The sequence below is a fragment of the Rhinatrema bivittatum genome, chromosome 3 (genome assembly GCF_901001135.1).
Source record: "Rhinatrema bivittatum chromosome 3, aRhiBiv1.1, whole genome shotgun sequence".
Lineage (NCBI taxonomy): Eukaryota > Metazoa > Chordata > Amphibia > Gymnophiona > Rhinatrematidae > Rhinatrema > Rhinatrema bivittatum.
This window is the reverse complement of record NC_042617.1, coordinates 291,888,964-292,169,668: the sequence shown is the minus strand read 5'-3', so window position 1 is coordinate 292,169,668 and position 280,705 is coordinate 291,888,964. Positions and strand designations below refer to the sequence as shown.

The window sequence follows — 280,705 nt, the reverse complement described above, 5'->3', positions numbered from 1 at the left end:
CGGCAGGGCTGCCCCCTGTCTCCCTTGCTGTATGTACTCCAATTTGAGCTGCTACTCCTAGCTATACAAGCTGCTAGGACTGTAAAGGGGGTTAGGTTTCAGAATCAGACTTTTAAATACGCGGCTTTCGCCGATGACCTTTTAGTCTTCCTCACTGATCCGGCTGTGTCCCTGCCCTCCTTGTTGTCTATCCTGAGTGGGTTTGGGTCCTTTTCTGGCTTTAAATTGAATAGGGACAAGTCTGAGGCGTTAGCGTTCCCACCTGCTTTGCCTAGTGACTGGAGGGGCCAATTTCCGTTGCTGTGGGCTGAAGGCGGTATGCGCTACTTGGGCATTTACTTAACTGTGGACTTGCCTCAACTTTATGCTTTCAATATAGGCCCCTTGGTTACCTTCACTTTAGACCGTATGCAACGTTGGGGCTCCCTACCGCTGTCCATGACTGGTCGTGTTAACTTGTTCAAAATGACCATCTTGCCTAAGTGGCTATATGTATTCCAAAACCTAATTCTCCAGCTTAAGACTCGAGATATTAAAAAACTTGAAAGTGGCATGCGGAGGTTTTTCTGGTGGGGGAAAAGGTCTCGGATCCCCCTGAAGCGACTTCAAAGCAGATGGGGTGGGAGTGGACTGAGTGTACCGGGCCTAGGTCTTTATAACTGGGCTAGTAACTTACAATTGGCTCGGGAGTGGTTACTTGGAGAGGGATGCTTTGTTAATTTAGATTCTGAACGGGAAATGTGTGGGGCTTAAGATTTACGGTATGTTCTGCAGGCTGCCTGGGATCGGTTGACCATCCCTGACCCCGTGGCTGCCTTGATACGCCCAATACGAGGCGCATGGCTCCGGTTGCTAAAACTTTTGCAACTTCCTCAGGGATGTGCTTTTTTCCTTCCCTTGCAAGGCAACCCAGATTTTTCTCCAGGGTCGACCTCTGTGGTGTTTCGACGCTGGGCAGCTCGTGGGATTACTCAGGTGGGACATGTTTTGGATAATGAAGGGCACTTGTTGCAACCTACTCAATTGTCCTCCCTTTATGGATTTGGAAATATTTCATTGTTTTCCTACTTACAAATTGCCCATTGTATACGCTCCCTTCCGGAGGCTAGTTTTCAGTTGAGTGGTTTTCAAGCTCTTGTGGCATGTTTCTTACTGGAAGGGACTACTGTGCCCTCTCTTTCTCATTATTATGTCCACCTGAGGAAGCTCACTTATCAGAATCCCTGCCCTGATCTAGCAGACCGCTGGCAAAGAGACGGGGTATTTCAAGTCTCGGCCACTCAGTTGGGAATTTGCTTTCGGCGCATAGCGAAGGTCTCTCCTAACTCCTATTACCGGGAGATGCAATTTAAATTTCTTTGGAGGGCATATGTATCCATATCGGTAGCGTTTCACTCTAAATTGGTCTCTACGGCCACCTGTGGGAAGTGTAACCAGGGGGTGGGTACTCTCTCGCATCTTTTTTGGGGATGCCCTATAATCCAGCAGTTTTGGAGATGGGTGGTTGCTTACTTGGCAAGACTGTTGGGCGTATTCCTGCGAGCTTCACCACTGCTGATTCTTTTTGAGTCTATCCCCCTGGCACGATTACGGCCAGCGGGACATCGTATGCTCTTCATGAAAGCTTGCCTTGTGGGTAAACGGATGATTCTTCTTCACTGGCGAGATACAGCGGCTCCTTCCTTCTGGGCATGGCGGAACCACTTCCACAGACTTATGCAGATGGAACACTTGACAGCACGCGCCTCTCCTAGGCAACTTCGACTCTTCTTGGACATCTGGGAGCCATATATTCAAGCATTGCCACATCGTGCACGTAGCTTGATTTTGAACAACTGACCATTGTTGCTTTGAACTCCGGTAGTCTGGTCGCTATATTTTCAACATTTGCATCACGGTATGATTGTTGGGGCTGTTTGTTGAGGGGGGGGGGAGGGTGACTTGGGATTATTAATCCTGTTTTGATAAGTAACGGCGATTTACCTGTTCTATTGTCTGTCAGACACTGAAGTGTACCTTTGTCTGACGGTCCGGTTCTTGTTTTGCTAAGTTTACTACGCAATAAAAAATTGTTTATACTAAAAATGTTGGAAACCCCTGATGTATGAGGTTCCCTAGAAGGAATCCTAAGCAGAGGGTGAGGTAGCTAAACTGAGGTGATTTAAATTACTGAAGTTGTCATAAAAGAAGCAGCTCAAGATATACCTTTCCTGCTTCTTGGCCTAGGTGACTAAAGTTACATTGCAGTGATCCATTTTAAGTTTCAGAGTGGGTTAATATTTTGTTTGCTGATCATTCTGTTACTGATAGAAATTGTTTTCTGGGCTGATGTGGGTGGGGAGAGAGATATGCGGCCTGGTGCATCAGCCTGGGTGGGGTTCCTCAGCATAATCATCTCTCTTCCTGTATCTCTTTCCCCATTCTCAGTATTCAAGAAAGCCTGGGGTAAGCACAGAAGATCCCTAGTGAAGAAGGGAAGAGAAAGCCAGAGATTGGCTGGAGACTATGACATTGTACCAGGAAGTAATTTGGGCAGATGGTTAGAGCCATATTTACAACTGTTATGCCCCCTAGTGGGAGGGGGGGTCCCCCTCAGAACTGCATGGAAAGCTTACATGGGCGCATGTGACTGAGAAAATCTAGATGGCTGTAAAATGCCAGAAGCTGGATCTACATAGTCCAGTGTGTGCAGGAACAGGGTGGGCTGGGGGAATGGAATGCAGTGGAGTGCACTTGGGGAAGAAACCAAGGATTGGGCAAAGCGCTATTTGTGTGTGAAGAAGCCAGGGACAGAGGAAAATAGAAAGTTTCTCCAGTACTGTTCCTGCAGGGAAAAGACCCTGGGAGAGTATGTCTGAAGTTGCTTTGGGTGTAGGTGTGGCATGATGACCTATTTTGAATAGTGTACAGTATCTGAATGAAATATTTCTTTGAAAGAGGATGAAACTACTGAATTCTGTTTACATCTTATTTGCTGGAATTTTTATAATAAAGCAGTTGAGTTGGGAACACAACTGGCTAACTGGGCTGCTTTGTTTTAAACTCTTTTGAGATGTTTATTATGTGTTTCTGTATGTTCTGATGTGAAATTATGGGCAACCATTTCTGTTGATAGTGCAAATAAACAAGTGTGTGTGTGCATTATTAGTAGAAAATAACAAGATGGAAGATAATTGTGCTCTGTGTAATTTGTTGTTCCTTGCCACCTGAGCTCCATTCTCCTTGAACAAATGGATCAGGAACTATGAAACACAAAGGCTTCAGACACAGAATGCATTGTTTAATCATTCTTTCATCAATCAGACTGACATTGTGGTGGAGTGAAGGTTCATTGGCATGACCCTCAATTTTCTGTCTCTTAATGGGCTCTGGAATCTCTCATGTATGTTCTTAAATAGACTCTGTGCACATAGAGCTTGCATCGGCTCGTACTATGCTAAGGAAATAATCTAGATTTTATTTTTAGAAAGTGCTTGGGTCTATTCCATCCCTAATGGCACTTCACCATTCAAGATAACGTGGAAACGCACCAGATGTTGCTGCCCAGCGTGTTAGCAATTGCTGTATTGACCTTGAATGGGGGAGGGAGGGGGAAACTCTCTCTGCAACACACCCCCTGTAAAAGGACTTTTGGGAAACGTTTTGTTCTCACACAGTCATTTTTGTATTCGACTAGCACTATGATATCTCCTTTTATAACAAACCTAGGTGGGGGCCCAAGCCCTTGGCTATAAAGGAGGGGATCATCATGTATCACCAAATCTATGTGAGTTACATTTAGGGCTTCTGTTTTTAGGTTTTAACTGATGAACAACACTAAAATGCTCTGGATGCAAAAAAAGAAAAAAAATTGTTTATTGAATAAGCATTGGAAAAAGTTTAATTTTCTTAAACCGACTTTCTATCAAAGAAATCAAAGCACTGTACAATTCAAAGATTCACATATGTAATTCAATACAGAGTCATAAATTAAAAACAAACAAAACAAAACCGTACCACAACACTATACTAGACAGACTAAAACATTATGCCTAAATCTATAAAATCTATCACAAAAATAATCTAAGTCAGTAAAGGTACTCTCATTAAATCCAGATGAGAAAATTGCAAAACTCTAGCTGAAGTTTAGGGACAGAGAAAATCAACTAAATAAGCAGGTTGACCCCTATGGATGGTTTTAAAAGCCAGGTAGGGGATCTTAAAATTGTACTCTGCATCTAAATGGGAGCCAATAAGTTTCTTCCAATAGCGGCATAACATGGTCATACCTCCTAGTGCTGAGGATTAATTTTGCTCCCATATTTGGTAAAAGCTATAATATTTTAATCATATTCAATAGCAAACTCTAATACAGAGCATTACAATAATCCAATTGATTTAGCACCAAAGTGTGAATCAAAGTTCGAAGATCATGCTGTTCTAGGGAAGGCTTTGGGTGATGGATATATCGAAGAAAATAAAAAGAGCTCTGTACCAGAGAAGAGATTTGATTCGAAAAGGTGCAACTAGAATTCATTTTTATGCCAAGAGTGGTATCTCTAAGGATCTGCTGCTGGATTCTATTCTGCCCTGTAGATGGCACTGTGAGCTGCTTGGACTATCCAGTCCTCCCAACTCGGTGCCCCTCGCTTGACCCCATCCCCACCCCCACCCCCAATGACCAACTTGTTTCCTGTATAGATTTGTATTTATGTTGAGGCAGTTTTATCAATCAATTGCCAGTGCTTAGTCCTAACTAACTTCTAGTCCTCATACTCTGGCTCCATTCCTCGATCCAGAAGACTTTGCCTGCAGGTTCTGTAATCAGTAGGGATGTGAATCGTTTTTTGACGATTTAAAATATCATCTGATATATTTTAAATCGTCAAAAATCGTTAGGGCCACGATACAATACCAATTCCCCCGATTTATCGTCAAAAAATCGTAAATCGGGGGAAGGGGGAGGGCAGGAAAACCGGCACACCAAAACCCCCTAAAACCCACCCCCGACCCTTTAAATTAAATCCCCCACCCTCCCGAACCCCCCCCCCCAAATGCCTTAAATTACCTGGGGGTCCAGCGGCGGTCCGGAACGGCCTCCTGCAATTGAATCGTGTTGTCTTCAGCCGGCGCCATTCTGCGCCGCCATTTTGCAAAATGGCGGCGCAAAATGGCGGCGGCCATAGACCAACACGACTGCAGGTCGTTCAGCCGGGGTCCGGAACCCCGGCTGAACGACCTCCTGCAGTCGATCTCCTGCCGGCCATTTTGCAAAATGGCGGAGCAGAATGGCGCCGGCTGAAGACAACACGATTCAATTGCAGGAGGCCGTTCCGGACCGCCGCTGGACCCCCAGGTAATTTAAGGCATTTGGGGGGGGTTCGGGAGGGTGGGGCATTTAATTTAAAGGGTCGGGGGTGGGTTTTAGGGGGTTTTAGTGTGCCGGTTTTCCTGCCCTCCCCCTTCCCCCGATTTAGCTACGGACCGCCGCTGGACCCCCAGGTAATTTAAAGCATTTGGGGGGGTTCGGGAGGGTGGGGGATTTAATTTAAAGGGTCGGGGGTGGGTTTTAGGGGGTTTTAGTGTGCCGGTTCACGATTTTCACGATACTCTAAACACCCAAACGGCGACGATATGATTCCCTCCCCCTCCCAGCCGAAATCGATCGTTAAGACGATCGAGGACACGATTCACATCTCTAGTAATCAGTGCTCTTGCTTGTTATCCTTCCTGAATTCCTAGTTTGTTCCAGCTTCTTCCTCCATTCCAGACCTCCATGCCACTGCTTGGATATCATGTTTAACCAGCGGGATCTTAAGAATAATAAAACAAAACCTCTCGCTCCTTGTTCGTAGCTGGGAGCCACCTCCCTTTCTCGTGCCTTGCTGGCTACCAACACCTGAGGGCTCAACCCAAAGGGAAGGTGGCTGGCAGAGGGAAGACTGTTTCTCATCAGCGGCCTGGACTTGACTCTCCTGACACTGGCGAAACCCGTGGGCGACGATCACCACATCAAGCTCTGGCCAATATGGGCACCACCAAGCTGGCCACATATTTAGCAGCCCAAAGTAAGTTCCTGAGGGAGCTGAACCAATGCCTGGTACACCTGCAGGAGCAAGTTAATGTGCTTACTCAAAACGCTTTCCCTGGGACCTCTGGATCATGGCTGAAGCAATGGGCTCCTTCTGTTAGTGCATCCTTTGCATTTGCAGAGCAATCGCATAAGGAGCCCCAGGTGGGGAAACCCTTCTGCGCTTTTCTGGAGATCCAAAAGCCTCCTGGGGCTTTCTGAATCAGTGCTGTATAGCTCAGGGCTTCCCAAACCTGTCCTGGGGACCCCACAGCCAGTCGGGTTTTCAGGATATCCACACTGAATATGCATGAGATCAATTTACATATACTTACTGAGTCTCCATGGACAGCTACTACATATGGGGGTAATTTTCAAAAGGATTTACTTGCTTAAAACTGGGTTTTGCACGTGTAAATGCACTTTACCCATGTAAGTGAGCTTTTGAAAATTGCTACAGTACAAGGCATTGAATTATCCGTAGGTTATACACGTGCAAGTGCACTTTACGCGGGTAAATGTTTCTTGAAAATTACTATGATAATATGTTACATTTACATGTGTAACTCCTTTGAAAATTACTTCTTAAGTGTGTATGCATTCCTGGTTAACCACATTCTTCCCAGTCTCTACCTGACAGAATGGGATCTGTTTTTATCTTGAGGATCAGCATGTATCTTATTTTTGATCTTACATGTCAACTCTCTCTTGTTGAGGGAAATTTGTTGATGAATTGACAACTTAAAATATTTCAGCCTACGTAGTATCCTCTGTATGCAAATTCAGCTCTGTACTCTGAAGTAGCCTCCCCCTACCCATACACTATTTAATTCTGTTGATTTCTTAATAAAGGAAAGAGGTGTGAAATTAAGTTTAGTTTCTTTCTTCGTTCTAATTGCGCCTCACATTGGCTTACTGGGGGCTTCCTATCTGGATTTCTGTGTCATTGTCCTGTCCGAAGACATTTCAAAAAAATCTTTCTTTCCCTAGTAACTTGAACTCTTCTTCTGTTAATATTGTGTCGGTGAATCACTGTTCACATTGACAAAGACAGTTGTTTTCCCATCTTATTTTCAAATCCTCTTCAAAACCCAGTGAAAAGTCCTCATTATATAGAATAGCTGTTAGCCTTGTGATATGTCCCTTGCTCTGTAGCTGACGTTTCTCCTGAATCTTCAATCAGATTCCCAATGTGACTCCAGTCCAGCTGGACAAGTCTGATACTCTTCTTTCCAGGTGTGAAAAGAAAGAGTAAGCATTCCAGTTTTAGACAACCACAGAATTCTTGATCTACTTTCCACCAAGATACTTTATCCTGTTTTCTCATCCAGCTGGAGATTATATTCATGTGACTGACCGCATAATAGTTATATAGATCAGGTAGGCCCAACTCTCCCTTGTCACTGTATTTTTTTATTTTCAGTCATAGATATTGCATTTTCTTTTTAACTTCCCTTTCTCTATGAAGAAGATACCTTTGTAGGAAGAGAGTTACTCTGCTAACCACCTCATTCATGGTTTCACCCTTCCAAATATCTTAGCCCTATATCATTCAGCTTCATAGATTTCAATGTCAGGACTTTCTTACATATTAGAAAGCCACAAAAAGTCACACTCAGAAGGTTGAGAGAGAGGAAGAAAGGACCTATGGGGGTCTCAAAAGTTCTTGCATGCCATCATCTGGATAATTCTTACATTGATGCAATAAAGGGTATGAAGACTTGCAGAGATTCCTGCTTGCTGAAGGATTAGTGGGGACAATTTTCAAAGCTCTTTATTTGGGTAAATAGCAATTTAGGTTGATAAAATGGCTTGTCCAAAGATTACCCTCCTCTGGCCAGCTAAAAGTAGATGCGTTTTTTTCCATGGTGCATGTACATTTAGCCAACTACAAGGAAACACATTCTCAGAGAGGTATTGAGGTCGGGGAGGAAAATATTCTATGTACTTGACATTTTCACAAGTATATGTGCTATTTTGCTCAACCGCCCATGCAAAAAAGCAGGAGGCAAAGTACATGGCCACTTTTATTTATTACACTTTTTTCTGTACCGCCTTATTGGCCAAAAAGGCTGCCCAAAGTGATGTAGATTAAAATTACAAGCATAAAAATCAACCCCCCCCCCCCACCCAACCAACCACCCCATTCCTCTAAAACCTAGCATGGGTACTTACTTGCTTATTTATTTTACATATTTATAACCAGCACAATCCACGGTTCTTGGCGGCATATAAAAGAACATATAGTTGCAATAAGACAACACCACTTACATAATAACATAGCAGAAGACGGCAGAAAAAGGCTCATCCAGTTTGCGAAGTTCTTCTGGTCCGCATTGCTAGGGTTATATGGCAGCTGGCAGCCACAGTAAGCATCAATCCAAGAAGCAGGAATGGATTGTAACAAAAAAAATCAGCCTGGATGGACTGGGCAGGGGAAGGAGTATGGAGGATGCAAGAGGGATGCCTCTTCCTCTCCTGCACCCACCACCAATCAACTTCCTCACCTTATTGCTGGGCCTGGGGCTCAGGTTGTTTAAAGCCTAAAGCCCTTTGGGTCTCCTTCCTCTCTCCTTTTTCTCCAGGGACTTCTCTAGCGAAGAGTCCCAAACAACCACAAAAAAACAAACCAAACCACTGTCTTCCTCCGCTCTTTCTCTCTGGCACGAACGGGGGCAGAAATTCTTCCCAAAGCAACAGGAACAAAACTCTTCTCTCCAAAAATACTCTTCTCTTCTCCGGTACCAAGCCCGTGCTGTCCCCTCCTTGTAGTGCAGGCAAGAAACCACAGTTCTTTTTCCTGGCCCCCTCCAGGCAAGGGGGGGGGGGGGAATCCTCCCAGAGCCAGGACCAGGGATCCCAACAAAACAAAACTCTTCCAAAATAACTTCTCCCACATCCTCCTGCTAGAGAGCATGAGGTGCTGTGCTAGAAACCTGCCTCTTCGCCTGGTATCAGGCTATGGGCCCAGGATAGGAAATCACGCCGGCAGCTCTCCTTCTCCTTAACAAAAAAAATGCCGCACCGGTCCTTGTGCGCTGGCTGTTTTTTAAGCAGACCGGCTGACCAATCCAACATCCTCGCTGTCTAATTTAGGATTTAAGCTTAGGGTAGTTTGGTCAGTGAGGGACCTAGAGAACCCCTTACATTTAGGTGGGGGACCCTTGATCTCCCACTAGCTGGCCCTAGATCCCTACCTGGTAGGTGACAGCTAGGAGGGACAGACCATTCCTTGCAGCACCTTCCCCTGAAGATGCCTGCAATGGTTCAGTCCTTGTCCAGAAGGGGGGGAGGGGGCGGATCAGAACTCTAGTGAGCGTGGGCAGTTTGGTTTGGGTTTTGTTGGGTTCGGAGCTGTTTTACTCCTGTCCAGGCTTAGGAGTGGGAGATTGCTCTTTACGTCAGTGCACCCCCTTGCCTGGTAGGGGCTTATCCCTTCCTGAGAGAGTAGAAAAGGGACTTTAGTAAGAAGACTTTTCAGGATTTTGTTTGTGCCTGGGTGAATTCTGTTCCTGTTGGTGAGGCAACACCCGTAACCAGAGGGCAGGAGGTCATTCCTTTCCAGCCGGAGAGAGGACTACAGTGACTTCCTCGCCCAGTGGTGAAGTCTGTATTTTTGAGAGTTTGTGTTTTTAATGAGGAGGTTTTTGTATCACTCCTCCTCGCTGTACGGCTGGACTGTAAAAGCCCTGCTGGTATCCAGAAAAAGGTCTTTTTCCCCTAAGAGGTCAAAAGACAGAAGGAGTCCAGACGAGAAGAGTTAAAGATCAATTGGAGACTCCAACCGGATCTCCACCCCAGGGCGCGCAGGACACAAGCTGAGAATAACATCTGGGACTGTGCTGGACTGCAGGTACGAGACTTTTTTTTTTCAAGATTTAGGGGACTCCCCTCAATAGATTTCCCTTCCTGGCTGGGACCCTTGCCCCACAGACAAGTTGAGGGGGTGAGCTGCTCCCAGAGAGTGGTACTAAGGACAGCTGCACAGAGTGAAGAAGAGAAGGCTCCCTATGTTTGACTCGGATTGAACACATTTGTGAAATAAAACAAGTAACACATTGATTGGACATTGATTTAATTTCTGAAAATCAAAATAAAGTTTCTTTTTGAACACCCATGTAGTGTCCTGCCTGTTTCTACAATTCTAACATCACCAAAGGGGACAGTAACACACCTCAGAGAGGATTCCTGTTCACCGCCAGGTCCTAAAAGGTTAAGCCTTTCCCCCCAGAGAAAGAATCCACCCCTTGGGACTTGCTAAAATTGGGGACGTGGCAAAAGGGGATAGGTCCAAGAGAAATTTTTTGTGTGCCCTTGGACTACCATAAAATCTGGGGAAAAGGGTTACATTTATTTACACTAATAATTTTCAACTTTATACTTCAGGAAACAGACTCTTGAGAGTTATATGAACAAGAAAAAAAGCAAACACACAAGAAATTACAGACCTTCTAATACTCTGTGCCATTGTAAGTCCACAATAAATTAGAGAACCCAACATGTTGGTGAAAAAAAAAAAAAAAAAAGAGGAGAAGGAAAGGATATTAATTCATTCTAAGAGGATTGAAGCGTTACCAACCCTACAGTCAGCTCACCAGTAAGGCCTGGGTAGCCTTTTAGTTTAGACAGTGAGAGTGCAGGTTAGTGTGAAGAGGAGGAGCCATTCAAATACAGCCCCTCCCTTTGAGGGGTCTGGAACGGCCGTCCCCCCTGAGAGTCTATATGGCAGTCCCTTTAGGTTTGCAAAGAGTTCAAAGGTAGAAAGGAGTGTTTTGCTTAAGTTGTCTTTTAAGGTCCAGTCAGAGGAGCCAGGCAAGCCCTGCTTGGTGGTCCTGAAGAGTCGGGAGGGGTTCCTTTTCCAGTCCACTCACTGGCTGGTTGGGATTTCCCTCTGGGTCTGTTTTTCAGGTTTTAAGATTTTTCATGGTAGGAGCCTTGTGAGACATCTGGGCCTTCTTGGGCACAAGGATTGGCGAACCCTGTGTTTGGGTCACCCAGGGATAGGGAAGACCTGCCCCTGAAGTGCTGGTGACCCACACTGCAAGGAACAACTCCAGTGTTAATATCAGTTTTTGGGGAAAAGAATCTATTTTGTTAGAAGGTCCAGAAGGAAGTTTTAGCTGCCCTTACTCCCTATCTGAAACAAGAGAGCTGCTTGTTTTAAGGGTATCCTTCCCATCAGGGATCCAGAGAAAAGAAATAAAGAGACTGTATAAAAATCAAGGAGATCCAGAAGATCTGCTAACTGTGAGTAAGGGGAATCAAAGATCATTGTGGACATCCATCCTGTGTTTGTACTGCCCTGGAGAAAGAAATGGAAGATTTACTCTCTGTGTGCTACAGACTTTTACCATTTTTATCAGCTTGGAAGGGATTTTTGACCAGTCTAAAAAGGCCCTGTCCACTTAGGGGTTCCACGTTATCGAATCTAAGTGAGTGGAGGTTTTCCCTAGCTCTGATAATGTGAGTCCTGTACAGCCAGAGGGAAGAGACTAAATAAATCAAGAGGATTCTATGGTGCTGCAGTTTGAGTTATTGCGCCATTCATCATCGCTGTTAAACAGTAAAGACTTTAATTTTAGACACTAAATCAGTGACTCCAGAGTACTTCTTTTGCAGTCACTGCACCCACCTTAAGGACAAGTACCCTCCCCAAGGGAACACAAAGGACCATAAAGGAATGTGTAGAAAGGTCACCCCTGTCACATTGGGTCCTGGAAGAATATCTTCCCTCCCACCTACAAAGGATCCGGCCTTGGGAGTAAGAGGGAATGTGAAAGAACCAGTCGGTGACAGGTTCCAGCCCCAAAGCCTCACGAATTCTTTGATGTCCCCACCCATGCAGGATAGGCACACCAGGGCGGGGTTACACAAGGTCAAGAAGAGCCCTGTAAATTCTGGGAAACAACTGAAGTCTGGCCCTTACAGACAATCTTATCACTTAAAAACAGAGAAAGCTGCCCTGGGTCAGAAAAAATAGAGGATACGTTCACATGTTTTCTAAGCCAATTTATTATTGGGTTTTTCTTCTTATAAATGGGATCAGCACTGGTCCCATTTCAGAAGACACTGCTGGGCCCGGTTTACTTTTCTTGTGTTGTTCCTGTGCATGTTGTTTGAAAGAGAAAACCCTCCCTCCAACCCCTCTCCTCACCCAGTGTTGCGAACGTGGACCCTTGAGCCGGCTCGAGCGTTGGAGGATCCACCGAAGGGGCCTGCAGTGGTGCTCGTAGCCGGGAGGCGGAACAGGGGCCAGGAGACCTGACGGGACCTTCACCTATTCCAGCCCTCGTTCCCCGCAGGTTGAGCCTTAGGTGCCGGGGCCGGCAGGACTTAGGCGAAGGCCTCCTGGTAAGGAAGTCCGGTAAGCTGTCCGAGTCAAGGCAGGCAGCAGACTTACAGAGACGGTGCAGAGGTCGTGGCAGGGAGCGGAGGTGCAAGACGAGGAGCTGGGCCAGAGGTCGGGGCAGGCTGAAGACTAGCGAAATCGGAGAACACGCCAAGGGTCAGGATGGGCAGCAGACAGGAGAAATCCAGGAACCAAGCCGAAGTCAAAACCAGAGAAGCAAGCAGGAGCACAAGCAGCAGGACCACAGGAGCAGGAGCGGAGCTGGAACAGGCAGGAACACACGGAGGAAGGCAGGAACGCTGGAACGGGATCGGGAACAGCAACTAGCTACTCAGAGAGTCGAGCTGTTGCCAAGGCAAAGCATGGAGATCTTCAGGACCCTTTTATAGTCCCTAGAAGGTGACGTGGGATTTGGGACCGGGCCAAGGTTTCCCGCCGCGGCTCCTTTAAATCCCGGGGAGATGCATGTGCCTAAGGGGCGGAGCAGCCCGAGGAAGTCGGCGGCGTCTCCCTCGTGGGGAGGATGCCGCGGGAAGGCCCCGACACGGCCCGAGCCGGGACGGAGAAGCCAGCGGTGAGCGAAGAATGCAGGAAGATGAGGGGGGGACCCGGCCATGACTGCCTGTGGCCGGGGTTCCCAATACCCAGCCACCTCTCCACAAGTGCCATACTTGGACTTTTTTTTTTTCATCTGTGGTCACTTGGAGATTCAGTGTGGATTAGGAGAGGGGATGCGTGCACCAGTTTTCTCTCTTCCCCCTTCCCTCATCCCCAGTCACACACTTATTCTCTCTGTCTCCCCCCCCCCCCCTCCAAGGATGACCCCAGCATTCTCCTCTGAGCCCCCAGGACTATCTCCACCACTCTCCCCCTCCCTAGGCATAGGCACACAGGATTTGTGTATGACTCCCTCAGCAGAGAACAGCCCTCTGCTTCCTGCTGCAGCAGCAACAGCTCCCGGGTCGCCTGCAGATAACAGGAGAGGAGGGGAGGAGTCAAAGGCTGAAGCAGAAAGAGCAGAGAAGAAAAGAGCCACTCTGCTTCCTAATCCAGTCGCTCCCTTTCTGTTTTGCAAGGAATAGAATAGGAGGGAGTGAAATGCAGTGGACAGGGAAGAGCCCCTTAATTCTGACCAGCTTAACCATTCGGTAAATTAGATGGTCACTTAGGGCAGCAGCTTCTGGGGGGGGGGGCATCAAAGAGCAGCTGCAAAACAATAGTGCAATTGTGGTATAGCGAGTTTGCTATATAGGTTCTGAGGGTCTTTTTTTTTTTTTTTCAGAGTTTTATGTTACTTCATAAACTGGTAATGGAGGGTGTTTGTGTCACTGTTCCTGACATTTTTGGGTGAGTAGTCAGGGGGAACATCCTAGTTCAGCTCTGCCAGCCATTTTAGAGATTAACTTTAGCCCATATGTGTTAGATTCATTTAAATTTATGCATATACGTATTTCTTGATTTAATTTGCAGTCTACACTCCAAAATTACAAATGACACGACGCTGTGACATGATTTTCCAAACATTTTTATGTGTGTGTGTGCATATATGTAAATCCAGTGCACACTGATGGGGGCCATAAAAGGTTTAATAGTCTCTCTGGGGCTGGACCCTCAGGCTCGCTCAAACACTGTCTCCTAACCCCAAGGCCTGGATTCTTTGTTGGGGGGGGGGGGGAGGAGATCTCTTCTTCCTTTCTTGTCCCTGGGAGAGGGTACTTTTCCTCACTGTCGGGCCGATACAGTAAAATAGCGGGAGAGCGGGCAAGCGCCCGCTCTCCTATGCGCGTGATACAGTATTTAAATTTATTTAAATTAGGCCCGGCGGTAAAAAGAGGCGCTAGGGACACTAGCGCGTCCCTAGCACCTCCTTTTTGGACAGGAGCGGCGGCTGTCAGCGGGTTTGACAGCCAACGCTCAATTTTGCCGGCATCGGTTCTCGAGCTCGCTGACAGCCACGGGTTCAGAAACCGGACGCCGGCAAAACTGAGCGTCCGGTTTTCGACCCGCCAGCCGCGGGCCCATTTTAAATTTTTTTTTTTAAATTTTTTACTTTTTTAAATTTTCGGGACCTCTGACTTAATATCGCCATGATATTAAGTCGGAGGATGCACAGAAAAGCAGTTTTTACTGCTTTTCTGTGTACTTTCCTGGTGCCCTACGTAAAACTGCCAATTAAAGAGGAGAATCCTCAAAATGTATAGCGGGACAGAATCTTTAACAGAGTTATCAGATGCTTCCAAGGTCATCAGGACCAGACTGAGTCCATCCTGTTTTTGCCTCATTGAATCTATCCCCAGTTTTTCTTTTTCAATTTATATTTTATTAATGTTTCAAAAGAAGAACTAGGACAGTATAGAGCAGTAACCGAAAGTTCAAAATAAATAAATCAGTGCACATGTAACTTGTAGCTCCACAAATACCCCCCTTCCCCCCCCCCCCCCCCCTTCCATGAACCTATCTAGAGTCAATTGGAACAATAAACAGAGGATCACCAGTGACCATGATATAAAAATATAAGTCTTTTCAGTCCTAGAAATGGATATAATTGGTACTTTCTATGGGGACCACGCCTCTCGGAACTTGGATTATCCCCAGTTTTTCTAAGAAAAGAGAACTTCAAGTCCATAGATGCAACTGAGTGAAAATCAGGTCTGGTTCAGCCCGTCCCTAATGAGCTGGATTCATCCTCTAATCCTACCAACATATTTATTGCCTGACAGTACAGTTTGTCTGCCTGTCCTTGACTGAAATTTGGAGGGAAGAATATGTTTTGACCATAGGCAAACATAGTTATCAGCCTTACTTCTGGGCCACCTGTTCATCTTCCCAGCAGGGCAGGGAAATAGTGTTACATCAGACCTAGTGGCAGGGTGGCTAGGAGCTGTGGGACAGATTCTCAGTAGATAAGGCCAAGGACTATAAAGGCAGAGCTGTTGAGAGAGTCCCGCCGCACCCGCCATTCAGTTACCATGTGGAAGTTTCTGGTTCTTGCTACATTCGTCCTTAGTGGTAAGTCATTACTTTAGTTGGTCTTTAATGAAACATAGGCACACAGAACATTTCTGACAGCAGGTAAGGAGCGAAAGGGCCTTCTAGTCCCTGAGCAGTTTAATTCCTGTTATATTGCCCATAGGCTCCCAGTTGATCCCTCTCTCTCTTCCTATTTGCTCTTTAGCAATTGCCTCATGCCTTTTTGAATTCTGTTCCTCTTCTTCTGCTACTTCACTAGGAGGCTGCTCCACACATTCACCACCCTTTCCGTGAAGAACTATGTTCTGTTGTTACCCTCGAGCCTGCTACCTCTGAATCCCGTATCATGACCTCTTGCTCTATAACTTCTTTACCATTAAAAAATGTCTGCTTTTTTTTTGCTTTATTTATACCTTTTGAGGTATCTGAATGTTTCTATAACAGGAGTGGCCAACTCTGGTCCTCAAGAGTCACAAACATATCAGGTTTTCAGTATATCCACAATGAATATGCATGATATAGATTTGAATGCACCGCCTCCATTGTATGCTAATATATTTCTTGCATTTTCATTGTGGATATCTTAAGAATCAGATCTATTTGTGGTGCTTGAGTTCTGGAGTTAGCTACCCCTACTTTATTGAATCCCCCCCAACTTCCTCTAGTGTATACATATTTAGGCCTTTTGGTGCAGAAAGTGTACTGTTTTGGTAGCTCTTCATTGGACCACCTCCACTTGTCTTTATCCTTTTGGAAACAGGGCATCCAGAGCATCTAACCAGCAACTTGTACAGAGACATTCAGGGCCAGCTCTTCCGTTAGGTAAGCTAGACTGTTGCTTGAGAGGCAACATTTTTTTTTGGAGGAGGTGACAAAATCCAGGAAACCTCTGGAGGCTGCCTATCCACTTTTAAGAAGCCTACGGCACCGATTACAAGCATTTTTTTCAACATGCAGCCAGCACTCTATGATTGCTGATCTTGTGTGCCAAGAGATCAGCAGTCAGGATGTTAAACATGACGGCCTGCAAGTTCTCAAAACGCTTGCATTGGCCACTGGCTGAAAGCCTATCTTGCCAGAGGCCGGAGAATATATAAAAGGCCCAGGCCAATTGTGGGGCCCATTCTACCTGTAGCCAAAGACTGCAGGAAGCTAAAAGCCTAGAGCTGCTGTGATTAGGAGGGGAGAGAGAAGGAAATGTATGCTAGATAAGTTTTGGGTTGAATAGAGAGAGGGAATTAGGTGGGTGAGACAGAGAGAGAGAGGGTGCTGGGTGGGTAGGGTGGCAAGAGAGTGTGCTGAGCAGGTGAGGGAGTGGAGACAGAGAATGCTGAATGGTTGGAGGGTGGATAGAGATATAAGGGGCTGGATGAATGGCAGGGTGGTGGGGTGGCGAGAGACTGTGCTGATCTGGTGGCAGGGTGGAGAGAGATACAGGATGCTGGCATCGAGGGAAAAAGAGCAAAGATTGGGGTAATGCTGGTATGCTGGGCAGGGTGTGGCGAGGAGAGAGGGGAGAATGTTGGAGGAAAAGAGAGAAGAGATGCTGGACAGAGAGAGAAGGAAGGGGATGCTGGGCACTATGGCCAGAGGACAAAGAGAAGAGGATGCCGGGCAGAAGGTGAGGAAGAGAGAGAAGGGAATGCTATGTTTGGTAACTGCTGGCAAAAAAAGAGCTACCACAGCTGCCAGCACTGATAAAAAAAAAAACTGGAGCTGTTGCCAGTAGGTACATGGGATGATGAGGTGCAAGACTAAAGGGCCACCTAGGGCGCCTAATACCCTTGCGCTGGCCCTATCATCGCCTTCTTTCTATTGGCTTAGTCTCTCCTTATGCAACACCAACATTCCTCTGACCACCACCTGTTGCAGATTATCAGATGTGATCATCCTGAAGTCTCGGTCCTGCTTAGCACACTTGAGTAGTTCTCCCCCCTTACACAATGCTCCCTTGGATTTCTGCACCCCACATACATAGCTCTGCACTTATTTGCCTTGAACCTTAGCTTTCTAGCACTCAACCACTCCTCAAGGTTTCTTAGATCGCTTTTCATTCTTTCTACAGCCTCAGGGATGTCCTGTCTTGCAGATCTTAGCGTCATCCGCAAAAGATAAACTTTTCCTACTGATCACCCTGCAGTATCACAACCACAAAAATATTAGAAACATAGAAACATGACGGCAAAAAAAGACCATATGGCCCATCCAGTCTGCCCAAACGTCCAATTAATTTAGCATTATAATTCTCATCACTTTGTTAGAGATCCCCTGTATTTATCCCATGCTTTCTTGAATTCAGATACTGTGTTTGTCTCCACCACCTCCATGGGAGGCTGTTCCAGGCATCCACCACTTTCTATAAAGAATTATTTCCTGAGATCACTCCTGAATCTACCTCCTTTCACTCTCATCTCATGACCCCCTCATTCTAGAGCCTCCTTTCCATTGAAAAAGGCTCACCTCCTGTGCATGGAAACCTTTGAGATATTTGAATGTCTTTATCATATTTCCCCCAATGTCACCTTTCCTCTAGAGCAGGGGTGGGCAAGTCCGGTCCTCGAGGGCTGCAAACCAGTTGGGTTTTCAGGATACCCCTAATGAATATGCATGAAATAGATTTGCATACAACTGAGGCAGTGTGTATGCAGGTCTCTCTCATGCATATTCATTAAGGGGTAGATTTTAAAAAGCATTTACTCGAGCAAAACTGGTTTTTGCTCGAGTAAATACACTTTACTCAAGTAAGTGGGCTTTTCAAAATTGCTACAATATATGCCATTGAATTGTCCATAGGATTTACTCAAGTAAGTGCACTTTACTCGAGTAAATAGCTTTTGAAAATTGCTACGATAGTATGTCACATTTACATGCGTAACTCCTTTGAAAATGACCCCCTAAGCGTATCCTGAAAACCCGACTGGTTTGCAGCCCTCGAGGACTGGAATTGCCCACCCCTGCTCTAGAGTATATATGTTTAGATCTTTAAGTCTATCCCCATATGCTTTAGAATGAAGACCACTGACCATTTTAGTGGTGACCCTCTGAAATGACTCCATCCTATTTAAATCCTTTTGAAGGTGCGGTCTCCAGAACTGTACATGGAATTCCAAGTGAGGTTTCACCAGGGACCTATACAGGGACAATATGGCCTCCCTTTTTCTTCTGACCATTCCTCACCCTATGCAGCCAAACATCTTTCTGGCTTTTACTGTTACTTTATCCACCTCTTTGGCCACCTTAAGATCATCAGATACAATTACCCCCAGATCCCACTCTTCCTTTGTGCTTAGAAGAATTTTACCTCCCATACTGTACCTTTCCCTTGGCTTTTTGTATCCTAAAAGCATTACTCTGCATTTTTTAGCATTAAATCTTATCTGCCAGACCTTGGACCATTCCTCGAGTTTCGCTAGATTCCTTCTCATATTTTCCACTCCCCTTCCTGGCTGACCAGCCTGTTACAGATTTTGGTATCATTGAGAAAAAGACACATTTTTTTCCGACAGCCCTTCCCTTAACGTTGCTCATAAAAATGTTGAAAAGAACCTGTCTAAGGACTGATCCCTGAGGCACACCGCTATGTTAATCTAGTTCTTCTTAAATAACAACTTGGGCAGTCTTCGTACAAATAAAGAACTTTTATTATTGAAAGGAGTAAAAGTAAAAAACTACAGAAGCATTGTTAAAGTACAAAGAGTTCTGTAGGTGTACTGGGATCTGCTGCCTGCAAAGTAGCAGAAAGAAGATGCCAGTCAAATGTTTCTTTGTTCTAACCAAACCTTTATACCATTCTTATCTCTGTCACACCCATTTCCCCCTTGCCCTTATTTGGTATTACTTCTCGCAGTTTCTCGCAGTTTCTCTGGTACCTAAAACATTCCTGAGCTCTGAGCACACGTCACTACAGTGCTTTGGTATTTTCGTGTTACCTAGCATACATATAGAATCTCTTGATGTGATTGGGGTTAAAAGGTCTTGGACCCATGTATGGGAAATGATAGGAAATAGTAAAGGCTAAGATCAAAGGTACTGTAAAAACAATTAGAATCAAAAGCTTTCCATACAGGTTGTTATTTCCTGAGACCTTTGAACTGCATCTGGGTCTTATTCCTCATTCCTCTCTTTAAACCTCATGTGCCCCCATCCTCAGAGAAAGCTCCATTTACCACTACCCTTTGTCACTTCCCAGGTTCTAACTCAGTCAGTCACTCTAGGATCCATACCAAGGGTGCACAATTTATTTATATGTTTTCTGCGTGGAACCAGATCACAGGCCTTGCTGAAATTCAAGTACACTACATCTAGTGCTCTCCCTTGATCCAACTCTCTGGTCACCCAATCAAAGAAATTCATCAGATTCGTCTGCTAAGATTTACCTCTGGTAAACCCATGCTACTTCAGCTCTTGCAATCCACTGGATTCCAAAAATTGCACTATCCTCCTCTTTAGCAGCGATTCCATTAGTTTGTTCACCACAGAGGTCAGACTAACTGGCCTGTAGTTCCCAGCTTCCTCCTTCCACTTTTATGAATAGAAACGACATCTGCCCTTTTCCAGTCCTCCGGAACTACTCCAGACTCTAAAAGGTCATCCAGCGGAGCTGCAGGACATCTCTAAGTTCCCTTAGGACCCTTGGATGTATCCCATCCGGCCCCATTGCCTTATCTACTTTAAGTTTAGTTAGCTGCTTACAAACACACTGTTCTGAAAATTGATTGTGGTTTACCACACTAATCTTAATTGTGTTTGTTTTATGTGATCCTGCTCTAGACCCTTCCACAGTGAACACCTAACAAAAATATTTATTAAGCAATTTTGCTTTTTCCTCATCAGACTCTACATAATCCTCCCTTTCTCTTTTGAGTCTCACAATGCCACTTTGGCACTTCTTTCTATCACTAACAAATCTAAAAAAAAAGTCTTGTCCCCCTGTTTTATCATAGTTGCTATTTTTTCTTCTAGTTGAATTTTCGCATTCCTGACTACTTTCCCAGTGTTTCTTAATTTTTCCAGATACTATAATCCATCTTCCTCTTTCTGCGATGTTTTGCAGTTTATGAATGCTTACCTTTTCTCCCTTACCTTTTCAGCTACTTCTTTAGAAAACCATAATGGTCTCTTTTTCTTTTTCCCTTTATTTACATTTCTAATAAAAAGATTAGTTTCCTTTTAGTTTGCCTACTGCCCTTCTATGTCCCCTAGATTTTCCCATTCAGCTAACGAGTCCTTGAGGTACTCCTCCAATTTGAGAAAGTTAGTTTTTTGAAGTCTAGGACCCTTGCCTTAAAATGAACCTTCATCTCTTGCATCCTAATATTGGACCACACCATCTGATGGTCACTGACTCCCAGATGATCATCCACTACAACATCAGAAATACTGTCCCTGTTGGTAAGCACCAGGTCCAGTATCTACCCCTCCCATATGGGTTCCGATACCAGTTGAGAGAACAGTTCCCCTTGCAGAGAATTCAGGCTCTCCCTGCTTCTAGAAGGTACTGCAGTTGGAATGTCGCAATCAACATCTGGAAAATTAAATTAGCAGCAGCACGTCCCCTTTCACAGCAATCCTGTGAATATCCAAAATTAAATCTCTATCCAACTCCTCTATCTGTGATGAAGGTCCATATATTACACCAGTATAAATAGATGTTCCATTCCCTCTTTCCAGATTAACCCACAGTGCCTTCTTACCTCGTAAGCCCAGCAGCGCTATTGCTTTAATACTGCTCTTTACATATAATGCCCACGCCTCCTCCTTTCCTTCCTACCCTGGGCTATGATAGTTTCCCAAGGCCATTTGCATGAATTCAAATTCCAGACCCTCAAGCAAATATTTCAGAGAGGGCTTCCCCCTTCCTCCCAGAGTGGAAAATCCAAGAGCAGTGGAGGGAGGAGGGAGTGCCCCTCTGAAGATCCATGAGTCCAGGGGGAGGACTGTCTATCCTTCTTGGCTTTTCCTCCCCCTTTAATCCCCCCATATGACTCTTCCCACCCCACCCTCCCCTCACCTTGCGTCAAGCTCAAAGGGGGTTTGATAGTCCTCCACCCTGGAGCTGCAGCAGCAGTAGTGATGATACAGAAAGCCAGCGTGGGGCTTGTGAGCTGGAGCGTGCTCAGAGACCCAGCCACTGCCCACCTCCTCCTCCTGCATAGGTGTGCAGACATTTATCACCACCCTCTGTTGTCTATTGCCCATGTTCGGGCCGATTCAGTATGGTGCGCTCGGCCGAGCGCACCTTTAGCCCCGGTTTGGCCGCACGTTTTCGACGTGCTATTTTTACCCCTTATACGGTAAGTTAGTTTCTAATCTAGTCAAATCACTTTGTGGCCCGCCCTCCCCCAGCTGCTCAGTTTATTTATGAGCCTCCTATGTGGACAGTACCAAACTCTTTGTTGAAATCCAAGTAAACCACATGCAGCACACATCCCCAGTCTATTTCTCTGGTCACCCAATCAAATAAATTAAGCGGATTTGTTTGACACAATCTCCCTTTCATCAGACCGCGCAACCCACTAGATATTTCACTGTCCTTTCCTTCATTAGTGTCCCCATTAATTTTCTCATCACCAAGGTCAAACTAACAAACCTATAGTTTTCAGCCTCTCACCTATTACCGCTGTTACGAAGAGAGATGACATCTGGCCTTTTCCAGTGTTGGAGAACCACTCCTGTCTTCTGAGATTGATTGCACAGTGGATCCACCAGGGCCTTTCTAACCTTCCTTAATATCCTAAGGATGTTTCCCATTCAGCCCCATAGCTTTGTCCGCTTTTAGCTTTGCTGGGTCCATACAAACTGTTTCTTCAGTAAATGGCATTGTACTTTACCACCATCATGTGTACCTTTCTCAGTTATTGGTGAGCCTTTTCAAGTTCCTTTTTTAGTGGATACTGGACAAAAATATTTGTTTACCATTTCTGCTTTTTCCTATTCACCCACCATGCAATTAGATAGGAAATCTCTGGATTTCACCTGGAGTCTCTGGGATATAATTATCTAAATTTCCATGCTCCAGAGGCATAGCTCAAAACTTTGGGTACTATAGGCTTGACAGTCTATAGAAGCTCCCATTGCTGGTCCCAGCATAACAGGCTGCCTCTTCCTCTCTCACTCTGTTGCTCGCCTGCCTGCCTGCCTCCCTCCGTTCCGCCGCTCACTGCCTCCCCAGCGCCATCTTGCAGCTTGTGACGTCACCCCTGACCCTTGAGCGCCCAAACGCCGGCGAAGGTGCATGAACGCACGTCCAATTTGGGCGCTCAAGCAGCGAAGGCGCATAAGCGAACGCCGTGACCTCTGACGTCCATCCGTGCGCTCAGGTCACGGTGTGCGCTCATGCGCCTTCGCCCCCGGGAGGCAGGGGAGCCGCAGTGGGCGCTTCGGGAGGAGGGGAGAGAGGACTGGGGCTGCTGGAAGCATGCAGTAAGTTTACTTTAGTTACAATTTCTTTTTTCTTAATAACATGTCGAGTCGATTTTCACCCTGCGCCTTGCTTCGGGAGGGGGGGAGAGAGGACTGGCAATCCCCGATGCCTGAGCGTAGGAGAACCATCCACTTCATGGTACCTGTCATTTCAAATGACATTTGAAATGACAGGTACCAGCGCACCCAGGATACTGTATAGGCGCTGTATAACGCTCGATACAGTAAAATGGATTGCGCTTCATGGACGCTTCTTGGATGCGCTTTGGACGCGGCTTGCATTTGCATGCCATTTAAATACTGTATCGAGCGGTATGTGATCCGAACTGTGCCCATGGCAAACGAGGGTGCGCCCGGCACTACCGCACTCTTTCTACCGCGTCCTTACTGTATCAGCCTGAAAGAATGAGCACAAGGCAGGTATTAAGACTGTGGTAGCATGACCAGCTCAAGAGCAAGTACAGGAAGGAAGGTTTCTCAGCCTATGCCTGCTTCCCTGCCTCTCGCTGCTGAGTAGCTCATTGTGTTCACCAGAACCAATCAGCTGCAGGAGGCAGGGGAATAGCAGCAGCAGCAGCAGCAGCTCTAAAGCACTTTCTGGGGCACCGCACACAGCACCAGCAAAGGTGGGGAGGGCAAATGAGTGAAGGGAGAGAGGCAGGAGATCCCCCTCTCCTCTAAATGATCTCTCTCTCTCAGGCCCTTCCTCTGCCCCCCACCACAATAATCCTCCTCTCATTCCCCTCCTCTCCACCCCTGCCCCCACTCCCCCTTTCATTCCCAGTTCCTGCCTCATCACTGCAGCTGATCCCAGGCAGCAGGAGGAGAGCAATGGCAGTAACAGGAGAGGAGGAAGAGGCTAGATTAGACCGCAGAGCAATTTCTCCTTCCTCTGCTTTGTCCCCTCAAGTCTCGCCTTTCCCCCTACTACACTCTGTACTTCTTGGGAGGGGAGGATGTGGATTAGGGAGCAGAACTGCTTTTCTTTGCTCCGATTTGTCCCTTCCAGCCTCACTCTTCTCCCCTCCTGTTCTCTGCACACTACCTGGTGGAGGGGGGGGGAGGGCATGGATCAGGAAGCAGAGGGTTGTTCCCTGTTGAGTGAGTTTAATCATAGCTAGGAAATAGCAATTCTCCTGCTCCAGAATTGTTGCTGCCCCAGGCACAGGCCTGGTGTGCCCCACTGGCAAATCCAGGCATGATCTCGGGGAGAGCAGAATCTAAACACTCTCAGCTCTCTCTGTCCATGCATTCCTCCTTTTTTCCTCTCAGTCCCAAAATCCCACCCCTACCCTTCCTCCTTTATTGACCTACCTGAAAACCTTCTCACCTTGCTTTATTGTCTTAGCTATCTTTTCATCCGCTCCTGCCAGTCTTGATTTGCTGCCCGGCCATCAAACCGGAACCTTTTTAAACTTGTTTATTTTTCCCCATTGGGCCATTCGGAAGGAACGGAAGGCAGAGTCTGCCGCTGGACCCAGCCCTGTACCTTTTTCATTTAGAAAATCACCACTAATTTCTATTAACGCTCCTAACAAAGATGTGTTGCCCTTACTGTAGCTGCTGCATTTAATCTGGCCCACTGTTCCTTTGCTTCACAAAGAATTTTCTACCCTGCCAGCACCTTCTTAAAGTCCTTCCCTTTTTATTAAAAGAAGCTCAGTACAGGAGTACTGTCCTTGTGTAACCTCACTTTGTCATTGTTCCATTAAACTACACAGATGCACAATTGTTCAAAAGATATTTCAAAATTACTCTTTACTGAGCCAGACCATTTGAAAATATTCCTTGCAGGATGTGGTCTCTTCTGGTTAGTTTATGTTTCCAGATAAAAGACGGTGACGTTAATGTCTTCAGTACTTGAGATGTGACAATCTGGTGTGTGCCCGGATTTCCTTGTTCTCTCTTTTTTTTTTTATTTCTTCCCTTATTGTGCTCTGGCCCTAGCTCTTCTGCTTCCAGTGAACTCGATTTCGTTCTGTATTTATGTCATTGCTCTATGATTAATAAAGATGTTTGTTGTGTTTTGTTTTCGGCCTAATTGCTATACAAGTTCTAATATAGATTTTTCTTGTAAATTTATTTTGAAGTCTATAAATAAAAAGTTAATAAAATAAAAACCTTATCGGTGGATCATAAGAAGTGTCATGCTGAGTCAGACCAAAGATCCATCTAGCCTACCTTCCTGCCTCCAACAGTGGCCAATCCAGGATCAGCAGGAATTATCTGGCAGATCCATTCCTTGTTGCTCACTCCCAGGGATAAGTAGTGGTTTTCCCCACGTCTACCTGGCTAATAATGGTTTATGGACTTTTTTTTTCCAGGAACTTGTCCAAGGCATTTAGCTGCTATGCTAAATGCCTTGATCCTGTCCTCCAGCAACAAATTCAACAGCTTAATTGTGCGTTAAGTGAAAAAAACATACTTAATCCAATTTGTTTTTTAATCTGCTACCAGTTAGTTTCATGGCATGTCTCCTAGTCCTAGTACTATTTGAAAGGGTAAATAAGCATTCCCTGTTTACCTGTTCCACCCCACTCATGATTTTATAAACCTCTGTCATATCCCTTCAGTCACCTCTTCTCCAAGCTGAAGAGTCGGAACCTCTTTAGCCTTTCCTCATAGGGGAACCATTCCATTCCCTTTATCTTTTTTTTTTTTGCCCTTTTCTCTACTTTTTCTAGTTCCCATTGCAGTATGGAGTGATACTGAGGCATTATATATTCTCTAGTTTATTTATTTATAAAAAATGTTTATACCAGCTCTCCAGACCTTAATGGAATACCCAAGGCAGTTTACAAATGTGCATCTATTAGCCACATATAAACAAAGTCAAAGAACAAATAATCAAAACAATAAAAAACACACGGGCGAGGAGTCAAGATGGCCGTATGAGTTGACACAACTCTTCACCGCTCCACAGTTTCCTTTGTACTTCTTAGTTATCTAGTTATACCATCTAAGAGGAAAGAATGAATGTATGTCTTTCCTTCTAAGCCCCCCCTCCCCTGCCCAAGGCAATGTTCCATCTCAGAGTTTGTATCTCCCAGTCCAGTTGAGTGGACTCTGAGCCCCATTTTCAAAGCGGATGAAGAAGAACCCTCTTCGACCAGGGAGGTAGCTTCATTAAGCCCGCTTGATAGTTGTTTGCTGCCATCTGAATGGGATCGAGACATCCCTGGAGCCTCCGAGGCATGGAGTGATGATGTCATGGTGGTGCCTTGGTGGAAGGAGCAGTCGGCATTTCATCTTCAATAGCAGTTGAAGCAGGCTGGGAGGCTGAGCTCTGTGAGCTAGGAGCCTTGGAAAGAGTGTCTCTCTCTCTCCACAATTACCATTTGTGGTAGCATTGGCTGATATAGATATCCAGCCTTTTGGCTCCCCTGCTGTGGGTGAGTTATTTACAGCAAGGTGCTTCTCTCTTCCATCTTAACCGGCTGTAGTAACCTTTGACTTTTTGTAGGATCTTGTTGCCAGATTCTCTGTTTCTTTTTCAGAGTGTTATAATAAAGTTAACAATCTTTCTCTTAGAGTGAACTCTCTTGCTCAGGATAGTTGTTGAGGCTGGGGAACCCCTGCAGGAACAGTCCAGGGCTTCAAGGGCAGACTAGGTTAGTGGTTCTTCAGCCTATAACAGCCACCTTCTCTGCACATTGAGCTCTAGGGTGTGGATTAAAAGGAAACATATTATTGAGTTGATTAGGGCCTTAGGGGGCTTTCTTTGGGGAAACAAAAGAGCACAACTAAGTTTACGTAAAATGATGATACCATTGCATAGGGGAGGTCTACCTTGCCCAAATGTACAAGAATACAACATTGCTTGTCTTCTACGACATGTGTATGACTGAATAACAGGGGCTGCAGTGTACTCACCAGTAGCTATTCTACAAGAGTGGTGCAGGCCATATACACTAGTGAATCTTCTGCATGTACGAGTGGCTGTCCTGCCCAACCCTATACAGTCCTTCCCTCTCTTTGAAGTTTGCTGCACAACCTGGAGACACCTGTGTAGTAAATTAAAAGTGCCATGGGAATCATCGCCATTTATGTCTATCATTGGTCACTCAAGCTTCCAGCCCGGTCGAGAGAACGCAATTTTCTTACTATGGACTCAGAAAGGGCTGTCTACCTTTCGGCAGCTCTTCTTCAATGACAGTGATCTTATTCAACCCTACTCAGAATTGCAATCGGAATTCACATTATCCCACAAACACTTCTATGCCTATCTCCAAGCATGACATTTCATAAGTCATGACCTACCGAAGGACCTACCGATTACAGCTCAATCCAGCGTTTTCAAGTTCTTTGCGGGCCACAAACAACGAGTGACCTGCGCCAGCATGAGGAAGAAGCTGTTGTTGCTCGATGACACCGACTATACTGCCAGACTAGTGGAAAGTTGGAACAAGGACCTCGACTTTCAGTGGTCTTCACACTCCCTGTTAGCCTGCTTCAAATCCCTGGCCAAAGTCTTGGAAAACATCCAAATCCCTGAAACTCAATTTAAATTCCTACAACTGTTATGTTATGAGTAAAGTCAATAGTGGACCCTTGGGCCGGCTGAGGTGGACAGCGTCCACAGGAGTTAATAAGCCGGGAGGCGGCACTCAGCTGGAGCGGACTGGTGGCGTCTTCACCCTGGAAACCCGAGACCCCCCCCAGGAGGAGCCCGTAGGGGTCCGAGTCGCTGGGACTTAGGAGAATCGTGAAGAAGACCAAGGTTCGTGGCTGGCTGAAGACAAAGGAGAATCGTGAAGAAGACCAAGGTTCGTGGCTGGCTGAAGACAAAGGAGAATCGTGAAGAAGACCAAGGTTCGTGGCTGGCTGAAGACAAAGGAGAATCGTGAAGAAGACCAAGGTTCGTGGCTGGCTGAAGACAAAGGAGAATCAGGAACCGGAGCTGGAGTCAGGATATGTAGACAGCAAGTGGAGCCCAGAGCTGGAGCCAAGGCACAGCAGGACCAAACAGAACCTGACCTGGAAGCAAGGCACGGCTGGGACAAGCTGGAACCGGAGCTGGAAGCAAGGCACGGCTGGAACAAGCTGGAACCGGAGCTGGAAGCAAGGCACGGCTGGAACAAGCAGGAACCAGAGCTGGAAGCAAGGCACGGCTGGAACAAGCAGGAACCAGAGCTGGAAGCAAGGCACGGCTGGAACAAGCAGGAACCAGAGCTGGAAGCAAGGCACGGCTGGAACAAGCAGGAACCAAGGCTGAAAGCAACGCTGGGAAGCAACTAAGCACTCAGGAGAGCGACCTCGTTGCAAAGGCAAAGCAAGGAAGTCAGACGATGGTTTAAATAGCCAGCCAGCGTCTGACGTCAGGAACAGGGCGGTTCAGCACTTCCGGGTGCTGGACCTTTAAGAGCCCCCTGCTCACGCGCGCGCGTTGCCTGGCAGTGGGAGGAGTCAGAATCGTCCTTCGGCAGCGTCTCCACGTGGAGAGAGACGCTGCCATGCGGCCCTGCAGGCCCCAGGAGCAACGGATTGCAGCGAGACCGGGGGAGGCAGGAGAAAGGTAAGGACCCGGTCGCTAGCCTAGCGACCGGGACTGCAACAACAACGCCTATATATTCCCCAAGCCATGGCTTTCCGATATAAACTGGTCTCAACCGACCCATATCAGAAATGCAAGGTGAGTAGGGTGACATACATTCGCTGTTTTTGGTCCTGTGAAGTAATACAGTGGTTCTGGACAATCCTACTAAATTACTTACAGAAGTTGATGGGCAATCCCGTCCCTCTATCAACATCCCTCTGCTTGTTTGACTCCTCCAGAGATAGAGTATCCTGGACGGCCTGGCCTCAACGCTTATTTCTGGCGAAAGCATTCCTACTTGCCAATCTTAGCTCAATGGACAACAAATGCAAAACCATCCTTCACACTCTGGCGGCTAAACCTCCACAAACTGGCGGTGTTCGAACACATGTCCGCTAAACAGTCTTCGTCGACTCAGAAATATGAAGCATTTCTCAACACCTGGAAACCTTACATTATGTCCCTAAATGCAAAAGCCGGCAGTAACCTACTGGCAGCAATAGGAGCAGACTGCAGATCCTTAGCCCTCATGCACGCAGATTAAAACATCAAGACTGTGGGCCAACGGACATCTCACATACCCGGCGAACTTGGAACAAGCAGTTAGATAAGGATACCTGTAAACGACCCAGGAACTGGTACAGAACAATGGAAATGGACAAATACTTAATGAGGGAGCCAAGGGAGAGGTGGGGGGGGGGGGGGGACCTAACCTTTGTGACTGTTGAAAATGTGCATCATTTTCAAATGCAATGTTTGCTGGTTTTCCTTTTATATGAATAATGTTATAAATAAAGGTTTCAAAAATAAATTTAAGTCACTGTGCCGGGCTCAAGTGAAGGATCTTGGACAGGCCACCAAGGAGCAGTTAGAGGTGGCCTGGGCAGAACTTAATTCTCTGTTAGATCTCAAGGCACGGCAGAACATATCATTTCTCAAATATAAACTTTATCAGTGGGGTGGCAAATCTGGCAAATTTTTGGCTAGACTGGTGAACTCTACTGGTCAACCCAAGGGGCTTATTACCCGTATTCAGGAACAATCGGTGAATCTCACTACTACTCCTTCTATATCAGATGCTTTTGTTAGATACTATAAGTCAATGTATACCGCCATGCCTATGAATGAGCATGCTTGTCAAGCTCTTTTTCAGGGACTACAGCTACTGGAGCTGAGCGTGCGTGTGTGAGATTTGCTAGGGATGCCCATCAATGAGGTTGAAATTTGTGGGGCTATACACGCTTCTCTCTTGTGCTCCCTAAGAGCTGGTGGGGTTTCCTCTTTTAACCCCCTAATTAATCGCCATTAAGCACCCTCCAGTCTTAAGTACCTTCCTTCCTGTTTTTCCTCTTGAGCTGGCCATGCTGCCACAGTCCTAATGGCTGCTCTGTGCTGGTTCTGTCTTTGTTGGCAATAGGGTGAGAGAGAAAGATGCAGCCTGTGATGTTGAAAGGGCAATAGGAGCTATTATGTAGTCAAGTTTGTAGCACTCATAGATCTGAGCTATGTCTCTGGGGTACCAGAAATGTAAATGATATCCCAGAGTCTCCAGATAAATCCAGAGATTTCCTAGCCACATTCATGGAGGGTAGCATATTTTAATGATAGGTTACAGATTGCTAGTAATAGGTCTGCAATTTCATATTTGACTTCTTTTAGAACTTTGGGGTGAATAACACCCTGGTGATTTGTTAATTTTTAGTTTGTCATGTTGCTCTATTATATCTTCCAATTTATCAGGTGTTGGATTCAGTTTCTCTGAATCATCACCTTCAAAGATATTTTCCAGAGTGAGTATGTACCAATTCCAAACATCTTCCTCTGTACAGACAGAAGCAAATAATTTATTTAGTTTTTATGCTATGGCTCTGTCTTCCCTGAATGCATCTTTAATCTCCTGGTCATCTAATGGTCCAATTGACTCCCTCATAAGCTTCTTGCTTTTGATGTACTTGAAAAAGAAGAATATTATTAGTTTTTGCCTCTATGGAAGGTTTCTTCTCAAATTCTCTCTTGGCCAGCTTTATTAATGTTTTACATCTAACTTGCTTGAGCTCTAGCACCTAGATATTAGAAATACTTTCTCCATTTGTAAGTACCAAGTCCAGTATCACTTCCTCCCTTGTGGGTTCTGTTACCATTTATTTGAGGAGAGCCCTTTGAGGGGAGTCTAGGATCGCTCTACTTCTAGCCAGTTTCATAGGGGGAATGCTCCACTCCACAACTGGAAGATTAAAATCTCCCACAAGCAACATATCCCTCTTCATTGCAGCTTTATATATGGGTTTGGTTTTTTTTTTTTTTTTACTAAATCTCCATCACCTGAGAAGTTCAAATAATGGTCCTTAAGGGATATAAATGTGTTGAGTTTTCAGGATATCCTTATTGAATATGCATGAGATAGAGCTGCATGCACACAATTTTGATTACATGCAAATCTATCACATGCATAATTAGGGATATTCTGAAAACCCATCTGTGGCCCTTGAGGACCATCAGGAATACCACTGCTTTACTTTGTTCCTATAACTCACTGTGGGTAAGGAATGAGGTAAAGCTGGTGCTCAGGGTAAGTGATAGCACACTATTACAGACTCAGATCCTATGAAATTCAAAAGCAGGTCAGCCCTGGACAATGCTTGGATGAGATATCTCCAAGGAACATTTGAGTCACTGGTCCAGTAACAGGCAGCCCAGCATGGTGATAGGTGGTGATCTGCCCTTCAAGTCAATACTGATTCAGTGCCCCAACATATTAGAGGGAGCCAGCGGCTGGGTACTCTCTCCTTCATATAAGTCACTAAACCAAGCTCCTTTATATCCTGAGGACGCTATGAATTCCATGGCACTTTTCACAACCTTAGGAATTTTATTCCTAGCGTTGGGGATAAATTTCTGACACAAACTGTCTAGACTGGTATCTTCTCAAATTTCTCCTATAGAAAGAAACTGGCTTTGGGCAACGAAAAAGCTGACACCACCCTCAGTTTTCCAAGCTGTGAATCCCTTTTTACATGAAACTGTGATTTAAAAAAATAATAACTTCACATATGCATAAGAGTAATGAAAATAAAATGTTTTGAAAGTGGTGAGTGACAAGTAAGACTGTAAGTTATTACACTCTGAATAAATATTCCACAGACTCATCACTCTCTAGGACAAATAGATTATCCTTAAATGTACTCTAAATAGCCACACAGAAGCTCAGCCCAGCAAGTACCTGGAGAGAGCACCTTTAGGGGAGAAGGAAGTTCAGCCTCCATGTCCACTCAATCTTTAGCCTCTGCTAGAATATCAATAATTGCCCCTGGTTATACAGTTAGTCATGTCAAAAGTCGTGCACTTGAAACTGGACTACAGATGCCAGCTGATGGCACCCACAGACTCCCTGACCCTCACTTGGTGATGAGAGCTGGAATGGCACCCATTTATTTATTAGGCTTTTATATAACGTTGTTTAGACTAGCCGTCACAACTGTTTACAAACATTTAAAAAAATATAAATCCCAATAAAATATATCTAAACATAAAATGATATGTAATCATAAAACAAAATAATAAAAAACATAAAAAGAATAATACAAAATTCATAGTCATAAATACAATTAATAAATCAATAAAAAATATAAAATTATAAAATAAAAGTGGGCTGTAAAAAACTATGGTAAATAAAATTTAACTTGAAGCTAAAAATTTAACCAATGCCTGTCGTGTAAGCCTGCTCAAATAGCCAGGTTTTGAGCGCTTTTTTAGGCACGAAAGACTCCATGTTTTTTTTCATATCATGTGCTCTTGCAGTAATGATTGTCTTTGTCTCTGAAGGACATTGCTTTGAAGACTATCTGGAAGAGAACGGACGCGTTGTAGGGGGGACAGAAGCCAACCGTAATGCATGGCCATCTCAGGTAGGTGCACCATTTGATGAATACCAATATTTATATTCAATAAAAAGCCTGTCGCTGCTGGACAGGAGCCATCTGCTAACTCTAGCTTTGTCCAAACTATAATTATACACGTCTGCTTAGATTCCCTAAGAAAATCTAGAATGTGATTAGAATGTCTTTTCTCTTCTTGAAATCCTGTAACTGGCCTCTTCCCCATTTCCTTTCAGATTTCTCTGCAGTATAACAGTGGTGGAAGCTGGTACCACACATGTGGCGGGACCCTCATCCGGGCAAACTGGGTGCTCACTGCAGCTCACTGTGTAGACAGGTATTATAAAAGCCTATGGCCATATAGGGGAGGGGGTAGATATTTAAAAGCTATCCATTTTTCGAAGTTAACCAGCTAGACATATCCAGCTAACTTAAATGGAATATTTAGCAGTGCGGATATGCTACTGAATATCCCTGTAGTAAGCACTACTTAGGAGGATTAAGTCTTATCCTTCTAGGTTATCTCTTTAACAATGAATATTGCTACTTAGCCGGATAACTTATCTGACAAAGTAGTACTGCTGCGCTCTGCCCACTGCCTACCCACAACTTACCTGGCTATTAAGATAGCTTGATAAGTGACTTTTCTAGCGGCCGCTGAACATAACCAGAAATTCAGTGGCTGCTACATAACTGGATAATTCCTACTTATCCATTTATCTAGCATTAAACATGCTCTGAATATCGACCTCATAGAGTCTGCCAACTAATCAGATTGCTAGGTGGCCTGATGCACCACTACCTTTACCCCTTTCAGTTCTTGAAAATGGCTGCTGATATTGGTAGCAGGGATGAGGTATAGGGTAGGATTAGGGATTAGGGTCACAGTGAGGCTACCTCTAGAAGTCAGGTTCAGTGTTGGAATAGTGTTAGTTTTCAGAGTTAGGATGGGATTAATAGTAGGGAGTCAGATGTAGGGTGGCACTTAGTAGGGGGTCAAATGTAGGGTACAGTTGGTGGTAGGGATCAATTAGGCTGAAACTGGTAATAGAGGTTAGAGCTAGAGTAACTGGTTGGAGGAATTAATTAGGATGAAACAAGTACTAGGAGTCAGTGTTAGGATAGGCTAGTAGAAAGGTTAAAATTTAGGATGGGGCTGGAAGTAGTGGTCAGGATTAGGGTGTGACTGGTAAAAGGTGTTAGCTTTATGGTGGATCTGGTAGTAGAGGTAAAAACTAGGGTGGAGCTGATAGTAGATGTCAGGATTAGGGTGGAGTTGGTAGTAGATGTCAGGATTAGGTGGACTGGGAATAGAGGTCAGGGTTAGGGTGAGGTTGGTAGTAGTGATAGTAAGGTTTACCCTAGTGGTCAGGTTCAGGTTGGGTTTGATGTAGGGGTCAGGAAGGGAGGGACTGATAATGGTAATCAAGATGGGATTGGTAACTGGGGTCAGGATTAGGTTGGGGGTAGCTCTGTGAGTCAAGTGTAGAGTGTCAGCTGGATCATTTCTGCAGAAATGTTATTATTTATCTTCTGCAGGAACATGAACTTCCGTGTGGTTCTCGGAGACCACAATATTTATCAGACTGAAGGAACTGAGCAGGTCATATCGGTGCAGAGAATCTTCATTCATCAGTACTGGAATACCAATAATGTTGCTGCAGGGTAAGACACCTCCATCCAACAACATACACATTAAATATAAACTGAGCATAGAAACATATATAGAATCATAGAAATGACAGCAGAAAAGGACCAAACGCAACATATAAGTTATCCCCATACTTAGTTTCCCAAACCGTCAAAGTCAGGGCCTTTGTTGGTTGCTGTCTGAGTCCAATTCCCTGTTACCTCTTGCCATTGAAGTAGAGAGCAATGTTGGAGTTGCATCTCAAGTATAGGGTTTATTGGTAAGGGTAGCAACAGCTGCATCAGTAAGTTCCCACCATGCTTATTTGTTTTCCCAGTCCGTAAAATTCAATGTCCTTGTTGGTTGCTATCTGAAACTAATTCCCCCTTTCCTCTTTTCCCCCTGCCTGCTAAAGCCAAGAATAATAATGGAGTTGCATCAACAGTGTGAAGGCTTATTGATAACTGCCACACCAGCAAGTTACCCCCATGCACTCTTTTTCCCTCATTTCCATTCTCTAGCCCCAGCACTTCTCAACCGGTGTGTCATGACACACCAGTGTGTTGCCAAACACCGGCAGGTGTGTCACGTCTCCCGGTGTCCCACTGCCCCGTTGAACTTCCTTTTCCCTTTTTCCAGCCCCCGTGGGCCAATTGGAAGCCTCCTTGCTTCCTACCTCCACTGCCTAATGGGAAGTCTCCTTCATTTTGCCTGCCCCCGCACAGGCCAATCGGAAGCCTCCTCCCTTCTACCTGCCAGTGGGAGTAGGAAGAAGGAAGGAAGCTTTGATTGGCCGGTGAGGCAGGTATCGCATAGCCCGGGGAGTGGGAGGAATGGCAGTGTCGAATCCCAACGAAGCAAGGCCGCCACAGGAGCCCATCCCCGTGGCGGCGAAGAGGAAAACCCGACCCCGACAAAGCAAGGCCGCCACAGGAGTCCATCCCCATGGCGGTGAAGAAGAAACCCGACCCCGACCGAGGCTACCAAGGGAGCCCATCCCTGTGGCGGCGAATAAAGAAGGCCCACCTGAGTAAAGCTGCAGCGGAACTGGAGCCCATCCCTGCAGTGAAAGAAGAAGAGGTTTTTGGTGAGAGTTTGTATGTGGGTGTGAATGGGTGCCTGGGTGATGAGAGTTGTGTTTGTGGGTGTGAATGGGTGCCTAAGTGAGAGCTTGTGTCTGTGGGTGTGAATAGATGCCTGGGTGAGAGCTTGTGTCTGTGGGTGTGAATGGATGCATGGGTGAGAGCCTGTGTCTGTGGGTGTGAATGGAAACCTGGGTGAGAGCTTGTGGGTGTGAATAGGTTCCTGGGTGAGAGGTGGTGTGAATGGGTGCGAGAACATTTGTGTGTGATTGAGAGCTTGTATATAAGAGAACATGTGTGAGAGAGAGAGAGAGACTGGTCAGGAAGATGACTGGTCTGAGAGACACCGAGACTGGTCATGGGGTCTAATTGTGTGTGTGTGTGTGTGTGTGTGTGTGAGTGACTGGTTGTGGGCGCTAAGGAAGAGGACTGTGAGGACAGAGCTTCAGCAGCCCTTGCTGCTTCTGGTGAGTGCTATTGGCCTGGAAGGGAAAGGAGTAGGAGAGTTGCTGGAGAGGGTAAGTAAAGGTGGTTTTTTAAATTTAATTTTCTTGATTGACTGCCATTTTACGTGTTGGGTATTATGCGATGTCTGCTGTTTAGAAATATTTTATTGATATTTGGACATGTTTTAATATGTTTTATGAGTTTTTAATTGTTGGATATTATTCTGTTCAGCAGCTGTTTTGTAACATTTTTAGTATAGCTTTACAATTATTTCTGTGTGGGGCTCTATAGCCGCTTGGCTTATTCTGTTTTCCCAATAGGAACTGTATTAGTGTTTAGGGCCTGGTTTAATAGTTGTATTTCTTAGATAGGATTGTTACTGTTTGAGTCTGTTCCATAATTCAGGTGTAACTTTGTGCGGGTTAGTTTGTGTGCATTATTAAAAATCCTGAGAGTCTGTTAGGTCCTATATTTCTCTTTCCATTTCTCCAGATTCGCACTGCATGTAGAGTGGCTTTTTTGGTTTTCCATTCTAGTTTCTGTCTCCATATTTATAATTTGTGGTTTTTCTGTACTTGGTGAAGGTCAGTTCTGTGTGTGTGACCGAGGTGAGGTATTTTACTAGCATGTAGGCATTTGTATCAATCTTATTTGTTGTGTTTTCTCAATAGGATATGCATTAGTGGTAAATTACTGTCTTTTCATAAGGAAGGCTATTGTGCCTGGTAGTAAAGAGAGTTTGTTTTGCTTTTACTGAGATGTCATCAGAACCAGAATATATTTTTTGTATGGCAAGTTGTACAGGGTAATGCCCTACATCTGCTCTGTACTCATTGCTGGGGGTTGAGGGGATTCCTGTGGATGCAGAGTGCATGTTTACATTTAGCCCCGTGATGGTCACATGTTCAGTGTGTTACGCATGTGAGAATCATCTGTCAGGTGTGTCCTGGCCAAAAAAAGGTTGAGAACCACTGCTCTAGCCTTTATGGATCCACAGTGTTTATCCCATGCCCCTTTGAAATCTTGCACCGTTTTTGTCTTCACCGCCTCCTCCAGAAGGGCATTCCAGGCAGCCACCACCCCCGTCCGTGAAGAAATATTTCCTGACATTAATTCTGAGTCGTCCTCCCTGGAGTTTCATTTCGTGACCCTTAGTTCTACTGATTTCTTTCCAACGGAGAAGGTTTGACCGTTGTGCATCATTAAACCTTTCAGGTATCTGAAGGTCTCTATCATATCTCCCTGCACCTCCTCTCCTCCTGGGTATACATATTTAGGTCCTTCAACCTCTCCTCAAAAGTCATTTGATGGAAACCCCCCACCATTTTTGTTGCCCTTCTCTGGACCACCTCCAACCTGTCTTTGTCCCTTTTGAGATATAGTCTCCAGAACTGAACACAATACTCCAGGTGAGGCCTCACCAAGGACCTGTACAAGGGGATTATCACCTCCTTTTTCTTACTGGTTATTCCTGTCTCTATGCAGCCCAGCATTCTTCTGGCTTTAGCTATCACCTTGTCACAATGCTTTAGATCGCTAGTCACTATCACCCCAAGGTCTCTCACTTGCTCTGTGCTCAACAACCCTTCATCCCCATCACATACAACAGTTTTGGATTACTGCACCCCAGATGAATGACTTTGCACTTCTTGGCATTGAATCCCAGCTGCCATATTTTTGACCACTGTTCAAGCTTCCTTAAATCACGTCTCATTCTGTCTACTCCTTCCGGCATGTCCACTCTGTTGCAGATCTTAGTATCATCTACAAAAAGACAAACTTTACCTTCTATTCCTTCCGCAATGTTGCTGACAAAGATATTGAATCGGACCTGTACCAACACCGATCCTTATGGCATTCCTCTTAACACCGTTCTCTCTTCAGAGTAGATTCCATTTACCATCACCCGTTGTCTTCTATCTATCAACCAGACCATTCCACCTTGGCACTCACTCCAAAGCTTCTCATTTTATTCACAAGTCTCCTGTGTGGGACTATATCAAAAGCTTTGCTGAAATCCAAGTAGATGACATTGAATGCTTTTCCTTGATCCAATTCTTTAGTCACCCAATCAAAAAAGTCAATCAGATTTGTCTTGACAAGACCTTCCCCTAGTGAATCCCTGCTGCCTCGGGTCCAGCAATTCTCCTAACTGTAGATAGCTCACTATCCTTTCCTTCAGCAGAGTCTCCATTAATTTTCCCACCACTGAGGTGAGGCTAACCGACCTGTAGTTTCCAGCCTCCTCTCAACTCCCACTCTTGTGAAGCAGGACCACCGCCGCTCTTCTCCAATCACTTGGCACCACTTCTGTTTCAGGGATCTATTCAACAGGTCATGCAGCAGACCCGCCAGCACATCTCTGAGTTCCCTCAGTATCCTGGGTTGAATCTCATCAGGCCCCATGGCTTTGTCCACTTTCGGTTTTCCTAGCTCTTCTCATACATTCGCTTCTATAAACGGAGCTTCGTCTACTCCACCCTATCCTCTGTCCTGTTAACTAGCAACGATCCTTCTCCAGGGTCTTCTTTAGTGAACATCGAACTGAACTATTTGTTTAATATTTCCATCGTTTCTCTGTCTCTCTCCACACTTCGATCCTTTTCACCTTTCAATTTCACTATTCCACTTTGGACCTTTCTCTGATGTATCTGAAAAATGTTTTGAAATCTCACTTTACCTCTTTGGCAACCCTTTCTTCCACCTGGCTTTTTGCTTTCTTAATTACTTTCTTGATGATAAACATGTAAGCTCTCTAGGGTAAGAACTCCCCTTCCATATTGTACCTGTATGTCCTATGCTTATCATTGCTACCCTGTAGTGAAGTTATCTGTCTTTAACTTGTACAGCACTGCATATGCTGTCAGTTTCCCATCTTTGCACATTGTCTGTTTCTAACCTATTCTTGAAGTGCATATTTTCCCTTTGTTGACTCCCCACTGAGTGTTTTTTTTTTTTCCCCTTTGCAGCTATGACATCGCTGTCCTCCGTCTCTCCCAGAACGCAGTTTTGAACAGTTACGTTAAGATTGCAAACCTGCCCAGGGATGGCGACGTGCTGTCTAACAATTACCCATGTACCATTACCGGCTGGGGCATGACCCGCAGTGAGTGTTTCCACATTCGATGCTGTAATAATTATACCGGTGGTACTGTGAAAACTGCACCTAGCAATAAACTCTCCATAATTTTCTCTGCAATTACAGCCCACTCCTGATGCACTTTATAGTTAGTGACGCTGAAAATACAATGTTCAAACTCAGCTACATTGTACTTATACTTTATGGGGGTAATTTGCACATCCGTTATTGATCTTTTCCCCCATTGTTATTACCTAGCTACACTTAATTAGGTACACTACAAATACACTGACTCAATTATTCTGTGTATACACTGCTCATAATTGAATTATATTGCAATTATACTTCAGACAGGCTTCCTGACTTCATTTACTGTTCTTGCAATGTCATTACACCAAAGTCAATATTCAGTGATGCGGTGAGCAGCAAATTTAGCCAGGAAAAGTTATATGTGCAGCTTGTCCCAAATACTCAGCGGGACTTTATGCATACAAGTCTTCTGCTGAATATACTCGGGACTCTATCCGGGTAAAAGTGGGACTGTGATTTTTCTAGCCAGACTTGTGTGTGTAACTTTCACCAGACATCGCTGGTTATGTGCTCTTTGGTTATAGTTAAGCCCCAATCAAGAACACCTCCACTGACAGCCCCTTTGTGTCTACTTAAATTTGTTGGCAGAATTGTTTTTTGCACACCAAATATTTGCATTCAGTGGGGACAAAATTCAAAGCTCGGTTTTTTGTGCGCATAACGCAAACAGTTCCATGCACAAAAACTTTGAATATTGACATCAGAAGCCAATTATCTTTATTACTAGAAAAACTATCTAATGTGTTGAAAGTTAACTTACATATTCCTCCCAAATCTAATGAAAGAAGAATATGTTTGTTTTAGAACTGTGTTTATGCAGCGAGTCTACCATCGTTCTTTCTGTGGCCCTTGCAAACCTTTATTTGATGAGATTCCTTTAAAAATCTTCCACTGCTTGCATAAATGATCCTTGAGATCCCAGGAAGTTCTACAGCAAATATTTGATTTCTTTTTTTTTTTTTTTTTTTCAGCTAATGGTCAGGTATCAGCTACCCTACAGCAGGCCCCTCTTCCTGTAGTGGATCACAAAACTTGCTCTTCTTCCTCTTACTGGGGTTCCACCGTAAAATCCACCATGGTGTGTGCTGGAGGAGATGGGATTCGTGCTGGATGCCAGGTAAGCCAAGCAGAAACGTCATGAAAATAGAATGTTTACGGGACCTGGATGACTCAGGGGGATGGGCACAGGGGCACAGAGTCATTCCTGCAGCAGATAAAAAGTGTGCTATGATGTGAGGCCTGTCTGAGATCTTTTCCTGTACGGCCCATGATTTCACCCTTTCCACTTTTCCCAGGGAGATTCTGGTGGACCCCTAAACTGTGCAGTTAATGGTGTGTACTATGTCCATGGTGTGACCAGCTTCGTGGCTGCCAGTGGCTGCAACACCTACCTGAAGCCCACGGTCTTCACGCGTGTATCTGCCTACATTGCCTGGATCAACAACGTAAGTCCTTTCTGCGCCAAATGTTGGCATGAATACATATTTACACAAATTGTTGGAAAGTAAGGCTCTTTTTCTTGAGCTTTAATCACATTCTCAGTACAAAATGCTGTAATATTAATGCAAAATCCACAAGAAGTTTAAATGTTCTGCATTTCACAGCCTTTTCATCCTTGCTCTGATGAAGCTTTTAAGCAGTGCTTCCTTTCTGGGGAAAAAAAAAGGTGCCGGTACTTACATGTAGGATGCACTGTTTTTTGTTGTGCGAATCAAGCAGATGGAGGAAATAGTGCTGGGTATTCAGTACCAGCGAGTTCCCACTGAAATAAAAGCCCTGGCTATAAGTCACTGCCGCTCTGTACAACAACACAGAGCTGAAGGGCTGCACTAAGCAGAGGGATAAAGCCAAGGTGCTGAGGCCTTGTGCTCCCAGAGGAACGTCATAGTGTCTCCCTTCTCCAGTGACCCATTCATTTCACTGAAGTCTCAGTACAGATTTCATGGACTTCAGTGGTGTCTCTGACATTCCTCCTTTCACCGACCTCACACACTGCAATGGATTCTCCCTCATACACTAGAATGGAGTCTCCCTTATTGCATTCATCACGGAGCCCAGACACGTCTTTTATCCAGCTCTGAAAATGTGATGTTTTCTTTAATATTATGTAAAAGTGTTTATGTTTATTAGAGTCTCTTCTTTTTATTTTCAGACCATCAACTCAAACTGAAGTTACCAGCGTAAAGCAAAGTCCTTTAGGACCTCGGCACATGGAACCAGTGTATTGGTTATGTCACATCAAGTTGCATTAGTGGAATTCATTGCATGAGAAACTGCAAAATCAATAAAGATATATATTGAAATCACTGCCCTCTGCTTATTCTGCACAGTGTGTCCCAGAGGGTTCTAATCAGCATGGGTAAATGGTGAGTGGAAAAGGGCTGTCAAAGCCAAAAGGACATTTTTAATAAACTAGAAGGATCCAAATGAGGAAAATAAGAAAGAACATAAGCAATCATAAATTAGATGTAGGTGGCAACCCCCCGATTCACCACCAGATGTGCCCAGTATCCCACAAGAAGGGACACCACAGTTCAGCACCTCCTCCAGAGGCTGCCGGAGTGGGTGGACCTTTCTTATAAGCAGGGACTAGGATAGGAGAAGGTGTGGTATTTGAGTTTAGGTTTTAAAGCGAGAGGAGCTCTTTGCGTGTTTTTCCTTTTTAATGAGGCCTACTCCCTCACTGAGGATATTTTTGAAGGAAAGTCTTTCCCAGGCACTACCTGCTTATTAAGAATCTACCTCAGAGTTAGAGCAGAGACTTTATTTAAGATTTCTTAATTGTGAGTTATTTTGCTGGAGTGCAGCCTGGTTTACTTCTGGAGATGGCCGTCCCCTGGATCTGGAGGCCAGGGCTATGAAGATCTGCCAGTACTCTTCTAAGGACTGAGGTGACAGTAGCACAGCTAGAAGTGTTTTCAGGACAGTTGAATAAAGTATTTTTTTCCTCTTTTTGTTGAGAGGAGGTTTTTGTCACCCCCTCGTCACATTTGGAGACTGGACAGTGTGCCTGATCTCTATCAGCAATAGACCTTTCCCACTGAGAGGTCCAAAGAAGGAATCAAGGTTGGGGAGAGGAGAAAGAATTGGAGATCCACCACTGGATCACCTGCCCCCCCCCCCCCCCCCCCCCCCCCCCCCCCCCCCCCCCCCCGGGACATAGGTGCAGGCTGGGTAGAAGAACTTAACTGGGAACTCAGTTACCTATTTTAAGGGAAAACTCACAGCAAAGACCTTGTCTTATATACTAAAACCATGGGAGGAGTCCCTGGGAGGAGCCATGACAACTTCCTGTTGTGGCCCCTTTAAATATGATCTTCAGCCGCACGCGCGGCTCTATGCAGAGCCAGAGGGGGAGGAGTCAGCCTGGCCGAGAAGGAGTCATGTGGCCGGGCCTAGCAGCGGCAGCGGCCGCGAAGATATCGTTAATGAGGACTGCCTGCCTCTGCAGTAGCCTCAGAGGTGGCCCGACGCCTCGGGTAAGCTCTCAGCCCCGGTTGCGGACCGCCATAGCCGGCGGCCATGACACCTGGCCCCGGTCGCGGACCACCGAGTCCGGCAGCCATAACAGTATCCCCTCCTTTAGGCCTCCCCCTAGAAGGTTTGGGTTTTCCCAGGTGTTCAGAGTGAATGTTTTTGAGAAGAGTCTTATCCAGGATGTTCTTAGCAGGCTCCCAGGAATTCTCAGGCCTGAATCTCTCCCAAGCCAGGAGGTATTCCCATCTGCTTCCTCGTTTTCGGACATCAAGCAGCTTACGCACCTGGTATATAGTCTCCTCCACTGCCCTGGGTTGAAGGGCTTCAGGAACCTTCCGAGTAGGCCAAGTGAGGACCAACGGCTTCAGAAGGGACGTGTGTAAAGAATTATGGATCCTTAAAGTTGCCAGCAAATGAAGTTAAGTCACAGGACCTAGGTGTCGCAGCACCGGAAAAGGCCCAATATAACGGGGGGCTAATCGCATGGAAGGGACTCTCAAATGGATGTGCCTGGTGCTAAGCCACACCTTTTCTCCCGGACGGAACTGAGGAGCTGGTCGTCGATGCTTGTCGGCAAATGTCTTGGTGGTGTGAGGTGCTTTTTGTAGCATCTGTTGGGTATGAAACCAGAGCCTTCTCAATTGTGCAGCAGTGAGCTGGGCTGCTGGTGATGGCACCGGCAAAGGCAAGGGTGGCCTGGGTTGTCAGCCAAATACAATCTGAAAAGGTGAGGCCCCGGTCGAGGTACAGGCATGCGAATTGTGCGAGAACTCAGCCCAAGAGAGGAGTGTCGCCCAGTCGTCTTGACGGGAGTTGACATACATTCGTAGAAATTGTTTTAATGTACAATTCGTGCATTCTTCCTGACTGTTGGCTTGCGGGTGAAACACAGTGGTAAAGTCCAAGGAAATGCGAAACTTCTTACAAAGATGAAGCCAGTAATGGGCTGTGAACTGAGGACCGTGGTCAGAAGCGATGTGCTGTGGTAGGCCGTGGAGGCGAAAGATATGTAGCATGAACAGTTGAGCCAAACAAGGAGCAGACGGGAGGGAGGGTAATGGGGTGAAGTGGGCCATTTTAGAAAACCGATCCACTACTACCCATATTACTGTATTGCCTTCTGACGGTGGAAGATCCACAATAAAGTCTGTGGAGATATGTGTCCAAGGTTTCGTGGGCGCAGGCAGAGGTTGTAAAAGTCCCCAAGTATTCCCAGTAGGAATCTTATGTTGAGCACAAGTTGGGCAAGAATTGACATATGCTTGTATATCCTTATGCATTTCGGGCCACCAATAATATTGTTGAAGAAGTGCTTGGGTCCGAGCCCGTCCAGGATGCCCGGCTAACTGGGAATCATGTCCCCAGGCCAGTACTTTGTTACGCAGTCTCTTGGGCACCACCGTCTTACTGGGTGGAATAGTGAATGTCGCTGAGAGGGTGATGCAAGCCGGATCTATAATATGTTGAATGGGCTCCTCTATGTCTTCGGCAGAGAAGGATCAGGATAGGGCATCTGCCTTAATGTTCTTGTTAACTGGTTGGTATCAAAGTTCAAAGTGGAAACGTGTGAAAAAGAGCACCCAACGAGCTTGGCGCGGATTCAAACGATGGGCTTGTTGGAGGTACACCAGGTTTTTATGGTCAGTGTAGATTGTTATACGATGTTAAGCTTCCTCCAGCCACTGCCGCCACTCCTCCAATGCAAGTTTAATGGCAAGGAGCTCTTTGTCGCCGATGGAGTAATTACGTTCAGCCGATGAAAATTTCTTAGAGAAGTAGAAACAAGGATGGGATGTTCCTGCTGGGACCTTCTGGCATAGGACAGCTCCTACTCCTTCAGCTGAGGCATCCACCTCTACTATAAATGGACGTCTGGGATCAGGATGTCGAAGGCAAGGTTGTTGAAGGAAGGAGTTCTTGAGTGCTTGAAACGCCTTTTCTGCCTTTAAAGGCCAGGCCTCGATGTTCGCCCCTTTTCGAGTAGGGGCAGTGAGAGGTGCCGCCAATTTAGAAAAATTTTGAATAAAACTACGTTAGTAGTTAGCGAATCCCAGGAAGCGCTGAAGCGCTCATAATACGTTAGGTTGGGGACATTCTTGAATACATTTCAATTTAGAAGGGTCCATCTGGAAACCTTGTTTGGAGATAATACACCCCAAAAAAGGCAAAGATTCCTGTTCAAAAATGCATTTTTCAATCTTTGCATAGAGACGATTTTCTCTTAAGCGTTGTAAAACCTGGATAACGTGTTGTCGATGCGTCTGTAATTCGGAAGAAAAAATCAAAATGTCGTCTAAATAGACTATAACACAGACATAGAGCAGGTCTCGAAATATCTCATTGATGAAGTGCTGACATACTGCTGGAGCATTAGTCAATCCGAATGGCATGACAAGATATTCATAATGTCCATCTCTGGTGTTGAAAGCAGTTTTCCACTCATCACTCTCCCGAATCCTGAAGAGCTTATACACTCCACGGAGATCCAATTTAGAGAACACCCTGGCTCCCTGTAGGAGATCAAAGAGTTCAGCTATTAACGGCAATGGATATCGATCCTTGATGGTGATGGCTTTCAGCCCACAGAAATCAATACATGGACGTAATGTCCCATCTTTTTTTCCAACAAAGAAGAAGCCAGCCCCGGCTGGAGATTTAGATCATCGAATAAATCCCTTCTGCAGATTGTCTTGGATATATTCGGTCATAGCACTGGTTTCCAGGGCAGATAACGGATAGACCCTACCACGAGGTGGGATAGTTCCAGGAACCAGATTGATGGTGCAATCAAATTCTCGGTGCGGGGGTAAAGTATCTGCAGTCTTTTTTGAAAAAATATCAGCAAACTGACTGCACTGGGAAGGCAACCCCTCAAGACGTGAGGTACAAATGAAATTACAGGAGGGCTTAGATCCTTTAATGCAGGTCTCCTGGCATGCAGTGCCCCAGTGAAGAAGTTTTAACAATGTCCAATCAAATTGTGGATTGTGATGTTGCAACCAAGGAATGCCAAGAACGATTGGATGAATGGCTTTCTGGATGATATAGAAGGTGATACGTTCAGTATGATTCGATGCAATGTGGCAAACCAAAGGAACCGTGTGGTGAGTTATTCTTCCCGGTAGGGGGTCTCCATGGATGGACGATATAATCAACGGCCTTGAACACTGCTGAATAGGAATGTGCAATTGTTCCACGACATCTTGCAAGATGAAACTTCCTCCTGCCCCAGAATCTACTAGAGCCAGTGTGGAGAATTGGTGGTCTCCTAAAAGCAGGGTGACATGCAGTGTAAGTGGGGGAAACATTGAAGTGATACCTAGGGTTATTCCCCCGATGGACCCTAGGCTTGGAAGTTTCCTGGACGTGTAGGACAACGAGCAATGAGATGGCCTGATCCTCCGCAATATAGACAAAGACCCACCTTACAGCGCTTTTGTCATTCCTCCGGAGAGAGATGACCACGGCCCAGCTGCATCGGCTCTTCGATAGTCCCCACTGTGGTGGATGCTGTTCGAGATACGGGCTGAAAGGGATGAGATGGGGTAATACCCGTTGTTGTTCCATAATCTTCTGGGTCAGTCCAGGAATGGCCTGTAGAGCAGAAGCCTCTGCCGGGTCCATGGCCTTGGTTTTCTGTTATGAACCAGGAGGTGGACCCTTAGTCCAAGGTAGGGTTAGCGCTAACTAGGAGAGAGTCAACTCTCTTAGGTTCCTACCATCGGAAGGCAAGGCCTGGTAGAAATGGCAGTTTCACCGGTACTTCGCCACTGGAAGCCCGCGGTCCCCCCCCAGGAGGAGCCTGTAGGAACCCGGGCCGCTTGGACTTAGGTGATTTGAAGAGGACGGAAGATAGTCTGGATGCAGGCGCCTCCTGCAGGTCGAAGAATCCAGATGGCTGGCGCCTCCAGCGGGTCGGTGGTCCAGTCCAGTAGTCCAAGCCAGGAGAATGGTCGGAAGCCGGTCCAGCTGTGAATCCTGAAGAATGGTCGGAAGCCAGTCCAAAGTCAAGCCAGGGAAATGTTTGGAAGCCGGTCCAAGAGTCAAGCCCAGAGAATCTATCCAACGAGAGAGGAGAAGCAGAACACAGAAGAACCGGAACAGGAACCAGAAATCCAACAGTGAGGATCAGGAACATCGGAACCAATCAGACCAGAAGTCACGATACCAAGGCAAGGTCTAAGGAGCAGACCTTGCCTTATATACTAAAACCATGGGAGGAGTCCCTGGGAGGAGCCACGACAACTGCCTGTCATGGCCCCTTTAAATCTGATCTTCAGCCGCACGCGCGGCTCTATGCAGAGCCAGAGGGGGAGGAATCAGCCCGGCCGAGAAGGAGCCATGCAGCCGGGCCTAGCAGCGGCAGCGGCCGCGAAGATATCGTTAATGAGGACTGCCTGCCTCTGCAGGAGCCTCAGAGGTGGCCCGACGCCTCGGGTAAGCTCTCTGCCCCAGTCACGGACCGCCACGGCCGGCGGCCATGACACCCAGCCCCGGTTGCGGACTGCCACGGCCGGCGGCCATAACAACACGTGACAGAGAATGTCTGTACAATATGACAGTTAGTAGTAGTGAGTGTAAGAGACAAGAATCTACCATTTTCAGAGAGCACACATTAATTTTTCTTATCATTTTTTTTGTAAAGCTTTAGCAGATCAGGGCAACAAAGAAAACAGTTCAGTTCATCTCCAGAAACAGGGATAAACCTTGACACACATGAGAAATGGGAGGACTTCTACCACCCTAGTTCATCCTTTGTTTTATATGTAGGAGACTCTTTCATATGACATCCCCTTGTAGGTCACTACCAGATAAATAGTGAAATTGTTAATTAATTTAAAGGACTCAAATGTATGCATTCCTACTCCCATAGCAACCTAAACTTAACTAGGAACTGAACAAAATTAAGATGAAGGCAGCAGTCCAGCAGCAAGAGGGGGGCCTCCCAGTCTTTTGCATCGAGTGTCACATGTATGATTTTTTACCCGCAAATGAAAGGTTATATTTGTGCATCTGGTGCAAAGAGCTCCTGTCTCTCAGAGAAGGAGTCCGATCTCTGGAGGCTAGAGTGGCAGACCTGGAGGAGCTGAGGCAGATGGAGAGGTATATAGATGAGACTTTCAGGGACATACTAGCCAAGTCCTAACTCCAGTCTGGCTGCCCTGGTGATGCCTTGGAGGAGGAAGGTCTCCTGGTTGGAGATCATCAACCTGCTGTGGCAGGAAATTATCCTATAGCAAGGACCTGCTCTCCAGGTGATGCATTGTCCTCTCACACCGAGAATTTGTCTCCAAGGTCTACTGCCCAGGATGGAAGGGTTAGGTCGGCGTCTTAGTTGGTGATTCAATTATTAGGAATGTAGATAGCTGGGTGGCTGGTGGCTGTGAGGATCACCTGGAAACATGCCTATCTGGTGTGAAGGTGATGGACCTCACGCATCACCTAGATGGGATTTTAGACAGTGCTGGGGAGGAGCCAGCTGTTGTAGTACATGTGGGCACCAATGACATAGGAAAATGTGGGTGGGAAGTTCTGGAAGCCAAATTTTGGTTCTTAGGTAGAAAGCTGAAAACCAGCACCTCTGAAATGCTCCCTGTTCCACATGCAGGTCCCCAAAGGCAGGGAGAGGTCTTGAGTTTCAATCAGGCCGATACAGTACAGTGCGCTAGCTTTACCCCTTATAAAGTAAGGGGTAATAGCGCGTCGAAAACGTGCATCCAACCCCCCGAAACTAATAGTGCCCGCAACATGCAAATGCATGTTGATGGCCCTATTAGTTATTCCTGCGCGATACAGAAAGTAAAATGTGAGCCAAGCCGCACATTTTACTTTCAGAAATTAACGCCTACCCAAAGGTAGGCATTAATTTCTGCTGGCACCGGGAAAGTGTACAGACTTAATATCATAACAATATTAAGTCGGAGGCCCCAAAAGTAAAAAAAATCAAAAATTAAAAAAAAAAAATTAAAAATCGGCCCGCGGCCCACAGGTCGGAAGACGGATGCTCAATTATGCTGGCGTCCATTTTCTGAACCCGTGGCTGTCAGCAGGTTTGAGAACCGACGCCGGCAATATTGAGCGTCGGCTGTCAAACCCGCTGACAGCCACCGCTCCTGTCAAAAAGGAGGCACTAGGGATGCACTAGTGTCCCTAGCGCCTCCTTTTACCGCAGGCCCTAATTTGCATAGGCCACCCTCCTGAATCGCGCGCCTAGGAGAGTGGCCTGTGGGCGCGCCAGGAGAGTGGGCGCTCGCCAGCTCTCCCGCGTGTTTTGCTGTATCGGCCTGAATGTGTGGATGAGATGATGGTGCAAGGAAGAGGGATTCAGTTTTGTAAGGAACTGGGGAACCTTTTTGGGAAGAGGGCGTCTTTTCCAAAGAGATGGGCTCCACCTTAACCAGGGTGGAACCAGGCTGCTGGCGCTAACCTTTAAAAATGAAATAGAGCAGCTTTTAAACTAGAACAAAGGGGAAAGCCAACAGTCACTCAGCAGCACATAGTTTGGAGGGATGTATCTTCGAAGGATACTAATGAAGCATTAAAGTTAAGGCATCCCAACAGAAAGGTTCCAATAATAAAACAAGTAGTCCATGTGCCTATAAGTAAAGAATCACCTGAGCTAAAAGATTCCAAATTATCCCTGACAACTGAAAAACAGAATGTTAGTACAAACAAAAAACAAACTTTGAAATGTTTGTATACTAATGCCAGAAGTCTAAGAAGTAAGATGGGAGAATTAGAATGTACAGCAGTGAATGATCTTGAAGCAATCGTACTCTCACCTACAAAAAAGTTCTATTGAACTGACTTAATTTCAAAAAATTCAAAAAATGAATTAAGGAAAAAGAGGTAAGTTTCATATTAGAGATGCACGCCTCCGCGGCGTTGCCTCTTTCTTGTTATTTAATCATTAACTTGCCTCCTTCCTCCTTTGTGTGTTTTTTATTTATTATTCAAAAAAAAATTTTTAAATGTATTTTTTAAAGTGTGAATTTTTTCTAAAAATTAATTATTTTCTCCACCTTGCATAATAGGATCATTTAGATTTTTTTCTTTGCCAAAAAATTTTTTTTTATTAAATGTTCAACTTCCTGCGTTCGCTCTCTCAGGCTGACAAGCTCTGAATAAACGCCGTTTATTCAGAGCTTGTCAGCTTCCTGCGTTCGCTCTCTCAGGCTGACAAGCTCTGAATAAACGGCTGACAATCCAATTTTTAAAGTGCTGATTAACTTCCTGCGGTCGCTCTCTCAGGCTGACAAGCTCTGAATAAACGCCGTTTATTCAGAGCTTGTCAGCTTCCTGCGTTCGCTCTCTCAGGCTGACAAGCTCTGAATAAACGGCTGACAAGCTCTGAATAAATGCCGTTTATTCAGAGCTTGTCAGCCTGAGAGAGCGAACGCAGGAAGTTAATCAGCGCTTTAAAAATTGGATTGAAAAAGTCACGAATCGTTGAACATTTGAGAGAACAAGAAGAGGAACGGATATGCTCCCCTGATGAAGGAAGAACAGATTTTTGAAACGCAGCTGTGTCGGGAGATAAGTCATAAACTGTTTCATTTTGGTAGTGGCTATTTAAAGTGCAAGAGATTGGTGTTCATAAACAATTTCCCTTAAACAGGAGATTTGAAATAGAAGGCGTTTATATTAAAATAATTGATTTAATACATTCTCCCCAAGCAAAGGGAAAAAGAACTTGAACATTTAATAAAAAAAATTTTTTGGCAAAGAAAAAAATCTAAATGATCCTATTATGCAAGGTGGAGAAAATAATTAATTTTTAGAAAAAATTCACACTTTAAAAAATACATTTAAAATTTTTTTTTGAATAATAAATAAAAAACACACAAAGGAGGAAGGAGGCAAGTTAATGATTAAATAACAAGAAAGAGGCAACGCCGCGGAGGCGTGCATCTCTAATATGAAACTTACCTCTTTTTCCTTAATTCATTTTTTGAATTTTTTGAAATTAAGTCAGTTCAATAGAACTTTTTTGTAGGTGAGAGTACGATTGCTTCAAGATATATTTATAATTCTCATCACAAGCGGAGATGAATACTAGCAGTGAATGATGTCATAGATTTACTTGGCATCTCAGAGACATGGAGGAAAGAGAATAACCAGTGGGACAGTGCTATACCGGGGTACAAATTATTAGAGATGTGAATCGTGTGATCAATCGTCTTAACGATCGATTTTGGCTGGGGGGGGAGGGAATCGGATCATCGCGGTTTTGTTTTTTTAAATATCGTGTAAATCGTAAATCGGGGGAGGGCGGGAAAACCGGCACACTAAAACAACCCTAAAACCCACCCCGACCCTTTAAAATAAATCCCCCACCCTCCCGAACCCCCCAAAATGTCTTAAATTACCTGGGATCCAGTGGGGGGGGGGGGGGGGGGTCCCGGTGTGATCTTCCACCCTCGGGCCACGGGTGCTTGATAGAAATGGCGCTGGCGCTACCTTTGCCCTGAGGGCAAAGAGGGCAAAGGTAGCGCCGGCGCCATTTTGGTTCCTGTCCCCCGATGTCACGAGCGTAGGCGATCGCTCCCGGACCCCCGCTGGACCCCCAGGGACTTTTGGCCATCTTGAGGGGGCCTCCTGACCCCCACAAGACTTGCCAAAAGTCCAGCGGGGGTCCGGGAACGACCTCCTGCACTCGAATCGTGTTGCCGTAATGAAAAATGGCGCCAGCCATTTGGCCAGCGCCATTTTGCAGTACGGCAATATGGCCATATGGCCGGCATCATTTTGCAATACCTGCAAAATTGCGAATATAGTTGCACTGGAGAAAGTACAGAGAAGGTCGACCAAAATGATAAAGGGGATGGAATGGCTCCCCTATCAGGAAAGGCTAAAGATGTTAGGGCTGTCAATTTGGAGAAGAGACGGCTGAGGGAGGGATAAGAATGAGGTCTACAAAAACATGAAAGGACTTGAACAGGTAAATGTAAATCAGTTATTTACTCTTTTGGATAATCCAAGGACTAGGGGGCACTCCATAAAGTTAGCAAGTCGCTCATTTTAAACAAATTGGAGAAAATTATTTTTCAGTCAACGTATAATTAAGCTCTGGAATTCATTGCCAGAGGTTGTGGTTATGGCATTTAGAGTAGCTGGTTTAAAAAAGATTTGGATAAGTTCCTAGAGCAGAAGTCCATAAACTGCTATTAATAAAGATTAGTAGCTTGGGATCTATTCATTTAATGTTTGGGTACTTGCCAGGTACTTGTGACTTGGTTGGCCACTGTTTGACACAGGATACTGGGTTTGATGGACCCTTGGTCTGACCCAGTATGACATATCTTATGTTCTTATGTACTGAGAGCTGAATCAAGAGAGGTTAGTGAGACAAGTCTCTGCAATGACCCGAAGTCCCTGGTACCATAATAGCCCTCCCTCAAGATAATGTTTGCGACCATTGACTGGAGAGATAAGAGGACGCTCATCCAGGAAAGTGGTAGCATCTGCTAGGCTTTTGTATATATTTCCCTATTAGGGAATTATATTTACTCTTGCTTATTGTGCTGATAACTGTATATATATATATATACAGGATATATATATATATATCCTGTTTTGTTTATTTGTCTCAGGTGTTATCATAAGCACCTGTATTGATGCATATATTATACAGAGAATATAGCTTTTCATAATTTCACATAATCTATAGTCAGGTGTCATTATTTCTTTAGTGTGTTTGTGAGATCCAGAGTACAAGGCAAAAACCTCCATCCTTCCACCCACTACAGCAAAACCATGGGCTGTGCCATATCCTGTGCGTACTTTGAGAGATTCGGTATATTCATTCACTAGATAATGGAGCAAACCTCGAGGAATCAGAACATAGTACATTACCTCGATGATTTTTTGTTCATTGGTGGGAACTCTTCTGAATGTAAAACTTTGCTATCAACTTTCCAGGGTGTGACTGCGCATTTTGGCATACTACTAATGGAAGAAAAAACAGTGGACCCAGCTGCTTCCCTAGTATTTTTAGGTATAGAGTTGGACATTCAGGTTAGACTTATCAGACTTCCCCAGGCCATTACAAAAATTGATGTATGCATTGCAGAGCATAAGACAGGCTAAAAAGTGACTCTGCAGTAATTCCAGATACTCATAGGGCACTTTAGCTTCTCCTGTAGATTTAACCCATGGGCAGGGTGCTCTTTTGGCATTCAACACTGGCCATGGTGGGTACTGTGAAACAGAACCATTTTATAAGAATAACAAGAACCATTAAGGATGATTTGGAAGAATGGGCAATTTTTCTGAATTCATTCAATGACCTGGCATTATGGCCTGCCCCACCTGAGTATAACAGCAAAATTGAATTATTTACAAATGCCTCAAGTGGAGAAGGGTTTGGATTTATTTCTAGGGTGCCTGGTGTGCTGAGGCATGGCCAGGGTCATGACACCAATGTGGGATTACAAGGAACAGTTCCTTCCTAGAGCTGTTCCTAATTGTTTTGGTGCTGCACATTTGGGGCAAGAGCATGTGCAACAAATCTGTAGTATCTAGATCTGACAATATGGCTGTTGTAGAAGCCATCAAAGGATGTCCAGCAATATCTCTACTCAGGGAACTGGTGCTGCAATGCCTGCTCCACCATATTATTTTCTGTACTTTGCACATACCTGAGGAGAGGAATGCTATTGCTGATGCTCTTTCCTGTTTTAAGTGGTCCCTTTTCAGGTCCCTGGCACTGTTCGCTGATTCTGAAGGAACCCCTGTGCCTCAATTAGTATGGAGTTTTGGCCTGACGAAGCATGGCAGATGATGCAGAACATCCTTTCTCTGAGTATCAGGAAGTGCTATATTTATATATTTTATTTATTTAAAATCTTTTTTATACCGTCATTAAGTTAAATAAGAACATAAGAACATGCCATACTGGGTCAGACCAAGGGTCATCAAGCCCAGGATCCTGTTTCCAATAGTGGCCAATCCAGGCCATAAGAACTTGGCAAGTTCACAAAAACTAAGTCTATTCCATGTTACCGTTGCTAGTAATAGCGGTGGCTATTTTCTAAGTCAACTTAATTAATAGCAGGTAATGGATAGGGATGTGAATCGTTTTTTAACGATTTAAATTATCGTCCAATAATTTTAAAATCGTCATTAATCGGTAAGGGACTCGATACAATAGGAATTCCCTCAATTTATCGTGAAAAATCGTTAAATCGAGTACGGGAATTATTTGGGGGGAGGGCGGGAAAACTGGCACACCAAAACAACCCCTAAACCCATCCCGACCCTTTAAAACCAATCCTTTACCCTCCCCCACCTCCCGAACCCCCCCAAAATGTTAAATTACCTAGTGGTCCAGTGGGGGGGGGGGGGTCCCGGCGCGATCTCCTGCTCTCGGGCCATCGGTGCCATTTTGGCTACCACTGATAAAAATGGCGCCGATGGCCCGATAAAAGAAAACCCACCCCGACCCTTTACAAATTACCCCTTTGCATCTCCCACCCTCCCGACCCCCCCAAAAACCTTTTACATGTACCTGGTGGTCTAGCGGGGGGTCCGGGAGCCATCCCTTCAATCATACCCTCGGTGCCGGTGCTGGACTGGTTTCAAAATGGCGCCGATCGCCTTTGCCCTCACTATGTCACAGGGAGCGAACACTCCCTGTGACATAGTGAGGGCAAAGGCGATCGGCGCCATTTTGAAACCAGTCCAGCAGCACCGGCACCGAGGGTATGATTGAAGGGATGGCTCCCGGACCCCCCACTAGACCACCAGGTACATAGTGTGGAGTGTGGTGTTCCTGTATGAGTGCATGGTGGTTTTGTAGACTGATAGTAAGGCGGGTGAGGGGTTCTTGCGCCATCTCTGTTCCTTGTGTCTAAGCTCTTGTTTTAGGTTCCTCAGCTCTGGTGTAAACCATGGTTGTTTGTTTTTAAGAGCTGGGTTGATTTCTTTGGTGGTCATGGGACATAATTTGTTCGCCACTGAGTTGGTAATGTTGAGCCAAGATGTCAGGGTGGAGTCTGCGTTAGTAAGATCCAGGTTTTGAAGGTCCTTAGAGAGGTGGGAGCTGAGGTCATCCTTAGAGCAGGGTTTTCTGAAGTGGATGTGTGTTTTGCGAAGAGGGGGGAGTTGATCTTTCTTAATTGAGAGGTCAGAAGTGATCAACGAATGGTCTGACCAAGGGATAGGGGTGCAGGACGGAGGGGATATGTGTGTGACAGTTGAGTTTATGAAAATGAGGTCCAGGGTATGGCCGGCTTTGTGAGTGGGATTGTTGATGATTTGATTGAATCCCATTGCCTTGAGGGAGGATAGAAGGACTTCACAGTTGGGGGACATTGGAGTCTTGTCTACATGAATGTTGAAGTCCCCTAGGATAATAACTGGGGAGTCTGCAATGACTTGTTTGGCGATAAGCTCAATGAGAGGAGAGGGGTCAGATTCCAGGAGCCCAGGGGGGGAGTAGATTAGGCAGATTTGAAGTTGGCTAGATTTGAAGAGGCCAATTTCAAGTTTGGAAGCCATTTTCAGTGTTTGAGGAGTTAGTTTTAGCTCTTTTTTTGCAGCTAGAAGAATGCCTCCGCCTCTTTTTTAGCCAGTTTGCAATCCACGACAGGACATCGCCACCTATCCCATGACTTTTTACTTTTCCTAGAAGCCTCTCATGAGGAACTTTGTCAAACGCCTTCTGAAAATTTAAGTATACTACATCTACCGGTTCAACTTTATCCACATGTTTATTAACTCTTTCAAAAAAGTGATGCTGATTTGTGAGGCAAGACTTACCTTGGGTAAAGCCATGCTGACTTTGTTTCATTAAACCATGTCTTTCTATATGTTCTGTGATTTTGATGTTTAGAACACTTTCCACTATTTTTCCTGGCACTGAAGACAGGCTAACCGGTCTGTAGTTTCCTGGATCGCCCCTGGAGCCCTTTTTAAATATTGGGGTTAAATTAGCTATCCTCCAGTCTTCAGGTACAATGGATGATTTTAATGATAGGTTACAAATTTTTACTAATAGGTCTGAAATTTCATTTTTTAGTTCCTTCAGAACTCTGAGGTGTATACCATCTGGTCCAGGTGATTTACTACTCTTCAGTTTGTCAATCAGGTCTACCACATCTTCTAGGTTCACCGTGATTTGATTCAGTCCATCTGAATCATTACCCATGAAAACTTTCTCCATTACGGTCCCTCCCCAACATCCTCTTCAGTAAACACCGAAGCAAAGAAATCATTTAATCTTTCCGCGATGGCCTTATCTTCTCTAAGTGCCCCTTTAACCCCTCGATCATCTAACGGTCCAATTGACTCTCTCACAGGCTTTCTGCTTTGGATATATTTTAAAAAGTTTTTACTGAGAGTTTTTGCCTCTACGGCCAACTTCTTTTCAAATTCTCTCTTAGCCTGTCTTATCAATGTCTTACATTTAACTTGCCAACGTTTATGCATTATCCTATTTTCTTCTGTTGGAATCTTCTTCCAATTTTTGAATGAAGATCTTTTGGCTAAAATAGCTTATTTCACCTCCCCTTTTAACCATGCCGGTAATCGTTTTGCCTTCTTTCCACCTTTCTTAATGTGTAGAATACATCTGGACTGTGCTTCTAGAATGGTATTTTTTAACAATGACCATGCCTCTTGCACATTTTTTACTTTTGTACATTTTTTACAGGAAGGCACATAAATTAATGTTGATAAATGTATAGGAACACACATTGTAGATAGGTGCCATTAAGATTTGGTTACATAGTTTTATGATAAATACTATTTGGTGAATGTGATAAATCTTGTCCTTTTATACAGGTATCATTTTAGTTACAAGTATAATTTTATAAGCTGTATATATTTCTTCTTATGTTAGCAGTGAGAAAAAATAATAAAATGCGCACATATTAAGTGCTATGTGCAGATGTTCTACTGCCTGTCCCCTTCTACTATCTATTCTCCATTCTCTTTATGATAAGTTTGTTTAAAAAGCCAAGCTTTTAAACTTTTTAAAAACATTTTGATGTCTCTTTGTAATCTGATCTCTAGTGGCAATGTGTTCCATAGTATAGGTCCTGCTAATCATAATGCCCATTCTCTAACTTGGGTTAGTCTTGCTGTTCTGACAGAAGGGATGGTTAAGAGTGCTTTGTTAGCTGATCTCAGGTTTCTATGTGGGACATGTACACGTAGTGCTGTGTTCAGCCATTCTGCTTTTTCATTATGTATTAATTTGTATATGGTGCATAGTGTTTTGTACTGTATTCCTTGCTCAATGGGTAACCAGTGTAATTCTGCTACAGTTTCAGTAATGTGGTCTCTTTTTCTTTTACCAGTCAGAATTCTTGCTGCAATGTTTTGTAGTATTTGAAGTGGCCTTAGCGTTGTGTATGGTAATCCTAATAGTATGGCGTTGCAGTAATCAGTGCTTGCAAATATTAAAGCTTGTAGCACTGTTCGGAAGTTTGTAAGTGTTAGTAATGGTTTTAATCTCCTGAGAACCATGAGCCTTGCATAGCCTTCCTTTACTTTTAAAGATATGTGTTGTTTCATGCTGAGTTCTGTGTCTATTATCACTCCGAGGTTCCATACTTTCCCTGATAATTCTATTTTCTGGTTATTTTTAAGCATAATTGGGTTTTGAATGACCTCAATGTTCTTTCATTCTAAATGTAGAAACTCGTTTTTTTCAATGTTAATAACTAGCTCCATTTGGTTTAGTAGCTGTTTGATAATATCTAGGTACATGTTAGCTAGGTTTAGTGTTTTTTCAATTGTGTCATCGATGGGTAGGATTAGTTGAATGTCATCCGCATATATGTAATGTATGATACCCAGGCCTGCCAGTAGGTGGCATAAGGGCAGCAGATATATGTTAAAGAGTGTTGCGGACAAGGCTGATCCCTCTGGTACTCCTGTTTGAAGGTTTATGTTTTCTGATATTATGTCTTTGATCTGTACTTGAAAAAATCTGTTATTTAGATATGATTTGAACCAGTTGATTGTTTTGCTGTGTAGTCCTATTTCTTCTAGTCTTTTTAATAGTATATCATGGTTTACTGTATCAAAAGCTGATGACAGGTCTAGCATCACTAGAATGTAATGTTTTCCACTCTCAAAACCTCTCATAATATTGTCTGTTAGTGAAAGCAGCAGTGTCTCTGTGCTGTAATGTTTACGGAAGCCATGCTGCGATGGATACAGTATATTACTGTTATCCAAGTGTTCAACCAGTTTGTTTTTGTATAGTTTTTTCTATTAATTTTGCAATTAATGGTAGATTTGGCACTGGTCTTTAGTTGCTCAGTATAAGTGGGTCATTGTTTTTTTTCTTTATAATTGGTTTGATGATTGCCCCTTTCAGTATATCTGGCATTGCTCCCTCCTCTAATAATAGGTTTATGATTTTTGCTAATATTGGAGATACTGTGTTGGCTACTTTTTTTAATGTCCATAGTTGGTAGTGTTTCAATTATATGTGGGGCTGATTTAACTTTTTTAGCATGGATTCAACTTCCAGGTCCGATATCTCGTTAAATGTAGACTATTGTGTAACGTCTCCTTTTTGCATTTTAATTTCTTGCTTAGTTATAACATGGTTCTCTCCAACTTTCAAGAATTTGTGAGACAAAAGGGTGTTAAGCTCCTGATGCCTATTAGGACTAGTCTAATTGTACAATTTATTCTTCTATGCAAGAGAAAGGGAATATCTAGAGCTGTAGTAGCAGCCAGATTGGCCCAAATTGTTTTTTTCACAAGTGCAATGAGGTGTGGGGAGGGGGGGGGGGGGGGGAGTCCCAATCCCAATCCCAATCCCACTCATAGTTTTGTTGTAAAGAGGTTGATTCATGGGTGGGCTAATGGTAACTATTCAGTAGGAGACAAGCGCTGTCCTATTACCAAGTGTCTGAGCAAACTGTTGAGCATAGTTCATTGTATATGCTATAATGCGTATGAAATTTGTCTCTTTAGATGTGCCTTTTCCTTTGAATTCTTTGGGGCTTTCAGAGTGAGTTACTTAGCTGTCCAGTCAGCCCTCTCTGCAGGTCCCTTCAGACTCAAAATGGAGGACATCTTACTAGAGCATGATAAAGATACTATACTTATTTGCATATCTAAAACCCACAGGCGCGCAAGACACACAGCTGGTGTTAAGATGCCTCAAGAGCCACCATACTTGCCCAATTCAGCAGTTACCTGATTATATTGCTTTTAGGCCACACAGAAGTCGTTTTCTTTTACTTCATAGGGATGGCCTACCAATGTCACAATTTCAATTCACAAGAGTATTAAAGAGTTGTTTGGCAGCTACGAACTTGCACATGAGAGTGCACAGCATGCACTCCTTCCATATAGGGGTAGTGACACTAGCAGCAGGTTTAGGTTTTACCCCAAAGCAAATTATCTCCATTGGCAGGTGGGGCTCACAGCATATGTCAGACATTAAAACAGTGCTATACATCCTCTAAGATGTTTAATGTTTGCTTTACTCTAAGCACCTCCTTTGGGGATTTTACAAGAATTCTTTCATTCACTGAAAACACAAGAAGGCATTAGCCAGACCACTAGGTGGTCACTTAGGCATGGTAAATGACAGAATATCCCTACAATGGATGGATCAGCACAGGATGCCGTGGGATCAGTGAATGCCATTAATTCTTCAAAAGAAAAAATCACAAGCTCTCCCCCTGTTCTGTGATCTTACATATGGGAGGAAATGACATTACGTCAACACACAGTGTGGAGCTAGTACAAAAAATCCAGAGAGATTGTACTGCGCTTGTTGGGTTATTCCTATCTGTTCATATTATCTGGTCCTACATTATTGAGGTGGTGAAGTCAGAACACAGACAGTGCTTTGACTCTCCCCCAAATCCCAGCTCGCACTGGGCAGCAGATCGGGGAGGGGCAGGACTCAGGTGGGAGAGTGAAAAGACCAATGGCTTTAGGGCTGCAAGGGAGGGTCCGTAAAGAGTGGATCTTGATACCATGGCAATTTAAGAGACTGCTGGCCCCCACCCCCGGCCTGTTCCTCACTTTGCAGCTTTTCTGCCCACTCCACCTATCTGTAGACACAATCCAGCACTGTGGTCTGTAGGAGTGCCAGCAACAATATCAGAAGCCTGGGGGTGAGAAGTGGCCACATCTTGAGACACACAACGACTAATGTGTTAAAGCTGTTTGAGCAGGGACAATCAATAAACAGGGTTCCCTGCCCCTTTTCACTGCACTGTGTTATGAAAAACTGTTATGGGTTGCTGGCCAAGTTTGGCTTTGACAACAGGCCTGCGCTACGAACGATTTCAAGGCATGTGTGTAGTAGCAACTCCAGCTCTTCCAGAGACCAGGGGTCAGCTTATAAAAGAGTGTGCTCGGCAATCAAGGACTGAATTGCAGGACTGCATGGGCTGTGGCAATGTCCAAGGAAATAAATCCACTATATAAGAGACAGACGGAAGTAAAAGTGGTGGCTTTAAAGTGGTGGCTTGAAAATACCAGCAAAACTGAGTATGTGAAGATTTTGGCACAAATAGGTGTGTGTGTGTATGTGTATGTGTTCAATCCACATTCAGAGCACCGTAACGGGACTACTAGATTACAGTGTGTCATATCCATTTGCCTCATAATAAGAATCCCTCACTATAGAACACATTCCCATTGGGGCAGATTTTAATACCTACGCGCAGGCGTAGATTTGTGCGCGCAACCCGGCGCGCAGAAATCTACGTCCGATTTTATTACATGCGCGCGCCGAGCCCTAGGGGAGCCCCGATGGCTTTCCCTGTTCCCTCCGCCTCCCCCACCTTCCCCTACCTAACCCGCCCCCCCCAGCCCTACCTAAAAACCCCCCTTACCTTTGGTTTGCAAGTCGCGCCTGCCTCCGGGCAGGTGTAGGTTGCGCGTACCGGCCAAGTACCGGCGCGCGATCCCCCAGCCTAGAGGCCCTACGGAGGCCTCTGGCCACGCCACCCGCCCTGCCCCTTTTTTCAAGCCCCGGGACATAGGCGCGTGCCGGGGCTTGCACGCATCACCGGGCCTATGCAAAATAGGCTCAGCGAGCGTAGGGCTTTTAAAATCTGCCCCTTATCCTTCTTTATGCATGCGCATGTTATAAAATCTGGTGGCTGCACGCATGTTGTCGCCAGATTTTACAAACCGCACGCACATGTGCAGGCAGCACGCATGGGGGGCGTGTGTGAATTTTTGCAAATGATGGGCGGCGATGAAATTGGGCCTTCCCCAGTTCCCTCCCAGTCCGCTCCTTACTGGGAGGGAATTTCCCTAACCCCCTGCCCCTCCCCCTCTCCTCCCCGACCCCTATACTAACTATTAGTAGGTTTTTTTTTTGTTTTGTTTCTTACCTGCTCCTTTGGAGCAGAAGTAAGTTATACGCACCAGCCGACTGCCTGCGCACATTTCCCTGGGACAGCGGCTAATGGCCACTGTTCCGGCCGGCCTCCGTCCCGCCCCTGCCCGCCTCTTTTTCAGGACCCGGCACACGCGTATCAGTGTTTACGCGCACGGCCGGGTCCTTTAGAAAATGTGTGCGACGTACACAAGGCCCGGCCGTGTGCATAAACACCAAAATTTACATGTGCCAAGCTTTTAAAATCCGGGCTATATTGTACTAAGCAGATTACAATGTAAACATAAAATACATCACATTAGGTTTACTAAAAAATCATTGTTATTCAGTTTACTCACGGCTTTCTGAGGGCTAAGCCCACATCAAAAATATTTTACAATAGGTCTAATAACAAATGACTTTTTTTGCAGAGTTTTCTGGTTGGCACCAATGCAGTGCATGTAAAAATAATATACATGCTACTGTGATATACATAGTCTTCCAAGGTAAAAGTATCTTTTTTCATGTACAATCCTTTATTATAAATGCACTGTTATTAATTGTGTGTGGTGAGGGCTAGTATGTAAAGTTCGCCTAGTGCGTCTGATATCCTTGCACCAACCTGGAGATAGTGTGCCTCACTAGTCACCCATTTCCAACTTCTCCTGGGGGCAAATGCTGTGGAAATGTGGGAGGCAGGTTAAAGTGTTCCTGGGAGTGTAGCAGGGTTGCCAGCTTCCAAGAAATATCATCTGTGATGCACTGTCTGCCATTTCTTCGGGAATTCTGACCCTTCCTTTCCCCCCTTCTGCAGCATTTCCAATCACCGGAAGGGCCAGACTCCAAGGGGACTCTCTGCCCCCCATGACCCTCTCGATGATTTGACCTGTGCTTTGCCTTTGGGGCTGGGGCGGGCGCCGTCTCATCCCTCGCCTCAGGCAGCAGATTGCCTTGAGCTGCCCCTGGGTAGACTTGTACCTCTGAAGAGGGTACGGCCTGTTCTCGAGGGGTGTCTCAACCTGATCCGCCTGTATGATTTGAGAGTCACATCGAAAAGACGGCCACCCAAAAAGAGTAAGTGCCCTTTGATCATGGTGGAGAGAGAGCACCGAGATAGCCTTTTGTCTGAAAGGGGGCTTCCCTTTCTGCAGAGGGCGCCGTTTGTCCTAGGACAGGGATGTGAATCGGGTGCCCCATCGTTTCTGCTATCGGGTTCGTGTGGCCGCGGGACAATGTCGGTTTCCTGCGGATCGGCTTTTTTCTTTTTTTAGTGAAAAATCGTTTTTTCGGATTAGTGCGCGCTAACTCCTGTTAGCGCACACTAACAAAAACCGTTAATTTTTGTTACTTTTTGTTATATTTTGCTATTTTTGTTAGTGCGCACTAATCGGAAAAATGATTTTTGATGAAAATTCGGGGGAAATGCGATTGTTTCTCATCATTCACGAATTTAGAAATATCGTTTCTAAAAAATAAAAAAATAAAAATAAAATAAAAAATAAAATATCGTTTCTAAAAAAAAAATAGTTTAGTTAGTACCATCATGGAGAGAAAAGTTCAAGGGCATACATAAAACAAAATAATACTGAAAATGTACAAATAATGCTGTGAATCATTAACTGCTTTTTTGACCCAGCAGTTTCCTCTTGCTCCTTTCGGCTTCTGGCTCAATCAGAACCAGGGCCGACATCCGGCACCTTCAGCTTCATTCGCAACCACTCAAGAGATTTATTGTGTTTTTCCCCTCTTTTATATCTGCTCCCAACTCACTCCAGTCATTGCAGCGACAGTCCTATGCTGGGGGTCATGCACCAGAGCTCCTTTCAGACCCTGGAATCACAAGCCCAAATCCAGCCACTAGGTGTCACCACAGCTCAATGACTATGATGCTCCCCGCACCACCCAGGGATTCTGAATGCTGCTTCTGCAGCATCCCCAGCCCAGGGAGCAGAAGCCTAGCTCCCGCTGGGCAAGCCTTGAACCTTATGTTTTTTAAAGGGTGATGATGTTTTCTTTACTTTTGGATGCATCTTTGCATGTTTTTATTGGTGGGGTCTATTATTTTTATGCTATTTTCTTTTAGTTTTTGTAATGCTTTTTCAACTCATGCAAAAAAAAGCACTTAGTTCAATCCAGCCATCTGTCCATCCGTTCATAGATAGAATACATTCACCCATCAAACTTGGGAGGAAAGGTGGAGCAGGGGCCTGGCTCCCACCCTGCTGAAACAGTCTTCATTGGCTAGAGGTGAGAAAAAGTTTGTCCAGGATTGCACATACCACTCTCACCTGGATGATGGACCTTGAATTCCTTGGAGATCGAGAGACAGTGCTGGAGGGCCAGCAGCTCGAAGTCTGGAATTACACCAGCAGAAAGCCCCGGTTCATTGTAAATGTTCATTGGGAACTTTCGATTTCCAGTCCCCGAGAGATTATCGCAGAGAGAGGGGTTGGAGGGACTGGCCTGCAGCATCAACACACACACACACACTTTCACTCACTCACTCTCTCCCTCTTCCAGCCACACACCTGCCCTTTTTCACTCGTGTGCACACCCTCCTCACGTTCGATCCCCATCAATCACAGCAGCCTCCTTTCTTTCCAGGCCTGCAGGACCGACACCCCTGTTATTCCTCCTTCTTCAGCGCAGGCCCGATGCTACCTCTATTTCATTTTCCCTGAAGAGATGCTGCTCTTCCTCCTTCTGCTCTAAGGGACCGACGCTGCCTGTTTCTGATTCCTCGCTGGGGGGGAGGAGAGGGGGTGCCAATGCTCCTGCTCTTCCTCCTCCTGCCGCGTGGAGGCTGACGCTCCTGCTCTTGTGGCTTTGATGCTCTTCTCTTTGTGGCTTTGATGCTCCTCGTCCTTTAGGGCCCACGCTGCCCCAGCCACTTTTTAATCTGGGCTTTCTTCTGTAGCAGAACATCCAGAGTTTTTGGGGTTGGCCTGGAGATCCGGCTACTCATTCCAAATTCAGGAGTCTCTGGGCCAGATCTGGAGAGTTCCTAGGTATGGGTGAACCAAAAATAAACACAGAGCCTCAGTGTCACTAGATGACCTATTCAGCTGCCATCAAATAAACTACATGCCAAAGTCTCTCATTCTGAACAATAGTAAGCACCTTAGAAGGGGAAAAAAAAAAAAAGAACCCCAAACAAAACGAAATAAACTTCTTTCACCATAATCAGATCTCAGAGCGGATGCATTGCACGCTGGGAGTTGCTGACACTTCTCACTTCCTTTTGTAGTAGAAACTTTAAAAACCACAGCCTCTGGCATTTGAAACAGAAAGTTCTGCAAAGCCTGCTGAGCTCAGGCATGGCTGAGACCAAAATAGGAGGGGCTGGACTGTTTGCAAAAAATGTCCAAAAGCGCATCATCCGGGCACAAGAGAAGGTAAGGACTGTACAGTACGAGCATTAACTCTCAGTAACTCTCAGGGAAGGACAGTAACTCTCAGGGAAGGACAGTACCGTTTTAACAGTAAGATTCAGTAGCTGCAAGTAAGGACAGCAACATCTTAGCTGCAACACTTAGTACTTGTAGATAAGGGCAGCACGATATCGGTATGTATGGGCAGCGCGATATCAGCTGTAACGCTCAGTACCTGCAAAGAAGGACAGCAGGGGCTTAGCTGCAACACTGAGTACTTGTAGATAAAGAGAGTTCAGTATTAGCAGCAACAGTATCCCGCAGGGAGCTGTAACACTCAGCACAGTGCTGGCAGCAACACTCAGAACTTGTAGATAAGAACGCTGGAGGTCCATATTCTAAAGCATTTAGCCGGCTAACTCAGAAGTTAGCCGGCTAAATGAATATTTGGGCCTCCTAACTTATTAGCGGGCTACAATTTAGCCGGATAGTTTAGGGGCAATTCTAGAGGCGTAACTGGGAGGAGTTGAGTTAACATGGCTATGTCTGGTTGGGTGAAAGAGCTGTCCTAAAGTTAGCCAGCTGCACTACTGCATATGCCTCCAAAGTCAGCGGCTAGGTTTATCTAGACTGCATCTGAATATAGACCTCATGGAGCATTAGCAGTAAGACTCGGGCTCTTCTCGTTAAGGATGGCCCAGTACCTCCAATTAAATACAGCAGAGTTTTAGCAGTAACACTCAGTACTCACAGATAAGGGGCAGCGCAGTATCAGCTGTAATATTCAACCTTTGCAGATAAGGACAGCAAGTATTTACAGCAACACGCAGTACCTTTCACTTAAGGACAGTGAAGTATTAAAAAGTACCAGTATGTGCAGGTAAGGACAGCCAGTATTAGCAGTGACATTCAGTACCTTCAGTATTAGCAGCGACAGTGTAAACAGGAGTAAAAGTGTACGCTCAATTTCAGCACGCATTTTCTTTACTCACATGCTAAAAAAAAAAAAGCTATAACCCCCATTGCAATAAACTAATGGTATGCACACAGAAAGTATGTTTACCATGCATAAAGCATGTGATATGTGTGCACATTTGTGTACAGAAATGTATTTGTACTGAAAAGGGCTCCCATTGTATGGTACTGACAAACAGAAAATATTATTGCAAGAATGTCAAAACAGGCTGCATCGCATTTGCATGCTTTAGCCATCTGCCTCATAAATAATCATAGATCTTTATTACCCATAGGTCTCTTTAACCAAAAATATTTACCTTATATTTTTTATTTGCACTAAAAACACATTTCTTCACAAACTGAATGCCAATTGAAAAAAAACATTGTGCTTATCTTGCATTATTGTTGCCGGTGTACAATTCAATCATCTGCCTTCATAATGCCCCTTGATAATTGCTCGAAACATAGTAACATTGGATCATAGTACTGACAGCAGAAAAAGACCAAATGGTCCATCTAGTCCAGTGATGGCGAACCTTTTAGGCTCGGTGTGTCAAAAATTTGGAAAACGCCTAACTTGACTCCACTGGTGTGTCACCCCCTCCTCATAACAAAACAGACACAATTCTTTACATATTCATTTAAAAACAGTTTCATAGAGCACATTAAAGAAACAGGATGAAAACAGCAATTATCCTGAAGTACAAAGTCTGAAAAATCAGTGACTCACAACAGAGGTCCTAAAATTTTGTTGAGTATTGGTGGACACTGGTATATCACCCAAAATATCGTGGCGTATGTCATAGGTTCAAATAAACAAAAACATATGCATGCCAGTTTTCAATATCTTATTTATGAAAAAAGACTATCATACCATCCTGTGGTATTTGAACTTAACTTTAGTTCAATACTAATACCTGGCCAGGATCACTTATAATCATCGGTCCTAAGATGGTAAGTGTCCGTACCAAAACATTTTTTTAGTACATTTTTAGAAATGCTTAGCACACTTATCTAAAATGGAGCGATCCAAGAAAACCCAATGCAAAGGATACTTCCTTTAAACAGTCCAACAAGAAAATGCCCGACATGACATCATGTTTCGCGGTAAACTGCTTCGGGGGCTCCTGAAGTAAAACTCTTTATCAATATCCGGAATGAAGGTCGCAACTTTTCTGTGAATACAAGATCAAAAAAACATTTTTGAGAAAGGTCACTTCAGAAAAGGGACAATGTTATTGTTACCAATAAGAGCACTCACTGAACGTCGGAACATCTGAAGGCCTGTACCATATCTCCCCTGCACCTCCTCTCTTCCAGGGTGTACATATACAGATCCTTTAGCCTCTCCTCATAAGTCTTCCGATATAGACTACACACCATTTTGGTTGCCCTTACCTGGACTGCCTCCATCCTGTCTCTATACTTTTTGAGGTACGGGCTCCAGTACTGAACACAGGACTCCAGGTGAGGCCTCACCAAGGACCCGTACAAGGGGCATCATCACCTCTTTTTTCTTGCTGGTTATTCCTCTTATGCAGCCCAGCATTCTTCTAGCTTTAACTATCGCCTTCTCACATTGCTTCGCTGCCTTCATATCACCAGACACCATCACCCCAAGGTCCTTCTCCCAGTCCGAGCACATTAGTCTTTCACTGCCCATCACATACAGCCGTTTTAGATTACCGTGTTTCGAATTGTTAATACTGGTTCTTCTTCAGGGGTTAATCCAATCATCAGTTTCCAATGTTATCAGAGTCTTTCACAGCATCATCATAACGGTGGCAGGAAATGATTTTTCTGGTTAAAGAAACCTATGGGTAATAAAGACCTATGATTATATATGAGGCAGATGGATAAAGCATGCAAATGCCAACATCTGATGATGCCTATTATGATGGTCTTTCAAAAATATTTTCTATTTGTCAATACAGTACAGTGTTGAGGAGCATTTTTTGGTATATGTGATTGAATCCTTTCACTTGACTTAACTGTTCATGACACGAAAATTGTAAGACAGAAAATTATTTGTGCAAATAAAAGTCATGCACACATTAAGGAAATTGGTTAGGGCTGCACACATATGTGTGGCAGAGATATTTGAAATGATACATGTTTACTTGCACACACAATATAAAATACACACGTTTATGGATGATCCTTTTAAAATTTACCTGTCTGTGGATCAGGAGATAAAGCAACTTGCCCAAGATCATAAGGAGTGTCAGTAGGGGTAGTAGTTTCCCTGGTTCTCAGCCCATTGATTTTCCCAAGGACTAGGGGGCACTCTATGAAGTTAGGAAGTGGTACATTTAAAACAAATCAAAGAATATTCTTTTTCACTCAATGCACAATTACACTCTGGAAGTCGTTGCCAGAGGATGTGGTTAAGGAAGCTAGTGTAGCTGGGTTTAAAAAAGGTTTGGATACGTTCCTGGAGGAGATGTCCATAAACTGCTATTAATTAATAGGGAATAGCCACTGCTTGTTGCCAGAATTAGTAGCATGGGATCTATTTAATGTTTGGGTACTTGCCGGCAGCAGGCGTTGCATTTAAGTGAATGTCATCTCCTGCTGCCGCAGGGCCAATTTTGCAGCTCTTATCGCAAGACTGGCCCCGCAATAGCAGATGACGTTACATCAGTACTGCTGCTATAATTCTTGTGACAAACAACCCATGATTTGGCAGGCTTCTGTAGAGCCCGTCCTGTTGCCTGCCAAAGAAGAGAGTAAAACCCCTGGCTGCCAGTGGAGCCCATCCCATTCACAGCTGAAGATGAGTCCTGGCAGGCCAGTGCAGAGCCCATACTGCAGCGGCCAAAGGAAGGACCCACAACCCTGCAGCATGACAAAGAGGTGGACAAGTAACCGGGAAGCCCTCAGGCTGTGTGAGTGAGAGAGAGTGAGTGTGTGTAGGCGCAAGCAAAGCCACTGAATGTGAGAGAGTGCCTGTGTGTATGTGTGAGCCCCTGAGTGTAAGAGTGCCTGAGTGTGTGAGGGAGAGAGAGCCACGGAGTATGAATGTGTGTGAGGGAAAGAGTTCCTTTTTGTGTGAGACAGTACCTGTGTGACAGCCCGCTAAATGAAAAATGTCCCATATTACACCACTTATGAAAAAGGGGCATTTCAGGAGCATTCCAGGGAGGGGTTGAGTTAGCTGGCTAGCCTAGCTGAATATCAGATATATCCAGCTAGGTTAGCTGGATAACTTTACACCTGCTCATGAGCAGGCCTAAAGTTATCTGGCCTCATATGGCCAGATAACATGCTACTTATCCGGATATCTTTAAATATCCTCCTATTCCTCCCCCACCACCTACCTTAGATTGCTGGGAGGCGCCAGGAGATACCTTAAATTAGATTGCCTTGCTCCTGGTAATCTAATTTAAGTTATTGGGGGGCTCGGGAAGGACAGGGAAGGGGGCTAGGCCTGATTTTATAATTTATGATACACTGGGATGAGTGACTTTTTAATATTTTAAGGAGTTGGGGGGTGAGGAGGACACGGCCCAATAGGGTCTTTACAAGATATGTTTGGAAGAGGGATGGGGATGGCCTGCTGTATTTAATTGTTTTTCATTTTCAACAGCACTACTTAGCCGGATATCTTTACATAAGAACATAAGAACATAAGAATAAAGATATCCGGTTAAGTAGCAAGTTATCCGGCCACCCGAGGCCAGATAACTTTAGAACCTAACAGTCTATATTCAAACATAGCCGCTTAGGTTTTAAAGTTATCCAGCTACATGTAGCCAGATGACTTTAAGCAAGTATATTCAGCAGGATGTTTATCCCGTCTTTCCAAATCCAAGCTCAAGGCAAGTTACAATTGAGTATAGAGGGTTTATAATCTAAGTTTGTACCTGAGGTAATGGAGAGTGAAGTGACCTGCCCAAGGTCACAAGAAGTGGGATTTGAATCTTGGGTTTCACTGGTTCTCAGCCTGCTGCTCTAACCATTATGCTACCCTCCATGAACTTGGGGGGTCATCTTCAACTCTTCTCTCTCCTTCTGAGCATACATCCAAAATACTGCTAAAAAGCGTTGTTTACAATCCAGCATAACCCTAGTCCATTCTTTCCTTTCTGAAAAGACTACCAAAACCCTTATTCACTCTCTCATCATCCCCTATTCCTCATGACTTCTCTTAGTTCTTCCTACACCCCTCCTCGTGACCTTCATTCATCCATCAAGCTTCTCTTATTTGTACCCTTCTCCTTCATCACCAGCTACTGACTATACTCGTCCCACGTTGCTGCACTGCATGCCTGGATTAGTCCTTCTGAGCTGCTGTATGATGCCGCCCTTCTGGCTATATCCAAAACCAGCCGATTTATTTCTTTTTTAAATGTTTTTCTTTGTTTAATTTTACAACGCAAAAGAACAACCTTGTACATGAGAAACACTTAGGGATCAGAAAAGGGAAAAAAAAATCAATACAATATAATACAATACAATACAAAAAAAAAAACAATACAATAATGCAAAAACATAAATATGTGCATAGATCCCTATTCCAACTCAGAACAACAAGCAAATAGGATGCGGTAAAGTCAAGGAAAAATTACATAAGCAATTAGGAAACCTATCTTTGACTTGTGGGGGGGGAGGGGTCTTTGGCTATCACTTGAGAGGGTGGGGCCTGGGCCATCACCGTGCAGTTGCATTTTTTTTTTACATTTTGAGGGGAATCAGGGCTACCTCGATTGGCGGCCCCTGGGTGAAACAGGGGTCAGCACTGACCCACGCTCAACCTTCCTGATTGTCACGATTTTTTTTTTTGGGCCAGCGGCCCTTTAAGGCGAGGGCTATCCCATGAGGTTGAGGCTGCCATCACGTTAAAGGACTGCGTACAACATTCTTTTGCCCCGTGGTGTTTGCCCACGAGACAAACAAATGTGCCATACAGCCATGATGCTTTTTTTTGGGGGGGGGGTCCACTATGGTGGAACACCCCCACCCCCCATGATCGTGGGACCCCCTCCTGCGATAAAACATTGCAGCTTAGTGCCGCTAGGTCTTAAATTGACAGGCACAAAAAAATATAAATAACAGTCATTATTATATTTAGCTACACATTTACATGGATAGTGCAACTTAAAATAAACTCCCAGAGCAATAGCTTCCTGCCACAAGGCAAGAAAAACCTCTCCTTATTTCCTGAGTTATTTTTGCTATATCAGGAAATATTCTTACAACTTGACCATGAAACAGAGAGTTCAAGTTCCTAAAATATAGTCTCATTACTTTGCTGAGGAGAGTTCATAGTTCAATAACCTCCAAGCCCAGAATTCTCCAAAAAACTCATCAGATTAAGCACATCTGATGAGGCCTGGTCGGTTTGTAAAACAGTGGGATGAGCCGACATAGCAAATAATATATCTTATTAATAGAGGGGACTTGGAAAGATGTAACATGTAGCACTTCCAGGAAATATTTCTTCAAAGTATCATATGAGGCTGATGCAATAAACTGCGCCCAGCCTAGCGCACAGGTTAGCGAGTGGTTGGATGCACATTTTGGATGTGTGAGACTAAGCTCCAATGCAATAAGGGGATCAGCGTCTCTAAAATGTGCATCCAGGCAAAGATGCAGCTAATAGCGCTCATCACGTGTAAATGCCTTGTAGATGAGACTATTAGCTATTACCCCCACCCCCACCCCCACCCCCCGATGCAAAAAAGCGCCATGCGCCCGATGTGCATTTTTTAACCCATCCAATTTAACGCCTGGTCCGGAGCTGGCGTAAAGTCTTGCAATGTGACAAGTGCTCAACTAAAAAAAACAAAAATGCTGCAGCATCATGAAAAAAGCTTGATGGAAAAAAAAAATTCTGGGTTCCCAATATACACCCACAATATACACGCTCCAAGCTGTGTATATCGTGCATGTATATTACGCCGGTAAATGAGCTGCCGCGGGATAAAACAGACCCTCGTATTGAGCATCTGCTTTCGTAACCCGCGTACGGCCACGTCTCCTGGGCGCCCGAAGCCAAGGACGCACTAGGGACGCACAATTTATCCCTAGCATATCCTTTTTAGTGCGGCAGCTCGTTTGATTATTGCATTGGGCGCCCAGGAGAGGTGGATGTGCGTGCGTTGAAAGAACAGGCGACCAGTTTGGATGCACACGCATTATATTGCATCAGCTCCATGGAGTCTCAGCCATTATTTTAGGAATATTAACCAAACGCGAGTTTAGATGTTGATGCTGATTTTCCAATAACTCAGTCCGTCTGGAGAGGGCAATCCTGTCTTTCACCACAGATGTATTTAAACTCTGAATGTTCTTTATGTCTGACCCGAAACGATGAATCTTGTTATGAACTTCCAATAATGATTCCTCGTGCCTCTTCACTGTTGGCTCTAATTTACCAGCTAGGGAATCTCTTTTCAAGGTACAGTCTTTAATGGCACTCCCAAAACTCGCCATTACCTCCCATAAAGATTGTAAAGTCACCGCTGCCGGTTTAGTTGACAACTGGAGGGGGCACCAGCAAAAACAGGCTGCTCCACGTGAATTGAAGAGAAAGGAATTGACCCCAAATTATCCACAGCGCCTCCAACAACCAACAGCAGAGAAGATGGCCACAATTCAGAGCCCACTTCCAGCAGTGATGAGGCTCCCTGCAACACTGGCTCCAAGCTCTCACGGGTCTCCTCCATGGCGCTCGCGTTGAGGACGTGATCTGCATGTGACACGGAGAACCTCTCAGCCAGTGGTGGACGCTGATCGAGGGGGCTGAGAGAGAACGTGTCCGCTGGTGATTCAGGCACTCCTTCGCCTCGGGTCGCAGTGGGGAACGCTACCCCCTGAGAAGTTCCAGGTGACATGTTAAGTGGAAAGCAGCTGCTGACCCGCAAAGTTAGTGGAATCAGGAGGATAAATCCTCGCCTTGCCCTTTTAGACGGCATCAGAAGGAAAAAGCAGAGGAAAACAAATTAAAAACCTGCCTATATAATGTTACTTTTAAATCTTAAACCCTAGCTCTCCATGATCATAACTATGTTTTCTAAATTAAATACATTTTCTCAGGCCTCTTATTGTCTTGTTTGTGCGCCTTGTGAGCTCCACAGAGAAGGGACTGTGCATTATGTGCACCTATACAGAGCTGCAAACATCTAGAAACAAAGAAACATAAATCAGATGGGCAGATGAGGACCATAAGGCCCACCTACTTTGCACGCTGTATTTCCTAGTGCAATGACATAGCCCCCAGTTGCTTGGGACCACGGCCCTTTGCATATATTAACCTAGTAACACAGTAAATGACAGCAGAAAAAGACCCAAGTGGTCATCCGGTCTGCTCAGCAAGCTTTTTTATTTAGGTAGTAACTGCTGTTCCTTGGAGGTTAACCCCCCTACCCCCCAGTGCTTTCTGTTATGGGCAGTAACTGCTTCTTCATGTAGGTATCCAGATAAAATGACCCCGGTTCTTCATTTCTGTCCTTATAGCCATTAGAGATCCTCTGCGTTTATCCCATGCCCTTTTGAATTCCATGACCATTCTTGTCTTTACCTCCTCTTCCGGAAGGGCATTCCATGCACCTGCAATCCTTTCCATGAGGAAAGATTTCCTAACATTGTTCCTGAGTCGACCCCCTTGGAGCTTCATATTAGGTCCACTAGTTCTACAGCTTTCTTTCCACCGGAAAAGGCTCGATTCCCATGCATCATTTATACCTCTCATATATTTAAAAGTCTGTATCATATCTCCTGTGTCCCTCCTCTCCTCCAGGGTATGCATATTTAGGTCCTTCAGTCTCATCTCGTAACTCTTTCGGTACAGACCCCACATCATTTTGATTGCCTTTCTCTGGACTGCTTCCATTCCTATCTCTATCCTTTTTGAGATACGGTCCCAGAACTGAACACAGAACTCCAGGTAAGGCCTCAGCACAGACCTACACGGGGCCCTTATCACCTCCTTTTTCCTGCTGATCATTCCTCTTTCTGTGTAGCCCAGCATCCTTCTGGCCTTAGCCAATGCCTTGTCACATTGCTTCGCCATCTTCAGTTCATCAGACACTATCACTCCAAGGTCTCTTTCCCAGTTTGTGCACATCAGTCTTTCACCCATCATCACGGAGAACTCCTTTGGATTTCTGTACCCCAAATGTATGACTCTGCACTTCTTGGCACTGACTCCCAGATACCAAACTTTCAATCACTCCTCTAGCTTTCTTAGATCACTTTTCATTCTCTCTACTCCTTCAGGTATGTCCACTCTTGCAGACCTTAGTGTCATCCGCAAAAATTCAAATATTTCCTTCTAACCCTTCCGCTATATTGCTGACAAAGATATTGAACAGAACCAGCCCCAGAACCAGTCCTTGAGGCATTCCACTTATCATTCAGCTCTCCTCAGAGTAGGTTTGATTTACCACCACTCATCTGTCAGTCAACCAATTCGTAACACATTCTACCATCTAGGGACCAACTCCCAAGCTTCTCATGTTGTTCATGAGCCTATGTGGAACAGTGTCAAAAGCATCGCTGGAATCCACATAAATCACATCAAGTGCTTGTCCTTGGATCTATTCTCTAGTTGCCCAATCAAAAAAGTCAATCAGATTCGTTTGACACAATCTTCCTCTGGAAAAAAAACTTGCTGCCACGGATCCTGCAACCCAAATGGTTTGCAGATACTTAACTAAACTTTCCTTCAGCAGTGTCTCCATTAATTTATCCACCACGGGGCAAGGCTAACCAACCTGTAGTTTCCAGCCTGTTCTTTGCTCCCACTTTTGTGAAACGGAACAACCACTGCCCTTCTCCAGTCTTGCGGCACCAGGCCTTTTTCCAGAGATCTATCGAAAAAGTCTTTCAGCGGACCTGCCAGCGCCTCCCTGAGCTCCTTTAATATCCCAGGATGTTTCTCATAAGGCCCCATGGTCTTGACCACTTTCAGTTTTTGCTAGTTCCACTCAAATGCTGTCTTCCGTAAATGGGGCTGTATCTACCCCATTGCCATCTGCACACTTACAACCAGCAACAGTCCTCCTCCAGGGCCTTCTTCAGTGAACTCTGAACTAATATATTTGTTTAATATTTATACTTTTTCCTCATATTTCTCCACATAAAGACTCTCGTCTCCTTTTAATCTTACAATACCACCTCTGGACTTCCTCCTGTTTTTTTGATGTATCTGAAAAATGTTTTGTCACCTCGCTTGACCTCTTTGACGATACTTTCTTCCACTCAAGCTTTTGCTTTCCTGCTTTCATTTCTTGTCTCCTTCAGCTTCACCAGGTAGTCTTTAGTGGTCACCTTTTTAGTGACCTTTATTACTTTTTGCATGCTGCTCTTTTCATCTTTATTTTTTCAGCCATTTCTTTGGAGATCCATATCTTTTCCTCTTTTATTTACTTTTCATACATAAAGATTTGTTGCTGCTACGATAGGTCCTTTCAATTTGGTCCACTGTTGTTCCGCTTTAGCTATCTTCTCCCAGCCTTCTAGTTCCTTTTCAAGGAACAAGTCCCATTTTACGAACGTCTGTATTTTTTTTTTTAATTCAAGACCTTGACCTTCATGTGACTTCTCTCCATCTTGGCTGCTCTATCAAACTATGGCGTTCAATGATCACTGGTACTTAGGTGGACTCCTAGCCGGACACTAGAGGTACTGTCTCCATTTGTGCGCACCAGGTCCAGGATCGCTTCTCCCCTCATGGGTTCCATCACCTTTTACCTATGCAGAGCCCCTTGAAAAGCAGATTCTGTGAAAGGGGCACTCCCATCCACATATGGCAGATTCAAATCAACTGAGAAGCAAATTTCCTTGCCACTTTTTGGATGTCTTCAGCCAGATTTTGGACCAGTTCCTCTGTCTGAGTCAGAAGCTTGTACACCACTCCAGTATAGATAGATATGCCAAGATCTCTTTTAGTACAGCCCACAGTGCTTCCTCCTTTCCCCAAATACTCTGTATTTCTTAAAAAAAAAAACAAAAAAAAAAACAAAAAGCGTTATTTTTATCACATTTAAATAAATATTCCAAGAAACTTATCTTGTACAGAAAAGTGTATAAATAACAAGAAAAAACAAAGTAAAAGAAAAACAAAATACCTAATGCAATACACAAAAGACAACTAATTTTGTTAGAGAAATACCCTGTATTTCAACTGCTTGGATATTGCTCATGCCTTAGAGAGCTGCTGCTCCTCCTCCATTTCTTTCATCTATCCTTCCTCAATAGATTATGGCCAGGTATGGCTGTATCCCAAGCATGAGGCAAACTGAACCATGTCTGTGTAATAGCAACAATATCCGCCTCCACCCTTAGGGCCTGCAGATCTGACATTTTATTACCCAGCCTATGAGCATTTCTGCTGATAGCTTTCCAGCTATTTCCCCAAGGCTTGCTGCTTTTCTCGGCTTTCCTTTTGCTAAGGAGGGGGACTTCTGAGCTGATTTTTTTTTTTTTAATTTCTACACCCACTTCCTGTATTTGTTGGGGGTGACATTTCATACCCCTGTCCTCTAGTTTAAACACCTGATGACATATGACCAGAATTTCTCACTTAGGATCCTTTTTTCCTGCCATGGACAAATGTAGGCCATCCTGACCTTACAGCCCTTTACTACTCCATATACGGCCCCAGCCCCCAGTGTATCCAAAACCTCCTTCTTTACACCAGGCTTTGAGCCACATGTGGTGAAGTTGTCTATATAGCTTAAGCCTTTCCTTTCCCCTTCCTTGAAAAGGTAACTTCTGAGTAGGCAAATGTCTTCACCATGTGCCCAAGCGGCTTCCCAGGAACCTGGAAACCTCTTTGTATTGTCTGAACGCTGTTTCTAGCAAGGAACTGTGCATACCTGGGAACGTTTGACTTCCAGTCACCCTGAGATTACCATGGATTAGACGGGGGATGGGGGGGATGGGGTGAGGGCAACTGCACAGTGGGACCGGATGCTCACAAATTTGCTCTCATAAACAGTCCTTACATGTTCGCACTTACTTTCACTGCTCATTCTCTCACATTCACACATGTCCACTTACACCTTTACTTCTGCCATTCTGCCACCAGCACTCACTCATTCACTCACTCACTCACTCACGTCTCTCCCTCTTCCATACACACGTGCCCACTCACTTTCACACCCATGCTCACTTGCACTCAGCTCTCTCCTACTCACCTACATACACTCTCAGATCTCTTCTTCCTACACAAATACGCACTCACTCACTCTCACAGACATGCTCATTCATTCTCTCTCCCCCCTTTTCAAAACACACTAGCAACAGCAGACTCTAACTTGAGCTCCTGAAGCAGCAGCAGCCTCTTCCTTCTCCTCCTGTGCTGCGGAAGTGGACGCTGCCTGTTTCTTACTCCTCGTTTGATGCACGGGCAGGAAATCGCAATGTCGATTGGCCAAGGCAAACAGGATGGGGCGGGCAAGTGGCTGGATACAGGGAACAGGCTGTGCAGGAGCAGGTGGAGTCACGAGGAAGCGAAGTTAAGAGTTAAAAAGGTCCGGAGATGGTAGAAATCAATGTCGAGTTCCTCCTTTTTCAGCCACACAAGACCAATGATGTTCCTTTCTTCTTTCCGGGTCCAGGCAGATTGGTTTTGCTGTAGCACCCGGAGATTTCCGGTATTGGCCCGGCGACTCCAGTAATTCTTTTAGGCTAATTATGTGGTTGCTTGATGTGTGTGTGTATGTTGTGTGTGTGTGTGTGTGGGGGGGGGGGGGCACCGATTAAAACCTCGTACTCCTGTATATCATGCAGCAGCATTGGCCCTCAGGAAGCACTGTTTTCAGTTCTCGGCCTTGACTGGTCTATAGGTCTGTCCTCTGGCTCTAGGTTTCACAAGTGTGAGGAAGCGAGGCAGTTGCTTCTCCTAATTATACCACGAGCAGTGAGCAGCGGTGCTGTGAAGAAGTATCAGCAAGCAATGGCTGCATATGGTTACTAGTGGATTGGGTAGAGCTGGGAACGATGCACGACAAAGGGAAGTTAAAGGGGAAGGCAGGAAATGAGCCTCCAGCCTAACGTCAAAAGGACCCTCCTTCCAGCTCAGCCCAGAGGGCTTCTCCTTCAGCTCCTCAATAGTAGAGGACTTATGTGGCAAGCTAGAGCTGCCGGCTCAAAACAGGAGATCCCTATTTAGATAAATAAGCTTCCTGCATCAGTATATAAATTCTCTTAGGGGGAAATAAAGCTTCCTGCATCAGTATATAAATTCTCTTAGGGGGAAATAAGCTTCCTGCGTCAGTATATAAATTCTCTTAGGGGGAAATAAGCTTCCCGCGTCAGTATATAAATTCTCTTAAGGAGAAATAAGTTTCCTGCGTCAGTATATAAATTCTCTTAGGGGGAAATAAGCTTCCTGCATCAGTATATAAATTCTCTTAGGGGGAAATAAGCTTCTTGCATCAGTATATAAATTCTCTTAGGGGGAAATAAAGCTTCCTGCATCAGTATATAAATTCTCTTAGGGGGAAATAAGCTTCCTGCATCAGTATATAAATTCTCTTAGGGGGAAATAAAGCTTCCTGCATCAGTATATAAATTCTCTTAGGGGGAAATAAGCTTCCTGCATCAGTATATAAATTCTCTTAGGGGGAAATAAAGCTTCCTGCATCAGTATATAAATTCTCTTAGGGGGAAATAAGCTTCCTGCATCAGTATATAAATTCTCTTAGGGGGAAATAAGCTTCCTGCATCAGTATATAAATTCTCTTAGGGGGAAATAAGCTTCCTGCATCAGTATATAAATTCTCTTAGGGGGAAATAAGCTTCCTGCATCAGTATATAAATTCTCTTAGGGGGAAATAAGCTTCCTGCATCAGTATATAAATTCTCTTAGGGAAAGTTTGGGGTGACGGAGTATATTAATGAAAACGAAAGACCAGAGGGCTGGCTATTCCCGTGGACCCTGTTTCAAGCATACTTCAAATTAAAAAAAAATAGCCATCTGACCTTGGCACAGGTTGCTGGTAACAGCACTATTTGCACTAGAATTCAGTGCTGCCTGGGTCACTTAATCTCGTCTTCCTCTTTAATTTCTCGGTTGATGTGCCCAAGACTTTCCCCCAGGGGATCTGCTGACCTGGGACCTTCCCCTTTATCTCAATGGATGAGATAAAGGCACCTTCCTTCCCCTTTATCTCAATGGATGACTTTCTAGTTTCCATTTCTTCAGCACTGTCAGTTCTCACTTGAACAGGGCTGAACTCAGTATGCTGATGCTTTGTTTCACAGCTAACGAGGCCTCAAAAGCACCAGGCACATGAGCGACAAGAAATAGGAACTCAGAAAAAACATCATAAACTCAAAACAGTTCTCAGTTATATGAATGGCACCATCACAGAAAGTTCAACAGATAGATTCTAAAATAAGAATCCACAAAGCTTTCATCACCTGTCCCAAAGAGTCACTCAGAAAAATTATTTTTGGAATTTCAAGAGCAAATGTTCATACCCTTTCTGAAAAAAGTCCCCTCTCAAAAACTAAATTCCAAATATATCACAAAATTAGGTAAATCAAGACAATTGCACATTCAACCAAATCCATGCAGCACTTCCAGGGACTGACAAATAGATTTAAAAAAAATATATACTGTATATACTTCCCGAAATCTTCAGAAAACAACGAAAGCAGGCACTGAGACATTTGACTAAAGAAACTGCAAGGTGTTGTCAAGGAGGAGGCGGCACATGCAACATCCAGAAGATATCCAAAGTCCCAACGTGGAATGTGTTTTGATGTGATTGCCCACAGCCAAGGGAAAAAATTGAAGGAGCACATCACCACTGAGTTAACCAAGAGTTCCTCTTGTGACATTGCCACATACAAATTGGTAGACCTGAAAAATGCCACCAGGGTTTCAGACTCCTAGCCTGTTGATATGAACACGAAAGGCCCTGACTTACTAAGACTTTTTGTCCACTCTTTGTCTCTATGGGATGGGAGGTAGGGAGGTTTGTGGGCGTCTGAGGACAGCATGGGATCTATACATTTGGCAAAGTTCTACCCAATGAATGCTGGAGGAGGTGTCAGGTTGAGGATAGCTATATACACAGGCTTTGACATTGTCCCCCTTCCAAGTCAGGGGATCTCTGAGAGAGTGGTAGGGATTGTAGCGCTGAGTAGTTGGTGTGGATGGGCAGACTAGATAGGCCATGTGGTCTTTTTCTGCAGTCATATTTCTATGTTACTTGAGGGCCGGTGTATTTTATTGGTGCTGCAATAAGCTGTTACTATATACAGTATGGTATTTGGCCTCCCCCAGTCAGGATTATATAGTTATGAGTTTAAGCTCATGTATTTGTGCTTTTTCCATTTTGTTAATCTCTTCTTTTGTTCTGCTATTTTTTTTTAATCCATTGTTTTCTGCCATTTATCTTATATGAGTTTTGTATCCAGTTTTTTTCCTTTTTTATTTGTTGACCGCCTATTCAACAAAGACTCAGGGCCACAAACCAGAACTTAAACAGAGACAGAGTATAAAATCACAAATAATACAACATGCACAGAAAGTCAGATAAACTGTAGATTACAAAATAAAATAATAACATGTCAAATCTAGCATAGCAAAATAAAACATAATAGGGCCGATACAGTAAAATGCGCGGGAGAGCCGGCGCTCCGAGGCGAGCACCCGCTCTCCCTATGTGCGCCTAGGCCACTCTCCTGGGTGCACGATTTAGTATTCAAATGACAGCCCGCGGTAATAAGGAGGCGCTAGGGACACTAACTGACAGCCACGGGTTCGGAAAACGGATGTCAGCAAAATTGAGCTGATTTTTTTTTTTTGTGGCCTCCGACTTAATATTGCTATGATATTTCCCGGTGCTGGCCGAAATTAACGCCTGCCTTTGGCAGGCGTTAATTTCTGAAAGTAAAATGTGCGGCTTGGCTGCACATTTTACTTTCTGGATCGCGTGGGACTAACTAATAGGCTCATCAACATGCATTTGCATGTTGCGGGCGCTATTAGTTTCGGGAGGGTTGGCCGCGCGTTTTCCACACACTATTACCCCTTACTGTATAAGGGGTAAAAATAGCAGGCGGAAAACGCACGACTAAAGGGGGCTAACGGTGCGCTTGGTCAAGCGCACCATATTGCATCTGCCCGAATATGCTTAATTAGTGACATTTTAAACATACTCTATAATTAATTTGAATATATAAATAGGGAAACTTAGACTCTTAAGTCCAGACTTCTTCTGAGTTCTTGAGTTAGCTTCTGATACTTCTGCCCAAATGCATCTTGGGTTAGGTCATTTGTTTACAAATCCTGTCCTTGTGACCCATAAATCCATCTACTCTTCAAAATATCCGTCCTGGATATTCATGAGATATAGTTTTCTAGCTCATTTTGGTTACCCTGAAAATCAGACCTGTTTAGAGATCTTGAGGAATGGGTTTGAGAATTAAGTCCAGGAAAGCAGGATCTCATTCGTCACAATCCGAGAGCAGCTCACAAGTCTGACAGGGGGCGGGGGGAGGGGACTGCATTAAGCCTGGCCCCAGTGACCCTACCTCAGACACCGTCAGCCTAGTGAGACCACATCCCCACCTCTGCCTGCCCTCTTCGATGAGCACCAGCACAAACAAGGGAGGTGACAGGATCTCACGTGGTGAAGAGCTAACGCTGAAGTGCACTTACCTACGGCAGAAGGGAAAAAAAAAAAGCAGCTCCATGCAGCAGCTGCCTGCTTCTCAACCACAAACACGTTTTTTGCACGCACACGGAACTGCCTCTCTCATGCGCCCAGCCTTCTGAGAAGCTGAGTGTATTTGGCCATGTTCCTTTACTAAAATATGTATACGTTTAGCTATGGAAGTAAAGGCACACGAGCACTGACTGGTTTTCTTTTCCCTGTTAGGATTCAGAATGATTAAGGGCCTGAGGCACTAAAGGCTGCTTCTCCCCTTCTGTGTCTCTGGGGGAAAGACGCTAGCAAAGGACCAGACATAGGCACAATGTCAGTTTATAGAGTTCTTCGTCATGATCATTTCTTACCATTGATTTATGTCGGGGAGGTCTGTTTGCACAGAGCACGGACTTTGTTATTGGGCAATTTAGATTACATTTGTTATTTGTGTGCCGCCCTCCTGTGTGTGTCTTGCTTAATTAGCAAACCAGACAATAAAACGAAAATTAAAAAAAAAGCAAAGCAAACCAGTTAGACCAGTATTTTCCTACGTTAGGATAGTGTCCTTGATTTCAAAATCTGGACTTTTACACAAGACATGCCTGTATACAAAAATCAGTAAGATCCCTTCCCCCTTTTATTTCACTAAGATTTTGATTCATTTCTGAGAGATATGCACGGGAGTTGTGATGATGAGCGGCAGAGCAGCCACTTACTGCCTCCTGCCTTTCACTGGTATGAATATGAGTAAATCAAGAAGGGAGGAGGCAGTGGGGGCTGCTCTGCCGCTCATCACCAGAACCCCTATGTATGTGCCTCACTCATATAAAGCATGAATACAGCACGGACAACTGAAGAGCACATCTTCATGCAGGTATCATACTGATACCTGTAAAGCATGAATACAGCATGGACAACTGAAGAGCAGATCTTCATCAGAGACCCCTGCAGACATTATGATAATACCATAAAGTCTGAATATAGCATGGACAGCTGAAAAGCTGTTCTTTTGAGTCTCATGCAGGTATCACACTGATACATGTAAAGCATGAAAAGAGTAAGGACCGATGAACGGCACAGTCAAAGAAAGAGATTAGATAGGGCATGCCCATAAACAAAGGTCCCCATTCAAGCTGTGGGAGGGACTATTTTGAGTAAGTAGGTAAAATGCATTTGAACCTTGTTTCTTGGCTGTCTGAATATTGTCTTCCTGTGATACATTGTGGAGCAGCAGGCAGACTTTTCCTGGTACTCTGATGAAGTTGCTCTCAGGGGCAATGGTAGATGATATCTTCAAACCTTTGCATGCCCTATCCCAGCAAAAATCCCACCTATGCAAATGAGCAGTCTTTGTACCTGTGGCAAGTCTGTTTACAATTTTATTTTTATGATAACCTTGTGAACAATGAATCACAGGGTATATAATTCACAATTTGTACAACGGAAATTATTGCATCCCTTGCAAACCATTTCACAGAAAAAAAAAATGTATTACTGGAAGCTTTGGAGGATCACCTTAATCCAATTTCATGTAGCACCTTCTGTGAGAACTTTAACGTTAAATAGTCTAAAAATCGAATAATAAAGTATAACATTGCTCAGCCATGACAGAGAGATAATAACATTGTGCAGCAGGAAAAATGCCATTCCAGAAATCCTAAAAACACAATACTATCTCATCTACGACATATCGATCTGGTACCGAATAGGACAGGTGGCCATACTGTAACATTAAATCATATTTATGCCGGTAGCGACAGAGCCAGGTTTTCATTTCATTGACCAGATCTGCAAACCAAGGCCTTCATGGCCACTCCAAAGCCACAAGAATCATGTTCCCTGGGTGGACCACTATTCTTCTTCTTTTCCATTGCTTGTCCCACCTTTTCATGCAAATCTGAAAAGCTGGGACCATAAACTGTTTTCCATTTGTGAGCAACAGCCACCTTCGCTGCCAACTGCAACTGAGAAAAGCATCTTCTGGGTGAGCTGGAAATAAAGGGGGTTATTTTCCATGGTGCTTACTCGCTTAATGCCCTGTTTTCTGCTCATAAGTGGCTCTTTGAAGACAGCTCCAGAGGATATGTGTGTGACGATGCGCGTGGAACCTAATTTCTGGCATACTAGATAGGCATGCTGGGGGCGGAGCTGGAGCAGAATTTCCACGTGCACTTTTGATTTTCACAAGTCTGCGTGTAAATCCACACATGCAGAGTTACACCAGCTTTCAAGCAGTTGAGTGACACTGGGAAATTTGAACGCAGATTTACGCAGGTGCCCTCAGAGTGCAGACTTCCGCCCTACATAGACTGTTTAAAAATTACCCGCAAAATGATCTTCTAGAAGATAATCCAATAAACACAACTTCAGGTGTACTTGAACACATACCCCCAGTGTGTTATAGATTTGATAACCAATCATCCTCCAGAATCTCTGTACAAGCAAAGAGGCCCACTGCATGTGGAAAAAAACTTCCAACACTGCCACAACTCATCCAACATACGGGCCGATATAGTAAAATCACGGGAGAGCGGGCAAGTGCCCGCTCTCCTGTGTGCGCAATATAGTAAATAAATTTATTTAAATTAGGCCCAGCAGTAAAAAGAGGCGCTAGGGACACTAGCGCGTCCCTAGCGCCTTTTCGGACAGGAGCAGCGGCTGTCAGCGGGTTTGACAGCCGACACTCAATTTTGCCAGCATCGGTTCTCGAGCCCACTGACAGCCACGGGTTCGGAAACCGGACGCCAGCAAAATTGAGCATCCGGTTTTCAACCCGCGGGCCTATTTCAAAATTTTTTTTTTTTTAACTTTTTTTTAACTTTCGGGACCTCCGACTTAATATCGCCATGATATTAAGTCGGAGGGTGCACAGAAAAGCAGTTTTTACTGCTTTTCTGTGCACTTTCCCAGTGCCGGCAGAAATTAGCGCCTACCTTTGGGTAGGCGCTAATTTCTGAATGCAAAATGTGCGGCTTGGCTGCACATTTTGCTTTCTGAATAACGCGGGAATACCTAATAGGGCCATCAACATGCATTTGCATGTTGTGGGCGCTATTAGGTTTGGGGGGGTTGGACGCGCGTTTTGGACGCGCTATTACCCCTTACTGAATAAGGGGTAAAGCTAGCGCGTCCAATCGCAGGTTAACAGTGCGCTCCGGTGGAGCGCACTGTATTGTATCAGCCTGACAGTGAGGAGTCAGATTTAGGTACAGGAAATATTTTCAGGGGGGTGAGATACAGTGTACAATCACAGAAGCTGCCACACAGTGTACAGATTAGGTGGCAGATGTAGTAAGAAAGTTGCATGATGCATCACATTACAAGGTCCTGAGATCAAATCCTACTCCACCTTTACAAAACGAGATGAAGAAAATTTGTAAGAAAGCTCTACAATCTGGTTTCTTAAAGGGATCAAGGGGTGATCCAGGAAACTACAGACCACGGAGTCTGATGTCCATGCCAGGCAAAATGTTAGAAACTATAATAAAGAACAAAACTGTTGTGTTACGGCTGTGGCTGCTGTGCAACCGCCTCACCACCAGGGGTCCCTCTAGAGCTGGCTTTCCTGACAGGCCCAGTCCATCTCCTCTGTCCACTCTATGCTCTGGGTGTGCCCTTATAACCCTGCCTGACAGTTGCCTCGGTGCTTCGGCATCGAGCTCACCTGGGCTCCCTGCTCTAGCCTGCCTTGCGTGGCCTTCGGGCCTTCTACCTTGTCTTGCCTTCGGGCCTTTCCTTTCCTTGCGTGGCCTTCGGGCCTTTCCTTTCCTTGCGTGGCCTTCGGGCCTTTCCTTTCCTTGCGTGGCCTTCGGGCCTTTCCTTGCCTTGCGCGGCCTTCGGGCCTTCTGTCTTGCCTTGCCTTGCGCGGCCTTCGGGCCTTCTGTCTTGCCTTGCCTTGCGCGGCCTTCGGGCCTTCTGTCTTGCCTTGCGCGGCCTTCGGGCCTTCTGTCTTGCCTTGCCTTGCGCGGCCTTCGGGCCTTCTGTCTTGCCTTGCCTTGCGCGGCCTTCGGGCCTTCTGACTTGCCTTGCCTTGCGCGGCCTTCGGGCCTTCTGTCTTGCCTTGCCTTGCGCGGCCTTCGGGCCTTCTGTCTTGCCTTGCCTTGCGCGGCCTTCGGGCCTTCTGTCTTGCCTTGCCTTGCGCGGCCTTCGGGCCTTCTGTCTTGCCTTGCCTTGCGCGGCCTTCGGGCCTTCTGTCTTGCCTTGCCTTGTGCGGCCTTCGGGCCTTCTGTCTTGCCTTGCCTTGCGCGGCCTTTGGGCCTTCTGTCTTGCCTTGCCTTGCGCGGCCTCCGGGCCTTCTGTCTTGCCTTGCCTTGCGCGGCCTTCGGGCCTTCTACCTTGTCTTGTCTAGCCTAGTCTTGGTGGCCTTCGGGCCTTCGGTCTTGCCTTGCCTTGCCTTGCGCGGCCTTCGGGCCTTCTCCCTTGTCTTGTCTTGCCTTGCCCTGCGCGGCCTTCGGGCCTTCTACCTTGTGCTGTGTATGGTCTTCGGACCTTCTGCCCTGCCCTGCCTTGCTTACTGTGCATGCGGTCCTACGGGCCCTCTGCTCTATTGTCTGTGTGTGTTTGGCCTACGGGCTCTCTGCCCTGCTTACTGTGTGTGGCCTACGGGCTTTCTGTGTGTGTGTGGCCTACGGGCCTACTGACCTGCCTTGCCCCGCTTACGGTGTGTGGTTTACGGGCCTTCTGTGTGTGTGTGTGGCCTACGGGCCTACTGACCTGCCTTGCCCCGCTTACGGTGTGTGGCCTACGGGCCTTCTGTGTGTGTGTGTGGCCTACGGGCCTTCTGACCTGCCTTGCCCCGCTTACAGGTGTGTGGCCTACGGGCCTTCTGTGTGGGTGTGGCCTACGGGCCTTCTGGCCTGCCTTGCCCCGCTCACGGTGTGTGGCCTACGGGCCTTCTGACCTGCCTTGCCCCGCTTACGGTGTCTGGCCTACGGGCCGTCTGTGTGTGTGTGTGGCCTACGGGCCTTCTGACCTGCCTTGCTCTGCCGCCTGCCCTGACCCAGCCTAGACCCAGACACTGCTTCTTGCTGTCTGCCCTGACCCAGCCACGGTTTCCAGCCATCCCTGTCTCTCTCCACCTGGAGCCACCCCTTTGGGTGGTGTTCACTACCCCTGAACTCAGCCCAAGCGTAACAGTATGCCGAAGCCATAAATTTCCAGGGGAAGAGATAGCTCTGTGTGCTAAACCGGTGAGTCAACCTTTTTTTTTCCCTATTACAAGATGCCTCCTTCAAAGTTTTATACCTGCAATTCCTGTCAGACCTTGAATTACCTAAGCTATCAGAACTGTCTAGCCTGTCAACTTGCTGGTCAGGAACACTGGTTGTGCAGTAACTGCAATAAGAGAAATGTCTCTGTTTATCAAGAGTGTTTAAACTGTTCTACTCCACAGCCAGGATGGTGGAAATGTTCCTGTCTTCCGTGCCTTTTGCCTCCAGGCGAACCCTGCCCCCGCTGCAAAGCTAACGGGCCATCTGTTTCTCCCAAAAGCTCAGCTAGTTCTACTACCGGGCGTTCAGCTTCTGGCCCAGTTAGCAACATTATTTCATGTAGCAGTTTGTGGATTAAGCATTCTAGCACTTCATCTCTGGACACTTTTGAAAAAACTTGCTACCAGGAAACAAGTATTAATTCTGAAAATCTTAGAACTCACCAGGTTAAGAAGCCTTCTATAACTTCCACGCTAGAGCCTCAGAAACGAAAGCTGAGAGAAGTAATTAACTCTAGCAGAGCTCTGCTTCCCACAGCTGCACTTAAGACACTAACGAGCACCTTCCCTAGACGTCCTAGAACTGCCTGTGCCCTCTCTAAGCAGCTCCTCCAGAAACAAAAGCAGGAGCTTCTGGCTCAAAGTATCAAGCCCACGGCAGTACAATCTTTGTCCTCCCTGCGCCTTAATTCTAACCTTGTTGCTCTGCCTTCCAAGCGTGCTGCATTACCCCATGAGAGGCCTGAACCTGTTTCATCACCCCAAGAGGGGTCCAAGTCTGCTGCATCTCCCCGCAAGGGGTCCAAGCCTGTTTCATCATCCCGAGAGGGGCCTGAACCTGTTTCATCACCCCAAGAGGGGTCCAACTCTGCTGCATCTCCCCGCAAGGGGTCCAAGCCTGTTTCATCACCCCGCGAGGGGTCTGAACCTGTTTCATCACCCCGAGAGGGTTCCAAGTCTGTTTCATCACCCCGAGAGGGGCCTGAACCTGTTTCATCACCCCAAGAGGGGTCCAACTCTGCTGCATCTCCCCGCAAGGGGTCCAAGCCTGTTTCATCACCCCGCGAGGGGTCTGAACCTGTTTCATCACCCCGAGAGGGTTCCAAGTCTGTTTCATCACCCCGAGAGGGGCCTGAACCTGTTTCATCACCCCGAGAGGGGTCCAACTCTGCTGCATCACCCTGCGAGGGGTCCAAGCCTGTTTCATCACCCCGAGAGGGGCCTGAACCTGTTTCATCGCCCCAAGAGGGATCCAAGCCTGCTGTCTCACCCCAAGAGGGGGCCAAGCCTGCTTCATCGCCCCGAGAGGGGTCCGAACCTGCTACAACGCCCCGAGAGGTGTGCGAGCCTGCTTCATCGCCCCGAGAAGGCGCCGAGCCTGCTTCATCGCCCCGAGAAGGCGCCGAGCCTGCTTCATCGCCCCGAGAAGGCGCCGAGCCTGCTTCATCGCCCCCGAGAAGGCGCCGAGCCTGCTTCATCGCCCCGAGAAGGCGCCGAGCCTGCTTCATCGCCCCGAGAAGGCGCCGAGCCTGCTTCATCGCCCCGAGAAGGCGCCGAGCCGGTTTTGCTGCCGCCCCCGGAGGGGTCCGAACCGGTTTTGCTGCCGCCCCCGGAGGGGTCCGAACCGGTTTTGCTGCCGCCCCCGGAGGGGTCCGAACCGGCCTTGCTGCCGTCCTCGGAGGGGCTCGAACCGGCCTTGCTGCCGCCCCCGGAGGGGTCCGAACCGGTCCTGCTTCCGCCCCCGGAGGGGCTCGAACCGGCCCTGTTGCAGTCCCCGGAGGGGTCCGAACCGGTCCTACTGACAGACTTTCTGACTCAGCCATCCGAGCCTACTGAACTGGCCCTGTTGCAGTCCCCGGAGGGGTCCAAACCGGCCCTGTTGCAGTCCCCGGAGGTGTCCGAACCGGTCCTGCCAACAGACTTTGTTGTTCAACCATCTGAGCCTGCTGTACCGATCCAGCTGCCGACTCGGGAGGAGTCTGTGCCGGCCCTGATGCCGACCCTGGAAGGGTCCGGACCGTCCCTGCTGTCGTCACAGGAGGGGTTAGCACCTGCCTTGTCGTCTCAAGAGGGGTTATGGACTATTTCACTGCCCCAGGTGGGGTTTGTGTTCCCCTTGTCACCCCAGAAGGGGTTATGGACTGTTTTGTTGCCTCAGGAAGGAATGGAACCTGCCACCTTGCCCCAGAAGAGGTCTAACTCTGCCGCCTTGTCCCAGGAGGGGTTATGGATGATTTTGCTGCCCCAGGTTGGGGTTGTGCCTGCCTTATCACCCCAGGAGGGGTTATGGACTGCCTTGCTGCCTCAGAAAGGAGTTGAACCTGCTGCATCGCCCCCGGAGGGGTCTGACTTTATTATTGAGTACCCCCTGCAAAAATGGGACCCTGGAGGAGGGGGAGGCCTTGAGGGGGGGGTACTGTTACGGCTGTGGCTGCTGTGCAACCGCCTCACCACCAGGGGTCCCTCTAGAGCTGGCTTTCCTGACAGGCCCAGTCCATCTCCTCTGTCCACTCTATGCTCTGGGTGTGCCCTTATAACCCTGCCTGACAGTTGCCTCGGTGCTTCGGCATCGAGCTCACCTGGGCTCCCTGCTCTAGCCTGCCTTGCGTGGCCTTTGGGCCTTCTACCTTGTCTTGCCCTGCCCTGCCTTCGGGCCTTTCCTTTCCTTGCGTGGCCTTCGGGCCTTTCCTTGCCTTGCGCGGCCTTCGGGCCTTTCCTTGCCTTGCGCGGCCTTCGGGCCTTTCCTTGCCTTGCGCGGCCTTCGGGCCTTTCCTTGCCTTGCGCGGCCTTCGGGCCTTCTGTCTTGCCTTGCCTTGCGCGGCCTTTGGGCCTTCTGTCTTGCCTTGCCTTGCGCGGCCTTTGGGCCTTCTGTCTTGCCTTGCCTTGCGCGGCCTTTGGGCCTTCTGTCTTGCCTTGCCTTGCGCGGCCTCCGGGCCTTCTACCTTGTCTTGTCTAGCCTAGTCTTGGTGGCCTTCGGTCTTGCCTTGCCTTGCCTTGCGCGGCCTTCGGGCCTTCTCCCTTGTCTTGTCTTGCCTTGCCCTGCGCGGCCTTCGGGCCTTCTACCTTGTGCTGTGTATGGTCTTCGGACCTTCTGCCCTGCCCTGCCTTGCTTACTGTGCATGCGGTCCTACGGGCCCTCTGCTCTATTGTCTGTGTGTGTTTGGCCTACGGGCTCTCTGCCCTGCTTACTGTGTGTGGCCTACGGGCTTTCTGTGTGTGTGTGGCGTACGGGCCTACTGACCTGCCTTGCCCCGCTTACGGTGTGTGGTTTACGGGCCTTCTGTGTGTGTGTGTGGCCTACGGGCCTACTGACCTGCCTTGCCCCGCTTACGGTGTGTGGTTTACGGGCCTTCTGTGTGTGTGTGTGGCCTACGGGCCTACTGACCTGCCTTGCCCCGCTTACGGTGTGTGGCCTACGGGCCTTCTGTGTGTGTGTGTGGCCTACGGGCCTTCTGACCTGCCTTGCCCCGCTTACAGGTGTGTGGCCTACGGGCCTTCTGTGTGGGTGTGGCCTACGGGCCTTCTGGCCTGCCTTGCCCCGCTCACGGTGTGTGGCCTACGGGCCTTCTGGCCTGCCTTGCCCCGCTCACGGTGTGTGGCCTACGGGCCTTCTGACCTGCCTTGCCCCGCTTACGGTGTCTGGCCTACGGGCCGTCTGTGTGTGTGTGGCCTACGGGCCTTCTGACCTGCCTTGCTCTGCCGCCTGCCCTGACCCAGCCTAGACCCAGACACTGCTTCTTGCTGTCTGCCCTGACCCAGCCACGGTTTCCAGCCATCCCTGTCTCTCTCCACCTGGAGCCACCCCTTTGGGTGGTGTTCACTACCCCTGAACTCAGCCCAAGCGTAACATGTTGAACATATAGATACGCATAGTTTAATGGGACAAAGTCAATATGGATTTAGCCAAGGGAAATCTTGCCTCACTAATTTGCTACATGTTTTGAGGGTGTAAATAAACATATGGATAAAGGTGAGCCAGTTGATATAGTGTATCTGATTTCCAGAAAACATTTGACAAAATCGCTCATGAGAGACATCTTAGGAAATTAGAAGACATGGGAAAGGGGGCAGTGACCTATTGTGGATTGCCAACTGGTTAAATGATAGAAAACAGTGTGTGGCTAGATGGTAAATTTTCTCAATGGAGAAAGATGGATAGTGGAGTGCCCCAGGGATCAGTTCTGGGACCATTGCTTTTTAATATATTTATAAATGACCTGGAAATTGCAATAAGTGAGGTGACCAAATTTTCCAAAGACATAAAATTATTCAAAGTGGTTAAATCACAAGAGGATTGTGAGAAATTGCAAGAGGACATTGCAAAACTGAGAGAGTAAGCATGCAAATGGCAAAAGGAAAATTGGTTCTTACCTGCTAATTTTCATTCCTGTAGTACCACAGATCAGTCCAGACTCCTGGGTTTTGCCTCCCTTCTAGCAGATAGAGACAGAGAAAGTTTTGCAGGCACCGCCTCTTAACCCAGTGTGCCAACTGCATCTCCTCCGTATTACTCAGTACCCAAGTATAAAACACTTTAACAAAACGTTCAACCAATTAACTCTATTATATCCCCCAGAACAAGCAGGGGACAAGGAAAACACTAGTAAATTTATAACCCTTCGAAAAAAGGACTAATGGGAAACCTGTGCCATTCTTCAGAAATAAACAAGATCGAGCAGACTCTCTAAAATCCTTCTCCACTACCGGATGGTACTCTGGACTGATCTGTGGTACTACAGGAACAAAAATTAGCAGGTAAGAACCAATTTTCCTTTCTCTCTACGTACCCAGACCAGTCCAGACTCCTTGGATGTACCAAAGCTTCCCTAACCGGGCTAGGACTGTAAGAGTCCTGCTTGAAGATCACTCACCAAAATTGCCGACGTCCGGGACCTGAACATCTAGTTGGTAGTGTCTGGCAAAGGTATGTAAAGACTTCCAAGTAGCCACCCTACAAATCTCTTGCGGCAAAACTAGTTGGCATTCTGCCCAGGAGGCCGCCTGGGAATGGGTAGAATGAGCCCTTAACACCTCTGGAATAGGACGACCACGACACCTGCACTCTGATGGAACTAAAGGACAAAACTTTTGTTAGGCCTCTCTGTAAAAAAGACAGAATCGGCACCACCAAAGCTTGCCAAGGATTAACCCCCTGATCCGAACACCAAGACTCGAAGATTCTCCAAACCCGGGCATATGCCAAGGAAACAGAGGTCTTACGAGTTCACAGCAGAGTAGAAATAACATCCTACGGATATCCCTTCTTCCTTAATTGCCTCCTTTCAAAAGGCCAAGCCACTAAACAAATGCGATCTGCTTGATCTGAAAATATAGGTCCTTGCCATAGAAGATTCTATAGATTGCTAGTGTTGGAAATAGGATACTGGGCTTGATGGACACTTGGTCTTACCCAATATGGCATTTCTTATGTTCTTATGGCCCAGCCTCAGTGGACTGTCCACTGCTAGATTGACCAGATCTGCAAACCAAGGCCTTCATGGCCACTCCAAAGCCACAAGAATCATGTTCCCTGGGTGGATCACTATTCTTCTTAGGACCTTGCCTACCAGAGGCCATGGAGGAAACACATAAATCAGAACATCAGGTGGCCAAGGCAGCACTAGGGCATCGACCCCTTCCCCTCCGTGTTCTCCTTTGTGACTGAATAAACTTGGTGCCTTAGTATTCTTTGGGGTTGCCATCAGGTCCATATGAGGCATGCCCCACCTACGAGAAATGAGGGTCATTGCTTCCTTTGACAGCTTCCGTTCTCCTGGATCCAATTGTTGTCTGCTGAGAAAATCCGCATGCACATTGTCTGACCCTGCTCCGACAATGGACGCAGCTATCAAAGCCAGATGCTGCTGTTACTCACATGGACCCTTGGACTGAGATGCTACCTCCGAAGAAGAACCTCAAAGGTCCTCACCAGCAGCAAGTGGCACAAGACATGAGATGATCTGAGGTCAGGGCAAACAGCAAGAGAGGTCCAAAGAGCACTCCGGGTCAGGGCAGGCAGTAGGCAAGAGAAGTCCAAGACCAATCCAAGTCAGGCAGGCCACAGGCAAGAGAGGTCCAAGAGCAATCCGAGTCAGGGCAGGCAGCAAGCAAGAAGTCTAGGCAAGGTGTGAACCAAGTCAGATCAGAGGCGGAACCAGAAGCACGCGTCAGAACAGGGCACAAGGAACCTGTTACTGAGGCAATTGGTGAGAAGAGCTGCCCTTAAGTAGCAGCTCTATGACGACATTCAGAGGCGCCACCGGATTTTCCCACTGATAGCCCTTCAAAGGCCCAACTGCCACGCGCGCCTAAGCAGGCAATCTCCTGGCGTCCCTGGCGCGGCAGCATTCTAGGAGGTCGGACGTGTCTTTGACAGAACGGTGCCGGTCACGCAACACTGTGAGGGCGGCCAGCCGCGGGATGCAGCTAGCCGGGCGTAACAGCTGCTCTGCCTAGGACATCAGCATCTCTGCTTCCAGAGCAACCGCTCAACTCTTGGTACCTCCCTGGTGGTTGATGTAAGCCACTGTCGTCACATTGTCTGACAGCACTCTGACTGCACGGTTCTACAGAAAGGGAAGAAACTCCTCCAGAGCAAGCTGCACTGCCCTTGTCTCTAGGCGATTGATGGACCAGGTTACTTCCTCCGCTGACCATTGACCCTGCACCGACTGGGACTGACTCACAGCCCCCCCCCCCCCCCCAACAGATGAGACTGGCACAATGTGGCACCTCAGGGTCCACCCTGCGGCACAAGTTGTCCTGGGCAAGCCACCACAAAAGACTGGACTTGGCGAACTCTGTAAGCAGTAGCGGAAGATGAAACTGCTCTGAAATCAGATCCCACAGGGAAAGCAACACTTTCTGTAGAGGTCTCTTATGAGCAAATGCCCAAGGGACCAGCTCCAAGGTCGAGGCCATGGAACTGAGGACCTGCAAGTAATCCCAGACCCTAGGCACTTGGGTATTCAAAAGGTTCCGAACTTGCGCTTGTAGCTTGAGAATCCACTCCTCAATGAGAAAAACCTTGCCCCCACAGGTATCGAAATGCGTGCCCAAGAAATCTAGAACCTGTGAAGGCAAAAGGCGGCTCTTGACCAGGTTCACAATCCAACCTAACGATCTCAAGCACTGCAATACCACTTTCACCGCCTGTCTGCAAAAGTCCCCCGACTTCACTCGAATGAGCCAATCATTCAGATATGGATGCACCAGCACCTTCTCCTTTCTGAGGGCTGCCACTACTACAACCATTACCTTGGTGAAAATCCTCGAAGCAGTGGCTAGACCAAACAGGAGAGGGCAAAACTGAAAATACTTTCCGAGGATCATGAACCTGCACATTGGCGAATCCCAATGTGCAAATACGCCTCCATGAGATCCAGGGAAGCTAAAAATTCCCCACTTTGCACCATCGCTATGACAGTCCTGAGAGTCTCCATTCTGAAATGGGGGACCTTGAATTCCACATTCACCTTCTTCGGTACCACAAAATAAATGGAGTACCTTCCCGTCCGCTCTCCTCCTGGGGAATGGGAACGATGGCCCTCAGCATTCTTAGCCTTTGGATGGTCTGAACGATAAGCTTTTTTGCTGGAGAAGCACAGGGGGACACCATGAACAGGCTTCTTAGTGTCCGAGCAAATTCTAAAGCATAGCCTTGCTCTATCATGCTTAGAACCCACTGGTCCAACATGATCTTGATCCACTTCTCATAAAAAAGAGTCAACTGATCTCCGATGACCGGGATTGAGGAGTGGGTCGGCCTCACTTCATTGTGCAGATTTGGCTCCACTAGGCCCTTAGCCAGAGCCTTCTCAGTTCCCCCTGCGTCCATAAAAGGACTGGGACCAGGACTGAAACCTCCCCGAGGTCTGCCTCTGTCCTGCACGATTTTTATAAAATTTCAGGTCAGCGCGCGCAAGGGGGTGTATAAATTTGCAAATACACACAGCGACGCATCGGGGCCTTTCCCAGTTTCCTCCCAGTCTGCTCCAATTAAGGAGCGGACTGGGAGGGAACTTCCCAACCTTCTACCCTAACTTCCCTTCCCCTATCCTGCCCTCCCTCTATCCCTATCCTAACTACACCTAATTTTTTTAACTCACCTTTTACTCCTGCCGCTGTACCGGGCGCTTATAGCCCCGCCCTGCCTCGCCCCCTACCTGCCCCTTTCAGAAAGGCCTGCGCTTATGCTCATACCGGCCTTTACGTATGTGGCCAGGCCTTTACGAAAATAGGCTCCGCGCGCGCTAGGCCCGGCCACAAATGTAAAGGCCAGATTTTATGTGCGTGGCCTTCTGAAAATCCGCCCTTATGTTTTTATGTTCAATATGTCCCTTTGTAACACTTAGGTGACCTAGCCAGTTGGTCAATTCAGAGACTATGAGCTGCAAGAAAGGTTTGTAATTTAAGTAATACAATTTAGATAAGTTAGTGGGCAGAGTGACACCAAGATAGCTCACAGAAGAGGAGAGAACACCAATGACACCAACTCCCCGACATCCCCCGGAAGAATGGCTGAATTAATCTTAAAGCCAGAAGCTCACGAGACATTGGTTGGGGATTTTGTATGAAAATGAGCATATCATCTGCGCAGAGAGAGATTTTTTAATTGAAATTTCCACACAAGAACGGTCTGAATATTATTTAATTGGATTGAATTGGAAAATGGTTTGATAACAAGGGTGAATAGTAAAGGTGACAATGAATATCCTTGTCTAGTGCCATGAAACAAAGAACATATTATCAGATCTCCTGCTATAACAGTAGCCACTGGTCTAAGACATAAGGCTCTTATTGTGTCTGTGCACCCTTGAGCTGGGGTGAGATTGGCTCTATCTGCAAGAAGGAGACCTGCAGGTTCTCTCTGCCAGCAGGCGGACCCAGATCTAGAGCTTCACCTTTACCAGCCCTCATTCCCCTTGGGTTGACCCTTTGGGTGTCGGGGGATGGCAGAACTTAGGTGAAGGTCTCTGCAGATAGCTAGAGTCATGGTTTGGGCAGGTTATGGTCATTGGCTTGCAGTGGTCGGGGATACAGAGGGTCCAGGCAAAGGTCAAAGCAGGCAGTATTCAGGTGTAGCGAGAGTCCAGGAAAGGATCGAGACAGGCAGTATTCAGGTGTAGCGAGAGTCCAGGAAAGGATCGAGACAGGCAGTATTCAGGTGTAGCGAGAGTTCAGGAAAGGATCAAGGCAGGCAGTATTCAGGTGTAGCGAGAGTCCAGCCAAGGGTCGAGGCAGGCAGTATTCAGGTGTAGCGAGAGTCCAGAAAAGGATCGAGGCAGGCAGTATTCAGGTGTAGCGAGAGTCCAGCCAAGGGTCGAGGCAGGAAGTATTCAGGTATAGCGAGAGTCCAGCCAAGGGTCGAAACCAGGTATCTGTTCAAGGAAGAGGGACGGATAGGACTGAGGCAGGCTGGGCAGAGGCCATGGGGATTTTCCTGCCAGGAACCCTTTAAGAACGCCAACATCGGGTGCGTGCACCTAGGGAGAGTAGTGCGAGGCAGGAGTTTGTAGCGTCCTGCCACATGGCGCCCAGTGATCTCTCGCCAGGGGAAGAGATGGCGGCATCTTGCCGCGATGGAGAGAGCAGCGGCTGACCGGTCCACAGAGGTGAGAGTGGCGGCTCGTGGGGGCAGCCCATGAGCCGTCGAATGCAACAGCTCTAATCCATATGCAGGACCTCTTTTACCTATGGGCAAAAGGGACAGCTGTGGGTAGCCCACTGCAAGAGTACATAGGGCTCTGCCCCAATAACTCTATTGGCCAGTGACTCCAGTCTCAGGCAGCATAAAACAGTCAGCCCTCTGCTTCCAACTTCAGATCCTTCTCTCCGAGGCAGCATGAAAAGGAAAGTGGGGTAACCCTGGAGCAGATAGAGCACAGAGCAGAGTAAAGAGGAGCCACTCTGTTCCCTAATCCAGCCCCTCTCATCTTGTTCCTCCCTCTTCTCGTTCTGTCTGCAGGGAACAGAAGGAGGGCTGAACCTGACAGCAGACCAAAAATTTCAGTTTTAATCTGCACATTTCAGTTTCTAATTCGTGGCCACTTATTCTGTATTTGGTGAGGGTCAGTCTGTGTTCTGCATGTGTGACCATAGTGAGGTATCCTGCTAGTGTGTAGATTCTGTGTACACATCTGTAGCAGTCCAGCTTGTTCTATTTTCTCAATAGGAGATGTATTGATGTTCTAGGACCCAGTGGAATATTTGCAGTGTTGTCTTTTCAAAGAGTTGTTGCTGTTTGAGTTCTGGGCATTAGTTCTGTTTTGGTATGGCAGGTTTGCTATATAGGTTCTGAATTACTTTTTTTTTAGGATTTTGTGTTACTTCACAAAGTATCTGGTAATGGAGGAAACTTATGTTACTAGTACTGAAGTCAAGCCAAGTCTAATATTCAGGAATCCTGCACCAATATTAATATATGATTTAATGAAAGGAGATAATAGCAAGCCAATAAACCTGAATGGTCCTCAATCACCACCGATGATCTTCTCTATCATTTACCTCCAATAGTATAGCTGTTAGAGCAAATTATATCTTTTTCTTTTGGTAAATTATTTTCATAATGCAATTAAAATACTAAATCAGTCACAAACGATATATCCCCAAGGCTCTAACCAGTGCCTGACATCAGTCGATGTTTCATGCATAGGACTGCATCAGAGTATAGTGTAAGAATTCAACTTATCTGGCCATGGTGCTCTAATTCAGACGATGGTGGGTTCATTGGCTTGCTGATGCCTCCTTTCATTAAATCATATATGAATATTAGTGTGGGATTCAAAACGTTTACACTTTCCTTGCCTTTGTTTGGTAAGTTTGACAAAGGGTTGCACTTTTCAGAGAAATGACTATAATTGAAGCGACAGAATATTATTTTGTTCTGAATGATGTGTAGCAAGGAGAAATATCCTAATTCTGCCCAGCCAGCCTGGCCAAACATACATTTAATTTCAGTAATTTCCTTTAACCTGTGCAGTATGGATTTCTTTTAATTTATACATTTATGTATCTCATGATGTTTTTTTTGTTTGTTTTTTTGTTAAATCTACACCCAAAAAAATCACAAATGGCACATTCGTCGGACACATGATTTCTATTACATTATATATCTATATATATATATATATATATATATATATATAAATGTATAGATCAACACACACACAACACACATATACAAAACAAAGTTTAATATTTAAAAGTGTGATGTCCAATGGTGTGTTTTTAGAGGATTGTTTTGGGAGGGGGGGGGGTGTTTTGTCAAACTCTCAGGAGATGGAGATGGAGACGGAGATGGAGTCTGAAAGTTAATGGGGGCAGTGCTGAAAATTCACCAAGACTGCCTATTAGCCCTGCACCAGCCTTGCCCATGGCACAAGGTCCTTAGCACTGCACACACACTAGCCTGCATGGGCCAGAAGCAGGAAAGCACCTCGCACCACGCTTGCCTGCTCCCACATGGGCCAGGAGAAGGTACAGAGGTGGCCCTGCATGCATTGGCCTGCGGGAGGCTGGAAGGAGGAGATGACATTTGGCTGCCCTCCTGTCAGCCTATGCGGAGGAGGGATGTTGGTGCAATGGGCCGGCAGCATCAGACTGACAGGGGAAGAGGAGGGCGCTGGCATCAGGGAGGAGGACTATGGCAGCCAACACGGGAAAGAAATCAAAGGAGCCCATCCGTTAAAATTGACTCCTGGGCCCCTTAAGTGGTTAAAGCACATGGAGAGTCATTTTCAAAGGAATTTCTGCAGGTAAAATGTTGTTTTACAACATTTCTCTCCCCCGCACCCCCAATAACGGGATAAACCTACATGCACAAGTTTGCCCGGACTGAGTGGAGACTTTCTCCAGGGCGGGGGTTGGGAAGGGGGTTTCTATTTTTCAAAGTACGTGTGTAAAATGTTCCCACAATTTTACTGCATGCGTAACTGTGTGTGGGTAAGTTTCACGGGATAAGTTTCAAAGCTGGCTTATGCGCGAAAGTCCACTTTGAAAATTGGTGTAACTTATCTGCGAGGTTGCCACCTAATTTAGGAAGTCTCTCTGAAGATTACCCCCTAAATGATATTATCCTCGATATTTAAATATGCCAACATGGAAAACAGACATTTCCCACTCCACCCTGTCAAACCCTTTTTCTCAGCATCAGGAGATATTTAGAATGCTTTAGAACTTCCCATTTGAATAGAAGGAATTATATTGACCACCCTTCTTATATCGGATGCATTCCTTCCTTTGAAAAAAAAAAAACAGTTTGGTCATGGTGTACCAGCTTAGGAAGAAGACCCGCCAGTCTATTTGCTAAAATGTTGGCATCCCAATTTAGTAATGCAATAGGTCTAAAACAGGATTTTATTGAAGCTTGCCCGACTCTGGCCGAGTTTCGCTCAAAGAGCTGCCTCAGGGGCTTTGCGTTAACCTATGCTGAGCAGCAAGTGGGAATGCAATACCAATACTTTTAAAACCTTGCTTTTAAAAGTACTTGATCAGAATATTTTTCAAAAAAAGCCAGCTGTGTAAATCTTCTCTGTCTTTGCTACGTGATAGTTTTGTGATGTTTTAAGCCAATTGAAGTGGCTTGAAAGCCCCTGAGGCAGCTCTTTGAGCGAAACTCGGCCAGAGTCGGGCAAGCTTCAATAAAATCCTGTTTTACACCGATCCATCCACTTGTGTTTGTTGCTGACAGCCACCTTGGATCGATTACCGGTTTGCTTTCTTGGACCATGCAATAGGTCTATAATTAATTAGAGCAGGCAATCTTTAGCCTTCCCTTCCTTTAGCATTAAAGAACATTAGTATTATACACAGAGCGTTGCAACTTACCAGAAATAAGAGTATAATTATACATTCTAGCCAATAAGGGGGCCACAGGTGTGGGAACGGGGTGGGCCCTGGTCTGTCCAACTTTCAGGCCGCACCACCCCAGAGGACACTGCACAGCTCTCTGCAAGTTTGAACCATGCGGGTGCCTGTTTTGTCATGTCGAGTCTCACGAGAACAGCACAAGCAAGAATTCAGGATCAAACTTGCACAGAGCCAGCAGGAGCACTGCCAGGACGGTGCAAAGTAAGAGAGTGATTTACTGGGATGGAGGGAGACAGGCTGGCTGAGGAGGTGGGGTGGGGGCAGAGGCTCAAGGCTTGGGGGGAGGGGTCCAAGACTCAAAGCTGGCAAGAGTCAGGGGCTGTTGGCTGGGGAGGTCCAAGGCTGTGGTTCCGAGGCTAGGGGTTCAGAGTCCAAAGCAGCAGCTGATTGGCTGAGGGGGTAGAGATAGAAAAGGACTGGCTGATTGCAGGGAAGGCTGAGGAGGTATGGCTGGCTGGAGGGGGGGGGGGGGGGGTCAAGGCAGGATGGGTGTGTCGAGGTTGGCTGAGGGAAGGTCAAGGAGGGATGAAGCTGGCTGGCCGGGAAGGAGATCGCAAGGGGTTGAGGCTAACTGACTGTGGGAGGGGCTTTTGAGGCTATGAGGGGGTGGAGGAATTGAGACTAGGGGCAGAGCTTAGGGCGGAGCTTAGCTGATTTGCTTCCTCCCCAACCAAAAAGACTCTCTACCGGCCTTAAATGGGGAAATATTAGTCATGGCACAAAAAAATTCATTTGGAATACCATCTTTACCAGATACCTTTTTCATTAAGAGCTTGTCTATGGCTGCAGCTACCTCTTCTGGCAAAACTGAGTCATTAGCTAAATTCTTATCTCTATCTTGTACTTTTGGCTTCCTAGAGCTTTGTACGCACTGCACTGAGAGAATTCACTCTAATGAAATTGCACCTCTGCTTGCCAAAGATTTTTGTAACACTCCTTACTGCATCAAACGTTTCACCCTGCTCATTGAGGACATGTTGATAGCAGTGAGTCCCAGAAGTGGACTAAACTATTGTCCCATGCATTTTCCCCTCCCCCACTGAGAAAACACTGTAGGTCAGTTCAGTGTTTCTTTATATTCAGCTCAAGAAAATCTAGAGGCGAGCTGGAGTTTGGAGAAGTCATCCTCTTAACATAGTAATGACTGCAGAAAAGGACCAAACGGTCTATCCAGTCTGCCCAGCAAGCTTCCCATGGTAGTATCTGCCGCACCGTGCAGGTTACCCCCATGTATCAGCGAGTGCTGCTTTATGTGCTTTGCTTATGAACTTGGCCAAGAAGCAGTCCTGTGCTTTCTCCCTTAAGTCTGTGTATCAGTCCCCAGACTGTAAAAGTGAGGGCCCATGTTGGTTATCGTCTGAATCCAATTCCTCTTCCTCCCATGCCTTCTGTTAAGGGTAGTAACTGCTGCTCCCTGCAAGTTACCCCCATGCTTATCAGTTCCTGGAGTGTAAAAGTTGGAGTCCTTGTTGGTTGTTGTCTTAATTCAATTCCCCGTTTCCACCTGCAGTTGAAATGGAGAGTAATGTTGCAGTTGCATCAAAAGCATCAAGGTTTTTCGGATAAAGGTGGTAACCGCTTCACCAGCAAATTACTCCCATGCACTCTTTTCTTTATTTCCATCCTCTAGCCTTTAGAGGTCTACAGTGTTTATCCCATGCCCCTTTTAATTATTTGACTGTTTTTGTCTTCACCACCTCCTCCGGAAGGGCATTCCAGCCATTCTCCGTGAAGAAATATTTCCTGACATTGGCTCTGAGTCGTCCCCCCCTGGGGTTTCATTTTGTGACCCCTAGTTCTACTGTTTCTTTCCATCAGAAAAGGTTTGAAGTTGCACATTATTAAAAGCTTTTAGGTATCTGAAGGTCTGTACCATATCTCCCCTGCACCTCCTCTCTTCCAGAGTGTACATATTTAGATCCTTCAGCCTCTCCTCGTAAGTCTTCCAATACTGACCCCACACCATTTTAGTTGCCCTTCTCTGGACTGCCTCCAACTCGTCTCTATCCTTTTTGAGATACAGGTTCCAGAATGGCCCACAGTACTCCAGGTGAGGCCTTACCAAGGACCTGTACAAGGGCATCATCACCTCCTTTATCTTACTGGTTATTCCTCTCTCTATAGAGCCCAGTATCATTCTGACTTTAGCACTGCCTTGTCACATTGCTTCGCCATCTTCAGATCGCCAGACAGTATCACCCCAAGATGCTGCTCTTGGACCGTGCACATCAGCCTCCCCCCCCCCCCCCCCCATACAGCTCTCTTGGATTACCGCATCCCAGATGCAGGACTCAGCAGTTCTTGACACTGAATTCCAGCTGCCAAGTCTTCATCCACTCTTCAAGCTTTCATAGATAACTTTTCATTCTCTCTACTTCTTCCGGCATGTCCACTCTGTTGCAGATCTTAGTATCGTCCGCAAATAGACAAAAACTTTACCTTCTATCCCTTCCGAAATGTTGCACACAAAGATATTGAATAGAACCAGTTCCAACAGCGACCCCTGTGGCACCGCACTTAACAAGGCTCTCTCTTCCTCCTGTCTCCCTGCCTGAGGTGGCCTGCAGGTGCAGCACTGCACTGTTACAGCACTGTTCACTATGACGTGGAAAAACCCTATTGCCTCTGCCTGAAAGATGTCGTAGCTCTCGTTCCCTTTCTGCTAATATTTTTGGAGTGGGAGAGTTTCTTCTTTTACAAAGAGAGAACAGGTTGATCCTCCTAGGGTTGGTTTCCAAGGGATGACCCGGGGGTAAGGTTTCTGCATGATCAAGGATCCCTAGAACCTTTTTTTTTTTTTTTAGAAATCGGCAGCCTGCTTGCTATTTTGTTTTCTTTTCTGGGAGAAGGAGACTCATGCCGGCAGCATCGGTTGACGCAAGGATGCCAGGCACCGTTTGTACAGCTGGTACAAACAAGAAGGATGGAGAAGAGATTCACGTAACCTGGATTTGAGAAATAAAGCTACAACGGGTGACCTATTAGTAGAGGGGTCATCGGAGTTATTCCAAAGGGATCCGGGTTAGTCCGGAGTGATTCTGTGAAGGGGGTTTGCAAGAATGCAGTGTAGCTTTATGGATTATTCTCCAAGAATATGTGTATTATGCTAAATTATTACTATTTAAGAAGTTCTGCATCAGTAAACTTTACTTTTATTGGAAGAACAAAACTGGGGTGAGGAATGGATTTCGTAAGCGGCCGTCAATTCTGAACCTTAAGGACCCTGAAACTGCGCTTTCCCCCTGCTCAGGCGAACCACAGGGGGCTGCACCAAGTTGTGTCCAGTCTCTGCAGCATGCTAGAGTGGATCCCTCCCCGTGTTATTAAGAACATGGGGCGGGATGGGGATGTTACATATGTATTAAAATAAATCAATTCTGTTAACTTATGCTTACCTTGCAAGTTGGCTAGTTCTTTCCAAAATTCAACCCTAGAATCTGCGCCTTTTTTCTTTCTAGCTAATATTTCAATCAGTTTAGCCCTCGTGCAGGCTGTCACTGCATCCCAAAGCAGATCAAGAGCGATATTTCTGTACTTTGTATCAACAGCTACATCCCATGCTGCAAATAAATCATTCATAACACTCTCCTGCTGAGGGACAGAAACATTTAAACAGCACAGTTTATAGGCCTGGCTATCCTGAACAACCCTGGAAAGTTTCATAACAAAGTCGGCATGGACTTTTCTTTTGAAAATTGCTGCCGGTAAAAAAATACGTGCGGTTTGTGTCCCAGTGTGGACAGTTTGAGAATTGCTCTCTAAATACATGCAATATCCTTTTTTTTTTTTCCAGGTTCTCCAAAAACTGGGTAAAACCGTGGAGACAAAGGATGAGCAGTTTGAGCAGTGCGCTTACAACTTTCACCAGCAGCAGGTAACGCAGATGACGCCAAGATCCTTCACAGGAAGTCAGAATTTACAGGAATAGATTTGACGGAAGATCCAGGGCAAGATCCGGTCAAAGCAATTGCACTCCTCCTGATTTCATTTTGGCTTTCAGCTAATTTGGGACAATCTCACAGATGCGGAAGGCTGTGCGGGGTGGCTCCTCGGGCTGTAGAGGGCACAGCACTGGGTCAGTGGGTGTGGGACTCACAATCTGTAGTAGGGGGAGGCTTCAGTTTGGGAGTGGCGAGTATGGGATTCCTGAGGCTGTAGCACTGGGGAGGGCTCACTCTCCTGCAAGGCTAAGTCCTTCCTGCTCTTCTGAGCTCATACGATCATCTCTAATCTGTTTTATTCAGACAAACCCGCACAAGCTTTAAGCTGAGGGCTAGTTCCTTCAGCGGGAACAGAGATAAATTTAAGGTTTCTCCTTTTTCCTCTGGAAGAGCTTCAGTTCTCCTCTGCAGTCACGGCGCCTCGCCCTTCTCATCAAGACTGCGCTTCACACATCATCTGATGGCTTTGCGTTTAATTGAGGTTTTATATTCCTCTTGCTTTATACAGTGGAGACTGGTTTTTGTTTTTTTTTTTACTGAGCCCTCTATATAATAATTTCCCCCTCCCCACCGCATAGATTTTTTTCCAGTGCATTCCAAAAGAATACACTGGAAGAATATTTTTTTAATTGACTATTGATTTTTATATCATTGATAAGCCAATTGACTTGATTTTTATATCATTTATATATCATTGATATATCATTTATATCATTGATAAGTCAATTGACTATTGATTTTTATATCATTGATAAGCCAAGAAAAGAAGAACAAACAATATATCAACAGCCCTAATGTTAATTCTGAGTCCTCTGAGGTATTTTCTTTTACTAGAGTCCAAAAGGTCCATATATTGAAAAGCATTTAGGGAGCTAAGTGAAAATTTGGGCACGTATCCGGATAAATTCTAGCAGGATAATACGTTAGGCAGCTAGGATTTAGCCGGACAAGTTATCAGTATTCCGGAGGAGTAGAACGGGGAGGAGTTGAGTTAGCCTTGATAAATTATCTGGCTACTTCCAATATCCAGAGTTAGCTGGAAGACTTATCCGGCTAATTAACAATAGCCAGGTAATGGTCAAAAGGCATTTACCCGGGTGACATCGCTGACTGCAAATTGTTTGCAGTCCCCGCATTCAGCCAGAAGTGTGAGGCGGTCCCGAGGCGTGCGCACTTTAAGCAGCGGGACAGAGAGGGCCATTCCTGAGGGCCTGTCGAGGCTGAGGCAAGGAAGAAACAGCGTGCGTGACATTTCATTTGCAAAGGCGCACGTGCGATTATGCCCCCTCTGCTGCTGTCCTCCCAAACGGCAGGTGCTTTTTTTTTTTTTTTTTAGCATGCACGTACCTCCTTGCCCTTGCTAATTTTCAAGGGCCTAACTTCCGACCTTGGTTATGTTTCTATCATGGACGTTATCTTGTTCCCCCCCCCCCCCTCCTCCCCGAACTTTGGAGGGTGTGGGGAGAGGGGGGGGGGGGACAAGAAATATTTTAAATAAATAAATAAAAGAAACAGGATATGTTCCCTTGGGAAATTCTCCTGCGGCACTGCATGTTCAAAGCAGCCGAACAGTCTGCAGTCAAGCCCCCCCATCCCCAGCCCATGGGAAACAAGTGATAGGGAAAAGAGAAGAGGGGGTAGGGCAAGCCCAGCGAGATATCCATGGTTCAGGCCAGGACCTGGGGTGAATCATCTGGAGTGGGGGGGAGGGGCTCCCCTGGGATTAAAGAGTAAAGGGATGGGAGGTGTTTCTCCTACGACTGAAAAGTGGTGCTGGGGTAGGGGGCTGTCTGGACTGTCTGACACTGGCTTGCCAAAAGCAGCCGTGGGGGCCCCTGTGGCTGCACTGACAGGAAATTCTATCGTGAGGGTGGGGTTACTGCAGTAGCACAGGTTCCCCCCCACACACACCAAAGCATGGGGCCCCTGTTTGTTCCACTCTAACGACAACCAACCCTACCCGGGACTCTTTTTGCTTGAGCATCGAACGAGAACTCTGAAGGAACATTCCCATTTTAACAAAAAGATCTAACCCCCCCTCCTCCCCCTCACCCCAGGAGTACATGTTCTAAAGTTTAGTCAGGACCTGCAGGCACAAGATAAGGAGCAGATGGACGGAACGTGCTAAAGTGAATTTTCAGCTTCCTAAAATCATGCTCACAAGTTCAGGACACACAGCAATCCTGCCGCATACCAAACAGGGGGTGCTCAGGAGCACATTCTGAACTGATAACATAGCATGTGGGTCTCTAACATGAAGTGTATTTTGTTTAGAATGCTTGGGTAAAAGTTTGTTGTGTTTGGCCGGCTGCGGGTCCGTCCCGCGACTGGTCGCTCTTACCTCCAGGCTAATAGGGGCCCATTGACGCGCCAGCCGGTGGAGAAACGGCCAACCGCCGCGCAGGCCCAACACGGCGTGCGAGGGATGCCACTCAGCTGAGCGGGAGTCCTTAAGCGCGAGCGTGCAGCTCAGCTCTTTTAAAGGGCCCATGGTGGGAAAAACTTTGTGGCAACTCTGGATGACATCACAGGCCTGCTACTATTTAAGGCCTGCTCTGCCCTGCCTCAGAAGCCTCAGTAATAAGGCCCACACCTGTTAGCCTTCCTAATCCTGCTTGCTTTCCTGTCTTCGGTTGTTGACACCTGTTCCTGCTTCCTCAGTTGTCCTGTATCTTCGTCTGGTGGTCCCTCGTCTATCTTCGTTCCTCCTAGCCTTCCTCCCTCTGGATTGACGCCTCGTTTTGACCTTGGCTTGGAACCCGGCTTTGTCTTTGTTTGGATTCCTGGCTTGACTCTGGACCTCCTTTGACTTCTTGGCTTGCTGCCCGCCCTGACCTTGGTTTGCTCTCTTCTCTGCTGTCTGCTGCCTGCCCCGACCTCTGCCTGGACTGAACTTGTCTTCTTCTTGCTGGCCTTCAACTTCTGCGATGGATCCATCACCACACAGAGGGCCGCGCTTAAGTCCAGCCGGCCCTGGCACCCAACCTGAGGGGAACGAGGGCCGGTAATGGTGAAGTTCCTGTTGAGCCTCTGCTCCAGGCAGCTCCACCTGCCGCCAGTGAGGACCTGCAGGGCTCTGCCCTGCGGGTAGCACCAACCTCACCTCGTTCCAATGGTCCAAGCCCGCAACAATTTTTTTGTATTTATTTCTATTTGCATTGTTGCTTTGCTTGTAATCTGCTTAGTTGCGCTGGCCTTTTTAAAGCAGGTAATAAGTATTGTTAAATAAATGCCTGCCGAAATTTACACCACCATTTTTCCACCAGGTAGAATTATATGCATAAATTTAGCTACATAAAAACCCCGACATTATGCCAGTCCCTTGTGCTTGAAAACTCAGATTGTTCTGTGTGGGTTTGAAAGAACAGTGTAACGTGGCAATTAAGTGCAATGCAGAAAGCTGACCACATAATTCTGTGGAGGGGGAGTCTCTGCCACAGTGACACCTACTGACCAGACTTAACAGTGCACGTGAACCAGGTTCCTGAGCGAGCTGCAGTCTGTGGCCCCTGGTCCAGGACTGTCCCTGTAATGGGTGGGCCAGTGTGCGGCGAGGGGATGATTATAAAATAAAGGAAAAGCCCTGAGGAATTGCGAATGAAGGCTTATGGCACAGAAGCCCAGAGAAGCAGGAGGAACTACAAAGCAGAAAAAATGTTTTCCATTATATGTATAAAAACAAAAGAAATGAGAAAACAAATGCAAGGGAAACCTCGGTGACATATTCTGTCTCTTTGTTTTCTTTTCAGAATGAAGGCAACAAGCTTCATAAAGACTTGAAGACTTATTTCAATGCGGCCAAGGGTAAGCAGCAGGGAGGCTGGAGCAGGTCAGGGACTGGCACTAGTGCTGAGTGAGAAAGCAGAAGTGGATCACAGGGAGATTAGCGAGGGCTGGGCCAGTGGCTAAGTGGCAAAGCTGCACGCTGCCATGGAGAGGACCTGTGGTCAATTCCCAGGCCCAGCTTCTGCTTCCTGGGATGGCTGGGGCTGACGGATGTGGCATTCACAGCCCCTGGGGAGCTGGGGAGGGGAACGAACCCCAGTAACATCTACTAGCTGGAATTAAGGTGCACATGCAATTGGTTTCCAGGCTGACGCTCAGCCAATGACTGTTACTGCAATAGGTGGGCTAAGCATGGGTGGGGTTATAAAAATAGGAGAAATATCCTGGGTGGTTATGAACAAAGGCTCCTGGCACCATAGCCCAATAGAAGCTGATCACAGTTGAGCTGGAAGCTCAGAGGAGCAGGAGCAGTTTGCCAGTCAAAAAAAAGACTATAAAAAAAATAAAAATTTGCAAGCTCACTGGAGAGATAGAGAGAAGGGTAATAAGTGTTACATATTGGACTTCAGGTAGTTGAAAATGCTGCGGCAAGGATAATTTTTGGTACCTCAGTCAGCCCCAGTGCTGCCTCTTATGTTTACACTGGCTCCTGACTGTGGCGAAGGCTTAGTTCCCTGTACAAACCCGGATCAGTCCAGACTGCTGGGTTTTGCCTCCCTTCCAGCAGATAGAGACAGAGAAAAGCTTTGAGAGCCACCTGCTACTCCTCAGTATTTCTCTGTCTCCAGCAGATGGAGGTGATGCAAAACCTGCGGTTCTAACCCAAGCTTTTCTCAAAAAAAAAAAAAAAAGTCCAAAGGACAAAGCGGCCTCCCGGGGAGTAGTTAGGTCCTGCTGGGACCATCCTCCCTGGTTGCAGGAAGGGAATGAGCAGGAGTTGGGAACACCTATTCTTCACTCCTTGGGGTGCTGGAGTGATAGCTGGTGGTCCAGTTCACTCCCCCCCTCGTTAGCCTCTACCTTTCTTCAGAAAAAAAAAAAAAAAAAGAGGTTACTGTATCTTTAACTCCAGTGCCTGCCTCAGCGATAAAGTTAAAAACAAACAAAAAATAAAAGACAACAGACAACAGAGTGGAGGCAGGTCAAGTGGGAAGCGGCTGTTTTTGTTTGTTTGTTTTTAGCAGCTGCTCCTCCGGACCTTGCGTGCACTGGTTAGTCTCTTGTGGCTTTTTCCCTGTTCTCCCAGGCTAGACTGTGAATTTGGTTGTGCGGCCCAGACACAGCGGCATGACCTGCACGAGCCATTGCTTGCACTGTGGGGAGCAGCTTTCTAGCCACAATTTGGCCGACTGCTGCGATCGTTGCTTCCCTGGAGCAGCCCCATTAAGACTGCCGGGGGAGGCTTCTCCGGGCACCTCAGGGCTTGTTCTGGTGCAGCAGATCTCTGATAGAGCCGATTCTGCCTCCGATGTACAGGCCAACCTGTTTCCTCTCAGCGCAGGAACGGCAGCCATTTTGGATACTTTTCACGCGGCTGAGGCAAGAGCTTTAGGGGGAGGGAATTTTACTCTGGCGCTCTCTCCCGCTGATTTTCGCCCTGAGGAGGCACGGGAGGGAGGGGGGGAAAACGCTCTGGTGGGAGCCCCAGTACCCTGGGAGGGTGTCTTGTAGGTCAGCCTGTGTTCTCCCCAGAGTTTATTCTTCTAAAGCACCAAGCCTTTTTGGCCAGTGGTGCTCACAAGATGGCTGTCCAACAGATCAGATTCTTGAGGGCCTGCCTGGGAAGGTGGCCAGGAAGGAGGACCTGCCGTCGGCCATGCGGATCCGGACTCTTCATACTCCTGTGGGGTGAGGGGTTTCCTGGAGTTCTGTGACGGACCAATCCGATCAGTAGGAGAGTCATGGGGGATCTACCTCTGCCCTCCGATAGCCCAGACCCTGGACACGAGACTGGTGTTCTCCCCTCTGTTGAGGGTAGTCCGACTCTTCTATCGTGAGGAGCTGGCCCCCTTAATCCTGCACGTCCTGCAGGAGTTAGGTATTGCAGCGACTCCTGTGACCCTCAGTCTGGACAAGGTCGATCCAGTCTTAGCGGGGCTGTGGGACCCTGTTAAAACTTTTCCTCTCCACGCCATGGTGCAGCAAATGATGGTTCGAGAGTGGGATACTCCAGAGATAGGGCTCAAGGTTGGCAGAGTCATGGACAAGCTTTACCCTCTTCCAGAAGACATTTTGGAGCTATTACAGGTTCCGAAAGTGGACGTTTCGGCGGTCACGAAGCAGACCACCATCCTGGTGGCAGGAGTGGTAGCATTGAAAGATCTCCAGGATCGCAAGTTGAAAGGTCACCTTAAAAGGATTTTCAAAGTCTCTGCCCTGGGCATTCGTGTTGCGGATTGCAGTAGTTACATGCTCCGGGCAGGCCTCCGCTGGGTGCAACAGTTGCTAAGCGCCAAGGATTTGGAGCCCCAGGAGGTGAAACAGGCGGAACATCTGGAAGCTGCCGTTGCTTATGGTGCATATGCTTTGTATGACCTTCTTCGCACCTCATTGCAGACGATGGTGTGGCGGTCTCGGCTAGGAGGCACTTGTGGCTCCGCAACTGGGCCGCGGACGTATCTTCAAAGGCCCAGCTTGGTGCCCTTCCCTTCAAAGGCAAGCTGCTTTTCGGAGAGGATTTGGAGCAGGTTATCATGCAGCAGAGGGATAATAAGGTGCATAAGCTCCTGGAAGACAGACTGAAGGGACAGAAATCTTCCCCCCCCCCCCCCCCCCCGCTGTCGTTTTCGCAGCCAAAAGGTGCTTTCGACAGAGCAGGGCGCAGAGCGCAGGCCAAAGACAAGCCTCAGGGAAGTTCTAGTCTTGGTCACAGGCCTACCGCGGGTGTTGAGCAGCCCGAGATGGTTCCGGGAAGGGTTCTGGCCAGCCCACGCCTCAGATCCTGTTATAGGGGGCTGGCTGACTCTTGTTTATGAGGAGCGGGTCAAGATCATGTCGGACCAGTGGGTTCTCAGAGTGATAGAACATGGCTACGCATTAGAATTTGTTCGCTTGCTATGAAACCTGTGGGTCTCCAAAAAAAGATTTTGTCGTTCGTAAGACCCTGGAGTACCTCCAAAGTCTGGGGGCCATTGTTCCTGTTCCCCCATCAGAACACAGAGCGGGACATTACTCCATTTACTTCGTACTCCCGAAGAAGGATGGGACCTTTCGGCCCATCCTAGACTTAAAGAAGGTGACTGTTGCTCTCAAGGTGCCGCGTTTCCTGATGGAGATGCCCTGCTTGGTCATCGCAGCAGTGTGGAAGGCCAAATTCCTGGCGTCACTAGATCTGACAGAAGCCTATCTCCACATCGGGACCATCAGAGGTTCCTCAGATTTATGGTTCTCGGACAACATTTTCAATTTTGCACTCTACCGTTTGACCTTGCCATGGCTCCACGGACCTTCACCAAAGTTATGGTGGTGGTGGTGGCGGCTCTACGGGAAGAAGGGGTTCTGGTCCATCCCTATCTGGACGATTGGCTCATCTAAGCAAAGTTGGCGGACTAATTCTCGAAGGCAGTGGATGTGGTCCTACACAGACTGAGGTCTTTGGGCTGGGTGGTCAACCTTGCCAAGAGCCATCTAGCCCCATCCCAGGTCCTGGATTTTTTGGGAGCACATTTCAGTTCTCGAGTGGGCAAGGTATTCCTCTTAGAGGACAGAATTCTCAAATTGGGCAGCCAAGTCCGACATCTCTTGCAAGCCTCGGTGCCCAAGGTCTGGGATTATCTGCAGGTTCTTGGTTCCATGGCCTTGACCTTGAAGCTGGTCCTGTGGGCCTTTGCTCATATGAGGCCTCTATAACCTGCTTTGCTGTCCTGCTGGAACCCCCTGTCGGGAGAATTCCACCTACCGCTGCCGCTTACTGGCGTTGCCAGGACCAATCTTTCGTGGTGGCTTGCCCAGGACAACTTGGAGCGAGAGGTGAATCTGGAAATACCTCAGTGGACGGTGGTGACAACAGATGCCAGCCTCTCTGGCTGGGGAGAGGTATGCTAGACTCGGTCAGTTCAGGGCTGGTGGTCTCCAGTGGAAGCGTCTTGGTCGATCAATCGTCTCGAGACGAGGGCTATCCAGCTGGCTCTGCAGAGCTTCCTCCCCTTCCTGCACAATTGGGCAGTCAGACTCTTGTCTGACAATGTGACGACCGTAGCCTACATTAACCGGCAGGGAGGAACCAGGAGTCGTCCCATAGCAATCGAAGCAGAGAAGCTGATGTCCTGGGCAGAACAGCATCTAGCGATGTTGGCAGCCGACCAATGTGCAGGCAGACTTCCTCAGCTGCCAACAGCTGAATCCAGGAGAGTGGGAGCTGTCAGATGCCATAATGCGTCTGATTTGTCGCAGGTGGGGCAAACCTCACGTGGCCTGATGGCGACTCACACAAATGCCAAGGCGACATGCCTTTTCAATCGCAGAAGAGATTATGGCGCAGAGGGAGTTGATGCCCTAGTGGTCCCCTGGCCGCACAATGTCCTCCTTTACATGTTCCCCCCTTGGTCGCTGGTGGGAAAAATAATCAGGAGGATAGAACTTCACCCAGGACAAGTGATTCTTGTGGCACCAGAGTGGCCACGAAGGCCTTGGTTCGTGGACCTCGTGAATCTGGCCTTGGATGGACCTTTCTGTCTCGGTCATATTCCAGACCTCCTTCGGCAGGGTCCTATATTTTTCGATCAGGCAGATCGCTTTTATCTTGCGGCCTGGCTTTTGAGAGGAGGCAGTTGAGGAAGAAAGGTTATCCGGAGGCGGTTATTTCCACCCTGCTGCAGGTTTATGTTTGCATCTGGATGGTCTTCGAGGCCTGGTGCCAACCTCAAGGGGTGGATCCTCGCAGAGCTTCAATGTCTCTAATTCTTTCCTTTCTCCAGAATGGCCTGGACAAAGGGTTGTCTTATGATTCGCTGAAGGCTCAGATCTCTGCCCTGGGATGTTTGAGGGGCCACACCCAGAGTGCTCCTCTGGCCTCTCATCCAGATGTGGTGCATTTTCTCCAGGGTGTGAAACATGTGCGCCCCCTACTTGCAGACTCTGCCCCTCCTGGAGTCTGAACTTGGTTCTCCGGGGGCTGTGAGAGGCCCCTTTTGAGCCACTCAGGAAGGCCACTTTAAAGGATCTCACACTGAAGGTTGTGTTTTTGGTGGCCATTTGTTCAGCCAGGAGGGTTTTGGAGCTTCAAGCCTTGTCCTGCAGGTAGCCTTTCCTCCGTATCTCAGATTCTGGAGTCTCACTGCGAAGTGTCCCATCTTTTTTGCTATAAGTGGTCTCTGCCTTTCACGTGAATCAATCGATGGAGCTCCCGGCTTTTCAGACTGCGGAGCTGACAGGTCCTCATTTGAGACAACCTAGATAGCTGGATGTCAGATGTGGTTTGTTGCTCTATCTAGAGGCTACCAATGGGTTCCGTTTGCTGGATCACCTTTTCGTTCTGTGACATGGTGTGAAGAAGGGACAGTCGGCGTCTAAAGCAACTATCGCTCGTTGGTTAATGGAGTCCATAGCATCTGCTTATATCGAGTCTGGTCGCCCAGTCCCGGAGGGCCTGAGGGCTCATTCTACCCGAGCACAGGCGGCTTCATGGGCAGAATGCCAGCTGGTTTCCCTGCACGAAATCTGCAGGGCGGCTACCTGGAAGTCTTTACACACCTTTGCCAGACACTACCGGCTGGACGTCCAGGATTCGGACCCCGTCAGTTTTGGTGCCAGTGTCATCCGAGTGGGACTCTCACAGCCCCACCCTAATTAAGAGAGCTTGGATACATCCCAGGAGTCTAGACTGATCCGGGTACATACAGGGAAAGGAAAATTGGTTCTTACCTGCTAAATTTGCAGGTAAGGACCAATTTTCCTTTTGCACTCCTGATCCTGATGTCTTGCACCTTAAGAGGAAATGGCCTGTCTGTTACACTGGCACCTGCCAGGGCAGGCCCTTTGAATCAGTCAGAGCCTATCACTGGAGATCCCTTATGTGAAGGTCATGCATAAGACTTCTTTCAGAGCCCACATACCATCCGTTATAGCACCTTTAATTTGGAATCACCTCCCATTCAAAATAAGATCAGAGCTAAATTACTTGGCTTGTAAAAGGAAACTAAAAATATGGCTCTATAAAAATAAATAAATAAATGAGTTGAATAATTGGTCAGAGATGGTTTGGGTCAGAATAGGAGCTGCTCTTAGCATTAACGGACCTGAGAAGTCATTGGGCTGGATAAAAGGTTTTCATTTGGGATCTGGGTGAATGTTAGAGCTGCCGTAAATGAAATGTATAGAGGCATGTCTGTGGGACACTGATCACCGCTGCTTGTTACCTTGGGATGCTGATTGTGATTTTTCTCTGTTTAATGGGCTGGCATGGGGCAGAATTTGGGGTTCACCCCATTGTTTTATTTGTGCTTCTCCTTTATTGTATTTTTGGCATGCGGTATGTCACTTTGGTCAACTGGGCCAGGAAAGCGGTCTAGGAATTGCTGAAATAAAAACATAAATATCAGGGCATTCTTTGCACTTTTCAAACTTTTCCATCCCCATTTCTGCTTTTTATTTCCTCCCAAAACATCAAAACTTCGGCACAGGCGGTGTATTAGAAGATCTGACCCAGTTAATTCAGAAAAACTGGAGTGGGTAAAAAAAAAAAAAAAAAAAGTCCCGACAAACTATAATCCCATGTGCAATTTCTCCTCTTTCTCTAGTAATGCATGAAAGCTCCAAGAAGTTATCCGAAACGCTGCAAGAAGTTTACCATCCAGAGTGGGATGGAATTGATGACCTAAAATCCATCGTGGAGGTATGGAAAGAGGAATAAGTACTCTACAAAGTAAGAACCGAGCCTTGGAGATGGAGAAGGTGTGGTAAGAGACCAGGAGAGGTAACCAAATGGTCTCATAAGCAAGAACAGAAGAGTCCTTTGTGCTAGACAACATTTATTGCTAAATAGACACTTAGAGCTAGGTCCTTTTCAGATATGGCCCCAAGCCTGTAGATTAAACTCCCTGCGCAGGGTCGGTTGGAAGAGAACCACTTGACTTTCCGCAAAGGGGTCAAGGCTTGGTTCTTCGCTTGATTAGTTGTACTCGGTCACTGAAGAGTATCGTTTAAGTTTCAACTGAGGACTTTTGGGTTTACTTTCTCCATATCTGTTTGTTAGTGTTCGGATTACAGTATGTTTTATTATTATTATTATTATTATTTCTTATATGAATTTTTTTATTTTGCTTTTTTTTTTTGGATTGTTTTTATGTTTGTAATTGTATGTTTTACGATTGTATTTCTTATGCAATGCTGTGAACCACTTTGATGACCCTTATGGCTGGGAAAGCAGTCAAGAAATATTTTTAAAACATAAAATAAAATTAATTACTAGGGAACCTGAGTTGTTTTAAAATACCCTGTGAAATCTTATAAAATGTTTATCATTCTCAGTTAGGAGACACAGCTATAAAATGTTGTTTGCTTCGCAGCTGCCTTCTTGCAGCTTTTGTTTTTCTTTAACCCAAGGCTTGGCTCTATGTTAAGAAGGGGAGAGGAGAAGGACAGGTGCTGATCATTCCAAGAGTCAGTGTTGTGTTCCATACGGCAAGATTTTCATTTTATATGTCCCCTCCAGAGCAATGACCTCCTTTGGGCAGATTATGAGGAGAAGCTCTCGGATCAGGCAGTGAGGATCATGGAGAATTATATGGCCCAGTTTCCTGATGTTAAGGTACAGTCTGTAACTGCAAACCCTGCTCGTGGTAGTGACAACCTCCCATTATTTGTATTTTCTGCTTCTCCTGCCATACCAGGCCCTCTTCTTCCACCTTTCCATTCCGCTCTCATCAGAAAGCCACCATGAACGGTTCTTCTCTTTATTCCTTCCCAGCTGACTCATCAGGCTCTGTAAAACTATTTGCATTAATCTGAGAGGGAGGGGGGGGAGATAGTTTAGTTGCTTACCTTCCTCTACAGCTTTTAAGTCTCATCTTAACTTTCCCCTCCTTGACTGATCATGTGACTCGGCCATCATCCTGCACAGGAGCGCATCGCCAAACGTGGCCGAAAGCTGGTGGACTACGATGTCACCAGGCACCACCTGGAGGCTCTGCAGAATGCCAAGAAGAAAGATGAAGTCAAAATCAGCAAGGTAAAGGCCCTGATCCCTCCCTTTACCTGCCATTAGTCAAGTCCACATCTGTAGATCCAACTATTTATTTGGTGCCCAGAGGTGGTTAATAAGTATTAATTAATAAGTATTTGTCACGGGGTATGAGGGACAGGCGAAAGGAACTAGTTAATAGTAGAAAACTAACACTGTATTTGGGTAAAGCTGTATCTGTGAACTTTCAGGATTGCTAAGCTTCCTTTTAGAGTGGCCTGGTAGGCTGAGTATCCTGTTTCCCTGTACGTTCCCAGATCAGTCCAGACTCCTGGGTTTTGTACCCCTGCCAGCAGACTGAAATAAAGTTTTATTGAAACTGCTATATAACAAAACAGGCCGATGCAATACAGTGCGCTCAGCCAAGCAAACTGCTTAACATGTGCTTAGACATGCGTTTTGGATGCATGTCCAAACCCCTTTATGCAATAAGGGGGTTAGCGCGTCCAAAATTTGCATCCTAATCAGCGTGTAGCTAATAGCGCTCATCACATGTAAATTCATATTGATGAGGCTATTAGTTATAACCTCCTGATGCAAAAAAAACAAAAAAAAAGTGCGTCTGACGCACAGATTTCTACTCTTGAAAATTAACACCCACTCTGGAGCAGGCGTTAAGTCTTGAGGAGCCCATAAAGTTAACAAAAAAGCAGAAATACCGATTTTCTGTTCCTTTTTTTCAGTTCCTCTGACTTAATATTGTGGCAATTAAACGAGCATCCATTCCTAACCCACGGCTGTGCACAGGTTAGGAAAACGGATGCTCATAAAATTGAGCGTCCGTTTTCCAAACCTGCACTGACAGCCACTTCTCCTGGGCGCCCGCTGCCGAGGAGGCGCTAGGGGCGCACAATTTTCCCTAACGCCTCCTTTTTACCCCGGCAGCCCATTCAAATATTACATCGGGCGTTTGCCACCCGTAGATATTCCATCGGCCTGAACGTGTGCCACCTCCAGTCCCTCGGTATTTTTCTGTTTCCAGCAGATGGTGCAATCCCTGCAGTCTGGGAGAAAAAAAAAAAAAAGAAAGAAAGAGAGAGGAAGCAGATGAATTAGAAGATTTATTTTTATTTTTTTGTTGGTTTTTATATACCGTTGTTTGGTGCGAGCCTTCACAACGGTTTACAGAAATAACAACTGATTACATAAAACATAGCAAAACTGATTAAATAAACTGCTTACAATATGACTGATTAAATAGACTGATTACATTATGACAAAAACTACTCAACGGTGTATAGAAAAGATCTGAAAGGAAGCCTCCCAGGGAGTTATAAGGTCCTGGTGGGGCTGTTGACCCTTCCTTAGCTCGCTCCAGTTACCATGTGACTGACATCTGGTGGTCCAAATCCCTCAGCTCACAAGAGGCAGCTCTGTGACCTGTTGGCGATCCTGTCCTGCTCCACCAAGGACGCAAAGAAGTATTTTATTTCCTTTCTCGTCCCTTGTTTGCTAGTACAGTTAAAAAAAAAATAAAAAAAAAGAGAGAGGTGATTCTTTGTTTTTTTCTCTGCCTTGGTTCACTGCTTAGATTGGGAACACAGGTGACTGAAGGGTTGTGGTGCAACGGGCAGGTTTCCTGCATCAGTAGCTCGACAGTGCTGAGACTAGAGGTGCAGCCTCAGGTTGTAAGCGCACATTCTAAGCTGTGCCGCGGGCTTCTCTATGCTGGGCCTGCGGGGGCGGGAGGGGGTTGCATTTGTGGCTCAATCGTCACAATTTATGGGGTACATTTTTTAAAAAGCGCGGAGTGCGTACTTTTGTTCGTGCACCAGGCGCAAACAAAAGTACGCCGGATTTCAATAAATACGCGCGTAACCGCGCATATCTTTTAAAATCTGGGGTCGGCGCGCGCGCACAAGGGGGTGCACATTTGTACACCTTGCGCGCGCCGAGCCCTGCGCGCGCTGCCCGTTCCCTTCCCCCTATCTAACCCACCCCCCCTAGCCCTACTTAAATCCCCCTCCTAACCTTTATCCAGGAAGTTACGCCTGCCTCCGGGCAGTCGTAACTTGCGAGCGCCGAATGTCTGCTGGTGCGGCAGGCCCCGGCACAGGCCGCTATGTCGGGGCACTCGGCCACGCCCCCGGACTGCCCCGGACCACCGCCACGCCCCTGAACACACCCCTGGCCTCGCCCCGCCCCGCCCCTTTTTGCAAGCCCCAGGACATACGCGCGTCCCGGGGCCTGTGTGCACCACCGAGCCTGTGCAAAATAGGCTCGGTGCGCGCAGGGGCAGATTTCCTCAGGTCACACGGGTAGCCTTTGAAAATCTGCCCATGTGCACCTGGTGTGCTGCTGGTGGGGCAGGCGCATAGGCACAGCCCTCCCCTCGTGTTTGCGCTGCAACTTTGGCGTGCCGCACCAGAGCTTCTCCCGGGGCCTCTCTCTCTCCAGTGCAGGGGTGGGGTGGGATGGTGGCCATTTTGGATGTTGCCACGCGGTCTCCTGTGGTTTCGGGGGAGCCCGAGCCTTCTCCACTGCAGCTGTCCCCAGGTGCTACAGGTCCTGGGATGGATCAGGATGATTTAGAGGGGGAAAGATTTCCCTCTGGACGCAGGGTCCACGGATGCAGGATACTCTTAGGATCAGGATTCCTATAACTCTTGGATTTTTTTTCTTCTGAATTTGTTCTTCTGATGCACAAGGCCTTTCTGGCCAGGAAAGCGGGGGAGGGGGGGGGGGGCATGGTGACTCAATGTCTTAACCCCAGGGGGGTCCAAAGCACAAACAAAGTTTAATCCTCCTGAAAAAGAGAGTGTGCCAAGGTAGTTTGGCATGTCTTGTGCCTGAATTTGAGTTCTGGTGATCCACAGGGTGATACTGATGATCTGGAGGATCTGCAGGAGGCCTCTGGGGTGGTCTGTGTAGAGGATTTACAGCAAGATGTGCCAGACTTGATCCAGGATCCACAGGACGTGCCTGAGGCGGAAGGCAATGATCCCAAGGTGGTTCACTTTTCTGTCAGAAAGGAGCTTTGACCGCTGATTCCACAGGTTCTCTGGGAGCTTGGAATCAACTTGCCACAGGAGGAGTTGGAGAATGCAGATCCAGTTTTGGATGGCCTGAGAGGGCCGGCCAAGGCATTTCCCTTTCACAAATCCGTGAAAAAGCTGGTGGTCAGGGAGTGGGATATTTCTGAGTCTGGTCGGTGAGTCAGGAGAGCCATGGCAAAGCTCTGTCCTCTACCTTGGAGTTGTTGTCTCTACCCAAAGTGGATTCCTCGGTGTTGGCAGTCAACAAGAAAACTACTATTCTGGGAGCAGGCTCCACTGCATTGAGGAATGTGCAGGATCGAAAATTGGAGCTCCAACTCAAGATAATTTTTGAGGCTTCTGCTCTGGCCATCAGGGCTGTGGCGTGCAGCAGTCTGGTGCAGAGGGTGTCTCTCCAGTGGGTCCAGCAGTTGCAGGAGTCGTATTCGGAAGGAGCAGTGGAAGCGCAGCAGGCGGATTATCTGGAAGCAATAGTAGCGTATGGAGCTGATGCCTTTTATGATCTAATCAGGACCATTTCACGGATTATAATCTCAGCAGTGTCCACTAGGCATATGCATTGGTTGCAGAATTGGTCAGTGGATGTTTGGTCCAAGTTTACTCCTGGGGGGATTCTGCGCAAAAAAAATTGAAAATTCTGCAACAAAAAATTGAAAATTCTGCACCCACATTTTCTGAATTCTGCAAAATTCTGCACATTTATTTTTCTAAACACCACAATATATTTTGCAAATTCTTCTGCATTTCAGTGCAATCCAGTCCCTGGCAACTTGACACTGCTGGCAGATGAGCCAAGCTGGCAGGGACTGCTGCAGTTGTTGCTAACCTCTCCACCTGAGCATCCATACCAGGGCCCCTTCACTGCATGGGCTCTGATGCAACTGCACCTCCACCTCTGTGGCGTGGAAGTGGCTTCTCTAATGGTTGCATCATGCACTGCCGTATGGGAGACTTGGGATGAATCCCCAACATGCTCACTGTCTCTCTTACATGATATCAGACATATGCTTTCTCTCACATACCATCTGTCACACACATGTTCTGTCTCCCCACATACAACTGTCTCACACCCCCTCACACACACACACACACACACTCCCCCCCCCCCCCCCCCAACATACAGACTCCCAGGTAGACACCTACCCACTGGCTCACAACAAACACAAGGGCTCAAACAGGGCCAGGGCATTTTCTTTAGCCCCTCTCTTTCCCCCTCCCCCTTCTTTCTCTCTCTTTCCCCCTTCCCCCCTCCCCTTTGTTCCCCTCCCTTCTCCTCCTTTTTCTCCCTCTTCTCCTTTCCCCCTTCCCCCTCCCCTCTCTTTCTTTCTCTCTCTTTCCCCCTTCCCCCTTCCCTCTGTTCCCCCTCCCTTCTCCTTTTCCCCCCCTGTTCTCCTTTCCCCCCTTCCCCCTCCCCTCTGTTCCCCTCCCTTCTCTCTCTCCTTCTCCCACTGGCTCACAACAAACACAAGGGCTCAAACATACAGTCTCAGGGCAAGGGCAAGGGCAAGGGCAAGGGCCTCTTCTTTAGCCCCTCTCTTTCCCCCTCCCCCCTTCTTTCTGTTTCTCTTTCCCCCTTCTCTCTTTCTCTGTCCCCCTTCCTTCTCTCTCTCCCTCTTCTCCTTTCCCCCATCTTTCTCTCTCTCTCCCTCCCCCTGTTCCCCTCTTCTCTCTCTCCCTCTTCTCCTTTCTTTTTCCCTTATCTTTCCCCCTCCCTCTTTCTCTCTATTTTCGATTGTTTTTAGTTTTAAGCATGGTACAGCTTGCTAACCTCCAGCCGCCGATGCCGTGCTGCGATGTGATGCCCCCACTATCCGTGCGCCACCTGACTTCGCTGTCCCGGATTGGCCGCTGTCCGTGCATGGCATGCTTCCATTTTTTTTTTTCCTTTTCCAGGGCGGGAGGAAATCGCGAGGCAACGGTGCGAGGAAGGGCAGCGGCGAGGAAATCTGCGCAAAGTCTGCATTCCGCAGTAGCGCAGAATTTCCCCAGGAGTACAAGTTGCAGTTTGGGGCACTTCCTTTTAAAGGAAAGTTGTTGTTTGGAGAAGACTTGAAGAAGATAATGAAGCATCTGGTTGAATCAAAGGTGCATAAATTGCCGGAGGACAAGCCTAAGGGTAGAAAGGTGGTGCCGACACGGGCCTGGTTTTGAGACAACAGAAAGATTCATCAGTCCATAAGTTCTGGGGGTCCTCAGCAGCAGTTTCTGCCAGGGCTTCATCCTAGGAGCAGTCCTTTTGAGGGGGCCGAAGGCCCACCTGAGACAATTCTGGTACCGGTTCAGGAAGCGCAATGCCTGTGCAATGATGTGAGGCCAGGCCACTCTTTGATTCCAGCTGTTGGAGGGCGTTTATCACTTTTTTTCGAGGAGTGGGTCAAGTTTATCACGGACCAGTGGGTCTTCGATGTGGTAAGAGAGGCTACACTTTAGATTTTGCTCGTCTCATCGGGGATGCCTTTGTTTTTTCCCCTTGCAAAGCAGATGGCAGTCCGAGAAATGATTTAATCGCTTGAAGCTTCTCTTGGCCATAGTGCCAGTTCCTGTAGGGAAACAAAGATCAGGGAGGTATTCCATCTATTTCATGGTACCAAAGAAGGAAGGATCCCTCAGGCCCATTTTGGATTTAAAGAAAGCAAATCGGCCCTCAGAGTTCTGCAGTTTTGCATGGGAAACCTTAAAGTCAGTCATTGTAGCGGTGTGCAGAGGAGAGTACTTGGCGTCAGCAGATCTGTCAGAGGCTTATCTGCACTTAGCTATGAGGCAGGACTATCAAAGGTTTCTGCGGTTCATGATTCTCGGAGAACATCTCGAGCCCTTCCCTTTGGGCTAGCAAAGGTTCTGAGTATGCTCACCAAGGTGATGGTGGCGGCGGCGGCTTTAAGAAGGGAAGAAGTGCTAGTGCATCCATTTCTGGATGATTGGCTCATCAGGGCAAAGTCAGAGGATCTCTGTCAGCGGTCTGTGCAGAAAGTGTTGGACTGGTTGATGAATGTTCCAAAGAGCCAGCTCGTTCCCTCTCAGACCCTGGAGTATTTAGGGGCACGGCTTGACACTAGGGAGGGGAGAGTATTCCTCATCGAGGACAGCATGCAGAATCTATAGGGACAGACTTGTCGCCTGCCAGGGCTATCGACTCCCAGGGTTTGGGACTATTTTCAGGTCCTGGGTTCCATGGATTTAACCTTGGAGTTGATCCCTTGGACATTTGCACATATGTGACCTCTCCAGAGGGCTATTTTCTCCCGATGAAATCCTTTGTCAGAAGAATTTCATATTCCTCCTCCACTAGGGGGGAAGGCAGGAGCAGTCTCTCCTGGTGGCTACTTCGGACCAATCTGGAGCGGGAAGTGTCGCTGAAGTTCCAGATTGAGTGGTAGTCACTACTGATGCCAGTCTCTCAGGCTGGGGAACTGTGTGTCAGGATCAGGCGGCATGGGCTGGTGGTCAAAGAAAGAGGCTTCTTGGTCTATCAATCGGTTAGAGATGAGAGTGATGCAATTCGCATTACATGCCTTTTTTCTAAGATTACGAGGTCGTTCAGTGAGAGTTCTGACGGACAAAGCAATGACAGGAGCTGATATCAACTGCCAGGGTGGAACCAGGACTCCGGCAATGGCTCAGGAGGTGCAAAGTCTTCTAGGCAGAACAGGATTTGGAGAAGATAGCGGTGTCGTACATTCCCAGGGTGGACAATGTACAGGCAGATTTCCTGAGTTGCAAGAAGTTGGACTCAAGAGAGTGGGAACTGTCGGAGGCAGCAATGTCTCTAATTTGAGAGAGGTGGGGACCACCTCACATGGACCTAATGGCGATCAGAAGAAATGCAAAAGCTCCACCGATCTTAAGCCAAAGAAGGGAGCACGGTGCATAGGGCATGACATTCTGGTCCTGTCACGTCCTCTCAATGTGTGGTTGTATGTCTGCCCTCCATAGCCTCTGGTGGGCAAGGTGATAAGGCGGATAGGGAAGCATCTGTGAGACATGACACTAGTGGCTCCAGAGTGGCTGCGCTGTCCTTGGTTTGTGGATCTTGTCAACGTGGCCAGAGACAGGCCCCTGAGGTTCAGCCATCTAGAAAATCTTCTCCATCAGGGCCCCATATTTTTGGCTCACTTCTGTCTCACGGCCTGGTTTTTGAGAAGAGGTGACTGAGACGGTGGGGTTATCCTGAAGTGGTTATTACTACTTTGCTGCAGGCCAGGCGGACTTCCACGTCTCTCTCTTATGGGTGGGTCTAGAAGGTCTTTGAGTCCTCGTGTATGGGTCGAAATGTGCAGGCAGAGCAAGCTACAGTGTCATATATTTTGACCTTCTAGCAGGAAGGTTTGGTAAAAGGTTTGGCTTTTAATTCTTTGAGGGTGTCTCCATAGTAAAGTACCAGGTTATTCCCTGTCCCCGCATCCGGATGTTGTACATTTTCTTCGTGGGGCAAAGAACTTGAGCCTGCCGGTGAGGAAGCTGTGTCCGTCTTGGAATCTGAATTCGGTGCTTACTGCGTTATACATAGCTCCATTTGAGCCACTGAGGAGAACGACTTTGAAGGACTTAACTCTTAAGGGGGTTTTTCTGGTGACCATTTATTCAGCGAGGAGGATTTCGGAGCTACAGGCGTTATGCTGTCAGGATCCATTTTGGCAGCTTTCAGAGGCAGGGGTGTTGTTGTGAACAGTGACCTTTCTGCCAAAGGTAGTATCGGGGTTCCACATTAATCAGGCTGTGGAACTACCGGCCTTTCCGCATCTGGATTCCTGAGTCCCTCATGCAAAAGAACTGAGGCTTTTGGATGTCCACTGGGCACAGTTAGGATATCTGAAGGTCACTACTGAATTTCGCATATCGGACCACCTTTTTGTTCTCTGGAATGGCCCAAGAAAGGGGCATCGAGCTTCCAAAGCCATGACTGCGCATTGGCTCAAGCAGGCAATCAGTTTAGCATATATTTTTAGGGGTTGGTCGGTGCCTGAAGGCTTGAGAGCACATTAGACATGTTCACAGGCAGCCTCTTGGGCTGAGGCTCAGCAGGTATCACAGCAGGAGATCTGCAGGGCAGCAATGTGGAAGTCACTGCACACTTTCGCCAGACACTGTCGGTTTGATGTCGGCTCCAACTGTGGCCAGTTTTGGTGAGAGAGTGTCCTACGAGCAGGTCCCACCCTCTTTAGTGGGCTTAGGTACCTCCCAGGAGTCTGGACTAATCTGGGTATGTACAGGGAAAGGAAAATTGGCTCTTATCTGCTAATTTTCATTCCTGTAGTACCATAAATCAGTCCAGACACCTGCCCATGGTGGGGGGGGGGGGGGGGGGGGGGGGGGGAGTCATCTGCTCATTTCATAGTTCTGTCAAAGTTATTGCAGAACTGTTTAGCAGGTCACTATACTGTTTTCACTTTACTCACATTTATTTCATTGCATATCACAGCGTCTCCACCCTCCTGTTTGTGAGTATTTAGGTAGGCTGTTAAAATTAGTTGTTTGGTTTTGGCATCTTGGCTTGGATACTGTTCCAGACGGAGGGACTTGCAGGTGGCACACTAGGTTATATAGAGGTTTCAATAAAACTTTATCTGTCTCCATCTGCTGGCAGAGAACAAAACCCAGGAGTCTGGACTGATCTGTGGTACTACAGGAACGAAAATTAGCAGGTGAGAACCATTTTTCTTTTTTTTTAAGAAAATATCCTATGTCCTACATAAGCAAGAGCAGGATGCCTAGTTGACTTGTGTTTTTAGTTTGACAGTATACACAGAAAGAAATTGAACTGAATTTTATACTTTACACAAGTGAGTAGATCTAGGATTCTGCTCCCCCCCCCCTACTCCATCCCCCTCTCACCTTCCTTTCTGGCTCTTCTCTGCTCCCCCCCCCCCCCCCCTACTCCTTCCAGGTTATTTTCCACCTGTTCCCTTCCATTTATCGCTTTCTTTTCTCCAGCTTCTTCTCTATCTCCCCATCATTTCCCTCAGGTATTTCTTTCCTTTCTCGTCTCTCCATAAGTCCATCTCCATTTCCTCCCTCAAGTTCCTTTTCATCTCCTCCTTCCTCCCATCAGATGTATTTATTTAGAAGTTTTTATATACCGATGAACGTTGGGAACATCTCATCGGTTCACACAAAAGGAAAATCAGCTACAAGCGCTTTACAGTGAAACAAAGAACATGTGAAAATATAGGTATAATAAAATTGAACGATTTACAAATTATAAGGCATACAAATATAGAATATGCAGGTTAAAATATAACTCCCTCCGTGTCCCTGGGGTTCTTATTCTTAGCCATCACATCCTGTAATCTTGTGATGCATCAGTGGCCTAAGTGTTATATAGCCTATCTAGTCTGCCTAGCCACACAACTGATCCAACACTCTGGTCACCCAATCAAAGAAATTGATTAAATCTGGTAAAACCCTGCTGCCTCAAATTTTGTAATCTGTTGGATTCCAGAAAATTGCACTATCCTCTGTTTTAGCAGCGATTCCAATAGTTTACTCATCACAGAGGTCAGACTGTGTGGCCTGCAGTTCCCAGCCTCTTCCTTGCTTCCACTTTTGTGAATAGGAATCACATTGGTCTGTCTCCAGTCCTCCGGAACTACTCCTGACTGAAGCAGCACTGAAAAGGTCAGCCAGCGGAGCTGCCAGGACATCGCTACGTTCCCTTAGTACCCTCGGATGTATCCCATCCAGTTCCATTACTTTACTTTACCTTTAGTTAGCTCCTCAGAAACCAATTTTCTGAAAATTGGAAGTGAGGTAAACCTCAAAACAAATCTTATTTGTGTCTATTTTCTGTGGTCCTAATCCCGGGCCCTTTTTCAGTGAACACCATGCAGAATAATTTGTTAAGCAATTCTGCTTTTTCCATGCCAACCTGTACCTAGTCCACAGTGCCACTTTTGCACTACTTCCTATCTAAAAAAGGTTTTGTCCCCCCCTGTAACCATAGTTGCTATGTTGCGTTTGGCGGTTCGCGGGCTTCTGCTCTGGACTGCCGCATTTACCCGACAGGCCAGGCCCAAGCAGCCTCACCCCCGCTGCTGCCAACGTGCACTTCCTTCCCGTGCAGCGGGACGCCACTCTTCACTGCGGCAGGACAACACCAGCGCTCACCCCAGGGATTCTTGCTGGCAGCGTTGGGAATAGATATCCCAATCTAGGTAAAAAATAGTCATTTTAACTGTAGCTAGTTTTCTGAGTCATGAAAATTGGTATCTCGCCCACCTCTCCATATCCCATACGATATTAGATATCTGTGGTGGGCAATTAAGGGTATATAAGTCTTCTAGGCATTTGCCTAAATAAACCCCCCAATATTTTATCTCTTAGATTTCTCTCCAAATCCTGCTGCATGGAGTCATTTAAAATTTCTGATTTATCCCAGCTGATCTTGAAACCTGATACTTTACTAAACTCACCCATTTCATCTACCATGCCCTCCAAAGGGTCTGTCTGATTTGTCAAAGTGAATAAAATATCATCTGCGAAGAGAGAAAGTTTGTAAGAATTATCTCGTATGATAGGCCCTATCATTTCAATATGTTCCTTGATTCTGATAGCAAATGGCTCTAAAAAGATAGCAAAAGTAGGGGTGGTAGTAGACAAGACACCCCTGTCATGTTCCCCAACCTACTCAAAACGTATTAGAGCAACACCAATTCCCTGTACATACCCAGATCAGTCCAGACTCCTGGGTTTTGCTTCCGTTCCAGCAGATGGAGACAGAGAAAGTTTTGCTGGTGCTGGCTTATAACCTGGTGTGCTACCTGCAGTCACTCAGTATTTATCTGTCTCCAGAAGATGGTGGCAGTGCAAAACCTGAAGAAGAAGAAGAAGAAGAAGAAAATAGTTGATGGGTTTAGTCCAACTTTGAAGAGAACCTCCCAGAAGGTTGGTGGGTCCTGGTGGGGCCATCCCTTCTGGTCATAAGGTGGGTAAGCAGGGGGTTGGGAACCCTTTTTTTGGCTCTGTCCCTTTCGCCGTTGGGGGATGGACAACTGGTGGGGCCAGTTCCCCCCCCCCCAGGAGGACGACTGGAGCTTGCTGCAGCGCTTCAGCTTTTTCAGGAAAGTGTACTTTAAAGTTTTAAAGAAAGTTTAAAAAAAAAAAAAGTTCAAAAGTTTTGGTTTTGTTTTCTTGCCTGTCGCAGTGTCTGGGTCGCACGGCGGAGTGAGGTGCAGGCAGCTCGGCGAGGGAGGTTCTTTTGGCGTTCTCTCGGCGGCAGTGCAGGCATATGGCAGAAGCCATGCCGCACGGCAGCCGCTGTCCTGCGTGCGGGGAGGTGTGCACATGACTCTGCGACCGGTCTTTGTTCCTGCTGCCTTTCTGGGGGAGAGGGAAGCTTGGGAACCCTTACATCACCGACAGGAAGGAACCAAGAGTTGGGCAATGGTTCAGGAGGCCTTGGAGCTAATTCACTGGGCAGAACTGCATCTGGAGTCATTGGCAGCTTCCCACATAGCTGGGATTGACAATGTTCAGGCAGATTTTCTCAGCTGACGTCAGCTAGATCCTGGGGAGTGGGAGTTCAGAGGAAGTGATGCTGCTTATTCATCGCAAGTGGGGCAACCCCTGTGTAGACCTGATGGCAACTCAAGCAAATGCCAAAGCTCTGCGGTTCTTCAGTCGCAGAAGAGAATACGGAGCAGAAGGGGGTCGACGCATTAGTGCTCCCATGGCAGACAGGGATTCTCCTGTATGTTTTTCCGCCATGGCCAATAGTGGGCAAGGTCCTCCAGCAAATAGAAGTTCATTCGGGGGAGGTGATTCTAGTGGCCTGCGGACTGGCCTCGGTATCCCTGGATTGCAGATTTGATCAATCTCGTGGTGGATGGACTACTGCGGCTCGCTCATCTGCCCAACCTGTTGTGCCAAGGTGGCTCACTTCTGTTTCGTGGCTTGGCTTTTGAGAGGCAGGATCTAAGGGCCAAAGGTTACCCCAAGGATGTTATCTCCACTCTGTTGCAAGCTCAAAGTCCTCAACCTTTCCGGCCTATGTGCAGGTGTGGGAAGTTTTTGAGGTGTGGTGCATTCAGCAGGGGGTTGACCCTTCTCAAGCATTGATAGTACACATTTTGTCCTTCTTGCAACAGAGGATGGTGAAGGGGTTGGCTTTTAATCCCTCAGAGTCCAAGTGGCTGCATTGGGATGCCTTAGGGGCAAGGTCCAGGGAGTGGCCTTAGCTGCTCATCCTGATGTGGTACGTTTTCTCCGGTAGGCGAAGCATCTGCAACCTCCGGTGTGGAACTTGTGCCTCCTTGGAGTCTTAACTTGGTTCTCATAGGGTTGTGCTCGGCTCTGTTTGAATCAATCCAAAGGGCAACTGTGAAGGATCTTACCTTGAAGGTCTTTTTCTTGGTGGCAATTTGTTCCATTCAGAGAATTTCAGAACTGCAGGCTCCATCATGCAGAGATCCCTTTCTTAGGATTATGGAGGATGGGGTCTCTTTGTGAATGGTCCCTTCTTTTCTTCCGACGGTGGTGTCGTCCTTTCATGTAACTCAGTAGGTGGAGCTCCCGGCTTTTCCAACCTTGGAGGTAAAGGCACCTCTTGCAAGAGTTACGGCTTTTGGATGTGATATGGGTGTTGCTGCATTATCTTAAGGTCACTGATAGTTTTCGTCTATCGGATCATCTCTTTGTGTAATAGAGTGGCACAAGAAGGGACATAAGGCTTCGAAGTCCACCATAGCATGGTGGTTGAAGGAAGTTATAGGTTCAGTGTACTTATGTCAGGGTTGCATGATTGAGAGCTCACTCTACTCGGTTGCAGGCAGCAAGTGTCATCGCAAAAGATTTGTAGGGTGGCTACTTGGAAGTCGTTGCACACATTTGCTAGGCATTATCGCTTGGATGCCCAGGCTCCGGCTGCCATGGACTTTGGTGAAAGTGTACTTCAAGCGAGTATCATGGTCCCACCCTGTTTAGGGAAGCTTCGGTACATCCCAGGAGTCTGGACTGATCTGGGTACGTACAGGGAAAGGAAAATTGGTTCTTACCTGCTAATTTTCATTCCTGTAGTACCACAGATCAGTCCAGAGTCCTGCCCAGTTGGGGTGGAAAGTATTGGAGAGTCCGCTTGATCTATTGCTGTAAAACAGGCTGAAGAACGGCACAGGTTTTGTTGGTTTTCTCCTGTTTTTATGGTTGAAGGGGATTGTTCCCAATATGTGGTTCCACATCCTACTGCTTGTTCAGGGGGACATGTTATAGGGGGATGTATTGGTTTATGTTCAGTAGCATCTTGGCATGGGTACAGGTCAATACTGAGGGACTGCAGCTGACACACCAGGTTATAAGCCAGCATCAGCAAAACTTTCTCTGTCTCCATCTGCTGGAAGGGAGGCAAAACCCAGGAGTCTGGACTGATCTGTGGTACCACAGGAACGAAAATTAGCAGGTAAGAACCAATTTTCCTTTCACTTAGATGCATGCAAGTGGAGAAGAATACAATCTGTGTATCCACTGAAGAAAAGGTTTCCCGAAATTCATCCTTTCCATGGTTCTAAATAAAAAAAGCCAATGCACCATGATGAAAGTCTTTTTAGCATCTACTGTGAGGAATAATTATGCAAAGTGTTCTTCTTTTTTACCCACCGCATTATATCCACAATTTTCCTAATATTGTTCACTGCCATCCTACCAGGAATAAAGCCAGCTTGGTCTGAATTAATTATTGAAGCTATTATTCCATTCAAGTGGTCCGCTAGTATTTTAGCAAGAATTTTTAATAAGTGATATTGGGCATTATGATCCGCACACTGTTGGATCTCTCCCCAGTTTAGCTATTATTGTTATACCAGCCAGATTGGAACCCGGTAGTAAGGACTCCTGTCCCCTGAGAAAATTAAACATTTTTTTGTCAAAGGCACCACTAAACATGATACAAACTATTGATAACATTTAGCCGTAAAGCCATCTAATGCTGGTGAGTTTCCAGGTTTGAGATTCTTTATGTCCAGCAAAGAAGGGTTTTCCTTATCTAACTTCGGTCATGGTAAATCATTTACAATGATATTTTTCAATTTCATCGTTTACTAGTGATCATTTTGCACTATATAGTTCTTCAGAAAATTGTAGAAATTGTGTTCTTATATCCAAATTAGCTGTCAATATCTCTCCTACTTTTTTAAAATTTTAATCACATTATTCTGGGTGTTAACCTGTTTCATTTGTGTGCAAGGAGCCTACCCGCCTTATTCCCACCCTCGAAATATGTCTGTCTGACAAGCTAATTCCATATGATGCGCTAGAGCTTCTAGTTCTAGCATATTAAAGTCCTCTCCGGCTTTTGTTAGCTGCTGCAGTATGGCTCTAGATAAATTTTGCTTGGGTAATTGCTCCAATTCCACTATGTTTTTTTCTAATTAGTGATCTAGTTTTCTTTTTCCACTTTCATATAGGACGCTCTAGAAATTAAAAATTCTATCTTCTTTCTGCGATCTCATGTAGTTTATGAATGCTAACCTTTCAGCTACTTCTTTAGGAAACCATAGCAGCCTCTTCTTCATCTTACCTTTATTTACTTTTCTAACAAAAAGATTAGTTGCCTTTACAATATCTGCTTTTAGTTTTTCCCACTGCCAATCTTCTTCCCCTAGATTTTCCCTGCCAGCCAATGATTCCTTGAGGTGCTCTCCCATTCTAATCTGCCACCATTGGAGCTGATGTTCCATAGGCAGGTGAGGCAAGTGCAGAGTGTGAATCCCTGATGTAAGCCCAATGAGACCCAGGTGAGTCTCAGAAGCTTGCAATCCACAGCAAATCCAGTTTTCTGCAGGATATCACTACTTACTGGAACTCTGCAGGGGTGCTGCAGTTTCAGTTAATTGTAATCTTCTCTGCAAATCCATAAGAAGGAGCCTAATTAAAAAAAAAAAAAAAAAAGTAGCCAGTTATAGAAGTGGGCATGGGTTTATGCTTAGACACAGGCAGTGGTGATTTTCTGCCAGGAAAAAAAAAAAGCAGAGGATGGAGGGGTTAAAAATTAAGCAGTATAAAGCAACAAAAGGCCTTATTCAAAAATGACTTTTCCCCATTCTTTGCCTACAGAAAAAAAAAAAAATCTTTATAGCACAAGACCAGTAATAAAATCCTTACAGCATAACTGCTGAACACTTCCTGCTGTCATTCTGGCTTCTCACACACATCACGCCAGGAGAGGGCACCGTTGCACACTCACTGGAGCAAAGACTGAGGCTGGAAATAAGCCGATCACCTGCAGTCTCCTAACACCTCTGGTGCGGCCCTGTGTCAGCCTGAGCACTTACTTTCTCTCATGCAGGCAGAAGAGGAGTTTAATAAAGCTCAGACCGTGTTTGAAGACCTTAACAGGGAGCTGAGGGATGAGTTGCCCGTCCTGTATAACAGGTAAGCATTCTAGTATCAGAGTAACCCATCCAGTTTATCTGGGAGCCTGAATGAGGATAAAGTGATCTCACGTTCAGTTTCCAGAACATCCATGTTGTTAACCTTTGGAGTTGTGTCTGTGACAGCCTCAATGGTCTCTTGAGATAGCAGAATTCCAGAAAACAAAACAAAAACAAAAAAAAATGTAAGGCATCTGGGATATTTTCCATGGAGAGGAGTTAACAGTGCATACATGCAGGTAGTACCCGAGTATGGGTCACCTGGCTAATGGGTGCAGGGCACATCTCGAAGCAGAGGCACTTAAATCTGGAAGGGGGAGTAGATTAGGATGATGCTCAATACAGAGGTGAGCCCTCCTGGTTGGGAAACTGTCCCATTTCAGAGAAACCTTTCCCACCCTCCTTGCCAAACCACTGGACCCGAATCAGTCAAAAACGTTATTATTATTGTTATCGTCTTCCTTTGCTGCTGTTCCGACAACCTGCGGATGCCTGTTCAGTGCTAATAGTGCTGTACCAGATCCTAAATGGATCCCAGAGATGGCCTGGGCAGGTGATGGATGTGACTGCGAGCACCCATGTTCATTAACCAGAGCTCCCTCTTGTCCCCGCACGTCCTGGGGATCGCCTTTCAGGCTCCCTGACTTATTCTCAGGCTTCTTTGTGTTATTTCATTCCCCAGCCGGATTGGATGTTACATAACCATCTTTCAGAACATCTCCAACCTAAGGGATATCTTCTACAAGGAAATGAGCAAGGTGCAGTTTCATTTACTTTCATTTGTTCAAAAGATTTGTAGCCTGCTTACTCCAAATTAATATATAACAAGTATAAACCAGCTTACAAAACTGCTCACGGGATGGGTCATGCTTTTCATCTCTCGAAATAAAAGCATGTTGGATATATTAGTGGGTTGCATGTGCTCTGGCATCCCTCCACCCACTCCAACTGCATTTCACTGAAGAAAGTCTAATACATTTCTTTTTTTACTTTGCCCCCCAAAAAAGGCTGCTCTTAAATAAATGTGGTTTTCAGTCTTCTGTGCCTCCAGTTACATATGCTTATCTAATTTTGGAGGTTGAAGCCACATCATAGTTGGTTATGGTTAGGGCTGTGGGATCACCATACAAAACACACCCAATTCAATATCTCAGCTATGGAGAGTTACGGTGAGGATCATGGCTGTCATCATGGACACCAGCCCTACCCAACACAGCTTCTTCTTGGAAGATCATTTTTAGCTTTCCCACCCTTCAAAAGTTGAATGAACACTGAAGATGGAGATCTGTGTTTTCAGGTGTGACGTTTCATTCTCTTGTATTTTTTTTTTTTTTTTTTTTGCAGCTGAACCACGACTTGTACGATGTGATGAGCAAACTGGAGAAGCAGCATTCCAACAAAGTATTTGTCATTAAAGGAGTAAACAGGTAAAGCACCGTCACGCCAGTCTCAGGTTGGCTCCATTGCTGTACACATCAGCTGCTTGGTAAACGTTTTATTGTTCTTTTTTGGTTCCATCCACCAAAGCCATATTGTTTTCCACTGAGAAGTGCATTTCAGCGCTGGTAAGTTGGCCTCAGCAAGATCCTGCACTCTGCAGGTGATGTCCTTAAGCAGTGGGCAGACCAAAAGGTGCTGAATGGTCTGCCTCTCAGGGCTCATAGAATATCCCCCTAATGCAATCTTGGCTCTGACTTGCTGACGTGGATAGAGAGGCAAGGTCACGCAGGGCTTTCCAGAGAGTCCATTGCTCCTCTGCCCTTGCAAGTAGTTGTTCAGTTGCTCTAATTCCCAAGCTCATTCCAACAGCAAGATCTCCAAGTCCCTCCCGCTGCATCCCCTCATGGGCCCATCACAGGTCTGGTGTTAATTACTCCTGTTGTCGCGAGGAAGTCCCTGCATGACTTCAGGCATTGTTTTGTCATGATGCGACAGTACAAAGGGTGTCCAGGGTCCTCCGTTTACCACATCCTCTCTGTCTGGCCGGCCATGACTCTTTGGAAGTTTGGTGGTGCTATTCCAGCAAAGACAGACAGTCTTATTGAGTGGGAAAATTACATGGTTGCATAATTTTCAGATTAAGACAATTACTTGTCATGTTCATCCTTCTTCCAGCATCCTAGATGACCATTCATAGTTTAAGCTTAAAGAGAGCAATTCTCAAAGGGGTTTGTATGGATAAAAAAGTATTTTACCCACTAAAATCACCCATCTGGAAATTGTGCCCTCCCAAGGCAGGTAAAAAATGCATGCATTATTCCATATGGCACATATTTCTACCCGCATTGTAGTAGAGGCATTTCCAGAGTGGAGTTAGATCGGAGGGAGAAAACTATGCCCACAGATTTAGATTTTTACAACCATGTGCACAGTTTTGGGTGTAAAAAATATCTGCAGGAAAAGGAGGTGCAAATTGCTGCAGTTACTTTTTCTTGGGGCAAATTTCAAAGCTAAAGTACATGTATGTACTTTTCTTTTGAAAAACTGCAGGCAAAAAGTTCCCTTGAACTATGTTTATTTTTAAATAACAATGCTGAAGATGCCTCAGTCAGATTCAGTGGAAGACTACTCCAGGTCTTTATCACCTCCACTATAAAGACAAAACAAATCTCCCTTGCCCTTGATTATAGAGGGAATTTATCCATGGTCAGTTGTAGCTAGGCATCTCGACTCCTCTATTCAAGATTTAGTCACTGTGGTTAGATACTATAACTATAATTTTATGCGCAAGAACTGAAAAAATGTGTTTTCTTGTTTCAGTAACAGGCTTTCACTGGTGATTTCTGCTCCCTTAAGTCCTTCCAACACCTCATTTGCTGCTTCAGAGAACAGCCTGGATCAAACTCTCACCTCACCTGCCGTACATTTTAATAAGGAAACCACTTCAGTCGAGAACAGTGTAGCCACATCCTCAGAACTCAGCAAAACGCAGAATGAAGCAGTCGATGGAAGCCCAACTGAAAACGCCAGTGATCCCAAGGAACCATCGGAGGAAGAAACAGAAACCAGTGCCACCCCTGAGGCAAATTCTCCTCCGACAATGAGAGAAGCAGAGTCTGAGATTAGTGTTTCAGATGGAAATGCCCAGCCATCTTCTGATGAGACACCAGCAGCAGAAGATGATATAGATCCTGAAGCCAGTTCATCTAAGCCAAGCATAGGAGAGCTTGAGGTTGGAGTTCCATCTTTTGGTTACACAGCACAAGTAGAAGCCCATTCTTTGGATGACCTTGAGGACAGTGCTGATGCAGAAGCAATGGTTGCCATGCTTAAAGAAGAAGAGCGTTCCACTTCCCAGCCATGTAAGGGTAGTTTTCCTCCTCAAGGACCTCATCCTGACTCAAAAGATAAGAGGGACACAGGAGGATCTCTTCAACCACAAGAAGTCCAGGATGAACCAAGTCAGTCAGAAAGAAGCAGGAAGCTAGCCGAGGAGTTCATGATAGATGAAGCAGCAGCTCAAAGCTCATTTTGTTTTACACCAAAAGACGCTTCTCAGAATGCAGGTGATGCCAAAAGTGATCAAGCCAATATGGATGATGAACCAGCTAACAGCGACCAACGGCAAGAGGCAGCCACTGAAGGGGAATGCTCCCAGCATTCCAGAGACTATGAAGATGCTCCAAGCAAGGACAAGAGATTGGAGGAGATGGGGGACTCCCCCGAGGTAACAGCAAAGCAGGTAACAAACATATGACGGGGTGGTGGAATGTCATCAACCTATAAGGACCTTTTTTCAGAATCAGCAGGGGATCTTTTTACTCATTTCTGGATAGAAGATGAGTACAAAGAAAGGAAAGGGTGCTTCAAGCCAAGCGAATAAAGTTGTGTAAGGATGTGGGGAATTTTCCAATACAGCGAATAATTTTCATGAAGGAATGGATTCCTTTAAAAGGGACCAGAACAGACAACGTCACAGCAGAACATCATATTCCAGATTGAGAGCTTACAAATTCAGTTCTTGGGAACTTCCCCAGTAGGTCTGGTTTTTCAGGGTAAATATACAAGTCAACCTAGTAATTTGTCTAAATGCATGCCGAATTTATGTTTCATGAATATTCAGTGTGAATATGCTGAAAACTAGATCTGTTGGGGGATTCATGAAGACTGGGTTTGTGAACCACTGTCCTTGATCCCAAAACATACTAGAAAAGTTTACTTCAGAATAGTAGGAAAGTGGCACCCATGATGTTCTAGAACAGCGGTTCTCAACCGGTGTGTCGCGACACACTAGTGTGTCGCCAAGCACCGGGTAGTGTGTCGCGTGCTCCGGGTCTCTCCCGCTGCTCTTTCTTCCTTGCTGCCGTTGCCGCCGGGCTATCAGAACGTTCAAGCCCAGCGGGAACAGCAGCGGCGCTAAAAGAAGCTGTGGCACTTGTGGCTGGGCCTTTTCTTCTTCCCGCGCCCCCCCCCGTGACCCGGAACAGGAAGTGATACGCGGTGCGCGGGAAGGAGAAAGAGCCGGCCCGTGCCGCGTGATAAAGTAGCAGCGGCAGCAGCAGCAGCAGCATCGGCCCCCGGGCAATCGAAGCAGCCGGTAATCAAGAAAGGAGAGAGCAGCTTGAGCCTCCCGCGGTCGATGGGATTCTACTTTCTTGGCTTGCGGGGGCTGGAGGAGGAGGCTGCTGCAGTTTCCATTTGTGCTCCGGGGGGGGGGGGGGGGGGAAGGAAGTGAGTGAGAGAAAGAAGCAGCCAGCCTGCGTGTGATTGAGAGCACATTTGTGAGTGAGAGAAACTGGTCAGAGAGTTGATGTGGTGTATATGTGAGAGACAATGAAAGTGACTGCTCAGGGAGATGACTGATGTGTATGTGAGAGTGTGAGACATTAGTCAAGGAAGTGACTGATGTGTGTGTGTGTGTGTGAGAGAGAGAAAAAGCATGGAAGTGAGAAATCTGGGTATGTGAGAAAGCAAGGGCGTAAGAAGCCTGGTGTTGGGGGGGGGAGGGGGTGTGTGTGTGTGAAAAAAAGCATGGGAGTGAGAAGCCTGATTATGTGAGAGAAAGAGCATGGGAGTGGGAAGCCTGTGTGTGTGTGCATGCATGAGAGCGAGAGACTGGTTGGTAAGGTGACGGGGTGTGTGAGAGAAAGAGACTGGTGTGTGTGAATACGAGAGAAAGAATGTGATTCAGGGAATGAGAAGCCTGTGCAGTGGAGAGCGAGCATGGAAATGAGAGAGACTGGTGTGTGTGTGTGTGTGTGTATGTATGTGTGTGTAACAGAGAGAAAGTGATTATGGGAATGAGAAGCCTGTGCATGTGAAGAGAGTGAACATGGGAGTGAGAAACCTGGGTGTGTGTGAGACACAGCATGTGAGGGAGAAGCCTGTATATGTAAGACAGAACATGGAAGTGGGAAGCCTGTGTGTGTATGCATGAGAGAGATCAGGTGATTGGTGTGTGTGTGAAAGAAAGTGATTATGGGAATGAGAAACCTGTGCATGTGAAGAGTGAGCATGGGAGTGAGAAAGCTGGGAGTGTGTGAGATACAGCATGGGAGTGAGAAGCCTGTATATCTGAAAGAACATGGGAGTGGGAAGCCTGTGTGTGTATGCATGAGAGAGATCAGGTGACTGGTGTGTGTGAGAGAGAGAGAGAGAGAAAGAAAGTGATTATAGAAATGAGAAGCCTGTGCATGTGGAGAGAACAAGCATGGGAGACTGGTGAGTGTGTGTGAGACAGAGAAAGTGATTATGAGAGTGAGAAGCCCGTATATGTAAGTAGAACACGGGAGTGGGAAGCCTGTGTGTGTGTATGGCATGAGAGAAACTGTTCAGGAAGGTGACTGGTGTGTGTGTCAAAGACTGGGAGATGATTAGTGTGTGAGAGACAGAAACTGGTCATGGGGGCATGACTGGTATGGTGTGTGTGTGTGTGAGAGACATGGGCATTAAGGAAGAGGACCATGAGTATAGAGCTTAGCCTCTACTGCTGCTTCTGCTGTGTGCTACGGCCTGCATGGAAGAGGAGCAGGAGAGCTGCTGGAGGGGGTAAGTAAAGGTGGCTTTTTAAGTTTATTTTTCTTGATTGACTGCCATTTTAATTATTTAATATTATGTGATGTGTCTGCTTTTTTTGAAATATTTTATTGGTGTTTGGAGAATTTAATAGTTTTTAATAGTTTTTAATTGTTGGATGTTATTCTGTTCATAGCTATTTAGAAACATTTATTCTGCTTATTAGTATAGTTTTACAATTATTTCTGTGTGGGGATCTATAGCTGCTTGCTAGTTCTGTTTTCCTAATAAGAGGTGTATTGGTTTTTAGGGCCTGATTTAATATTTATATTGTTGCCTTTTCATAGATAGGGTTGCTCCTGTTTGAGTGTATTCCATAATACAAGTGTAAATGTGTGTGGATTAGTTTATGTGCATTACTACAGATCCTGGGAGTATGTTAGGTCGGTTCTGTGTCTGTTACCGAGATGAAATATTTTACTAGCATGTAAGAGTTTTATCAGTCTTATTTGTTGTGTTTTCTCAAGAGGACATGCATTGGTGGTAAACTGCTGTCTTTTCATAAGTAGGGCTATTGAGCCTGGAAGTAGAAGGAGTTTGAGTTGCTGTTACTGAGATGACACCAGAACCAGAATATCTTTTTTGTAGAGTGAGTTGAATGGGGAATGTCATAATTCTGCTTTACATCCATTATTGTGGGTCAGGGGGGTTCCCGTGGATGCAAACTGAACTTTTACATCTAGCCCCGTGACGATCATGGGTCAGTGTGTCACGCATGTGAGAACCATCTGTCAGGTGTGTCCCGACAGAAAAAAGGTTGAGAACCACTGTTCTAGAAGACCATATCCTTTTGCTCAGTGATAGAGTTGTAGGGATCTCTGCTAGTGATGTGGTCTAATCCTTCTGTCAGTTATGGGGAGGAGTCCAGTTGATCTCAGATGCCATAAATCACTAAACCTCCAGCATTGCCAAGCATCTGTGGGACAGCACGTGTTCCCTGTTCGTACCCGGATCAGTCCAGGACAGCTGGGTTTTGCTTCCCTTCCAGCTGATGGAGAAAGAGAAAAACTTCGAGAGTGCCCCCTCTTAAGGCTAAGTGTTGCCTGCGTCTCCTCAGTATTTCTCTGTCTCCAGCAGATGAAGGTGGTGCAAAACCTGCGGTCTTGGCCCGGTTGGGGTTTTCAAAAAAAAAAAAAAGGAAGAACAGTCTTGGAATTAGACAGGATAAGAACATAAGAAAATGCCATACTGGGTCAGACCAAGGGTCCATCAAGCCCAGCATCCTGTTTCCAACAGTGGCCAATCCAGGCCATAAGAACCTGGCAAGTACCCAAAAACTAAGTCTATTCCATGTAACCATTACTAATGGCAGTGGCTATTCTCTAAGTGAACTTAATAGCAGATAATGGACTTCTCCTCCAAGAACTTATCCAATCCTTTTTTAAACACAGCTATACTAACTGCACTAACCACATTCTCTGGCGACAAATTCCAGAGTTTAATTGTGCGTTGAGTAAAAAAGAACTTTCTCCGATTAGTTTTAAATGTGCCCCATGCTAACTTCATGGAGTGCCCCCTAGTCTTTCTACTATCTGAAAGAGTAAATAACCGATTCACATCTACCCGTTCTAGACCTCTCATGATTTTAAACACCTCTATCATATCCCCCCTCAGTCGTCTCTTCTCCAAGCTGAAAAGTCCTAACCTCTTTAGTCTTTCCTCATAGGGGAGTTGTTCCATTCCCCTTATCATTTTGGTAGCCCTTCTCTGTACCTTCTCCATCGCAATGATATCTTTTTTGAGATGCGGCGACCAGAATTGTACACAGTATTCAAGGTGCGGTCTCACCATGGAGCGATACAGAGGCATTATGACATTTTCCGTTTTATTCACCATTCCTTTTCTAATAATTCCCAACATTCTGTTTGCTTTTTTGACTGCCGCAGCTCACTGAACCGACGATTTCAATGTGTTATCCACTATGACGCCTAGATCTCTTTCTTGGGTTGTAGCACCTAATATGGAACCCAACATTGTGTAATTATAGCATGGGTTACTTTTCCCTATATGCATCACCTTGCACTTATCCACATTAAATTTCATCTGCCATTTGGATGCCCAATTTTCCAGTCTCACAAGGTCTTCCTGCAATTTATCACAATCTGCTTGTGATTTAACTACTCTGAACAATTTTGTGTCATCTGCAAATTTGATTATCTCACTCGTCGTATTTCTTTCCAGATCATTTATAAATATATTGAAAAGTAAGGGTCCCAATACAGATCCCTGAGGCACTCCACTGTCCACTCCCTTCCACTGAGAAAATTGCCCATTTAATCGTACTCTCTGTTTTCTGTCTTTTAGCCAGTTTGCAATCCACGAAAGGACATCGCCACCTATCCCATGACTTTTTACTTTTCCTAGAAGCCTCTCATGAGGAACTTTGTCAAACGCCTTCTGAAAATCCAAGTATACTATATCTACCGGTTCACCTTTATCCACATGTTTATTAACTCCTTCAAAAAAGTGAAGCAGATTTGTGAGGCAAGACTTGCCCTGGGTAAAGCCATGCTGACTTTGTTCCATTAAACCATGTCTTTCTATATGTTCTGTGATTTTGATGTTTAGAACACTTTCCACTATTTTTCCTGGCTCTGAAGTCAGGCTAAACGGTCTGTAGCAGCTTCCTCCCAGGGGGGGTCGGTAAGTTCCAGTAGGACCATCCCTCCAGGTAGTAGGTGCTGCGGAAGCTGGTCTGGGAAGTCCGCTGCGCTCCCTCCATTTGTGAGGCGCCCGGGGTAACACTGGTGGTCCGGTCCCTCCCCCCCTCCACCCTTCTGGAGGGTATTTGTAAAAAAAAAAAAAAGAAAGAAAAGAAACATGACAGGCAAGGCTCGGCACAGGCTCTGCGGGTAGGTCGGGTTATTTTCTTTGTTTCCCGCCTTTCCTTTGTGCAACCGGCTCCGGGGGGGGGGGGGGGAGGGTTCTTCAGGGTGCCGTCGGCCCCGCTCTTGCTCATGGCAGCCATGCCGCTCTGCCTGTGGAGAGACTGCCTCGCACCTCTCTCGTTCGGGGGGGGGGGGGGGGGGGTGTTCTCGTTGCCTCCCCGGTAGGGAGGGCTCTTGAAACGCAGCACTGGGATTTTCTACCAGGACTCACAGTGCAGCTAAACGTCCTGCTTCGCGTCTGTGCGAGCCCGATCCGTTCCCTGTCAGCGTGGGAACAGCGGCCATTTTGAAGACATTCGCCGACGCTCAAATCAGAGCGGTTAGGGGAGGGGATCTCCCACTGCTGCTTTTCCCTGCAGCGACTCTTAGTCCAGGGGACCCTGGGGCCAATTTGTTGGACCTTTCTGAAGACGAGCCCCTCCCTCCCCCCCTGGGGGGGGGAGGGAGGGGCCAACTAGGCATTCTTTTACTCCAGACTTTGTGCTTCTCATGCACAAAGCATTTGTGGCTAGTTTGTTCCAGCAAGGGCCCCTTCTTCCTCAGGGTCCCCCTCCTAAAGTCCCCAGGTGCCAGGAACCCTCGGGTTCAAATCGGGTCCGTAAAATCCGGGGTCCTGTGCCCCGGAAAGATGAGCCATCTCCTTCACGGCAGGCCGCCCTTGCGGATGCTACACCCCCGGACGGTACACCAACCGTCCGTCTGTTTCATAAGGAGGAGCTGGAGCCTCTCATCCTCTACGTGTTGGAGAAGCTTGGTCTCGTCCTCCCTCAGGCGGATTCGCCTCCAGATGCAGTGGATCCGGTTCTGGCAGATTTGCAGGGTCCCGACCAGAACTTTCCCACTCCATCAGATGCTCCAACAGCTTATGGCCTGGGAGTGTGATGTTCCAGAGGCGGGTCTCAGAGTAGGTCAAGCCATGGACAAGTTATACCCTCTATCAGAAGAGGTTGTGGATCTTTTGAAAGTTCCCAAAGTGGATGCCACAGTGTCCGCAGTCACAAAGAGGACCAGCATCCTGGTGGCGGGTGCGGTGGCACTGAAGAACCTCCAAGACCGGAAACTGGAGGTACTCCTGAAAAGGATTTTTTAGGACTCTGCCCTTGGTATCCAGGCAGCCGTCTGCAGTAGTTATATGCTTCGGGCAAGCCTACGGTGGGTGCAGCAGTTGCTGAGCACACAAGATCTCCCGTCGCAGGAGACAGCGTAAGCTGAGCGCCTGGAGGCAGCGGTGGCTTATGGGGCAGATGCCTTATATGACTTGCTTCGTACTTCCTCAAGAACCATGGCCTCTTCGGTCTCCGCACGGCGACTTCTGTAGTTGCGAAATTGGGCAGCTGATGTTTCATCTAAGGCTCAGCTCGGAGCCCTTCAAGGGCAAGCTCTTGTTTGGCGATGAGTTGGAGCAGCTGATTAAGAATTTGGGTGACAACAAGGTCCATAAGCTGCCTGAGGACAGGCCTAAGAACACTCATGGCTTTCTTCCATCACATGCTCGTTTTTGGGGGCAATGACGCTTCTGCCAGAACAGGGTGCCTGGTCCAGCAAACCGTCAGTCTTCGGGGCAATCGAAGCCCTGGTCTCAGTCTTTTCGCAGCCGTTGAGCAGGCCAGGAGGGGCCGGCCCAAAGTTCCTTTGGCTCCAAGCCTTCACAGTGAGATCCGGCCGACCCATTCCTCTATCCTGGACATTGGAGGATGGCTGTCCCTCTTTTTCGAGGAATGGGTCAAGATCACATCAGACCGATAGGTTCTAAGGATTATCAAACTCTGTTACACTTTACAATTTGCTCGTCCTCTCCAAGATCTCCTCATGGTATCACCCTGCGGCTCTCTAACAAAGCGGCAGATCATCCATCAGACCCTCCACAGGCTGCAATCCCTAGGGGCTATTGTTCCCATTCCCGAGGAAGAGCGGGGAACGGGACGCTATTCCATCTACTTTGTGGGGCCGAAGAAGGACGGGTCCTTTCAGCCCATTCTGGATCTCAAGGGGGTGAACAAGGCTCTCAAGGTATCCCACTTCCGAATGGAGACCCTGCGGTCTGTCATTGCGACAGTGCGCAGTGGCGAGTTTCTGGCCTCATTAGACCTGACAGAAGTGTATCTGCAAGGAACATCAGAAGTTTCTTCATTTCCTGATCCTTGGCAGGCACTTTCAGTTCTGTGTCCTACCATTTAGTCTAGCAACAGCACCGCAAACATTCACCAAAGTCATGGTGGTGGTGGCAGTGGCTCTCCGCAGGGAGGGGGTGTTGGTTCACCCTTACCTGGACGATTGGCTCATCTGAGCGAAGTCGGAGGATCTCTGCAAGCAGGCGGTACAAAGGGTTTTGGACAGGCTGACATCGCTTGGTTGGGTCATCAATTATGCCAAAAGTCATCTTATTCCCTCGCAGACTCTGGATTTTCTAGGGGCTCAGTTCGATACTCAAGTGGGCAAGGTTTTCCTTATGACAGAGCGCATAGACAAGCTGCAGTTACATCATCTACTGGACACCCCCCCCCCCCCCCCCGGTGCCCAGAGCCTGGGATTACTTACAAGTCCTTGGAACTTGAGTTTGGTCCTCAAAGTCTTGTGGCATGCGCCGTTTGAACCGCTCAAGAGGTCCACCCTGAAAGATCTCACTCTGAAGACAGTGTTTTTGGTGGCAATCTGTTCAGCCAGAAGGGTTTACGAGCTACAAGCCCTTTTGTGCAGGGAACCATTTCTGCGTATCTCCGATTCGCGGGTTTCCTTAAGAGCGATGCCCTCCTTTTTACCCAAGGTAGTTTCTGCTTTTCATGTGAACCAGTCTGTTGAGCTCCCGGCTTTTCCTAATCTCGAGAAGGATGATCCTCACGCTAAAGAACTCAGAAATTTGGATGTTAAGAAAGTCATATTGCGTTATCTAGAGGTTACTAATCCATTCCGACTGTCGGACTGTTTCTTTTCTGGAGTGGCCCCAAACGGGGAAGTACAGCATCCAAGGTGACTATTGCTCGGCGGTTGAAAGAGGCTATTGCTTCCGTTTACATTGGTCGTATCGCCCAGTGCCGGAGGGTTTCAAAGCTCATTCCACTCGTTCTCAGGCCACGTCTTGGGCAGAATGCCAGCTGCTTTCTCCGCAGGAGATTTGCAGAGCAGCTACCTGGAAGTCTTTGCATACTTTTGCCAAGCACTACAGGTTGGATGTTCAGTCTCCGGGTGCTCTTTTTGGGGATGGTGTCATTCAAGCGGGTTTCTCCAGATCCCACCCAGGTTAGGAAAGCTTTGGTACATCCCAGCTGTCCTGGACTGATCTGGGTATGTACAGGGAAAGGAAAATTGGTTCTTACCTGCTAATTTTCATTCCTGTAGTACCACGGATCAGTCCAGATGCCCGCCTGGACTAATTGCTCTGGAGAGTCCGTTGTTTTATGCTGTGTTTTGGATAAGCAGATACTTTACCGGTTGTTGAAGGGTTTAAGTTTTTTCCCTTTATCCTCCTTTTTTCAGGGTTATTCTTTTCAAATGTACACATTTACACACGTTAGTTCTTCTTGTCCATTGCTGATTTGTTCTTAGACTGTTCGATTTTCTACAAATTTTATCTGCTTTGATACTTTTATACTGAGGAGACGCAGGCAGCACTTAGCCTTAAGAGGGGGCACTCTCGAAGTATTTCTCTGTCTCCATCTGCTGGAAGGGAGGCAAAACCCGGCTGTCCTGGACTGATCTGTGGTACTACAGGAACGAAAATTAGTAGGCAAGAACCAATTTTCCTTTTTCGGTCGCTGTGTGTGCACCTCTTGAAAGGATTGGGTGAAGAATGACAATCTGATAACTCGTGTTGACAGCTCACTGTCTTTCTTCTAGGCCTAACATTCTCTCGACTATTGTCAGATAGTTTTAATAGAAGGAAGACCGAATACATCAAGTCTAATCCATTTCACACTACTCTCCTCTGGGCACTAGGGCTTGCCATCTGGCTCTAGTTTCTCACTAGAGGAGGATCCAGTCCTGATTTCTATCTCATTTACAATGCATAGGCTTATAGTTCCCGTTTCTCAGGGAAATCCAAACTACAAGTCCATGCATGCAGTGGGGTAAATTTAAAAGCAGATCTGGACCAACCTATGCTTAAAAACTGAAGCCAGCTGGCAATCCTACTGGATACATTGAACCTAATATTCCAGAGGGCAAAGCACTTGATTTAAGGCACCTTACTTGGGAGCTTTATAGGGCAGAATGTAGATGCCTATATGGACTTAAGGCACCTAAATTTGGTCTCGTCCTGTGCCGACCCTCCTTTAAGGTGCTTAAGTTCAGGCACCAAGCCTGGGAAAAATTCTAAATCCAAAAGTTAAGTGTCTATAGCTTTTGCATATCAAGCTCATCATTTCTCTGTGGTGACCAGACGGCTTCCCTGGGTAAGAAAAAGTCGTTCCCCCCCCCCCCCCCCCCCCCCAAGAAGATAAACAGAGCAAATTCACAGATCAGATCTCATCACTTCAAATGTTATGAAATCCATGTACCCAGCAACCCCATTTCCAAAGCAGCAAGGGCTCTGCAGCTCAAGCTGATGGACCATGAAATACATGGACACGTGAATGCTGAAAAGCAATTTCAGGTGTCACCTGGAATTCACCTCCCTTACACGCTGCATTTCTGTTCCAGGTTGTACCAGGCTCAGCCGAAGACCCCTCTTCATCAGGTGATAACAAAGAGATCAGACAGTCCCTGGGGTTCCTGTACAAAGTAAGCACAGAGGATCTCGGAGGGAGAAGCTGAGCACAAGATGTGGATGGGTACTAGCAGACTGGGTGGGCTTTATCTACTATCATCTTCTATATTATAGCAAATGGGAACTTTCCATTTATTTACTACTTCTCATCCATAGCTTTCTAAAGGGCTTTAAAGGGACTTACACCATCATGAGAAATATTCTTGAATTAAGAGAAGCTACCTTCCCCAGTATTATATTCTATAGTTCATTGCGCTTTAATCCACCTCTTTGAAGGTTTAATTTTCTAAACTTTATACATAGTTTTAGCATGGATGGGCAGACTCCTCCACCATAGTCAGCTGTCACACTGTCCCCAGGATCACCTGCAGCTCCCAGGCTCTAAGATGTCACACTGTCATCAGGATACCAAGCACACTATTATCACGATTCCCTGCCACTCAGTCTTGTGATGTTCCCTGTCCCTCACAGGATTCCTAGCAACTATGTGACATCACACTGTTGCCAAGATTTCCAGCCACTTAGACTCTGTGATGTCCTACTCTTCCCTGGATCCTGTGCTGTTGTCAGGCCCTGTGCTGTCCTGTTGTCCCCAGGATTCCCAATTGCTCATAGACTGTGATGTGCAGTTGCTAGGCTCTATACAGCTATGGTTCTCAGCCCAGTCCTCAGGGCACACCAAGCAGTCAGGTTTTCAGGATTTCCACTATGAGTATACATGAGATAGATTTACAGTGGAGGCAATGCATGCAAATTTTATCTCATGCATATTCTTTGTGGATATCCTGAAAACTTGACTGGCTGGGGGCCCTCAGAACAGATTTGGGAATCTCTGGTCCACAAATTTCCAGCTGCTGACAGACTAGTTGATGTCTCACTCTTCAATGGATCATGTGCTGTTGCCTGGTCTTGAGGTATCACACTGTTCCCGAGATTTCCTGTCACTTCCAGGTTCTGTGATGCTACATTATCCCTAGGATTCCCTGTTACTTATAGGCTGTATCAAGGTCGACAAATCCAGTTCTGGAGTGCCACACAAAAGTCTGGTTTTCAGGATATCCACACTGAATATGCACTGCCTCTACTGTGGGTAAATCTATCTCATGTATAGTCATTGCGGATATCCTGAAAACTAAACCTGTTTGTGGTACTCCAGGACTAGAGTTGCCTACTTCTGGGCTATATGATGCCACACTTTTCTTAGGACAGTGGTTCTTAACCCAGTCCTTGGGATACACCTACCCAGTCAGATTTTCGTAATATGCATGAGATATATTTTTACATACAATGGAAATGCATGCAAATCTATCTCATGCAAATTAATTCAAGAGATCCTGAAAACATGACCTGTTTGAGGACGAGAAGTGCCCACTCCTGTATAGCAGGGGTTCTCAACCCTGGCCTCAGGGGACACATAGCCAGTCAGGTTTTCCAGGATATGCACAAGATAGATTTAGGTACAATAGAGGCAATGCATATTCATTGTGGATATCCTGAAAACCTGCCTAGCTCAGCGTGTCTCAAGGACAGGGTTGAGGATCCTTGCTGTAGAGAACCATAGCTCTGTTTTTCTTAGAAAAATTGATGCTACAAGTCCATAGAGACACTGGAGATAAAACTAGGAATGGCTCAACCTGTCCCTGATGACCTGGATGGACCTGCTTCATGGGCTGGAGGGATCTTGGAGTTCTGGGAAGGTTCCACTATATAAACTAGAAACTTCATTCTGTTGCAGGTTGAAGCGATCCAGGCTTATGCATCTGAGAGCACAGGACACCTACAATTTGAGGAGGGAGATATCATCCTGGTGATGCCCAATTCAGGAGAACAGGTCAGCACAGCCAGTTGTCAATAGTGTCTCAACTAAGGACCTGCCCGTGTAATTTCTCTGCTGTTTAGTAATGCTAGAGCAATAAGTAGTAGCATCTGTAGGATTTCATGCAAAACATTTTGCACTAACTGTCAAAAGCTAGCAAAATATTTTGCAAAAAACCATAGCACAGAGACCCTGAGAATTGTGACAGTTGCTCAGTCATTTATAATATGTTTCTGTGAGCTTAGAGAGAACAATGAAGGCAAAAAGGGTATTGTTCATAAAGAATTTGCAAGGGCAAACGCTCCTCCAGCTGCTTTTTTTCATGGCAGTACCAGAGACAGCCGGCATTATCTGCCTGCTGGAACATAATCACAGGTGCACTCTCCATTGCCAAAACTAATAGTTCAGTGCCCTCTAGTGGGCTGATGCAAGTAATTCAGCGAAGCTAAAACAAACACAGACCTGGGGAACCTGCTCTCCCTAAGGTACAGGATGGCTCCAGGTCATCAGTACTAGGCTGGGCCAGTCCTGGTTTTACCCCACTGCCTCTGGGAGCTTGCAGATTCTGATTTTTGTTTTGGCAGAAATTGGAACAAAAAGTCCCATGAATACAATGGAATCAAAATTAGGCCTGGCTCCACCTGTCCCTGCTGCCGTGTAGAGAACAGGAGACAGGGATTCATCCCCTAGCTGGGAGGAGACCAGGCAGAGCGATTCCAGCCCTGAAAGCAAAGGTCATTTTAGAGAAAAAGTCTACAGGAAATGTACTTCCATAAGTGTTCTTCAGTCTCCCCTGAGTTTGTGATAAATTTTTGTTTCTTTTTTATATATCTTTGCAGGAAGATGGTTTTCTGGCAGGCATCAAGGAGGAAGACTGGCAGGAAGAGCCACTGCTTCAGCACAAGAGGCTTTTCCCTCCCGACTTCACCAAGAGGATTGGGTCAGAATAAAAGCAATGCTCATCTGAAATGTTTAACTGGATATCAGCAAATAGCTTCAGGTCATCAGGGACAGGCCAAGTCAGTCCCGATTCTGCCCCTGCACGGCTCAGGAAAACCAGATCAACAAATCTGTGGATGCACTGGAAGCAAAACCAGAACTGGATTGGCCCATCCTGGATGACCTGGAGCCAACAAGTAATCCTAAAATGAAATTGTGCCTATTTCAGGCACAGGGGTACTGATATGAAACCAGATTATACTTTAAAATACAAGATGAGGTAAAATAAGTAAATGAATAAAAGAAAAAAATACACAAACAAATTAAGAATGAATGAAAGCAAAAAACCAAAGTGGGAACAAATAGGAATTTAAAAAAAAAACCAAAAAAAAAGACACACACGCTAAAACGAGAACGAAAAAAGAGCCACAAAAAAGGTTAATTTCTGTTTAGGAGGACTCTAGCCATTTCTGCTATCTTAAAACAGAAATCTTTTTAATTGGTAAGAGTAGTGAGTGGCCAGTGGTTTCATAGCTATATTGCACAGGAATGAAAGGGCATTTTATCTTTCAGTACTGAGACATAATCATGAAAGAACTCATCACACAATGAAATTTATGCAGAATGAATGAAGACTCACACAAGGTTGTGTCAGCTGATCTTTTTCTCTCGTCTGCTATGTTATTTTACTGCACGTACCTTTTGTTAACAGCCATGACTCCTGCTATTAAAAAAATCTCCTTTTGACTGCAGTGTTACCTGTATCAGTATGATGCATGCCTAGTGCTCTAATGAAGGTCCACTCTTCAGCTGCCGTGCTGTAATCATGGTTTACCTGCATGGAGCTCTGATGAGCTGCACTTCAGCTGTCCATGCTGTGTCTCTGCCTAGTGAACTTCCATCACTGAAGGTTTTCAAAAGCAGGTTACGTACACACACATCTCAGATAGAGTAGGGATATGGAATCCTGCCTGAAGGACCTCTATAGGACCTTCCCAGCCTTTTCTTTCAATAACTGGTTGCCCTAGAGAGGGACTTTCATCCATTTCCTTGTTAAGCATTTCTCTTGTTTTTTTTTTTACTTTTTTGTAGACAGTAACAGGAATGGAAGAATGGCCTAGTGGTTAGAGTAGTGGTCTGTGAATCGGAAGTCAAGGTTCAAATCCCACTGCTGCTCCTTATGACATTGGGCAAGTGGCATTACCTTCATTGGGTACAAATTTAGATTGTGAGCCCTCTGGGGATAGGAAAATACCTGCATGTAATCTGCTTTGAAGAAGTGCCTGAACAGTGGAATATAAATAAAATAAAAATGTTCAATTGGGTCTTACCTGCTAATTGTCTTTCCTTTAGTCCTGACAGACCTGTCCAGACAAGTGGGACTTGCATCTTCTACCAGCAGACATCACTCCCTATATAGCCTGGCGCAGCAGGGAATGTGTCAATAGTCTCTTGCCCAAACTGAAGGGTGAGGTTCTTCTTGAACTTAACAAATAGCTATCATGCAACTTAACACAAAAGCAAACAAAATAGGATAAGATTGAGCATCACTTCTGCTCTTCTCTCCCCTGCGCTGCATTTCCTTCCTGGAACATGGCCCCGCAGTTTCTTATTCCCTTCTTAATTAATAACCATATACATACATTTTTTTGTGTTTGATCTCTTATTGGGAGTGGGCTCTGTACGGGTGTGTCAGGACTCAAGGAAAGACAATTAGCAGGTAAGATCTAATTGAACCTACTTATCCCAGGTAGGAGTATCCTAGCGCTGCTTCTAGTATCCACGTATCAAGTGCTGTGTCTCTTCATTTGTGAACATTCAGCTTATAATGCTTCATAAAAGGAATGAAGGATGCCCATGTGGCAGCCCTGAAAATTTCTCTTGGGGTCACTAGCCTGTGCTCTGCCCAGGATGCTGCTTGTGCTCTCAGAGTGGGCTTTTAGCCCCTCTGGTTTCAGTTTTCCCTTTAATATCTAGGCCATCACGATTGCTTCTTTAATCCACAGTGCAATTGATGCCTTTGAGGCTGCTTTACCTCTGTGGGCTCCTGCGAACAGCACAAAGAGCATTTCTGAGGCTCGAAACTCATTTGTGGCTTCCAGGTCCTGCCATCTAGGAACCTAAGGCCCTTTTCTCTAACCCTGGCATTTTCCTTTTTTGAAGCTTGGTAAGGTAACTACTTGATTCAAGTGGAAATCTGACACCATCTTTGGTAAGAAGGCTGGGACTGATCTAATTGTAACTTTCTCACTTGAAAAGGAGAGATAAGGGTCTCTATAGGATAACAAGATGCTTCTTTAAAGTTACATCTTTTATAGAGGGGCTCTCTTAAGAGGTTTGAATGGTGCCTTTGTTAACACTCTCAGGAACAAGTTCTGGTCCCACGGTGGGACAAGTGCTCTTACTGGCAGCCTAATGCAGCTTGCTCCCCTTCACACAGTGGGCTATATCCACGTGCAATAGTAATGGGGCCCATCTAACCTGCTCCTGGTAGCATGCTATGGTGGCTAGTTGAACTCTTAGGGGCCGATGCAATAACATGAGCACCAATTTTCATATTGCACACTCAGTCACATCCCCTGCAGTATTTAAATGAGGGGGCGCCAGGGGAGACTTGTGCGTCCATAGCACTCAATTGCTTCAGGCACCCACAATTACAATGGGCGCACAATACGAGCATCCATTTTTATCCCGCTTCTTCAGGCCGATTTTTTGTTATTTTGCTGAGGTTGCTGAAGTGCCTTATATTAAGCGCTCTTTGCTCTGGGCATCTAAATTGTGTTGCCATAAGAACATTGTTTTTTGGGGGGTTTTTTAATCAAGCTAATATACATTTATTTTTCTTCACCGCCAGCAGTAAATTAAAGTGCCACAATGATACTAAGTAGGAAGACACACTCATTGTAATACAGGACAGTTTTTTTTTTTTATTTCTCAAGAGCCCTGGACTTGCGAATTGACTTTACTCCACCCTCTGGGGCTGGAGGTACATTTGCCACATTAAGATGAGAGTTGGGCACCCGACACTTTCCTGCATCAGAGGGAAATAGCTTCATCTACATGGAATGTAGCTTTCGGCTACACATGTTTTAGGGTGCAAGTTTGATCATGCTAATCTTATTGCATCAGGTATTAGTGTAATGTGCCCAACCAGGAATAAACCTGTGCACTTTATTGCATTGGCCCATTAGTGAGTTAATTGCTAAGCCCTTATTCAGTCTGTCCTGGAGGAACTGTAGGATCGAAGGTATCTGGGCTTTCTTTGGCTGCACACCTCTTTTACGCCATACCTCGAATATTCTCCAAATTCTGGTATAGGCCAATGAGGTAGACCTTTTTCTGGTCCTCAGTAAGGTTGATATCATCAGACTTGAGTATCTTCCTTTCAAGAGCCATGTCATAAGACAGAACCTCGCTGGGTCCTCCATGGGCATCAGTCCCTGGTGTAGTAGACCCTTGTTCTGAGTGAATCTGAGTGGTTCTCCCATCTAGAACCTGACCAGGTCTCCATATCAGTTGCCTCGTCCAGTGTGGGGCTACTAGTATGATATGTTACATTTCCCACCATTGGCGAAGGTGGAAATACATGCACTAATGCATCTCTGGGACAGATCTATGCTAGGGTGTCTATCCCCCTGGCTCCCCCTTCTGTTCTTCGGTTGAAGAACAACTTCACATTAGTGTTCTTTTGTGTTGCTATTAGATTCCACTGGGGATTGACCCATTTGGCTCCTATTTGGTTGAAGGCTTCCTCAGCCAGTTCCTATTCTCCTGGGTATAGCATCTGGCAGCTTAAGAAGTCTGCTTATGTTGAATGCTCCTGCTAGGTATAGCAGATATCTCCAAGAGAAATTGATCCATCCATCTCATGGTGGTTCTGCTTCCTTTGTCATTTGTAGGGTTCCTTGTTTCACCTTGTCTGTTGACGTAAGCCACCACTGTGACATTATCTCAGAAAATCCTTACTGCTCTTCCTTTTGCTCTGGGTAAAAAATTCTTTAGAGCCAGTCTTATTGCTCAAGTCTCCAGGTATTTGTATGAGAAGGTCTGTTCCCTCTTGGACGAGTGTCCCTTGTGCCATCTCTCCATGGGAATGTACCCCCCCCCCCCAATCCTGTTCTCACATTTTTGGTCACCACCATGTATTGTGGGGGTTCCAAGTTGACCCCACTTACCAGACTGGCCCTGACAAGCCAACCAGTCTAGGCTTTTCTCAACATGCTTTGTCAGATGCAGTGCCTTGCTGAATTCCTGAAACTGCAGTGACCATCTGGACAATAGACTCCTTTTCAGTGGGCGCACGCGGACCCTCGCCCAGGGAACCACTTCTATAGTTGCAGTCATTGAGCCTAGCAGTTGTAGGTACTCATAGGCTTCTGAGGAGGCTGACTCCCGAATGCCTCCCACCTTGGCTTGCAGCTTGTGGATTCTCTTATCTGTTAAGCAAACCCTCCCTAGGCCTTGTATTGCACTCTACCCCAAGGTAGGTCAATAGCTGCAATGGTTCCACCATAACCTCTCCACTCTCTGCATGTCTCTGACTGTTGTCTGGCACCCTTCTTGTAAGGAATCAGCTCTTATTAACTAATCATCTTATTCCCTTCCTGCGCAGGGAGGCTGCCACCACTACCATGAACATTGTAAAGGTCCTGGGGGATGTGGCTAAGCCAAAGCGCTTGGTAGTGATTTCCAAGTATCACAAAGCACAGGTAACACTAATGGAATGTGGAGGTACATCTCAGAGATCTGGAGCTGATAGAAATTCTCCTTTTCTTACTGTGGCGATTACTGTCCTCAACATTTCCATGCTGAAAAAGGAGCATTATCTGGGACTGATTTATTCTCTTCAGGTCCAGCACTGGACAAAAAAGTGTAACATAGAAACACAGAAATGATGGCAGAAAAGGACCAAATGATCCACCCAGTCTGCCCAGCAAGCTTATGCCAGTATCTGCTGCAATGTGCAGGTTACCCTCATGCTTATCAGTTTCCCAGGGCCCTCGATTGCTGTTTGAATCCAGTTTCCCTTAACCCTTGCCATGGAAGCAGAGAGCAATGATGGAGCTGCATCAAAATTATCAGGCTTAGTGATTAAGGGCAATAAAAGCTGTATCGACAAGTTACTCCCATGTTTATCTGTTCGCCAAACCGTAAAAGTCAATGCCCTCCTTGGTGGCTGTCTGAATCCAGTTCCCCTTTTCCCACTGCCATCGAAGCAGAGAGCAATGATGGAGTTGCATTAACAGTACGAAGGCTTATTTGTTAAGAGTAGCAAATTCCACCCAGCAAGTTACCCCCATACACTCTTTTCTTTATTTCCATCCTCTAGCCTTTAGGGATCCACAGTGTTTATCCCAAGCTCCTTTGAATTCCTTCACTGTTTGCGTTCACCACCTCCTCCGGAAGGGCATTCCAGGCATCCACCACCCTCTCCATGAAGAAATATTTCCTGACAGTTCTGAGTCGTCCTCCCTGGAGTTTCTTTTCATGACCTCTAGTTCTATTATTTCTTTCCATTGGAAAAGGTTTGATGATTGCCCATCATTAAAACTTTTCAGATATCTGAATATCTGTATCATATCTCCCCTGCACCTCCTCTCTTCCAGGCTACACATATTCAGATCCTTCAGCCTCTCCTCATAAGTCTTCCAAAATGGTGAGGGTGTCAGCATTGGTCGCGTTTCTTTGGACTGCCACTAACCTGTCTTTATCCTTTTTGAGATACGGGCACCAGTAGTGAACGCAGTACTCCAGGTGAGGCCTCACCAAGAACCTGTACAAGGGCATTATCACCTCTTTTTCCTTACTGGTTATTCCACTCTCCAGGCAGCCCGGCATTCTTCTGGCTTTAGCTATCACATTGGGATAAGCCTGCAGGTTCTGGAGGCTGGTAGGGCTTTTCAGGTTGGGTACAATGAAGGTAGAAGTATGAAAGGTCAGTGGCAGGGCTGAGGTCATGGCAGGCAGAGAGGAAAGCAGAATCAAGGTCCAGGTTGAGGTCAAGGCAACAAACCATCAGGCCAGGGGGAGAAATAACAAGATACACAGGATAGGGCAAGGCTGGAACAAAAAAAAAAAAAAAAAAAAAGACAGGAACATGCTGTAGCAACTAGTACTGCAGAAGCAGCAGGAGACGTGTTGCGAAGGCACTGGAAGGTGGCACTGAGCTTCCCTTTATACTAGGCAGGGTGTGCATGTCACAGGAAGTCCAGCCAGCAGGCCCTATAAAAGGGGAACAGGAACTGCTAGAAATTCAGCAGTGTTCCTGGGAGGCAGCATCATGCTGGAGGTGCTGCAGACTAGAGGTGAGGGATGACAAAATAGAGTACCTGCCCTTGCTTTGTTCTTCTATTGGGACTGGTACTATTACCCGTAAATGTAGAAATCTGTCTAGTGTTGCTTGCACTACATCTTTCTTGTGCAATCTCCAAGCAAAGGGCAAAAAGGTGCCCTTTTTGGGGAGTTCTCAGGTTTATGGCATATCCCCAGCTGATTACTTCTTGGACCCACATCTCGTAGTATCGTTGTAGCTGTCCTCCTACCGATGGGAACGAGAAGTGGTGCTAACCACTGATCCTGCGCCCCTTGGTTGGATCCCGGACCTCACCTGTGCTGCTGTGTTGGCTCCCCCAGTGGCCTGGATCTGTGTGAGCTGGAAGACCTACCTGGTCTATATTCTTTTAAGATCAAGACTATCCCGAGCTTCCTTTAGATCCCATCCTGCCTTTGTCCTCTGGCAACCTTTGGGGCTTTGATTCCCCAGGTCTTTTGCTAACAGAAGTCTGCCCTTAGATGGAAGCCTACTTAATCTGGCTTTGGAGGCTGAGTCAGCTGCCCAATTCCTTACCCACAGTAGGTGATCTCGCCAAGATCATCACTGGCACTTGCTTGGCTGATGACCTCACAAGATCATACAGGGTATCTGCTACAAAGGCTGCTGCTGACCCCAGCCATGCCACCTCTGCCCCGCTGACTTTTGATGCCTCTAGCTCTGCACTCTACATCCACCTTACCAATGTTCATGTCATATATCCTCCACAAATGGCTGCCGGGAGCGAAAGGTTAGCCACCTCAAAGGCTCTCTTAAGTGTTGATTCCACTTTCCTATCCTGTGGATCGGCTGCCCCTCCTTCAACTGGTATTGTGGTCTTTTTGTAACCGCGGTTACCACCGCATCTATTCTAAGGAGCTTAAATAGCTGATCCTGTTTCCATTGTGGTGCTCGATACAGCTGCTCCATAGCTTTCCTGCATTGAAAATGTCACGTCAGGCCACTCCCACTCTGTCCCTGGCATCTCCGGTATGACTATGTGGACTGGAAAGGCCTTAGGCGGTTTCTTTATTCCTGTAAAGATTGGATCCCCTCTTGGTCCTTCCTCCTTCAGTTTCAAGGGCTGGGTCACTTTGGATATCAGTACCCACAGTTCCTCACTCCTAAAGAGCCTGACTGCCACGGCGGCTGTCTGATCAATTAATTCCCCTTCTTCTTGCTCATCTGGGAAATCTCCCAGATGAGCAGTGAAATCTCCCTTATCAGAATGGGAACCTTCCCCTTGGGGAGATGGATGACTCCCTTGCACCTTACATTTTTTATACTGCTGGGATCTTACCCTGCACTCCTCCTCGAGGCCCCATGGGTCCTATTGCTGGAGGCAGTGGGTGGAATGCTAAAAAAAAAATGGTTCAGAGACTGTAGAGGAAGGCTTGGATCATTCAAAGCATTCTCCTGCTCTAGCAAAGTCAGGGACACCAAATTAGAGAGGCCCCACTGCTCTGCAGGGGCTGCCCTAAATGAGCCTGCTTCCCCTCCCAGTGCCACCTTTGCCTTTGCCCTGTCACAATTCTTATAAAAGGAGCCTGCGATGCTGGGAACACAGTGAGCTCCGCATCTCCCACAATTCCTGTTGTAGGAAATATCTTGTGTAGATAACCTTACAGTAGATTTAACCAATAACCTTATGATACGAATTCATTAGCTTTAGGGAGAAAATACAGACACTTATGAAGTGGTCAATTAATTTATTAGCAGCATGCATGAAAACAAGATTTAAAATGCTATAATTATGTCTTTTTTTTTCTTTGGTTCATTACAGTTTTAGTTTTACAGCGCAAGCACTGTCATGTAAGATAAGCACAGAATAAATGTTATCTTTAAGCTCAATTTAGCACTTCAGAATTACGCATTTGCCACAGTAGATTAGTCCAGCTGTAAGGTAACTTAAGCCAATGTTCTCATCTGTAGTACTGCACAAGCCTAGGGTCACTCCTGTAACAGGACACTGTCTCGATACCAAGGGATTAATCCAACAAAATCCCTTTAATAGATGACAGAAAACCCAAAAAAGTCTCACGGATGTCTCTGTGAGATATGAAAGCAGAAAAGGGGTAAAAATTCACTAATTTGCCAAATATTTCCTTGAAGGACTTTTGGCCAACAGATGCATTCATGTTACTGAGCAACTGTGCTGACTAAGAACTCAGTCTTAGCTTACAAGTCACAGTTATAGTGACTTGCATAGTCAGTCCTGGCAGCACGGCTCTCAAACCAAGCCTTCGGAAGTCCGCGAAGGAAAGCCACGGGGAAAAGTCCTTAAGCAAAGGCTCTTTCAGATAATGTCCGACTTCCAAATCAAAAGTCCCTCTGGGTATCTCAGAGTTTCTCTTTTCCAAGTCAAACATTGCATATTTAGTTCCATAAGGGTCCAACATTGATCTGGATTGGATATTGCTACCTCCTATAGACAAAGGATTGGTGGGATGCAAATGCTGTCATCTAGGTCCTGAAGCATAGGAATATTCTCATATGCTCAGAGTCCATCAGCAAAACAGGTGTTAGAACAATACACATTTCATAGCTGGTCTCAGGCTGGATACAAAGTTTTACCAAGGACATATTCTCAGTTCTGGTCCAAGGTTCTCCACTCATTTGGGGAGGTGATGACAACTTTCTCATAAGAAGAAACAAAAACAGTCTTTTCTCCTCTGTGTGAAAAATATTCTCATATAAAGTTCCCAAAATAATCACATGGATTCAAAACTCATGTCTGTATTTTTACTCAGTCTGTGTGCTTAGCAGTAGGCCTCAAAAGTTCATGATGCACAATCTGTTTAGGGTCACAGATGTTTACCCTATATTGCCATGCTTCATATCTGTTCTCAGAAGAACAAACCACAGGCTGCTACAAATTACTATGGCTTTTTTTCCCCACAGTTTTCTTAAAGGTACAATTCCTGATCTGTACCAGTAAAGGGAAATTCAGGGAGGAAGGAAGTTCAGCTTCAATTGACTATTGTCCTTGAAGACAACGCTCTGCTCAGTTAAGGCTTCTGCTGGGAAAAGGCAGTCTAAAGAAACTGTTGTCCCAGGATCCATTCTTCCATATTCCTGCTGGACCAGTCATTGCCTACTATCTGCTGGATGCAGACAGCTACTTTCACCTTCCCTAACGCACCAGGCTATATTGGAAGGGACTTCAGGACAAAACAGTTTGCCCTCTACCTCCATCTAGTATCGGACAAGTGCACCATGTCCCTATGAAAAAAAAAAATAAAAAAATTAAAAATTAAAAAAATCGGGCAAGGTTCCCAAGCCCAAGTATATCAGATATGGAAACCACCCTGATAATTCAGCCAGGAACCAATTTGCCGATTCACTTTTCTGAGACATTTCCCCCATATTGCTCACCCTGCAACTTAGGCCAGAAGGTGATCTCAGACCAACACAGCATGACAGAAGGTAGCAAAGAGAAGTGTAACACCACCTAAATTGTTGCCACCAAGATGTATCATCAAAACTTCTGGAGGAGCCATGGATTTTACTTGCACTGAAATCAGGGGCAGCAACCAATCCCATCGCATCCCTCAATGCCCCAGCCAGCGCACCACAATTCCCTGCTGTTCAAGCCATAAATAAATGCCCCATGGGCGTAATGAAGCCCGCTCAGAAGCTTAATGCACATAGCAATGGCCCACAACCCAAACTGAACATTGCACATTTAAAAGGCAAAAGGAACAGTTAGTATCTCTCTTACTCTTCCAGGGACTTACTCCCAATATAGGAACTGAATGCCCCTGATTGCCAATGCCCAATCTTCTGATTAACAGGAGGAGGGAGCCCAGCCTCAGCAGCACAGGTGGCAGCACCAATGCAAAACAAATGAGTCCCATACACAGCGGAATCGTAACCTGCTACCGCCAGGGCTTTAAGAACCATCGTAAACTGGTATCTTTCCAGTGGTAATGCATCACAGTGTACCAAAAGTTGAATCCCCCCCCCCCCAATCGGGCGTAACTGCACATTACACAGAGGGCACGTCGCCACGCCCTCTGTTGCGCAAAGTCAACCAGGTTCCATGCCCCTACTGGTCTGTTTTAGAACGCTGCACTAAAACATAAACCCTCACAGCCGCACAAGATCATGAAGCAAACCCAATCCTTCCAAACCCCACCCAGAGGCGGGGGACCAACTCACCAACTCGTAAGGCCCTGAAAAAGGCAAGAGTGAAGGCCGTTCTAAACAATTGCGTTTTATACGCAGACATACATACCCCCGACAGTACGTGCCACAAGGCCAGGAGCATGGGGTGAGTTATCGGGCGTTTCCAATTAGGAAGTGCATTACTCTTCCTGGCCCAGCCAGTGAGCATCTGTCACACTATAAATCTCCCAGCCAGAAACCCACATCCATGCATACGTGCAAAGAAGGAGAAACCTGTAAGCTGGAAAGAGACACTGGGTTTTGATGTGTTGGACTGTCGTGCCAAAGCAATAGAGGCAGACAATTGGTCATCCTATACTGGACCCTCGGTCCAACCTCTCTCAGTCAGGAACGACCATACCCAGCAGTACCCGCCACAATAGGACCTTCATGTTGAAGGAGCTAGGGACACCCACAACCAGTTCCATGCTTCTGGATCCTGAACTTCCAGAGGCAAATCGGGGCTAGGAAGGCCACAGGGGTCTGCTTCTGGCAAAAGTGAGCAAGCTGAAAATGAGGCAGAGCATGAGCAATACAATTATCAAGTCCTGGTACATGTCTAGCCCAAGCAGTCACATTCAGCCGTAAACAAGGTAAATTCTCACAAAAAAACTGGATAACACAATACACTTTGCAGATCGCTTATTAGTTACATCCACAACTCCCAAGTTATTTCACCAGAAAATCACCTTCTTGTCTCGGAACCTATCCCCCCATATCACTAACGCCACCACAATAGGAAACAATTCCAAGAAAGTAATGTTCTTTGTAACTCTGGACTCCTTCCATGCGTCAGACCAAACGGCAGAGTACCAGGAGCCTTGACAATAGGCGCCCAAGCCCACTCCTCCTACAGCATCTGTATAGAGTTCTAAATCATGGCTCGAAACGGGATCAGATTGCCAAATAGTGACCCCATTGAAATACTGTAAAAAGGAATGCCGGATTCACAGATACATCTCGAGATGCAGATACAGTGAATTTCCCACATACCCAATAGTGGTCTTAAGACTGCTTGCATAGGAAAACCCAACCCACTGGGATTGCCCTCCTGGTGAAAGTCAACGATCCAATTAAAGACTAAAATTGAACCAATATAGCTTTCTTGATACTGAAAAATTTCTGTATAATGGATTTCAGATGAGTCACCTTAGCCTCAGGGAGGTGAGAAACCATCAAGATGGAGTCTAATTCCACACCCAAAATGATGAGGCAAATAAGAGGGCCCTCAATATTCTGCCCAGCTATGGGTATGCCAAAATGCTCAACCACCTACAAGAACAAGCCTAAGAGCTCCTCACAACCTCTGACTCTGCCCTATCTACAAACAAGAAGCCATCTAGATAATGAACTATATTTGTCTTACCTGCTACCTGAACCATAATCCAGTGAATGAACGTTCTAAAAAGCTCAAAACAAGGAACAGGAAATAGAGCAACACATAGGCAAACAGCAGTCCACACAGAAGCTTCCTTCCCACTCAAAGCCCACCAGGGGAAAACAGTCAGGGTGAATGGGCAAAAGACAGAAAGCTGCCTTAATATTTGCCTTGGCCATCAAGGCCCCAGCTCCATAATGCTGCACTACCTGAACCTGCAGAATCAAAAAATGAGTAAAATACTTAACACAATTCTCTCTAGGCACAAAATCATTCACAAATCTACCTGCTGGATAAGATAAATTGTGTATCAGATAACATTTCCCCTGCTCTTTCTTGGGTATCACTGCCAACAGAGAAAAAAAAAAAGTAATCTTTTAATATGGCAGATGCAAGAAAGGACCCATAATCCTGCCCATCAATAATTCCTCATGCATCTTATTAGCTACCATATCCTGATGCCTAGAAACTGTCCACGAGTTGGAAACATGCTGATCTTCCCCTGGACTAAAGTACAGAATATAGAAGCCTTCTGAAAACCCTTCTAGAAGAGAGAGACTTAGCAGCCTCCCTGTCAGGCCACCTAGCCTCCATCCTGACTAGCGTTGGAGCCCTTCTTATTGTACTGCTTAGCTGGTACTAATCTCCCAGGGCTGGATTTTTTTGGGGCACTTAAGAGCCGAGTGACCAGACATGTTTAAACTTGCACTCAGAAAAAAGTTACAGGCAGCTCTATTAAAGCATCAGTATACGTCTGGTACACCTGCTGGCATTTTGCCTGGAGACAGTTGACACAGCTGCATCTCTGTTCAGAACCCATTGACTTGTTAGGCATTTGCATCAACCACAATCCAACATCCTGCATACCCCATGTCAAACTTGTTTCTCTATCTTATTCTTAAAATGCTTATAATTGAGCCACGCCCACCCTTCATAGTCATTGTAAGCCGCAAAGGAAAATTAGCAGGTAAGAACCAATTTTCATTCCTGTAGTACCACAAATCAGCCCAGACTCCTGGGATGTACCAAACCTTCCATAACCAGGGTGGGACTGAGAGAGTCCCGCTCGGAGCACACTAGCTCCAAAAGAACCGGGCTCCGGCCATCCAGTCGATAATGCCTCCCAAAAGTATGTGCCGATTTCCAGTTAGCAGCCCTACAAATCTCGAGGCACTACCTGCTGGCATTCCGCCCATGAGGTTGATTGCGATCGCATAGAATGAGTCTTAAGTCAGACCGGAATCTGACAACCCTGCACAAGGTATGCCAAAACTATAACCTCCTTCAACCAATGTGTGACAGTGGCCTTCGAAGCCTTATGACCCCTCCTGGGTCCACTCCATAAGACTAACAGATGGTCCAAGGCACGAAAGTTGTTGGTAACCTCTAGGTAACGCAACAACACCCTCTTTACATCCAGCTTCCGTAAATCTCTGGCGTAGAAGAATCCATATCTGAAAGAGAAGGAAGCTCCACTGACTGATTCAAATGAAAGGAAGAGACCACTTTTGGGAGAAACGAGGGAACTGATCTTAAGGAAACTCCCGAAGCAGAAATCCGCAAGAAAGGCTCCCTGCAAGATAAGGCCTGAATCTCTGAAATACGCCTTGCTGATGAAATAGCCACTAGAAACATGACCTTCAGCGTTAGGTCTTTTAGAGTTGCCTGTTTCAACGGCTCAAAGGGAGCACCACAAAGAGCGCGGAGAACCAAATTCAATTTCCACGAGGGACAGGGGTTCCGGACCGGCGGGCACAAGTGTTTAACTCCTCTCAGAAACCGAGCCAGTCCGGATGAGAGGCTAACGCAACCCCCTGCACTTTACCATGAAAACAGCCCAGCGCCACCACCTGGACTCTCAGGGAATTAAAAGCTAAGCCCTTCGACAACCCTGCCTGTAAAAATTCCAGAACCTCCGGAACTGAAGCCCTGGACGGTTGCACATCATGGTCCAGACACCAGGACTCAAACACTCCCCAAACTCTAACATACGCTCCCGAGGTAGAAGTTTTTCGGGAGTGCAAGAGCATGGCAATAACTGCAGGAGAGTAACCTTTCTTCTTCAACCTCTGCCTTTCAAAAGCCATGCCGCTAGACAGAAGCGATCTACCTCTCTGAAACAAACGGGACCCTGTTGCAGGAGATGTGGAGACGTTTGAAACCTCAGCGGTCTGTCAACAGCCAGATTCAGAAGATCTGCAAACCATGGGCGCCGCGGCCACTCTGGAGCCACAAGAATCACCTTGCCTGGATGAATTTCGATTCGACGCAACACCTTTCCAACCAACGGCCACAGTGGAACGAAATACAACAGGACGTCCCTGGGCCAGGGAAGGACCAGAGCATCCACTTCCTCAGCTCCTGGTTCCTGTCACCGACTGAAGAAGCGAGGAGCCTTGGCATTTTGATACATGGCCATGAGGTCCATGGACGTTCTGGTCCAGCACTTGCACAGAAGATGAAAGGCGTCGTCTGAGAGTTCCCACTCCCCCGGATCCAACTGGTGACGGCTGAGGAAGTCGGCTTGCACATTGTGGCTTCCCACATCACCGGGGTAGACAATCTTGTAGAGGTGTTGCTCTGCCCAGGTAATCAACAGCTGTGCTTCCGCTGCCACTGGATGACTCCTGGTTCCTCCCTGATGATTGATGTAAGCCACCATCGTCGCATTGTCTGACAGTATCCTCACCGACGGCCCCTCTACTAAAGGGTAGGAGGGCCTGTAGCGCCAACCGAACTACCCTGGTCTCCAAAAGATTGATTGGCCAGGATGATTCAGTCTTTGTCCATTGGCCTTGTACCGCCGACCTAAGCACATTGCTCCCCAGCTGGAGAGATGCAGGTTGTCCAGAGAAAGCCACCAGAGAAGCTTGGAGCACGCAGAGTCTGACAGTGGCAAGCAAAGCGGAAACTGCTCGGAAAGCAGATTCCAGCGGGAGAGCAATGCGGATTGAAGAGGACACAAATGCGCAAATGCCCATGGGACCAGTTCACGTGTGTAAGCCATCGACCCCAGAACCTGCAAATAATCCCAGGCCCTGGGCCGCAGCATGGATCTCAAGGATTCCACCTGAGCAACAAGCTTGGATAGTCTCTCTTCGTGTTATGGTTAAGCAGTGTTTGGATGAATTCTCGGGGACTGAGGCAGATGACCACACCCATGAGGAGGAGCCCCGTGAGGCGCCACAGTACTGGGCTAAACGCAGGACGTACAAACACAGAGTTAGTTCTTTATTATACAGCTTGAGGTATACCACCAGAGGTGGCAGTAATGAGGTAGTCTGGATGTAGCAGTCTCGGGACCCTCGGCAGAGGGGACACTTCTCAACCCGTTGGTATAGGGGGATTCCGGTGTAGGTTTCCCAGTAAGGCAGTACTGTGGATGAGATAGACTGAGAGTTAGATTACTCACTAGATTGTTGCTGTAGGTATGCGATTCCACTAGGTTGAAGAAGATGGTACAGGCACCGAGGCAGGGAGAGCAGGCCCTCGAGGAGTGAGTACCTGATCCCTGTAAGGCACCTGAAATAAAGCAGAGGACCCCCGAGGAGTGGGTACCTAGGTTAGCAATTACCCCGAAAGGCAGAGAGAGAGCTTCCAGCGGCAGAGTAGCTTAGACCGGCTGAGACTAAGTCCTTGCTAACTCAATGAGCTAGCAACATAGTACAGGCTATGTACCCAGATGGCATGACGTCAGTAGAGGGGAACGCCCCCGAGGTTCGCGCCATAGCTGGAATAAAGACATGGGTGGTGTGCGCACCCTAGTAGGCCCTTGGGAGGAGCATGGCGGGAGGCAGCACCATAGCCGTTCCGGGGACGCTGGAGAGGTCGGCTTGTAGATGCGGCGGCAGCCATTTTCCCTAGGAATGTGGGAGGAGCCATGAACAAGGTGAGGCAAACGGGGCGAAGCCGACTAGTACCGACAGACGCAACACTTTGGTAAGAAATACCTTGCCTAAGACTGTTTCAAACCGGGCGACCAAAAATTCCAGAGTCTGGGAAGGAATCAGATGATTGTCGGGGTTGACCACCCAATCTAACAAGGTCAGCTTCTGTAGTATCCTCTGGACTACCGCTCTGCAAAGATCTTCCGACTTTGCTCAAATTAGCCAATCATCCAGGTAGGGATGCACCATATGCCTTCCTTTTGCAGAGCCGCTGCCACTACCACCATCACCTTGGTGAATACCCTGGGTGCCGTCGCCAGGCCGAATGGCAGGGTGCAAAATTGGAAATGCTGGCAGAGGATCGCGAACCGAAGATACTTCTGATGATCCGGATGGATGGGTATGTGCAAGTAAGTTTCCGTCAGGTCCAGCGACGCCAGAAACTCTCCCTTGTGCATGGACGCTATCACTGAATGCAGAGTTTCCATCTGAAATAGAGGCACCCTTAGTGTTTGATTGACCCTTTTCAAGTTGAGAATGGGGCGAAAAGTGCCCTCCATTTTTGGCACTATGAAGTAGATTGAGTAACACCCTCGCCTGAGCTCTCCTGCGGGAACCGGAATGATGGGCCTGCGGGAACCGGAAAGAGGTGGGCCGTGCAGGGTCTCTTGCACGGCCCACCTCTTTTGACTGTAAGAGCACGGAGAAACCATGTAGCACTCGTGGACTGGACGTGCAAAATCTAAAGCGTAGCCGTGTTCTATTATGTTTAGGACCCATTGATCCGATGTCACGGTGGTCCACTCCTCTAAGAAAAGGGATAACCTTCCCCCTATTTTTGGAACCAAGGCGTGAACCGGCCTTGCTTCATTGTGTGGACTTGGGTCCCCCATGAGCCTGGGGGACTCCTTCCCTGGTGGGCCTCCGGCCCCAAAAGGACTGGTTCCACGAGCTTTGGCGACCGGGTCCCTGGCGAAAGGATGATCCGGCAGATCGCGAGGAGCAAAAACGCCGATTTCCTCGAAATCGCGTCTGCTGAGGAAAAGAGCCTCTGGTCCTGGGCCTGTCCTCCGGCAGCCTATGGACCTTGTTCTCCCCAGCAACTTTATCATATCCTCCAATTGCTGTCCGAAAAGCAGTCTCCCTTTGAAGGGCAGAGAACCCAGTTGAGCCTTAGAGGAGACCTCCACCGACCAATTCCGAAGCCACAGGAGAAGGCGAGCCAAGACAGCTGAGACCATTGTTCTCCCGGACGGCCTCAAAAGAACATAAAATGTGTCAACATTGTAAGCCACCGCAGCCTCCAGCCGACCGGCCTGCTGTGCCTGAGCGTCTGAAAGAGTCACAGTCGACTGCACCAGCAGAGACTGGCCCGCAGCGCAAAACTGCTGCACATGGCGGTCCGGACTCCTAGAGCCGACACTTCAAATATTTTCTTGAGTTGCACCTCCAACTTGCGGTCCTGCAAGTCTTTCAAGGCCGTGGCCCCCCGTCACCAGAATAGTGGTCTTTGTCACCGCTGACATGGCAGCATCCACCTTAGGGACCTTGAGGAGATCCAGCGCATCCTCTGGAAGCGGATACAACTTGTCCATAGCTTGACTTACCTTAGAAACATAGAAATGACGGCAGAAGAAGACCAAACGGCCCATCCAGTCTGCCCAGCAAGCTTTCGCACTTTTTTTTTCTCATACTTATCTGTTACTCTTGACCCTTAGTAACCTTTTGGTTCTATTTCCCTTCCACCCCTGCCATTATTGTAGAGAGCAGTGTTGGAACTGCATCTAAGTGAAATAGCTTAATTAGTTAGGGGTATTAACCGCCGCAATAAGCAAGCTACACCCATGCTTATTTGTTTACCCAGACTATGTAATTCAGTCTTTGGCTGTTGTCTGTATTGATCCCCTTTTCTTCATTCCCCCTGCCATTGAAGCAGAGAGCTATGCTGGGTATGCATTGAAAGTGAAGTATCAGACTGTCTCCCCTGCCGCTGAAGCAGTGAGCTATGCTGGGTATGCACTGAAAGTGAAGTATCGGGCTTATTTGGTTTGGGGTAGTACTCGCCGTAAAGCAAGCTACTCCCCGCATTTTTGTGAATGCAAATCCTTTTTTCCACATTTCCTCTTGCCGTTGAAGCTTAGAACAACGTTGGAATCGCATTAACCGTGTGTATGTTTATTGAATAAGGGTATTATCTCCAGGTAGTAGCCGTCATTCCCGCGAGCCACCCACTCTTCATTCACATCCTTCAAACCCAAGTCAGGAGTGTCCCACTCCCTAAACAAGAGGTCAGTCACAGACAAATGAAAGGAAAAAGACCGAGCTGGACCTCGGAGCCCCACCATGACCAGATCCATAGCGCCAAAACGGGAATCCTCTTAAGGAACCTCAATCACTAGCTCCTTCAGGATGGCTGGTATCAGGGGTCCCAATTCGTCCTTCCTGAACAAGCGGACCACCTAGGGGTCATCACCTTCCACCGGAGGCGAGTCCACCTGCTTGGGCGGCTGAAGCTGTATATCAGGATCAGCATCTGGCCCCTGATCAGGAGCCTGGGGGGGGGGGGGGGGGAAGACTCATCATCCGACAAGGAACTGTCCACCGGACAGGCAAAGGACCTAAGCGGACGCTTGTCCTTGGGGGCGCCATCCACCTTTGGCGCCTGGGCTCGCTTCCGGGCTGAGGAGGACCCCTCCCCCGCAGATGTTGCGGACTTGTGCGCCAACTTGGAACTTTGAGCTTTAGCTGCCTTACGGGCCCTGAACGCCTTGTGCATTAAAAGAATAAAATCTGAGGTGAATGAAGAGGAAGACCCCTCCGAGTCCTCTCCGGGGCCCTTGTCTAAGGAATCATCCGCAGCCCCTTCCAATTCGGCCCCCCTGGGAGCCTCAGGCCATGGCGACAATGGTGGAGGGGAGAGCCCTCCCTCCCCTTGCAGCTTTTTCCTGTGCCCTGCCTGTACTCAAAATGGCCTCCGTTCCCGCGCTAAGCAGGAGCGGAACAAGAGGCTGACGTGGCAAAATGGGTGTCCCAGCCCCCCCCCCCCCCCGATGTGATCGCGCCTCACTGCCCCGTGATTTTCCCAGCGCTGCGACCCCCGAGGACCCTTCTCCTCCTGAAACAGTCCGTGCAAATGCTAGCACGGGAGAGCAGTGCGCACTCGCTGCCACACACGGCACAGGCTGCAGCATGACCAGCGGGCTAAATTTAGAAGCGAAGAAAACAAAAAAGTGATCGGAAGCTGCCCGTGGTCTGAAGGGAATCGGACGCCTAACACTGAGCGAAGAGTGAGCTAGGCCGGCAGAGCAGGAGAAATTAAAGTTACAGTACCTGTTTTGTTTTTTAAAGTATAAAAACCTAGGAAAACCTGTGAAAGGTCTTCTGGAGGGTGAGTGATCCGGGCTCCCCGGTATCACCCTCAGCCTTGGGTAGTCACAGGGTTCTCAACCCTCTACTCCGGAGCCTCTACTACCAGGGGGGATGGTCCCAACAGGACCTGGCAACCCCCTGGGAGGCTAAAAGGATCCTAAGCCAAAAATCTAACTTAGTCCTTTTCCTTTTTTTTGGAAGTGGGTACCTACAAGCCAAAAATCCCAATCTAAACCTGACTAAAGGGATGCACCTCCACCATCTGCTGGAGACAGAGAAATACTGACAGACTCTAGGTGGCACCTCAGGGGTATACATCTGAGTCCGTTGAAATTTCTCTGTCTCCATCTGCTGGAGGGGAGGCAAAACCCAGGAGTCTGGGCTAATCTGGGTATGTACAGGGAACTATCGTTATCAGCCCAAGCCAGGAGAGGACCATACTGAGCGGGGTCATGATGACCCACCATGCTTGCTAAGCGCTAGAAACAGCGAATCCAGTTCAGTATATGCCTAGCGACTTTCTGGTCTTTTCCACGCAGCTATTCATTCTTTGCCTTCTTCTTACCCGAGCTACCTTTACCCCTTTGCCCATCCAACAAAGATAGTATATCCAAGTACTGCCACTCCCTGATCTTTCTATGCACAGATTTAGCAACCCCCCTCTCACAACGGGCTACCAGTGCTGGAGGACCCCTTTCAGCACCAAGTGGAGGATGCACCCCTGAAGAAGGGCTACCGGATGAAGACAAGTCCTCAGACTCAGAAGAGCTCCTATGCCTGTGCCTGCACCTACTCTTGAATACCTTATCCACTCTCCTCTCTCCTGACTTAACCTCAGATCCACCTTTGCTAACCTGCTCTACCGGAACAACGCCGGCTTGTGGTCTCTCACTGATAGATCAGTGGCAAAGCCAGAATTTATTTTTTGAGTGGGCACAAGGTTAACACGGGTGGGCTGTAGGCATGCCGGTCTGAGGCCTACTAGTTGTATTCTTATTGATAAATAATGCCATATACTGCACCCTACAGTGGCTTTCTAAATAGTTTGCAACAGTTATTATGCACCATGCATGAAACTTTAAAACTTTTTTTTTTTTTATAATTAAAGGTTTTTATTAAAACGAAAGAACAGGTCTTGTAAACCATACAAGGTACAAACAAAACAACATATCATGTCCCAATACTCTGAATTTGTACAAATGTAAGCTGCCACAACATATGATCAGCAACAGGAAACAGAATAACATTCTGCATAAGAAAGGTATACAACCTGACAATATACTATTGCTTTGGTTTTGATATACATAATCCCCCCCCACCCCCCTAAGCCTCAAGAAAACATTACTTATAAAGGAGGTAGTCCGATTATGCCACCGTAAAGAACTGAGGGCCACACAAGAGTAAGAATATAATATAAAGAATGGGTCACTACTAACCCTGGGAACCAGGGGTAATGGAAACATGCCACCGTTGATAAGGGCGCCAAATCATGTCAAAGCGAGAAACCTTTTTATGCTTAAAGGCTGTAATTTTTAATAAAAAAATTTTGTGCACTCTTTGTTGGACGTCTGTTTTTGTAGGGACATTGGGGGATTTCCACACACAGGCAATTTCGCAACGACTAGCAGTGAGAATAAAATGAGCCAGTCTATTGTGATCCTCTGAGAGCCCTGGCAACTTTACGCCCAATAACGCCTGCGCTGCAGTGGGTGAGGGCAACCCCGGGAACAAATCACTCATCCAATGGAAGATGTCACGCCAGAGCGTCTGCAGTTTAGGACAATCCCACCACATATGGTAATAACTACCCACTAGCGAACAAGACCGCCAACAGTGATCTGGATAGTGAGGTGCAAATTTGTGTAGTTGAGAGGGAGTCATATACCACCGGTAGAGTACCTTGTATGAGTTCTCAATAAGCGAGGCTGCTATGTAACCTCTTCCCATAGTTTGGAAAGGTAGATTTCCAGACCTGGGGGGGTCCAGGTTACCTGAAGATCATGTTCCCATAATATTTGAAATTTATAATTGGGTGTTGAATGGGGCAATAGCATTTGATATATCTGAGACATAACCTTTGAGCAACCATTAGCCTTCTCACACAACTTTTCAAAGGCAGATTTTCCTAAATTAAAGTGTGCCGCCAGCATACTGGTCTGCACAAAATGGGTCAATTGAAGGTATGGGTATAAAAAACGTTTTACCTCAATTATTTCAAGCACTTACCAGCATTAAAAATTCCTCATTAATCTGTATTAGTTTATTTTATATTTATTGCAGTTTATAAAAGCACAAGTATATCATGTAAAAAGCAAAAAAAACAAACAGATCCAATCAATCGTGTAATAAAACAAAAATCAATGTATTCTTTCATGAATCCTTTTTGCAGAAAGCATCATAACTGCAATAAAATAGCATTAAGAAAATGCCATACTGGGTCAGACCAAGGGTCCATCAAGCCCAGCATCCTGTTTCCAACAGTGGCCAATCCAGGCCACAAGAACCTGGCAAGTACCCAAAAACTAAGTCTATTCCATGTAACCATTGCTAATGGCAGTGGCTATTCTCTAGGTGAAAATAGTAGGTAATGGACTTCTCCTCCAAGAACTTATCCAATCCTTTTTTAAACACAGCTATACTAACCTCACTAACCACATCCTCTGGCAACAAATTCCAGAGTTTAATTGTGCGTTGAGTAAAAAAGAACTTTCGCCGATTAGTTTTAAATGTGCCCCATGCTAACTTCATGGAGTGCCCCCTAGTTTTTCTACTATCCGAAAGAGTAAATAACCGATTCACATCTACCCGTTCTAGACCTCTCATGATTTTAAACACCTCTATCATATCCCCCCTCAGTCGTCTATTCTCCAAGCTGAAAAGTCCTAACCTCTTTAGTCTTTCCTCATAGGGGAGATGTTCCATTCCCCTTATCATTTTTGTAGCCCTTCTCTGTACCTTCTCCATCGCAATTATATCTTTTTTGAGATGCGGCGACCAGAATTGTACACAGTATTCAAGGTGCGGACTCACCATGGAGCGATACAGAGGCATTATGACATTTTCCATTTTATTCACCATTCCCTTTCTAATAATTCCCAACATTCTGTTTGCTATTTTGACTGCCGCAGCACACTGAACCGACGATTTCAATGTGTTATCCACTGTGACACCTAGATCTCTTTCTTGGGTTGTAGCACCTAATATGGAACCCGACATTATGTAATTATAGCATGGGTTATTTTTCCCTATATGCATCACCTTGCACTTATCCACATTAAATTTCATCTGCCATTTGGATGCCCAATTTTCCAGTCTCACAAGGTCTTCCTGCAATTTATCACAATCTGCTTGTGATTTAACTACTCTGAACAATTTTGTGTCGTCTGCAAATTTGATTATCTCACTCGTCGTATTTCTTTCCAGATCATTTATAAATATATTGAAAAGTAAGGGTCCCAATACAGATCCCTGAGGCACTCCACTGTCCACTCCCTTCCACTGAGAAAATTGTCCATTTAATCCTACTCTCTGTTTCCTGTCTTTCAGCCAGTTTGCAATCCACGAAAGGACATCACCACCTATCCCATAACTTTTTACTTTTCCTAGAAGCCTCTCATGAGGAACTTTGTCAAACCCCTTCTGAAAATCCAAGTATACTATATCTACCAGTTCACCTTTATCCACATGTTTAACTCCTTCAAAAAAGTGAAGCAGATTTGTGAGGCAAGACTTGCCCTGGGTAAAGCCATGCTGACTTTGTTCCATTAAACCATGTCTTTCTATATGTTCTGTGATTTTGATGTTTAGAACACTTTCCACTATTTTTCCTGGCACTGAAATCAGGGTAAGCGGTCTGTAGTTTCCCGGATCGCCCCTGGGGCCCTTTTTAAATATTGGGGTTACATTTGCTATCCTCCAGTCTTCAGGTACAATGGATGATTTTAATGTTAGGTTACAAATTTTTACTAATAGGTCTGAAATTTCATTTTTTAGTTCCTTCAGAACTCTGGGGTGTATGAGAACAGATGCAGAGCAGAGCTAGGACAATTCACATCACAACCAACATGAAAAAAATATATTTAAATTTTGGTGTCACCTAAGCAAAAAAAAATATTCCTACACTGCTAAACATTTTGTGAAGTAAACTCCTGCGAAAAGACAGGCTGATTCAGTAAAAGTTGCGGGAGAGCGGGGGGGGGTTGGACGCGTGTTTTCGACGTGCTAGCTTTACCCCTTATTCAGTAAGGGGAAATAGCCCGTCGAAAACGCGCGTCCAACCCCCCAAAACTAATAGCGCCCACAACATGCAAATGCATGTTGATAGCCCTATTAGGTATTCCCGCGCAATTCAGTAAGTAAAATGTGCAGCCAAGCCGTGCTTTTCTGTGCACCCTCCGACTTAATATCATGGCGATATTAAGTCGGAGGTCCCAAAGTAAAAAATAATTTAAAAATCGGCTCATGGGTTGAAAACCGGATGCTCAATTTTGCCGGCGTCTGGTTTCCAAACCTGTGGCTGTCAGTGGGTTTGAGAACAGACGCCAGCAAAATTGAGCGTCGGCTGTCAAACTCGCTGACAGCTGCCGCTCCTGTCAAAAAAGAGGCGCTGGGGACATGCTAGTGTCCTTAGCGCCTCTTTTTACCACGGGCCCTCATTTAAATACTCAATCGCGCGCACAGGAGAGCGGGTGCTTGCCCGCTCTCCCGCGACTTTTACTGAATCAGCCTGTCTTTTTGCAGGAGTTTACTTCACAAAATGTTTAGCAGTGGAGGAATATTTTTTTTTGCTTAGATGACGCCAAAATTTGAATATTTTTTTTTCATGTTGGTTGTGATGTGAATTGTCCTAGCTCTGCTCTGCATCTGTTCTCATGATTAATGCTATTTTATTGCAGTTACCCCTTACTGAATAAGGGGTAAAACTAGCGAGTCGAAAACACGCATCCAACTGTATCGGCCTGAGAGACATCTAGAACCGTGCCATACCAAACAGTCACAGCACTGACTCTCAGGATTCAAATAACAGCAACCTGATGGAAAAGTAGCAATGCAAATACTACACCAGGCCCTAGAATATTAATACATCACCTACTGGAGTAACAGATCAAGCTGGGCTACTACAGAGAAACTACATGAGCAGAAATACTGCACTTCAGTCACACACATACAAGCAAAACAGAGACTGACCCTTACCTAATATAGAAATAAGAGACTACAAATTAGAAACAGAAACATGCAGACAAAGCTGAAATAGAAAGCCTGAGAAACTAGACCCTGAATAGTGGAATGCTGAAGAAAGAGCAAAACACAAAAATAGAAGAAATGCACATTCCCAAAGATGGCATATTCCAATTGCTAAAATCTCAAAATAATTTTTTTTTTTTACCTTTATTGTCTGATCTTTGTATTTTTCTAATCAGTTGGTCCCAGGCTCTTTTTCCTCCACTTTTCTCTTGTTGGTCGTTTCCTAATTTCTTTTTAGGGTCTCGTTTATTTAGGCATTTTACATACCATCATTCTAAAAGAAAAATCACAACGGTTTACAAAATCAGTATTCATATTCTGGGTCAGCATTCATATTCTAGGTCAACACAACAACATCAAGTACAAGTTAACTAGGGTGCTATGACTGAGTTTTGTAATCCATAAATTTCCATGTCATTATCCCTTTGTCTATTAATCAGTAAGTTGTCATGTTGTACTTTACATCACTCAATACTTTTGCTCATTCTGCTAACATTATCTATGGCTTTGTCAGTGAGGTTATCGGCATATTGGTATTTTATGTTAAATCATATGCATTTCTAAAGAGCCATGTTTTCAGTTCATGTATGAAATTCTTTCTTTCTGTTCTCATACATAATGACTCTGGAAGAGAGTCCCACAACTTGGAGCCCGCTATGGAAAACATTTGGTCTCTTATTTGTGTTAGGTGTGTACGCCGTGCTGTAGGCACATTTAGAAGTCCTTTGTTTTGCAATCTTAGGGCTCTCTGCAGTGTCTATGGTTGAAGTATCACTCCTATTAAGCATGGGTTAATACTGTTGGTATTATAAATTAGAGTTAATATTTTATACTGAATTCTGGATTGTACAGGAAACCAGTGCAGTGCTATTTATTTATTTATTTATTTAGAGTTTTTATATACCGACCTTCTTGATATACATAATCAAATCAGGTCGGTTTCCATAAAACAAAACTTTCGCAAGTAAGGCGTTACATTAAACAATAAAACAGAGTATTGAACTAAGGCGTACAGCATAACATAAACAATAAACTGCGAATAGAACAATAAAACGTAAATCAATAAATATAAATCTTATACATAAACATTTATCTTATACATAAATATATATATATATATATAAATAAATATATAAAATATAAAATAAAAATGCTTATACATTTGTCAAATGCTATCAGTGAAGGAGTGATGAGGTCAAATTGCCTTATCCCTAGTAAGAGTCTAGCTGAGGTATTTTGTAGTAATTGTAATGGATTTAATAGTCCTGAGGGTAGGCCTAGTAATATTGAGTTGCAGTAATCTGTTTTCTACTCCTGTCTTCTTCCCTTCCTCCCTCACACACAGGCTCATGCTTTCTCTCACAGACTCCCTCACAAACACAAGCTCTCACTCTCATATACTCTCCTCCCACACACAAGCTCTCATTCTCACATGCTCCACCATACAAACAGACACAAACACACAAGCTCTCACTCTCTCATGCTCTACCTCAACAAGCTCTCACTGTCTCAACCCCCTCCCATTCTCACACACACAGATGCACACCCAGGCTCCCATTCTAATCCCCCCCATACACATTCAAGCTCCCATTCTCACCCCGCACACATGGAGTCTTTTCATTAGGCACAGCCAAACTCCTACTTTTGCCATGACGGCCTTCTTGCTTTGGCCCTCCTCATCGCTACATCTTTAATGAATATGCATGAGGTTTCTTTGCATGCTAAATCTCATGCATATTCAATAGAGATATCCTGAAAACCCAGTTGGCTGGGGGAGCCTGTAGGACCAGTTTTATCACCCCTGGTATAGAGGAGCAGTTCTTTTCTAACCTGGGCAGCCCCAAAAACAGGATTCAAGCCCTGAGTCCGGGTAGTGCACAGGGTTTCAATAGGCCTTTTACCAAGAAATTGCAAAAGAACAAACTATATCCAGAGAGATAACCCAACCAGCTAGTTAGTAGACTGGATGGAAACCCTCCTGACTGGTTAGCTTCCACAAGCTGGGTTAGCCTGCTAAGCCTACTTTTCCTGACTGGGCATGAAAAAAAAAAAACAAAGGCTAAACTCCTAAACTGCCTCCTAACTTCACCAAACCCATAAAGAACCACCCAGAGACTAGGGAGCTGCTTTAAAAATCTCCCAGGAGGACAGGCCATTCCAGACTCCTCAAAGGGAGGGGCTGCATCTGAATGGAAACCTCCCCTTTACAGACCTGCACTGCTCTAACTTGAAGAGGACTCACACAGGCTAACTGCTGACCAAAACTGGCTATGGTTCATGTAATTCTAGGGGAAAGAGAACAATAAGCAGCTACAGAATCAAAATTGTGGTAGCATGCCACCAAGCCAGAATTTAAACCTGGCCAGGGAAAATACGGAGCAGCCCAAAACCTGAGACATGTACCTATACTTGATTTATTACCATTTTGTAATTTTCCCCACCTTTTTCATTTTAATTATTCTGTATATTGTTTTGGCAAGGCATGTAAACTTGTCATGCCAATAAAGCTGTTTGAAAGTGAACCCGTACTACCTCTAAATACACACTAATAGCACAACTCTTACAAGATCCCAAGCTCCTCCTATTGGCTGGCCAGCCCGGCTGCATAGACACTACCAGGCAGCTAGAGGGCAGCTGGCAACTTTGCTCGGTGCCTGTGGCATAGGAGAGCCGGGGAGGCGCACGTGCTCTTGCCCGGGAGGTTCCCAAGCACAGTGACTGCAGGGAACCGGGCACTTTTTAGATCCGACCCTGACGGCCTGCCGAGTGGAACATCTTGCCCGGTAAAAAAAAAAAAAAAGTTCTCTCCATCTCTAAGCTCTCATGCCATCTTCCTCCGTGAATCCCCCGTCCTCTTTATCCTCCTAGTCCCTTTCAGATTGTCAAGACGCATGATTGTGTGCACGTGCTTCCAAAGTAATGCACATATTTTCTTGCTTTTTCTCCTTTTGCTTCTCTACATCCACCTAGCGGTTTTTAACGCCAGAATTTTGCAGTTTGCTGCGCTGTTCAACTACTGAAAAACTACCAAAGGTAGTGCACTTCTGCAAGCGAGCTCAGCAGATTTCGAGCAGTAGTGCTGCAGAGCCTCCAGGTTGGCTCAAGAAATCCCTTGGGAGTTGTCACCTGCCTCTCTCTCTCTCTCTTTCATTCTCCCTGCTCCTTCCCTCCTCTGCCCTGGCACTGAATGCGTTAAGAGAGAAAGCAAATTGTGACTGTACCATACCTCTTATTTTGCAATGTAGCGAAACTGGAAAAGTGAGAAGGAAACGCCTTTAGCTATCCGGTCAAATTCTCTCCAACTTCAGCCTTTCTAATCTGGGAGAAAGAGTGAGGCCCTGCTAAACCTAAACGCATCCTTCTCCTGCTCGCACTGATCACGTCTTCAGGTAGGTCCAGAAGTCGCCATAGTCTTGTATTTTTTTTTATTTTTGTAGAAGCCGATAAAACAAAAGGGCTTTATATTCCACAGGGGCAGCAGCGGGAAGAGACGCAGGTGATAGCACTGAAGCCAGGTGTAATATGAGATTAAAATGTGCCTCTGGGGATAGCCACCTCTAAACTGAAGCAAACCAAATAGGCATTAAGATTTTAATATTAAAACGTGGATTTTAGTATTTGCAAACCAATCGATAATATATTTTTTTATCATCGTTTTAACTATTGCATGCATGTTCTGCCCTAAAAATCCTTAAACTGTGTGTTCATTCACTGGGCTCCGCCCCTCCCCCCGATATTTTTTTGTTGTAACTAATAATAAAGCACTATGGGTGTCACTGCTGTGCGGGAACTGGAGAATAACAAGGGAAGTTAGGAGAGGTGGAGGAGACGCTTAAAGAAGTCCGTACTGAGAACACAGAGGCACAGAAGATGTTAAACTCCATACCCCAAGGACCTTTTAATCAAGGAAAGACAACAGTAAGGCCAGCCTAGTGGCATTGCTGCCATGCGAAGAAGCCCTTGCTTCGATTCCTAGATAGGCTGGATTAGATCATCCGTAGCCTGGGTCATCATCGAGGGCGATCCCTGGTGGTCAGGTTTTGATCCCTTGTGCAGGTTTCTGGCCCCAGACGGTTGCTGCAGTGACCTGACCAGACCAGGAATTGTGAGAGAAGAGTCTATTGAAATAATGGGAAAAAAAATCATAGGTAGTTGCAAATAGAGGCTCATGGTGCCAGGATCCCCATCCATGTTCTGACTGAATTTATTTATTTATTAGCTTTTATATACCGACATTCATGGGTGCATCATGCCGGTTTACAGTATAACTGAAGGAGGAAAATACAAAAAACCAGGGTGGGGGGAGGGGAGCAGCTGGGGTGAGAGAAGAGGGGGGAAGAAGAGAATAGGAACAGTACCTGATGGAAGAACAACCAAAGAACATATGTAGCATTGCAAATTATACACTCAAAAAGGGACTGTGTATATCCTTATACACTGTGGATAACCTTATACACTATATATAAATTATACACTCCAAAAAGCACTATATACAACAATATACATTATCTTTAACTGGTACATACAGAAAACATTATGTACGACATTACAAAGTATATGTTCAGAAAGGCAACTATATATAGTCTAGCAGGGGTTGCTATTGGGAAGGAAGGGTTTAAGGACAGGGGAAAGGGGTATAAAAGGGGGTATATAAGGAGGTGCAGAGATATGAGAGACAAATCGGAGTACAATTAAAGGAATAAAGGGGAAGGCAATAAGTAAGGTAATGACAGGGCTCTTTCTCTGAAGGAGTAGAGGGAGCAGGGGGACTACGTAGGATCCGAGTCAGGCTATTGGAAGAAAAAGTATAAACGACTGGATTAAGAAAAATAAAATAAGACAGTTGATGGGAATTTGAAGCACAGTGAGTGATTAAAATCTATTTCCACTCAGTCATTGTGCAATAAAAAAAAAAAATAGAATAAAAACTTGGTGAGTGTAGTTTCCATAGCTGAAATCATCATCTGATGTCATTCCTGTTGGTGTCAGCAGCATCAGAGCTTTATTACTCCCATGTTCCATTTTCACTCTGCAGTGATTGTGTTTAAAAAAAAAAAAAAAGTGTACCAGAAAACTGGGGTTGCTGTGAAGGCGCAGTGACTTCTGCACACTGCCAAAGGGGAGATCATTCAAGTTCTATTCCTGCATCTGCTCCTGCTCTTCACACCAGCCGGGCCCAATGATGCTGCCACGGCCACGATCGTCTGGCAGCCTCTCAAGAGAGGGTGTCCTAGCCATCGCTCACCTACTGTTCAGATTCAGCATTTTTATTATTACATTTATAAAGGCTTGTACTGCTAGGCTGCAGAGTGGTATGCAACGTACAATAAAAATGTAGTCAAAATAATATCAATTATAAAAGTTAAACATGGCATTAAAGAGCCAGGCCTTGCAAACAGGCCGATACAGTAAAAGTCGCGGGAGAGTGGGCGAGCGCACAGGCCACTCTCCTGTGCGCGCGATTCAGAAAAAAAAATCATTCAAATTAGGGCCCGCGGTAAAAAGAGGCGCTAGGGACACTAGCGCGTCCCTAGCGCCTCTTTTTGGACAGGAGCAGTGGCTGTCAGCGAGTTTGACAGCCGACGCTCAATTTTGCCGGCGTCGGTTCTCAAACCCGCTGACAGCCATGGGTTTGGAAACCGGACGCCGGCAAAACTGAGCGTCCGGTTTTCAAGCCGCGGGCCGATTTTACTTTTTTTTTTTTTTTTTTTTTATTTTTAACTTTTGGGACCTCCGACTTAATATCGCCATGATATTAAGTCGAAGGGTGCACAGAAAAACAGTTTTTACTGCTTTTCTGTGCACTTTCCCGGTGCCGGCAGAAATTAACGCCTACTTTTGGATAGGCACTAATTTCTGAAAGTAAAATGTGCAGCTTGGCTATTAGTTTCGGGGGAGTTGGGATGCACGTTTTCGACATGCTATTACCCCTTACTGAATAAGGAGTATAGTACAGTACAGTGCGCTCCGCCGGAGCGCACTGTACTGTACTATATCGGCCTGAAAGTTTATAAAAGTGAGCTGCATCTGACCCAGATTTAATTTGAAGGGGAATGGTCCCTCCAGTCTGCCTGCTGGGCTGTCAGAGGTGGTGGTCTCCTGGCCTCCACTAGGAAGGTCCTTTTGTGTCTGTCCCCATGCTTAAGTTCTGCCATTGATTTGGCTCTTCTCACCTCCCTCTCTTCCAGGTATCCTCCCTGTGCCTTTTGTTTTGGATGTTTTGTGTTCTCTTTGTCATAGTAGAAAGGCACTTGAACTATTAAATTACTCTTAAAAAGTCCGCTTTACTAATACATGGGGGGAGGGGGGGAAGCAGCTGTGTGAAGTAGTTGATAACTGAGCTTGCTTTAGTTAAGTTGAGCACTTGGAGTTGCATGTCTGCCTCCCAGCCTGTTTCACTTCTTTATATGTCGAGAACAAGGTAGGACAGGGTGAGTCTTGTTGACTAATGACGCAAACAGTTCTTGGGTGCCACAGAGCCAGATCATTCATGCTTGCCGTTTTATAATGAACTGTGGTCTAGCAGGCTGAGGCTGCAATAACTCGTAACACGCCCACGAGCCAGCAAAGGGACTCTCAGAAATGCTGCTAGAAATGTTCTTTCTCAAGCACCTGCCACCTCCTTCCCCTCCCCCCCCCCCCCCCCCCCCCCCCCCCAGCCCCAAAAAAAATAGATTTACAGCAATGCTGCCCTTGTTTTGATTTAATGCTTCAACCTAGTGGACCCAAAGTCTTGACAAAGTTGAAAGAAAGCGAGAAAAAAGTTCCGTTTAATTACATTGAATTTATTTTACTTATTTATCTGATGCCCCATCCACAAGGTTGGTAGATAGCAGTACAGAGAAAAAGCCAAGGTGGGAAGAGTTTGTGTTATTCTAGTTGAAAGTAAAGTTGAGAAACTAGAGGTGGTTTTTAAAATGCCCGCGCACGCCAAAATCAGGAGATGTGCGTGCTTGTAGGACATGCCTGCGCCCAGTGGATGTTAAAAGCCGCCTACACGCGCACGCATCTCCCGATGCGCGAATATCTCACTTTGATTTTAAAAAAAGGGCATGGTTGGAGCGTGCGCATTCTGGGGTGGGGCCAGGAGATATGCACGCAAATACTTACGCGCAGGCCGTAATTTGTGGGAGAACGGGGTGGAACGCGGTTCCGGCCCTTCTGGTTTTTTTTGGCAGAGCAACAGGGGTGTTCTGCTCCAGCCCTTCCTTTCCAGGCGAAGGGGAGGGGTTGAGGCTGCAGCACACAGAAGAGAACATCCGCTCTGCTCCCCAATCCAGCCTCTCCTCTCTTGTCTCTCCTCCACTCCCACTTCTCCTTCTGTATTGCGGGGAACAGAATTGTGAGGGGTAATACTGAAGCAGAGACTGCAGAGCAAAAAAACAGACACACAAAAAAAAAGTTTGAACTAGCACAAGCTTGAAAGTTGTGAGCAGTAATGCCAGTTGTCAAAGATTCAATCCTAGTCTTGATAAATGGAAATACTGCTCACAACTTTCAAAATGGTGCCAGTTCAACCCCTTTTTGTGTCCACTTGTCGAGGGCTTAATCTTTGGCAGAACAACCCAGAACAGCGTTCTGCCACCTTTTTTTTTTTTTTTTTTTTCCTGGGACCTGTATATCTGTTCTGTCTTCCCTGAGGAAACTAAACGGACCCAGTAATTGCATGGATCACTTATGGCCCTGCAGCCCTTGGAGGAAGCAGAGAAGAATAGAGTGTTTGAGCTGCTTATACTGAGACAAGGCAGCCACATGGCTTTGATTGGGGTATGTGTGAGAGGTCACGTCTGGCACTGGCCCCGCCCATCTCACCCCCTCCACTGTTGCACTTGATTTCTGTCTACAGATTAAGCCCTGCTTACGTGCCTGGGCGAGTGCTCAGGTCCAGTGCCATATAACTTGACTACTGCTATGGAGGAGGTGTAAGGTTAAAAAAAAACCCCAAAACAAAAAACAGCCTTCACTGAGGGGTTTAAAGAGTCTGGGGTAACTGTGGGGAGCAAAGGCTATTACACCGGGGGGTTGGAAGACCTAGCTCTGACTCTTGGACGAACAAGTGAAACTGGTTATGATGTGGACGCGCGCTGGCTATAAAATTCTCCCCCTTGCGTGGCTCATACCCAGATGTGCGCTGCTGTGAGCGCCCAGTTGCAAAATAGGGCGCACATATGTGCATGCCCAGGCTATTTTATAACATACGTCAACGCACACGCCTCGTTGTGCACCCGCGTGCCCCTCTGAGAGTTACCGTGCCTGGGTTTTTGGTTGACTTGTTTTGGATCTGGCAGGCTTTTTTTGAGCTTCTGACTCTGTTGCCACCGATCTCTAATGGACTGGCACCTTTGTTTCCAAGGACCAGGAATGTTCCTTCGCCCCACCCACCTCGCTCATCATGATGATGGTCCTCAGCCCGAGGCTGGCGGCCACTGCAGTTGTAGGTTCTGTCTCTGGCCCGCCCAAGTCCTCTGCAGGAAGTGGGACCCCCCCTTCTCCAGGCAGCAGGTCCTTCCCTGGGGAAACTACTCCCACTGTGTAGCTTAATTCTGGCAAGATCATCTTCCTCATCTCCCCCTCTCCCAGTGGCATGGCAGCATAGCTGATAGCCGACCCATGCTCTATTGTATAAAAGCTGGTGACAATAAAAAAAAACCAAACCTTTCCAGTAGCAGAGTGACCAGATGTTTTGGCAAAAGGAGGCTCTATTTTACTCCAGAAAGGACACTCCCAACTTACAGCTCTTAAATGTTGATATGGGCGAAAATGCATTTCCTCATCAGTTACCAGGGATGTAAAAACACCAATAGATAGACTGCCTGAGAAGTCGTGCAGTGGGGAGAATCTCTTTGGAGACGAGTTCAAAGAAGCAGTGGCCCGAATGAAAGGCTGCTGTGCGACGCTTCAGCCACTCCAGGCCCACCCTCTGCACCAGGAGGGACCTGAGTGGGGCTCCGAGGAGGCAATTTCCATCCCCTCCGTGCTCTCGTCCCAGGCAGCAGCCACGGCCAGCATCCCAGTAAAAACCTAGGATTGTGTTTTGACTGGATCGGAGTGAGCACAGCCAGGACCCAGTATCTGTGCCAGAGGACCTGCTTGTCGGAGGTTTTGGTTTCACATTAACCTCGGACATCTGGAGTCTCAGTATAATCAAGAAGAGATACAGATTTGGAAAGCCCTCCAAATTGCTTGCCAAGAAGCACTTGAGCAGCTTCTCAGCATTGGTAATTGCTGCAAAATGAGCTCTTCTCTCAAGTATTTCCAGATCCCAAATTGTATACTTTGTCCCATTCTAGACCTGAAGGCTTTGAACAATTACCTGGTAAGAGAAAAGTTCAAAATGACTTCCCTTGGCGCCCAGATTACCTTTCTAGAAAAAGGAGACTGACTGTGCTTTCTAGATTTGAAGGATCCTTACACCCACATAGGGATATTTCCAGCTCACAGGAGATATCTCAGATTTGTAGTAGAGAAACGCCATCTCCAATATCATCTCCAATATCATGTGTTGCGCTTTGGCCTGGTGTCACAAAATGTCTTGTGGCTGTGCATCTGTGCAGATTGGGGATGGATGTGCTTCGCTATCTGGACGATTGGCTAGTCAAGAATACGTATCAAGGAAGTGCTTCAGAATCAATGAGCAAAACCATCCAGATGTTGGAGTTGCTAGAATTTATCACTAGTTATCCCAAATCCAAGCTGAGCCTCTTCTCTGTTGGGATTTATAGGAACTCTGCTAGATATGACTTGAGCAAAGGCCTTTCTCCCACAAGAAAGGATTGCGATATTGCTGTTTGCTCTAGAGGATGGATGAAAAGGAGTTAACAGATGTCAGCATGGGACATATTGAATTTGTTGGCCCTCATGGCTTCCTTCAACAGTGCACATTTACTCCCTTGTCATGTCTGCACATGAAAAGAGCCCAGTGGAGCCTAAGATCTAAGTGGAATCAAATCACTTAGGATCTTTGAGGCAGCATCCATACCACCCAGTGGCTGATTAATCCCAACTGTTCAAAGGAATTCCCTTCTAGCTTCCTTTTAGTGCAAACTATCCTAACCCTAGATGAGTCCTGCCCAGACTGGTGAGCTCATATAGAGGGGATCCACACACAAGGCCTTTGATCTGCTCAGGAAAAATTTCAACAGATAAATTCCTCAAGCGATACAGAGGCATTATGACATTTTCCGATTTATTAACCATTCCCTTCCTAATAATTCCTAACATTCTGTTTGCTTTTTTGACTGCTGCAGCACACTGAACCGACGATTTCAATGTGTTATCCACTATGATGCCTAGATCTTTTTCCTGGATGGTAGCTCCTAATATGTACCTAACATCCTGTAACTACAGCAAGGGTTATTTTTCCCTAAATGCAACACCTTTAATTGAAACTTCTCTGTGGGATACCCTAATTCTTCTGTTTCATTAATATCGTTTGAAGATACCTCCCACCGAACCATGTGCTGCTGAGTGATTGTTTGCTAGATATTCCGCGAGTGAGAAACACCCACGGTAGATATATTTTTATCTCCTCTGAATAGAAAGGTCCCAAACTACTTCTGCTCCAGGAGAAAGGCACATGGCAAACTAGTCTCTGATGCCTTCACTCTAGATTGGGGATGAGGCCTCCTATATGCTGCTTCTCCAATTCTTTGGTGGCAAAAATCTTGCTGAAACTCAGAAGAGACTGGGGAACTCTGGTCTTCATAGCTTCCTGTTGGCAAAAACAGATTTGGTTTCTATTCCTGGAGGTGTCCCTCAGGAATCCAGTCTGTTTGGGGAATTCCACAACTCTTATCAGTCAATATTGAGGGCTGTTGCAAATATTGGGACCATGGCCTCAGTGTGGGATGTTGAAAGAGTAGCCCTGCAACCCCTAAATCTGTCCAAAGATGTGTGTCTAATTCTTTTGGCTACCAGGAAAGATTCCACAAGGATCTCTCTTGATTTACAGTGGAGGAGGTTTGCTGCATGGTGTGATGGCAAGTCCCTAGTTCATTTTTCCTACTCTAGACAAAACCTACTTGACTACCTTCTACATCTGAGTCTGGTTTAAAGACAACTCAGTTAGGGTTCATCTTGGTGCATTTGGAGCTTCTCACCCCCACGTACAAGGTAAATTCATCTCCATATAGCCATTAGGTGACTGTTTCGTACAGAGATTGCTCCAATTAAACCCTAGTATCAAGCTCCCGCGTCATGGGACCTCAGTATGGTATTGACCCAAATGACGAAAGCTCTTTTTGAAGCATTGGACTTTTGTGAGCTGACCTGGATGGTCACCTCGGCATACAGTGAGTCCCAGGCCCTAGTGATTTATTTATCTTACCCTAAATTTTTCAACAATAGGATGGTTCAGCTCATGCATCCTAAGTTCCTGCCTAAGGTAATGTCGGACTTCCACTGTAATAAGTCAGTCATCCTTCAGGGTGTTTTCTCAGGCCCCACTTCCACAAGAATGAATGGATGTAGAGGTGTAGAACTCGGTTCCATCCCCCCTAGAATTTGGTCTTTGGTTCCAGGCTGCCCTTAAAGAAAAAAAAAATGGCCTGATGCTACCAAATAATTTTTGTTGTTGGTGCTGTTCTTTGTCATTTCCCCTTTTTTCCATTCAAGGAAGTCTGTAGCTAGGGATTTCCCACATGTGAGAACTACTATTCTGCTTGTCCTAGGAGAAAGCAAAGTTGCTTATCTCTGGTAAGTGTTCTCTGAGGACAGAAGGAGGTCAGTCCTCACAAAACCCTTGGATTTAGTTCTCCGAGTCTTTAGCGTTGTTTATGTAACCCTGAGCTTGTGTCCCCTTGCAGGACTTCAAGGACCACACCCCAAACAGTTTTTGCTGTTCAGTCCTTTTGTGATGTTACAATCCCCTCTGTGAATCCAGAATTCTTGAGGTGGGGGGTGCAGTGGTGATGATGGAAGATTACTCTTTTAGGTCTTTTGGGGCAGATTTTAAAAGCCCTGCGTGTGTAAATCCAGCTGGATTTACGTGCGCAGGGGGTTTACACGCGCCGAGCCTATTGTGCATAGGCGCAGCAATGCACGCAAGCCCCGGGACGCGCGTATGTCCCGGGGCTTGAAAAAAGGGGTGGGGTGTGGCCAGAGGCAGGTGCAACTTCTTTAACAAAGCTGAGGGGGGGTTTAGGTAGGACTGGGGGGCGGAAGGAAAGTTCCCTCCGAGGCTGCTCTGAAATCACTCTGAGCGGCCTGGGAGGGAACGGGGAAAGCCATCGGGGCTCCCCTAGGGCTCGACGCGCGCAAGGTGCACAAGTGTGCACCCCCTTGTGCGCGCCGACCCTGGATTTTATAACTTACGCATGGGCGTAGATTTGTGCGCGCAACCCGGCATGCACAAATCTACGCCCGATTTTATAACATACGCGTGCAGCCACTCGCATGTTATAAAATCTGGGGTCTGCATGCGCAAGGGGTTGCACACTTGTGCACCTTGCACGTGCCAAGCCCTAGGGGAGCCCCGATGGCTTTTCCCCGTTCCCTCCGCCCCTCCCACCTTCCCCTCCCTTCCCCTACCTAACCCGCCCCCCAGCCCTACCTAAAACCCCCCTTCACCTTTGTTAAAGAAGTTGCGCCTACCTCTGAGCAGGTGTAGGTTGCACGCGCCGGCACGCTATCCGGAGTAAAAAAGGGTGTTCTGGGAAGTGACAGTTATCTGGGTAATTCAGACGATTTTCAACTATAATTGACTAAGGGCTAGATTCATCAAACTATCGCATACGAAAGGAAGAGGGGTGTGTTTTATGATAATAGCGCACATTGCGATAAATGGGCTATCTTAGCAGAATGCAATAACATTTTTGCACTTGGCAGTACTGTAATACCACAATTATTGCAGTTCCTACCTGCAACCACTGGGGGGGGGGCAGAGAGCCAGCCTAGCTATAAGGCCTTTCTAGTAGTTAGCTATTTATGCTACTATCGGAGGCCCACCTAGTAACTCGAGGTGGAGTTTAGGTAGTAGTGTAGGGGTTAGGGGCCACTTTGTCATGCAGAGTGAGACATACGAACAGAACAGTAAACTCCTGTGAAGATTTGATGTCCTTAAGAGTGAGGAAACTCACACAAAAATGAGATTTGTATATATATATCAAGCTAGGTTGAGAGAACATTGTACAAATCACAACTTTGTGTGAGTTTCCTCACTCCGAAGAACATCAAATCTTCACAAGAGTGTACTGTTCTGTTGGTACGTCTCACTCTGCATGTCAAAGTGGCCCCTGACCCCCCTACACTACTACTTAACCTCACCTCGAGTTACTAGGTGTGCCTCCTATATTAGCATAAATAGCTGCTTACTATGGTGCCACCCCCAGAGTCTCTCTTTCTTTCTCCCTCTCCCTCTCCTATTTCAGGGCCCTCCTCCAATCTTTACTCAGCCTAAAAATGCCCAAAACGCAATTTGCGAAAAAATCGCAATTTGCATTATGGGCATATCGCTAAACTTAACACCAGTGAAAAAGGTGTAGTTATTTTCAGCGTTAAAACTGTGCAATATGGTTTCGCAAAGTGCGAAGCCAGCCCACTTTTCCAAAAAGTGGGCTGGCTCATTAAGGCATTTTTCGCATGCAAAAACGCCTTAATGAGTGCAAAAAGGCCATAACGCGAGTTGGAAAATAACCCCTTAAGTTAGCCAGCTAATTTTGGATCTGCTCTGAAGCAGGTCTAAAGTTATCCAGCCTCGTAAAATATAGCAGGTTAAATAGCATTCCTGATTTAAACAAATAAATAAATAAATGGCAGGCCTACAGGCTCAAACCTGTCCCCTGCCGCTCTGCCACCTAAGCTCCAAAGGTCCAGACCTGCCAGCCCCTGTCCCATCTCTATGATTTAAAAAAAAAAAAAAAAAAATTAGTGCCGTGAGTCATAGCCAGTTATTCCCCTCCCCCCACCCGCTTGTTCCCTGTTCCTGTTTTTTGTTGTTTGTTTTTTTGTTTTTTTTTTTTAAACCATCATGCTCTCCAGGTGCCCCTCACCCCAACCCTTTTCCCTTTCACCCCTTGTACCTTAATGTGTAGCGTTTCTTCTGCGTGGATTGCTGTAGCATCATACTGCAACCCAGGCCCGATGCTTCTGCCGTTGCTAGGATACAGGGAACAGCCCTAGCAACGGCAGAAGTGTTAGGCCTGGATCGTGGTAGGATGCTACCGCGACGCGGCCTGAAGAAATGCTACACATTAAGGTACGAGGAGTGGAGGTGGGGCATCTGGAGAGCATTTTGAAAAAATAACAAAAAGACACGGAGTAGTTGGGGGGGGATTAATTGGCTATGACTCGCGGCACTCGTATATTTTTTTTTAAACGGAGATGGGGCAGGGGCCGGCAGGTTCAGATCCGAGGTCGTTTGGAGCTCGGGTGGGAGGGAGGCAGGGGACAGGTTTTGGGCCTTGTAGGCCCGCGATGATTTTTATTTATTTATTTATTTATTTATTTTGAACCAGGAGCCCTACTTAACCAGCTATATTATTTTGAATACAGCCAATTAAATGTTAAATTATCCAGCTAACCATAGCCGAATAAATGTTATACCTAACTGGTGATATTCAAAAGAATATGCTGCTTTGTTATCTGGCTAAGGTTATTCAAAAACATGCATGCCACTGAATATCCAGGACAAGTTATCTAGCGAACCTTAGCTGGATAACTTGTCCACAAAACTGCCAGCTGAATATTGGCCTCATTGTTTCTGGGCATTACACAGTTTAATTTGTTGTTCTTGATGAGGGTTTCATCCCTGATTCAATCAAAATGGCATCTGTTTGGCCCATTCTTAAGAGGAGGGATTTAGTATTGGAGGATCCATCCAGTTATCAACCAACTTCTAATCTCCGAGCGCTAAATAAAATTATGGAAAAAGTAGTATTTGCTGAATTGAATAAGTTTATAGAAGATAATGATATTTTAGATTGCCATAAAGTAGGTTATCGGTCTGGACAAAGTACAGAAACACTATTAGTATTGGTAGGCGATTCAGTACTTACATATCGCCCCTTTATGAAATCATTGCTACTTGTGGGATTTATTTCAAATTTATGCTGACGATATACAACTAATTTGTCCAGTGTTCAGGAACATACCCTTGGCTGTTGATAATTTTTCAACATGTTACATGCCATTAATGCCTGGTTGAGACAAAACCGCCTGACTTTCGGGCTGATTCAGTAAAAGTCACGGGAGAGTTGCAATGGTTGCTACTGACTTTGAGCTTCTTTTAAAGTGTGTACTGTGTGTTTAAGGTTTTAACATATGGCAACCCACAATATTTGCATGATATATTACAGTGCACTCACAAGACAAATTCTTGCTTGCGATCCCTTCGGGAGGCACGCTTGCAAACCTACTCATAGGCATGAATTTTCTATAATTGGGCTTGTCCTTTGGAACACACTGCTGATTGACTTGTGAAAGACTACTGATTTGAAACTGTTTTGTATCAAGCTGAAGCATTACTAACATGGGGAATGCGGGACCCTTGGCATTCTCCCCTCCCTCCCCCCCCCCCCCCCCAATAAAATACACACAAACACCAATTGGGATACAAACAGGTTGCAGTTTATTATCCATAAACAATAACCTGAGCCTGGCCATTAAACACATACCCCCTCCCCCCTCCATTAACACATGACCCTTCTCACCTTATATGGCTATTATGTCACCACGTCCCAGTGACATACTGCCACTGCATCCCACCCGTCCTTACATCATGGCCATCGCCATTTACCGGTCCTCCCTGCTTCGTCCCAGCAGGAAAAACCTACAGCTCGCACAACATCTCCCACTGTGCGCACTTATCTTGCGTAGCAGCCCCCCAGCTGCACCTTCCTTGCCATGACGCCCCTCCATGACAAAAGTCTTATGTTTGAAATCTTTTTATTAAACATTTTCAACACGTTACGTATAAAAGCAACATTTCCAAGAGACCTCCACACGGCGGTGAGGTGTTCCTGCACACCGCCATGAGGCAACCAAATTCAAACTTAACTCTAACCCTTGAAGAGAACCCTCCCCCCCCTCCCCTTTACCTATATTATATCTCCCCAACCAGACCCAAATCCAGGCACAAGTAATCCAATATTACTAAGCACGATCCATGGTCTTGTATACAACCAACATCTTACAATATATCATTTATGAGCAAACTTTTAGCTCTAGAGGTTAAAGTCTACAATTAAGAATCCCAGATCTTCATAAATACAGCTCGTTTATTAATTACATCCACCTATTCTATATACTTTTCCATGATACAAATATTGTGAATATTAATCCACAACTGCATTATCGTAGGGGCTTCTGACACAATCCATTACTGTAGGATTACCTTTAAGCAACACCTTATGCCCTTTTATTTATTTATATATATATATATATATATATAAAATTAATATTCACTATATATTTTTTTTTTGGAATATTCATTTTTATTGGCTTTTACTTTACAGTAAGAATGTGTGATAAAGATAAATCTACCATATCCGTGCAAACCAGGCGGTACTAGTGAACAAGTATATAAACTTCCAGTTTTAACAAAGAAACAGTTTCAACATAGTAATAGCACTATACGAACTAAGCAGGCATTGCCACCACTCCAAAACATTCCCCCTACATGTTCTCATCCCTACACCAACCCTCTTCTCCTTTCCCCACCCTCACTTCCCAGGAGTGATTGCTAATACCATACCATTATCCCCCATATCTTTATATACTTATTTTTTGAAGCTTACACCTGCGGTATCATCAAAAAGAAACGAGGATATCTCCGGGGGCAGCCACACCTATGTTATCGTGAAGATATTCTGTTGCACCTGCTTCCAGAATACCTGGAGAACCAGATAGGACCAAAACTGGAGTCCCAGTGATCCCACTTCTAGCTGGCATTTTATACGTGTTTGTAAGTTATATGCTACCTATAAGCTTGTTTTTGAGGCTAATAGAACCGCATCAGGAACTTATACTGTGTGGCTCTCAAAGAAATATTTGTTAATGATAAAATTCAAAAGAAACATCTTAAGTAATCCTAGGTGGACATGCTGAACCCTGACTCCTGCCACCACCCTTCCAAGATATTGGAGGCCATTGACAGCAATGCCAGTTTCTTGATCTTCCTATATAAGGAAGAAATAGTATTCCTCCCTGGATTTTCTAGATCAGAAAGCTCAGCCAATTTTTCCCTCTTTTCCTGTTTTAATTCCTTCTTGTCCAAAGGTAAGGCATGTTTCGCATGCAAATATGCATAAAATTGTTGACAAGGGATATTAAAATTTTCTTGAAGGTCTTGAAAAGACCTTAATTTACCCTCCTCCATAAAACACATGAAAAATTGGCTGTAAACCCTTCGTCCTCCACTCCACAAATGTAGGCCTGGCAAAAAATATTTCACACTACTTACCACCAGCAGTAAGTAGTGTGAAATTTTATAATTCAACCATAACTTCCTGCACAACAATATCCAGGCTTTCCTCAAAGGAGCAAATCAAAGACTTTTCTGTAGCCGCCCTGGGAGGACGTTACCAGTGGAGTGGAGAAAATATCTTAAGCTCCAAAGGCTTCAACAATTCCTTCTCCTAAGACAAAGGAGTATAGTACTCTGTGTCCATAAGCCAATCTCGTGACAGTCTTAAAGTTAACAGCGACCAAACATTAGACTTGGGTTATCCGCCACAAACAAGGCCCTATGCATGTGGACCTTGTTCCCTCCACTGCAGACCAACCCCTGTACAAAAAAACCTCTCCAAAGCTTCCTGAAGAGAGTTATTAAAAATCAGTCCCCTCATCAGATAAATGTATCTCATCCGGCCTATACAGGTCAGAACAACTATCCCCCGCCCACTGATGTTTGATCCTAAATCCCCTTTGCACCTCCACCCAACCCCCATCTGATGATTAACTTTCTTAATACCCTTCTTCCAAAGAGGCTGATCTCTAAACTTAAAACACATAATTATGTCTGAGCTCCCAAACCGGGTAATCTGCATAATAATCATTACTGTGCCCAGATCTTTCCTAGTAGCAGCTACAAATTCTGTACACAACCAGACCCCCAAATGTTTCCCCCCAAGGTGCAGAACCAAAACCTCCGGTGCCTGATGCATCCTCAGTAAGTCCTGAAGCACCGGCACCATCTGATTCCAGTGCATCCCACACATCCCAAACCCACACATCTGCTTCTCTGCTGTTGCCAATCCCAAGTCCTCACCATAAGGCCTCTGGATAGCCCTCCAGTACACCCACTGTACAAATGCCACCCTCCCATAGCCCTGAAAAAGATAAAACAAATTAACCATCTCCCCGTCAACCTCCCAAGGACACTCTATAAAACTTTCCACACATATGAGGCAAACGCCCTCGAATGCCATTGCCCAATACTCTGATTCTGATCTTCTGACAACCCCGCCTCCGCAGCACTAGTGGCCGCACCAGTCCTGAATGAATGCATTTTATGCACATTCACGTGCCACCACACACGCACTGTCACCACCCGCAAGACCCTCACAAACTGATACCACATCATAGGAGAACAATCAGCAGGCACCAAAAATGTCCCCCCACCACAGGCCTAATCCGCATAAACGCCTGTGCACGCCTAACGGGACATACGGAAACATCAGCGCATGTCCCAAAGTAATAGTGTGCCGCTTCCCTCCCTTAGACTTGTGTATCCTAAACATAAGGTGATTATCTGATACAGATGCATTTGTCCTCGGCAGCCCCGCACTCCCCGGGTGTGCCCACGATTCAGCCACCAATTCTCCCACTCGCAAGACTCCGGAAAAGGTAAATGCAGATGTAGCCCGAATGAGCACCTCTTCATAATCAGACCAATAAACCTCCGTCACATGCTGAGAACTAATTAATAACTCCATGTAACATGTCTGTCTGCACTTGTCCTTCACCACACCTCCCCCAATCCCCAAACGTGCGCTTAACTGCAAAACTAACAGCAGGATTGCTCCAACCCAAAATCTTATGAAAAAATGCAAATCCCGCCAACTGCAGCCACACAATTGCCAAAGAATATCCAGACTGCTTTGCCCACGTAACATACTGTAAAATCGCCAAGTCAAGAACCGGCCCCCCCCCCCCCAAACACTACCCACGAGCACCAAAACAAACAGGGCACAGCAACTCTATCCTTCATGTACGATGCCGAGGTTCTTGGTGCCACCGATTGTACTAATCATTTCCCATGCTCTGTCAGACCAGACTTCCAAAGGTATTCCAGAACAACTGCTCCCATAAAGTCTACTTGCAGGGCCAATCTCCGGAAGACATCCTACTTAGAATGAGAGAGAATGTCCGCCATTGAGTTGTCAATCCCTGGAACATGCTTGGCTGTAGCCAATACATTCCAACTCGGTCACACCACCAATTCCCGCAACAAAGCCAATACCTTCTGACATTTTGCAGATGACCTATTTATTACCTCCACCACCCCACGGTTGTCACACCAGAATACAACTTTCCTATCCCGCAGATGGTGGCCCCATAAAGCCAAAGCCACCACAATGAGAAATAACTCCAAGAAAGTTATGTTCCTGGTGACACCACTTTCCACCCATGCAGGCGGCCAACTGCTGGCACACCAAGCCAACATTTCACATACAGCATTGGATAACAGATCATTGTGACTAAAACCAATACTTCTAGTTATTGCTGTAATCTGTCAAAAGACTGCACAAATAACGCCTTTGACTGCATTCTGATCCTGAAGACGGATGTTTCAGACTTTCTGGCAATGCATTCCAAAGGCAAGGGACAACAGCAGCCGAATATGGGATTCAAATATTCTGACTTCTTTAAAAGAAGACACATCTAAAAGACTAAGTGTAGAGACCTCTTGGGGTCTCCACTAGATGTCCCTTGCCCCAGCCCTTGGTTAGTCAGCTGCAGAGGGACAAACCATTCATTACAGCATCTCCCCCAGAGTTTGTCTGGAATTGGACGTCCCTTAGGCACAAGGGGAGGGGGGCTAGATTAGGTAAGAGCAGGGCAGATGCAGTTTGCTTTTGAAGGGGAAGGTTGTGCTTCATGTGTGCTCTCTGAATTAGGCCGCCAGACTGACAGTAAAGAAGAGAGAGAGGCACATTCCTTGCCAGTTCCTGTAATGGGGCTGGAAGGAAGAGGGTTATTGAGGAAAGCATGTTACAGTTTTCCAGGTTCTCTGCAATTTTGACCTGTTTCCTTCTTGGGCAGGGTGATCAGGAGGGACTGCATACCTTTTCAGCCTGTATAAGAGGAGGTTGCAGCACCCAGTTTGAGAAGAGATCCTGTTTCAAGTTGTATTTTTCCAACACTGGGGAAAGGGAGAATGTTTCTGCCCCCTCCTTTTTCCCCATACTGGAGACTTTTGGTAGCGGTTTCCAGTGCAGGCCTTTCCTCCTGGGAGGCCAGCTTCTGTCTTTTTTGAAGAGGAATCATCACGGGAGAAACATCAGGAGATCCCCAACCGGAGTTCTACCGCAGGACACAGGCCACTCCCAGGTGACATTTGGGATGTAACATGGACTTCAAGTACTATGGGAAGGGATCCAGTCACTGTTAGGATTCCTCAGCCATCTTGGGATAATCATCTTTCCTTACCATGGAGGATACCCATGTTCCAAGCCCCTGCCTGGAGGGACATTTCCAGAGACTTAAAGAGCATTCGAATTCTGTCTCATGTAAATCTGGGAACACTGAAAGTATCTGGACACTTTGTTTTGCATCTCTTGATTCTTTTAAGAGGAATTACAGTAAACTTTAATGTGAACATCCATCTAGTGAGTCCTGCCTGGACTGTAAGTGTGCCTGCCCCAGAGAGCTATATTAACACACACACACTGTACAGACAACCAGTGCAAATTAAAATAGGTGAAATATGGTCCTGAACATGGGCACCAGTTATAACCTGAGCAGCCGCATTTTGCACTGTTTGCAGCACTTTAGCAGTCAATGGGAGCTCCACATATAGTACAGTGAATTTAATCCAGAGAAGAGAGAACCAAAGCATCCAATCCAACTATGCTAAAAGGATCCATGAATACCAATTTAATCCTAAAACCCTGTTTGCATACGTCACAGACTTAATACAACCATCCACCAATACACCCTCTCAAGAAAACCTGCGAAGAACTTGCCCACTACTTTAACGACAAGATCACCAGGATAATCACGACTAACTCACACACGACCAACACGTCCCCCAAACTACCACACTTAACTACAACCTCATGGACTCAATTCGATACAGTTGCCTCAACAGAAGTCGAAACAATCATCCAAAACCTTAACCCCGCTGCACACCCTCTCGACCCCATCCCTATAAAACTAAAGCAAATCCCCAACACCATTGCCAGACCTATAGCAGACATCGTTAATCTATCTCGAACAGGGCACTTTCCCAGACACCCACAAATGTGCCGCCATCAAGCCCACCCTCAAAAAACATCAACTTGACAAGTCCGACCCAGCAAACTACAGATCCATCTCCAACCTCCCTTTTATAGCCAAGATCCTCGAAAAATTTGTTAACCGATAAGTCACCGAACACCTGGAAAACCAGAATATATTTTCTCCATCACAACACGGATTCAGAAAACACTTCAGCACGGAAATACTACTCCTCACCCTCACCGAATCCATCCTCAAAGGCCTCGACAGTAGTCACTCCTACCTGCTGATCTTACTAGACATCTCAGCAGCCTTTGATACTGTCAACCTTGAAACACTACTAAACAGACTAAGTGAAATTGGCCTATGCAATACCACTCTCAAATGGTTTAAATCATACCTATCAGACCGATCCTACAAAGACAGACTAAACGCATCAGAATCCAAACCAATTCCCCTTCCACAAAGCGCATCTCTCTCATCAAGCCTCTTCAACATCTACATCCTACCCCTATGCACACTACTGTCCGAACTAAACTTATCCTATTTCATATACACAGACTATGTGCAAATACTGCTGCCTCTAAAAGATACTATTGTAAACACCCTAAAACTCTGGGACACTCATTTCCAGAAGACAGCATGACTACTCTCGCATATGTCACTCTACCTCAACCATAAGAAAACCGAAATCCTACACATAACTAACAAATCCACCACAGCACTCAGCCTCAACCACTCAAATCAGAGTTGGAGAATAATATAGCCCCCACAGTCAAAGACCTTGGCGTCATCATAGTTGATGATCTAAACCTAAAAAAAACACATCAACTCAACAATCAAAGACGGATTCTTCAAACTTCAGATCCTAAAAAAAGTCAAACCGCTTCTCTACATCCACGACTACCGAACTGTTCTTCAAGCGCTACTGTTCTCCAAACTTGACTACTGCAATGCCCTCCTTCTTGGCCTCCCCTCCATCACCCTTAGACCGCTGCAGTTACTACAGAATGCTGCGGCAAGATCACTCACAAATTCCAAAAGATATGATCATATCTCACCAATACTCAAAAAAACTACACTGGCTACCCATCGCACACAGAATACAATACAAAGCCCTAACACTCATCCAGAAAGCACTATACTATGACAAGTTTGACTGGCTAAGCACAGCCTTCCATTTCTACAATCCTCAAAGAAACCTCTGATCCACTTCACCAAAAATGGCACACCTGACCACAACACGGGTTCGTGCTCTAACGATTATAGGTTCCTCCCTCTGGAACAACTTACCGTCTAAATTAAGACTGGATCCCACAACATGTTCCTTCATTAAAAAAACCCCTCAAAACATGTTTTTTTAAACAAGCATTCCCGTCAGCCACCTTCCAGCCACTCTACAAAAACAATCCGCCCCCCCCCCCCCCCGACCTCCTATCAATCTCCCCCTTCTATTCCACCATCTCCCCGCCTCCCTTTCCCCTATCTGCCTCTAGCTGCATTCCATGTCTTTGGCATAGACAATACCCCCCCTCACCCCCCAACTCTCTATTAATACCATTCACCGTAATAACTCTTCATAACCCCCCCAATTCTGCCCATCGAGTATATTCTATCCATTGAATCTAACTATAACATTTGTAAATATTATCCAAAATCAATCTGTATACTGTTAAAATTCTTGTTACTCTTGTATGAATCTAAACCATATTGTTGCTACCATTACTTCATACTATCACTTATTACCAGTTACTTCTTTTTCTCACCTGATTCTTAGCCATGTTGTTCCTACTACTTATAACCTAAATTATATTATATTGTTACAGACGATACAAAGTTGCAATGTAAAATAAAAACCCTATCTCTTATTGAATACTGTTGAAATGTAAACCGTTGTGATATGCCAGCTCGAGCAGCGGTATATATAAATAAATAAATAAACCCTAAAATCATGAGCATTAAAATGATTTCGCATGTCGTGACATGCAAAGTTTAAAAAAAAAAAAAGCATTCTTCACGACTGACATAACGTAAGGTTATAGTGAAAGAACAAAATTGATTTTTACACCTAGACTACGTCCCTTAAAAGAAATGGGAATATTGCAGCCATCAAAGAATAGAGGTGCCTTACCAGCCAACAAGATTATTACATTCAGGTGATCAGTTATTACTAAGGATTATTTTGGCCTCAGATCAGACTGGAAATCACCAGATGGATTTCCTGTGCATATTGGGTTCCATCACTATGGCACTAGTTACCGCTACAAAATCAATTAGAGCCCAAATATAGTAAATTAGTTTAAAAAAATAAAATAAAATAAATTAAAACCTGGTTATTCAGTAAAGCTTTTGATAATGTTGAATTATCTATGGGAGTGTTTGCTATACCTTTTAGGTTATAGGTCTCATGATTTTCTTACTTAACTATTATGTTAGGCCCACTTATTTGAGGCTTTTAGTAATGTTTGAGGCACCCATAAGTTTATTTTAATTTTAATTTTGCATATTTCATTGTTTGATTTTGTTTTAAGTTACTTGAGATAATCTGTTTCTATGTACACCGCCTAGCCCAACTATGGTTGTTATATGCGGTTTATTAATGTTTTTAAATACAAAACATATGAACATTTATTTATGCATTGTTTGGTTGTTTATGATTTTATTTGACTGATGACTATTTTATGTATTTATCATAACATGGTATTATCTTTGGTTGTTTTATATTTTATTTTATTTGCTATTAGATTAATATATTTTATGTATTTATTGTAAACTACTTTGATTAATACAGAAAGGAGGAATATTAAGAAAATGAAATGACCTAAACTAAGGCAGAGTATCATCAAGCTTTCTGTACTAGGGGCCCCTCAATCTGCACCTAATAAGTATTCTGCAACTGGCCAATCAAGTGGTCGTATACTAGATTCAGAGGTGACTTTCTGCCAGATCACCAACCTGAAAAATGTTGCTTCCTTTTCCCTATTGTAGCTGGAGTGGAAGATCACTGCCACTGGCCCTGACCTTATGTGTATGTGCATAGTATACAAAAAATGGCACTAACACAAATAACCGTGTTTATATGTTCATTGCTGTGTATAAACAAAACAAAAAAATATATTTGACGCCTAACAACCCACATATAACTGTGGATTTCTGCCAGTTCACAACCTTTGGTAGTGGATTAACAGAGCTTTGTAGGTCAAAAACGTTTTTAATCATAGACTAAAAACATTCCACATTTGCAAAAAGTACTTTTAAACATGCAGTGGAATGTGCTCCTTCATGTTTCTATAAACTAACTAATAAAATTTGTTTCACTGTGTTCTCAATAAAAGGTACTTTTTAGAGATCATCACATCCTAAACTCTATAGTGCCCTATAATGCCCGACAAAGGCCTTTGGTTCACGTGCATGAGGCTTCTTCAAGAGAAGTATGTGATGACTTTTATATTGTTGTGTATCAGAAATTCTCTTCATGTGCTTTATCAGTATAATTCACTTCACCAAAACAGCTCACGCTAACTTGTGTGTGTGCCAAAATGAAAAAGCAAATAGTTGCAGTAAATCTTGCTAAAATGAAAACTCCTCAATAAGCAATTTGACAAGCCTTATGTATTATATACTAACTTGAAATGAGCCAAAAGGTAGACTATGCAAAATATACCTGGATGAATTTCAGTTTGTTTCTCCAAAAACTATGGCATTACCTAGGCAGCCTTAGTAATTATGTGTATATATAAAGGGCCCGCCTTATTAGACTCATGCTAACCAATTACTGAAACTCTTAATATGGTCATTATACAATTAAAGATCCTCTTCTGTTGCACTCATATTTTACTTGATTAGAAAGCTTGCCAGGGGAAAAAATGTAAAACCTTTCTTAATGTTGTAAACTCAGTGACTCATTTCCTCAAAAAAGATACAGCTGCACTGAGAAGGGTGACCAAAATGATAAAGGGTATGGAATGGCTTCCCTTTGATGAAAGGCTAAAGAGGTTAGGGCTAATCAAGTTGGAGAAGAGATGGCTGAGAGGGGATATGATAGAGGTCTACAAAATCATGAAAGGACTTGAATCGGTAAATGTGGAACAGTTATTTACTATTTCGGATAATACAAGGACTAGGGGGAACACCATGAAGTTAGCAAGTAGCACATTTAAAACAAATCAGAGAAAAATCTTTTTCACTCAGCGCACAATTAAACTCTGAAATTCATTGCCGGAGGATGTGGTTAAGGCAGTTAGTGTAACTGGGTTTAAAAAAGGTTTGGATAAGTTCCTGAAGGAGAAGTCCAAAAACTGCTAGTAGAACATAAGATATGCCATACTGGGTCAGACCAAGGGTCCATCAAGCCCAGTATCCTGTTTCCAACAGTGGCCAATCCAAGTCACAATTACCTGGCAAGTACCCCAACATTAGATAAATGACAAGCTACCATTGCTTATTAATTACCTTAATTAGACATGGAATATAAATAAATAGTTCTTAATATAAATAAATGCAGCTCTCAAGCTCTGGGTGCTATCTACCAGAAGATACTTTGAGCCCTTGATTTTGATGCAGAGTTCACCAATACAGCTGGAAAATCTCCCCTTTTCCTAGCGTGTAGCCAGATGGACTCAGGACCAATGGGTATTGTGCTCTCCTGATAGCAGATGGGAGACGGAGTCAGATTTCAAAGCTGATGTCAGCCTACATATACCTGTGCAGCATGCTTAGCTCTCCAGTATTTCTCCGTCTCCCATAACAGATGCGGACACTATCCAAAAGAATAGTGTAATATTTACAAGAAAGAAGAAAATTTACCTTTAAGAAGAGAGCCCTGCTTCTCCTGCGGTGAAACCTAACTGTCTCTCCCCCAGTCGAGACTATCCCTCAGAGGTCAGCCTTAGTCCGCCGGCCGAGTCCCAGTGTGGACGTTGCCCCCAGGGTGGCTGAAAGGCAGAGGGTGCAGATTCGAATGCAGCGGTGAAGGTATTTCCCTCTTTCCCCCGGCAGCTGGAGACCACCCGGCACGCGACCAGTAAGCGCCGAGACCAGGTAAGGTAGAAACCTATTCTTCTAAGTCTCCGGTCTCCAAGGCTCGAACAGCCGTACCGACTTTTTCCTCCGAGGAGGTTTAAATCTGGTTAAGCAGCCTTCCTCTGGCTAGACCCCTATCTGGTCAAGGGTCCACACACGTGGAGTCCCTCCGGGGGGGGGGTCGCCATCTTGTTGCCGGGGTCGTCTGCGCCATCTTCCCCCCTCGCCGTCGCTGAGCAGGCCAGAGGCCCGAGGTGCCTAACTTGAGCGCGTCTGTAGGGATACACGCTTAACTGCATGCACATCTGGGTTGTGCGCACAGCAGCTCGCACAACTAGGCCGCATGCACAACTGCGCACATAACTGTGCCACGTGCACAAAATCCACCACCTGCACGCATAACTTGTGCATACGTACTGCGCATAACGTCTGCGCTCCCGACGCGCACAACTAAGAGCATCCGCACGCATAACTCTCGCACAGACATGTTTTCAAGCCCTACACGTGCACAAACAATGTCGCCACCATCCAAGAAGGCCAAGGGACCCTTCCTTTGCCCAGCCTGCCACTTGAGAGCTATGCAGCCTGATTTAGAATCCCTTCTGTGCCAGCAATGCAAACAGAACCAGGGAGAGCCCAATCAAGACCTCCCACAGTCAGGAATGGGATCAGGAACCACTGATGATGGCACCCCGGACCCAACTATGTCCAACTCGGCGCCCCCACAGGAAAGTTCCTCCGGGGCTACCACTACAATCCATCCTGGCATCAACATGGACGCAGGAACCTTCTCCTGGGTGGAATTTTTCAAAGGGCTGCAAACCTTTGTCTAGGCGCAACCAGCCCTGGCTGTCCACTTGCCTCAAACTCTGCCGGAAGCCCAAGCCCTTCCCAGCAACTCCCAAGGCTCTTGAGACATGCCTCTCCTATCCAAGATCATCCCGGATGGGGATCCAGACACCTCAGAGGAGGAAACCGACTCCCTGGAAGAAGGGGAAATCCCCCCCCCCCCCCCCCCCCCCCAGGGATGGAGCCATACCGGACCATGCTCCGATTCTTCCACAAAGACGAATTACCAGCCCTCGTGTCCCAAACTATGAAGACACTGGGTCTTCCAGGCTCGGACCCTACATTGGAACCTAAAAAGAGTCCCATGCTGGTGTACCTACGTAAAGCCTCATGCTATTTTCCTATGTTGGAGCCCATCAAGGAACTGATTGACCTGGAATGGAATGCTCCAGAGGCCAGTTTTAAAGGGAGACGGGCACTAGAAGCCCTATACCCGCTGGAACCCACAGCCAAGGAACTTCTACGCTTCCCTAAAGTGGACGCTATGATCTGTGGTGTCTCAAAATGCACCACAATCCCTGTGGAGGGAGGAGCAGCACTGAAGGATGCCCAAGACAGAAGGCTGGAAGCCATCCTTAAGCAGTCCTTTGATGTCTCAGCAATGACGCTACAAATTGCCTCTTGCTGCGCCTTGGTGGCATGTTCCTGTTTGATCCTCTCTAGAGACGCTGCCACACCCGGAGAAGCGATAGAACCTGCGGTCTCCTTCCTCACCGATGCTACCGCTGACCTCATGCACACATCGTCCAGGGGTGTCACCGCCGCAGTGGTGGCCAGAAGACAATTATGACTCCAAAACTAGTCAGATGACGTGACTTCCAAGGCGAATCTCACAAAAATGCCTTTTAAAGGATCTCTCCTATTCGGAAGTGAACTGGAGAAGTTAGCCAACAAATGGGGGTGAATCTCCAGTACCCCGATTACCTGAAGACAGGAACAAAAGAACATATCAGCGCTCCTCCCCCCGAAGAACCAAGGGTAGAAGATTGCAGCGTTTTAAACCTTACAGGAACACACAGTCCCAAGCACCTTGTACTTCAGGAAGGTTTCAGTCCTTTCGGAACAAGCACATTAAGAGAGGAGCAAACTCAGGGGCAGGCTTCGGCTGTGCCCCACAATGAGAAGAGACAGACCCATCCACAGGAAGAAGACATAGGAGGCAGACTTACCCTCTTCTACCAAAGATGGGTTGAAGTAACATCGGACAAGTGGGTCCTAACGATCATTTGAGAGGGGTATGCCCTGGAATTCCAAAGCATCCCCCCAGACAAATTTATGAGATCACCATGCCACTCCCACTCCAAGAGATTGGCAGTGGAAACCACGCTAGCAAGACTACTCAGCCTGAAGACAATAACTCCGGTGCCTACATCTCAACAAAATACTGGTCACTATTCCATCTATTTTCTCGTTCCCAAGAAAGAAGGAACATTCTGACCCATCCTGGACCTCAAGGCCGTCAACCGTTATCTGAAAGTACCACACTTCCGCATGGAAACCCTATGATCCGTTATAATGGCAGTGCAACTGAGAGAATTCTTAACTTCCCTGGACCTATCCGAAGCCTACCTTCACAACCCGGTCTATCAGGACCACCAGTGCTTCCTGCGCTTTGCGATACTGGGCAATCATTACCATTTTCGAGCACTACTCTTCGGCCTAGCCATCACTCCCAGATCCTTCACCAAAATTATGGTGGTAGTAGCGGCTGCACTGAGGAAAGAAGGAGTTCTGGTACATCCTTACTTGGATGATTGGCTGATCAGAGCAAAGTCTCCGGAGGAGAGTCGCCACGCAACCACCAGAGTCAAGAACTTACTACAAGAGCTCGGGTGGGTCGTGAACACAGCTTGGAGAAGAGATGGCTGAGGCGGGATATGATAAAGATGTTTAAAATCATGAAAGGTCTAGAAACGGGTAGATGTGAATCGGTTATTTACTCTTTCAGAAAATAGAAAGACTAGGGGCACTCCATGAAGTTAGCATGGGGCACATTTAAAACTAATCGGAGAAAGTTCTTTTTTACTCAACGCACAATTAAACTCTGGAATTTGTTACCAGAGGATGTGGTTAGTGCAGTTAGTATAGCTGTGTTTAAAAAAGGATTGGATAAGTTCTTGGAGGAGAAGTCCATTACCTGCTATTAAGGTCACTTAGAGAATAGCCACTGCCATTAGCAATGGTAACATGGAATAGACTTAGTTTTTGGGTACTTGTCAGGTTCTTATGGCCTGGATTGGCCACTGTTGGAAACAAGATGCTGGGCTTGATGGACCCTTGGTCTGACCCAGTATGGCATTTTCTTATGTTCTTAAGAGCTGCCTACAGCCCTCCCAGTCACTAGAATACCTGGGAGTCTGGTTTGATACCAAGCTGGACAAAGTCTATCTTCCCCCTCCAAGGAGAAGGAAACTGATGGGTCAATTGCGAAACCTGTTGAACTCGGTTTGCCCCAAGGTATGGGACTACCTTAAAGTCCTTGGCCTCATGACCTCAACTCTGGAAGTTGTTCCGTGGGCAAGGACCCATATGCGACCACTACATTGCTCCCTATTGTCACGATGGAATCCAGTGTCCCAGAACTACTCAATTTGCCTCCAGCTACCGACAGTTTCGGCATCAGCTTCAATGGTGGCTACAAGAAGAACACCAAAGCAGAGGCGTAAACCTATCCGCACCAAAGTAGATCTTGTTCACCACGGTCGCGGGTCTGCAAGGGTGGGGAGCCCACTGTCAGGAACTGACAGCCCAGGGACAATGGAACAAAGAAGAGGCGGAATGGAACATAAACCGCCTGGAAGTTCGAGTGGTCAGACTAGCCTGCCTGCGATTCAGCCACAGACTCCGAGGCGAGTCTCAGAGTCATGTCAGACAACGCCACAACCGTGACCTACATCAACTGCCAGGGAGGAACCAGGAGCCAGCAGGTGTCTCTGGAAATATACCCTCTCATGGAGTGGGCAAAAACAAACCTGCAAGGGATTTCGGCCTCACACATCGCAGGAAAAGACAACATCTCAGCGGATTACCTCAGCAGAGAGAGCCTAGACCCGGGGGAATGGTCGCTGGCAGACACAGCCTTCCAGATGATAGTGAATCGATGGGGTCCCCCAGCCATGGACCTCCTAGCAACTTGTCACAATGCCCAGGTCCCCAGATTCTTCAGCTGCAGACGAGAGCCAATGTCTCAAGGAATTGACGCTCTCGTCCAGAGCTGGCCGCTACTGGGCAGGGTCATTCACAAGATAGAGCACCACAGGGGACTAGTCCTACTAGTCACGCCAGATTGGCCAAGAAGAGCATGGTACGCGGACATGCGAAGACTATTGGCAGGGAATCCTCTGGGTCTACCGCCATACAGGGAGCTTCTTCAGCAGGGACCAATCTCCCACGAAGACTCGGCTTGATTCTCTCTTACGGTATAGCCCTTGAGAGGACTAACCTAAAGAAGCGCGGCTACTCAAAAGCCGTGATTGACATCCTGCTCCGAGCACGCAAGGTCTCCACATCTCTGTCTTACATACGGATCTGGAGAGTAGTTGAAGCCTGGTGTGAAGACCGCGCCCTCCTTCCGAGGACAGTCAAGATTCCCACGATCCTAGAATTCCTACAACTCCCTCAAAGTTCAAGTCACTGCACTGGCCTGTTTCACGTCCGAAGCGGACTGCATCAGACTGTCAACTCATCCTGATGTGTCTCGCTTCCTGAAAGGAGTTAAACAACTCCGGCCACCTCTAAAGTGGCCGGTGCCTCTATGGAACCTCAACCTAATAATAGACTTCCTAGCAGGGTAGCCCTTCAGACCAACAAGCGGCCTGCCTCTACGTCTCTTGACTTTAAAGACTGCATTCCTGATCGCAATAATCTCAGCTCAGTGCATCTCCGAACTTCAAGCTTTATCCTGTCTAGAACTGTTCCTCAAGTTCACCCAGGTACCATACAGCTGCGTACAGTATTATCCTTCCTTCCGAAAGTGGTTTCCCAGTTCCATATGAACCAGACCATATCCTTACCATCACCAGATGAACACAGAGATTTGGAAGACTCACGCCTCCTTCGTCGCCTGAATGTCGGCAGAATCCTAGTCCAATACCTCAAGAGATCGGAATCCTTGCACAAAACTGATCACCTGTTCATTCTTCACAGTGGGAAGAAACAAGGGGAAGCGGCATTGCGGGCGACCATAGCCCACTGGATCAAAGAAGTCATTAATGCTGCCTATATAGAGGCAGGAAAACCACTACCTCTACAAGTCAAGGCGCATTCTGCAAGGGCCAAGGCAGTCTCCTGGGCTGAAACCAGGCTGCTTTCACCAGCCAAGATCTGTCGGGCGGCAACATGGTCCTCCCTACACACCTTCTCCAGGTTCTACCACCTGGATGTCCAGGCCAGAGAGCATACAGCCTTCGCAAGGGCAGCACTAAGTGGGCCATGGGCAGCCTCCCACCCGGTAGGGGAATAGCTTTTGTACATCCCATTGGTCCTGAGTCCATCTGGCTACACACTAGGAAATGGAGAAATTACTTACCTGATAATTTCGTTTTCCTTAGTGTAGACAGATGGACTCAGCATCCTGCTCACGGCTGCTCCAGAAATAAGAGAACCTTGGATATCAATCTCAAGACTGTACGGGTAAGCCTCAGCCTACCTCTATGTTAAGGCACCCGCAGTTACCTATGTGTCGTCGTTTATTGTTTCAGCGCACCGGTGATCTCCAGTGCCAAAATGTTTTTATACAAATAATCAGTTGAACTTGTTCAACGTTAATCAAGTGTAATCAAGTATCAAGCAACATATATCCACACTGGCTTTTCGAAGAGAATACTGAAGAGCTAAGCATGCTGCACGGGTATTTGTAGGCTGACGTCAGCTTTGAAATCTGACTCCATCTCCCATCTGCTATCAGGAGAGCACAATACCCATTGGTCCTGAGTCCATCTGTCTACACCAAGGAAAACGAAATTAGCAGGTAAGTAATTTCTCCAATTTTCTGGATGCTTGTTTTTAAAAAATGGAGAAGAGACTGCAACAAAAACAGTTAAAGTGAAATTGGCTGAAGCTTAGATGCCAACACTAAAGATGAGACTGACCTGAGTTTTCAGTGAAGCGGTGGTAACTGACCTCACTGCTTTCGGGTAGGCCAAAAGATAGCCGGTTATCTTAGGATAATTCCAGATATCAGCGCTTTAACCAGCTAACTTAGCCGCATATTTGCACTGCCCTGTGGAATGCCTCCAGGTTATCCGGCTAAGTTTTAGCTCCATAACTACTTAGCCAGATAACTGAGGAGTTCAGCCTGTGGGAAATTTGAAACCCCAGCATTTGTTTGGCTTAAGTGCCGAATTTAGCTGAACAAACACACTGAATATTGCCCCCATGTTTAATTTGCTATTACATAACTCCTGATTTCTTCCCCAATCATTGCTTTTGCAGTCTCCCAGAATAATCGTGGGTTATATTTGTGTAGGCAAAAGTAGAACATAAAATGGATCTAAATTGATATCGGTTATGAAAAACAGAAAAAGCAAACCTCCTAAAACGCACCTTCTACAATAAGGAATCTTTTGGGGGAATTCTATAAGTTGCTGTAGATACAGCAAGGGCCCATTAAAGCAGAGGTTAGAGATCATTTAATGACTAACTTATAGGTGCCACAACTATTGATATGATATTGTTTAATTTCCTTAATATTGCTTTTACTAAATTCCTTATGATATCCTTGTGTGTCCTGTAACAGAGAAGCGCCGTTTACACAGTCAGGTAATATATACATTTTCACAGCGGGAATTAGGGTAAATGCCCCAAATATTGGACTTAGATGTATAAGTCAGCTTTGAAAATTCATGGGGTCGTCGGGTGCGAGGATGGATGTGCGTGGACATACGTGTACTAAGTTACAGCTGCTGTCAAGCAGGCATAAGTTATGCATGTAGATTTATGTTCATACTTTAAGAGATCCAAAGAATGCGTGTAAATGCTTCCCCCCCCCCGCCCCCAGTTTAGACTCATGCCCAGATGAAATGCAGGGGAAAAAAATACATGCAAAATCGGGTTTTGCACACGTTTGTGCACAAAGCCCCCAGATTGATATTCAAAGCACAAACTATATGCTTAAGTAGAGCACTTTGGAAATCAGTCCCTAAATGACTGAATACTAGAGAGCCTGAGGTCCCTTAATGGAGAAATGACTAGAGTGGGTCGCATGCAAGATACCTTAAAAATGCAGTTATTACTGTAATATCAGGACAGGGAAAAGATCTAACTAATCCAGGCTCCCTATCAAACCAGGATGTAAACATTTTTGTCAAATTTCTTACCGGGAGATTAAAAATATGTGATGCCTTCTTGTTTATTGCTCTTGAAAATTTGTATCACTTGCGTACATTATGCTGTGCTATTCTACGGGAATGTGGGGGAAGGGGGTTTAAGGGAAAAACTTTGGATAATGAGACTGCCTCCCGGAGGCATGGCTGTATGAAATACTACATGGCTTGTATACTATTTTGCATTGTCCAATAAAAATGTTAAATACAAAAAAAATATATATATATATGTAATGCCAAGTTTGATATCCAATTGGAAGCATGGGTCAGTAATGTGAAAGTGGATCCACTGCCTATAGGATTTGACGCAGAGAAAGTTTTAGATAGTTTCTTGGTCATTTTTTGGGATACGTGCTTTCTAAATTTGGGTTTCTAGGCCCATTTGTTTTTAAATGAATACCAATATTCATTTAGAGGAAATCGCATTCATTGGTAAACATCATACAATGCTTTTAGTGTTTAGCTAAGCAATATTTTGACAGTGGTTGGACAAAGAGGAACCAGATATTACAATGTTGTACATGAAATAAGAGGTCTCCTTTGAAACCAGTAAGATTACAAGTGGTATGTAACAAAATATTACCAATAGATGTACCAAAAAACAGGGCAAAGTGTTGGTACAATTAGTCATATTTCATGCATGAGGAAAAGAAGTTAATACCTTATGAAGACATTTGCTCTGCAGAATGTATCAGATTTGTACTGCCAGTAGCTGGGTATGATGGTGTTCCCTCCCTGGAACTAGACCGGTTGATTTGAAGTTTCTTTGAATAGTTTGAGAGAAAATGTTATGGTTGTCTTTGGTAAATCAAGTTTATAGCATTGTTTGTAAGGATTATTTATCAATAAAAAATCTTTATTAACAATTAATAGATATGTGATCAATACAAAACAATACGGGAAATATAATATACAAAGAAAACATACGCTGATACACATCCAACCTAGACCACAAGTAGATGGGAGACTCAAAAAAGGCCTTGGGGATAATAGGCCTATTTGACCAAAGGGATTAAAAAAAAAAATAACCAATTATAAATACTGCACAGCTGCATTAGAAAACTTTGCCCTATGGATAAATGATGCTGATTCCACACATGCAGGCCAATATTAATGTACTTGCTTAGAATATAGAAAAAAGATCTTAAATGCAAAGAATCAAGAAGATATATATATTTCACCCCCTTTGAATTCAAAATACATTTACAAAGATAACATATTACACAAGTAGCTCCCGATGATATAACCTCAAGTCATAGAGTTAAACAGTTCTTCTACGCTCCTGTGTAACTCGGGACAAATCAGGAAACACCCAAAGTTTCTGTCCTTTAAATAACTTCTGTTTGATTGCGAAAATAAAACCAAAGAATGTTGTTGCAGTCTTGGGGAAAAATATGTCACAAGCAAATTAGCTCTTAGAGATACCTCCTCTTCAGATTTTTCTAAGAGCCCCGAGACATCTAGACAACCAAAAGATATCTCAGTAGCTCCTCTGGTATCCCCGTCCACCTCCCCAAACTTTCTTTGGAGAAGGAAGATAGTAAATTTTAGCAATCGGAGGGAGCCCAGACTCAGGTATTCGAAGGACCTCTTTCATATAGGTCTTGAAAAGCTCCAATAATGAAAAATATTTAATTACAGGAAAACTCAAACTTCGAAGGTTCAAGAATCTGAGTTTTCCAAATTTTCTATTCTATGAAGCATTAACTGATTTTTGACAATATTGTCTTATACATCTCTAACTTGTGTTACCGCAGTTTCTACCATGATCAACTAATTTTCACGGGCAGAAATCTTCATCCTGAGTTTGAAATTTTAGAATGAATTTCCATAGTGATGGTAACCAGTGAAGAAATAGATTTCTCCAAAACAGCCATATCTGACTAAAGACTATCTATCTAATGCCACTATCATGGGTTTAATCAAAGAAGGTATCACCTGAAGGGAAGTCAAAGCCCCTTTAGTCTCCAGCAGTACCCTCCTGGTCTTGAAAATGAACTCCTCGCTTCACAGACTCAGTTCCAAGAACCAAGGTCTTCAGTCACCACCTGGAAGTACAAGATGCCCTGCAGGCTCAGCTCCCGCCCTCACTGAGGCCATTTGAGGGACACTATGTAATGACGAGGTCAAAGTACCTGAAGATGCAGGGAACGCCAGCAAATTTCATCCTCCTGGAAAGAAACCATTGGGAGGGCCGCGGCATAAGTGATTGGGACTTAAGAAACACATCTGCCGCTGGTGGGCTGGTCACTTTACTACCTGCCAAGCTGGACTCCAGACTCTCGGAGGGCAAAGAGCAGGTATGTTCCAGAAGCAATATCTGTCGAAGCTGTGGTCTCGGGGAGCTGGGGACCTTCCCTTTAACAACTCCTTTGCACTTCCTCATTCCAATTTAAAATAAACAGTTCAAACAGGTAATATAAAAAAGACCAAGGAACGGTGAGCTCCTGCTTCTGATACGTAAGCAGCAGCTGCCATCTTAGATCTCCCTGAAGATATATTAAAAAGAAAAAAAAATAGTGGGGAGAAAAAAATGGAAGTCCAAGGAGGAGCAAGTGGAAACAGCTTGGCCAAAAATAAAAAGTCGTGAAACAGGCAACCTGAAGGTTAAGAATTTTCTCAATGGAAAACCACGAAAATGCAGAATTAGAACAAATAGAGAATACCGATCCATTGCATGATGAGTGGAACTCTTCAAGGGCCTGTAGGCGTTGCCTGGACAGGATTCTCAGTCCCAGCCAACCTGCAGAGCAGAAGATGTGAGCTGAGAATCAAACCTCACACTACCACTAGGTTGGCCCCTTCTGAGTCACTGTTTAGAATTGTGTAATTGTGTCAACATCTGTTGTCTTTTGAAAAGTGCAGTAGAAGATACTTTGAGTAAAAGGCACTGTATAGAGCAGTGATTCTCAGTCTGGTCCTTGGGACCTGCTTGGCTTGCCTGCTTTTCATGATTTCTATAATGAATACTGCCCCTTTTGTATGCAAAAAATGGGCAGAAAACTGGAAAAAGAATGGTGCAAATTGAAATCGGATTCAAACAAAACCAAAGCCACAAATGAAGCAAAGAAAGCATACTATTCAAAGGCAATCATTCAAGCAGAGAAATCACCCAAAGTTATTCAGGACCATCAAACTGATAAGATCCAACATCCCCAGACCTCCTACCCTCTTAACTGAGACATATTGTGACAAGCTAGCTGTTTTCTTTGTGGATAAGAGAAGCATGCATCTGCTCAGAACTAGACAGCAGACCAGCGAGAAGTCTCCTCAACCTCTACAGCCTATTCCACAACACTTATCAACAGCCTTCAACCCATTACAAAAAGATGTAGACTTCCTACTCAACTCCCTCAAGCCAACCACCAGCTGCAAAGATCCCTGCCCATCCAGGCTTTCCTGACAATCCAACGGGGCTTCTCTATTGCATCTAGACCACCACAACACATCTCTAATAAAAGCCCAATTACCAAATTGCTTAAAAAGAGCAATAATTAGACTCACTTTGAAGAAAACAAACTTGGATCCCAGTGATCCAAACAACTATCACTCAGTCTCATATCTCCCCTTCCTTGGCAAGGTTATAGAGAAGGCAATATTAACAACTCCGACTTATCTGACCATCACCAGTGCTTTAGGCCCCCAACTAATGTAGTTTCTGCTCACACCACATTACTGAAACCATACCAATCAATGAGCTCCATCTTTACCTAGATCATGGTCAGTCAGCGCTGCTGATACTCCTGGCTCTCTCAACATTTGATACAATAGACTGCAACCTCATCCAAAGTTGAGGGACTTTGGGTGTGACAGGCTGTTATGGTTCACTCCTTCTTATCTGAAAGCACACAGACTGTAGCACTAGATTCAGCCCTCCTAAAATTACAAGCTCTTCCCTGTAGAGTACCACAAGGTTCCATCCTCCCTCCTACACTATTCAACAGCTGCATGGCCTCTTTTGGCAAACTCATCAGAAACTGCTACATCACATATTGCTCTTATGCCAACAGCATGCAACTTAGTTACACTTGGCACAAACCCAGGGCCGGTGCTAGGTTTTTTGCTGCCTTGTGCGAATTACTGTGCTGTCCCAGCCCATCAAATAAAGCCCAGCTCCCTCCTGCAATGTATATTTTTAAAAACAGACACGCCCCTACCTCTCACCTCTGTCACATATGCAGAACACAAATTAGACCCTCACCAATTACAGAATGATGAGTTAGAAAGTATAAACAGAAATGTGCTGAGAAGAATGGAACTGGAACCCACAATAAGCCAGGCTCTGTATACAGAGCAACAATGGAAAAAAAGAAACATTACCATTCTTCATAAAACATTAAATAAAATCAAGAAATATAAAACATCAGTCATAATTGTAAAATCATATTTTAAAAAGAATACATATTTCAAACAAGTTAATGAATAAGAGTATCCAAAATTTCCCAAACACCAATAAAATATTTCAAAACATCTGATGAATAAAAAAATCCTATAATTAAAAAAATGTTCTATTTCCCCCCAAAAAATTAAATATGTCAAAAGAGCAGAAACATCAAATTACACCCAGTAATTAAAACTTAATAAGGATTTTAAAGTCTCCTGCTCGCCATACCTAGGATCTTTTGATTTCCAGTCACCCTGAGATCATCATGGATTGGGGGAGGTAGGGCCGTACAAATTTTATCTTCTTCTCTCACACAGACGCACAATAACACATTCATTCTCTCACACACTCTCTCGCACATACACAGGCTCCTTCTCCCTCACAGATAAATTATGTATGTGTGTGTGTGTGTGCCTTTGAGAGCCTATATGAAGCACATAGGCTCTCATATAGACTCACACACACATAGGCTCTCACACAGACAAACACAGGCTCTTTCAGACACACATACAGGGCCTCTGTTGTCATTGGGCTGTGGTGGGATGAGTACCACCACGGCCCAACGGCCTTCCTCCTTGGGGGGGGGGGCGGAAGTTGTGCACGGCACACAAAAACACGGACCTCTCCTTCAGTTGCCGGCAGCCTCTCTTCTTCAGCTGCTGGCAGGTTGAACTCTGCTAGCAGCCTTTCTCCTTCCTCACCGCCGGCACTACAAACACACACACACGCAGACATGATCTCAGAAACATACACACACACACGTGCACTCGCTTCCTGGCCCCCCCCCCCCCCCCCCCCCCGTCAGAAGCTCAAAGGCAGCCCCCTCCGTCAGCCCCCTTGGCAGTTGGGACTCTTCCTCTTTATTAAAGCCTCGGGGGCTGCTGCTGTTGTGTTTCCTGCGCCAGAGGGGGCTGCTAGTAGTGCCATTATCCAAAGCGATGAAACACGCAGGAACTAGGAAGGAAACATTCACTGGTACAGTTCCAATACTGTGGATCTCCCTACCTCTCCAAATCAACTTGCCCCAAATTTCATGTCTCTCGGGAAAATGTTGAAAACCTGGCTCTTTAAAGCAGCTTTTGCTAGCCAATATTGAGATCTGCACCCCTAAGACTCTCTTCACAGAATACCCCAGCTGCCAAGCAAGGAGTCTTAATAGAACTGAAACTACAAGTGTTTAAAAACACGGAATATAGCCCTATAGCCTTGTATATAGACCAATACAAAATATCACGCGCTCACTTCCTTCCTGAATAGCTCTGTACAAAGTCTCCTACAATGTTAATAACCCTCTCTTTACCGAATTCCTTTATTCCTATTACTTAACTGCAAGTCGTCATACTCTGATCTTGTAACCACAGTATCTTTGACAGTGCTGACATGCATATGTGCAGCACTGTAACATCTGCTCTGATGACTTTCAGTGCATTATATCTGCTGCATTGTATGTAACACACTTTGAACCCCCAAGCTGGAAAGGCATGAAACAAATAAATGATGGTGATGAAATAATGTTATGCATATTCATCGTGGGTATCATAAAAACTAGATTGGCCAGACCAAGTTGAGAAACACTGGCCCAGGGTGATCTTATGCCTCCAAATCCAAAGAGGCAGGCTGAGGCAATTCTGATTTTTGCACACACCATCTTGGGGGTCTGTAGTTCCTGCTGTTCTTTAGAAATTTTGAGCTGGGCCAGCCAGTGGCTCCATGGCAGGTGCGGTGTGCTACCATGCAGAGCACCTGGGTTTAATTGTCGGGTTAGGTCTTCTGGTTTCTGGGTCGGCTGCGATTAAGGATGTCGCATGCAGAGACAGCCCCCTGGGTGGTAGAAGCACCAGACTGCATTGGGAGTAAAATTAAACTGTTCCTGCTGACCTGGAGTTAAGAGGTCTCACCAATTGAGTTATCACAGGAAAACCAGACATAGAAATGTTTAAATGTTAAATGAAATGATTTGCTTAGTTTAAGCCAGGAGTAGGTAGCATCAGTCCTGGAGTGCCATAACCAGGTCTGGTTTCCAGGATATCCACAAAGAATAGGCATGAGGTATATTTACATGCACTACATCCATTGCATGCAAAACTGTCTCATGCCTATTCATTGTGGATGGAAACCAGATTTGTCTGTGACACTCGAGGACCAGAGCTGCCTACCCCTGGTGTTGGTGCTCATCTTTAATGTAGTGTCACTAGAAGATTTACTTTTTTCCTTCTCTTGTATTTTTCGTTGTATTAGATTAAGTCCTGATTTGAAGGATTAAAGAAGACACCATGGCTGAACCTGTAACCAGCTCTGTTGCAGAAGGTAGGAAACCTTTTGGCAATTTAAGTTTATTTCAGTACATTTAATCTTCTAAATGCAGCATGAAAATATCAGAAATAGAACACTGTAGGAGAAAAAGGAAATGTGACCTCTCCTTTTCTTCCCTTCCTCATACCCTCCCCCAAAAAAATGAAGCAATGGAGCCAAGAAAGGGGCAAATTGGGATTTCCACAGCAACTATATAGAGAGTTATTAGTTGGTGCAGCTGCTTTAAACTAAAGGAGAGGATAGTCTGAAATGTTAATGGAAGAATGGGCATTATTGATATCGTTTGCTGCTGTGTGAAAAAGAGCTGAGTGGCTCCTGCAACACACAGCCTGATCTGATCCATGATGGTTCTCCCCCTTCACCTGTTGCTTTTTTCATGCTTTGCAATTTAACCACCTTGGCTGGGCAAGAACTGACTACACCCGTCCTCAAGACACCAACAAGCCACTCTTCAGACCCTGAGGATATCAACATGGCCATTATCGCAGGTACGAACCCACTTAGATGCAGGGCACAAAGGTTACCCAGAGGATGCAACAAAACCCCTTTAAAAAATGCTGAAGGAAAATATGGAGTGTTGGGTTTTGTTGGGGCAGTGTCATGTGCCCCTGCCTATCAAAATGCTTTGATGTAGAAGCATCAGCCAATGCCAAGATAGCTGTATCAATGCCTGATGTCATCAAAATGGGCTCTTGTCGCACTGAAACGTCAAGGGAGAGAAAAGGATAGGTAAAGAAACAAAACTGAAAATTCAGGTTTTTATTTTTTCATTATTACTTATTTAATGCCCCCCCCGAGTATTGAACAAATTAAATATTGTCAAGGGTGTTTTGGCCAAAAGGAAGGGTTGCTATTATCTATGTGGGTGATATTCAAAGGGTTTGTCCTGGTAATTTTGTCAATATTACCCTCTCCCGCTCCCTGGCTAAATTTCGTGTTGCCCGGACAAAATTTACCTGCATAAAAAGAGGTAGTGCTGGGGGCAACTCTGGCACAATTTCACTTTGGGCAGTGCTGCCCAGACAAAATTACAGAAAGAAGTTGGCAAATAAATACAAAATGTGTATAAGAACTGATATCTTTTTATTGGACTACATACTAGGGATGTGCAGGAGAAAAAACTTGTTTTCGGTTTGTTTTCAGGAGATTTTTTCCACAAATTTCAGTTCATGGATTATTTGATTCGTTTTTTTTTTTCTCACGAATGAAATGAATCAAACAATAAAAAAAAAAAAAAAAAAGACCAAAAAATGAGAGGCCTCCTGCCTGCCTGCCGAGAAAAATGCAGGAGCCAGGATCCCCCATCCTCCACTTATCTGGTCCAGTGGGGTTCCACCGGCAAGGCATAGGCCAAGGGAACCGTATGTTGCTGCGACCTCAGCTAAGCAAGGCTGATGCCTCAGCTGAACCCAGGCCTAAAGCCTGGGCCTCGGCCTAGGCCGGAGCCCGGACCCAGGCTGGAGGCTGGATCCCGACACCTGTGTCTCTGCCCAGAACCAGGCTTGATGCCATGACCTGACCCAGACTGAGACCCGCTGTTACAACCCAGCCCAGAGGCCGGATCCCGATACTGGGCTCTCTATCCGGACCCAGGCCCAAAGTTGCAACTCGAATGCTGGGGCCTTGGCCTAGACCTAGAACCAGGCCAAGGCCCTGAGCCTAGGCTTTGCAGCTGCTCCTGACACAGTCTACTGGGGTTGCATTGGAGTTAATTAACTCCAGTGTATTCACCTCAGTGAACGGCACCATTTTGATATATGGCAATGCCTTACACATTGCTGTACGTCAAAATGGCGCCGTCCACTGGGGTGAATATGCTGGAGTTAATTAACTCTGGCACAACCCAAGCGGATGACGTTAGAAAAGAAGAAGGCAATGAGGGAGCAGCTGCGAGGCCTGGAATCCGGGCCTGGGCCGAGGCTTCATCTTTGGAATCCGGCCTCCAGTGCAAACCCCGATGTTGGGCCTGGGTCTGGGCCCAGGTGTCTGGACCCAGCCTCCAGGTCAGTTCGCAGCGTCAGGCCTGGGTCTAGGTCAAGGCTCTGGTGTCTGGACTGGCCTACAGGATGGGTCACGGCAGCGGGCCTGGGTCCGGGCTCTGCTGTAGGCAGAGGCCCAGGCGTCAGGACACTGTCTCCGGGTTGCCGACCTTGCCATAGGATGCCTGATGGATCAGGTAAAACCTTTTTCGGGTTTTGGCCAAAGCCCCGGTGTTTGGCTGGGCCTAGGCTGAGACCCTGGTGTCGTACTCGGGCCTAGGCCGTGGCCCCTTCTTTGGGCCTCTGCCTATGCCCTAAGCGAGGCCCCAGCTTCGGGCCTAGGGTTAGGCCCAGGCGCCTGTGTCGTGCTAGGGTGTAGGCCGCAGTCCCTCCTTTGGGCCTTGGCCTAAGTCTTATTTGAGGCCCTGGCCTCGTGCCTAGGCTTAGGCCTGATACATTTTGTTTTCAAATGAATTCAATGAATAAGGTTCTTTTCATTGGGGGCTCCCAATTTCTTTCTGAATGAAATAAATTTGCCTTATTCGTCGCATTTTTTAAATTCATTTGAAACAAATGCACATCCCTACTTAATACATTTCTTGACTAACTATCAAGTGCTATTACTCTCTTCTTCAGGCCAGAATTCAAATGAGCAAACGATTTACCAATGTAAAGTAGTGTGGCTGCCATAAATTAATCATAAATAGCATTCCAGTAGTTAGGGGAAGGGGTGGGGGAGGTTTGATGGGTGATCAGAAGGTGATAAGCAGTGTAATTGTTTGGCTCATAGTGTGATAGGAAACCTAAGTCTTTGAATCCTTTTTTAGTCAGTTCCAAAGTGCCTGATCAAAAGACTTACATTCTTAATTATCCTGATCATCAGCTCATTAATGTAGTGGTTTCGTTCCAAAAAGTGCGCCCCCACGGAGGTGTCGGCTGCTCCGGACAGTGGTTTCACTGCAGTGCACCCTTCAAGCAGATTGCATTATTTTTAGAAGAGACAAAGAAGAAAAACAATATTGGGAGGTCTGGTTCTAGGCTCCTAGGCCAGGTGGAAGTCTCCGGGCTGGATCAAAGGCATAGGCCCCTGGCTAGGGTGGCCAACGTTTCCATAGAACATAGCTGGACACCCCACTAAACTTTATACTTTGGGAGGGGAGGCGGGGGCGAAGTTTACAGACTACTTTCATTTGTCAATCCACTCATTACTTGGCTTTCAAGCACCCCCTCAATGTACTTTAATTGAAATAACATTTTATGAAACAATCGTCATAAACACGTCCATCACAGCCTCTCTCATGCAATTTTGCTCTTTATCACAACTTAAGCCTTTATAATATATAGCCATCTCCATGTTTTCCCATAAACACATCCTTCTATCTCATACACACAAGCAAACTCCCAAACACCCAGCCTCCTCTCTCAGACATAGGTGGTTCGCTCTCCCTTTTCTTAAAACCTTCCCAACCTTTCATCTGTCTTCTTTGTGCCACCTGTCTCTCTATGCCCTCCCCCTCCTCTGTGCACTCCTCTCTTGTGCTGCCCTCCTATTTCTAGTTGCCTCCCTTCCCATGCTCTTGTCTTTCTCTCCCTCCTGTCTCCCATTCCTCCCCAGTACCTTCCTCTTTCTCTCTCCTTTCCTCCTGTATCCCACTGCATTCAAGAAGACTAACATAGCAGCCAGACTGCTTTATCCAGATAAAGTTAGGTAAATCTGGTCAGATAAATGTGTTTAAAGTCATCTGGATAAATTTGTGCAGATATATTTGTGATAAATATCGTGGCAATATTAAATTGGAGGAACGAAAAGTTGACAAGATTTTTAAAAAATTAGAAAAAAAAAAAAAAGTGCTGACGGTCAGGTTAGGGAAACGGACGCTCAGTTAACCAGTGTTTGTTTCCTGAACCCGTGGCTGTGCGCTGGTTAGGAAAACGGATGCCGATAAATTCAGAGTCTGTTTTCTTAACCCGTGGACAGCCGACCTCTCCTGAGTTCCCGCTGCCAAGGAGGTGTTAGGGGTGCACAATCGACCCTAGTGCCTCCTTATCAGCGTGACTCCTAATTTAAATATTGCATGGCGCCCCCAGGAGAGGTGCCTGTTTGCGCGTTAGCAAAGTGGGCACTGAACACTCAGCGCCTGCTTTCGGTGCCTTTTTTTTTTTGCATCGGTCCTATTGTTACTTTACAGCCTTATTCTAGAATAGATAATATGCATTTTTCCCTCCTCAATCTACATACAATATCCCATGATGACAAAGCGAAATCAGGTTTGTAGAAATTTCTGCAAATGAATAAAAAAAACCAAAACAGAAATATCAGTATTCAAACCCTTTTCTTTGACACTTAGAGTTGAGCTCAGGTGCATCCTGTTGGCATTGATCATTCTTGCTATGTTTTTCCAACTTGATTGGAGTCCGCCTATGATAAATTCAATTGATTGTACATGATTTGGAAAGGCATACACCAGTCTATATAAGGTTCCACAGTTGACGGTGCTTGCCAGAGCAAAATCAAGTAATTCAAAATAGATATGTCTAAGAACTGGGGGCTAAAGATATCAAGGTATAGATCCTCAGATTTGAATATTTAAAACACAATTATGATTTACTTTCTTTTAAACACTCTGCATTATCTCCCCTCAGCTCTTCCAGAGTTATTCTGCTTTCATAGCCTTATAAATAATCATCGGTCAAATATATTTTTTAAAATAATTTTTCATATCTCTTAGCTGCAGTATTGTCCATATATTCACGACGACACCTTTCTGTGTTTTGATGTACAATCTGCATCAGGGAGATCTTTTTTTCTATAATCCTGTTTCATCTGGAATAAAACCATAAACAAAAAATGTTTTGAGATAATGCATCAAAGGCATTTTAAGATCCCAGTCCATCTTGCTCACTTCCTTAGACTGGCGTTCATGCCTGTTCTGGAGCCAAATTTTTTTTTTTTTTTTGTACTGGAAATGACATCAAGAAAAGAGAACATCCAATATATAGTCTCATGAATTACAAAATGTATAAACATTATCAAAATAATTTTTTTATGTCGGTGAATACCAATTGATTTCTAAATGTAAACCTTTTGGTGCCACAGTGTTCAGACTGAAAATCCAATATTGCTTCCTATAATCAAGCTGATGTTCTCGATCACCTCTCCCGTGGTGAGGGAGAGAGATGTATTCAGGTATCCCCCACTGTAGATCTTGGAATCAATGTCCAGTCTCCTTACAATGAGCCACCAGGGGAGCTTGAAGTTTTTGTGACAATGCAGCTTTTATGTTCCGTGAGGCGAGTTCTTACTTTGCATTTCGTTTTGCCAATATATGGTTTTTTGACACGGGCACTTGTTAAAGAAAACCATATGTGAGGAGTTACAATTTGTTGTGCTATGTAGTGAACATCGGCTTGATTATAGGGAGCAATATTGGATCTTCAACATAAACACTGTGGCACCAAAAGGTTTACATTTAGAAATTGACTGGTATGCACTGACATAAATACATTTATTATTTTGACAGTGTTTATACATTTTGTAATTCATGTGACTATATGTGATGGATGTTCTCTTATTTGATGTCATTTCTGGTTAAAAAAAACAAAAAAAAAAGAACAACTTTTGGTGCCAGAGAACAAGCATGAACGTCGGTCTGAGGAAGTGAGTAAGATGGACTGGGATCTTTAAATGTCTTTGATGCATTATCTCAAAAAAAATAATTTATTTATGGTTTTAGATGAAATGGGATTATAGAAAAAGGTCTCCCTGATGCAGATTGTACATCAAAACACTGAATTTTTCGGGGTTCCAAAAACTGCACATTGTGAATATATGGACAATACTGTAGCTAAGAGATAAGTACCTGTTTTATCTGCAAATTAAAAAATTATTTAAAAAAATATTTGACTGATTATTTATAAGGCTATGAAAGCAGAATAATGCTGGTGGAGCCTATTTATTTTGTTAAATGGAGATAATGCCGAGTGTTTAAAAGGAAATCATAATCATGTTTTACATGTTCAAATCTCTGAGGATCTAAATCTTGAGAGCAAAATCAAAGCCTTGAAGTCAAAGGAATTGTCTGTAAATCTCTGGGACAGGACTAGGTTGAAGCACAGATCTGAGGAAGGGTACAAAACTATTTCTGCAGCATTGGAGGCCCTGAAGAACACAGTGGCCTCCATCATTCTTAAATGGAAGAAGTTTGGAACTACCAGGATTCTTCCTAGAGCAGGCTGCCTACCCAAATTGAGCAATTGGGGGAGATGGGTCTTGGTTAGGGAGGTGACCAACAAACCCGATGTTCACTCTGACAGAGCTCCAGAGTTTTGTGCGGGAGCTGGAAGAACCTTCCAGAAGAACAGTCATCTCTGCAGTACCCAACCAATTAAGAACATAAGAACATAAGAAATTGCCATGCTGGGACAGATCAAGGGTCCATCAAGCCCAGCATCCTGTTTCCAACAGAGGCCAAAAACCAGGCCACAAGAAGCTGGCAATTACCCAAACACTAAGAAGAACCCATGCTACTGATGCAATTAATAGCAGTGGCTATTCCCTAAGTATAATTGATTAATAGCCACTCCATGGTAAAATGCACACGACAGCCTGCCAAAAGGCACTTAAAGGATTCTCAGAGATTAGAAACAAGATTCTCTGGTCTGATGAAACCAAGATTAAACTCCGGCTTGAATGCCAAGCGTCATGTCTGGAGGAATCCAAGCACCGCTCATCACCTAGCAAATACCATCCCTGTGGTATAACATGGTGGTGGCAGCATCATGCTGTGGGGATGTTTTTCAGACTAGTAAGGATCAAGGGAAAGATGAATGGAGCAAAGTACAAATAGATCCTTAATGGAAACCTGCTCCAGAGTGCTCTGACCCTCAGATTGGGGCGATGATTCACCTTCCAACAGGACAACAACCTTAAGCGCACAGCCAAGACAACTCAGGAGTGCCTTCGGCACAAGTCTGTGAATGTCCTTGAGTTGCCCAGCCAGAGCCTGGACTTGAGCCCAATAGAACATCTCTGGAGAGACCTAAAAATGATACTGGCATTGACACTCCCCTTCCAACCTGACACAGCTTAAGAGGATCTGAGAAAAAAGAATGGGAGAAAGTTCCCAAATCTAGGTGTATTGTCATATCCAAGGAAAAAGCATAAACATTGGCAAGTTAATTGATAATACAGGCAAAAAGAGAATTTGAAAAGAAATTGGCCAAGGAGGCAAAAACTTTTTAAAACATATCCAAAGCAGGAAGCCTGTGAGAGAGTCGGAAGGACCGTTAGATGATCGAGGGGTTAAATGGGCACCTAGGAAAGATGAGGCCATTGCGGAAAGACTAAATTAATTCTTTGCTTCAGTGTTTACTGTTATGGGTGTGGACCCCTTGGACCATGGTAGAGTTAGCACCCCACCTGGAGGAGTTGGATGAGGCAGAGGCCCAGCTGGAGCTTTGCCTACACCAGCCCACGTTCCCCTTAGGTTAAGCTCTCTGGTTTCGGAGCTGGCAGCTCTTAGGTGGGGGCTTCTGCCAAGGGACAGAAGAACCATGGATGAGGTTAAGGTGAGCAGGGGCAGTCGAAGGCAGGCTCAGGTCAGGGCAGGTGGCGTTCAAGGACATCCAGTAACAAGAAGTGGTCAGTAGCAGGCGGCCATCAAGGAGAATCCAGAAGGCAGGCCGAGGTCAATACCAGGAATCCGACCAAGGGAAGACAGGTCGGATAGGCAGGACAAGGAGGCAAAGAGCATCATGGGAGGGCAGATGAGATGAAGAACTGACTACAAGATCTGAGGATGAACTGAAGATGAAAGAAGGACCATTGAAACTGAAGACAAACCGAAGATCAGGACCTGAAGACCAAATGAAGACCAGAGACTGAAGACATGAAGGAAACCAGGAACTTGAGAACACTGAGGCAGTTCACTCTAGACAGGCTGTAGGGAGACCTGTTGCCAAGGCACTGGAGGAGCATTTGCAGAGGCCTTTTATAGGCTTCGAGATTGATGTAATCAAAGGGTGCCTCCAGGCCTTTCCCACTGCTGGCTTTTTAAAACTGGAGAGTTTGGGCAAGTATGCACCCTAGGGAGGAGCAAGGCAAGCATCCTACTGCAGGACTCAGTGGCTGCTTCCTGCTTCATTGGAGAGACAGCACGGCAGCACTGGTGGAGAGAAACGGAAGCCCAACCCAAGGGGTAAGTGCAGCGGTTCCCCGCAGACCACCAAATGCAACATTTGCTGAGGAGGATGTTGGGGAGATTCCTGTTCTGGAGACTATTTTCAAGGGTAATGATTCAGATGAACTGACCCAAATCCTGGTGAAACTGGAAGATGATGTAGGCCAGATTGACAAACTGAAGAGAAGCAAAGCATCTGGTCTGGATGGTATACATTCCAGGGTTCTGAAAGAACTAAAAAATGAAATTTCAGGTCTATTACAAGTAATTTGTAACCTATCATTAAAATCATCTGTTGTACCTGAAGACTGGAAGTTGGCTAATGTAACCCCAATATATAAAAAGAGCTCCAGAAGTAATCTGGGAAACCTAAGACCAGGGAGCCTGACTTCAGTGCTGGGAAAAATTGTGAAAACTATTGTAAAAAAAAAAATAAAATCACAGAACATATAGATAGACATGATTTAATAGGATACAGCCAACATGGATTTACACAAGGGAAGTCTTGCCTCACTAATCTGCTACATTTTTTGAAGGGGTGAATAAGCATGTGGATAAAGATGTGGTGTATTTGATTTTTAGAAGACATTTGACAAAGTCCCTCATGAGAGGCTTCTTAAAAAGGTCATGGGATAGGAAGAGATGTCCTTTTGTTGATTGCCAACTGGTCAAAGGAAAGGAAACAGAGTAAGATTAACTGATCTGTTTTCACAGTGAAAAAATGTAAACAGTGGAGTGCCTCGGAACTGTTCTTGGATCTGGTGATTTTTAATATATTTATAAATATCTGGAAAGAGGTACTACGAGTGAAGTGATCAAATTTTCAGATGACATTTTCAGAGTAGTTAAATCACAAGTGGATTGTGATAAATTGCAGGAGGATCTTGCGAGACTGGAAGATTGGGCGTCCATATGGCAAATGAAATATAATCTCTATCTCTGACACCCTGAGGCACTCTCTACTCTCTACTCACCAACCTCCACCTCGCATTCAACACCAACAAAACTGAACTTCTATTTATTTCTCCCCCCTCTCCCCCTTCACCCCCGGTCTAATGACCCCAATCTCAACATCGCCACAGCCCAACCCTTCGTAAGGAACCTTGGAGTTCTCCTTGATCAACAACTCAGCATGAAGAAATACGTCAGCTCCATACTTAAAGAAGGTTTCTTCAAACTCAATGTCATAAAAAAAATTAAACCACTACTATACACCCAAGACTTCCGCACAGTGATCCAAGCCACTATCTCCTCTAAATTGGACTACTGTAACTCACTCTTCCTAGGGCTCCCCTACTCCACAATAAAACCCCTACAAATGTTACAAAATGCGACTGCTAGAATCATCTCAAATACCCGTAAATCTGAACACATCACCCCTATCCTTAAAGACTTACACTGGCTCCCTTATCCCCTCCCAAATTCACTACAAAACCCTGACCATTCTACATAAATCCATTCATGCTCACAATTCCAACTGGCTAGACATTCCTTTTAAGACTCAGCACTCTACCCGGCCCACCAGAACTGCCAACAAAGGCACTCTACTAGTACCCTCTCTTAAAACAGCCCACCTCTCCTCCACACGCGACTGTGCCCTCTCAATTGCTGGCCCTTCACTCTGGAACTCCCTCCCTCCAAACTTACGCCTTGAACCATGCACCATCAAATTTAAAAAGAAGTTAAAAACATGGTTATTTAAACAAGCCTATCCAGATTAGCCCTCCCCCTCCCTCCTACGATGCTATACTATCTCCCATATAGACTATCCTATATTCCTTATATTAAGGAGCTCTATGTTCGCCTGTTGTTAAGCTTTTATGTTCACCTGTTGTTAAGTTACATTTCTACGCTGTTCTTTCTCCCTGTTAATATATACTTTCAAACATGCTGTTCAAATGTGAACTGGTATGATGTCCCTACTAATACCGATATATAAAAGTCTCTAAATAAATAAATAAATAAATAATGTGGACAAGTGCAAAGTGATGCATATAGGTAAAAATAACCCTTGCTGTAGTACACGATGTTAGGTACCACTTTAGGAATTAACCACCCAGGAAAAAGATCTGGGTGTCATAGTTGATATTACATTGAAATCGTGGGCTCAGTGTGGTGTGGCGGTCAGGATATAATTCCTCTATATTGCTCTATGGTTAGACTGCACCTTGTGTGATTCTGGTCGCCGCATCTCAAAAAAGATATAGTTGCGTAGGAGAAAGTACAGAAAAGAGCGACCAAAATGATAAAGGGCATGGAACAGCTCCCCTATGAGGAAAGGGTAAAGGGGTTAGGGCTGTTCAGCTTCGAGAAGACAACTGAGGGGGGATCTGTTAGAGGTCTATAAAATCATGAAATGTGGGTAAATGTGAAACGGTTATTTACTCTTTCAGACATGAAGTTAGCAAGTAGCACATTTAAAACATATCAGAGAAAATTCTTTTTCACTCAACACGCAATTAAGCTCTGGATTCATTGCCAGAGGATGTGGTTAAGGTAGCTAGTGTAGATGGGTTTAAAAAAGGTTTGGATAAGTTCCTGGAGGAGAAGTCCATAAACCAGTGGTGTAGCCAGTACTGAAATTTTGGGTGGGCCCAATGTTAACTTGGCTGGGCAGTAGACGTATAGATCTAGGCCCTACTAGTTGTACTCTTATCAATAAATAATGCTTTAGCATACACTCTGCAACGGATTTCTGAGTAGTTTGCAACAGCCATCATGCATGCATGACATTTTAAATTATTTAAATTCTGTTACTTCAAGCACTTACCAACATTAAAAAAGCCTTATTAATCTGTATTCATTTATTTTATATTTATTGCAGTATACACAATATTATGTAAAAAGTAAACAAAGAACACAAAACAAACATCAGATCCAATAACATAATAAAACAAATATCAAAATATTTTTATGAATCCTCTTTACAGTACATAAAACTGCAATCAAAAAGGAATAATCATAATCATCACCATAAAGATTTGCAAAAGGTGTGTAGAACAGAACTAGTTTGACTCAGGACGAGTTTCGCCCCCACATTGGGGCTGCCTCAGGGGCTAAAATACAAATAACAAACAGGACATACAAAAAACTGAAATCATAATACATATATAACGGTAACATATAAAATATAGTTCAATTAATCAAGAGGAAATTTGAGAAAAATTTTTAAAGCAGCAAAGATAAAAATGAAATGAATAAAAGTACATGATTTTACCTGTATCACAAGCAGATTGTGATAAATTGCAGGAAGACCTTGTGAGACTGGAAAATTGGGCATCAAAATGGCAGATGAAATTTAATGTGGATAAGTGCAAGGTGATGCATATAGGGAAAAATAACCCATGCTATAGTTACACAATGTTAGGTTCCATATTAGGTGCTACAACCCAAGAAAGAGATCTAGGTGTTATAGTGGATAACACATTGAAATTGTCGGTTCAGTGTGCGTGTGCTGCAGCAGTCAAAAAAGCAAACAGAATGTTGGGAATTATTAGGAAGGGAATAGTGAATAAAACAGAAAATGTCATAATGCCTCTGTATCACTCCATGGTGAGACCGCATCTTGAATACTGTGTACAATTCTGGTCACCGCATCTCAAAAAAGATATAATTGTGATGGAGAAGGTTCAGAGAAGGACTACCAAAATGATAAGGGGAATGGAACAGCTCCCCTATGAGGAAAGACTAAAGAGGTTAGGACTTTTCAGCTTAGAGAAGAGACGGCTGAGGGGGGATATGATAGAGGTGTTTAAAATCATGAGAGGTCTAGAACGGGTAGATGTGAATCAGTTATTTACTCTTTCGGATAATAGAAAGACTAGGGGGCACTCCATGAAGTTAGCATGTGGCACATTTAAAACTAATTGGAGAAAGTTCTTTTTTATTCAACACACAATTAAACTCTGGAATTTGTTGCCAGAGGATGTAGTTAGTGCAGTTAGTATAGCTGTGTTTAAAAAAAGATTGGATAAGTTCTTAGAGGAGAAGTCCATTACCTGCTATTAATTAAGTTGACTTAGAAAATAGCCACTGCTATTACTAGCAATGGTAAGATGGAATAGACTTAGTTTTTGGGTACTTGACAGGTTCTTATGGCCTGGATTGGCCACTGTTAGAAACAGGATGCTGGGCTTGATGGACCCTTGGTCTGACCCAGTATGGCATGTTCTTATGTATATGAGTACAATCTCATATCAATTGCTTCCTGATATTCTGTAAAAGTGTAAGAAATAGTGAGTGTATGTTTTATACAAAATTAAAAGCACTGGGTCTGAGAAGACATAGGATCAAAGAGGTATGTTACTTTAAAAAAAAAAAAGACATCAAAAGTAGAGTCTGCATGGAGTCTAGTGTTAATTTTCTAACTAACCAATAAGCTAAAATTCAAGCAGCAATGAGTATATTTAAAAGCTAGGTATATTCCTGTACTACACTAAACTTTGCATCAAACCAGCTATGCAAACAGCTGAAAAAACATTTTCTTAAAACTTACTGGTAAGTATGTGTTTAATAAAAAATTAAAAATAAGATATTAGGACTAAGAAGGCAATAGGTTAAAACAGGTATATAAATCTATAGGGGAAATCTGTTAGAATAAAAAGGACATTAAAAGTAAAGGCTGCATGGAGTCTAGCATCTATGTAATAGCTAAAATCAAAGCAGAAGTGAGAATATTTAAAAACCAGGTTATCCAGCGATACACACAGCTGAAAAAACATTTATTCTTAAGACTGCGGGCAAACAGAACAAACCAAACTGCTACAAATCCCTACAGAGAAATTACATGTTAGCCAAAATACTGCATCTCTGTCACACATGCACAACACAGATAGACCCTTATCTAATACAGAATAAGGGACTACAAATTAGAAACAAACATATAGAAAGCCTGAGAAATCAGACTCTGTGAACAGTGGAATAATGAAGAAAAAGCAAAATACAAATATATAAGAAATGCACATTCCCAAAGATGGCATAGTCCAGTTGCTGAAAGACAAAAAAAATAATATTTTTATACTTTTGTCGTCTGATCTTATTTTTTTAATCGGTTGGTCCCAGTTTTTTTTCCTACTTGTTTCTTTTCCTTATTCCTTTTTCAGGGTCTTATTTATTCTGTTTCTTTTCTTTCCTCCTGCCTTCTTTCCTTCCTCTCTCTCACATGTTCTCTCTCTCTCACACACACCCACCACACACACACACACACACATGCTTTCTCTCACAGAGGATGTCAATCTTCCATGCTCTCTCTCATATACACAGAGGCTCCCACTCCCACAAACACACACAGGCTCTCATTCTCACATGCTTTTACACACATGCTCCCATTCCCACAAACACAGCACACAGACTTTCACTCTCATATGCTGTCTCTCATGCACAGGCTCCCATTCTCCCCTACAGACACACACTAGCTCTCACTCTTACATGCTCTCTCACAAACACATAGGCTCTCACATACTCTCCCACACATGCAGGCTCCCACTTCCATACATACGTGCACATACAGGCTCTCACTCTCACCCGCTTACAAACACAGGCTCTCATATGCTGTCTCCCATTCCCCTTCACACACAGACTCTCACTTTTACATGCTGTCTTACACACAGCTTCATATTTACATACACACACAGGCTCCTGCTCCCACTTCCATATATACGGGCACTCTCACATAAACTAGCAGGCTCCTACTCTAATATGTTCTCTCACATGCAGGCTCCTACTCCCATATATGTAAGTTCCCACCCCCACATGCGCTCTCTTGCCCACACACCCCCTTCTAAGTAGGCTTCCATTCACACCAGCGACACGGACTGCAAGGAAAGACTCTGAACAAGACAAGGGCCATTCTTCCACCTAATTAGCCCCCTCCCCCACAGGTTGGACCTGTAGGAGTAATGAAGAGGCATCAGACAGCTTTCATGGCAGGCAGGAAGAGAGAAGGCAAAGAGCGTTTGTCCTCAGAGCCTCTTCCTTTTATTGTACATTCATACAAAGGCAGATGATGTGTCATTACATGATTGGCTACTTTCCCATAGCAACAGAAGAGTCATAACACCATTGGCTTTGGCTCAGGGGGTGTGCACGGATCATATCATTGGCTGCTGAAGTCTATACCTCCTGACTTTGTCCTGCCTCTGACTAGGGAAAACCCAGCCCTACTTTCAGGCTATCAGGATTAATTATAAGCCAGAGAAATACATGAAGTCAGGTATCCTTTCCTAGGCAGAGAGTTAAGCACAAGTGATGCTTTTATTCAGGCAAATGTCAGGGAGAAGGGAAGTTAATGTTTAAACCCTGAAATGGCTTGCTGTCAAGCGCATATTTCCCACATGGACCCTTAGGTTCTTGGGGCCAGTAGGTCTCTGTGGCAGTAGTACATCATAGTGGTGAGTTCACACAGGCAAGGCTTGGACAAGGCAGGTTGGAGAGAAGGCTGGTCAAGCTGGACAAGGCAAGCAGGCTTATCAGACAGGACAAGGAAATCAGGCTTGGCAGATAAGGCAAGGCTTGGTACTGGACAAGACCAGGCAAGGACAGGACTTTGGTACAGGCAAGACTGAATACTTGGAATAGACAAGACAAAGCCAACAAGGTAGACGAGGGCAGAAGTCAGACAAGGGAACAAGGAACATGTAAGCCGAAAGGCAACAAGGCAGTAGACTGAGTAGGTCCAAAGGCCTCAAGGCAAGATACAATGTAGATTAGGCCAGAGGGCCTCAAGGTAAGTCAGAAGGCCTGTTGGCCGCAAGGCAAGAACAAGGGTCAGGGCACAGACCCAGAAGTGACACCATGAGAAGACACAGCTAGAATGGCAGGCCAAGTTTACATATGGCTGGGAGTTGGGCATGGCAAGGGCAGTGAGGAGGAGCTCGGCAAGACTAGAGATGAGGCACACTGAAGGCCTTTGCTGGTGGGGAGATTCATGAAGATAGGATTTCGCCTGCTACACAGCCTTATCCTAACACATACACATGCACCCACCACCAGGTAGGCTCCCAGTCACACACATCCCCACTCCCAAGCATGGTACTATTCTCACACACCCAGGCGGGCTACCATTCACACACACACACACATGCATAGTAGGCAGGCTATTGTCACCAAGCAGGCTATCACTCGCACCCCCCCCCCCCCCCCGGAAGGCTATCATTCACTCACACTTCCACACACCCCCCCCCCCCCCCCCCCGACAGGCTACCATTCATACACACACCCCCACTTCCAGGCAGGCTACCATTCATCCACACACATGACAACACACACACAACACAGGCAGGCTCCCCATCAGGAACAAAAGGGGGAGCCTGTTCTGCTGCTGCTCCTCATGTGCCTGCCCGTGATATTCAAAACTTGTGGGGCTAGCACGTCCTCTATGCTGATCTTGCGATGCATGAGATCAGTAGTGAGCATTTACTGGCCGCACATGTTTTGAATACCACAGGGCCAGCACAGGTGGAGGAGCAGGAGAACGGGTGCCTTCCAATGAGGGTTTTTTTTCCCCTTCATCCGCCAGATTCCTGGTCCTACTCCTCAGCTGCTAGTGAGATGGGGTGCACTGGTGGTCTCGCAGGCCTCTTCCTCCTTTCAGCTGCCTCTTCCTCGGACGTGCACACCCGACTTGTCCTCTGCAGCCCTGTGATAGGGCCTCTTTTCTTGGGCCGCAGGGCAAGAGCACTGCTTGTTGCCAGCATTAGTAGCTTGGGATCTATCTAATGTTTGGGTACTTGCCAGAAATGTGTGACTTGGATTGGCCGCTGGTGGAGACGGGATGCTGGGCTTGATGGACCCTTGGTCTGACCCAGTATGGCATGTTCTTATGTTATAGACTTGAGGCTATAATTACTGCAAAAGGTACCTCAACAAAGGACTGAGTAAAGGGTCTGAATATTTATGTAGTTGTGATATTTCAATTTTGTTTTTTTAATTGCACAGATTTCTACAAACCTATGTGCCATGATGGCGTATTGTGTTTGGATTGAGGGAAAAATTGCATATTATCCATTTTAGAATAAGGCTGTAACATAACAAAATGTGGAAAAACTGAAGGGGTCTGTATGCATCCAGATCCCAATTCAGTTTTGAAAATGTTATCTTATTTTGTCTGCTTTTATTGTTATCCATGATGTACAGTTGTGGCCTGTTGTGGTACAAGTTCATCTGATCATGTTTACTTTCTTTGAATAAAATTGGATGAATGGTTCAAAGGTTACAGCTGGGAGAGATGGGGACAACAGACACACACAGCGATGCTGACCCCAGCCTCTGTTACTCGGGCCAGCCAGCACCTGCAATGTTGCAGCACAGATACAGGCCGATACAGTACAGTGCGCTCCAGCGGAGCGCACTGTTAACCCGCGTTTGGACGTGTGTTTTCGACACTCTAGCTTTACCCCTTATTCAGTAAGGGGTAATAGCACATCGAAAACACGCGTCCAACCCCCCCGAAACTAATAGCGCCCGCAACATGCAAATGCATGTTGATGGCCCTATTAGTTATTGCCGCGCGATTCACTAAGTAAAATGTGTAGCAAAGCCGCACATTTTACTTTCAGAAATTAGCGCCTACCCAAAGGTAGGCGCTAATTTCTGCCAGCACTGGGAAAGTGCACAGAAAAGCAGTAAAAATTGCTTTTCTGTACACCCTCTGACTTAATATCATGGCGATATTAAGTTGGAGGTCCTAAAAGTAAAAAAATAATTAAAAAAAAAAAATGTTTTTAATGGGGCCATGGCTCGAAAACCAGATGCTCAGTTTTGCCGGCGTCCAGTTTCCGAACCTGTGGCTGTCAGGCTCGAGAACCGACGCCGGCAAAATTAAGCATCGGCTGTCAAACTCAATGACAGCCGCCTCTTTTTACCACGGGCCCTCCTTTAAATACTGAAGTGTGCGCACAGGAGAGGGACCTGTGCGTGCGCCGGGAGAGCAGGTGCTCTCCCGTGACTTTTACTGAATCGGCCTGATAATTTGGAGCCAGAGAAAGCTGGGCAATTACCTGGGGCCCCCTTGGCAAAGCTTGAGTGGCAATGAGGCATATTTTCAGGGCACTTAGCAATGACTGAGCCCACTTCTTAGTTTCTGCCCTGGGTCTGAGTGTGTCTAATACTGACCTTGCCTATGGCCAGACACTGCGTACATGCATACTGAGTTCTAATAATAATACTTATCATTTTTACAGTGCTACCGTAAGGACACAGTGCTGTACAGTGGTGATAAGCCCATTGCCCAAGGAGCCCAGAACCTTAACTGGGTACATGGGGCAATGGGAGAGAAAGTGACTTCCCCAACGTCACAAGGCGTGTCAGTGGGAGCAGCGTGATTTGAATCTTGTCTTCACTGGTTCTGGTACCGTTACTCTAACCGCTAAGTCACGCTTCCTCCCTGGAAGGAGATGCAGTCTGTAGCACCTGCCTGAGTCACAGTAATGGTTAGATGAAGCCGCAGGTAGTTGCAGAGTCAGGCTCATAAGCCCATAGACCCAGTAGAGGCTGCATTCCAAAGGAGCAGGAGAAGGAAACTGCCCCACTGAAAAAAAAAGTTGTGCAAATACAAATAATCCTCAGACTCAAAAGACCATTTTCTTGCACAAGGCTTGAGTTTCAATGTGTTTTATATGCCCTCCCAACTCACCTTGCGCAGCCATTGATTGAGCCTGGGCTAGAGATCATGCACCAGGACTACTTTCCCATACTGAATCTGGCCACTCGCTGTCACCATTGCACAATGACAAGGCAGGGGTCAGGAACACTGCCTTCACAGCAGCCCCTGCTCTGGCTGGGCCAGGGAGTAGCAGTTTTCTTTTTCTCAGGCAGCTTAGTAATCCTAAATATGCATTTTGACTTTAGATTTTTTTTTTCTTTTTTTTTTGTTCACAGGTGTAATTGCTGTGGTCTTTATCACGTTATTAACTGTCCTGGTCCTCATCATCGTTTACCTCTACAAGCACAAAGGCAGCTACGTCACTAATGAGCAGCCTGATGAAGCTAACAAGGCACTCCAGATGGAAAGCAACTCTGTGCCAGAGGACAAGCAGGAATATTATATGTGATTCCCAGGCAGCTGCCTAAAGGGGGAATCCAACTGGTATAGAGGCCCATTATGATGCCCAGACCCCCTTCCTCCCCATAATAAAACCCCTCATAGACTTGTTTGACTCTTTCCCATGAGGAAGATGAGCTAAATTTGTGGATGTTACATGTACAGTCTTTTTTTTTTTTAACATTGTTATAATAGATGTTTTCCCCATCTTCTGTTTAATGGGTAAAATGATTGTAAATATACTGTATACACTGACAATGCAGTGATCTGTTTTTCTGTATACTTGAAAAAGGAATAACTAATTTAAAAACAAATGTCTGTTAAAATAGATGTAGCTACCTCTTCTTTTGTGGCCTGGTGGTCTTTCAAAAGAGCTTGTGCGGAGGAGTTATTAGCTAATTACAGTGTGATATGCTGCAGCAAAGGAAATGAAAGCCCCCCTGGCCTGAGTGCCAGCTTGGAGATTAGAAGGCATAAACCTCAGGAATTCTAATTTATGGTTCTGCCACCTTGTATGGAGGGAAAAAGTATTGCAAAATACTGTTTTTTTTGGGGGGAGATGTGGAGGAAGGGGATTTTTTTTTGGTTTGTTTGTTTGTAAAAGCTGGCTCTAGAAAGTAAGGTATTGCAAATAATTTACGATCTCTGTGATTTCTGCTGTATGTTAGTGGGCACAGGTCCAAGTAATGAGGTAGGGAAACCATTATTGTTTGACATTAAAAGTGTACACCACTCAAGCCCATTTAATGGTACTGAAGAAGTCAGGATAGAAAGCAGGTTCTGAGGCTGCTTCTGTATTGAGGACACACAACCAGATCCAGATGGTTGCCTGCAATAAACATGTAAAAGAAAGGAGCAGTCCTTTACATACAAGGTTTTCCTCTATGGACAAGCAGGATGTCAGTCTACACACATGGGTGACATCATCCGATGGAGGCTGTCAAGGAACTTTGAGATCAAAGAATTAGAGCTTTCAGCATGCTCTATTGAGCATGTGCAGGTGTAGTTATTTCCCTGCCGCTTAGGCAGACTCCCTTGCTCTCTTTTTTTTTTTCTTTCCCCCACCGAGCCATGCGATTGTGGTATCCAGCTTTACTCTCTTTCACAAATACTGCTGTGCTTTTTTTCTGGAGCTGTATCTTTTTTTTCTAACAGACCTTTTTCATACTTAATGGTATTTTTTCCCCTTTTTTTCTCTTATTTTAGCTCTCTGCCAGCCGCATGGTGGGCCTTATGCTGCTCTCTTTTCTTAAGAAATAATGCTGCATATGCAGCTTATTTTCTGTGTCCTCTCCTTAAGCCGTGTAGGCCTCTAGGCCTGGGGACTCGCCTGAGTTCTTGCCCAGGCTGGAGCTCCATGTGATGTCTGTCTGGTTGGGTATTGACGGAAGTCCAGGCAGTGAAGGAATCATTGCGTGGAGAGGAGAGCTCACCCTCCCCACACTCCTCGGAACTATCTGCAGGGGCCTCGACTATCCTGGACAACATTGACTCCCCTCCTGCTTGTCAGCCAGCAATGCAGTCTCCTAGAGAGAGAAGGTAGAGCATGAGCCCAGGCCATCAGCATTGGTGCTGCATCATCAGTGCCATGCCCAATATAGGTTGCCTGGGCACATCTGTACCAGAGCAGCGATGCATTGGTGTCAGGGGATGTGTTGGATGCCAAGTGCCATGGTCTCCCTGGCTGCCAGCAAGTGCTGTGGATGGCAGGTGCCAGTGGGCACCGTGGAATGCAACAATGCCTTTAAGCATCTTGGATGCCCTCAATACTGTCGAGTGCCATGGCCCTCAATGCCATCAGGTACCAGGGGATGCCGTCAGCACCATGGCACCATCTGTCGTTCGATGTAATGGCTGCCCTTGACACGGTTGAGCATCTGGCCATGGGGCATCATGGACACAGTCTAGCACCACAGTTGCCCTCATTGCTGTCAAGAACCTTGGGGGCAGCTGGGCACTATGGGCCTCTAGCACCATGGCTGCCTTCAGTAAGATGGGGGCGCTGTCTAGGGCCAAGCAAGCCATTGAATGCCAGGGTCCTTGAACATCAGGAATGGGCATTCCAGGTACACCCTCGAGTGCTTCGATGTAGTTGAGTGCCATCAGCATTGGTGCCCCTATGTGCACCATTGGCATTTTGGTGCAGATAGGGGCACCATTGTTACCATTAAGCACCATAGGTGCCAGGGGGCACTACTGATGTAGCCCTGGGGGCCCATTGAGCACCATAGGTGCTGATGCTGTCGAACACCACCTGCAATGTGAGTACAATGCACACCATTCTGGCTGTGGGTGCCATTGATGTCCTTGAATGCCATTGAGCACTGGGGGCACCATCGAGGCCACCCTAGACGCTGTCGAGATGATCACCTTAGACACTATTGAAGCCGTCGAGCACCATGGGGCCATCAACACTTTTGGGCGGCATAGGCATTTTCAAGGTGTCCTCCATTCATGCGAGTGCTGGGGACGACATTAAGTGTGTCAATAGCGTAGAGCCTTCAATGCTTTAAGTGACCTTGGGCATTGTTGGTGCCACTAAACCTTCAATGCCTTTGGGTGATGTGGGCACCATTGGTCCTGCTGGACCATTGCTGGCTTTGGGCGAGATGGGGTCATAGACGACTTCAGGCAGAGAGGGCGCATTAGCTGTCTGCCATCAAGGCTTTCAAGTCCCTTGTGCCATTGGGCAGTGTGAATGCCATCAAGCATCTTTGGCATTGTTGTGTGCCACCAATGCCCTGGTTGCATGTCATTTAGTGCCATAGGCATTGTTTGTCACAGACGAGTGTCAACTGTGCTGTTGGTACCACGATGGGAATGTTTTCATGCTGCAGGGCGCCTCTGCTGAGCATCATGAGAGCTGTTGGGCACCCCAATGCCACGATTATGAAACCGCTTCAGGTGTCCTCAGGCATGGTATGCTCCCTGAGGGTGATGCTGGTTCGTGTTGCCCAGCAACAGACCGATGCAGTTGGGGCTCCAGTGGCACTGCACACACTGGAGTCACACTGCATACGGACTTCATATGGCATCATTGAGACAATGGCATGCTTGACCCTGGCGGGAGTTTTCTACTCCTCCCAGTGCCATGGTGCTGCCGGATGATATTCTCACTGTCTGCGCCATAGACCGGATTGTCGCCATCGTTGGCTAGTGGTCACAAAACCTTTGTTTCCATCATCACTCATGTGTCTTGCCAAGGGTGCTGTGTGGCACCAATGGGGAGGGGTTCCCTTACCCACACTTTTTGATGGCTCTTTTGCAGGGCGCAGTCACCAGCCCTAACCCGTGGGCAGTCCAGGCTGTGACATAGGGCTATACCCACAGTTGCTGCGATGAGCATATACACACCTCCATTGGCAGGACAGTGTACTGTTGCACTTGCAGAGTGGGAGTTCGGTGCAGATGCATTACTGTTTAATTACCCCCTAGTGTGCATTTCCCCTAGTGTGTGTGTATATTATGCTCACAGTCACCAGTGCACTGGCATGTCATGGCTAAGACTGTACTCCTCGCTCCACAATAAAGGTGGATATCACGGCAATAGTATCAGGAGCTTTACACTATGGGTAAAGAGTAGGCCTTTTAGGCACCTCCCATCTGAGCTTACCCTCTAATCCCCTTCACCAGAGCACAGTCCCTTGCAGGTTCCTTGCTCAGTCCTGATTCAGTACCCCTCCTTATGGGTTTTCTTAAGGGGCCTGGGAGGGGGAGGTTGGGGGCAAATTGGATTATTTTTCACTGGTGTCCCTATACTTAGACCGGAAAGGCCATCATGGTAACTAACTCGGCAGCCACCAGCAGTGGGCTTTTATCACCTTTTGAACCTCAGAGGCTTGCAAAGGTATTCCATTCTTGGAGCATAAGGAGGTTTTTCAGGATTAGGATGACACAATTCCTGCTGTGCTTTCCCATCCCTTCTGGGAGAATAGATATGGCTGTTGGTTTACCATCCCTTCTGGGAGAATAGATATGGCTGTTGGTTTACCAGAGGCAACCCTTTTGGGTTCTCTCTTGAATGCCTTACTTCCACCTCGAGAAAGGGGAGTTCCTGTTCCCCATTCTGTGGGGGGCAGGGGAAGGCATTCTATTCTTTCTGACAAGCAGCTGTTATCTGTTCCCTGCCAGATCCATGCACCTGCACGACAGAGTGCTCATGTCACCATTGTGCTACTCTATAGTGGGACTATTTCATGTGGAACTATTCCAGATTTGGACTCGCTGTAGTTTTTGGGGGTTCCCTTTGTTGGCTGCTCCCCAGCAACATATACATATTTCTCCTGTGAGGGACTACCTCTTCTGATACCTTCTGGGCACAAGGCACATACTTTGGTTTGGGGACCGTGCTTGCTTGCCTGCCTCTTTGTCTGGTGTATGGATCTTACTTCTGTGAAGAGGGTTCTAGCTCCTATGTATCCTAAATGGCATGGGTGCTGCCCTTACCCTTTTTGGGTATAATCCTGTAGGTGGTAGCATTGTAGAAGGACAAGGCGGTCCTTGTGCCTGCAGATGTTCCACTTCATGTGCCACGAGGTTATTAGGTAGAAGTATGAGTTTATCATTCATACCTGTGCCAGACTGGTGAACCATCTGTTCTGCTGATCAGACTAAAGCTGACCTGGTACCTTCTGGGGTTCCAGGGTAGTGAGGAAGTCCTGTTTCTATACCTCAGTGGAGAGGTTCTGGACTTCTTTCTTGAGGTTCACGCTTTATTAATGTTCTCATCTACTGCAATGTCAGCCTCTGTGGCAACTTCCTGCTGGAAGCAGCAGGGGAGTATAGTGTTGGGATGTTACCCAATGTTAATTATCCAGCCTAGCAGCTTCTCGTTTCCTTCAGCCCTGAGGTCTGCCTCTTTGTATGTGTTACTTCTTCTGACTTTCTGGCAGGATGATGTAGTACCAGTGATATGGACTGAAATATCTTCCTGTTTACCTTCAGGGAATGGTGTACCATCTTTTCCCTGTTTTTTGGCCTTAGGCAAGAACTGCCTTTGCTTGGTTGGCCAAGGTGTTTCTCCTTTTTGCTGAGCTTTATCCTGAGAGCTGGGAGGATATGCCTGTTTAATGGAAGTGCTGAGATGGGGTGCAGTTTGGTGGTAGCTCATCTTCCTTGCTCGGGATCTTAAAGAGCAGTAATCCCTTTAGATGGGTAGCCCCTTCCATTCCTTGGCACTCTTGGTTCCACACCAACTGAGCTGGGGGTTCAAAAAATCTTTATGTAATATTTGGCAGGTAAGGCAACAGATTGTGCCTTGTCTGTTAGAAAGGGGCAGATTTGAAATTGATACCTGAGAGCTATGTTGTCTGCTTGCTGGGGCTAAGAATGAAGAAAAAAAAAAAGACAGCCAGTCCAGAGGAAGTGGTGAAGACTAAAACAGTGAAGGATTTCAAAGGGGCATGGGATAAACACTGTGGATCCCTAAAGGCTAGAGGATGGAAATAAATTAAATAAAAGCTTGGGGTGGGGAACAGCAGTTACGAGCTTGGGACTTTAGCTGGGCCAGACTAAATGGACCATTTTGGTCTTTTTCTGCCATCATTACTATATTACTTTTCTACCTATTCTTCCAAGAGTGCTTGGGTTTTCTGTACCCATTGTGGCTATCAACCAGGTGCTTGTAGGCAAATGCATTCTGTTCTTCCTCTTCAAAGGGTAGTGAACCAGGTTTCTTTTTGGAGGGGTTTCTTAACCCAGAGTTTTTGTGACACTGAGGGAAACTGTGCAGTCTTCATCTAAAAGATAGTCTCTTGGTTGGGGTGCTAGCACTACTGGAGCTTGACATGGTTCACTATTGGAAACTTCTGCTTCGATGCTTTCTGTAAGGGACACTGTGCTGCTTGTCCCAAGTTTGGATCACACCCCTGCCTTGGGCACTGATATAGCACATTGGATTTTGTCTCTTATCAGTCCTCTGTGTAGAACCCAACTCTTTTTGCTCCTAGCCCCCTTTTTAGGTTGGCTGCCTCTACCTACAAAAGGAAGAAAGGTCATGCCTTCAGCATTATAGGGTTTCCCTGCTTCAGGCAACCTTAGCCTACAGATTCACCCATGGAGAAGGCCTACCCTCTCACTTCTCACCTATAGCAGAGTTGCTTACCTGTACCAGGTGTTAGAGGACAGGGGGATGTGATGTCAGTCCTCACAAAATGCACCTGCCACCCCTGCAAGTTGGTTTCTCCATGTATTAGCTACATTATAGAGGGAGGGGCACTGCTGAGGGGGGCAGGGATATAATTACAGCTGCATATGCTCCATAGAGCATGCTGAAAGCACCAGCTTCTTTTAAAATGAAAGCAGCCTATGCTGACTGACATGCTTCTGTCCTTAGATAACACTTGTTCCTGAACATACCCAGATCAGTCCAGAAAAGTGGGTTGTGTATCCCTACCAGAAGGTGGTCAGAGAACAATTTGAACTTTGGGCAGTCACTCAATATTTCTCTGACTCCAGCAGGTAGAGTTGCCCTGCTGTAGTCTTCCTAGTTTCTTAAAAAAATAACTAAGTAGGAACTCGCTAAGGAGTTAGCATTCAATTCCTTTTGTGTTCAAGTGGCAGCTCTGGGTGCTTTGATTGGAAAGTTTAATGGCTGTTTGCTTACAGTGCACTCATATATTGCTCAGTTTCTCCAGGGGGTTAAGCATTTACAGCCTCCCGTCCATTCTGTGTCCCCAGATTGGAGTTTGAACCTAGTGCTTTGGGTACTATCTGGTCCCCCTTTCAAGCCTCTCCACAGCACTTCGCTGAAGGAGCTGACATTGAAATCCAACGAGCTGAGTAAATGGCCACCAAAAAGACCGTTTTCAGAGTTACAAGTATTGTCGTATCGTGACCCTTTTGTTCAGATGTACAGCAATAGGGTGTCATTACGCACGGTTCCATCCTTCCTTCTGAAGGTTGTATTGGCCTTTCACGTCACACAGACCGTCGAGCTTCCAGGGTTTCCTCAGTGGTTGCAGGAGTCCACTCAGGGCAGAGACCTTCATCTTTTGGACATGCAACGCATCTTAGTGTGGTACCTGGAAGTTACCAATGACTTTCAATGTTCTGATTATTTCTTCATTCTCTTTGGTGGTTCCAAAAAAAGGGGGACAAAGCATCTAAGGCGTTCATCTCTCATTGGATTAAAAAGAGGCCATTTGTTTGTCATACATAGCCCGAGGGCATCAGTTGCCTTTGGGTTTCAGAGCGCATTCCACTAGGGCTCAGGCTCCCTCCTGGGTAGTGTCAGTTACTGTCATCGCATGAGATCTGTAGGGCAGCAGTGTGGTCTATTCACATTTTTACAAAACATTACAGATTGGACATTAAAGCTTCTGATGAACCACCCTTTGGGGAGTGTGCGCTTCGTGCTGGTCTTTCGATTTCCCACCCAGTGTAGGATGGCTTGGGTACATCCCACTTTTATTGACTGATCGGGGTATGTTCAGGAAACAAAAATTGGTTCTTATCTGCTTTCATTCCTGTAATATCACAGATCAGGCCAGAGGCCCACCCTTTTCCTCAGATACCAAAAGACTGGCTTGGTCAGAACCTGCTTAAGTTGGGTTTTTTTTTATTGTTGAAGCTCCTTTTTTGCAGACATGATTCATGGAGCAGTTTATAGCAGTTGTTCAGTCTGGTTTTTGCCAGCGACAACGTGGTAGTCCCACAATTTGGTTGTATACTGCTCTTCATTATTTAGTTCTGTTAGCAGAGGTACAGGTCAATCCTGAGTGACTGCAGGTGGCACTCTTGTTATGTAGCAGTGCCCACAGTTCTAATTATTCTCTGAGTGCACCTACAGGGAGGGATATACAACCCACTTTTGTGGACTGATGTGGGGTATTACAGGAACAAAAATTAGCAGATAAGCACCAATTTTCAGGTAAGCAATGCTGCTTATTGTACACATTTATCTTATCAGCACATCTCTTCCATCAACAGCACTATTCTCTACACTGTAGGAGTGAGGCATGTACTTTTTTTTAGCCTCATGTCTACTTCAGAATTTAACTTAGGAGGGGAGAATGTTGGGATCAGTTTTTTCTTCTTAGGTGCCGTTTACCGTGTTAGTACAGTTTTTATAGAGAGGGGCACAGATACTTAAATGTTTAACAATGATCTTTTACGAATAGTTACAGGATATGTAGGTATATAGATGCTATCCACCTTCACGCACCAGTGAGCGTTTAAACATAAAATGCCACTCTTTCCTTCATACTTATAGCTTTGGAAAAAAAAGTTTTTAATACGAGTATGGAGGAAAAAAAGAAGGGATTGGCCCAGGTTCCATTTCTCACAGGCAGGCTCAACAAGAACAGGCAAAGTTAGCACACAATCAAAAATAGGCAACAGGCTGGCCTCTCTCATCTACAGCAACCAGCTTTTTAGCTATAGGGGACACTGGGTACTTTGTCAAAAATGAACAAAAGACATTCCCAGTACAGGCACAGCATGATAACAAAAACACACAGGGCTATAAGGGACTATAACCACAACAGATGTGGTATGTTGAAAAATATTACTGTAATGTAATAAGGTGGGCTGTAGTTGCCACAGAGTGGTGGGTGGCTGTATGTACAGTTCCACCCAGAAATCCCACTAGAGGGATGTAATAAGGGTAGGAAAAAATGCATGAAGATGTGCACAGCACCACAGTTTTTCCTGCACAAATGCATGCTAATTGCATGCACAGTAGGCAATTAGTTATAGGTAATGCAGGGAGCCATGCTAGTGCAGGTTTTTTACCACCAGAGTCAGGGCACACATTAAGGGTCACTCTAGTCTCGAGGGGGGGGGGGGGGGGGGGGGGGAGTGCCCCCTTATGTCAGCATCCTGAAAACCACCTATCGGCATCCATATTTGCTCCCACCTCAGTACTTATGTCAGCATCCAAACATCCAGCTTGGTGCACAACTGAACAGCTATAGGAAAATTGGCTCATACCCTCTAATTTTCTTTCCTGTAGTTTGACAAATCAGTCCAGACTACTGGGTTTATGCATCCCTACCCCCCAGATAGAGAACGTTAAAGTAACACTGCTTCATCGACGCTGCTGGCACCTGCAGTTCCTCAGTATTGACCTAGACCCAAGGCAAAAACTACTGGCTTTTTTTTTTAAAGTTTTTTTGCATTTATACAAAACTGAAAACTATTTCTATAACTCTTCACCTATATCAAAAATACTACAGCTGAGCAGATGACTCCACCTCCATCAATAGGGGGGGGGGGGGGGGGGGTGGGGTGGGATTCTGGACTGATCTGTCATACTACAAGAAAAATTAGGAGGTAAGAACCAAAAATCTTTGCCCTGTATGTACACAGATCAGTCCAGACTCTGGGGATGTACCAAAGCTCCCTACTTAAGGTGGGACCTGGATCATCCAGCTCACAAGACACCAAATGAGAGAAACTCCAGCTCCCCTACATCCACTCAAAAGTAGGCCAAAAAACATAGGGACATGTTACAATCTTTATTAAATTTCAAAAGAAGAAATTTCCAAAAGACTTTCAAAATTTCACAATATTACCCCAAGGAATACCCATCTAAAAATCCCAACCCATACTCATACACCATTTATACCTCCTTACACACATTCTCCAAAATACCTCCCAACATCAATTGAAGGAATTTTGTTTTGAGAACAAATTCATTTCTCAGATTTTTCTTTTCTGCTTATGGACAAATTTACTTTGAAGATCTGTATTGTAATGAGAATCTTTTTCTGCATGTAAAAAATTTTGTTGTGAGAAGAACAAAATTTGAGAAGTTATGGTGGGAGGTATTATGGAGAATGTGTGTGTGTAAGGAGGTATGAATGGTGTGTGATTATGGGTATTTCTTGGGGTAATGTGAAATTTTAAAAGCAAAGTCTTTTGGAAAATTTTTTTGAAATTAATAAAGATTGTAAAATGTCACTATATGTTTTTTGGTATCAGTAGTTTTGTGCTAGTATGATTGAACTGCCAGTGTAGTTGTATCTTACAAAAGTATGCAGCAACTGCCAAGTCGCTTCTCTACAGATTTCCTCTGGAGAAACCAACTGAGCCTCCACCCAAGATGCTGCCTGAGACAGAGTAGAGTGAGCCCTCAAAACCAGCAGTGGCCAACCTTTGAGTACGTATGCAGAGGCAATAGCCTCCTTAAGCCATTTCACAATGGTAGCCTTGAAATCCTGACTACCCTTCTTTGAACCATGGCATAGAATGAAAAGATGGTCAGATATTCTAAAATCATGTGACCTTGAGATACTGCAGCAAAGCCCTACGACCATCCAACAACTGAAGTTCCTGTGCGTGAGGCTCAGCAGCATCTAAGTGCAGAAAAGCCAGCAGCTCTGTCCGATATGAAAAGCAAAGCAGATACCACCTTTGTAAGAAAAGAGGGTACTGTTCGCACAGACACTCCTGCGTCCACAATCTGAAGGAACGGATCGTGACAAGGGTTGCAACTCCAAAATCCTGCTCGCTGAACAAGTGGCTATCAAGAAAAACAACCTTTAAAGTCAAATCCTTAAGAATCGCTCTGGGGATAGGTTCAAAAGGAGCTGCACACAAGCTTCGGAGAATGAGATTAAGGTTCCAGGAGGGACAAACTCTCCTTGCTAGAGGGCACAAAGTTTTAACCTCTCAGAGAAACCTGACCATGGTGGGATGAATAGACAAGCGGTACCCATCAACTTTACCTCTTAAGCAAGCTAAGGCCACCAGCTGGACTAGTTGAAAACTAGGCCTTTGATCAAACCTTCCTGAAGGAACAAAATGTGAGACAGTGAAGAGCATAGTGCCTGTACTCCTTTAGCCAAACACCAAGACTCAAAAGACCTTCCAAACTCATACGACAATGAAGAAATTTCGTCTCGCTTGCAGTAGGGAAATAATAACTGCTTCTGGGTACCCTCTTTGCCTCAAAAGCCAAGCCCTAGAGAAAAGCAATCTGCCTGGTCAGAAAATATGGGGCTCTGCCGAAGGAGACGACTGAATTGTAATGGTCCATCTACTGCCAGGTTGACCAGATCTGCGACCCACAGCAGATGCCACTCTGGAGCTACCAGCACCACATCCCCTGGATGCCTCTCTCCGACAAGACCTTGCCAACCAGAAGCCAAGAGGGGAATATGTAAAGTAGAACCCCCACCTGAAGGCCAAGGCAACACCAGAGTATCAATGCCCTCAGCCCCATAATCCCTCCTCCTGCTGAAAAAGCTATGATAGTCATATGGACAGCATCGCCAACTCAGACAATTCCCATTCTCGTGGATCGAGAAAACCGCAACTTAGAAGATCTGCTTTGACATTTTCAACCCCTGTGATATGCTATAGTGCTATCTGAACTAGGTGCTACTCTGCCAAAGGATTAACTCCTCAGCCTCCTGTGCTACCGAATGACTCTTGCTTCTTCACTACCAGTTGCTATATGCCAGTCACATTGACAGGACTCTCACCGCACGCCCTTGAACCAAAAGGTACAAAGGCAAGTAATGCTAACCTTGCTGCCCTGGTCACCAAGCAATTGATAGACCAAGAGGCTTCCTGGGCCAATTGTCACTGCCCTACTGCTTCCCAACCCGAAAGACTGGCATTGCTAGTATTACCCAATCCAGAACCTCTAACTTGACCCCCCTGCACCAGGCTGGATGTCTGAAGCCACCAAGACAGACTGACTGTCTCGAGCAGGAGGATCGAGAGACAGGTTGATAATAGGCCTCTGATAAACAGATTCCATTGTGTTAAAAAGAGCCCTTTGTAATAGTACCATGGGCCTTTGCACATATGACGCTAACTCCAGCATTGAAGCCATCTAACCTAGGAGCTGCAAGAAATCCCAGGCTCTGGGTACACAATGTTAAAGCACTGAACTTGTTTCTGTAACTTGCACACTTGTGCCTCCATCAGTAAGACTTTGCCTTGTTTTGTATCGAAACAAGCCCCCAGATAGGGAAGGTATGGGGTGCCATGGCCAACCCAAAAGGAAGAGCCTGAAACTGGAAATACCTGATGTTTATGGTGTTGGGACAGTAACACTGATCATCTTGACATACATGAATATGCAGGTAAACTTCTGTCAGGTCTAAAGAAGCCAGGAACTCCTAAACTGCATACTGCCGCAATCACGGAGGCCAAGGTTTCCATGTGAAAACATGGAACATTCAACACTGCATATACACGTTTTAAGTCCAGAATGGGGCAAAAGATGCCCTCCTTCTTTGGGACTATGAAGTGGAATAGCAACTTCCTTGTTCGTCCCGAGGAACAAGAACCATGGTTCCTAAGCACTGCAACCTAAAGTCTCCTGTACTGCCTGATACTTTACCAATGACCCACAGGGAGAGACAACAGGTCGCTTACGGGACATGCAAATTCGAATGCACAAGTTATTACATTAAGAACTCACTCATCTTGAGTGACCTTGGCCCACTCCCTGTAAAAATCAAGCTAAATGACCCCTATAAAGGGAACGACAGAGTGGGCTGGCCTTGCCTCATTGTGAAGAGTTTGGCCCTGTAGGCCCACTGCCATTGGAGGCTCTGAAGGGCTGACAACCTCCATGAAAGAACTGGCCACAGACCTGACCTCTGAGAAAGTTGTGTCTGCACCATTGAGGCTCCTCTCGCTTGACAAGACCTTCTCAAACACAACCGTGACAGAAAGGACTGCTCGAGTTTAGGCTTGTCCTCCGGCAACTTGTGCACCGTGCTGTCACCTAGTTGCTTCATTAATTGTTCCAGGTCCTCCCCAAATAAGAGATGTCCTTTGAAAGGCAGAGAAGCCAATTGGGACTTAGACAAGATATCTGCTAACCAGTTATGAAGGCCACAGTAAACATCTAGCGCAGTGGTTCTCAACCTTTTTTCGGCCGGGACACACCTGAGAGATTGTTCTCACATGTGTGACACACTGAACATGTGCCATCACCAGGCCCTAAAACACTAATACACCTACTATTAGGAAAACAGAACAAGCCAAGCTGCTATAGATCCCCACACAGAAATAATTGTAAAACTATACTAATAAATGTTACAAAACATGATGAACAGAACATCCAATAATTAAAAACTCAAATATCAATAAACTATTTTAAAGACAGACAACACAATACCCAATAATTAAAATGGCAGTCAATCAAGAAAAATAAACTTAAAAAGCCACTTTTACTTACCCTCTCCAGCAACTCTCCTATTCCTTTCCCTTGCAGGCCAATAGCATTCACCAGAAGCAGCAGTGCCTGCTGAAGCTCTTTCCTCACAGTCCTTTCCTTAGGGCCTAGTCACTCACACAGTCTGTCTCACACATACCAGTAACCTCCCTAACCAGTCTCTCTTCCTCACACAGAAATACGTCACCTTCCTGAGCATTCTCACAAAAACACATCACCTCTGACTAGTTTCCCTCTCAATCACACCCATAAAGCTGCCACTCAGACACCCATTCTATCACCCACACAAGAAAGTTTCCTCTTGTGGTGCCTCTTCTCATTGGGTGGCCCCTGCTCTTCAAGCTGCCTCTGGCAGTGGCACACAGCATCTCTCCACTCTTCAGCCGCCGCCAGCAGCACTCCACTTTTCAGGCCCTGCCAGCCTGGCCTCCTGCAGCAACACACACAAGTCACTCCACTCTTCACTGCATTGGCCCACCGGGGGGGGGGGGGGGGGGGGGGAATGATCGATCCCAATGTGCTTCTCTTAAGGGCGGAATGGCCTAACTAGGTCAAGGGGATGCCAGGCGCTGCAACATACCTGCCAGTGCTTAGCAACACACTGGTTGAGAATTGCTGGTCTAGCGAACACTACTGCTCCCATAATTCGAGATTAAGTCCTCACCAAATCATACAAGACATCTGCCACGTAAGCAACTGACACCTCCAAGCATTCCACCCAACTCTCCTGGGCACTAGAAGTCACCTGGCCATATTGAAGAAGTTGCACCCAGCGCAAAACATGCTCTTTGCATGAAGCTGAAACAAATGGCAGCCCACAGAGAGCAGAAACCTAAAAAATCCACTTTAGGTGAATCTCCAGCGTGTGATCCTGAACATCCTTTAGAGCCTCAGCCCCTGCAACAGGAATGGTAGTCTTCTTTGTGACAGCAGGGACTGCCCTGTCTACCTTAGGGAGAGCAAAATGTTCGAATGTCTGTTCAGGCAATGGATAAAGTTTTGACATCACCCTGCCTATTCAAGCCAGAATCAGGAGCACTCCATTCCTGGTCCATCATCTTCTTCACAGACTTATGATACAGAAACCTTGAAGGAGGGCCCCAAATCCCATCCAGAACTGGATTCACAGATCCCACAGGACAAGAACCTAGGGAATCAAGGGAGCTAGTTCCTCCCTGTGGAACAGAAAAGCTTGGGGTCATCCCCTTCCACGACCAGTCCAGAGTCCCCATCATCACCTGGGGCAGTTTATGGCTGCTGGATCAGCACTCTGCTCCCCAGACAGCACCAACTCCCTGGGGGCTCCTGGGGGCCAGCTAAGCCAGACCCAAATAACCACTGCACCCAGCCCAACTGCCCTCTCGCAAGCCACCGGAAGTGAAGCTGAGGCAAGCAACCCTGCCTGCTGGCATCCTAGCCCATCCAGCTGTGCTAAATAAGCATTGTGAAGCAGGATAAGTTCAGGCGAAAAAGGACGGGGGCCACAGAAAAGAAAACTGCAGCCAAGTTGCCTCGCTCCCAGAAGCCAGTGGATCCTGAACAAGAGAATCCCCTGAGCCCAGGGCTGGCACATCCATTAGGCGAACTTCAGCAGTCGCCTAGGGTGCCAAGCCATAGAGGGTGCTGAAGAGCAGCCACGTGGTGCCGCAAGTGGGGCCTATCCCACTCACGGCAAAGAGAAAGACTGTGTGCTTCTCAGGGCCATGAAGCAGTGTGCCCCCCCCCCCCCTACCTGTTTTGGTGCAGACTGTGATTCTCAGGGCACACAGTCTCTCTTTGCCACGAGCAGGATGGGCCCCACTTGCAGCACCACGTGGCTGCTCTTCGGCACCCTCTATGGCTCAGCACCCTGAGAAGCAGAGTCTGCACCAGCGCAAGGGTCACCTAGGGCACCCAATACCCTTGCACCAGCCCTGCCTGAGGCCCCCCTCCCCCCAAAGGATCCAAGTGGACCAGGGAAAGTCACGGGGGAAATTCCCCTTCTGCCTCAAAACGTGGGCAAAACCACCGGAGGATACATCATGGCCGCCATTCCCGCATCGCCAGAGCCCGAAGGTCCCACATGGGCTGGGCTGCCCAGCATCGGAGACATCACCACCACTGAGGTAGCAGGCACTTGCTTGCATTTCCTGGCCACAGGGAGCTCTGATGCCCTTCACCCCCCTGAGACGCAGGCAGCACAGAGCCCATGGCAATTCAGATGCACAGCAGGCCAAACCCCACACCATCACCACGTGGGACAAGACAGCACTCCCCGATAAGCCCCAACAGAGAAAGAAAGAGCCCCCCCCGGTTGATTTGGGGGTTGGGGGGGGGAAGAAGAGAGGGAAGAAGGCCATCCGACAGAGCCCGTGCCTTACCACTCAAGCTGCTCCTGTAGAAGCCTTTTTACTTTTTTTAAACAACTTTAAAAGAGCTCTGCAAAAGTGTTCCCCTCTCATGAAGCTAAAGCGCTATCTAGCCTAAATTTAAACAAAAGGGCAAGACTAAAGTAAAAAAAGAAAAAAAAAAAAAGTAGCTAACCTGAGCCAAAGAGCCACCGAAGCAGCAGGATCTGGACCACCAGATTTGCACCCCACACCCAAAACAGGACTGAACACACAAAGGAGATCAACCCCCAGCTCATCCTCCTCAACCAAACAAAGAAGGGATCCCTCTCCGGGACCCTGACCCCTGGGAAGAAGGCTCACAAGATAAACACAACAAAAGGTACTTGGCAATGTAAAGAACTGCAGGTTTATGAACCAGCCATCTGCTGGAGACAGAAATACTGAGGAACTGCAGGTGGCACCAGGTATATGAAGCAGTGTCAGTTTAACTTTATCTCCATCTGCTGGCAGGGATACATAAAGCCAGGAGTCTGCACTGATATGGGTACTTCAGGGAACTTGCTGCTATGCCAGTGTGAATTAGCATACATGAAAGTATTTGCCAAGTTTGCTGCAGCACAGTTATTTAAAATATTAAAAATACTTTCCAGGGTCATGCTTTCACTTAATAGGGAGACCATTCGCACACTTGCTTTTATGCAGATTATCAGCACAGGTTTTGAGTGCAGATTCAGCCACTTATTACATAGGCCCTTACTGTGCTTAGGTACACATTTTACAGCACCAGTCAGTCATTTTCCTATTTGGTTTTTTGTTGTTTTTTTTTACATACCCGGAAGCATCTTCAGCTGCACACAGTGATCAAAACCCATGTTCCTAACTAGTGCCTGTTTTGCAATGGGTCTTGTTACATCATTCCCAGTCTGTTTATAGGTACTGTCACCTAGGACATTGCAAAAAGACCATCTACTCTTGAAATTGTAAAACAGCCAACGTGGGGTGGGGGGGGAATAAGAGGGTCACTATCAATTTCTACTGCACCACTTGTGGCAATGTGCCTAAAATCCTATAAGGCTATGATAGACTTTTTTTTTTATTCTATATGAAGTGGTCAATGATGCCCTCTACAAAACACAAATCAAAAATAATTTAAGCAGGAAAAGATTTTAAAATGCCCACACATCTACCCCTTCCACATGAATGTCAGACCACAGACTTTTAGAGAAGAAAAAAAAAAGTCAATACAATCCATGTTCACATTTAATCCAAATGGCATCCCACAGCTGCATTTGTGATTTCCACCAAAACTGGAAAAAAAGAACCTACTGTAGTCTCAGTGGATGCCACATTAATAAATGGCTGGTGTTTTCTCTTTTCAACCTGTACATTAACATTTTAGAGAGGTGTTGTGCAAGTCATAAAATAAAAACAAAAGTACAGATCGCTTTCAAAGGGGGCATCAGTTACTAATTATAAAGCATTTGAAGACATTTGTGCTACTAGGATGAGAGTGCAAATTTAGACACTTTCACATAGGAAGTTTGTTGGTGGCTACTGCTGCACAAGTACAGATTGCAGGGAGTGAGCAGAAGTGGAAAGCAAAGCCCTGTTTTGAAAGTGGCTTCTAGTGAAGAGATTAGTGACTTCAGAACTGGCCTTGTGCTAAACAAAATAGTTCTTTCACTGGCTTACCTAACCTTTGCATACAGAAGAATAAAAAGTAGTCCATTTGTTTTGCTTCCTTGGAGGAGAACAGTCCAGGGCCAAATGAGAATTCAAATATAAATATAATGAAGAATAACCCTTTTTTTGGGATATAAAGTTTTATTTTCTCACATCAGCTACTTATTTTATTCTTTAGAGAAAGTTGCATTACACAGTTTTTTTTGTTTTTTTACAGTAGTTTATTGGAAACACAAGTAAGCCATTTATAAACACATGCTGTTTGGCTTCCAGGTATCACGCCCTGCTGGTCCATAAAAAAGGCTTCAGTAGCAAGGACATCACTTACAGCTTCTACTGTTAAGGTTATTTAACTGCATTAGTGCAGACCACCAGCTAGAAAACAGCAAAAGCAAATCTAATGTGGGTTTAGTATGTTTTATGTACATGTCTGTCCCATCTATGTGCTAGAGAAGTGCACACCCGTCCATTCCTCTGTTCCTGCTAAACAAATGCTGCATTTCCAACAGCAGCTGCTGTCTTCCACTAGTGCAGACTTGAGGGTCTGGCTGCAAACGTTAGCACCTACAGCCCAACAACAATCTCCAACATCCTGAGGTGGTAGCTGCAGCTTACTGGCTGAAGGTAGACCCACATCTAGGTGGTGATATACAAGACGTGTCATCTTTGGGAGGGGACATGTACCTAACCTAAATGGCTCCCTCAATTAGATGCACATCTCTGCATGAGTTTTTTTTGTTTTGTTTTGTTTTTTTTAAAGACAATACATGCTAATATGCCTCTCCAAAAAGGTATGCAGATGTCAGTATTAAGTTGGTTCTTAGCCCAACTATGTGGAAATACAGCCAAGGAATAGTTTTGTAAATAGACTCCTTTGCCACTCCTGAAGGAACAGAGCAAGTACTTGCCCTTTTGTAAGAAGTTGAATGTTACATAAGTTTCAGAATTACATTACGGTGTTACTGCTATCTGCCACAGTGCCCGCATGCCAGTTTCAGCCCTCAACCCCCATCTCCCTCTGACCCCAGCAAAAAAGTGTATGATACTGGCATGAGGTTTTAGCTAGTTTCATCCCCCCCCCCCCCCCTTTAAAAAAAAAAACCACCACAACTTTCTTAAATGGGTACAAGGTTATTTAAAATAAAATAGGTGCAGAGCCATAATGTTGGGGGGGGGGGGGGGGGGAAGGAGGAAGTAGTTCACAAGGGAGCAGAAAAGTGACTGAAATCCACAAATGGTGGTGAGTAGCTGGAGCACTACTCTCCTCTGTTTAAAGGGGATGAGGAAAGAACTTGAGGGGAGGAGTCAGAATGAGAGAGAAGCAAGCATAGGGGTGGGTGAGCCCCACAATGCCTACTTACACTTCTAGGGGCACATTAACATCTCATTTTTAATAAAAAAAAAAAAAGGATTAACTAATTCTTGGTCCGAGACTAATCCTGTACAAAGACAGGCACTTAGTTATGGCAGCAATGTCATCTCAAGGGATGGGCGGAAGGAAGCCACACTCTACAAACACCAACAGCTTGCTCTTTGGTAAAAATTACACATTTCCTTCAGAAGCTGAACAGCACAGGAGATTGAGGAAGTAGTGCACATCAGCCAAGGTGGAACCCAACCACCTCCCTCCCCACAGCTGGAGTTTAGTGCCTTTTCACTTTAGCTGCTGGCTTCACTGTCTCTATTCAGTAACAATAAGTCCTACTAGCATACAGAAGCCAACAGGTAAGAAACCCTGTTCTATGAGAGGCACAGTAAAGAAAGCTTGCTGTAGGTAGTACATGTGAATCTGCCTGAAGGGGTTGGGCATTCACCACACCTGACAGCCATAGGGAAAGCCACACAGGTATTTTGGTTGGCTATGTTGAGTTTCTTTAAATACTGGATTTTTCTTGTGTGCCAAATCAAAATGCCACTTTCCTCCTGCTAAACCAGAGAACATAGGGTGCCGACTAGGTTCTTCCAGCAATGCTCAATTGTGGCTGGACCCCTCATGTTCTTTCCATCATTAAAGAAAGGGACTCCTCTCAAACCAAGTCGGGGGTGGTGTACCAGATATGAGATGCTACCAATAGAAAGAACTAGCATCTCTGATTATACAGGTCAGGACAGCTGTGTGTGCTTGTCTAGGCTGTAATACTAGCCACAGCACCTATTATACACAGTGTACTTATTGATACAGTAGGCAGTACTACGCTGTATCAAGCACTTTGAACAAGCAACTCTTAAAGTTGCATTTCCAATGCAATTAGAACCAACTCCTATCGTACTGCATTACCACGAGTTGACAGGCATAGCTAGATAGGAAGAATGCCTTCCTCATTTTTAAAGATGAGGTCCATTCTCCTCCCTTCCCCCTAGTCTTTGTAATAGGCCTCACGCTACTGGCATCTACAGTTCCTGTCATGCAGCAGTTAGGACTCCTTGCCTCTAGCTCTACCTTACCTAAAATACATGTACTAAGTCATATACCAGCTACTGGTTCTTCCAAAAAAGCTGCTCCTAAGGGTTCAGTTAATGAAAAAGCCACACCCTTTACAGAGTAGCATTAAGACAGCATGTGTCACCAATACCATTCTGTACAGGTAAAGTCAGGTTGCTACTATCCTTACCAAAAAAAATCTTGCTAGGCAGACAAGATGGACCATTTTGCTTTTTTAGCTACCATCCTTCACTAGGAAATTGTGATTTCCTTAAGTTATAAGAAGGAGTGCATGTTAGGGTGTACACAGCAACTTGTGAAAGATCTAATTATACTTATTGCTCCCAGTTGGCACTTGAGCCAGTATTTTCAGAACATTTTCTCTTGTAATTTAAATTACTAATCCCAAAAAGATTAGTATAGACACCAAATAAAGAATGGACAATCCAATATTCTAATTTAATCAATAGGGAAAAATCTAAGTCTGCAATATTCACTACATGCTAAATATTAAAGCCAAGTATACTTTATAATGCCTTTGAAATTTGTTAGTTGGCATTTTACTTATCCTGCAAAGATGACTGAATCTAAAAAGGCAAAATAAATGTTTGAAAAAATCTGCCAACAGCGTAATAAGTGGCATCTTTGATGCCCAGTGAGCTGGAATATAGGCCACAGGAGTGCTTTATAATTTAAGGGAATCACTGTCTTGTATATTTTGCTAAGCCATTTAATAATCTGATATGATCTAAGAAAAGTATGCATACCGTTATAGAAACTACTATCAGTGGTGAAGGGTGATGTCCAGGATAACAGATTACTAACCCTCTGCCTTAATTCAGTTTATGGATGTAGGCAAGAATAGTGAGGCCCAGGAAGCAAATTCTAATAAGTAACCTCCTCCCTCCCATGATAAATGTAGGATGGGTAAGATTAAGTTAACACACCCTGTAGGTTAGACGTCTATTGGAGAGAGAGCTAATGCAACTTCACTTTATTCAAGTCTTCAAAATAGTCTTTATTCTACAGTTTTAGTATAAAAACCCCACAAGTTCAGTGCACCACAGTGTATAAGACATACAATGCTGAGCTTCCATAACAGTCTGTTGTACAGTCAAACATACAGCACACTGAAATTTATAGAGAACTAGAACTAACCAAATCCAAAGTTGTATATATAAAATTAAAAAAAAAAAATGGAGGACCCTGAAATATTCTTCCTAAAAATGGAGCAATGTCAAAGTTACTTTAAGATGGTGGGGGGGGGGGGTGTAGATCATGTTTAAATACGATCACTGGTTAAGTTTGTTGCCTCTTCTTACACTGGACACAGCAACACAGTTCTGCTCCTGTGCCTGCTCTAAGGCAGAAGTGCCAGCAAAACATTTGCAACAACCTTACTGTGATATTACTGGATATGTGCACCAAACATGACTGCCCAGTAAAATCACACAATATAGCTTTTCAACATCCTGCAATAGAAAGGCTGCCAATTGTCAGATACCAATATTAAAACTAGTTACAGATTTGGAAACAGTTAAATTGGGAACAAAACAGCTCAAACTATAAATATGCAAAAGATGAAAAGCCTTTAAAAATCTGTACCCTCCATGACCATGCGATATTTCAAACACACAGCAAGTATAGAAAAAAAAAAAAAACTCACCATGTACCAGTTCACTGTCAAGCTTTTTGAATTTCTTAGCTGGCTTTAGCTGCACTTCAAATCCCCAGAAATAGCTCTGCTAGAAGAGATCATACCATATCCAACTGGTCCACAATGACCCAGTGTCACATGACACTGGGTGTGTATAGATTCAATGCTTCACAATGTAAGAGTGTATCTCCTAATAAAGCTGCTCCTAGGTCTTTTGGAAAACAGCAATCAAGCCACTTAAAATGAGCAAGTGCTGTTTCTGTACTTCTGACATTGCACAGGCCAAAAAACACAGCCTCTGAAATCTTAAGACTTCACTTTACTTAAGTCACTTAAAAAAAAACACACACCAAAGGAAGCATCTCCAAACTATTCACCAGCTCAAACTGGAAACTGGCAGAGCTATGCCTTTGCAGTCAGTTTTGTGTACTGTAAGCATGAATACTCACAGCTTCTGCTGCACAAGATCTGGTGGCTTAAAAAACATCCACACTAAAAAAATGAAGTTACAACTTCAAATAAAGGATAAATCTTGTTAGCAACAAGGGAATATTTAAACACAAACTGGTGCTTACTTATAGCTAATGAGTGGCTTTACAGCCTATTTTCAACAGATAGGAGAATTTAATTAGTACAGGTCAAATCTTTCCAGTTGTAGGCCCATCTCCAACATACCAGGTGTCACTAGACCTGTGATCAAGGGATTCAAATCACTAGATTTAGAAGATACACATTAAAAAAAAAAAAGACAGTAACAGCTAAATAATTCACCTGGGGGGTCACATGTGGGAAGGGGGGGCAAGATAAATGTGTACAACTTTCCAGCCAGCACCACCAAGTCTATGGAAAAAAGGGATATACATGCATTTCTCTTATAACACCCTTTTTTAATTAAATGTCACTCACACTGCAGAGACCAAGACTGATTAAACAGGGCAAGGGAGAGGGAATGAGTTTGGTAAGTTAGCCTCAGATTTTCTTATGGCCTGAAATTCTTTAAGCAGATCACAAAAAGCCAGAAGAAAGTTGGAGGGAGGGGAAGGAGTGCACCAGAAATTAAGAGGGGCAGGAGGGAGAAGTTTGTGGCTGTCTGCTTCACTCCCCTCCCCCCAAGACTTTAGACAGACATGCCTATCAGTACATGGTTTAAGTTGTCTTATTTTTGTATTAAAAAAGTGCCTGAAGGCTTTGAGCACCTTAGAAGATACCCACCAAGTGCCTAAAACGCAGTTTCTGATTTATATATAACTAAAGCAGTAAATAGTGAAACGTGCTGAAGACATGCAAAGTCTTCTCGCACAGATTATAGTCTGCTTGGGTTCTGTTTCCCCTCCCCCCACCCCCAAATCTTTCCTCCCTTTTGTTCCACCTAAATGTAAAAACCCGGCAAGTGAGCACTATTAGCTTTTCACCAAATGGTGTAACCCCCATCTGAGCCGCCCATGAAGAAGTTTCCCTTCCGCTGCGTCACCAAGACATTGGCACCCTGCATGGCTGCCAGCTGAGCTGCATTGGGAGGACAGCCAGGAGGTGGTGGCTGGAAAAAAGAAAAAACAGAAGTACAATAAAAATGTGTCTACTGTTTACAGATGACAAAAGCAGAGTATGTTCTCCCTGTTGTCTGAGATCTCACTTATTTTACACTTAGGACAAGCACTCAAACTCCATGTAAGTATTCTTTACTGATAGCCAGGTGATTGCACATTTGAATTTTAGATGCTCGATTTTGGAACTACTGTAGTTAATGCTTTGCACAACATAAATGCTTTGCAGCAAGAACTGGATATTCAGCAAAAATATGCAGCATGAAAGAACAGACCAGTTTTCAGCAAGCAATTTTGAAATAGTGTACCACATTGAGAGAGTTGCTTGGTCTTTCAAATATTTGCCTATAGAAACAGCTTTGCAGATACAAAATTGTAGGCTCTTTCCTGCACTCTTGCCCATACTTACAGGAATATTGGAGGTGGCTCCTGCCCCAAACCTTGCACCAGCATCAAAAGCACCGTCAACCATGACGGTTGTCCCTGGTGGATAGACAGCTCCTATGGGATAATAAGCCATAGGCACAGAGGAAGCCATTGGACCTACAGGCATAGACTGAGCCATGGGTAGGTATAAGGAGGTACCAGGATAAGCTGCAGGAAGATGAGGTACACTGGCAGTAGGTGGGTGCACGTAACTTGGACGATAGAGCTGCAGGGAGGAGAAGAGGAACAAATGATTCAGGAATTTACTAACAGGTGGGGTTATATTAACATGTTTCTAAATGGAGATCCCTCTGGATCTAGTGGTGTTCTTTAGGATCTTATGACACTGCAGCCAGCCAGCTCTATAATGAGATTCGCTTGTGACACTGCTGAACATGGCTGCTCTGAAGAAATATATAACAATTTAAAATATTCAACTGATAAGAGAAAAGTTGAGCACTGTTACTTGCCATATGGATTTTTGGAACACTATTCAACCTATGCTGATGTTTTAACAGTCTGGCAACAATAATGGCAGAAAGACCAAATGGTCCATCCAGTTTGCCCAGCAAGTTTATGGTAGCAGCTGCTGCTCTGTGCAGGCTACCCTCAAGCCTTATGTTAAGAATAAGATATGTTTATTATTGAAACTAAGCAGCTGCCAAACCCATAAAATTACTGCTAGCAACATTAAGGCATAAGCAGCCTTGATAATTCAGACACTGTAGCTTGAACATCCTTTGCTTTTGGACTTGGCCAAAGAAGCAGTTCTACACTATTTCCCTAATGTTGGACAACCCAGCATTGGTTGTCCAAATCCAATTCCTCTTACTCCTGCTGTTGAAGCAGAGCGATGTTGCAATTGCATCAAAATCATGAAAGCTAAATGGTTAAGAGAAGTAACTGCTGCTCCATGCAGTTTACCTCCATTTTCATGCTCTAGTCTTTAAGGATCCATAGTGTTTCCCATGCCTTTTTGAATTAGTTTACCATTTTCATCTTCACCACCTCTACTTGAAGGGCATTCCAGGCATCTACCATGAAGAGATCTCATGATGCTGGTTCTGAGTTGTTTTGGGACCTAGTTCTACTGTCTTTCCAACAGAAAAGGCTTAAAATGTGTATGTCATTAAAACCTCAGGTATCTTGGGTCTATATCATATCTTCCCTGCACCTACATGTGTGTGTATATATAAACACACACACCTATAACAGGTGCTGAGGATTTTAGATGCTCGATTTTGGAACTACTGTAGTTAGTGCTTTGCACAACAAATGTTTTGTAGCAAGAACTGGACATTCAGCAAAGATATGCAGCATGAAAGAACAGTCCAGTTTTCAGCAAGAATCTCTCTATATCCACAAAATCGGCAATGCCTACCTTGCTAGTGCTTGATATAAGCCACAAAAAGCCCCTTAACAAAAGGGGGAAAAAAAAAAGGAAAAAGCACCTGTATATAATATTTAATACCAAGATTTTTTTTAGAGTAAAAAAATCATGTTTATTGAAAACACCTTTTTATAAAAATGATTTGGTATACAATACTGAATCCTCAAAAAATGTACTATACACAATATACAGTTCCTGAACCTAAAAACCATGATTCGTCTTTCAATTCTAACTATTCTCTAGCTTTCACTAGCTGAAATTACCCAGCATCTAATCTCTTTGTCAACACATTGCTTCACCCTATATATTTAAGCACAATACATATAACATTTCCATCTACGAATGCATAATGTAAACTTTTTAACAATATAGTTGGATGCAAATTTGTGAGCATAGTTAACAATGGACCTTGGCAAGTTAATAGTATCTAGTGATTTTTAAATATGTCTTGTTAGATACATTTCTATACCGTGATCGGAACGGTCTGGGTGTAACTGAAGGTATCGCATAAAAATTAAAGTTCCCCTGAAGAAGCCATATAGGCGAAACGAGGCCTTGTTGGGATAAGCAAAACAAGTGAACCTACCATCATTGGACACATGGATAGGGATCAATCAGTGATGAGTTATGCCATCGTAATCACATAATGACACTAAAAGCTGATATGTTATGGTTAGGCATAACATCTCTCTCAATTTCATTATTGTATTGTAATATTGGGGATTTACAACCCATGAAGTGTAAATCTTACATTATGCAGGGTTTTTAGGTTCAGAACTGAACATTCTATATAGTAAATTTGTGAGGATTAAGTACTGTATACAAAGTATTGTAATAAATATGAATTTTTACTCAAAAAATCATGGTATTAAATACTATAAGTACATGCAGGTGCTTTTTCCTTTCCCCCCCTTTTGTACGGGGCTTTTAGTGGTATATATATTTTTTTCTAGATCCTTCAGCCTCTCTCCTCAGTCTTCTGATACAGACCCCACTACATTTTGGGTTGCCCTTCTCTGGAATGCATACTCAGCAGTCAAGCTAAACAAGCTAATGCTTAGATCAGCTGAAACTAGACAAAAATGTCACTAGTGACGTTTTAGGTGCAGTTGATACATACTAGGAATGTTAATCTAAAGACTTACCAATTGCCAGTTAAAATGTTAACATTTCATACTAGAAAAAGCAGGCTGAAGTTTACTCCGATTTACAAAGCTCATGCACACTTGTGATTTATCCTGTGAATCAACCTCATTAACCTCACCCAGAGATATTGGGTAATACTTTACCTCAGAGTAAGCAGGAGGGGCATCAGTGTAAGGTGGAGCTGGGGGCATATGCATAGTTGGTGGGTACACAGCTGGAGTTGTTTGCTGCTGGACAGGGTAGGTAGGCTGAGAAGGATACTGACCTGAAGAAAAAAAAAAGCAAAAAAAAAGTTGCCATTAAATACATACCACCCAGGAAGAATAAACCGGTCCTCCATATTTTAAATTATATGAACTCTTCCATCACTTTTGCACTGGATTGTGAAATTGCATTTCAGCTTTACCAAAACCAAAAATGTAACTGCATCATCCAGTTACAATCCTTAAATCTGGAGGGGCATCAAGGAGAAAGAGTTGCTTACCTATAACAGGTATTCTCTCCAAGGACAGCAGGATATTAGTCCTCACACATGGGTAACAGAAAACTTATGTCAAGGTTTCTAGAACTTTCACTAGGCACATTGAGCATAACCAGCATGCCCTATACCATGTGTTGTGCCTCTTCAGTCTCATAACAGAATTTAAATTAAAAAAAAACAGGGGAAACCCAACTGTGGGGTGGTGGGTGAGTTTTGTGAGGACTAACATCCTGCTGTCCTCAGAGTACCTGTTACAGGTAAGCAACTGCTTTTTCTGAGGACAAACAGGATAGTAATCCTCACACATAGGAAAATTGATTCTTAATTTTTGTTCCTATAATATCACAGATCAGTTCATACCAGAGCGTTAAGCTCTCCCACCAGCAGATTGAGTCAGAGAGCAAAGCTTTGAGGCACTGGTATCCCAAGTGTGCCACCTACAGCTCATCAGTATTTATCGATACCCAAGTAAAGTATAATTGACAAAAAACCATCTAATTCCCGAAACAAGGGCGAACAGGAAAAAACTCCCTTAAGGGTCCGAAACAAACGACCTCAATATCTGAAAATCAGGTTTCAACCATGGTTCATAACAAAAGCCAAATTATAGAATCATTCTGATAGATTCCCTATGTACAGCAGCAGCACCCGGGCAGGATCCTGATCTGTGATATTACAAGAACGAAAATTAGCAGGTAAGAACCAATTTTCCTTTTTTCCTGTACATAGCCAGATCAGTCCAGTGTGATATACCAAAGCCACATTACACCAGGCGGGAACCCGAAACACCCGCTCGCAAGACGCTCTCCCCAAAAAGCGCTTTGTCTGGATCCCTGACATCCAGACGATAATGCCTTGTGAAGGTATGCAGGGAAGACCAGACTGTGGCTCTACAAATCTCCTCAGGCAACAACAACTAACACTCCACCCAAGAAGCTGCTTGTGCTCTCGAGTGAGCTTTCAAAACCAGTCGGGACAGGGTGACCTTTCCTGATGTAGGCCAAGCAAATTGTTTCCTTCAGCCAGTGAGCCAAGGATGCCTTGCCTTTTCACCCTCTCGGACCTCCAAAGACCACAAAAACTGATCTGATTTTCAAAAAAAAAAAAAAAAGAGTTAGTGACCTTCAAAAGGAGAACAGATGACGATCTCTTCCCATAATGGGATCATGAGCCCAATCAGGGAATCCAGGTAACTCCACGGACTGATTAACATGAAAGGCAGACACTACTTTTGGCAAAAAGGAAGGGACCGTGCGCAGGGACACCCTATCAGCCAAGATTTGAAGGAAGGGATCTCTACAGGAAAGAGCCTGCAATTCTGAAATACGCCTCGTGAAACAGATGGCCACCAAGAACACCATCTTCAAGGTGAGGTCCTTTAAGGAAGCGTGTCCCAGAGGCTCAAAAGGGGGATCATGAAGCACCCTCAATACCAGATTGAGATTCCACTCCAGGCATAACTTACGAAGAGGATGAAGGTGCTTCACCCCTTTCAGGATACGGACAATGTCAGAGTGGCTGGCTAGAGGCCTGCCACCTACCGCCCTAGGAGACATCCCAGGGCCAAAACCTGAACACGCAGGGAACTATAAGCCAAACCTTTAGATAATCCCTGCTGCAAAAACCAAGACTTGAGGAATGGTCACCGACAACGGCACTACACCCTGCTGGTCACACCAGACTTCAAACACCTGCCACACTTGAGCGTATGCCATAGACGTCAAGGGCTGCCTGGACTGAAGCAGGGTGGAATTCACCTGTTCCAAATAGCCTTTCATCCATAACTGCTGCCTCTCAAACACCAGGCTGCAAGAGAAGTGATCTTCCCGATCTGAAAAAATGGGCCCTTGTTGCAGGAGGTTCGGCAGAAGAGCTAGGTGTAGCAGACTGTCTGTTGCGAACCGTACCAAGTCCGCAAACCACGGCCGCTCCAGTGCCACCAGAATTACCAAACCGGGATCGTCCTCCATGCACCAGATCAGGGGCCATGGAGGAAAGGCATACAGGAGGATTCCAGTTGGCCACTTGCAGACTAGGGAGTCTACTCCTACCGCCCCGATCTCCTTTCGGCTGAAGAACTGGTCCTTCATTGGCATTGACGGGGGGGGGGGGTGTCGCCATGAGGAACTCCACATTGGGCACAAATGTGATTCCAACCCTCCCGGGATAGTTCCCATACCCCAGGATCCAGCTGTTGACGGCTGAGGAAGTCCGCCTGCAATGCCTCCCAGATGAAGCTTGGCCCAAGCGAAGAGGTGTGCTTCCTGTGCCATTGGTCAGACTCCTGGTTCCTCCCTAGCAATTGAGATGTCACCAATGTGGTGTTGTCCAAGAAGATTTGAATCATTCTCCCCTGCACCAGGGATTGGAATGCCAACACTTTGCAGACTGCCCTTGTCTCTAGGCGAATGATATACCACGACCGTTTGGGTAAGGACCAGGTTCCCTGCACCTGCTCCCCTGCCTTGCAGGCTCGCATCAGTTGTCATGATCACCCAATCTGGGACTTTGAGGGGCATCCCCTTCTGTAAGGGGTTTTCTGACAGCCACCCTTGCAGGCTGAACCTGATTCGCTGCGACAAAGGCAGGGGCAACTGGTATTGCTTAGACACTGGGTTCCACTGCAACAGTAGATCTCTCTGCAACGGTCTCAGGTGAGTGAAGGCCCAAGACACCAATTCCAACATCGAAGCCATGAAACCCAGAACTTGTAGGTAATCCTACACTCTGGGGATTGGAAGCACTTGTTGCTGCAATTTGTACATCTTGTCGTTCATGAGAAACGTCCTGCCCTGGAGGGTGTCGAAACGAGCTCCCAAATACTCCAGACACTGTGACAGAGTCGGATGACTTTTTGCTTCATTGATTACCCAGCCTAGGGACTGGAGACAATGGATCACACAAAGAACCATCCGCTTGCCTTCCTCTTCCAACTTGGCTCGAAACAGCCAATCGAAGTAAGGATGGACTATTATCCCTTCCTTCTGGAGGGTTGCCACCGCCACCACGGTAAAAATGCACGGGGCCATCGCCAGTACAAACGGCAGCACTCTGAACTGAAAATGCTGACCCAGGATCTTGAATCGTAGGAATCTGGTGAGTGCTGCAAATCGGGATGTGTAGATAAGCCTCAATGAGATCCAAAGAGGTGAGGAACTCTCCCTTTTGAACCACTGCGATGACTGTTCAAAGTATTTCCATTCGAAGACAGGGAACCTTCAAGCAGCGATTCACATTCTGTAGGTCCAGGATGGGTTGAAGAGTGCCCTCCTTTTTGGGAACCATGAAATACATGGAATACCATCCCCTCCCCCGTTCCTCAGACTGCATGGGGATGATTGCCTTCAGGGCCAGCAATCTTTGCAGAGTCTTCTACCGTGGCTCGCCTGTTGCGGGAAACGCATCGCGATTCCACAAAGGCCGGCATGAGAGGTTGAGAAAATTCTAAGGCGTAACCTTTTACCACCTCCAACAACCAGTGATCGGAGGTGATCCTGGTCCACTCTTAAATTGGGACAACTTGCCCCCGATCATCCCATCTGAGTGGGCAGACTTCCCACTTCCAGTTCCCTGACTGAAACCACGAAAGGACTGTGTATGGGAAGAGGTCTGTCTGGAACCAGAGAATGGAACACTCCTCCCCAACCTGCTTTTTCGGAAATCCCGAAAACAGGATAGAGGGCCGAATGGTTCCCTGTAGGGTTTTCTATCTTCTGGCAGTTTATTGCCCTTGAAATCCCCCAGAGATATCAGCTGATCCAAATCTTCTCCAAACAGCACCTTCACTCTAAAAGGCAGACTGCACAGTTGTGACTGAGGAAGCATCCGCTGCCCAATTGCGGAGCCATAGGAGTCACCGAGCCGCCACCGAGACCACCATAGTCTGGGCCACTGAATGCACCAAGTCATATAAAGGCATCTGCCACATATGCTACCGCCGCCTCAAGACAAGCCGCCTGAGAAGCTGACAAAGTCCCAAAAGACGAAGGGTCCTGTGGTTTTTTTAATCCAACATAAACACTCTTTGCATCATGCTGGCACACACTGCTGCCTGAAGACCTAAGGAGGAGACCCTGAACACCCACTTCAGATGCAGCTCCAGCTTGCAGTCCCGCACATCCGAGAGCAGCCGCTCCCGCCACTGGAATGGTAGTCTTCTTGGTCACCGCTGATACAGCCATATCCACCTTCGGTACCCCGAGGTGTTGTGTACCTCCATAGAAACATAGAAATGACGGCAGAAGAAGACCAAACGGCCCATCCAGTCTGCCCTCCATTAGCAGGCAGAGTTTTTGCATCATCTGGCTGAGCTTAAGCCCTACCTCTGGGGTTTCCCACTCCCGACTGATTAGCCTTTGAATCTTCTTCAGGATGGGAAAAGCACTAGGTTGACCCCAGAGACCATCCAGGACTGGGTTCATTCCCTTGCTATCGGAATCTTTCAATGAGGGTCTCACCCCCAATTCCTCAAGCACCTAGGGAATAAGGGGGCACAATTCCTCCCTCTTAAACAGCCGGACTACGTGAGAGTCATCCCCCTCCGCATTAGGATCTACTGGATCCTGATCGTTGTCGCCCGTATCATGTCTGGAGGAACATCACCATGATCTGCAGTGGTGTCCCTCGGGGGCGGGGTGGAGTCATTCCCGTTGGTCGACTGCACCCACTAGATCCTCCTGAGCCAAAGTTGCCCAGGATGGACGACTGTCAGTTCACAGATGGGGATGCTTGGGAATTCCCATGCTCCCATCCTGGGCTCTGCGCTTTGTAAGCTTCCAAGCCAGAAATGCTTCATGCATGAACAGCACAAATTCCGATGAAAATCCCCCCGGTCCCGTCTTGTCACTGCTAGAATCAGTGTCTGATTCCTCCGGTCTGAGTCCGTGCAGTGAAGGACAGCGGGGAGTGTCGTCCTGGGAAACCTTTTCCACAGGATGCACAGTGGGGGTTGGGCTCCTTCCATTAGAGTCAGCCGCTGAGCCTGACCTGTGTGCAGACTTTTTAGGTTTGATCCTCGTCTGAGGCCACTTCCCCCCCCCCCCCCCCAGTGACAGGGAGTCTAAATAAGCTGATCATATCCCGCAAGCCTTACAGGGTTCCACCAGAGAAGTTTCTGCCATGTTCCTCCTGCAAAAAGGGGCATAACACTCCCCCACAAGAAAACAGGTGCTGCCACCCAGCCCTGGTGAATCTCACCAAAACCACCATGAAAATCAGCCCCAGGAACACTGGGGAACCACATGGGAGGTAAAACAAAAAACCCACACACAACTGAAATGGCCGCCGTGGTAAAAATAAGGTAGGGAGCCTAAAAGTGTCCTCAGGTTCTTACCAGGGCTGAAACACTCTCCCCTCCTCTTCAGGAGTCTGCCTGGCTCTGCACCACCGGGCAAACTGATTTACCCAGGGAGCTGCAGTGGAGCTGTTTTTTTTGTGTTAAAAACAAAAAACTAACTTCTAGTAACAGAAAAAAATAAAGCCTAAGTTAAGAATAAGAAAAAAAATCCCTAGAGGGACTACTTCTCTGTACTGCAGACACTGAGGGGGAGCATTCGGGTCACTGGGAGAGCCAATCTCCCCTGGCTATCAGAGGACCCAGAACCACACAGGCTAGCACTGACAGGGGTAACCAACTCTCCATTCGCCCGGCTCTGAGGGATTACCCAGACACTGAACCTAGCACCTCAGTGAGCAAGAAAAATGAGAAATACTGATGAGCTGCAGGTGGCACACTTGGTATACCAGTGCCTCGAAGCTTTGCTCTGACTCCATCTGCTGGTGGGAGTGCATAACCCACTTGTCTGGACTGATCTGGGTATGTACAGCAAGGGTGAATACCTAGTTACGGCTGCTCCCTAACACAAAAGGGGACCAGGCACCTAGATAGGTGGTTACAGAGGGGGAGACAGCCTGAATCCAAACGGGCCCTAGGTTGGGAGATTTGGGTTATACACCACAAACAGGTTCCAAAGGACAGTCTGGCTAAACTTATTGTTGTCAGCCATCCCTATATCCAGACAGTAATGGGATATGAATGTGTGAAGAGAACACCACTTTGCAGCCTTGCAGATCTCCACTACAGAACTGCTTGCAAGAGAGCCACCAACGCTGCCATGGCTCTCAGATTGAGCCTCTATATGGCTCCCAAGATGCAGTCTGCTAGCCAATGGATATTGTCTGTTTGGCAACAGCAATGCCCAACCTATTATCAAGAAAAGAAAAGTTGGATGGACTATCTATGGGCTTCTGCCCACTCCAGATAGGTGGCTAAGGCTCACTTGCAGTCCACTATGCAGTGCTCATTCGCCTTTGTGCAAATGGGGCCTGGGAAAATACTGGCAGGACGATGGACTGGTTAAGATGGAAATCGGTCACCACGTTAAGCAGGAACTTAGGGTGTGTATACAAGATCACCCTGTAATGTTAGAAATTAGTATAAGGTGGATAAGTCACTAAGGCCTGGAGCTCGCTGACCCTGTGTGCTGAAGTAACAGCCATTAAGAATGACCTTCCAGGTCTGGTACTTCAGGTCACATGTGCAGTGGCTCAAAAATGAGATCAGCTGAGCTAACACCATGTTGAGGTCCCAAAGCACAGAGGGAGGCTTCACTTGAAGCAGGCCCCACATGAAGCATAGGCTATACAGAGAGATGGGTGTACGTGCCAATTGCACTCAGATGAACTCAGCTGGTTTTCAAGCCAGCCTCTGATAGGTGAGCTAGGTAATCAAGTAGTTTGTGTGGGACAGAGGAACAGATCTAGTGCATTCTGCTTACCACACAGAAATTCTCCTCCACTTCAGTCTATAGGACTTTCTAGTGGAATGCTTTCTAGAAGCAACCAGGACCTGAGACATCTTCTGAAAGATCAAGCAGCTGCAAAGTCAGTCTTTTCAACATCCAGGCTGTGAGTGACAGGGCCTGGAGGTTGGAATGCCACAGCCTTCCCTGATCTTGCTGATGAGATCTGGGGAAATCCCCAGACTGATCAGTTTCAGAATGGACAACTCCTGCAGGAGTGGAAGCCAGACCTGTCTTGGCCAATGAGGGGCTACGAGGATCATAGTCCCTCTATCCTCACAAAGTTTCAAGAGAGTCTTCACCACTAAGGGAAACTCAGGATATGCAATCAGAAGACCCTTGCCCAATGATAGGCAAGTGTATCTAAGGCTGGTTTGCTGTCTGTCCTGCACAGGAAGCAGAACCAAGGCATCTTCCTGTTGCAGAGAGATGTGAACAGATTTACATCTGAGCTCCCCCAGAGGGAGAATACCCAGTTTGCTACCCTCCTGGTCCAGGGACTACTTGAGGGGTCTGAAGGCTCAACTCAACCTGTCCATTTCCATGTTCTCCGTCCCAGCCAGATACATGGCCCTGAGCACCATTCCATGGGATAGGGCCCATGACAAGATTTGGACTGCTTCCTCCCTGCTTGACATAAGAAATTGCTATGCTGGGTCAAGACCAAGGGTCCATCAAGCCCAGTATCCTGCTTCCAACAGAGGCCAAAACAGGCCACATGGCTACCTAGTGATCAGTCTGGATCATGACTACTTTTTTTTTGGTCAGCCAATCTCTGAAAGTCCACTGTGCATACTGGATTGCCTGAACCTCCAGGAAGGCGATTTAACAAGAACATTCCTGAGCTTACCAAAGGGCTTGGTACCCAGGGTCATCTACATGAGCTCCCCACCCCAGGGTAGATGCATCTATGGTTATAACAATTTGAGTTGGGAGACTAGAAACTAGATCCCCTGTTTTGGATTGGAAAGTACTCACCATCAGGACAATCAGTCCATGAGAAACTGGGTGACTGATGCAATCCTAGAGGCTAAGGGGCCGGTTGTGGTCATATGACCACAGGCTTATACCTGCTGGTTGTTGAATCTCTGCTGCAATAGTCACCATGGCAACAGCCCTCTGGCAGAGCAGAAAGGCCTTGGCCTGAGATGTTTAGCAGGGCTCCTATGAAGTCCAATTGAAGTGATTGGCTGAGATGGGACTTTGAATCACTAGGATTCATTCTCAACTACCCAAACGTTCAAGCGCATAGACCCAATGGCCCCTGCCCGAGACATGGCTCTTGACCAGCCAATCATCCAGATATGGAAGACCTGCACTCCCAGTCTGCAGAGGTGCGTTGCCAGGCATTTTATGAAGACCTGTGGGGCTGATATAAGCCTGAACAGCAACACTTGGTACCGGAAGTTCTGTGTTCCCACAAAAATTCTGAGACATTGATCTTCCCCAGTCATCAGAAGCAAGTATGTGTCCTTTAGGTCAAGGGAGCAAAACCAGTCCCCTTTTTGCAAGAGGAGGATCAAGGTGCCCAGTGAAGCCATCTTGAACTTTAGAAGCTTGTTCAAGGCCCTCAGATCTAGGATGGGATGGAGTCTTCCTGTTATGTTTGGAATCAGGAAGTACCTGGAGTAGAAACCTGCCTTCTTTGCCCTGGTTGTCCAAGCTCGACAGCTCTGGCCATTAAGGAGAACTCTGCTTGTAGTACCTCCTAATGCAATACTGGCCTCCAATGTGGGCACAGAGCAATTTGGTGGGACACCTAATAGATTTAATCAATACCCTTAGTGGATGATGGACAGAACTCACTGGTCTGAGGTTACACTGGGCCATTGGTTTTCAGAGAACTGCAGACTGCCCCCAGAGGGTCCACTGTCCCGGGTATGGGTAACTGGCTTATGCACCCTATGGCCCAGTCAAAACCCCATCCCCGGAGTTGACTGAGAAACTGGCTGAGATTTGGTAGCTCTTTGCTGCCTGGAATGGCTGCGGGCGCAGATGGTGCTGACAATCAATCAAGGCAGCAGAGGATAGTTCTTCCTCTGGTGAAAGACTTCCTTGTCTCTGGCTCAATGGCCTCCTGGGTGAGGATGGGTCTGGAGTACTAGCAGAGAGTTGGAGGATTTCATGGTGGTCCTGAAGCTAGACCACAGAATCCCTCACCCTATCTCCTAAGAGATTCTCTCCAGTGCATGGCACATCAGCAAGTCTTTCCTGTACCTTCAGAGATCAGAGGCCTGCAGCATTGCCATACTGCAGGTACCAATTCCTGCTGCAGAGCTGCCTATGCCATCCGAAAAACATTTAGGTCACATGGACCTTGTTTTCTGCACTCCAGACCCTTGCACACCAGCAACATAAGGGTATCTTGCTGCTGTTGAGGAACCTGCTTCCAGATGTCCCAAGAGTATTGGCTCATGTGGAGCTGGTAGGCAGCGATGCAGGCAATAAGCATGGTGGTGCTTTGGAACATCTTTCCCCCCCCCCCCAAAGAGCATCCATTGCTCTGTGATCCTTCCCTGGAAGTGCCAAGGAATGTGTCCAAGAGCACTTGGACCTTATGAGAGCAGATTAGACCACCAACTGGTGAGGCAGCTGATGCTTATTAAATCTGGAAGCCTTCTGATTAAGTAGACCCTGTCTGCCTTAACTGAGGGGTGCTCCCATATCCTCAGCAGCAACTCCTTAAGGATGTTGTGTACCAGGACCACTACAATTTTTTTAGGAGGCTCCACAAACAAGGATCTCAAGCAGTGTGTGCCTGGCATCCTCTGTCAAGAGGACTAGGGATGGCCTCCATCACCCTCACAAACCCTATGAAGGTTTAAGTCCTCAGGCGGAGACTTCCTTCACTCATCTGGAGGAGGAAGTGATGGGAAACCATCTAAACCCTGAGGACTCCATCTGATCATCCCCAAGGGGTCATAGGGGCACTGTGTGCTTCAGATGATGGGGCCCTAGGTGCAGGCACCAGCAGAACTGGATGGGGGGGCTGCATTTCTGAGCATCTACTGGCCTTGGTGGAGCTTCCTTCTCAGAGGAACCAGCAACAACCTCTATATTGTTAGGGGGGGTCCTCAGTGCACAGATGTACTACAACTGAAGAAGCAGAATGTGCACAAGGACAGGCAGCACCGGCTCCTGTTCCACAAGAGCAACACTCTGCAGCACCTGCTACATTGCCAGCTGGACTGTGTTCTAGCTCCTCAAAATGTTATCAGTGCCAGAGGAAGGAAAGGTGGCCAGATCAGCAACTGGCACCAGGACTAGTTGAGACCCTTAAAGACCACAGGCATCAATATGTGATGGCCCTCCTCATCTCAGGACCATAACAGCAAAAGCTGGTACATTCCTGTGCAGATATGGAAACAGGTACCAATGTGTCTTAGGCTTCCCTTGATGCTCAGCCCTAGTCTTTCTCCAGTGCCCAGGTCAGAGACCTCAAACCTGTGTCCTCGGCCCAGAGGAGAGAACAGTGTCTCTGGCACCCCTATCCACTGGCAATATTGACAGAACTGACGGTCCCACTAATGTCTATGGCTTGTGTCCAATGTGCATCTCCAAAGTTCTTCATTGCCGATGCCACAGGCTCAGACATCCTCAACCCAAAGAGCTGATCCATCTTGAGTAGAAGCTGAAATCTTTGGGGTCATGTGGGTACACAAATGGCAACCAGATGTCATGTGATGCCCCCAGGCAAAGGATGCACACCCCTCATGAGGATCAGTGATAGACATGGTCCTCTGGACTGGAGCCAGTAAAAAAAAAAAAAAAAAAAAAAAAAAGAACTGGACATGGCCATGATGGGACAAAAAACGAGGGCAGTAAGTTGAGAACAGTGGTGGCAGGCAAGAATCAACTGTGAAAGGAAAAAAACATACCAGGAACACTATGGGAAGGCATAAAGAGGAACTCAGAAGAAAAAAAAAACACAAAAAGAAAACATTTTCAACAAGGCAATATACAGCCAAAGTGAACTCAAGCACACTGCAAGGTATACAGCTCCACTGGAAAAAAAAAAAAAAGAATGAATAGGTACCCCACAGACATGTGGGGTAGGTCATGCTGGACATATTCAGTGTGTCTAGAAAAGTTTTAGAAGCTTTGACATAAGTTTTCTGCATCAGATGTCACCCATGTGCAAGGACTACCATCATGATTGTCCTCTGAGAACCATCAGTACAGAACAAGCTATCAATATTAAAACCTGCAATCCTTTACATTAGTTTTTATAAAAATCATTTTCCATTTAAAAAGAGCTAACAAGGGATAATTACAAGAATAATATTCTAGATGTTGAAAAAAAAAGTGAGGGTGATTTAAAAGTGGTACTTGGACCCTTCCCCCCTCCCACCAGGTTTTCAGGATACACCTAATATCCAATATTTGCAAATATCATGCATATTTGTTAGGATTAATAGGGAGACTAATCTCCATGTAGACAATATTAATGCTTAGTTATTTTATTTCTTAATATGTTTGGAAATTTATGGAATTAGTAACCAATATCTACCATAGCCTTAGGCAGCTAGCATAAAAAAATACGCCATTAAAACAAGCAACAGAATAGTGATATTTTGTGTATAGGAGCCTGAATTACTTCAGTCAGACCTAAGGCATACTCAATCTGTGTCAGGAGCTACCTGAATATTTGAGGTACATATAGCAAACTGAAATTTGCATTGTGCTTGGTCTGATCACGTTTGGCTGCTATTTAATGTCAAATGCAGGTTACTAAAAAGAACAGACAAGTGAAAACTAATCAGGGCTAACACTGCTCTGGACAAAACTATTGCCATTGTGGCAACATTTCACAAAGTCATTAGATCAGGCTCTGACTGATAGGACTCTTAGTTTAACTACAGTGTATGAAAAGACCGTCCCTAAACAAAGTTGTAAAAAGAACCCAATTTGTTTCATTTTGGTTCTCAGTTGAAATTATCTGAGTGGTGCTGGCATAAGTTAAAATCCCAAGATGCAAAGAGGTTTATGATGGCATTGTGAGGCGCTGAAAGGGAGTAATATGTAGAGGCTGAGAAGGAAAGAGCAAAAATTGCTTAAAATTTGTTTTGTTGAATGGCCATCAGAACCACAAGATAGACAAGATTTTTTTTCTGAACATTGTACAAGAAAACCAGTGTTCATAAGGAGCTAACTAAAAGTAGATAAGGTGATGGGACAAATCTGAAAGTATATCCTGGCAGCTCTGCTGGCTGACCTTTTCAATGCTTCTTTAGAGGTGGGAGTAGTTCAAGGACTAGAGACAGTTGTGGGTCCTATTCATAAAAGTGGAAGTAAGGAGGAGATTGGGAAGTGACCTCTGCCATGAGCAAATTAATGAAAATCACTGCTAAAAGACATAAATGTGCAGTTTTTTGGAATCCAATGTATTGTACAATTCAAGACAGTTTTGATTTACCAGAGGTAGATCCTGGCAAGACAAGTCTTACCAATGTGTCTGACTGGGTAACCACAGAGTTGAAACAAGGGAGATCACTACATGCACTGTACTTTTGATTTCAGTAATACCTTTGACACTGTTTTGCATAGGCAACTTATAAATTTAGCACCCTTGGTATAAACCCTAGAGTGACTGGGCTACAAACTGGTTGAGTGGGAGGTGACAAAGGGTAATGGTAAATAGAGTTCACTCTGATGAGGTGGGTGTTACTAACAATGTTGACTCAGGGATCAGTCCTTGACAACTAACATTTTTTGTCAACAATGCAGAAGGATTGTCAGGATTTTTTTCTTTGCCAGATACCAAACTATGCAAAGGGTAGAGAGCCAGGAAAGTGTGGAAAACATGGAGATCTAATAAGCTCAAGAAATGGTCTAGGATCTAGCAGTTAAGAATTAATACTAAACCTACAGTTATGCATTTAGGATACAAAAACCTCAAGGGAGGGCAACAGTATTGGGGTGAAATTCTTTTCAACACAAAAGAGCAGGATCTGGGGGTGATTTATCTGATTATCTTAAGGTGGCCAAAGTGGATAAAGCGATGGCAAAAGGCAGAAATATGCTTGTCTGCATAGGAAGAGGACTGGTAAGCAGAAAACGGAGGAGATACTGCCCCTGTGTATGTCCCTAGTGAGAACGCATTTGGAATAGTGTAAAAATTTGAGACTGTACCTCAAACAGGAAATAAAACCGTAAAGTCAGTCCAAAGGGTGGCTACTAAAATAGTCAATGGTCTTTATTCTAAAACTTACAGGGAGAGATATGTACACCCTAAAGGAAAGGCAAGATAGGGTGAGATACAAGATTCAAATATCTCCAGAGTTTCCATGCATACAAGGCAAGCTTCTTTCAATGGCTAGTAAGCTCTAGAACAAGGGTCATGGGAAGAGGGTGAAAGGGGATAGACTGAGTAATAAAGGAAATAGCTTTACAGAGAGGGTAGTGGATACATGGAATGGTTTCTCAGTGGTGGTGGTACATACAAAGACAATATGAATTCAAGAAAGCTTGGTATAAACAGGATCTGAGTGAGGGATGGGAATTATAAAGCTAAGTTAGTTGGGTGGATGGGAAGACTAGATGGACCATATGGTCTTTTTCTACATTTCTCTTTATGATTTGGCTCTAAAGGGCTATAAGTTGAATGTGCAGGCTGGTACAAAACTGACCGTATGAAGGCTGCCAACCAACCAACCTCAGAAGCTTGTTTAAGATGTTAGTGACAGAAAGTAGTAAGACCATATAAAAAAATAAGTAAGACTAAGTGAGGTATACCTCACTTGATTTTCAGAACAGTTTTCATGAGAAGCTAACTAAACTTAAAGTAGATAAGGCGATGGGTCTGGATGGGAATCATCTAAGAGTACTAAGAATCTAGAGATGTCCTCATAACTCCACTGGCTGACCTGGTCAATGATTCTTTAAAATATGGAATAGTTCCAGAGGACTGGAAAAGAGCAGATGTGGTTCCTATACATAAAAGTGAAAGTAAGGAGGAGGATGTGAGCCACAGACTGGTTAGTCTGACTTCTATGGTAAGCAAACTAATGGAATTGCTGCTAAAACAGATCTTGCAAGCCACTGGATTCCAAAAACTACACAGAGGCAGGATAAGAAAATTATTACTTACCTGCTAATTTTCGTTCCTGTAATACCATGGATCAGTCCAGACAGTGGGTTATGTCCCCAATCCAGCAGATGGAGTCAGCACAAGCTTTGAGGGGGCGTATCCATATATCCTACTACCCCCTCTGCAGGAGTTCAGTATCGAGTATATCAAAGCCCGAGTAGAAACCCCCGAAGGATCAAGTTTGTGGAAACAGATAATTAAAACAATTGTAACCGCAACAAGTAACTGCAAACATCCTACCAACTTGTAGTGAGTTGTGAAAAACAGCAAAAAAGGAAGAGACTGTGAAGACACAGAGCACTGTGAACAGGAAATAGCGCAGAGCTGAGCAGGATCAAGAACCCAAAACGTGGTGGGCGTCTGGACTGATCCATGGTACTACAGGAACGAAAATTAGCAGGTAAGTAATAATTTTCTTTTCCCTGTACGTACCTGGATCAGTCCAGACAGTGGGATGTACCCAAGCTTCCCTAAATCGGGTGGGGTCCTGTGAGGCCTGCTCGCCAAAGTGTCCAGAGACCGAAGAGGCGAGGTGCAGACGATAGTGCCTCGAGAACGTGTGTAACGATTTCCAGGTGGCTGCTCTACAAATTTCTTGAGGATACAGAGCGAGACTCCGCCCAGGAAGCCACCTGAGAACGTGTAGAATGCGCGACGATGCCGGGTGGGGGAGTCCGTCCCGCCCCAATGTAGGAAGCAGCAATGCCGGCCTTCAACCATCTGGCAATGGTAGCCTTCGAGGCCTGAGACCCCTTCTTGGAGAAGCCCGATTCCCCTACTCGCATCTGCTGGAGTCAGAAGATACTGAACTCCTGCAGAGGGGGTAGTAGGATATATGGATACGCCCCCTCAAAGCTTGTGCTGACTCCATCTGTTGGATTGGGGACATAACCCACTGTCTGGACTGATCCAGGTAACTGGTTGAGTGGGAGGAGACAGTAGTGGTAAATGGCATTTTCTCTGAAGAGGTGGATGTTGCTAGCAGTGTGCTTCACAGAATTGTTCTTGGACTGGTTCTTTTCAACATTTTTGTAAACATAACAGGATTATCAGGAAAAGTTTGTTTTTTGCCAACAATACCCAGGTCTAACAGGGTGCACAGCTAAAAAGGTATGGAAACCATGAGGGATCTAGTGAAGCCTGAGGAATGGTCTAAGGTCTGGCACCTAAGATTTCATGCTAAAACATGCAGAGTAATGCATTTAGGATGCAAAAACACAAGGGAAAGATACAGTATTGGAGGTAAAATTCTGAGCAAAAAGGAAATGGAGGATTTGAGGTTATTGTATCTGATGATCTTAAGGTGGCCAAACACTTGTGGTCCTCACAAAGCTTCAAAGTGACACCAGTGGAGTTGGAAGATATGCACACAGGAGGCCTTTGACCTAATGGCAAATGAAGGAATCTGACACTGACTTGCTGAGTGAACTGATATTGAACAGCACTGAGGAATCTTCCAGTTCCAAGGCACAGCAAACAGATCCACCTTTGGGCTTCCCCACAGGCAGAAGATCCATTTGCTACCTGTTGGTCCAGAGACCATTCATGGTGGTTGGAAGAATGACAGCCTGTCCACTGTCATGTTTTCTGGCCAGATACATGGCCTTGAGCACCATCCCCTGGGAGAGGGCCCATGACCAAATTTGGACTGCTTCCCAATAGAGGTACAAGCCCATGTCTCCCTGCTTGACACTGCCACTTGGTTGTCAGTCTGTATCTATAATTTTGTTGGACAGCCAATCTCTGAAAGCCCACAGTATACCTGATTGCACAGAGCTCCAGGAAGTTGATTTGACACAAAGGCCCTGGGTGCTGAGCCCATCTACATGAGCTCACTAACCTAGGGTGGTCGCATCCATAGTTCTAGTTCATAATGGAATTGTCCTGCCACCAGGACAGGGAGTCCCAGAGGTAAGGGGTGAATCAGATGCCATACCAAAGTCCCAAGTGGCTTGGCACCACTAGGATCAGTGTCTGTTTGGGCCTTTTGCATGTGCAAGCATGCCCTGGGAATAACATACTGCTGTAGCCATATAAGCACAACAACTTCAACATGTGCCAGACTAAGACCTGCTAGCTCATTTAAATCTCTGCCATGATGGTCATCAAGATGGATACCTTCAAGTGTGGAGGGAAAGCCTTGGCTTGAGCTGTCTAGCAGGGCTCCAATGAAATCCAATTGTGATGGGACTTTGGGTAGATGAACTCAGACACCAGCACCTAGATGGCCGACTACATTGACTCCACAGTTCTTGCCTGAAAGGTGCTCCTGACAAGCCAATTGTCTAGGTATGGGAAAACATGGATTTCCAGTCTGTGCAAATGTGCTGCATCACAGCAAGGGATTTTGTGGAGACACATGGAGCTGATGCTAGCCCAAAAGGCAACATGTGATACTGGCTGATTTCCTGCCACAAATCAGATACACCCACATCAAGATCTCTCATGATCACTGGAAGTATGCGGCCTTTAGATTAAGAACATAGCCAGTCCCCATTTTGCAACATGGGGATCAAGGTGCCCAGGGAAACCATCTTGGAACTTTTCTTCCTGGAGAAACTTGTTCAAGGCTCTTATGTCTAGGTTGGGACAGAGTCCTCCTGTTTTCTTTGGAATCAGGCAAGATCAGGAGTACCCTGGTGGGATGGGCTTGACCCCTAGCCGTTAAGAGGGAAGACAGCTCTGTGAGTAGTACTTCCTGACACCACCAGTCCCTGAAAGGGTCTCTAGGTACAATTTGGAGGGGTATGCAAAAAAAGCTTAATTTGTACCCCCATGGACAATAGCCAGAACATGCTAGTTGGAGGTTACAAGGAGCCACTTGTTCATATGTGACTGTATCCTCTCCTGACTGGGGAGCTGACTGGCACTTCTGATGGGGCTTTGGGGTCTCCTGCTGCCTGGGATCACAGCAAGGGGCCTGTTGCTGACAGGGTCCAGGCAGTGGAGGATAGTACTCTCAGGCAGAAAAAAGGCCTCCGCTGGCCTGACCTCAGAGACCTAGCAGAGGAGGTCAGGTTCTGGGTGCCAGTGGAGAGCTACTGAAGTGTCACATGGTGTTCATGCATTTGAGCCACCATGTCCTTCTTGGAAGAGATTCTCTCCAGTGCCCAGCATGTCAGTGAGTCTATATTGCACATCATATCAGAGATCAGACACATTCAGCCATGCAAGTCTGCAGGCACTGATTCTAACTGCGGAGTCCCTCTATGCCATTTCAAGAACATTGTAGGCTTCTTGGACTCTGATCTCCAGGCCCTTTCACACTAGTGACTCTAGGGTGTCCTGCTAAGGCAGCTGCTCTGCCATCCCCTGAACTGGTTTCAAGATGTCCCATGGCTGGTAAGCTATACGGGTAATGAGCATAGTGCCTTGAAACACATTTCTCCCAAGAGTGACCATGGCCCTCAGCCTTCCCCAGGGGTGCTGAGGAATGGCTCTAGGTACACCTGGCCTTCCGGAGAACAGATTCAACAGCCAAGACTGGTATGGTAGCTGATGCCTGTTGAAACCAAGAGCCTTTTGGATGAGTTAAGCTGTGTCCATCTTCCTGTTGACAGGTGTTCCCACATCCTCAACAGTAACTCTATAAGGATCTTGTACACTAGGACTGACAATCTCCTTAAGAGGTTCCACATTCTGGAAGATGTCTAGCATGTTGTGCCAGGTATTGTCTCATTTGCAACTGGAAAAAGATGTCTCTGCCACCTCCTGGACAAATACTGCAAAGGTGATGTCTTCCAGAGGAGACTTCCTTCTGTTGGTAGGAGACTGCTCTGAAGGAAGACTGATGCATCATCTAAAACTTAGGTACCATCCCTGATGGCAGGGACAGGTTCCTGGGTGCTCTGCCTTCAGCCAGTGGTATGGGTACCAACTTAGCTGGCCATGGGAGCTCAGACACCAGTCTGAACGAGCCAAGAACCAGCACTGGACTGGTCAGTGGCATTGGTTCCACCCCAGGAACAGACACCACTTGTGTTGGTAAGGAACTTATGAGCACATGCAAGGATTACAACATTGGCTTGAGGAGGGATGCTGCCACAACACCCAGATGCTGTATCACCTTCTCCATAGCTGTCTGTACATGGCTCTCCAACTCCTCCTCAAAGACTGCCGATGCTGATTGGGACCCAGGTGGTGTGCCAACATCCTCTTCAGAACCAAGAGGATCAGGCGCAGGCATCAGAGCCAGTGGAGACTGTCATGAACCCTAGGCATTCGCTGGGGGGGGATTAGCAGTCCTCACTACAGGGATGTTTTGCTGGCATCCCCACGCCCAGCACTGTGCATCAGCTAAGGCCGATGCTTGAGATCTAAATTCTTGGCTCAGTCCAGAGGTAAAAAATGAACAAACCTGTCTTCAACCTGGGGGAGGCAGACTATGGTCCACCTCTGCATTTGACAGCCATTAGCACTGACAGAACCAACAGCTCCCTCGATGGCTCGGTTTCCATAGCTAGACAATGCAGATGTCCAATGACAAGCCTTCTCCAACTCGAAGTCATTCCATCTTGAGTCTGATTTTAAGACCTTTAGGGGTCATCTTGGCACCCTTGTTGCAGCCCTAGATGTTGAGATGCCCCCAGGCAGAGGACACTGATCATTGGGATCCATGATAGACCATCTCAAGCACCAGGGGCAAGGCTTGAAATAAAAGGGATGATAAATCAAACTATGGCGCAACCAATGACCAGCAGGCACTGCTGCTCCAGAGAACATCAGCAAAAGAAACCTTACTGAAATGTGAAAAGTCAGGCTAAGACAATTAAGGGGATGAAGACAGGCCCCACAATGATAACTTGTTTTTTCACTTTTTTCCCCAGAAAAGACTGCAAAAGACTATTACCCATGACAATGGAGGCTCTACATGGAATTGTAATGATATGCTCAGAGAGGCTCAAAGTTCTAGAAGATTTTCCATGCTGGACTCCATCTGTCACCCTTGTGAGCACTGCCATCCTGCTTGTCCTCTTGCGAAAAGCCAGAAAGATGCTTGGCTGCATAGAAGAGGAATGGTCAGCAGAAAAGGCAATATTGCCCTGTATAGGTCCCTGGTGAGACCTCTTTTGGAACACTGTATACAGTTCTGGAGACTGCACCTTCAAAAGGATATAAACAGGATAGAGTCAGTCCATAGGGAGCTACTAAAATGGTCAGCGTCTTTCTAAAGTATATGGGGGATAGACTTAAAAGATCTAAACACATACACCCTGGAGGAAAGGCAAATAGGAGAGATGATAGAGACATTCAAATATCTCAAATGCTTCCATGCACAAGAGGTGAGCCTCTCAGTGGAGAGTAGACTCTGGAACAGTGTTTCCCAACCAGTGTGCCATGGCAATCTTCAGTTTCTCTTTCTCCTACAACAGCTGGCCTGCAGAGGGGAGTCAGAGCAGCACTTTGCAGCTGCTTCTGCTTTCCCCTCTGCTGGCTTTCCTTTACAATTGAAACTGCACTGGGCCCTGTGGGCTCACAAGTCCTGCCAGCCCCATACACTTCCCATTACAGAGGGAAACAGGCAGAAGAGAATGGAGCATCACCAGGTAAATGCTGTGGGAAAAGTCATCCAAGTTTGCTAGGAAGCTGGGGGAGAAAGGGAAGGTGATATGTTAGGGGGCAGAGGCAGGGAAGGAAAGAAAATGCTGACAAGGAGGGGAGAAGGTAGAAAAGTTAAGGTGATAGAATGGTGAGAGGGTAGGAGAAAGGGTGATAGAGATGTCTGGAGTGGAGGGAGAGAGTAGGAAAGCAATGACAAGAGGGTAGAGTGAGAGCAGGGGAGGAAAGGAGATTGTGATGATGCAAGGGATAAGTAAAGAGACTGAGGGGGAAGTGATACCAGGGATCAATGAGGATTGCAGTGGAGTGAACTGAGAGGAAAGAGGGAAGAGATGGTTTATGTGAGGGGTAGGAGAAAGAAGGGGAAGAAAAAAGGTGATGATGCAGGGGGGAGTGAAGGCAAGGTGATGCCAAGGATTCAGGAGAAAGAATGATGCCAGGGAAGTGGGGGATAGGGAAGATTGTGTGCCATGATGAAGTGAGTCCAGTGCCAGGTGTGCCACAGATTGGGAACCACTGCTCTAGAAAGAAAGATCATGGGATGAGTTTGAGAGGGTGTAGATTCAAAAGTAATCTTAAGAAATATTTCTTTAGAGAGTGGTGGATGCATGGAACACCCTTCCAGTGGAGATGGAAGAGAAAAACAGTATCTGAATTCAAGAAAGCATGGGATCTCTAAGGAAGTGATGGGAATTATAATGCTAAAATTGGGCAGACTGATGTTTTCAGGTTGTAAAAAATAAAATTTCAAATAAACCCTACTTAAGTGATCTTGTAATTGGCTGAACCATTTTTTTTAAAAGAAGCAGCTTTATTACTGTTACAGAGAATGCTGTGATTGTAAACAAATGGGAGCCATATTTAGGGTCTTGGACTCAATTCAAATTTATAACGATGGAAGATGAGAATATCTCCCAAGTTGCTTTCTCAAACTAAAACTTACTTTCATCTGGACCCAAGCCCAGTCTGGGTTATTTGCTATTTGAAGGATGCCATTTATTTGTTTTCAACGAAGATTAATACCTGATTAAAGGAATTGTCCCAGAGACTTGGGAGGGGGGGAGGGGAGAAAGACTACCTGCCCTGTGGTTAAAAAAACCCCCACAACTCATTTCTGCTCAAGACTTCAAAGCACTCGCTGCACAGAGCAGAACTCGGACAAGCGGGAAACCGCATAGGATACCAAGTAACTGCATCTTTCCGATCTCTCTTAAACGTCTCCCCATCCCAGTTACTTCCACAAAGGGATAAATCATATGGAAAACAAACATAGCATACTTGATTCAGGATATTAGCATTTTCAGCTGTCTCCCTCCCATTCCCCAACCAATATGCATGATCTACTTGTTTGCCAGAGTAAACAGCACAAAAAAATAGTTTTAAAAAGGGAGTAAAGGAACCCCCGTCCCCCAAGGGAGGAAAGCAGTGTATACGCTTCCCGCCCGCCGGGCAGAGAGAGAGAGAGAGAGCGTTAGAGCCGGAGCTCCTCCTCCCTGGGGCCGGGTTGCAGCCGGCAGGAAGTCAGCTGCCAGTCTCCGCGCACACTCCGCCGAGCCACTCCGCCAAACTGCGCCATAAACTTTCAACATGGACAGCTCGATCCAAAGTCGAGAAGGAAAGCAAAAAAGGGCAAAGAGCGAACCAGAAAAAAAATAATAAAATAAAGAGGCCAAGGCCTCAAAGCACAGCTGGCAGCCCGAACGCAAATCCCACGGGCAGCAGCAGCAGCTGCAGAGCGGCACAACACAGCGTTACCCTGAGCTGGTTTCTGCACGGCCTCAGATAGTGCGGGGGGGGGGGGGGGGAAGCCCCACATAAATAAAGCGTACGTTTGTAACGTTGCGATAACTACGATGCCTTGTCACCGTGACCCGCAGCTTACAAGCCGCCGTCGGCCACAGGACTACTTCTGTCAGGCAGAGAGCGGCTTAAGACTTTTAAGAGGCCCATTGAGGGAGTTGAGACAGCAGCCACAGAGAGAGGAAGAACTGGGGTTAAAAAAAAACAAACAAACAAAAAACCCAAAACAAAAAAAGCTCATGAATAAAATCATTCACAAGAAAAAAAAAATTAATAATTCACTCCCCCATCCCCGTCTCCCCTCCTTCGGTGCTAACCAGGCCATGGCTGCGGCGGGAGGGCTAATGAAGGCTGCAGTGCAGGCTCAGGCCAGGTCACCCTCCGAGAGGCGCCCACCCTGAAAGCAGGGCAGCGTCCAGGAAGAAAAAGCCGAGCTAATCCCCGCTGCGACTGGCACTACTGCACCCTTCCCTCCGGCACCTGTACCCCCAACCCCCCCCCGGAGCTATTACAAGATATAATAAAAGGGAGGAGAAAACAAATAGCCGTGAAAAGGGCAGGGGAAATGCGACCGCAAGGTGAGTTATGGAACAAGGGACGGGAATAGAACATTTGCCACTACATAGAACAGATTCTTACGATGAAGATAGCTTAGGAAAAAAAAAAAAATAAAAAAAATATTCCATAAGCCGTTCCAATGAGGTGGCCCCCGACCCTGCAGTACTAGTTCCGCCCCCTCCCCCTCTAGACCGCAGCAACGTCACCGCTCTCCCGCTGACGTCACCACTCTCCCAGCCCAGGCCTGCTGCTGTTTCACCCCGATGAGAACCGGGAGTTGCGGATAGGGATTAGAAGGGGAGCGGGTAGCAGAGAGCGCGTCATGCACCCTACCCGCGATACCCTTCAAACCTCGAAGAGATTGGGGGGGGGGGGGGGAAGAAGAGAAGGGGTTCTTGGGGGAAACGCAATGACGACGAGCCGCGGCAGATATCCACGTCCTGCCACAGAACCACCCCCCAGGCCCCTTAAAAGAGCTACCCTTGCCTTTGTTGTTCATGATGAAGGCCCCCTCAGTATTTCAGTCGCTGCGCTTGTTGAGGGGTGGGGGAGGGGGATCTCTAGGGTTCTCTTTCTTTTCTTGCTTCCGGTTTGGAGTCACTTCCTTGTTGTTGGTGCACTGGGCTTATATAGCCGCTGCGTGGTTACGTCACGGGGAACCGCCAGGCCTACACGTCTTTTAAAGGGCGCGTACGGGTGGGAGGAAGGACAGGTAGGAAACGATAGCGACGCCACCAGGCTTTCTAGGATCTTCCTTTCCGATCCTACGTGCCCCCCCCCCCCCCCCTTCCGCCAGCAGGGCAAATTTTTAGAATATTCATGAATATTTATAGTGAATATCCTGAAAAGCAACTCTGTTTGAATATCAGAGCGAGAGGCAGTAACTGAATTTATTGCCGAAAGTAATCTGCTTGCCATGTTAGTCTACGCATGCTCAGAAACAAAAGTTAAAAATACAAAAAAACATTTTGTTTCTATTGGAATAACGTAATACATTTCTTGATTAACTTTTAAGAGCTAATGCTCTCTTCTTCAGGTCACAATTCAAATGATTACATAATTTACCAACAAAAAGTAATGTGGCAACCATAAGTGAATCCTAAAGGTTGTTGCCAGATAATGTGATCAAGTCGAGTACTGAGCTGTTTAAAAAAGGTTTGGGCAAGTTTCTGGAGGGCCTAAGCACATGGGGGCTGGTGCAATAATTATGCACAGAAAAAAGGCGATCAGTGTTGAGCACGCAAGCCCAGGCACCTCTACTGGGATGCGCTTCAATGTTTAAATGAGGGGTTGCGCTGAAAATGAGGTGCTAGGGAAAAATGTACATCCCTTAGCGCCTCCTTGACATCGGTCCCCAGGTGAGGTGGCTGTCAAGCGGGTTGGGAAAACGGATACTTAATCTACTAGCGTCCATTTTCTCCTGCTAATGGCATATACACCCACAAGATACAAGGCCTGGACTGTGTATATTGGGTGTCCAGATTTTTTTTTCAAAATGTTTTTTTCAAACTAAATACTGCTTTATTTATTTATTAAAAAGTGTTTGTATACCGCTTTTACAATTGAAAATTAATCAAAACGGTTCACAATGTTAAAACATACATAATCTGTGTAAAATAATAAAAAGCATAAAACATAGGGGTAAAACAGAAATAACACAAAACACAACTCTGTTACAAAATAAATATAGAAAAGTGCTAGTAGGTGAGGAAGTCAGGATGGGAGACAGTAATACTTCAGAACCAGTAGCAGGGGAATTAAAAGCTTTCTGAAATAAAGGTGTTTTTAATGATGTCTTAAATTGTTGTTTAGATGGGATAAGACGGAGAAAGTATTGCAACAAAACTAAGGAGGAATCACAGAAAGCATGATTTTTCAATGCCCCCTTGAGCGTGGCATACCTTTACATCAGCCCCAGGCTGGCATAAAATTTGCTGCGTTGCAAGAGCGCATTGCCCATGCGGAAAATTTATTGGATCTTGGGGATTAGCTAATAGTCTCATCTACTTGAATTTACATGTGATGAGTGCTATTAGCTACACAGTGATTTGGACGCGCTAATCCCCGTATTGGATCAGGGGTTATGGACTCGCATCCAAAACATGTGTCCAATTGCATGTTAAGCAGTGTGCAGCGGCTAGCACACAGATTACATCAGCACCATAAGGAATACTATGCTGGGTTAGGCTATCGGTCCATTGAGCCCAGTGTCCTGTCTCCAACAGTGGCCAATACAAATCATCTAGAGATACCTGGCAAATCCCAATATTAAAATCTATTTCAGTTGCTCACTGTAAGAACTAAGAGGTGGAGAAACCAAAATCTATTTGGCTAATAATTATTTATGGACCTGTTCTCCAGACACCTATCCAAATCTTCTTTAAAAGTTATATTACTAGCCTTAACCATATTTTATGACAAGTTCCGTAGCTTAATTATGTATTAACTGAAAAAATGTTTTATATTTTATTTGCATCTGCTACTTGTTTGTTTCTAGCAGTATCCCCTAGTCCTAGTACTAGTTGATAGTGTAAATAACAGTTCCCTATTACCTGTACCGAACCACACATAATTTTATGTAGCCCCTATCCCAATCAGCTCTTGAGAACAGGGGCACATGGGGAAAATCACAAGCCACGTAATTGTTGCGCTGGAGGTGAACCCTTGGCCTGATGCAGGATTGGTACAGCCCTCTGGTCGAACCCAGAGAGCACCTGCCACCAGGAGGCGGAGCACACAAGGAGACAGAGGTTAGCAGGAGCTTCACTAATAACAGTCCGGGGTTTCTGCAGGTTGAGCCTTTGGGTACCCGGATCGCTTGGACTTAGGTGGGCCTCCGGTGGTCTCCCGGAGAGGTATCGGAGAGGTGTGCCCACCGCGAGCAAGGGTGCGCAGCTGATGCAGAGTGAGTGGACTGGACCAGAACCGGAAGCTCCGGAGACCTCGAGAAGGCAACAGTTCAGAGAGGTCCTCTGGATGAGACAGGCAGTGCCTGCAGGTCCAGCCACGTGGAAGCCGCGGTTGTTATCCAAGTGCGTAGGCCCGAAGGTCACCGGTGGCCAGAAGAGAGTGTCCGAGTGAAGTGCAAGGGTCGAAGCCAGAATATCAGTCCAAGAGAGGTCAGCCAAAGCGGGGGTCAATACCAGAGTCAGTCCATGCGTAGTCGTGGCAAGCAAGGGTCGGTTCCAGGAGGCAGGCAGAAAAATGGGCAGGCAGGCAGTGGTCAGTTCCAGGCGGCAGGCAGAAGAATGGTCAGGCAGGCAGAGGTCAGTACCAAGAAGTCAGTCCAGATAGGTACTGCCTGAGGAGGACACGGGAGCAGGAGACACTGGAACAGAAGACGCTGGAACAGGAGATACTGGAACAGGAAGGCAAACTCACTACACCAACGGTGTCAACCCGATTGCCAAGGCTGGGATCAGGGGTTTGAGCCCTGCTTTATATATGGAAGGCTGATGACGTCATCGGGGCATGCCTCCCAAAGGTTTCCCGCGCTGGGCCTTTTAAGTATAGTGAGGTTGGCTGTGCGGGCGCCTAGGGGCGGGGCCAAGCCCGCTGAGGACGCGGAGCCCCGAGTGTCACCGAGGGAGGCCGCAGTGAGCGACAGGGACGCTAGGGGTTAGCGGCAGCAGGTAAGCCTGTGCTAGTGGACAGTAATGCCAGGTGAGCAGGCCTGGTCGCGGCACCCACGCGGCCAGGACGCACAGAGGAGAAAAAAAGTCTTTAAGGCCCTTAGATATTATCTCTCTCTGGAGCCCTTTTGCACACCTGTACTGTCACACAAAAAGTCACTCCATGCCAATGCTGTTGTGCAGAATAAACATTTTTACTGAACCGAAGACAGGAAAAACAACATCGAAACATTTGGGAACACCAGTGGATAGTACCCCATA

The 280,705-nt window shown here is 45.8% G+C and overlaps 4 protein-coding genes and 1 long non-coding RNA gene across 12 annotated transcripts; 3 read left to right on the top strand and 2 right to left on the bottom strand.

The window, feature by feature from the left end:
• Positions 1–15,317: 15,317 nt before the first annotated feature.
• Positions 15,318–40,835, top strand: CELA1 (chymotrypsin like elastase 1). Its single transcript, XM_029594962.1, has 8 exons — positions 15,318–15,407; positions 32,149–32,231; positions 32,438–32,538; positions 33,741–33,866; positions 38,330–38,466; positions 39,501–39,646; positions 39,825–39,974; positions 40,682–40,835. The coding sequence occupies exons 1-8, from the start codon at positions 15,368–15,370 to the stop codon at positions 40,697–40,699; spliced, it is 801 nt and encodes a 266-aa protein (XP_029450822.1). The 5' UTR covers positions 15,318–15,367; the 3' UTR covers positions 40,700–40,835.
• A 22,739-nt stretch (positions 40,836–63,574) lies between these two features.
• Positions 63,575–146,711, top strand: BIN2 (bridging integrator 2). 3 transcript variants are annotated; one of them, XM_029594955.1, is made up of 13 exons: positions 63,575–63,714; positions 102,137–102,217; positions 106,034–106,088; positions 112,808–112,902; positions 113,722–113,817; positions 114,130–114,237; positions 129,520–129,605; positions 130,287–130,362; positions 130,949–131,031; positions 132,365–133,271; positions 143,143–143,223; positions 144,945–145,040; positions 145,865–146,711. In XM_029594955.1, exons 1-13 carry the CDS (start codon positions 63,637–63,639, stop codon positions 145,973–145,975), a joined length of 1,953 nt encoding a protein of 650 aa, XP_029450815.1. In that variant the 5' UTR covers positions 63,575–63,636; the 3' UTR covers positions 145,976–146,711. The 3 variants fall into 3 exon arrangements, with proteins under 3 accessions (XP_029450815.1, XP_029450814.1, XP_029450816.1); XM_029594954.1 differs by having other exon boundaries at positions 132,365–133,286; XM_029594956.1 differs by lacking the exon at positions 143,143–143,223 and having other exon boundaries at positions 132,365–133,286.
• Positions 64,733–173,684, bottom strand: LOC115087587. Of its 2 annotated transcripts, XR_003855548.1 has the most exons (6): positions 173,546–173,684; positions 170,462–170,593; positions 129,031–129,098; positions 114,051–114,195; positions 66,334–66,461; positions 64,733–65,822 (listed from the first exon to the last, which is right to left on the bottom strand). It is a non-coding gene; the product is annotated as an uncharacterized LOC115087587 (long non-coding RNA). The 2 variants fall into 2 exon arrangements; XR_003855547.1 differs by lacking the exon at positions 129,031–129,098 and having other exon boundaries at positions 64,734–65,822.
• Positions 173,578–229,371, top strand: SMAGP (small cell adhesion glycoprotein). Of its 5 annotated transcripts, none has more exons than XM_029594957.1 (4): positions 173,578–173,708; positions 210,514–210,582; positions 210,999–211,076; positions 228,623–229,371. In XM_029594957.1, the coding sequence occupies exons 2-4, from the start codon at positions 210,549–210,551 to the stop codon at positions 228,793–228,795; spliced, it is 285 nt and encodes a 94-aa protein (XP_029450817.1). In that variant the 5' UTR covers positions 173,578–173,708; positions 210,514–210,548; the 3' UTR covers positions 228,796–229,371. The 5 variants fall into 5 exon arrangements, with proteins under 5 accessions (XP_029450817.1, XP_029450821.1, XP_029450820.1 ...); XM_029594960.1 differs by lacking the exon at positions 173,578–173,708 and adding an exon at positions 174,214–174,237; XM_029594958.1 differs by lacking the exon at positions 173,578–173,708 and adding an exon at positions 184,446–184,513.
• Positions 229,372–246,663: 17,292 nt separating this feature from the next.
• On the bottom strand, positions 246,664–277,446 carry DAZAP2 (DAZ associated protein 2). The gene is made up of 4 exons (XM_029594953.1): positions 277,299–277,446; positions 254,668–254,789; positions 251,972–252,214; positions 246,664–251,555 (listed from the first exon to the last, which is right to left on the bottom strand). Exons 1-4 carry the CDS (start codon positions 277,309–277,311, stop codon positions 251,427–251,429), a joined length of 507 nt encoding a protein of 168 aa, XP_029450813.1. The 5' UTR covers positions 277,312–277,446; the 3' UTR covers positions 246,664–251,426.
• Positions 277,447–280,705: the final 3,259 nt, after the last annotated feature.

Bases quoted from the DNA above. Each gene is read 5' to 3' on its own strand.
- CELA1 (XM_029594962.1), top strand. From the start codon at position 15,368: ATGTGGAAGTTTCTGGTTCTTGCTACATTCGTCCTTAGTG. The intron at 33,867-38,329 runs GTAAGACACCTC...TCCCCTTTGCAG, and splicing joins ACCAATAATGTTGCTGCAGG to CTATGACATCGCTGTCCTCC. The intron at 39,647-39,824 runs GTAAGCCAAGCA...CACTTTTCCCAG, and splicing joins GGATTCGTGCTGGATGCCAG to GGAGATTCTGGTGGACCCCT.
- SMAGP (XM_029594957.1), top strand. From the start codon at position 210,549: ATGGCTGAACCTGTAACCAGCTCTGTTGCAGAAG. The intron at 210,583-210,998 runs GTAGGAAACCTT...TGGCTGGGCAAG, and splicing joins AACCAGCTCTGTTGCAGAAG to AACTGACTACACCCGTCCTC. The intron at 211,077-228,622 runs GTACGAACCCAC...TTTTGTTCACAG, and splicing joins CAACATGGCCATTATCGCAG to GTGTAATTGCTGTGGTCTTT.
- DAZAP2 (XM_029594953.1), bottom strand. The intron at 252,215-254,667 runs GTAAAGTATTAC...TCCTCCCTGCAG, and splicing joins CCCCTCCTGCTTACTCTGAG to CTCTATCGTCCAAGTTACGT. The intron at 251,556-251,971 runs GTAAGTATGGGC...TCTTTTTTCCAG, and splicing joins GAGCCACCTCCAATATTCCT to CCACCACCTCCTGGCTGTCC.
- BIN2 (XM_029594954.1), top strand. From the start codon at position 63,637: ATGGCTGAGACCAAAATAGGAGGGGCTGGACTGTTTGCAAAAAATGTC. The intron at 113,818-114,129 runs GTACAGTCTGTA...CATCCTGCACAG, and splicing joins CCCAGTTTCCTGATGTTAAG to GAGCGCATCGCCAAACGTGG. The intron at 129,606-130,286 runs GTAAGCATTCTA...TTCATTCCCCAG, and splicing joins TTGCCCGTCCTGTATAACAG to CCGGATTGGATGTTACATAA.